The sequence below is a fragment of the Monodelphis domestica genome, chromosome 1, assembly GCF_027887165.1.
Source record: "Monodelphis domestica isolate mMonDom1 chromosome 1, mMonDom1.pri, whole genome shotgun sequence".
NCBI classification, from domain to species: domain Eukaryota; kingdom Metazoa; phylum Chordata; class Mammalia; order Didelphimorphia; family Didelphidae; genus Monodelphis; species Monodelphis domestica.
Window position 1 is genome coordinate 166536378 of NC_077227.1, and position 288358 is coordinate 166824735.

The 288358-nt window shown below is 36.0% G+C and overlaps 2 protein-coding genes, 1 long non-coding RNA gene and 1 pseudogene across 4 annotated transcripts in view; 2 read left to right on the forward strand and 2 right to left on the reverse strand.

Annotated features, from left to right (window-relative positions):
- Positions 1–2579: 2579 nt before the first annotated feature.
- MINDY2 (MINDY lysine 48 deubiquitinase 2) lies at positions 2580–162055 on the reverse strand. Of its 2 annotated transcripts, XM_001377578.3 has the most exons (9): positions 157684–162055; positions 116504–116561; positions 100998–101062; positions 81053–81211; positions 66240–66342; positions 53321–53463; positions 29144–29317; positions 11405–11629; positions 2580–9458 (listed from the first exon to the last, which is right to left on the reverse strand). In XM_001377578.3, the coding sequence occupies exons 1-9, from the start codon at positions 158497–158499 to the stop codon at positions 9324–9326; spliced, it is 1878 nt and encodes a 625-aa protein (XP_001377615.2). In that variant the 5' UTR covers positions 158500–162055; the 3' UTR covers positions 2580–9323. The 2 variants fall into 2 exon arrangements, with proteins under 2 accessions (XP_001377615.2, XP_007479730.2); XM_007479668.2 differs by lacking the exon at positions 29144–29317.
- LOC130456136 (RELT-like protein 1) lies at positions 60605–66483 on the forward strand (annotated as a pseudogene).
- A 32195-nt stretch (positions 162056–194250) lies between the features above and the next one.
- The window catches only part of ADAM10 (ADAM metallopeptidase domain 10), a 140681-nt gene continuing 46573 nt past the window's right edge, over positions 194251–288358 (forward strand). Inside the window, exons 1-4 of the mRNA XM_007479669.3 lie at positions 194251–194718; positions 226138–226288; positions 250439–250557; positions 266243–266401. Of these exons, the coding sequence (XP_007479731.1) occupies positions 194664–194718; positions 226138–226288; positions 250439–250557; positions 266243–266401 (484 nt within the window). The 5' untranslated portion in view covers positions 194251–194663. The remainder of the gene's footprint in view (positions 194719–226137; positions 226289–250438; positions 250558–266242; positions 266402–288358) is intronic.
- On the reverse strand, positions 208649–229527 carry LOC130456139 (uncharacterized). The gene is made up of 2 exons (XR_008914647.1): positions 228968–229527; positions 208649–208923 (listed from the first exon to the last, which is right to left on the reverse strand). It is a non-coding gene; the product is annotated as an uncharacterized LOC130456139 (long non-coding RNA).

Below are 288358 nucleotides of genomic sequence, written 5' to 3' on the forward strand. Positions count from 1 at the left end.
GGAAAGGACCCTCTTGATATGACTAAGGTCAATAGAAGTCTCTTCCTTGAGGTCTTCCAGGAAGTACTTATGACTCCAAATTCAATTTTTACGTAGTATTGATTCTAAGACAGAAGGTGTAAAATTGAGATTTGAACTCTGGACTCCATTCCCCAGGAGTCCTTACTAGCTTCCAGAATGCCCTCTAATCTCACTGAATTCTCACCTGGGACAAGAACAAAATTTTATTTAAAGGGTCTTCCCCGTAGGCGGGGTCTCTTTTTGTGGAGCAGACGCGTTTCTTCCATGATGTGAGGTTAACTTGTCTAGGCCTCTGGCCTAGGCACGTGTTTTTTCTTATCCTGTATTTTCTTTAATCCTTAACTTTAATAAACCTCTAAAAATATAATACTCCTTGCAGAGAGAAACTAATTTCTACCTGCCTCAGCTTTCCCTAAATTTTAACTGTTACAAAGGGAAAACCAAAAAAAAAATGTCAGGAAGTTCTAAGGGGAGTGGAGACAAGCAACATAGCTTGTTAATGTGATAAATTGACTATAAGCTATGAAAAAAAAGCTGTATGTAGAAATTTGTAATTTCATATACAATCCATTTTTTCTTTTTTTCATATGGCAAGATTCAAGCTTATTGGTGTTCATCAATTTCAGATCCAACAAAATTAAGCACTAAAAAATTGTTAGGAGAAGGATGAAGGGTCAACATGTAGTAGTAGGTGAAATTGTGTGAGGGGCAGAGTAATATCAGAATCCTGGAATCTGATATTTACGGTAGATTCATTTCAATCAATGGAGTTCACTTATTTGCACCTGTTAAGACCACCATAGGTAAGCTAGTGGGTCTCCAGGTTGTACTCATGGTTCAGAGCATTTTTATTCAAAAAATTAACAAGCAAATTTACTTCATAATTTTTGGTGACATTAACAACCAGCTAATATTAACTGCTAAGAGGGAGTGTTGTGCTGTATGGATCTGGAGTTGACATAAGTTCCAATTCCACTTCTTATGCTATACTACTGCATAATGTCCCTCCTGGAACTTGTCCCCATAGGAGAAAAGGGAAATGGTATAAAACTTAAGAAGGCAATTTTGATGAGGGTAAAGGTTGGAGGTGAGGTTAAACAGGAGGGAAGTGGACATTTGACCCTCCTGGCTGGGAAATGGAATGAGGGCATAGAAGGGGAGGCTGGGAGTACCAAAGACACTCTTTGCTCAAATTAGCTACAGCTCAGGGTGAAGTAAAAATATGTGCATAATTAACTTATATGGTTTTTGTATACTATACATAACAAACATCAAGAGGAAAATCTTAACTCCCAGCTCAATGTCAGCAAGATATTTTTGAATTAAAATGATACCAGTTATGTTATCAATTATCCAGATTTCCAAAGTAAATTAAAATTCATGTGATTTTAGTTGCCGATTATAGCATTAGCTTTCTGTACTAAAATTTACTTCAGGAGCATTCATGTTAATGAAAAACTAATTTCTTTTTAACTTATTACAAGGTCAATCTGTTGGGTTCTCTGCTCCTTAAACAAAATATAAGTGTGTCCTATTATAAATCCACCACAATTACAGAGTTGGTTATTCACTGATGTGTTAATGCATTGCTTTGGGTACAGCAAATTCTATAGATCAAGAGGCTTTTAATGTAACATGTCCAAAAAGAGAATCACAGTGAATTAGGATGATTTGCAATAAGAATTTTCATAATTTCCTTTGAAATTAAATGCTTAAAAATAGGGAGTCAAGAGGAGCATCATAAATAGAAGTATAGAGTTGAATCTTTGCAGAGAATGGACTTAATATTCTTCAGAGATGCTGGGGCTGATAAAACGATGACTGAGGTGTTAGAATGTCATGATGCCAAGGCCTCTGGAAAATAAAGGGCTAGAAGTGAACTGGAACAACCTCCAGGAATTGATGCAGAGTGAGAGGAACAGAACCAGGAGAACATTATACACAGAAACAGATACTTTGTGGCATAATCAAATGTAATGGACTTCTCTACTAGCAGCAATGCAGTGATCCAGGAGAATTCTGAGGGAATTATGAGAAAGAACACTATCCACATCCAGAGGAAGAACTGTGGGAGTAGAAACACAGAAGAAAAACATGATTGATCACATGGTTCAATAGAAATGACTGGGTATGTTGACTTTAATTGATCATTATTATAAATATTAAGAACATGGAAATGGGTTTTGAACAATAACACCTAAAACCCAGTGGAACTGCTTGTCAGCTCAGGGAGTGGGGAGGGAAAGAACATGAATCATGTAAGTATGGAAAATACTCTAAATTAAATATATAAATAAAATTTAGAAATTAAAAATTAAAAAATAAAGGGCTGGCCTGATCATATATGAACTTTTCCACAAGTAGGTAACCCTTACCTGTGATCCTCTTGTGTATATGTACTGACTTTGCCTACTCTCAAATGACTATAATGAGTATCGACCACTATAATGAATATGAAGTTCTTATATCACAGTCAACGAGAAACCAGAAAAAACCCAGAATGCAAAGAAGTCTAACATGGAACTTAGTAGGAAGTTATATATATAGCACAAAGGCTGTTTGGTCTGAATATCAAAGTTTATTGAAATAAAATATAATCTATAATAAAAAATACTAAGGATATTATTCACTGGTTACAATTTTAAGTTATATTTACAAAAATCCAACATTTTATCTAACAATGACATTTTTGTAACAACAGTAAACATGAAATTAGATTCCAATACTGAATAATCCTTGCAGTCACAGGAGTATAATTTTATACTTTCCAATTTAAGTCCAATATTACTTTTTTAAAAAAAGGAATATGCTTCAAAAAGCAAAACTCAAAACATTTACCATAATTCATTTTAGTCTGATGTAGTTTTTAGCACAATTACTACTTAGAACAATCAGAACTTTAGTTCAACTTTGAGAGATAGTCTGACAATTTAAGAGAAAACTCTTATGGGTTATCTTTGGAGTTGCTATTTTTTAAAAAATTCACTGGGATTACAGCTAGTATATGGAAATTCCAAGCATAAATTTCAGAAGTTAGCAGTCAGTGTTCTTGAGAAATTAAGAGAGGAGCTGGGAGATGAACAACAAATGGCTTTTTCAGCCAAAAATTCCAATTTCTAACATCTTTGAAAAATGTGTGGCAGCTTGTGTACCAGAAAGTCCTGCTCTCTCCTTGGTATATGGTGGAAGTTTCCTGATCTAAATGAACTGAACAGAGGATGAGAGAGAAATGCTCCTACACCCCTGTCCTCTTTTCATTCCATCCCCCAAGATGATCACTGTTTTGCTCCCACTAATTCTTCACTCTATCCCATCTTATACGTCTTAAGAGTGTGCCACAGTATATTTACAAGTGTTCTGCAGAAAGAAAAACTTGAAACAACCGGTTTTTCTTTTTGAATTTCAAAGATTTGAGGGACAGACCTTTGAAAGTAAGTCTGATCTGTAGAGTCAATATTAGTGTCTTGCTGAATCATTAATTACAAAATGCAGAATGAATCATCAATCGCATTATCTACCTTAGAACCTGTGGAATTGGGTCATACATGTGATAACAAAGTGGTTACTTCATAGAACAATATTTTATCCACCAAACTATGACTTAAGATTGTGTAGTGTCCTTCACACATCAATGGCTGTCAATCTTAAAATATATTCCATTAATTAGAATTACTTAGAAATTCTCTACTTACCATCCATGCCCCAAGACTGACTGCCTCTTTGAACTCTGTAGTTTAAAAATGTGTTAAAAACAAAAAGCATAAGTTTTTTGTTTTACTTTTAAACCTAAAAGGGGGGTGGGGTAATAGCCCACTACATTTCTCACAAACTTTAGGATAGAGTCTGCCCTAATCAAAAAGCAAGTAATTTTAAAAGTAAAAGTGACTATAAAGTTTAATGTTAACTAAAACAATTCTAAGATATTTATTGAAACGGTATTAATTTGAGATTCAACAGGAACATTCAACATTATGCTCCAGATTTATTTTTGCAAATGACACTGTATTTTCATACCTGAAGAGTGTTTAAAAGCTCAGACTTTTTTACTCCTGTTCTGGTATGTCAATTTCTTACCTACAGCAGTAGTGAACGAAGCCCTTGTACATCTACATGAAGATAAGAATGAGATGTTTTAGGATAATAGGTAGGAGATCTGAGATGACTTTACATTTACAATATTATATTATTACCTTCTTTGTTTCTGAGCCTAACTTACAACGAAAAGGGATATAGCATACTTAGAAATAAGAGGTTGGGAGAAAATGTAGTTAAATTCAAATTCCTATCAAAGGCAATATCATTATTAACTAAAAAGTGCATTAATTTGAATCTCAATACTCTGATTTAAACAAAAAATGCTATTGGCCTAGGATGTGATCCAGTGGCTTTTTTTTTAATCTTGGATCATGCAGTCATCATAATGTTTGGAAGTTTTTTGTTTTGCTCAGATAGTCTAATTAAAAAAAAAAGATGTAGGATGTCTTTTAATTGTGCTGTTTAAAGATAGTCATCTTACTTCTTTCTTAAAGAAAACATAATCTGTTAACTCCTATCTAAAGAAACAGTACTATTGTATTTCTTACTGTGGATGAGAAACAGATTATATATTAACTGTATAGATATAGAAATGTATTTTAAACATCTATTCCCCTTTATTGTTTTAAGTTTTTCCCCCCCTAGTATTTCTAGTGCTGCTCAATATTAAAAAAGCATCAATATCAGGAATCACATTAGGATATCAAATTATAATTCTGATTCTGTTTAAGGGCTAAGGAAAACTAAATTTTAGCTTAGTCTAGGATTTTTGCTTAGAAATTCACTGAATGATGACTTATCTGGTCCAATTAACTGTAAGGATTCAGCAAGAAATATCAGATTCCATCAAGTTGTTTTACTATCTGCAGTCACTTAAAAAAAACACCCAAGAATTTAACCACACTTTATTAAAAAAATTTTACACCAACCATTAGACATACGAATGATAATGAGAACACTTGAAGAATAGAAGGCAGACAAATCCACAAGGGACTCTAAGTGGAGAGAGACATTTGTCTTTCCATTTGTACAAAAATCAGTATACACATACTTGCATCTTGATGACTATTCCATTGGACAGTAGGCATAGATAATTTAAATATTTTTTTAATCTATGAAAGATATCTGAATAAAAAATAGATTGCTAAATGATTCCCACCAGATGCCCCCAATTTTGATAGGCCCAATCTTTCATTGCACCCTTCACAGTATAAAAACATTCTGAAAAATACTTTAGGGAAATGCCACATTTTAACAAGAGAAGATAATACAACATATATGACTACCAAAAAAAAAGCTGACTTGGAAGCAAATCTTTCACCAAGCAATTTTACTCCACAATGACATGGTTGAATGGAAAACAGTTTTCAAAAAGCACTTCAGTTAAAAGTGTACAAGACATATAACTACTATAAATAATACCTTGTGCTTATACTGTGCCATTTTCTTGTAGGTCCAAAAGACAAACAAGGATTGTTTCCATTTATAGATTAAAACTGAGGCACAGGAAGTTTATCTATTTGACCAAAGAAAGGTAGAAAGGCTACCTTTTAGAACCAAAACACATCTCAGGACTCTAGATTTTTAGCTCTGTTAAAGACGAAACTACTTTTTCTCTACCAAAAAACTGTACAAATACCTTAGGTGGCTCATTAAATTATATCAGATACTAACAAGTTTTAACATCAGATTTGCAATTACATTACTGTGTGGCTAGCAGAGAACTCTGATTTAAAGCATATAAGCCTTCCTTTTTGTGGCCTTGGAATCACCTGGCACATGGAACAGGAAAATGTTAAAAGAAAGCACTTGAAAGGCAGTATGAAATTTATTTTACTAATAGTATGACTGTGTAGGCATTGCTCTGGAAATTCTCTTATCATAAATCTTTCTTTTGCAGTTTTACAAAAGCTTTGTGTAATTTTTGAATGAGATCAACTAGCTTTCTTTTCCTAGTCTAAAATCAACTTTCTGTAAAGATCTTAAACTGGCCTACACAACAAGGCCCTTAGGCTAGGCGAACAAAGCTCTAATCCATGATTCACAAACATAATGCTCAGAACCAAAACAATTTACATAAATCATGTTATGGCTTTTAAGTCCAAACTACTGTCAGCTAATTTAATATTAACAAATTTGAGCAGATGGAGACTAAAAGGGTTCTGTCCATAATATAGGACAGTCAGCCAAGGACACAGAATGTGCAATAGGAAAAACAAGGCATGCTCCAAATCCTCCCTGTAAACTGAAGCCTCACTAATGACATTCATCTCCCCCAGGGAAGGGCAGCAGCTGGGGGTGAAGGTCACCTTTATAAATGTGGTTCAGCACCTCTGGGTGTTGGGGGGGGTGGATTAAGAGTGTGTGTGTATATGTGTGCATACAGGCATGTACACAGAGAGAAGGGATCCTTAGAGGTAAAACCATAAAGTGAATTGGGAATGCTTACAACACCATTATCAGGAAGCCCAGGAGAGCTCTGTTATCTGTCTGACCTGCACCCAGAGGTGGGAGGAGCCAAGTGCTGTTGCCAGCAATAACTCATTAGTGACTTGGGGGAAGGCCTGTAGTAAGTCCGCCCAGTCCCTGTGTCCATTCTGCCCTGCCTCCTTTGCCAGCAAATGATAAGGATTTCTTGAATGCAGAATAGATTCTTCATGCATCACAAACTAAGTGATCAGATTCCTTTAATTTCTCTTAAGATGCAACCCACAGAGGATGCTGTGGGCTGTCAGGGAAATACTACAGTATACAACTATCAAATCCAAAGACCCCCAAACCAGCAACTCAATGTCTGAATAATAAAAATCTGTGGAGAAAAATATGAAATATGAAAATTAAGATAGGGCTGCTCTGAAATTCTTGGTAACCTCTTCACTGAAGGGAAATAAAAATATCTGGAAAGGATTTTTTTTGGTTTTGTCTTTTAATGGCACAGGACATTATTTTTTTCCTTTACTTTCTATTATAATTAAAAAGAACATTTACATTATTACCCCTAATACATCAAACTGAATTTCAGGAATGTAAAAAAGACCTGGAAATACTATATATAAAACTGTGGTATTAACAAACATTAAGTCTTCATTATTTTCCTTTAATTACACATTGAAATTGCGTGGATATATTTGTGCTGGTTTAAGTGAATAATTTTTCATTGGGAATGTAGAATGGCAGTATTTTCTTTGGAAAAAATGGAAAATAATGATTAACTTTTACATATTTATTTTTTCAAATGCAATAAATAAATATAAGTACATGATTGTGGCAAAATCTGAATTAGTTATAGGTTGGTTTTTCTCAAATCTTTTGTTTTTAATTTTTTGTCACTCTAATATAACATACTGTTACTATCTCTTTTGGGTAAAGAAAATAAACCATGGTGTTTGTTAGTCTAGTATCAAGTATAAATTTGACAGCTTCAGCATTAGGATGGAAGCTAATCTAATTCTACAGAGAAGGATGTCAGATATTTTATTAAGTTATCAATGTATGAATAATTGCCAATAATTAGCAAGAGATCCAAAAAACATTGTATATCAAAGTTTTATATCCAAAACAAGGTCTTCAACTGTTTGTTAGTATAGGAAAGTTTCAGGTACAGTGACTCTTATAATGCACAAAAGATATGCACTATAGAGGGATCTAATGACTCAGCTTGACCCTGGACTTTGTCTAAGAGAATTGTTTCTTCCATAAATAAGATTCTACTTTTTTATAAGAAATTATATTACACTTGGTTTTTGATCATGGTGTTATCTAAAGGAGTCATCATTAAAAATCTAGACTACTTTTAAAAAGCAGCCTGTCGTCAACCCAAACCAGAAAAGTTAATCTCCAGATGGATGTTTAGTACAAGTTATGATGTTCTTAAGTAAATGTACTTACCTAGGCTTAACTGGGAATCACAACACTTTCTGGAACAGCAACAATTTTTTCAAAAATGACTAAAACAGACTGCTAGTTGAAAGCTTATCAAAAAGACTATTAAGATAATTATTTTCTTAATTTTATCTGGAAATATAGGAGAATTTATGATTCCCTCATAATAAAGTTCAACAAATATTCTCTTTCTGAATCCTATAAAGATTAATAACTATTACATATTTATTTGGTTCCCATAAATTAGAAAATCTGATTGCTTCTACATAAGTTTCCCAAAATTCTAACTAGTGATTAAAATAAGACAGTAATATTACAAATGAGTGCCTTTCTACCAGACTAAGAGAATATCTGGACCTCTCAAAATTCCATTCTGAAGTGTGCTTTTATTTATTCATGATTTTAAAAAAATATTTATATTTACTTGCTTAATTGGGCAAGTGGACATAATATTAGTGTTAAGGTTCAAGGTATTTATGAAAAAAGGCAGATATTTAGTTAATTCTGGTTTCCTACATTTGCATTTCTACAAGACTATTATTATACATTCTAGTTTCCTCACACTAGTTGCTTATCATGTAATCAATAAATAGGAACTGTGTGGTCCAATTTGCCTAAAATAATGAATGCTAACCCAAACCAAACCAAAAAACTTCCATAGAATTATAAAATCATTTCTAGCTATCCTGACAAGCTGAGTATTAATATTATACTCGGTTGTGTATTGTGGGAAAAGGGAATATAGATCTTCATTTTGGCTACCCTCATCTCATCTTAATCAAATGAGGCTCCATTCTTAATTCTCTGTAATTAAAATAAATGGGCAATGGCATCAATGTCCCAATACATAATGCAGGTTTGAAAAAAAAATTCCAATATTTAAAGCACTGAGCACTTAAGAAATGATTTGCCTAGCTTCTTACAGGCAATTATGCTTTTATCCAGGTCTGGTCATAAATAAAACATGAGGGAAATTAATTTTTAAATTATTATGTTAATATTTTGATTTCAGGAAGGAACCTGACAAAACCAATTATCTCCTTTCATTGTTAGAACAGAAGATGAGATAGCTTACAAGCTGATAAGTAATAAATGTCACTATGACACAAAACTTGCTGTGATTTGCATTCAGCTACAAAGTGCAGTATTTTTCATGATCGACGATACAGATGCTTCCAACTTGTAACAAGGAATTCCAGCTCACAATGAGTGCATTGTGCAACTCTCAGAGTCTGATTGTAACTAAGTAACAACTTCTCCTTTTAAAACATGAACAAAATCCATTGGGTAATCAGGCACAGACGGTATGGAACGGTTTTTCTTCCTTTCATCCCATGGTTTTGTTTCTCAGGGCAAGTACTTGGCTCCAATAGAATTAACACCTGTTACAGAATTACACAACTATTTTTCTCCTTTTCCTTTTCTTTGTCTTTTTCTCGAGGTTCTTTGCGTTTACGTTCATTACTCCCAGATTGTCTTCCACTTAATGAAGAGGCAGTTACTTGTGCTGGCTGGCCTTGCTTTAATTAAAAAAAAGAAAAGAAAGAAAAGAAAAGAAAAGAAAGGAAAGCTAAGAATAAAACTGAGAATAATATATTATTCTAAATGATAATGTTTAATCAGTCATCAGGGAAGAAATCACAATTGGGAAGGAGTCATTAAAGGAATCATAAAATCATGTAGTTTAGTAAAGTTTACCTAATTACCTCTTCTTGAATGAAGCACATTTTATTTTAAGAAAATGAACAAAAGACAGAATTCAGAATTAAAGAACTGATAAAAAAAATGAGACTAACTGATTTTACAAAATGTCAAATAATAAATCTAAACACTTTTTAGGCTACAGCACTTCAAGTGTTGGAAGGATATATCCCCCAAAGATCTGCGAGAATCAAATTTTGTTTTACTGTATTTATTGTTTTCAGAAGACAGAAGAAAAATTCTGGGAACTCTAATTGCATAGTAATGAAAATCTAAAAGTTCTTTTGATCTAGAAGGATGATAGGATGCCTGATGGGATAGACATTTTTGGATTTGGAAAGTATAACAGAAGAAAAGTGAATACTATATGGGAACTTGGGGTGTATAGTAGACACTATTGTATATTTCAATACCTAGCTTCTAAATGGGTTAAACACAATTTTTACTCTTTCTTCAAAAAAAGTTTTATTATTTTTATTTATTTTTAAAATTATATTTATTTTATGATATTTATTTATATATTATTATATATTATATATATTAATATTATATATTATCATAATTATTTATTATTCCAAGTAATTTTTTCCAATGAAAATACAACTCCAATTTTATAACAGAATCTATAGGACAGATGTAATCACTTTATAGAAATTTTACTTAACTTCAGCTAGAACATATTCTATTTAAAATTTTACCTTCATAACACAAGGTAAAATATGAGATTATTATAATGTATAATAATTAGAATATTATCCTATTATATAATTAAAATATTTAGAAAAATAGTTAATTTATAGTGGCTCTTGTTAATAAAATGTACTTGAAATCACAAATAACAGAATTTATATTAAGTTATTCAACTAATTATCTTTAATACTAAATTACCAGTACTGCTATGTAATACAGGTGATTTGCCACCAAACATATCTTCTATGAAGAAGTCCAAACTTAGGAAAATAATTACTAAGCTGATTCCTTTAATACTAGCTTATAACCTTTTGTGAAAGTTATTTTATAGCCCTGGTAAAGTAATAAAGAGGATCCAGTTTTTTTTTTCTTCTCTTTCTAAAATAAAACATTTCAAAAGACACCCTCTAAGTGAGGAGTTAACCTTTTTTATGTCATGGATTCCTCTGTTAACATGGTGAAGTCTATGGCCCCTTAAATAGAATAAGATTTTTAAATGTTTAAAACACATGGGACAATAAAGGAAACCAATTTCAGTGGTACAGTTATCAAAACGTAAAAAACAACAAAAACACAAATTTAGAGATTGTAGGCTAAAAACCCTTACTCTAGATGCAAATACAACATTCTTTAGAATATTAAAGGAACTAACTAAGGTAGAAGTAACATCTGTATGAAACAAATGGCTAATAAAAAGTATGGAATCCAGGAGATTTTAACATTTAAATCAGAAATTATTTAGTGAATACTGGAATAGAGATTTAGAGAATGAATTTTAAGAGAAATTAATTGATAAAGATACATTTCCCCATAGAAGTAGCTTGAAGGCACAGCTGCTTCATAACAGAGAGGTCATTTCTGAAGTAGAATATAATCTGACAAATAATTTGGGGAAAGGAGGAATTTCTGATAATGATTTTAGGGCTTAGCATAGAATCAATAACCTGGGACTTAATTGAAAAATGGTAAACCCGAATACTTCATGTTTTTATTCAGTGATATATTTTCCCTCATCACTAAAAGTTCTAATCATGGTTTAAAAAGCCCAGAAAACTTTCTTCTTTATTTTTTTTACCTGGGCTTGTGCAGCAGCTGCAGCAGCAGTAGCAGCAGCAGCAGCAGCAGCAGCTGCTGCAGCAGCTGCCTGCTCTTGTTCCTGATAATATTGGGAGGCTCGCCTATCTTCTTCCTCTTGGAGTTTCTTGGCTAGCTCCAGATCACTGATTCCTTCTGGAATTTGTTCCCAGTTGATCTCTTGGTTCTGCTGTTCTTGTTGTAGAGACAGGGCCATAAAATAGTCCTAGTAAACAAAATTATCATTTTTAGCTATTAAATTTTAGTAAGATATAATAATGTATAATAATTGTATAATAATAATAATAACTGTGTAATAATTGACATTTAAGTCAGCCCATATATAGGATCATCTCCATAAAAATAGATTCCTTGGAAAGAAAATCATAGTTAGATATGAATAAACAAAACAAATAATTTTATACAAGTTATATTTGGGGAAACAGGAAAGTTTATATTTAGACCAATATGACATAAGAAAAAATACACATTTGACCCAAGTTCTCTTTTCATTTCAAAACGTGATGGCCCTGCTCTCTTTTCCTCCAGTGTGACAAAAGGTTGCTGTCTCTTTGCCAAAGCCAATTCCCTCTATATGTGCCTTTGATCCTAATGATTTCTTCAGCAGATTGTAACCTTAATCATTTTATCTTTCATATTTTTAAACCTCTTCCTAATTACTGGGCCTTTCTCTATTGACTTTAAACATACCTGTCTCTGCCACTGTTAAAAACCTTCACCAGAATACCATTCCTTAAGCTATTATACCATCTCTCCTTTTCTCAGCCAAACACTTAGGAAAAGTTGTCTACACTCACCTAATATACTTTCTCTTCTATTACTCACTTCTGAATTCCTTGCAATCTAGCTTCTGATCTCATTACTCAACTGAAACTGCTCTTTCAAAATTTAATTATCATCTCTATTAACTGCCAATTGTTCTTTTCTTGATCTTCATCCTTGTTAACATATATGCTACTTTTGATACTGTTAAATACCTCTGGGAATTCTTCTCTTGAGTTTTCATGAGAAAACTCTTTGATATCTTGTACACTCTTTCAAAATCTCCTTTGTTGGCTCACCACTCATACTATGTCCTCTATTCTTGCTATACTTTCTTGCATCAGTTTTAACGAGTTTAATTCTCAGTGCTAGATAGATAACTTATAAGTCCTTATATTCAGTTCCACTTTCTCCCCTGAGATTAGTTCTGTATTCCAATTGCCTATTTCAAATGGGTTATCTTAAAGCCATCCTTTATTCCACACATCCAAAGTACAACTCACTCTTTTATCCTAAACCTTCCCTCTTTTCAAACTATATTTCTTTCAGAGGTATCATGATTCTTTTAATCTCCCAATCTCTTCATTCTCTCACTCCATTTCTGCCATGAATTAATATATTCATGGGTGGACACCTGAGAGTTAGAAACTGAGGGAAAATGGCTGAAAGGGACAGAGAGAGGAAACATAATAAAAGAAGAGTCAGAGAGAAAGAATTCAATAACATGGGCTCCCGTGTGCATGCTCCTCTGATGGTGGAAGAGAGAGGAACATAATAAATAAAGACTCAAGACACAAGAAAATAATAGCAAAATAGTAGGCCTTACAGCAATTAGGCTCTAGCTGGAACATAGCTCTGACAGTATTGTCAAGAAGTTGGTGGAGTGAGCTTGGTGGAAAGAGTTGTTGTTGTTTTTTTTTTGAGAACCATTTAATGTAATAAACATAGCAGCATGCGTTCAGGCATACAAACTGAAGACCCAGACAGAGAATAAAATAGTGCTTTGAGGAGAGACAGGGTGATAAAGTACATTAGCATGATTCTTCAGCATTAGGAACAGTACAAATCAGCTCTCTAGCACTAGAAAGAGAATTCCAGATTTATTCTTAAAATCAATGACTAATTTTGTAAGTTTTCCCCAATCTCAGTCTTACCACACAAGAGGAAGATGTACATTGAGACAAGAATGGAGAGCCATGTAGAGGGGAGATGACCATATATACACATGCAAGGCTCATGGGCTTAACTCTTTTGGAGAGGAAGGAGCAATAATAGCTGACATAACTATAAGATGCAAGTATGTATAAGAGTTCATACATCAAGATTAATATATGCTTGGATTGCTACACTCCACGAATCCAATCAAATCAGCTGCCAAATCTTGTAATTTCTACTTCCATAATATGTTTCATGTCTGACCCCTCTACTCATACAGCTTCCTTTTTTGTCTAGATTATTACAATAGCCCTTTATAATTGATTTCACTGCCTCAAATTCCTATTTCAGTCCATCCTAAGTACTCCTGCCACAATAATTTTCCTTAAGAAGTGTGGATTTGATTATGTCATTTCTCTACTCAATCACCTACATATTGGTTCCATATTACCTCTCTTCCTTTAAGACATCGCTCAAGTACCACCTTCTACAGAAAGCCTTTCCTGATTTTCCGTAGTAGTGTTCTCCCTCTCACACTACCTTCAAGTATTTAACTACCAGGTAATTTGCATTTATTCTTTTTATATTTAATATATATGTGTACATACACTCATCTCCATTAAAATATTCATGCCTTGTGTGACAAGGAAATCACTTTAAAAGACTGATATATATTAATTTAAGGTCGCCAAGGAATTCAGCTATGTAATTCCTAAATGAAAACTCAAGTCAGCTGTCAACCTTTTATGGAGTTTAATTACAAACAGGATGAAGAAAGGTATTAGAGATAGAGAGAGAGAGGGAGAGAGAAAGGGGAGAGAAGGGAATAGGGCTTAAATACCCCTTCTGTTTAGGCTGGGCCAAAAGGCCCAAGCCCTTAGATAGCTGAGGCAAAGAAAAGAGATCAGTCCCTATTACTCACGTGACCAAAATGGAGAAACAGTCTCAGGGGCCTCCACCTACAGCTTCCTTCAGAGCAAGCTTCTCAGAGCACCTCTCCAACCACTCAGAGCCAAAACTCTCCAACCAACCCCCCCAGTCCTCAGACCCCTCTATCTTTAAGGAAACCATCCAAGTTCCCTCCCCTCAGTTCTCACATCTACCAATCACTGTCCATGTCTTCCCTGTGCCAATGGTGGCTCTAGCTTAACCCAGGACTGCCCAGAGGTCTGTGGCTTTGCACATGTCTGTTGAAGGTCATATTCTCAAATAATTAAATCTTTGATCCTTTGCTACAGCCCTTCCTAAATCCTGTTACCCTGAGTAGGGTAGAGATTGGAATAATTAAATTTTGATCTATGCTGCAGCCCTTCCTAAATCCTGTTAGGACTGAGTGGGGTGGAAATTGTATTTTCCAAGACCTGGTTCTGTCATTCCAAGTATCTCTATTGTATCAATTCTAAAATCAATCATGACTCAAAGAACTTCCTGTTCTATGCTTAAGCATAGGTCAAAGCCCTTTCCATAGTTTAGCAAAAGGTTTCTGTCCTAAAGTAATCTTAAGAAGGGAGGAGGAGGAACCTCCCATGCCAATGGGGTTCACATTCCAATAGACTATCAGTAAGAAATTTTCCAAGTATGAAATTTCCCAATGGTGAAATTTCCAACATTTATAAGTCTAAGAAATTTTAAGGTTTACACTTTAGAGTAGGGATGATTTCACTTTATTTTTTTAACCCTTACCTTCTGCCTTGAAATCAATATAGTGTATTGGTTCCAAGGCAGAAGAGTGGTAAGGGCTAGGCAAAGGAGATTAAGTGACTTGCCCAGGCTCACACAGCTAAGAAGTGTCTGAGATCAGATTTGAATACAGGACCTATTGTCTCTGGGCCTGGCTCTCAATCCACTTAGCCATCCAGTTGCCCCTAGATGGTTTCATTTTAGGTTTTGTATACATACTACCTAGTACAGTGTTAGTGACATATAGAGTGTTTAACAAAGGTTTTTTGATTGAAATAAAAATAGCCTATATATAAGTTAATTACATTAAATACCACTTTAAAATTTGAATATATTATCTCATTTCCTAACTCATAATAATCTTGTGAAGTGGTATTACAGATATTTTTATCTCCATTTTACTGATAGGAAAGCCAAGGTCCAAAGAGCTTAAGTGAGCTGTCCATGGTCATATATCTTCTAAGTGTTAGGAATGGGATTTGGATTTAGGCCTTCTTGACTCTTCCTAGCTTCAAGTCTAGCATCTCATACCTATAATCACAATACACAAAACAATTCAATACTTTAGGGATTAGTGACTTCACTGATGCAGGTATTCCTGTCTCTAGTACTGTAAGCTTGCAACTCCTTTACTTGGGAGTTCACTTTAAACAGGAAGCCTTTTGATCAGTGGTTGCCACTTGCTTTGGATGGATGATACATATATATATAGAAAAATATAATACAGAATAATATGTTATAAATGAAAAGTAAAATACAAAGCATTGAGCCAAGGTACTAGGATAGGTATATGAAATTTAGATAAAATAGTCTGCAATCTCATTAACCTTATAGTCTATTAGCATGATATGATAAACACAGATATATGATGCAGAATAAGAAGTTGTAAAAGTAAAATAAGGTAGCACATGAATGGGAAAAATTTCATGCAAGAAGTGGTATCGGAGTTGGCATTTAAGAGATGAGTGGCAATTTAATGTGAACAGGTAGAAGAAAGACAACATTCTAGTCATAGGGAATGAGTAAAGTAAAAAAGCACAAAGGCAAACAAGCTGAGGGAAACAGAAAAGATCAGCTTGCCTAATGCAAAAATTATATAGAGTATTCTATGGGAGCTGGTTAGACTAATAAGAGATAAAGAAGGCAAAGCCAATGAAGTTTTTTTGTTTAAGTTTTCTTTTTAGCAGAAGAGTAGTACAAGAAAACAGAACAAATAAACTTGGAATTTGAGTGAAATTAGTGCTGAAAATAAAGATCTAGGAGTCATCTGATAGAGGTTATCAAGAATGAATAAGCTTGTCAAAAGGAAAGAGGAGAGAGAGAGAAAGAAGGAAATAAAATCAAGGGCAGAATCTTGGGGAATAAATAACCAACCTTCAGGAGTCAGGATGAGGAGCCATTAAAAGAGACAAAAAAAGGAATGGTTAGCATGGGAGCATTAGAATCAGAAGACTGTTGTTTTTGAAATTAAGAAAATAAAGGGCAATTATCAGTGTCTAAAGATACAGGAAGAACAAGAAGCATTGCATATGAACAAGTCTTTTTAACTTGGTAGATTTTGCCAGAGCATGTGTTCTTTTGAGAATTTAGAGAACTCTGTGTCACATCCAAAACATGATGGGGTACTGGAGTGGGACTTTAATAGAAGATATGAATTAGTTAGAAGGGGAATGGTTTTTTTCAATCCAGTATCCCAAACCTTTTATATCCAAAGGATGTCACCCTTCTAAGTCAAAACTTATTTAAGTTTATCTTTAACTAAAGATTTTCCATTAATGAATATAAAAAAATGTGACATGATGGTCTTACAGTGTAACTTCAGAATAATGAAAATTGTAGTGGCATCAAATCTGCTTCGAGCGACAGGAAACAGAGCTTCCTTATTCTCTATATTTTAGTAAATTCTTTCTCTGAGATCCATTAGTTTGCAATTTCTTGCTACTTTGGCTCAATTGTAGTTACCTCACACCTAAACTACAACAGCTATTTAGTCAAGCCAATGTTCCTGACTCTTAAGTTTCCTGTTCTAATCTAGCCTAAGTAGCTAATGTGCTTATGAATTTTAAGAAGGTGGAACTAAGATAAAATATTCCTTGATAGTATCACAAGAAAATGTACATGTGAGAATTTTTACAGAAAAATTCAATTAGTTTGTTTACTAAAAATGATTTTTACTATGGGGCATATTGCCCTTTCTCATTTATTGTATCCAATCCAGGAAAGTTTTTATGAGCCATATTCCACAATGAACCACATCTCTGGGATACAATCCCAATCATGGTATGACTGAATCAGTTCACAACTGCCCCAATAGTGTATTTGTGTACCAATTTTCTCATATTTCCTCTAAATTTTGTCATTTTCCTTTTCTGTTATAATAGTCAATCTGATAGGTATGGGGTGGTACTTCAGAGTTTTTTAAATTTGCAATTCTCAAAATAATCATGATGTAGAACATTTTTTGCATGATTATAGAGATCTTTAATTACTTTGAGAACTGTCTGTTCATATGTTTGACCATTTACCAACTGGGGAATAATTCGTATTCCTATATATTAAACTGATTTCTCTATGTATTTAATAAGTGAGACTTTTATTAGAGTCTTGTAAAAAAGTTTTGCACCATTACATAATGCTTGAGTATTACTTTATATCTTATTTATTCCTGTTTTGTTTCTGTTCTGACCTCCACTTCCCCAAATTTGTCCTGTTTTCCATCAGTTCCATCCCCCCTCTCTTATGCCTTTCTCCTCCTACTTTCCCATAGGGTAAGGTAGATTTTTATACCCAATTGATGTTCTTCCCTCATTGAGCCAATTCTAATCAGAGAAAAGTTCACATGCTCCCCTCTCCCCACCTCCACTATCCCCTCTACAATGAATACTCTTTCATGCCTCTTTTATGTTCAATGATTTGGTCCATTCTATTTTTCCCTTTTCCCTCCTCTTCCAGTGCATTCCTCTTCCTCATGCCTTAATTTAATTTTTTATATCATCCCATCATGTTCAATTCACATCCTCACACTCTATGTATACTCCTTCCAACTGCCATAATAATGACAAAATTCTTTGATGTTACTTCCTGTTTACCTTTTATATGAATATATTGAGTCTTATATTTGAGAGTCAAATTTTCAATTCAGCTCTGGCCTTTTCATCAGGAATGACTGAAAGTGCTCTATTTCTTTGAATACCCATTTTTCCCCCCTAAAGGATTATGGTCAGTATTGTGGGTAAGTGATTCTTGTTTGAAGTCCTAGCTCTTTGGCCTGTAGAATATCATATTCAAGGTCCTCTGATCCTTTAATGTAGGAACTACTAAGTCTTGTGTTATCCTGACTGAGGCTCCACAATATCTGAATTATTTCTTTTTCGCTATTTGTAGTATTTTCTCCTTGACCAGGGAGTTTTGGAATTTAGCTATAATATTCCTGGGAGTTATCCTTTTGGGATCTTTCAGGAGGTGATTTGTGGCTTCCTTCAATTTCTGGTTTGTCCTCTAGTTTTAAAACATCAGGGAGTTCTCCTTGATGATTTCACAAAAGATGATGTCCAAGCTCTTTTTATTTTTAATCACGAATTTCAGGTAGTCCAATAATCTCTTAAATCATCTCTCCTGGATTTATTTTCTAGGTCAGTTGTTTTTCCCATCAGATAATTCACATTTTCTTCTATTTATTTCATTCTTTTAGCTTTGTTTAATTCTTTCTTCATGTTTCATTGAATCAGAAGTTTCAATTTGCTCAATTCTAATTTTTATGGTATGATTTTCTTGAGAGCTTTTGTTTTCTTTTTTCTCCCCAAAGGGCCAATTCTATTTTTAAAGATATCAATTTCTTCAGTGTATTTCTGTGCCTCCTTAACCAAGCTACTGCCTATTTTTTCATGATTTCCCTGCATCATTCTTCTCATTTCTTTTTCCAATTTTTCTTCTACCTCTCTTATTTGATTTCAAAATCCTTTTTTTCAGTATCTCCATTAAATCTTTTTGGGCTTGAAAGCAATTAATTTTTTCTGGGTGATTTTGAATATAGCAGTAAGCTTTGTTGTCTTCTTCTGAGTGTAAGTTTACCATTCACCAAAATAACTTTCCATGTTGATTCTTTTTTTGCTGTATCCTCATTTTCTTGACTTTTTCTTTTCTTTTAGTATGAAAAACTGTTAAAATTGGGTTCTTTTACCCAATGGTTCTACTGTTCCAAGCTTCAGGCTTTTTGTGCAGCTATCTTCAGAACTAGCTCTGCAGATCTGTTTTCAATTCTTCCCAAAAGAAGTGTGTTTAATACTCTCCCGGCCTGTGCTCTGGTCCATGAATAACCCCAAGTATTCTTTTACCCCCTTGGAACTGTGACCAGGGTCCCCTGTTCCCCTGTGGATACAAGTGCTGGTGTATGCTGGTGCTCCTTCTTACTCTTGAGACTGCAATTTGGTTCTGTGTATGGGAAATGTTATAAGAGTCTGGCACACAGAACCAGCAAAGGGACCCCTGTAATTTCCTTCTAAGTGGTTTTTGGATCCCCCCCCCATCTCTGGCTGAGAGTTCTGGAAACCTTGGCTGCTGGTTCAGCTGTACCCCAAAGTCTGTTACCTTGGTGGGACCTCCCCTGGTGCACTGCGCTCTATCTCCACCTCCATTCTGGCACAAGATCCCTTGTGCTAGCCATGTAAGTTGTTTTGGGCTAAAAAAATTAATTTAACATGTCGTTTGTGGGTTATTCTGCTTAAGAATTCATTTTGAGGCATTATATTATTGCTTTCTGAAGGATAATTTGGTAGAAATCTGAAACCCATTTTGGGTCTAAAGGCTCTTTGAATAATGCATCTCCCAGGAATATTAAAATTGTACAAGAGTTGATGAAAAATATAACCAAGTATACAAAAGAAAGCAATGAGTAAGAAATCTAGAAATGTATACTAGAACCAAACTGTTAAACAGCTTGTTTCATATTCAGATCACTTTAAATATTGACATTTTTTCTTTTTTATCGAACCTAACTTTGCTTTTATAACTTCTTCTATTGCCTCCTGGGGCCAAGTAGAACACAGTCAGCTATCACATTCTCCCTAAGTCTCCTCTTTCAAAGTGGCTAAAGATTCTCATGTTACCTCAATCAGCTGGCACTTGACTTGAATCCTATAGATGTTTTCCCATTTAGCAATTTTTTCCTCAAGTTTGGACTCATAACTGAACACAACACTGCAGATGTAATGTGATCAGGGCCTAACATTGAACTAAAGTCTCATTTTTCTGGGATAATGTACCTCTGAACATAGCTTAAAACCACATTTGCATAATATAAATGAAAACAGTAAGATATTCTAAAATTCAGATGAATTAATAGATGAACTTAATTTTGGCTTCAGGAAATATGCTGAAATACACTGCAGGAGAAAGGATAGGGGTATTATAAATGTGCAATGTTGAATATGTTGTCAAATTAGGTCATTTTGGTGAGTTTTTTTATTTACTTAACTGTTTTCTTTGTTAACCAGAAGGATTCAATAAGGAAACTATGCTATAAAAAAACAAAACAAGATACAAGCCATTGTTGTAGGCCTTCCTGAGTTTATTTTAAAGTAGTATTTGAAAGAATAAATATGACATAGTTAAATTTGAAAGAATAAATATGACATGTCATGCTAAACTTAAAAAAAAAATCACATTAATTTTCTTGTATGGCATGTTATACTGCTGACTCTCATTGACCTTGTGATCCAATAAAACCCTAAGACTTCTTTTAGATAAACCATTTAACCATTCCTTGCTCCTTGTTACAGGTAAAATTGTTTAAAAAAAAAAAAGTGGGGGCAACTGGATAGGTCAGTGGATTGAGAGCCAGGCCTAGAAATGGGAGGTCCTAGGTTCAAATCTGGCCTCAGATACTTCCCAGCTGTGTGACCCTGGGCAAGTCACTTAACACCCATTGCTTAGCCCTTACCACTTTACTGCTTTGGAACAGATACACAGTATTTATTTCAAGATGGAAGGTAAGGGTTTTATTTAAAAAAAAAAAGCACAAAACTTTACATGTTGTTCTTAAATCACATTATCTTATTCAATTGTTCCAATATTCTAGTCTATTAAAATCATTTTGAACCACATCTCTTATCTAGTACATTAACAGTTTCTTCCGGTTTTATGCCAACCACAGATTTGATATATTTATGACTTTTTGTCTTTATCCTGCTACATAATCTACACTTTATCCTGCAGGCATATTGTTTGTACTTTACCCTGTATGTATCTTGTTTGCATATAGCCGTTTGCAAGTCTTCTCATTGATTGAACTATGGAATTCTGGGGAGCAGGGACAATTTTTGTCATGCTTTGTATTCCTATTGCTTAATAGTATCTGACACAGAAAAGGTATCTAATAAATACTTATTGACAACTTCTGGTCATTAATAAAAATGATAAATGACATGGTCAGGCACAGATCTCTATGACAATTCATTGACATCAAACAATTATTACTCTCTAGTTCTGTATGTGAATCATATACTACCGAAAAAAAGTATATTTCATCTTATCCCAATTCAGTTTTCTCTAGTAGCAATTAAATCTAACTTTCCTAAAATTTCATTCACTTCTTTTACTTATTTCTTATTAATTTTTTTGGTTAGATTTATCTAGTTCTGATAGGAGAAGGTTAAGGTCCCCCACCAGTATAGTTTAATTGTCTATTTTCTCCTTAAGTTCCTTTAGTTTCTCATTAAAAAATCTGGATGCTATACCATTTGGTGGATATATGTTAAGTAATGATATTACTTCATTATCTCTCTCTCTCTCTCTCAAAAAAACAAACAAACAAACAAACAACCCTTACTTTCCATCTTAGAATCAATACTATGTATTGGTTTTAAGATAGAAGAGTGGTAAGGGCCAGGCAATGGGGATTATGTGACTTTCCCAAGATCACCCAGCTAGGAAGTGTCTGAGGTCAGATTTGAACATAGGACCTCCTGTCTCTGGGCCTGGGTCTCAATCCACTGAATTAACCAGCTGCCTCCCCACATCCTTATTTCTTTTAATCTATTTTTGCTTTAGCTTTGTCTGAGATCATGATTGATATTCTGGGTTTTTTTTTTTGTCTCAAGTTAAGCTCAGTAGCTTCTACTCCAGTCTCTTACCTTTACTCTGTGTGTGCATGTGTGTGTATATGTCCACTTACTTTAAATGTGTTTCTTGTAAACAAAGTATGATAGGATTCTCATAAACTCTGCTATCCAGTTCCATTTTATGGGTATTATTCATCCCATTTACATTCAGTTACGATTACCATCTGTGTATCCTCCTCCATCTTCATTTCCTCTTTTAATCTTTCCCTTTCTCTTTTCTTCCATACCAGTGCTTTGCTTTGAATCATTCCTCCCATTCTCCTTCCCTCATATTACTCCTCTCCCTCTCACCCCCTTTCTTATTGTCCTTCTACTTCTCTTTAGGTTAAGGCAAGACAGGATTCTATAACCCAATAAATCTGGCTGTTGTTCCCTCTCTGAACCAATTCCAATGAGAGTAAAGTTTACATATTTCCTATCATTTTTTTACATATTTGCATTTTAACATTTACATATTACCCTTATCCTCCCCTCCACTGTAAGTTTTTCACTCCTTGCCTCTTTATATGATATAATTTACTCCATTTTACTTCTCTCTTACCATTTCCCTCAGTGTAACCCCCTTTTTTAATACCTAGATTTTTAAATATCTTAAACAGTTTATAGCCAGTGTAAACTTTCTATGTATACTTTTAACTCTCATAATAACAATTTTTTAAGAGTTATCAATGTTATCTTTCCATACAGGAATATAAATAGTTTGACTTTATTAAAGTTTCTCTTTCTCATTTATCTGTTTATGCTTGTCTTGAATCTTGTATTTGGACATCACATTTTTTGTTTAAGTATGGTTTTTTCTTCAGGAATGCTTGGAAATTCTCTATTTTATTAAGTAACCATACTCAGCCATGAAAGAATATAGTCAGTTTTGATGGGCAGGTGATCTTGGTTGTAAACCTACTTCCCTTGCCTTCCACAATATCATATTCCAAAACTTTTGGGCATTCAATTTCTTTTTCACATTTATCTTCAACTTGTCTTATTTGATTTTTGAGTTCCTTGAGTTCTGACAGCACTTGAGAAGAATTTCTACTTTTTCTTTGAAGCTCTGCATGTGGTTGCTTAGATCTCACAGTTCCTTATTGATTCTGTTTTGCTCTTTGTCACCACAGAAATATTCTAGGGTTAGGTGTTTCTTTTCCTGTTTGCTCATTTTCCTGATCTTTTTTTGCCTGTAGACTGTGAATTCTGAAAGCTGCTCATTCTGTCTCCTCTGCTACTGGGTTATAGGGCTTGGCACTATGAGTTATTTTTGCCCTGGGGCCAGAGCAGCTCAGGCTTGAAAAGGGCCAATCACTGTGGACTACCAGGCCTTACTTTTGAGTGGTGCCAGGACCTGGGACTTCAAGGGGTGAATTTGAGGTGTGGTGTGTCCTGTTTCTGGTGTAACCAGGGTCCTGGGATCCCAAAGTAAGTCTATGTCCAGGCTTAGAACCTGGTGCAATAGGTGAAGAGGTGGTTGGCCAGCACTCCTTTGTGAGCAGTATTGCTTCTAGTTCCCCCTTATTCCATGAAAATCGACTGCCAACCTTTCAAGTTGGATTCAGTGGAAGAGCCCCCTCACTCTAGCTTACTGTTGATTTTTGACTCCTGTTGTTTTGAGGTACTTTTTTTTTTAGTCAATACTGTGTATTGGCTCCAAGGTAGAAGCGTGATAAGGGCTAGGCAATGAGGGTTAAGTGACTTGCCCAGGGTCACATAGCTGGGAAGTGTTTGAGGTCAGATTTGAACCTAGGACCTCCCACCTCTAGGCCTGGCTCTCAATCCATTGAGCTACCCAGCTGCTCCCTGTTTTGAGGGACTTTTAAAAGATTGGTTTGGAAGGATTGTCAGAGCAGTTGCAGCTTTTGCTGCTATTAAGCTGCCGTTTTGGCTTCTATTCTCTAATTCTGGACATTCAGTAAGTCAATAAACTTTTATAAAGTGTTTATTATCTGCCGGGCACTGTGCTAAGTGCTGAGGAAACAAAAGGAGGCAGACAGTCCCAACTTTCAAAGAAACTCACAATCGAATGACAGAGATAACAAAAAATATAAACAAATAAGCTAAATAAAAATAATTAAGAGATGGAAATCCTGAGAATTAAGAAAGGTTGGTCAAGGCTTCCTAAAGAAGATTAGATTTTAGTTGGAAATGAGAAGGGAGAACATTCTAGGCCTGGGGAAAACCCAAAGAAACTGCCAAGACAGAGATGTAGTGTTTTGTTGAAGGAACAAGAAGGTGGCTAATGTCTTTGGATCAAAACGTATATGGCAAGGAGTAAGCTATAAGAAGATTAGATATGTAGGAGGGGGCTAGGTTATGAAGTAGAGCAAAGAATGTAAAACAGAGGGTTTTCTATTTTTGTATGGAAGCCATAGGGAATGCGTGGGGTTTATAGAGTAGGTGGATGATACAGTTGGACCTATGTTTTAAGAGAATCACTTTTGTGGCTGAACGGAAGATCAACTAGAATAGGGATAAACTTGAGGAAGGCAGATCCACCAACAATTTATTGCAATAGTTCAGTCATAAGAGTTTATATCAAAGTGGTGGCAACATCAGAAAAGATAGAGGGAGAGTATTTGAGTGACATTGCAAATGTGAAGTTGATAGCCCTTGTCAACAAGTTGGATATAAGTGCAATGAGAGATAGTGAGAAGTTGAGGATGACATCTCGGTTGCAAACCTATCAACTCCTAATTCCTAGTAAACTAGGTATATAGCAATTATGATATAATTATGGCAATTATCTAATAATTATTTCTCTATAGGGATAGGGAAGGCAAGAGAAGGGAAGAATTTAGGGGGAAAGATTAATTTTAGACATGTTGAGTGTAAGATGTGTATGGGACATCCAGTTCAAGATTTCTGAAAGGCATTTGGAGATATGAAACTGGAAAGTCCACATAGAAATTATGATGATAATTAGATCCATGAAAGCAGAAGAGATTATCAAAAGAAATAGTATAGAAGGAAAAGAGCCCTGAGATTCTGTGATAGAGAGCATGATCTGAATGAGAAATGAGTAAAGGAGACTGAGAAGATGTGGTCGAATAGGTAAGAAGGTAACCAAGGAAGAAAGGTGTTCTGAAAACTTACAAAGAAACAGTGTCAAAAGCTGAGGAGACCTACGAATTGAGAAAGGGCCAGTAGATTTCACAATTAAGATATAACTGGTAACTTTGGAAAGAGCAGTTTCTATAGAATCATAAAGTTAGAAGCTAGATTTTAAGGGTTTAAGAAGAAAATAAGAAGAAAGAAAATGAAGGCACCTGCTTTGCAAGATTAGCTAAAAAGGGAAGAAGTGATAAAGGACATAATAGCAGGGAAGGAAGTTCTGAATCCACCTAACTATAATTATCTTCTACCTAAAATTTATCAGCAAGCATTATCTTTTTTGTGCCAGGTCCTGGGGATATAAAGACAAAAATGAAAAAGTCCTTGTCCTCAAAGACTCACATTCTATCAGGGAAGATGATAGGTACCTTAAAAATAAATACAAAGTAATTTGTAGGAAAAAGGTACTAGTAGTTGTTGTAGGGGTTAGGAAAGACCTTATGGCAGTGATTACGAACCTTTGAGAGATCTTAAAAACCAAGTGCCCAAACTGCAATCCTTGTACCACATGTGAGCCCTCCACCTTATCCAAGTCAAGGGAGGGAGGAAGCACTCCCACTGGTCTGCTGGGCAGAGAAATGCGTTATGTGAGAAATATATCCTAAGGTCCACATGGAGAAGGGGAAGGGAGCAGCCTCCTCCAGCACAAGTTCCCTAGGTTTGCCAACATAGCCTTAGAAGATGGCACAGGCTGAATTCTGAAGGAACCATGGTATTCTAAGAAGTGAAAGGGATGAGGGTGGATTCAATAGATGGGGTACAAGTAGTGCAAAAGCATGGAGACATGAAATGTAGTATTATGTTTGAGGAATAGCTCATAGCTATTAGTCCAGTTTACCTAGAAGTCTCGTTTTAATAGGCCATAGTATGGGAGAAGGGAGTAATGCACTGTTAAATTCTAGGTAGAGATAACTCTAGAACTACCTTGATCTACCAGTTTAGTGATCCTGTTAAAAAAGCAAATATGTACAGTAATGATGAAGCCAGGAATGCTCTCTGTGATCACTACATCCTTTTCTACGTATTCACTACCTCTTTCTAAAATGTATTTTTAATTGATATTTTTTGTTTCTAACACCTTCACTTCTGAATATAACCTTCTCCATTCTTTATTCAAAGAATAAAAGAGAAAAAAATCAAAACAATTAAGAACACATCAAATGAGTCTAATAATACATGCAGTAGTTTAGACATTAAGCTTCCCACCTCTGCAAAAGAAGCAAGAAGGCACATTTTCTCAGCTCTTCCCTATAATTAACAAATATTCAGTTTCAATTTTTAAAAACCATCTTTTTAATAAGACATGATCAAGCTATGGAAATAACAAAAATCCTGCTTTACTGGCTTGTAGAGTCTATTCTCTTCCTGTTCTTGAAAACTGGGAAATCTGCCCTTTTCAAGTTCTTTATGATTCTTCAAAATTCATTAACAGCAGGTTTAGAAATCATCTGCTAGTTCTATCAGTATCAGAAATCTACTCAGGGTAGATGATAGAAACTTATGAAGAACAGTATAAGTGCTCTTACTCTCCCCTTATTAGTAAGGTTCCAAGACTTCATTACAGCTCTCAACATGAAAATATTGACTGGCCTTAAGTCTATTAATGCAAGTTAATAATAAAGCAAATTATATTTTAGAAGGTACTAGAGATTTTTCCCTCTATTTAAAAAATATTTTATTTATTCTCAGTTCAAAATTTTCTTCCTCCTCCAACTTTCCTAAAGATACATAATACTCATTACACATATAAAGCCACACAAAACATATAATTGTACTAACACTAGTATTTCTAATAAAGAATTCTTAATTTGAATAAATAAGGCAAAAATGAAGGATACATTTATGATTTAATAATCATAGTTCTTTTCTACATATTTGTAGCATGACATTCAAAGTAAAAATTAAAACTATTATAGAATCAAAAGTCAATCAAAAAGAATTTATGTCCAAATCAACAAAACTGTTATAACTCTGCTGAAGAAAAAGTTAAATAGGCTTATTTTTCCACATATATATAACAATTAAAAGCTATAAATCATAGTGGTGACTTGAAACTTTCAGTATTCAAGTATGGAATCATGTGTAATTTGCTATTCATTGAACTATTCTTTCTGAAAATAATAAAAAGGAGATGGACCCAAAGTAACTAGTTAATTGTTACACCAATTAGCCTTGTGAAGTGCCTGTTATGCTCCAGGTACTGAGCTAAGTGAGACATAACGAAAAGCAAAAAACAGTTCCTGCTTTCCAGGAGCTCATAGTCTAATAGAGGAGATAGCATATGTACAAACAAGATAGCCACAGGATACATTGGAACTAATTTGATTGAAAGCACTAAAATTCAAGAGGAGTTGAAAATAGCACATAAGTTGTAAGTCTGGGTGACTTGGGATGATAGTGACGGCACTCTCTAAAGTAAAAGAGAAGTCAAGAAGAGGGACGGATTTAGAGGGGAAACATGGTTTCTATTTCAGTAATGTTGAATTTAAGAGGTCTACTAGTTTGAAATGTTCAAACAGGCAGTTGAAGATGTAAGACTGATGGTCAGGAGAGAGGTTAGAGCTGGACAGGTAGATCTCAGAGTAATCTGCATTGAGTTGATAATTAAAAACATGAAAGCTGATAAGATCACCAAGTGAAATAACAGAGAGGGAAAAAAAAAAGAAAGCCTGGACCATGACTTTGGGAGACATGACCCAGATGAAGATCTAACAAAGGAGATTGAGAAGGAATTGTCAGACAGGTAGTAGAACCAGGAGAGAGTAGTATCCACCCCCACACCCCCATTTTTTAATAAAAACCCTTACCTTCTGTATTAGAATCGATACTGTGTTTTGGTTCTAAGGTAGAAGAGTGGTAAGGGCTAGGCAATGGGGGGTTAAGTGACTTTCCTAGGGTCACACAGCTAGGAAGTGTCTGAGGCCAGATTTAAGCCTAGGACCTCCTATCTCTAGGCCTGGCTTTCAATCCACTGAGTCACCCAGTTGTCCTTCCAAAAACTTAAGAAGTATTGGGACAACCAGGTGAACACTTTCTAGCTATGTGATTCCAGGCAAGTCACTTAACCCTGTTAGCTAATTCTAACATAGAGAGCAAGGATTAAATTAAAAAAAAAAAAAACCTTAATGAGTATCAAGAAGAAGAGGGCATTCAACAGTGTCAAAGTCTGCAGAGAAATCAAGAAGGATAAGGATTGGGTAAAAAACATTAGATTTGGTAATTAATAGATCTTTAGAAGTTTTAGTTGAATAAAGTCAAAAGCCAGACTGCAAAGAGTAAAGAAGAGAATGAGAGGAAAAAAGTAAAGGTATCTATTGTAGATGGTTTTATTAAAGAGATTAATCACAAAAGGGAAGACAGATAATAAAAACTGGTGGAAATAGATGGATCAATATTTTTTGTGGATAGGAGAGACATGGGCATGTTTGTAGGGAGTAGAGAAGCAACCAGTAGATAGAGGATAATTGAAGATGGTAATAGGGATAATAGAGGGTGTAGAATCTACTAGAAAAGATAGTATGGACTGTCATCACTACTTGTGCAACCTTTTAAAGTGCAACTTAATTCAGTAATTCCATTCATCCAAAATATGTAAATTCAACTTATCTGTATGTAATAAGTTTCTCCACTTGACATTTGGATACTCAAGAGCTTAAGGAGAGATGTTAAAAATAAATTTATACTACTTCATGTTTCTTCTCTTTTTTTTCCTCTAGCCAAGTTTACCACCTCTATTTATGATTCAGAAATAAGTTAGTAATACAAATGACAGGTAGCTAAATTAACTTTTCAGCACTATTTTAATAAATTAAATCATAGTTGAAAAGAAACCCTTTGGAAACATGCTAATTTCTGAATGGAATAGATATTTTAAAAAAGGGGGGAAAAAAACCCCAACAACTTACCTGATCAATTTGATCTTGTTGTCCTCTATAGACAGTTTCTGGATCTGAGGGAGGCCTCAGATGAAATTCTGAGTCACAGAAATTTCCATCACCATCTACATTGTGTAGACTTTCCCAAACAACTTTTTCTTCAGTAAGAAAGCCCTGATCTGTTACCAGCAAATATAGTTGACCCTTAATTAGAATAAAAAAAAGTTAAAACTGTCAAAAATTATTTAGCATGGTATTTAGAGGAATTCTTTTATTTTTTTAAAATATTTATCATTTCTCTATTTTTATAGGATTTAGACAGTAGGCCAATGAAATCTATTTTAATAACCTTTTGAATCTAGCTATTATAGTTTTAAATCAGAACATTTCAGCATAAACAAAAATAGAACCTATCATTTGGTAAATCCAATTAATAAATGAGCTACAAATATATATTTGGGGGAATATCATATCATGAATTAGAAAAATGCTGTAAAAAATACCAGGTAAAACATAAAAAGTTGTCACAAGAGAAACTGAAGAACTAAGCTAGTTATCAATAATTCCTTAGGTAAATGGAACCTCTGGTGGTTCTCCTGTTTTCTAAACCCTCTCTCTTCATTCTCCATCCCTTTAAATATGGCTATTTTCCAAAGCTACATATTCTTATTTCCCCTCAATATATTCTATCCGTAGGTTGACCTCATCTGTTCTCACAACTTTGGTGATGACGTCTATACAAAAGCCTCACAAATCTCATAACTTCAACAGAATGTGCACATTTGAGAACAATGCTTCACTTTTGGTTTTCTTTGTATTTATCTACAGTGCCTGGCACACAAGATACACTAATAAACACTGGATTTCCCCTTCCTTCTACCTTCTTCCCTTCTAATACCTCCTTTTGCTTATATATATTCCAATTTTACATCCATATATGTTAAAAAATATCCTGAGGAAAAAAAGTGATTAGAATGATAAAGGTCTCAAGATTGTACCATGTAAGGATCATTTGAAAGTACTAGAAATATTTAGTCAAAAGAAGAGAAGACTTGGGGGAGACATAACTGTTATAAGTATTTTGAAAGGCTAACACCTGAAGGAGAGACAAGACCTATTTTATTTGCTGAAGAACAATCTGTAGAAAGCGAAATTTAAATAAGATATAAGGAAGAGTTTCCTAACAATTTATACAAAAATGGGGTGTGTTGCTTCACAAGATAATGAATCTCCCATTATAGAACATTAAATAACAGCTGTGTGGTCACTTGCTTGTTAAGTTAGAGAGAGGATTTTTGTTCATACATAGATTGAACTAGATGGCCTGGGGATTTCTTCCAAATTTAAGCTGTGATATTCTATCTCAAATCTAAAGCTCCAAACCCAGGTATATTTTCACATACTGTTAATGTGTTAATTTGTTTTGTTTGACTGTATTCCTTACAAAAACTGGGCTTTTATTTAGGATGAGAATTGTAAGAAAGCACAATGGGTGGGTAATAGAACAAAAGAGTGTGTTAATGGAAAAAAAAACTTAGAAGTTATCAGAAGAAAGTTAAGAAGGGGATAGTATTGCTACTATTATATTAATTTTAATATATACTTTAAGAGCAAGTTGTACATAATAGAAATTCATGATTTTAAAGACAATTCTCTCTATTTGTTATCAGTTGAAATGCCCATTTTCTTGTACAATGCTTAGTGCCCAGGTCCTGAAATCAGGAAGGTAAGAGTTCAAATTCAGCCTCAGAGGCTAGCTATGTGACCCTGGACTTCCCACCAGCTTGAAGTCCTTGGTCTCCATTATGGCCTCATCAACAGGAAACTGAGGATGCTTTGAGACTGCATCAGCTTTAGTATTCAGAGATCATCAATATTCTCAGTATCCTTGGTTCCTCTGACTAGAAGACAAAGAATTCCTCCCAAAGCCTCTATTCAAAGAAGGTTCCCAGGCTAGCCATCTCTTAATTTCTACCCAGCTTTCACTCCTTTCATTGGATTCCATTTTGTCCCCATGCTGGGTACCTTTTACTGCCTCCTCCTCTCTTTTCAGCTTTCTTTTGTGTGTTGTTTTCCCCCATTAAAATGGGAGTTCCTTAAGGGCAGGGATGATCTCTTCTTTCTTTTTTAATATTTATATCCCCAGCACTTAGCACAATGCCTGGCACACAGCAGGTGCCTACTAAATGTCTACTGACTGACTACTCTGAATTCAATCTGACCTCAGACATTTAGTAGCTGAATGATTCTGGGCAAGACATGTAAAATGGGAGTAATAATAGTACTTCTATCAGAAGGATTGTTGTGAAGAGCAGAGCAATGAGACAATACTTATAAAGTGCTTAGCACAGTGCCTGGAACAAAAAAAACATGCTTAATAAATGCTAGTTTTCTTCTTTCAAGTTTATAAGGAAAAAAAAAATCTCTAGCAAGTCCCTCTTGAATCTAATTCTCTCCACTCACCACTCTAATGCAAGTCCTTAATTCTTTTCCTGATTGCTCTATATTGGCTTAACTCTTTCCCTGTTTCTAATGTCCCAATTTTTTCTAAGGAAGCTATCCTTCATGTTAGTATCTCTGTGCCAGAATTCCCTCTACCCACCTAGGGCTAGCAGAATTTATGTGATTTGCTCTCAATTATGCTACTAAGTGTCAGGTACAATATTTGAACCTAGGTTTTCCTGAATCCAAGTCCAGTATTCTAATCTGACATGGTGCTTTCCCATCCCTCACACAGCTGCAGCAACATTCTGGACAGATCTGATCATGTCACTCCCTTGTTCAAAAACTTCTAGCATCTTCCTAGTGACGATGGAAGAAATATAAATTCCTTAATCTGACATTACAGTCCTCCATAATTTGGCTTCAACCTTCCTCTCTTACTTTACACTATTTTATATCCATTACTTCAACTCCACCCAAACTATCTTAAAAGTAATTTCCTCACCTTGTCCTTAATTTGCCTTGATCCTCTCATTTTCCCTTTTTCTGAAGTTAGGTTTATACTCTACACTTTCAGAACATAAAATAATCTATAATAATCTACATCTGTGCTATTTTTGTATCCCCAGCATACCACTAAGAACTCTGGAGAGAGCAAATATTTGGTAAATGTATATTGACTTCAATACTTCTCCCATTCCCTTCAGCTAATTGGGAGCTTTTTCTATTTTTCCTATTATTCCAACTGAAAAAAAATTAAGAATTAGCTACACTTAAGTTGGGCATTTATAACACATGAAAGACCATCATAAGTATGATGTTTGGATTTTATAGATTTACATATTAATTGTAGCTTTTGATGGCTTAACTAAGAGAAATGAATTAAAATACCTATACTTTCTTTTTTTTAATTTAATTCACTGTATACCTTTTGATCTTGACAAATATTACTACTGGGCCTGTATCCCAAAGAGATAAAAAGAAAAATGGGAAAGGACCAGTTTGTACAAAAATATTCATAGCTGCTTTTTTTGTGGTGGCCAAGAATTGGAAATTAAAGGAATGTCTCTCAAGTGGGGAATGACTGAACAAATTATGGTATATGATGGTGATGGAATACTATTGTGCTATAAGGAATGAGGAACAGGATGATTTCAGAAAGAGCTGGAAAAACCTATGTGAACTGATACAGAGGGAAATAAGCAGAATCAGAAGATTATTATTAAAACAGTAACTGTAATATTGTGTAACAATCAAATGTGATGAATTTTGCTATTAACAGCAATACAATGATCAAGGGCAATTCTGAGGACTTATGAAAAAGAATGCTAACCACCTCCAGAGAAAAAATTGTTAGAGTAGAAATGCAGACAAAATATATAATTTATCACTTCTTTATTTGGGTATATGTTTTGGGGTTTTGGTTCTATAAGATTATTGACTTACAAAAATAAGTAATATGGAAATTTGTTTTGTGTGATAATACATATATAACCCAGATCAAACTGCTTGTCAGAAAAAGGAGTGGGAAGGAAAGAAGGGAGGGAAACAATATGAATCACATGATTTTGGAAAATTTATATGGAAATTTGTTATTAAAATAAAAAGTTAAAATAAACAAATAAATAAATAGATTTGGGGAAAAAACAAAATTCAATTCATAGCATACTTACTATATCTAATACTAGAGCTTAATGGCTATGTGGTGAGATTTTAAGGTTGCACCTTAATCCTCACCCCTCCCAATATAATTGATCTTACAAGTTGCTCAAGATTTCATAAATAGGCAAACAAGGCTTTTCATTCCACAACTTGAGTTAACGATTAAAATGCAAATATTTCAATGAGATAATAAACCAAAGACAAATTTTTTAAAGATATAAATGACTTTAAAAGATTTTTTTTAAACAACAGGCTCTGAATTGGAAGTCAAAATTAGGACATTAGAAAAAAGAAAGGGGAAATAGGAAAATTCCATCATCAGTAATAGCAAGAAAGGCACAAAAAGAGGCTGGGGAACTAATGACAAATTTCAAATATCCTACAATTTTGTTTAGAAATGGCCTTAGGTAGCAATGTTCTGGATGTTGTACAATATTAAAACTAAGTCCGGATATTAAAGAAATATAAAACATGCCTCCTTTCTTAATTGATTTCATAAATCTATATGAGTAAACAAAGTAAATGAAACATTTAACACAAGATAGTATCTGATTAGATGTTCAGAAGAGTAGCAAAGAGTACATATTAAATAATATTTCTAAGATATGAGATATAAGTATAACTTGGAATAGTTCCATGGAAGGTTCATGGAAGTGATGAGACTTGAGCTGGTTAGTATTTAGATGGGTAGAGGTTATGAGAAGAGAATTACTGTTGAAGGCAGTAACATGATCATATAAATGAAAGAATTTGGCAAGGCATATTTGGGCAAGGGTTTTAAGCCAGGAGTATGATTCAAAAGATAAGAATACCATGGAGAATGAACAATGAGGGTTTACTTTGAATTCTTCTAGGTATTCTTATTTCCACTCATTTGATATAAGGGGTAGGTAGGGGTTTTGACTAATATATTATCCTTATGGTCTCCAGGGACTAATTCAAATCCCAATAAAAATACTCAAGTCATTTTGGGAATTTTATGGTGGTTTAATTAATATAGAGGAAAGGAATTAAAAAGAAGAGAGATAGAAAGGGGTATAAGATTTCTCTGGTTTAGTCTGAGAAAGGGGAGTTGAGAGACCTTCCAGCCACGAGGTCTCCTCCAAGATGAGGGGCCTCCTAGGAGGATGGCATTTTTAGGAAAGGTAAAGGAAAAAAAGGAATCAGCCTAAACTCCAAGACAGCTCAGGGAAGATGCCTCACCTGAACCACGCTACTAAGCTTCTCCCAGTCACCTCATCAAGGACACTCACTGAAAAACCCCGACAAGAACTGCAGCCACACCAAGACGTCCAGCATGAGCCACACCACTGCTGAGCCACCTCTCCACGAAAAAAAGACTCGAGAGAGGAAGTGACACGAAATATATAGACCCTTTTTTACATCACTTTCTGCATCTCACATGTATCAATGGTAGCTTAAGCTTGACTTAAGTCAGCCCAGGGGGTCTGTCAGTTGTTTCTGATTTGTCACTTGCTAGCACGTCTGTCCTAGGCCATCCTTCTCAACACTTAATCCTTAAGTAGGGGTGTAGACATTCCTGTTTGTTAGACTAAGCAGGGTGGAGTAAATCTAAAATTCACACTGATTCTACTCACATCTCCAATAACCTATTTGACATTTCCAAGTGAATGTCTTTTAAACTAAACATGCCCAATAACTCTTTTCTTCCCAATTCCTAATTTTCCTATTGCTCAGACTTACAACATAGTCACTATCCCAACTCATGCCTCCTGTATCCAGTTGCCTTCATAACATCTCTCACATATTCTTTCTCACCTTTGACACTTCAACTACTTTAGTATAGGCCTAGACTAGGTCATTCCCCAGTCCAGGTCAGTTTAATCTTCTGGACTGTCAAACTGATCTTCCTAAAGAGCAGGATTGACCACATCATATTCCTTCCATACTACTAACTCCCTACATATTAAAAACCCACTTTGGCTTTTAAAGTCCTAAAAGTTGGAGAACTTCTGGGTAAACATGGTGGTAGTCTAGACGCAAGACTCTTCCTCCCCTCAGCACCCACCAATATAGACTTCTACTCCCCTATAGGGCGCAAATCTATTCTCTTCCCCAATGGATTGGATTGTTCTTCCCTTTTTGGGTCAGTTTCAAAGTATGTAAGAGTTGAGTATTTCCTATCTCCAACCTCTTTACCCTTCCAGGGTATTGATGTTCTCCCTCCTCCCGCCATGAGCTTCTTTGTGACGTATAAATTTACCCCCGTTTGTTTCTTTTCCCATTTCTTTTCATCATAACCTCTTTTTTTTTTAGCTCTAGTCATGTATATATATATATATAAACACATGTGTATGTATTTGTGCATGCATATACCTATATACTTATTTATGTCTTGTCCATTCATCCTATACAGTTTGTCCTAAAAATAATAAACAATATATATATAAAACCATCAACTAATATCATCTGCAATGGGGATAAACTAGATGCATTCCCAATAAGATCAGGAGTGAAACAAGGATGCCCATTATCACCTCTATTATTTAACATTGTACTAGAAACACTAGCAGTAGCAATTAGAGAAGAAAAAGAAATTGAAGGCATTAAAATAGGCAAGGAGAGGACCAAGTTATCACTCTTTGAGGAGGACATGATGGTCTACTTAAAGAATCCTAGAGATTCAACCAAAAAGCTAATCGAAATAATCAACAACTTTAGCAAAGTTGCAGGATACAAAATAAACCCACATAAGTCATCAGCATTTCTATATATTTCCAACACAGCTCAGCAGCAAGAACTAGAAAGAGAAATCCCATTCAAAATCACCTTAGACAAAATAAAATACTTAGGAATCTATCTCCCGAAACAAACACAGGAACTATATGAACACAACTACAAAACACTCTCTACACAACTAAAACTAGACTTGGACAATTGGAAGAACATTAACTGCTCATGGGTAGGACGAGCCAATATAAAAAAAACGACCATCCTACCCAAACTCATTTATCTATTTAGTGCCATATCCATGGAACTTCCAAAAACTTTTTTTTACTGATTTAGAAAAAACCATAACAAAGTTCATTTGGAAGAACAAAGGATCAAGGATATCCAGGGAAACAATGAAAAAAAAATACAAAGGAAGGGGGCCTTGCAGTCCCAGATCTCAGACTATATTATAAAGCAGCAGTCATCAAAACAATTTGGTACTGGCTAAGAGACAGAAAGGAGGATCAGTGGAATAGACTTGGGGTAAGTGACCTCAGCAGGATAGTATACAACAAACCCAGAGAACCCAGCTTTTGGGATAAAAATACACTATTTCATAAGAACTGCTGGGAAAATTAGAGGACAGTGTGGGAAAGATTTGGTTTAGATCAATACCTCACACCCTACACCAAGATAAATTCAAAATGGGTGAATGACTTGAACATAAAGAAGGAAACTATAAGAAAATTAGGCGAACACAGAATAGTATACATGTCAGACCTTTGGGAAGGGAGAGGCTTTAAAACCAAGCAAGACTTAGAAAGAGCCACAAAATGCAAAATAAATAATGTGGAATACATTAAATTAAAAAGTTTTTGTACAAACAAAACCAATGTAACTAAAATCAGAAGGAAAGCAACAAATTGGGAAGCAATCTTCATAAAAACCTCTGATAAAGGTTTAATTACTCAAATTTACAAAGAGCTAAATCAATTGTACAAAAAATCAAGCCATTCTCCAATTGATAAATGGGCAAGGGACATGAACAGGCAGGTCTCAGGCAAAGAAATCAAAATTATTAATAAGCACATGAAAAAGTGCTTTACATCTCTTATAATTAGAGAGATGCAAATCAAAACAACTCTGAGGTATCACCTCACACCTAGCAGATTGGCTAACATGACAGCAATGGAAAGTAATAAATGCTGGAGGGGATGCGGCAAGGTAGGGACACTAATCCATTGTTGGTGGAGTTATGAATTGATCCAACCATTCTGGAGGGCAATTTGGAATATGCCCAAAGGGCGATAAAAAACTGTCTGCCCTTTGATCCAGCTATAGCACTACTGGGCTTGTACCCCAAAGAGATAATAAGGAAAAAGACTTGTACAAGAATATTCATAGCTGCGCTCTTTGTGGTGGCCAAAAATTGGAAAATGAGGGGATGCCCTTCAATTGGGGAATGGCTGAACAAATTGTGGTATATGTTGGTGATGGAATACTATTGTGCTAAAAGGAATAATAAAGTGGAAGAATTCCACGGAGTCTGGAACAACCTCCAGGAAGTGATGCAGAGCGAAAGGAGCAGAACCAGGAAATCATTATACACAGAGACTGATACAGTGTGTTACAATGGAAGGTAATGGACTTCTCCATTAGGAACAATTCAATGTCCCTGAACAATCTGCAGGGATCTAAAAAATACTATCCACAAGCAGAAGATAAACTGTGGGAGTAAAAACACCGAGGAAAAGCAACTGCTTGACTACAGGGGTGGAGGGCATATGATTGAGGAGAGACTCTAAATGAACACTCTAATGCAAATACCAACAACACAGAAATGGGTTCGAGTCAAGAACACATGTGATACCCAGTGGAATCATGCGTCGGCAATGGGAGGGGAGGGGGAGGAAAAGAAAATGATTTTTGTTTCCAATGAATAATGTTTGGAACTGACCAAATAAAATGATGTTAAAAAAAATCTACAGTCAGTCTCCCCATTTTTTATCTTAACACTAGCTTCCTTGCTTTTCTTTACACTAGACACTATAAATCTCAACTCTGGACACTTTCATTGCCTTCCTGGAAGTCCTTCTCCTCATGTCCATCTGTGAATTTCCCTGGTTTTCTTCAAGTCTCAGCTATAATCCTAGGTTCTGCAAGAAGCCTATCCTCATCTTTAATGCTAGTGCCTTTCCTCTACTAATTATAAGTAATCCTGATTTTTACATAATTGTTTGCATGTTGGGGGCATCTGGGTAGCTCAGTGGATTGAGAGCCAGGCCTAGAGATGGGAGGTCCTGGGTTCAAATCTGACCTCAGACACGTCCCAGCTGTGTGTCCCTGGGCAAGTCACTTAACCTCCATTGCCTAGCCCTTACCACTCTTCTGCCTTGGAACCAATATGTAGTATTGATTCCAAGATGGAAGGTAAAGTTAAAAAAATACACAATTGTTTGCATGTTGTATTCCCTATTGGACTCTTTGAGAGCTGAGACTGTCTTTCATTTTTTTTTAATCTCTAGTATTTAGCACAGAGTCAGGTATATAGGTTTTTAACAAATGCATGGTGATTGACAGCATTTGTTGCCTTCCATTTATACTTTTCTTTTGAATTTCAGATCCTCTTTTGAGACTTTGGGCTAGAACCATGTACTGCCAGTTCCTGCACTCTTGGAGACTAGTTAAGGTCTTGTTTTTGGTCCTTACCTCTATTACCTGAACTCCTATAAGCTTCCACCTAACCAGGTATGTCTGTACTCAATTTGCAAAAACCCTCTGTTTCAGAGGACTAGAATCTTTAGATCCCACTGGATTATTTTTAGTTGACTGCTCTAGACATCAGGCTCTCCTGTGTTTCCAACTGTCCTCATGCTGGAGTAGGGATATTATTCCCCTAATCCAAGTATGTTGGGCTACCTCTCTCCAACATGCATACAAAATGCTACAGGCTTTATGTGCTTCCTGAGTATCTCTGGTCAAGTGCTAGCAGGTTTCTGGAATCACCTGTCCTAGGATGAATGCTAGTATTAATTTGCATAGACTTTATCTCTGTTATTAGGTTGATTGTCCTTCATTTGGAAGAGGATCCATGATATCATGAGGGTGGAACCTTGACTTTGCATGTGAGTTATATTTAAGTGAGCCAAAGTTGCCCAAAGTCATCAGCTTCACCCTCTTCCAGAGTCATAAAAGTCAGGAAGCCTGGAATGGTCTGAGATGCAGTGATGACCTTGCCATCTTTGATATCTGATCAAATTCTGGTGCTTCATAGCACCTGCTTCAGCCATCTTCATGGCTACTGGAATAAATTGTATTCTGCCTATTCCAATGGGGGAAATCTTTACATACTTTCAGGTAAACATCCCCTATGTCACTGATGAGTTTGAAACCTATTAATTACCTTTCAAAGTAGTTTTACCCGGATATAGCTACTGTGCATATTATAGTTTCTTGGAGTCACAGGTAAGAGTTAGGTGACAGGTAAATAACAAAGGTGGATGAGCAGTCCTGCAAAAGGTTTTGTAAGCCCTCACATCAGAGGAGTTAGTCTTCCCTGCATGTCCCATACACCTATTATTGAGTAGTTCTGGGTTGGATGACAATGCTTAGTTTCTCTTTAGATTTGTTGACTAGTCAGTTTTTTTGTTATATAAAGATCTTTGTCATTGAAATTTGGAAAACAAAGAACTTCTGGGACCATTCATTTGGCTATTCTAACCAGAAGTTCCAATACAGAAGACATTCAAACATATCTGGATCTAGTATGTTCTTGAGGGCTACTACTCTGTGCCCTAGGATAATAGGTTAGAACAAATTGAAAATATGGAAAGAACAAGGATCACTGGGCATGCAGAGTCACTTTATTTTAGTTAAAGTATTTGGCATTGTGGTGACCCATTAGTACCTGTATTGAAAATTAGGAAATTTTTAGAGGATGCCACCATGATTCAAAGATAGCTTGGATGCAAAAAGCCTCCAATTTTACATCTTGGTTCAGCTCTACTGTGTTTAATTGAAGACATCCTCAAGTACAAGAATAAAATAAAGATCTTGGGCCTCAGAAAGATTTTTTAATTATGTTTCTACCTGTGTAATGAATAATTGTATCAGGTAGGAATACACTAATAGGGCACAGATCTAAATGCACTGAATAGCTATTGTCCACAGGAAATAAAGAGGTTTTCTGTGGTTTGTTTCTATTAAAGGCCTGCTCTAAAGATTCATTCTGGAACTTAACTGAGTCTTTGGTTCTTAAAGGCTATGCTAGTGAATATAAACTCTGGTTGGTCTTACTCTGATGAAAACGCTTTAGGTTGAATCCAGTGATGAACCTTATGTGTATTCAAGGACTAAGTTTGGAAAAGATCTTCGTCAAGAAGGCTAACCACCTAGTGATTAATAGTTTTGATTTTATGCTATGGCCTCCAATAAGGTATGGTAAGGCTATAATCTGTACTCATAATGAAAACATCCCTAATGATAGAATAATGGATCACTGAAGTAATTTTTTCTTTCCCAAATATATGTATGTATGTATGTGTGTGTGTGTGTGTGTGTGTATCTTAAGTTAATTTATTTCCATTAGTAAAACTTTGCCTTTTCACTCTTCCCTTCAAATACTTCCACCCCAATTGGGACAAGAAAAACAAAACCCTATTATAAATGCCAAGCCCCCCGCCCCCATATATGCATACAGATGGATAGATAGATCTCAGTGTATACTTTGAGTCTTTCATTTTTCTATTACTTCTATTAGTCCTCTAGAATCATGGTCGATCATTACACTGATCAAAGTTCCTTAATGTTTCAAAGTTATTTTTCTTTACCACATTATTGTCATGTTTCTATTAACTTCACTATGCATCAATTCATAGAAGTCTTCCCAGGTTTCTCAGAAACCATCCCCTTCATTATTTCATAGAGCACAATAGTATCCTATCATTTTCACATACTCTAACTTGTTCAGCAATTTCCTAATTTATGGGCATCCCCTCAGATTCCTATTTTTTCACCTCAAAAAGAGCTATAAAAAGATCCAAGATAATTCAGAAAAACATGATAAAAAAATGCTATCGAACTTTAGAGAAAGAAATGATGGAGTCTGAATGTAGACCAAGCATACTATTTCTTATGTGTGTGTGTGTGTGTGTGTGTGTGTGTGTGTGTGTGTGTGTGTGTGTGTGTGTGTGTGTGTGTCTGTGTTTTCTTGCATATTGTGACTAATATGGAAATATTTTGCATATTGCCACAAGTATAACCTATATCAAATTGTTTGTCACCTTAATAGGAGGGTGGAAGGGATAGAGGTAATTTGGAACTCAATATTATAAAAAACAAATGTTAAAAATTGTTTTTACCTATAATTGGGAAAAAATTACTAACAACATTTTTTTCTCAATTGTTTTTAAAGGACAATTATTTTTGTTATGAGATGCCTTACATTTCCCCTCTATTTTTTCAGTTCTTGATTCTGATTTAATATGTCTTGTCTCAGAGAGTCCCTGGTTTTTTCTTGGTCCATTCTAATTTTCAGGGAGTTACTGTTTGGACAGAGTTTTGCACCCTTTTTTACAAGCTGTTATTTTTCATTCCAATTCTTTTCCCCCCATAGTTCTCATTTATTTTCCAATTCTTCCCTCTTTTCATTTAATTGACAACATTTTTTAAAAACTCTTGCTTCACCTCTTCCAGGAATTCAGTTGAATTTATCCCTAAACTGTTGTTTTCTCTGAAGCTTTGCTTGTAGATGTTTTAGATATATTCTCATCATCTGTGTTTGAATCTTAAGCATCCTTGTCATCATAATAGCTCTTTACAGTACAAAATTTTATTTTTTCTTCTTATTTATTTAGCCTCCTTCCCAATTTTGGACTCGATGTTAGGGTGGGTTTTGCATACTTCTGGAGAGAAGGTGTGGGATGTTCCTGTTCCTATTTTCTTGGAGGTAATAAATGTTGCTTTATTCTAGGATTTCAAGAATAGGCAAAGTAGTTTGAGTTAGGGCAATTTCAGTTTGATTCAGTCTGATTAGCGACTCCTCTAGTCTGAGCTCTGCAAGTACTTGACCTGGGTTTGGTATTGGGCAAAAATATAATGTTGCTGGGCTTAGACTATATACCAGTGATAAAGTTCTGTTGGTTCAGAATGATAGAACTGTAGGCTTTCCTTTGGTCTGGGATTTTTGCCCTGGGTTATTTCTTTGCAACCTTAAGATTGGGTTAAAAGCTAGATGAGTCACACCACTGCTTGCTTGCTTCTAAACTTGAACTTTTCTCAACACAAAAAACCAGCCTTCTCTACTCATTAACAACATCACACCAAAGATATAACTGATATCCATTTGTGTAGCCTCCAAATACAACAAAATTAACCTATGCTCTCAATTCTTTGTATCCTGGCACAAAACTGTTAGCCTAACTGTTGGACCTTTGACCTATTCCCGCTCAGATCTTGTTGTGAATTTCAGATTTTGATCCTGCTTCTTTCTCTGATACCTTAAACATCAAGTTCAAAGTCAGAAAATATACTGAAAAATAGGAAGAAAAAAACTCACTATAAGGAGTTATTATGATGGCAGGGATGCTTAAGATTCAAATTCAAAAAATGAAAATGAGCCGAAAAAAATCTACAAGCAAAGCTTCAGAGAAAACCACAGCTTAGGTACAAATTCAACTACAATTCCTATAAGAGATGAAGCAAGAGTTAAAAACAATATTTTTGTCAATGAAATGAGAGAACTAGAGGAAAAAATTGGAAAAGAAAGAAAAGCTACGAGAAAAAAAGAATTAGAACAAGAATTAATAGCTTAGGGAAAAAAGGAAGCAATCCCCTTTCCAGATGACTCTGGATCTGTGGTCTAGAACTGGGTAGTGGTCTACAAAGCTGCAGGGTGGTACCTGTTTTAACACCTTTTTAGCAACATGCCAGCCAGATCTGTATCTCTGGTGTTTGAAGGTCTATCCCCCTAAGTCATTCTAGGCTGGACAAATTGCTCATCATAACTTTTTTTGAATTTCTCTAATTGGAATCAATCTGGTAAATTTTATTTTCTAGATATGTTTGGAGGAGATTTCTGTAGGATTCCTTGGATTTCTTCCTGCTACTCTGCCATCTTGGCTTTGACTCTCCCTATCTTTTTCAATAATGCCATATTTCTACAATACATAGGAAGTCACAAGCAGAAACATTAGTCTCTTAGTTCATTCTACTCTATGACTTGTGGTATTAGGCCACAGAATATCTTGTCTGAAATAAGTAATATATCATTTATCTCAACTCACAGAGAGAAGCCATTTGGAACTTGATAGCTTCATGAAAATCAGGATCAGGGTATGGAGGACTGATCTAAGATATTTATATCAGAGGCCTAATCGTTCTTGGTGACTGTGTATTGCTCTGTGTTCTCAGTCCCTTATTAGCACTAAAATTACTGTTTTACTTCTTTCCAGATAGGGGTAAGTTTAATCTAAACATGAATGCTATACAGTTGTCGCTCTGGAATACTATTTAAATGTATAACTCCATGAAGTTTGATAAAGGTGACACAAGGAAATATTATAGCTGATGGATGTGAACAAGCCCATCACGCTACAGATTTCTTGGAGGCAAATGAAGGCAGGTACAATAAGAGATATTCCAAGGGTAAATTGAGAGGATGGAGCCTAATGGCACATGGTTAGGCTTCAATTTATCTGTGCAAAGATGTAATTACATCCATTTGTATAGTCTCCAAATTAAAAAAAAACAAACAAACCCAATGTTTTGTCTTTATTCTTTATCTAAGTTCTTTGTTCTTCATCTAAGTTCAATGTCTCATCTACACCTTGGCACAAAACTTTTAGTCTAACTGTTGGATCTCTGACCTGTTCTCCTCTTAAACCTTGTTGTGGATTTCAATTTCGATACTGCTTTCTTCTCTGATACAATCTCAGTGAATCAATCTGTCTACCTGATTCTTGGCATTGGTCTGTTACTGTGTTCTCAGATTCCATCTGTATTAGAATCCCTTTCTATTAAACTTTTCTTTGGGGCAGGGGCATGTTTAATCTACAAACATGCTATTCAATCAAATTGTAGAAAGAACCAGACAACAGAGATTGGGGGGCAGGTGGAAATTATGCTAAAAGGAAGACCAAGTAACTAGGAAATAGGAGAACAAGGTAGAGGCTTAGGGAATGATATACCAAACCAAGAGGAACAAGCCAAGAATCTAAGAACAAGTCAAGGGTCTAGGAACAAAGGAAGTTAAAGCAAAACAGCAAACAAAAGGCAACAATTTCAATGGTTGATATAGGCAAGGATCTAGACTCAAAAATGTCAGGTAAAGCAATGCACTGGCATCATGATGAGAATAACTGAATGAGCCTAAATTGAGAAGAGAGGTGGTCTGTTTTCTTGATTTATAATATTCCTGCTGAAAAATCAGAGTCTATTTAAACCACATTATTCATACATGAAAAGACAGCTGGGCAGTAAAGTAGATAGGCTACTGGACTTGTAGTTAGAAGACCTCACTCAAATCCTGTGACTCTGAAGGAAAAAGAGCAGTAAATAACTTTGTAAAAAAGTCCCTTGTAGTCATTTCAGGCCCATCTAAAATAATTTCAGAAATCCCAAGTAAATCTAGATATTATACCATTGTTGATCTGTGTAGTGCTTATTTTAGCATTCCAATTGTAAAGGAAGGCCAAAAAAAATTACATATATATACACACACACACACACATATATATGTAATATTTAAAGGGAATTGTAGAGGATTAAAGAGAGGACAGAAGATAAGGAAGGTTTTGTAACAGGGAATGGAGGAGTTGAAGGGAGAAAGGGAAAACGGCTGCTGGTGAGGTAAAAGGAGGAAGCCTGCTGAGAGGTTATCATTGAAAAATGGGATTTCCCAAGAAATAGGCCAACTAAGATAGCCTGAGGGAACATCACCTCTATTGATTTATGTTGCAGATACCCCAGAGCAGGTAAGCACAAACCCTCCTGAGGGACAAGCCTCCCCCCAGACCAAGGTCCCCCAGCAGGGGTCCAATAAGGACCGTTTATAGTTGAATGGCTATCCTGAGGTTCAGCTCCCTCTATGTTGCCTGAAATGATAGTCCTTTTATCTGACTGTGGTTATTTAAATAAAGATGAATGTTAATAACAAGATTGGATTGGGGAGGTATCAGGGAAGAGGGAAGCAGGATTTCCCTAGATTAGGTTTGAGTCTAACTCAGTTTCTGAGCTGAGGCCAGGCCTCGCAGGCTGGTGGAGGATTTCTTTTTTTCCTGTCTATGCTATATCTATGCTAGCTTTCTTAAGTTCAAAGACTTAGCAATAGATAGCAAGGGGAAGAAAAGGTTCTGACTTTCAGTGCCGGTTGGGCCTGTCTCTTCTGGCTGACAGCCATAAAGACTCGCCTTACAGTTCAAACTGCTGCTTTTAAATCCTTTTGTACGATGACAGGATCACAAGAATCCTGGTAGAGCACACAGTTGGGGAAAATCCAGGAATAGAGGAACTTCTACCTGTGAATGTTAAAAATTGTAAATGCCAAACTCTAAAGGTTTTGGCCACACTGATAAAGATAATTTTTAGTGTTTTGACTTAGAATCTAAAATAAGTGGTCGCCATGGGAAATTCCCAAATATGAAAATACCCAAGTCAGCTGGGATTTATGGAGATTTTAATTAATATAAATGAAGAAATTAAGAGAAGGAGAGAGAGAGAGATAGAAAGAGAGAGAGAGAATAGTCAAGTAGTAGAAAAGAATCTAGACCAAAATGGCCTAGGCCTGAGCCTAAGGGAGAGCGAGTCAGTCTTTATCACTCACTGCAAGATCGCCTTCAAGCAAGCTCCAGTCCTTCAAACTCAGAACTCCAACTAACTGACTTCCAATCCAAAAACAACTCCCCTTCCTTTTAAAGAAATTTTCTCATGTCATGTCCCCTAAATTTTCACATCTACCAATCACAGTAGATGCTTTTCCCCAGGACTGCCCATTCTTAGTTCTCATCTTCTTTTGTTCTCACCTTCTCTGGTTAAATTAAATCCTCTGAGTACTTCACACCTCTTTTGTTAAGCTTGCCTTTTGTAAGTTGCTTGACCTTTTAGTGATTAATTTAACCTTTATAGGTACTTAGCACCCTTTTTGTATTAGATCTAAAAATAGACCTAGCTTAAGGTTCTAGCTTCACTATAAGTCTGAGATAGGGACTTTTATTGTTCAATCAGGAGTTTACAACTTTATCTTCCCCTAAGGCACTGTCTAAGCAGGGTGGAATAATTTTAAAAGGTCTCAATACATTACTGATCAAGTACCTCCATTGTTACAATAGGGAAAAACTTAACCAAATCTTCTAAGGTACCCTCTGAGCAGTTTTAAGATTTACATACCCAGAGCCAGGGAGAGAGGCTCCTTCCAGTCCTGAGACCAAATGTCCCTCTTTGTTGCCCTTCCCCCCCCCAGTAACTGTCATTGCTGTCCATTAATTTCACTCTAACTTTCCAACTGCTGTTTGCTCCAACTCAGTGGCAAAGTCCAGAACTTGCTTCAGTTTTCCTTTCTACAATTGTCCCCTTTTTTGTTGTGACCTTCCTAAGGTCACTTAGATTTATTATACTTACCAAGCTACCAAATCTAATTACTAACTACTCCCCCAAAATAATAAACTTCCCTCAATTACTCTATCACTATTCTATGCTAACATACTACTCAAAGGAATTCTATGCAGGAAAGTTTGGGTAAGATTTTAGGGTTTTACAATTCAGTACAATAAATGTTTAAACAAAAACATTACAAAGAAATTTGAATCTTAGTGCTAATACTACTTACTCTTGCTAAATTAAACTAATACAAATATTTTTTCTATTTTAATTATCTATAATTAATTGCAAGCTATTTTAAGGATATATATTTCCATTAAACTCAATTTCAGCATCAGCTTTACTATAAACAATTAAAACTTACAATATGCAAATGCAACTTAAGTCTATTTCTAAGTATAATTAACTGTCTATGCTATGTTTAACTTAAATTATTCCTAATCTATTCTCTAAATCCCTAATCTATAACCTAATTGTATGTATAAGATATATACATGCTATGCTAAATATTTACAGACTCTATCACTGTTACTAACCTAAATCTAGTGAATGTATATATATATATATTTATATATGTATATATGTATATATATATAATTTACACATAATGTAATAAAATACATTGTTCCCCCATCCTGATGTCAGTCAAATAGAAATATCTATTGATCTTTCTATTTGCCTAAGACCTTATGGAACTAACTATATACATATTTACATTTCGCGTAAATGCAATCTCAGACACTTATTTTAACAAGGCCACCCATTATATGTTAGTTTGTAATTTTGTGCTTTGCGTCTAATAGTGTTGTGTTGAATTAATACTTATCAAGTTTCTTCCGATTTCCACTTCTCATATTGACTGATGGATCTCTTTCTTCCAAGTTAGGTATTGTTGCATGCTATTTCCCTAATATGTGAAATTATAGTGTAGAAAGATATGATCCTATTAACATAATGATGGGTATCTACATGGATACACTAAATATCTTTATTCAAGAAGCCACCATGCTAGAAACTGGGAGCAACAGGAAGAAAAGAAAATGATCCATTTTGAAATGTCTAAAACTCTTTGAATACTCTTCTTGTGTTCTTAGTGTGTATACTTATAAAATCATTTCTTCTATGAGCAGCTTTGGTTGAAGTCAGAAGGTCAGAGCGACATTAGTATGGTTTCTATATTTCAGTACAATGTGATGCTTCAAATTCGACCTTTCTTGAGAATAAATTCAGTACTTCTCTTGCAAATAAGCACATGAACTTTCCAGTTTTCACATATGGGTATGAGTAATTGTTCATTGAAAAGGAAGGATCAGATTTTTCAATACCACTTTATTTCAACATTCTGTTCATTTTCCATTTGAAATTGTTAGGTGAAACTTACGATATTTTTATTTGCTTTATCATGTAAACAAAGAGTCTTTTTTTGCCATCTAAAAAGGAGTCAAGAGTATAAAAGAAGGAGCCCCAGGACAGATGTAGAGGGGTTTCACCTTTAAGAGTGTTAAGTGATTACCACTTGCTAAATGGAAATGCAGGGCTTATTATCAGACTTAGTTATAGCTGTGATTAACAGAATTAGCACCCATCTGATATTTTCAGGTAAAATATCTATCCTAAATAAGGTAGCAAAGTGTCATTGTGACAGTACCTTTGGAATAGTAATATTTATACACTCCAAGAATAGGGATGGTACTTAAGCAATCTGTCCAGTCTCAGACAGTTAATCTCTCCTCAGTGTTCCTGTCATTGTTTATATTTGCAAGTTCTTTTTTGAGTCATTTTGCTTTATATTTAAAACTTCAGAAATATCAAAAAAATTGCCTATTCCAATCTTACTACAGTAAATATGTGTTCGGGGAGGGGTAGTATCTCTGATATGGAGAGCTTGTCGTGCCGTCTTAGGGCAGCTCTCCAGCCTCTGACCCTCAACTGACACCCAGCTCTCACTTGTGGCTCCCAGTACCTGCTAGCATGCGGCAGCGGCCACACCCCGGGCAACAGCTTCAACAAGCCGGCTAAACGTTGTGAGGGTAGCCATTGGGTCGTCGACCCCTGGTGAACCAGGGCTCTGCTCACCCAGCATGTGTAGACTGTTTCGGCGAAACAGGCAGAAGAAACCAATAAGAAAGTTCAATGGCTGAGATGGCGACGCAGCAAAGCACTGTGGAGTGCTTAGGGCATGTTGGAGCACATAGGACAACATGGCCATCCAATGCAGCTGAGGAAGTCTCCAGGTGTAATGACTTTTCTCACCACTGGACCCAGGCTTCCAATGCCGAGAGAGTGGGACTGTCTCTGTGCATCAACTTTTCCACTTAAATCTCTTTCACGCACAAGTATCTTTGTGCACACTCATCTATCCTAACCCTGCCGACCCTCTTCAAGACCTGCAGCAATGGGGTAGTGGCGACGCATCAGGTGGAGGTGACCACTGGCAGTTGTGGTCAAGATCCTGCACGTAGGCAGCCCACGGACCAGTGGTTGCTCGGCTCTGTAGGGCAGCAGGGACGTTCGGCAGCATCCTAGGTGACTGAGCAGCCCTCTCTAGGACAGCACTGCTCACCCTAATCAAGGGAAGGGACTAGAAAAGGTGTCCCAAACATTGCCTGCCCTACAAACACCCAGTCAGCACACCGCGGCTGGCGGGTTATTCCTTTAAGCAGTCAAAATCAAAGGAAACAAAATACAAAGAAACTCCTAAGAGGAGCATGGAACATCAGAACATTACTTGATAGAGAGAACACCCTAAGACCTGAGAGAACAGCTCTAATCGGTAAAGAACTGGCGCGATATAACATCGACATCGCAGCATTAAGCGAAACACGCTTACCAGAAGAGGGATCACTCAGCGAACCCACCACTGGATACACCTTCTTCTGGAAAGGTAGAGCCTCAAATGAAGACAGAATCCACGGTGTTGGCCTGGCTATCAAGACCAGTTTGCTCAAACAGTTGCCAGACTTGCTGGTGGGCATCAGCGAGAGGCTCGTGAAGATCCTTTTGCCTCTCAGCAAAGACCGGTATGCCATAATCATTAGCGCATATGCACCTACACTGAGAAGCACAGAGGAGACCATCGAGCAGTTCTACTCTGACCTGAGTGCTGTCCTGCACTCAGTGCCCATAAATGACAAGTTGATACTACTGGGAGACTTCAACGCCCGCTTTGGCCAGGACCATGAAAGTTGGAAAGGAATGCTTGGCAAACACGGAGTAGGCAAAATGAACAACAACGGCCTACTGCTACTCAGGAAATGCTCAGAGTTCGAACTCACCATCATGAACACTGTGTTCAGAATGGAGAACAAATATAAAACAACGTGGATGCACCCACGATCAAAACAGTGGCATCCCATTGACTACATCATTGTACGCCAGCGAGACATCGAGGATGTACAGATCACCAGAGCCATGAGAGGAGCTGAATGCTGGACAGACCACCGATTGGTTAGAGACTCTTCGAATGCGCATTGTACCTCACCATCCAAAACATGCCCAGACAGTTTGCGCATTTTACAATGTGAGTCGTCTTAGAGATCCATCTTATTTGCAAACATTCCAGGCCTGCCTGGACGACAAGCTGTCTGTCAAGGGACCACTCACTGGAAGCTCAACCAAGAAATGGAACCAGTTCAGAGACGCAGTGAAGGAAACATCAAAGGTAGTCCTAGGCCCCAAACAACCCAACCACCAGGACTGGTTTGACGAGAACAACACTGCTATTGAAGACCTATTGAGCAAAAAGAACAAAGCCTTTATTGAGTGTCAAAATAACCCAAACTCTGCTCCTAAAAAGGACAGATTCAAGTCTCTCCAAGCCACAGCGCAGTGTGAGATCAGGAAGATGCAAGACCGATGGTGGGAAAAAAAGGCAGAAGAAATCCAGTGCTTTGCTGATACGAAAAACTACAATTTTTCAGTGCCCTCAAGACTGTCTATGAGTCATTAAAACCTACCACCACTCCCTTGCTATCCTCTGACGGTGACACTCTCATAAAAAATAAAAAAGGCATCAGCAACAGGTGGAAAGAACACTTCAGTCAGCTTCTCAACCGACCTTCTTCAGTCAACCAAAGCTTCCTTGACCAGATCCCCCAAAACCTCACCATTAAACAACTTGACGTCCCTCCTTCAATAGAGGAAGTCCAAAAAGCCATTAAACAAATGAGTACAGGCAAGGCACCCGGTAAAGATGGGATCCCAACCAAGGTGTACAAGGCCTTAAAGGGAAAAGCACTTTAGGCATTCCACATAGTGCTGACCAGCATATGGGAAGAGGAAGACATGCCCCCAGAACTCAGAGATGCCTTCATTGTAGCCCTATACAAGAACAAAGGTGCACAATCAGCCTGTGACAACTACAGAGGCATCTCACTACTCTCTACTGCTGGAAACATCCTCACCCGTGTCATACTCAACAGACTCCTGTCATCTGTTTCAGAGCAGAACCTGCCTGAATCACAATGTGGCTTCCGACCAGATCGTAGCACCATCGACATGGTCTTCACGGTGAGTCAAATGCAGGAAAAATGCCTTGAGCTGAACCTGAGTCTCTACACTGTCTTCATAGACCTGACGAAGGAGTTCAACACAGTGAACAGGGACGCATTGTGGGTGATCCTTAGCAAGCTCGGCTGCCCAGCAAAATTCATCAAACTTATCCAGCTCTTTCATGTCGACATGACAGGGGAAATCCTATCTGGTGGAGAGACTTCCGATCGCTTCAACATCTCCAATGGCGTGAAACAAGGCTGTGTCCTTGCTCCGATGCTATTCAACCTATTCTTCACCCAAGTATTAAGACATGCTGTGATGGATCTAAATCTGGCCATCTACATCAAATACTGACTGGATGCTCACTATTCGACCTTCGCTGCCTGACTGCAAAAACCAAGACAACAGAGAGACTCATCCTGGAAGCTCTCTTCGCAGATGACTGTGCTCTCATGGCCCACCAAGAAAATCATCTCCAAACCACTGTGGACAGGTTCTCTGCCGCAACAATGTTTGGCCTGACTATCAGCCTCAGCAAAACAAAGGTACTATTCCAACCCGCACCAGGGAGGCCAACTAACCAGCTGTGCATTGCAATCAACAGCACGCACCTTTCTAACATCAACACTTTTAAGTACCTGGGCAGCACCATTGCCAAAGACAGGTCCCTAGACCACGAGATCAATGCCAGGATCCATTTGTATAAGATGTGATTTTTTTCAACAAAGGTCAGTAAATGTGGTTTATGTTAGTTTTTCTTAACTCATTCCTCAGAATCTTGGTCTTTATTTTTTTTTTTAATATCTTGTTTGTCATTTAGGATATGGAGGTCAATGTGATTGCATCCTGCCCCACTATCTGCTAAAATTAGAGACCAAGTTCTTTCTTCATAAAATAATGTATTAAAGCTAATTTCTCCACACTGTGTGGCCCTCAGCAAATCATTTGGGCTCTCAATTTGTAATATGTAAAATGGGGATAACAGCACCTAATTCACAGAGTAATTATGAAACTCCAATGTAATAACATATATGTAAAGCATTTTTCAAGTTGTAAAGAACTATACAAATACTTTTATTATTAATTTCAGCTGGCTAGAGTGTTAGTATTATGATGGATATGTGAGCTGACTATGGCTGTAGTAGCTTTCATGTTCTTACATAAATTAATAACATGAAAAGAAGAAGATATGGTTCCTGCCTCTGAGAAATTTATAATCTATTTTGGAAAATTAAGTGTTTACATACACAAAGATAATTATGACCAGGTAGCAAATGAATAGTATGGACAAATAACTGCTCAAGAAATTCACAGAAAGCAAGAAGTCACTTCTAGTTGGGGTTCCAACAAGAGAAGTTGGAATTAAGCCACATTTTGAAGGATGAATATGACTTAAACCAGTAAGAAAAAAATGTAGGGAAGGCATTCCAGATAGGGAGATGAGACTAGGCAATAGGGAATAGTGTGTTAAAACAGGAACAGAACAGAACAGGAAAGTACAAAATGTTTGGATAAAAAGTAAAGAAGTCTGTACAAGATAGACAGTTTGTACAAGGTAAAAATGGGAAATGGAGCTATAAAAAGTGATTGGAGTCGGACTGTTGAGAAACTTGAATGACAGGCCAGGAAATCTGAATTTTACTTCAATAGGCATTAGGGAATAAACAAGTAAAGGTTTTTAAATGAGGAAAAAACAAGATAAAGGTAAAATTTGGGGAAGACTAATCTTAGTAGTACAAAACATAGGCTGGAAATGGAACAAAATGATGGCAAGGAGGTTGATTATATTGGAATAGTCTAGGTGTCAAATTATACAAGTTCAAGCAAAACTGGGAGTACAATGAAAGGAATATATATATGAAATAGATATATTGTAAAGAAAGAATCAATAGAATTTGATAAAGTTTACAAATGACATTCTAACAATGATTTCAAGTGATGCTAGTAATCGTTTAGCAACATATACTACCATAAACAAAAGAAAATATGAAGCTGTCTTTTTCTTAGTACCATTTTAGTATTTAAATAGAAATAACCATCCTTAGCTCTTTTCTTAATTCTCAACATCTTTAGGGAGTAGTGAAATATTTCTTATTAATGCAATAAATCTATTTAACTATTAAGAATAATTTTGATTTGACTCAAAAAATTCACTTACTTTAATAACCACTTAAGCCAGTTGCCAAGACTACATTAAAGAAGTATTTAGTAATTACTGACATAATTTAATGGCCAATAGATTTCTACTAAAAGCTAAAAATGCAAATCATATATAAGGCATCTTATAAATCAAGCAACTTTAATTGAGGAAAACACAACAAAATAGCTATTTCTGTATCATACCTTGTATTTGGTCATGGTGCTAAAATGATTGTTCCGAAAGAATACACAAAGTTCTCCTTCCTGAACTGCTGACGTAAGTTCACATAATCCATGATATGTCAGTTGAGTGGCTGTATTATTTAGAAACTGCTCAGCTACAAAGCCTATGGAACCAATGCATAAGATTAGATAGAAGAATAATCTCAAGATTCATATTATTTTTTCTTATTTACATTGTTCCCGGAATGGATCAAATAAAAGTAATAGTTCTCCTTTAAACTGATCTGTGGGTACAATGTTAGAAGGAGCTTTGTCTTCTCCTGAGGGGAATCCTTACCTCTACAGACACAAAATATATATGTGTGTCTATGCATACACACACGCACACACACACAAATACACATACACATCTGGGTATAAATCGTCTAAGGGCAATTAGAAATCAATTGCTATCCAAAACAGGTAAGAACACTATAGTCAGAAGCACTTATATGGATCAATGGTAGGCTTAACATGGTTTTGGTGTTTAACAAATTTTACATGTTTTAAAATGTTCTATATGTCCCAAGAGACTATCATCAATAAAACTGATTAAGTAAGTAGAAGCATGAATATTCAAGTAAGAAACTCAAGAATAACTGCAATGCAGGTCATTTCTTATTCTGATCCCTTAGGGGATATGTTACACATTGTAGAGACTTCTCTTCTTGGGAAATAAGACACATTAAATAGTTTTGATTTTTGATATATACAAAAAGGTAGAAAATATCTCTACAAGATTTTATTTTTAACTAGTGATACATTTTTCAAAAATAAAAACAAAGGTAGTGATTTTTTTGTTGTTGTTTTAATTGAACAGAGGGGATGCGGTAGAATAGCGATTTTTCTGAGATCTGTGAATTCTTTTTTTAACCCTTACCTTCCATCTTAGAATCAAAGAATCAACACTTTGTATTGGTTCCAAGGTGTGTGTGTGTGTGTGTGTGTGTGTGTGTGTGAGTGTGTGTGTGTGTGTACATATATATGCATATTCATGTGTACATAAAGTATATTTTTAAAATCCTTTATTCCACTAAAAGTCAATGATTTTCTCCGAAAAAATTATGGAAAGTAGAAATGGATTGCTTTGCCATATTGAAGGCTAAGTTGAAATTATGCAACTTAAATTTGTAGGGGTAAAATCAGCATAGTTTTGTGATTTTCTTAAACTCTGGCCAGCAATATATATATATATATATATATATAAGAGGAAATGAAGAGAATAGAAGTCATCCAGCTGGGTTCTTCTCAGGATTGGCAACAGGGCAGTGGGGCAAGGAAAAGTAATATACATATGTATGTACATATACATAAAAACCTGAGGTATGAACCTGATTCTATGATATAGTGAGTTGTGTCTGTTTCAATTTATAGATTCAAACTTTAACTTCACACTTTTAGCTAGTTGCCTAGGTCACTGAGAGGTTAAGTAACCTGCCCAAAGCCACAAAGCTAGTATCAGAACTTGGATCTTCTTGATTCCAGAGATAGATCTATATCTGCCACACTACCTTGCATGCCTTTCAAACCTAGATCTTTATACCAATGCTACCTCATATCCATTTTAAGCCAGTAATGGCGAACCTTTTAGAAAAGGAGTGCCAGGCCCCACTTTACCCTACCCAAAGACTGAGTGCCATGCCCCATCACCCCATTGAGTACCAGGAGTACCTCTGCCTGACCCCCTGCACAGGAGAGGGAAAAATTACTCCCATTGGCCTATTGGAAAGAGGGGCAGGTGAAATGAGGAATGTCCTTAGCCAGTGTAGAAAGGGGGAGGGAAGTGGCCCAAGGGCTCTGCTCCCTTCCAGCGAGCCACCCAACTTACCTGTTGTGTACTCTCATTGGGTTGTTGGGCAAAGAGGCAGGGGATGTGAAAAAAATGTCATCATGCACATTGAGAGAGGGAGGGGAGAAGCTCCACCCAAGTCCTAACAAACTTGGAAAGTAGTGGGGGGAAGGCTGCCACATGCTCACAAAAGTACTCTGTGTGCCATCTTTGGTATCCATGCCATAGGTTCACCATCACTGCATTAAGCCATAGTCCTTGCTCTTTCCTTCTACTCCACATTTAAACTCAAACTCTTCTGACTCCAGACCAAGTGCTCTCTCTACTTGGTTACCTAGCTCCTTCAAAATCCATAATCTTCTAATTTTTCAGCCTCCTTAAATCCTATGATCTATTATGAACTTAACCTTTCACTTCACTGTAACCATATGCAGGAATGGTCCCATTATACTATACCCATTACTCTAGGTTTATTACACTTCCCTATACTCTATTATAATTTCCTAATTAGAAACTGGCATTCCACATCTGACCATAACTTTTTATTATTTTGCCTTGTTCTATATTTTACATCTTTTAAACCAACTTTTCATCATCATTCAGACCTTAGTTCTTCTATTTCCTGACCATTAATTTTGCTGACTCTATTGTCCTACATCCAAAAATTGGCTATTTCAATTCTACATTATACTTTGCTCTTGAATTCCTTGTCCAAGTAATGACTCCCCTGAAAATTACAATAACAGAAATAAAAAACTCAGGAGATAGCATAAAATATTAGAACAAAAATCAAAAGGCTGAAAAACATAGAAGAAAATATAACATCTAAAGTTTAAAAAAAACTGACCTAGAATAGAGAGGTTAAGGAGAAAATATTTATGAATAATTTATGAAGATTTCTGAAAACTATTAATTATTTTTATTTTAACAACAAATTTCCACATGATTTTTCTAAAGTTATATAATCCAAATTGTCTCCCTTCCTTCTTCCCTTAATCCCATTTCCCCACCCCAGGAGTGGCAAGCAATTCAATCCAGGTAATATAAAAACTATGATTTTTTCTTTAAAGCCTAGATAGATACTAGGTTTCAAGAAACCATAAAACAAAATCTCTTCTATTAGTTCTATTAGAACTGGAGGACAATGTGAAGATAAAAAGAATTCAATGATCACCTCCCTGAGAAATATCTCAGAATGTCATATCCCCTTGGTAAAGAAATTCCTTAGTAAAGAAAAAGTACTTAAAGCATCCAGAAAGAAATGGTTCAAGCACCAAGGAAATAGAATCATTCCTAAAGGGAAAAAGACAGGTGGCAGCATGCTGGTAAATATTTAACAGACTTTCCAAGGGAAAAAATTGTATGTAAGGCAAACTTTTAAATTTAATCTGCATTATTGACATAATCTTTATCACTGTCTTAATATAAATAATCAATGAAGCAATAAAATGTCTTGATTTGTAGAATTTCTAATTTCTGAGGTTTAAATGTTTATACTGAAAATATAAGTAGTTGGTTCCAGCATAGTCTTGGATAAATTCTAGGAACAGAGAAACTTAAAAAGGTAAAATTATTTGAGCAACTGGAAGAAATTATACAATAATGTAGTACTAACATTCTAACTGGGAAAAGAGACAAATATCCCTCAGTCTTAATGTCTTCAAATGGTATTTAGTGAGTTAATAAGAAATAGGGGTTGGAAGTAGAGGTAAGATTGATTCTGTTCTAAGAATTTTAAGAGGGAAAAGAAGGTACAATAAAAGGAGGTGGTATACACTAAGGTAGAAAGAAGGAAGAGTAGGATAGAACTTGATATTTCTCACAATTGGGATAAGAAAAGGAGTGTATAAACATAAGGAAAGGGGCTGGGGAGAGAGGGATGATATGAAACTTCCTCTTATCTCAAAGAAAGAGTTGGAAACAGTTTATATAGTAGTATGTCAAATTCAACAAGTAACGGGGAGGAGGAAAAGAGGGAAGATAATAGCATAAGCATAACAAAATTCCTTATCCTGCAAAAAAGGGGGGGGGGCAGGGAGGTTGGACAGAGAACAGATTCAGTATCTAGGGATGGAATGACTTAGATTGCCTTCTAGATAACTGTAGAATGGCTGAACAAACTGTGGTATATAATGGAATATTCTCTCATGAGAAATGGCAAAAGATAATTTCAGGTAATCTTGGACAGTATGAACTGAGATGAAGAAAAAGAAAGGAACAATAAGTTATGGCTTGACTTCAAAATGAAGAATGTGGTAGTAGGTCAAACAATACAAGAAAGCAGACAGGTTATTCTGAGATATGTTGGGGAAAACAAGAAAGTTAAAAACCAATTCAATCTAGTTTTCAGAGACAAAAATGAGGAAATGCTAATTAACATGAAGCAAATTAATATGTCCACATGACCTTCTCTCTACTACATTATAAACTATTGCATTATACCTGTAAACCTGTGATAAGTAGTTTTGCTAAGCAAATCAACCACATATTTGTGCTTTCTTTTTAAAAGCAGTAGAGCTTTTAAATTATTTTTGGAACTGTCAATTTCCCTATTTAATGATTTTATAGCTGAGGGGCTGCAAGGTGGTAAAATACTTGGCATCAGGAAGACCTAAGTTCAAATTTTGCTTCAGATACTTATTAGTTAGTTATATGACCCTAAGCAAGGTTTAGTTGCAGTTTCCTCATCTCTTAATTATCCCACTGAATAATAACAGCACCTACTTCACAGGGTTGTTGTAAGGACCAAATGAGATAACATAGGTAAAGCACTTTGAAAACTTTAAAGCAGTTGTTCTTAAAGTAAGGTCTGGGGAGATCCCCATTCAGGGGGGCCTTGAGGTCCTATTAAGTTACTTAAATTTCTAATTTGGGAAATATCAATAGATATGGTCCACATAAGCAAAAGTTCTTTGGGAGAATCCTCTATAAGATCTAGGAACTAATTAAACTTTTTTTTTTTTTGGTGTGAACTTGTGATTTCATCACTGTAGACAATAATACCTGGTGAGGTAATTTCGGCTATTTTGGGGAGTGAGAATTTAAGTGACTTGCTCATGGGTCAGAATTTTCCTGACCTTTAAAATCACAAAGCCTCTCAATTCAACAACATACTACACAAAAACTGAATTTAGGCTTATTGAATTAACTTGGATATTTGCATATATTTTCACATACATGGGCAAAAAGAACTAGAGCTGAAAGGGAAACTTATAAACTATTATAGATGAGGATACTAAAGTTTTGGCAATTAAGTGATTTGCCCACAGTATTAGCTAATGTCTACAGATTTGTAGGATACTATTCTTTCCTCAATGAAATCAGGATTTGACTGTCAATTTCTCTCTTTTCACAACTTTTGTTCTCCTACTTGGAGACATATATTGATTCCCTCAAATATTCTATTTAGTTCTTCAATTTAATTCACTTCCCATGATCTATTTCTTCATTCAACATCAGCCATATACCTTTGATCTTGTGACTCTGTTTTCAAGAAATCTGAAATTCCCTTGTTTTACCATAATCTATTGGCTTTCCATCTCTTCTTTCTTCCCTGACAAAACTCTATTCTTCATCCACATTATGATGAATCCCTCAAACCCAAAGTTCTTTCCCAGGCTATCTCTCCTATGCTTTCAACTTGCTCCACTTTCTCCCCACACTGACACCTTGCTGAATGAGTTCAATTCTATACTGTCCTCTTCTTGAGTTCCTAGCCTTTTTATCACATTGTCATTTACACCCAGCCAAAGTTCAACCTTGGAATACTCCAACCACTTGTAGTCTCTATGCCTACACAAATGCTCTTTGAACAAAGGTAAAGAAAATCACACAACTGTTCTGAGTGGATCTGCTACAAATTTATTTTATATAACCTTAACTGGGCCTTCACTGCTACTATGCAATCCTCTCTAATCAAAGTCTATTCTATTCTCCACAGCTGCTTTTCCAAACCATTTAATCCCTTCTAAAACCTTAACAATGCTGAGAACCTTGCCTCATATTTCACAGAAAAAAAATTTAGTCCACTGAGTCAAAGAATCTATTTCTTTTCCCGTCTTCCTCAATGCGTATCACTCATAATCCGTCTGCTACCATTGCCTTCATCTCTGTATCACATAAAGAGGGGGCCTTACTCATTATCAAGGGTAACTCCATTAACAGACTGCCCCCACTAGCTTCTTCTCTACTGCGCACTCACTAATTGCCAGAGATTTAACATTTCTAACTTTTTTGAAATTGTATTTGGATCTTTAACTTTTTTTTTTTCTGTCCAGTATGAAAGGGATATAAGGTACTCTTTAAATTTTGCTATTTCTCCCTCCAATGTAATTAACTTTTCCTTTAAGTATTTATTTAGATTTTATGCTATTCAGAGTATATAAATTAAGTACTGATAATGCTTTATCTAAGGTGCTTTAAAACTTAAAGTAATTTCTTTACTTTTTTTGACTGTCTTCCTTTACCAAAATAAGGTAGTGAAAGATCAGTCTGATATTAGTGTTCTACAGTTGAAATATTCTGTATTGAATCTTCTCTTCTTCTTTCCCTGCTCCCAATCACAGGGTTTTCCTCTTTGCTTCTTTCTTATTGTCCTTTTCATGTTTCCACTCTCTGGATGTTGGAATTTCTTCTCTTATGAATATTCCCTCACTTCTTCTATCCAGTCCCCTTCTCCTTGATTCCAACTATTTTCTTTTGAGTTTCACATGTTGGTTGTTTGTATGTTTCCAACCTTTCTTTGGTTCACATGAAAGTGATGATGATGGTTTGCTCATTCCTCCCACTCCTTCTAAGATGTCTATTCTTCATCTAATGAATCCCTATTATATGAAAGAATATGTTCCCTTTCCTTCTTCTTACTTTCTTCCCAATGTTTTCTGCTTTTCTTCCATTTCTTTTTCATAAGACCATCAAAACAGAATAAAACCAGGCTCTGGTCTTCTCCTTATGTTTTTCAACTTAACTTCTCTATGATTGATGATAGTGGGATTTTGTTTTTTATCCCCTCATTAAAACAATTGTTTCTGAGTTCTGACATTTTCATTGAGGATGCTTAAAAAAAGTCTTGTTTTTCATTAAAGATTCATTACCTTCCCATGAAGGATTATAACTCAGTTTTGCCAAAAACGTTATTCATGGTTGTGTAAGCCTTTTTTTTTAACCTTTTTATACCCCATGTATTATACTCCATGATCTCTTCTCCTTCAGAGTAGCAGTTGTCTTGTGTGATCCTGTGACTCTATGCTACTTGAATTATTTCTTTTTCACTATTTGTAGAATTTATTCTTTGACCTGGAAGTTCTTGATTATATCTATGATATGTTCCTAGGAGCTTTCATTTTGGGATTTCTTTCAGAAGGTGCTCAGTGGATTCATTTTGACCTCTGATTCTAATAGATATGGCATCCAGATATTTTTTGAAGGGTCTATGATTTTCTGTAGTTCAGTGATTAAGATTTCTTTTCTCATGGAATCATTGCTTTCTGTTGTGTTTAAATTTTCAGGATGATCAATTTTTGGCTATTTTCTTATTACTTTCAATTCTAAGCTGTTATTTTTATTTGCCTTGCTTTCCTCCCCAGTTATAATTTTCTTAAACATTACATTGTATCAGTGCCACCAAAAGCCTGGGATCTTCAGGGACTAGGAACCTGCCTGGCTGGGACAGATATTTGAAGGGGGAAGCCTGGCTTTCTTGGGACTTGCTATAACCCCGATGTTTTAGGCAGTTCAAATGGTTACCAGCTCTCTCCTACATTGGAGACAGGATCTTTGCCCTGGTTTTGTCTAGTGGAGGAATGACTACATCTCCTATGAACAGTGGTGAGAATGGACACCATAGAATATGTTGCCATTGTACTAGTTCCAGTTTTCTTCATCATGAGACTTTTTGGAGTCTTTATCTGACATCTGCTTAAGAAGAAGGGGTATCGATGTACAACAGAAGCTGAACAAGACATTGAGGAAAAAGCTGAAAAGATAGAATTAAATGACAGTATATACAAGGACAGTGATACTATTGGAGAAATTGTCCATTACATCATGAAAAATGATAACATATGTGGTCCAGAAAGCTCTTTGACTCCTAATACTCCAGGAAGTCCTCTAGTGAGTCCTTTGTCACCAGGAGGTACTCCAGAAAAGCATGTGTGTAGCTATTAATTGTGTACTGTTAGATGGGCAGCAGAAAGAGATGTATGCCATCACTGCAGACATAAGTGGTGGCACTTCATAAAACTAAACAACAAATCTAAAAATGGAAAAAGCTGGCATAAAGAATACGTTTTTGCTTTTGGCAGGTTTAGAATTATAGAAGTGAAACACAATACCAAAGCCAAAGTGCAGAAATTTAATGTCTGTGGAGTGGCATAAGAAGTGTCAGTGGTGAAGTACCTGTTATCCCTGTGAAAAGAGAATGAAGTGGCACAGAATAGGAGGGAGAATTTTCTTTTAAAAAGTTGTAAAGTGACTGAAAACTTAGAAGACTTGCAAAGCCTGCCCATCAAATATTTTCATGCATCTTATGTTCCATTTCTACCATGAGTGTCTGACTCTAAAATAGAAAATCACATTTAAGCTAGATGCCAGATTCTATAACATTAGCTCTATAACTGGTTTTATCTCTTATGCCTCATAAAAAGTGTATTGGGTTTTTGAGAAAAGCAAGATTTAGTAGTATTTTAATAGTCTCTTCCTTTGCCCTTATGTATATAATGTAGTATTCTCATTTTAGTAACATGCATGTACAATGAGAATATTAATGCATGGTTTTAGATTTTTTTTTTCCCTCTGTGTGCCTCTGTTTGCCCCATCCCATTTCTTCTATTCTGTTTTTGTTTTTTTCTTGTCCATGAGAAGGGGCAGTAAGCATGATCAATTTCACTGTCATAGAAATGATAGGAAATGATCTCAACATATCTCACTCTCATCCTTCATCATAATCACATTTCATCCCTAGATTATCAATGACTTTTTTTTTTTAGGAGTGACTTAAAATTGTGGCAACAATCCCATTTTAAAGATTAAAAAATGACTTAAAGTCTATCAAATTTCTCAGCTGTGTGACCCTGGGCAAGTCACTTAACCCCCATTGCTGAGCTCTTTCTCCTCTTCTGCCTTGATTCCAAGACAGAAGGTATGAGTTTCAAAAAAAAAAATTTTTTTTTAATCGATCAAATGTTATAGTTCTGACAGCCTTATATTGCAATAAGCATCAACAGTGTAGGATGAAGGACTATAACTTCTTCTAGGCCTTTTTCATGCTGTATTTCATAGCGTCTAGGTATTGATTCAGCATTTATATGATACTGTGAATTTTTGACTTACTCCACCCTGCTTAGTCTTTAGAATTCTAGCAACCAGGAATGTATACACTCCCACTTAAGGAATAAGTGTTGGGGAGGAAAGCCTATGACCAGCATGTGCTAGCAAGTGATAAATCAGAAATAACTGACTGACCCCCTGGGCTGTCCTAAGTCAAGCTTAAGTCACCATTGGTACATGTGAGACATAGGAAGTGATGTAAATAACTGCCTATATATTTTGTGTCACTTCCTGTGATTGCTTTCTCGACGGCATTTTGGCGTGTTTTCAGTGTTTGCTTCTGTAGCATGGTTTACTTGAGGCATCTTCCCTGAGTGACCTTGGTGAGTGGTAAGGCTGATCCCTCCTCCTTTCCCTGACCTCTTGAAAAGCACTATCCTCATCTCGGAGGAGGCCTCGTGGCTGGAAGCCAAGCTAGATTTAATATTCTGAGAAGGCTCTTTGGCTGAGGCCTCTGAACTCCCCTTGACTTACTCCAGGCCAGAGAAAATCTCCTACCCATACCTTCTTCTCCTTCTTCTTAATTTCTTCCTTATCTTGTAATTAAACCATCATAAAAATCCCAAATTGACTTGAGTATTTCATTGGGATCTCATTTTCCCCTGGCGACAGCTAATATAATCAGTCAACAACCCTAATTTTACCCTTAACAATACTGTATATAAAGTCTTGCAAGTTTGTTAATGGCAGGCAAGGGCTGATAGTCTGGGAGAAGTGGTGATGGAAATAAACTAGACAAAACCTCTCATTACTTTAGGTTTTGTTTTTTAGACTGTTTCTATATTTCTATCACTCTCCTTAAAATAATTTTAAAAGAAGAAACAAACCTACCAATGCCTTTCCAAAAGAACATTTCAGTGTTAATAGGCTTTTAAGTATTACTACAAATGGATTTTTCTTTTCTAAAACTACCAATAAAGTTTTACAATTTTACCAAACTTTCAGATGACAGGTAGATTTAATTTTGCCTTGCTTTTTTCCTGTTTTCATATTTCTAGGCAGCATAACAGATTGTAAGAGCAACTGATGATGATGCAATAGAGAAATGGCCTTGGACTCATATAGACCCGGGTTCAAATCTAATATCCTATTGATAATGGCCATGTGATCTGAGGTAATACTTAATTTCTCAGAGCTTCCAGTAACTAACTAAAGACTATGAAATGGGGGTGGGGGGGTGAAGGCTACAAATTTTAGAAAAAGGAGCTGTTCTTCAAATAGTAAGAAGAATCTCCTCACAGGTAATTTCTTATTTCAATGAAAACTTAGGCCTAATCCAAAATATACCAATTTTCTAACATCTGAAAGATAAAATTGTATGTAGGTATATGTTGGATACAATATCAAAGAAGATGTAAATACAAAAATAAATCTGAGTTCCAAAAATTTATGATAGGTTTTTTTTTTATTGTGAGTATAAGTATTTTGTAATTAGGTCAAGATTTTATTAAGTTTTGTTAAGTTAAAAATACCTTTAATTATTAATGCTTTAAAATATTATGTTTCAATATGGAGAGAAATCAAAATGTTAGATATTTCAAAAGCCCTTTAGTAATTTTATTCAGTCAGAGTACTCTTTAGCAATAGCAATAGTACACTTTAGCAAGTGGGGCAAGAAATACAATGATAGGGAGCAGCTGGGTGGCTCAGTGGATTGAGAGCCATGTCTAGAGATGGGAGGTCCTAGGTTCAAATCTGATCTCAGACACTCCCTAGCTGTGTGACCCAGGGCAAGTCACTTTACTCCCATTGCCTAGTACTTACCACTCTTCTGCCTAATAGATTCTAAGACAAAAGATATGGGTTTAAAAACAAAAAGAAATACAATGATAACAAAATTATATTGAAGTGATAAACATGTTTTTATGTATTTTCTAAAAACTGAGCAATTTTGGCTCAGTTTATGGTTATGCCAAAAATTATGACCCCACATGTCAATCATGTAAATATTTTTATTGGCTTCTAGTATCCAATGATAATTCTTAAGTGTTTCCAAAACAAAAGATATTTATAAGAGTTTATATTTTCCCTCCTCCTTTGCAGAGGGAGGAATTCCTAACAAAAGCTCATATAATGACACTGAATATTGTTATCCTATCTAAAATTTTTAAAGATAACTTTTCATCATTCTATATGTAAAATATATTTTTAACTGTATAGTTTGTATTATACCATTTTTGTACTATCAAAGTAGAGTTAAAAATAAAAGAATAGTAAAAAAAAATTAAATTGTATATATATTTTTTAATATTCTTAACACTTCTTGTTTTCTTTTCTCTGAGATTCTACTTGGATTAGTTGTGGAGACTTTTTTTTTTTCTGGGTTTACCTCTTGGGATTATCCCAATCCATAGAATTTCTTCATATGCTTGGAATTTTCTTCTTTTTACTTATATCTCTAGCTTTAGTTTGTGATTTAGGGTTTTTCTCTTTTCCATAATCATGGAGGGTAGGGTCAGATCCTGCTTTATTCTGGATATGGTAGGTAAGATTAGGCCCTATCTATTGCTGGAATTCCTGGATTTTGACTGAGTTTCCTCGTGGTTCAATTTAGATTTTGTTTTGCTTTCTTCTCTTTCTTCTCCTTGTACAATTCTTAACCTATAGGTGTCTTTGTCCCTTGCTGTGAATCTGATGGAGTCCAACTAGATTCTGGTTGTCTTGACTGCCAACTTCCTCCAAGACCTCAAGAGCTCTGCTTTCTAGGGCTCTAGCCCTTTCTTCTGCTGTTGTTTTTATTAGGACCTAGGCATGTGGTTTATTCCTTATGTTCCTTGTTCTGGAAGCGGGGCTACCTCCAACTATGGATGGAGGGAATTACTGCTTGCGCATTGCTTTAACTTTTCCTTTTACTTTGATTTCAGTGGTTCGCATACTCTGCATTCTACCTATTTTGCTTTGTCTCAGCTCAGTTTCTAGTGGTCTAACAGTATTTTTGGTAGAGTCCTGGACTAAATAAAAGTCTCTTTGGTTTTTATCATTTTTTCCTCCTTTTTTCTGCATTTTCTCTTCTAAGTTCTAATATACCACCATCATCCCAAAATTTCCTCTGCTTAGCTTTTGAAGCCTGTCTATGTTTCCAGAATTATCATATATTATGCTTCCTCCCATACTATACAATCCATCAAATTGTTCCTTCCCCTGGACACCATCTCTTGTCTCAGTACTTTTGCAACAGAACATATTCCATCCTCAAAAAAAAAAAAAATCTTCCTTCCAGAAGCAACTGAAGCAGTATCTTCTATAGGAAGCCTTTTGTGATCCCCTCAACTGCTAGTTTGTGCCCCTTATAAATTATCTCATTTTAACTACTTCATAATTATTCTCTGCATATTTATGTATATTTATGTTGTCTCCTTGATTAGAATGCAAACTTCTTGCAAGTAAGGATTGCTTCATTCGTGTTTCTATCATTAGTGTCTAGCATAGTACCTAGCATATATTAAGTAATATAAAGATTTAATTGCCTAATACTTGTTGATTAATACAAGTCATACTAGTGTTCTGTCAACAATTATTAGGTATAAGAGCAGCAGACAATAATGAAAATAGTTCTTAACATAGTTACTCAAAAAGCAATGTGAAAAAAGTGGTGGTCTATAAACTTTAAAACATTATATGAAACTGAACAATTAGTAAAATGTATTCCCTAAATTTCCATAAATATCTACAAGTATATTTTAAGTCTTGTTATTAAATACTAATTGAAATAATTTAATAAGTGTAAAATAAAGATGGCATGGAAAATTGTTTTAGGAATAAAATATAGTAGTAGCACTCACCCACCTTCACTAACCAGCTCACTGCTGTCTGATTGCTTACAGGAAATTATCTTCTCCACCAATTGGTTATAGCTGCAATTACCAACTGCTTTCACGATGTCAGTCATCTGGAAGACAAGTAACTAACTCACTGATCTTACAGGAGATAAGAAAGTCATTCTGTCTAACACTGTCAGACCATAAACTCAAGCCCTTTTGACAAAGCCACATTGACAATAATAAAAAGTTGTATCAGTGATGCAAACAAACTACTAAAGTCAATATCATGTATCTTTTCCCATTTCCTTTCTAACTCACTATATTCTTCTCTTATATTTATATAAAATGTCTAGGTGATGCAAAATCTTCAAAAACTGAAAAAATTTTATACCTATGTTTCAATTCACTAATTAAGACCCAGATATGTATTTAATTAAATGAAATAAAAAGTAATATTTTAGGAGTCTTACTCAGAGGATAGTCTGAAGTTTCAATATAATTTTTAACTTACTAGAAGAGTGAAAATTTCATATTCAAGGACAGGTTTGTCTAAATGTTATCTTAATTTTTAGACTATCTCTAGTTTTTCTAACTACAAGTAAAGGATTGAGTAAACATTTCATTTTACATTCAATTAGTACCTAATACTTTTTAAAGATTTAAAAGTTGTTCTTCATGACACTGAGCCAAACCAGACTAGAGGCAATCCAAACTTGACATTCCCTATCTTGTTTCTATACCTTTGTACAAATTGGCCCTGAAAGCCTAGACAGTACTGCCTCCTTACCTCTGCTTCTTAGAATCCTTAGGTTTCTTTCAAGGCTCATCTGAAATACTGATTCTTTTTCCAAGACTTCCTGAATCTCCTAGTTGATAGTTGTCTCTCACTCATCAAATTACTTTGTATTTATTTAATCATATATATGTTGTATTGCTACAGTAAAAAGTAGGCTTGAGGAAAAGGACTGTTTGATTGTTTTTATCACCAGCACCTAGCACATAAATAAGTACTTAGTTATTTGTTGAACTGTAAGCAAATAGTTTAAAACTTTTTAAGGCTGATTCTTTCTTAATAATAATAATAATAATCAGTAATTACCAAGTATCTTCTTTTCCTATCCCCTCCCCAGTCCTCCAGAAATTTAACCTTTAGAAAACTATTGAGTAAATCTGATTGACAAAGTAACCATGTTATTTCATCACTAGTTCTCCATAGCTAGCACTAGTGTTTTTTTCATTTGTGCAATTATAGTCATTACGCATATCATTCTTCTGGAACTACTACTATTTCACTAAGCATCACTTTATATTGGTCTTTTCTAAATTCTTCATATTCAACTTTCTCACAGTGCCACAATATTCCACTACATTTATAAGTTCCGGTCTGTTTAGTATGAAAAGGGAATTCTTTGTTTTCTTTGTCTGTTCTGAGTTTACACTTGTGAAAGGGAATCCTTTATTCCCTTTGTCTATTTTGAGTTAACACTTGGTTAACAATAACTTAAGTACCTCTAACTCTCCTTTGTCTACTTTTGAATTAAATCAACAAACTTGAACACCCTACTGAGCACTAGGTGGAGGAGCTTTTAAGCCAGAGAGCTTCACCCTTTCAACTCAATTATCCAGGAAATGAGAATTCATACCCTCAAAAAACTCAATCAGCCAGGAATCTGTGAATCCTTTTGATAAGAATTTACACCTCCAGAGGGTGAGAAGTGGATCACATAGACACTGCCCCATGGGCAATGCTAGACAATTTGGAAACTGTGAATGGCCCCTGTGAAGAGGGAACAGCACAAGAGGTCACCATAAAAGCCATGGAATCCTTCTGCTTGAGGCTGATCTGGCGGAGACAGTCTTGTGGAGATTGTCTTCTGGGGATTGTCTTCTGAAGATAGTCTTTGAGAGAGCTTTGCTGGAGACTACGGCTTGGACCTCGGCTTCAACTTGGTTCAGACTCCTGGACTGCTTTGTGGGTGAGTGAAAAGGGCTGACTCCGTTCCTAGTTTCCAGAAACAATAGTTTCCATCTTGGCTGAGGACTACTATAGGTATTTTCTCTAGCTGCTTTCATATTTCTCTACTTTATTGTTTCCCCTCAATTTTGGTAAATAAACTTCTGACTTGAGATATAATAATTTCAGAGACCATGATATTTCATATAATTTTAAGTCCAACCATTAAATTTAACCCTTACATTAGTCAATCTCTAATCAATGAGTACCTTGTTTCAAATAACTTTATTTCGAGTTTACTATGTTTGCTTTTACTGACACAAATGTGGCTATAAATATTATTATATATGTAACATATGGTATGTTATGTTACATAATATATAGTTATATGAACTCTACACCCTTCGTTTCCCTTTTTGCCCTTGGTAATATATACCCTATTAGTAGTAGGATTATTGGTCCAAAGGGTATGAATAGTTTAATGACTTTTTTCCTCAATAATTTCAAACTTTTCCTTAACTGGAATACTGTAAATTATACTAGTGTATTAATGGTACTTCTTTTTCCACAAAGAAAGATCAATCCCTGAAACTTCAATTTTTTTCCTGTTTATTTTGTCATTTAAAAAAAATCAATTCTAAAAACATCAGAGTTGCTTCCATTTGTATTTCCCTTTCATATGCCTATAGATCATTTGCATTTCTTTTTTTATTGTATCAGATTTTTTAAAAAGTCATCCTGCAGAAAATACACTTGGCTTAAAGACATATGCTTTTACTTTTTTTTTTTCCTAATAAGCACTGGGGCAATGAAAGAAGCAATTCCTATAAAATGCTATTCAAGGGAACCAATACATTCCATGTTAGTTATATATTTTGATAACTCATCAGGGTATAAAGTAAACTGGGTACATGAAGGCTATGCCAGTAAACTACAAGCTCTACAGAGTCAACATAGACTTTAGCATCAGCTTACCTAAGAAAAGAGATAATCATTAACAGTAGGTTAATGATTAATCATAAACAGTAGGTTTCCTTGAAATTCATCTCATCAGTTCCTTTGTTCCTACTGCCTGGAGAGTAAAGAGGCCCTCCTAGAACCTTCATTTAAGGAAGATGCCCAGGCCAACTCTTCATTGCCTAACTGCTGCACTCCTCTGAACTTCATGTCCCTGAACCAAATATATTCTGTACTATCAACCCCTTACAATTTCCTCTTTTGTGTTATCTCTCCCCACTAGATTATAAGTTCCTTGAGGGTAAGGATTGGCTCCCTCCACCCCCATATTTAGATTCCCAGGACTCAGCACAGTACCTGGAACACAGCTGATGCTCAATTATTGTTTATTTACTAAATGATAAGCTCTCTGATCATGGATACTCACGAAACAGAAACAAGCAAAATGGCTATCAAATTTCTGTGGCTCTCCTGTTTTTCTGCAGTACTAGGAGTAGAATGATGGAAAAAGAGGACTCAGAATGCTAAGAATCATAGATCTTGAGTTATATGTAAAGATTAACTGTTGGTACTATATCAATCAATCATATACTTATTAAATATGTGTTATGTGCTCAACACTGCAGGATATAAATATAAAAATGAGACAGCCTTTGAATTTCACATGTACATATAAATGAAATAAATAAAAATTGGTGGGAGGGGGAGTAGTTAGGGAACTAATAACTGTGGGGAATAAAGAAAGTCTTAAGTAGAACGTGGTTTAAGATGAGTTTTGAAGGAAATGAGACTGATTCTAAGTAGAAGTGAGAAAGGAACACAATTCAGGTATGAGAAAAACCCACAGAGAGTTATGAAGACAGATCTCTAAATATAAAATAACAACTAGAACCAACAAATTTCTAAGGAGGGAAATGAATTATATCAAATACAGATACTTTTGTTCTACAGAAGACTGAAGGAAGGTATAGCTACATGGAAATGACAGCTCACAGGTTTTCCTAGGAGAGATATATAAAATAATTCAATTCATTATTCACCCAAAGGTAACCAGAAATATAAGTTTCATGAACTGTTATCTTGATTCTCAGGATGCAAAATGAAAATATGCAATAAGGCCACTGGAACGATGTTATAAGCTATCATCTGTTACAAAGAATGAGGAAATGGAGAAATTCTCTAAAGATTGATAAAAATATTTTACTTTAATTCAATTTTAGCTTAATATTTAGCTATTTCAATGCAAATTTGTCAATAGATAAAGACGGTAAAACAGTATATTGGTGTAACAATTAAAAAATGGTCTGGAGGCTCATCAACAGATTTATAGGCTTAATAAGATGAAGGAGAGTGCCAGTGAGAGATTGTGAGGTGTCAAACTAGAACTGATTTTTCATTTGGCTAGCTAAAACCCTGTCCCTGCCCCAGCACAGCAGCTCTCCATAGATCAAGAGCCAAGTTAAGCTTGTGCCTAGGCAGTTTTGAGAACTAGTCAGTCCAGGCCTAGAAGCCAAAAAAGAGCTGCATGCTTCTTGACTGGGTTTAAGAACCCTCCTTGCCCATTGGTTTTCAAACTTCATACCATGGCAACATTCTACTGGCTCTTCCCCATTTGCTAGGTATGCCTAGGATCATACTGGCTCTGCCAAGTTGTCATCCACTCACTGTTCCATAGGATGGAGGCATTTTCCTTCACACATTGGATAACATGGTTTAAGATTGAGAAACAAAAGCCCAAAAGCCTCATAGATTACACAGAAGCTCCAATCTTCTTTGTATCTGCCCAAATATTTAAAAAACAAACAAACAAACAAACAAACCTTACTTTGTGTCTTAGAATCAATGCTAAGTATCATTTCCAAAGCAGAAGAGTAATAAAGGCTAGGAAACTGGGGTTAAGTGATTTGCCCAGGGGTTACACAGCTAAGTGTCTGAGGACAGATTTGAACCCAGGATCTCAATCTCCAGGCCTGGTTCTGTGTGTGTGTGTGTGTGTGTGTGTGTGTGTGTGTGTGTGTGTGTGAGAGATATTCAAGCCAGGATTCACCTCATGGACAGCAAACTGACAATGTGACAAAAGGAAAAGAGTCAATATTGGAAGGGCTACAAAAAGGAAACAATAAGAAAATATTACTGATGTAGTTATGAATTGGTGCAGCCTTTCTGGAAAACAATTTGATATTGTTGTAAATGAATGACTAAAATACTCATCCCCTCTGACAAAATAGATCTTGACACTAGGCATACATCCCAAAGAAGTTAAAGACATAAGGAAAAGCTATCACCATATATACCAAAATATTCATGGTGATATTATTTGTGGTAGCAAATAATTGGAAGTAGCTATCCATCAACTTAGAAATGACTAAACAAACTGTGGCATATGTATTATAATAGAATTTGATTGTGCCATAAAAAATTATAAGTACGATTAGCACAAAGAAACATAGAAGACTTATATGAACTGATGCAAAGTGGAGTATGCAGAACCAGGAAAACAATATGTACTATAGAATGACCAAAACTGTGTAAATGGGGTGGGGGGGAGGAGGTAAGGAGTAAGAGGAAGAACAGGAGAAAGAAATGGAGAAGGAAAAGGTTGAGAAGATAAGAAAATTCATCCCTCTTCCATCATTGCAGAAGGAACTATATTGGGTGGCTGTTTTACTAATTGCATTTTTCCCTTTCTTTTTTATTCTTAGTTACAAAACATAGCTTGCTTTGTACAGGAAATCAGTAAAGGTATATATTTTTTAAATGATGAAAAAGACGCCAATTTAAAAAATCATTTGGTTTACCAAGTAAGCATAGCATTCACAAGAGAAAGTTCAAAGGATCTGTAACCTTCAGGATCACAAGTTAAAAGACATTTACCAAAAGATAAGAATTTAAGATTTTTTCTGAATTTGGAATATTAAACTATCATGTTATATCCATGTCCAAATATATATAAAAATCATAAAATATTGTCATTACTTGCATCATTATTGAATTCTAGCAAATTCAAAGGGAAAGGAATCTGTTTTAGCAGTGAGGCAAAGTTTATAGAGAAGGAACATTTATTCTGAGAAGCAGCAACTTTAATTTGTCCATGCTAATATTAACTTGCATGCTAACTACTAGATTTTATTTTTCTTTATTTCCTTCAAGCAAAACAATGAAATTTTAAAAAATCAAAGAATCTAGTATTTCTAAAATCTAAGTTATTCAGAAAAAAACAAACAGTACTGTACAAATCCCATCAAATGAAGTATACATTTCTAAATGCTATTATAATAGGAAGTCATCTTTGTTTAAAAGAAGTTCCCAACAGAAATTTGGAAAATTGAGAACTAGAATTAAGAAAATATGGGATAATTCTATTCAATATTTTACCAGGAGTCATACAGGTATTTCTATTGCTATTTTTAGAAAAATATCATTATCACAATACTCTTAAATAACGTAGGACTGAAAATATTATACACAAAAATATCCTTTCTAATATAAGGTGAAATCTAAGAATCATGGAGAAAAAGCTGATAATTCAACTTTGAGATTTTTTTATATTACTCTATAGCACCATTATCAATAATTGAATGTGCAAACTGAATGTATGCCTAGAAAGGTAGGAAGGAATCAGCTTGGGAAAAGCTTTAAAAGGCAAACAAGACATTTTATATTTGATCCTAGAGGGAATCCCTCGAACTCATTAAATAGAGGTTAATAGAGAGTGGAATAGAGCTAGGAAAGACCTGAGGAAGGAAGACAAATCATTAAACCTCTCAATTGCATTAGTCCCAGTGGAAGGTGAAGAGAGTCTATGGTCCTTTCTATAGTAATGGGAAAGTTGGAAAGAGTGTAGATGGTGTGGGAACAAGACAATGAGTTCTGTTTTGGACCTGCTATTATAATAGTCCAGGCAAGTAGTGAAATGGGCCTACTGTAGGGTGCTAAATGTGTAAATGGAAAGAAAGGGCCATATATATATAAAAGATGTGAAGACAAACAAAACAGAGCAATAAATTGGATGTGTAGAATGAATATGATTTAAAGTGTCATGGATGACCAAGAAAAAGATGGGTGTTCTAGACAATAAGAAAATTGCAAAGAACAGAAGACCTGGAGGGAAAGATTTTTGTCTTTGACATTTTAAATTTGAGATGCATTTAGGACATCCAGTTCAAGATATCCAAAACAAGAGACTAAGGCTAAATATATAGATCAAAGAATTATCTGCATAAAGATGATAATTGAACCTATGAGAGTAGATAAGATAACCAAACAAGACTGGTTGGCTGGTTGTTGTCCTTGGTACCTGAAGAGGACCAAAATGACATCAGAAGATATCTTCTGACTCTTGCATAAATTGGATTAACTTGAGACAGATCTGTGCAAAATCATTGGCCTCACTCCCTCTTCCTAAATCCAGTGTTCAGACGACTGGTGATGGCTCAGCTCTACTTTCAAGGCCTCTGAAACAAAATTGTCCTCATCTGCCCTTTCAACTGGGGAAAGTTCTTCACATGCCTTGGGGAGACACCTCCCTAACACACCAAGAAAAAGAGTATAGAGGAGGAAGAAGAAAAAAGGGCTAGGACAGAGCCATGAAGGATACTCATGGTTATTATTGGTTATAACCTGAAGGAAGATCTAACAATAGAGATTGAAAAGAAGTAGTGAGACTGGTAGAAGTACCATGAGGAAAGACTATTGTGATGAAAATCTAGAGATGGCAGAATATCCTGGAAAAAGAATGCCGGGCAATGCCAAGTGGTACAAAGAGTCATTTTAATCCCTTTTCCATGTGACAGTCGAGTAAATACTTGAAGATGTCTATCATTTCTTCTGTGAGTCTAGGATAACTCTTCCCAGGTTTTTCAATTAATTGTAATATGCCATGAATTTGAGGCTCTTCATAATACTGGATACTCTCTTCTAAATGCTCTCCAACTTCTATTACTTTCCATTATATTGGACAATAATCACATTTTAATGAAAATGGCAGAAGCAGAAGCAGGTTGAGTTAAAGCAGGAAAGTAATGGCGAGGAAATGAAGTTGAAGAGACACCAATGCTTGGAGAAGTTAGGCAGGAGGGGAAAATGAGACAGCAAGATTCAGCACAGATTTTTTTTTTTTTTAGATGGGAAACATGCACATGTGAAGGTAGAGTCAGTAAAAAGAGAGGGATTAGAGATTGTTTCATGTTTGAAAAAGAAAGTATAAGTAGGAATAAGATCTTTCAAAAGTTGGCAAGAAATGAAATCTGCAGAGCAGGTGGAACTTTTAATTCTTGAAGGGAAGAGAAAAAGATCATTGGGGCTAGAGAGTTCAAGTTGAATGAATTAAATTTCCTTAGTAAGTGAGGAATTGAAACAAGAATGGAGCTTGATTTTGACTAGTAATTGTGTGAAGTAACTTTTAAACATGTCTGAGTTATCTAGAGAATTTGAAAGTTCATCTGAAACACTAAGTTTAATTTCATATTTTTCTTATTTCTAACTAAATTATGGTTTATGAAAAAAATCTTCATAGTCTAACAATCCTACATGACAAAATTACTATAATAAAGAAGCCATTAGGTAACCACAAAATATTACATCAGTAAAACCTCTAAATTGCAAAATTTTAACTAGTATAATTTTCAAAACACATAAGTAAATAGGGTTTCTTCTCATTAGCTTATAAAAATTAGAAGTTATAAATAAGAGAGTACATGTCTTTCACCCAATTTCTTTCTTTTTCTTATATGAAAATGGAATGGTACAGTACAGGATACACTGAAATGTCTGTATAACCGAAAGCAAATCCATCAACATTTTCATCCTATAATTCATTCTGTAACATAATTGTTCTAAAAATGTAATCTCTTAAATTGAAGGCCTCATCACCTCTCACTAAAAGTATTCTAATAGTATCCTAACTGGTATTCTTGTACCCTTCCATGTCTATTTTTCATTGAATTAGAATATCTCTGGGACCATGCTCATTGCTGGTCCTAGACTCTTGTCACATCACACATATCTTTCCTCTATTTTAAAAATCCCCTCCCATTCCCACTACCTACCTAATAAACCATAAGTTCCTTAATCTATCTAATTAAAAGTTTTTCACAAGTAGTTTCTGAGATATCTTTCTAGATTTCTTCATGATATAGGCAAAATGACTTACTCTGCTCTCTCCCATCCCTGTATACCTTTGGTTATAATATTCTCTATACTTAGAATAAAAATATTACCTCTACCATCAACTCTCTCTCTTGAAATCCATTCCTTGCTTCAAAGTCCAATTTAGATGCTAACTCTTCCATGAAGTCTTCTCTAATGCTGCTTAGCTAGGAATGATTCTTCCCATTATCAAGCTTCTCATTGTGTTTTCATCATATTTCTCTCACAATGATCAATCATGCAATAAGCATAACTTACTAAGTATTTACTCTGTGCCAGGTACTTTTGTGCCACTAGTTACTGGAGATATAAAGACAAAAATAACAGTCTTCCCTCCCAGAGTTGACAAAATAAACACAAGGTCAGCTGAGGAGTCACAGAAGAACAGGAAAAATCCTATGTAGAAGATAGCCCTAAAGCTGAACAGGAAACTATAGATTCTAAGAGGTAGAGGTAAAGAAGTGCATTTTATTTTATTTTAAATTTATTCATTTATTTAAAATATTTTCCCATGGTTACATGATTCATGTTCTTTCCCACTCCTCTTCTTCCCCTCCCCACGTGGATCAGATAAGCATTTCCACTGGGTTGTACATGTATCACTGTTCAAAACCCATTTCCTTATTATTCATATTTGCAATAAAGTGATCTCTTAAAGCCCAAACCCCAATCATATCCCCATTGAACCACATGATCAATCATATGCTTTTCTTCTGTGTTTCTACTCCCATAGTTTTCTTCCTCTGGATGTAGATAGTATTGTTTCTCCTAGGTCCCTCAGGATTGTCCTAGATCACTGCATTGCAACTAGTAGAGAAGTCTATTACATTTGATTGTGTCACAATGTTTCACTTTCCATGTACAATATTTTCCCGATCCTGCTCATTTTGCTCTGCATCAATTCCTGGAGGTCTTTCCAGTTCACATATGTAAACCTTAAAATTTCTTAGACTTATAAATGTTGGAAATTTCACCATTGGGAACTTTCATACTTGGAAAATTTTTTACTGATAGTCTATTGGAATGTGAACCCCATTGGCATGGGAGGTTCCTCCTCCTCCCTTCTTAAGATTACTTTAGGACAGAAACCTTTTGCTGAACAATGTAAAGGGCTTTGACCTATGCTTAAGCATAGAACAGGAATTTCTTTGAGTCATGATTGATTTTAGAATTGATACAATAGAGATACTTGGAATGACAGAACCAGGTCTTGGAAATTACAATCTCCACCCTACTCAGTCCTAACAGGATTTAGGAAGGGCTGCAGCATAGATCAAAATTTAATTATTCCAATCTCCACCCTACTCAGGGTAACAGGATTTAGGAAGGGCTGCAGCAAAGGATCAAAGATTTAATTATTTGAGAATATGACCTTCAACAGACATGTGCAAAGCCACAGACCTCTGGGCAGTCCTGGGTTAAGCTAGAGCCACCATTGGCACAGGGAAGACATGGACAGTGATTGGTAGATGTGAGAACTGAGGGGAGGGAACTTGGATGGTTTCCTTAAAGATAGCGGGGTCTGAGGACTAGGGGGGTTGGTTGGAGAGGTTTTGCTCTGAGAGGTTGTGCTCTGAGAAGCTTGCTCTGAAGGAAGCTGTAGGTGGAGGCCCCTGAGACTGTTTCTCCATTTTGGTCACGTGAGTGATAGGGACTGATCTCTTTTCTTTGCCTCAGCTATCTAAGGGCTTAGGCCTTTTGGCCCAGCCTAAACAGAAGGGGTATTTAAGCCCTATTCCCTTCTCTCCCCTTTCTCTCTCCCTCCTCTCTCTATCTCTAATACCTTTCTTCCTCCTGTTTGTAATTAAACGCCATAAAAGGTTGACTGCTGACTTCAGTTTTCATTTAGGAATTACATAGCTGAATTCCTTGGCGACCTTAAATTAATATATATCAGTCTTTTAAAGTGATTTCCTTGTCACACATAGAATTCCTCCAGTTCATTATTCCTTTCAGCACAATAGTATTCCATCACCATCAGATTCCACAATTTGTTCAGCCATTCCGCAATCAAGTGACACCCCTTCATTTTCTAATTTTTTGTGGCTATAAATATTTTTGTACAAACATTTTTCAGAAGGAGTGCATTTTAAAAATTATTTTAATTTCCCCCAACTACATGTAAAAAAAAGTTTCCAACATTTTAAGCATGGATTTCAGGTAGACCAATAATTCTTAAATCGTCTCTCCTGAATCTTTTTCTCTAGGTCATTTGTTTTTTTGATGAGATAGTTCATGTTTTCTTCTGTTTTTTCATTATTTTGATTTTAGTTTGTTTCTTGATGTCTCATGAACTCATTAGCTCCTAGTTCCTTAAATCTAATTTTCAAGGCCTGATTTCCCACCATCAGCTTTTGAGCCTCCTTTTTCATTCCTTCTTGCATTGCTTTCATTTCTCTTCCCCATTTTTCTTCTGCCTCTCTTAATTGGTTTTTGAAATCCTTTCTGAGCTCTTCCAGAATGTGTCCAATTCCTATTTTTCTTTTGAACTTTGTGTGTGTTTGCTTTGCTTTCACTGTCCCCTTCTATGTCTGTACCTTGCTCTTTGTCTCCATAAGAACTCTATATAGGTAGTTGCTTTTTTGGTTATCTGCTCATTTTCCCAACCTTTTTATAGGTAGACTCTGTTCTCTGGGAGGTTAGGGTACCTCTTAAATTTCAGTCCTTCCTTGATGATACTCTTAGCTTTATTTATAGATTTCTGTCAGTTTCAGTTCTTGGAAGATGGTATGATGGCCTGAGGGCTGGGAGTTCTAAGGGCCTCCTCCCACTGCTGATTAAATTTACCCTTGAGATTGCTGATAGCTCAAATTCTAGCCTCAGGCTTAGGTGTATGTAGGCTTTTGGTCTCTGTGCTTTATCTAGTCAAGCACACAGTAGGTTACCTTGCCCTAGAGCTCTATCCTCAGTTTTAAGCACCATGATTAGGGAGCCCCAGCTTTGGATCTACCAACTACCCCAAACTGAGATCTATGTCCTTGCCACAGGCCCAGACTAGGAATCCTAGCTTCACTCTGGGCCCACACAGATCGGGCTGCTTCAGCACAGAATACCCTAAATTGGAACTCCAGACTTCATTGCAGGTTTGCTTGGAATTTCAAGGTGTGTGAGATTGGACCTCTGTTTTTCCAGGTAGGGTCTCAGGATCTGGATGCTGGCTTGGGCTCAGGTTTAGAATCTGGCACAGCAGATGTGGGGTAGGGGTCGGGGGGCTCATTCTTGGTTTGCTCCTCACTCCTCAATGTAGCTTCCTGCTGTCTGTGCTTCCCTTTCACCCCAGATGTTCTCTGCCTACCTTTTAGGTTTTTCTCTTCTTGAGAGTTTTATCACTTTGTGTCTTCTTGTTATCACTGTGTAAGGTTCTCTTGGTTCTGCTTATTTCACTCTGCTTCAGTTTATAGAAGTTTTTCCAGGTTTTTCTGAATTCTTCCTGCTTGTCATTTCTTACAGCACAATAGTATTCCATTATAATCATATACTGTAATTTCCTCAGTCTTTTCCCAATTAATAGATATCTCCTCACTTTCCAATTCTTTGCCCCCACAAAAAGAGCTGCTTTAAATATTTTTGTACAGCTAGATCTTTTCCTTTTAAAAAAAATCTCTTTGGGAAGATGGCAGCTTAGCAAGCAGCAAAAGTTCAGACCTCGTGGAAGACCCTTCCTTACCAATACAGACTGAATGCTCCTAGGGCACCGAAATTCAATCTGAACAACAGGACAGAAGCGGGGAACCCTCCTTCTGGACTCAAATCAAAAAGTACACCCCCCAAAAGCCAGAATCCGAGAATACTCAGGGCTAAGGGGAAGGCAGAGCGAAGGTCCCAGGACCCCTCCCCCACAACCCAGAGGGCTGAGCCCCCAGCAGCAGCGGGAACCTCTGAGCGGGCAAAGGTGCTGGTTTGCAGGGTCTACCTTGTGAGCAGTGGGGAGCCGGGCTTGGAGCATCCAGCCTGGACAGCGGGGAGGAAGCCAGGGAGAAACTGGCAGTGGCTGGGTCCCCCCATCTCCCAAGCACTACTGGGCTTGTACCCCGAAGAGATAATAAGGAAAAAGACTTGTACAAGAATATTCATAGCTGCACTCTTTGTGGTGGCCAAAAATTGGAAAATGAGGGGATGCCCTTCAATTAGGAAATGGCTGAACAAATTGTGGTATATGTTGGTGATGGAATACTATTGTGCTAAAAGGAATAATAAAGTGGAAGAATTCCACGGAGACTGGAACAACCTCCAGGAAGTGATGCAGAGCGAAAGGAGCAGAACCAGGAAAACATTGTACACAGAGACTGATACATTGTGGTACAATCGAAGGTAATGGACTTCTCCATTAGTGGCAATGCAGTGTCCCTGAACAATCTGCAGGGATCTAAAAAACACTATCCACAAGCAGAAGATAAACTGTGGGAGTAAAAATACCGATGAAAAGCAACTGCTTGACTACAGGAGTGGAGGGGATATGACTGAGGAGAGACTCTAAATGAACACTCTAATGCAAATACCAACAACACAGAAATGGGTTCGAATCAAGAACACATGTGATACTCAGTGGAATTGCGTGTGGGCTATGGGAGAGGTGGTGGGAGGGAGGGGAGGGAAGAAAAGAAAATGATCTTTGTTTCCAATGAATAATGTTTGGAAATGACCAAATAAAAATTAAAAAAAAAACAACAACTCTTTGGGATACAAACCTATTAATAGTATTGTTGGGTCAAAGGGTATGTACTATTTTATAGCCCTTTGGGCATAGGTTCAAATTGCTCTCCAGAATGGCTGAATCAATTCATAACTCCCCCAACAGAGTGCATCAGTATCTCAATTTTCCCAGATTCTCTCCAAGTTTTGTCATTTTCCTTTTCTGTCATAATAATTTTCCTTTTCTGTCAGAAAGTTACTGTAACAGTCTAGACAACAGCTAAGGAATTTGGGTAGTGAATATGTCATATTTTTGCAAGTGTGTCTGTGTTTGCACACATAAATGTATTCCTTCATCTCTTAATTAGATTGTAACTCCTTGAAGTCCAGAAGAATAACATTTTATTTTTGTATCCCAGGGCCTAGTACAATATCTTGTACTAACAGAATTGGAGTTTTGGCATGGATTGATAAGAAAAAACACAAGTGACAAACAAAACTGTTCATTTTTTACTCATCATCATAATAACTGACATTTATATTGTTCTACAAAGTTTGTGAAGTGCTTTATATGGATCTGAATAACTCACATTAACCTTATAAGGTAAGTACTATAGTTATCACTCCTCTTTCACAGATAAGGAAACTGAAATGCAAGTAAGTTAAGTGCTTTGTACATTTTCACACAGCTATTAAATGTCTTAAAGAATGGTTACCAAGTTCTCATGAATAAATAACTAGGTATAGTAATAGTATGGAAATGATACTTCCAAGCTAAAAAAACATAAAAAACAATCTGTTCCCCTAAACAGATTTTAATCTAGCAAAACCTCAAGGAAAAGAATGTAAAAGGGGGAATCTAGATAGCACAGTGGATTGAGAGTCAGGTCCAGATATTTAGAGCTCAAATCTGACCTCAGGCACTTCCTAGCTCTGTGACCCTGGGAAAATCAGTCACTTAACTCCCATTACCTAGCCTTCTTACCACTCTTCTGTCTTGGAACCAATACACACTATTGAGCTTAAGATGGAAGGAAAAGGCTTTTTTTTTTTAAAGAGTATAAGAATTAGGAATTCTTATTTGTGTGGATTCAAATCAATGAAGTTTTATTGCCTTTTTACAATATAATTTAGATTCCTCTGCTTACCTGAGGGTCCACTAACCATCCATGGTACAATGGAATATCAAGAAGATCAAACACAATGCACTCAGGAGTATATTCAAATGTTCTGACACCAGTGAATTTCACATTTACATCCAGACCTGTCTGTAGTTTGTGCAGAATTGCCATAGCATCACTCATATTCTGAAAGTAAAAGAAAAGACATATAAATTCAAAAGCTGAATAGATGCTTAAAATTTAAAGCTCTATATAGCAACCTTACAAATAAAACATTTGCTTAATTTAAGCTGTCATCCATTATTTGTACATCATTTCCAATATATATTCAAATTCTCTGCTCTGAGATCCCTTTTTAAAAAAAGGGTGTTTTTTTTTGTTTTTATAACTGAATTATCCTATGAAAACCATTAAATTCTTATCAATAAAATTTGAAATGTAGAAATAGCCTGTTTTGTTGATATCTGCTTTTGGGAAGGGAAAGAAATATCAAATTTTATATATATATATGGAAGTATATATATATATTCAGATTAAACTACCAAATAATCACAAACCAAAATGCTTAATTACCTAAGTTAATTCCTGGTAAAGGTAAGAGGCAGCAAACAATAACATACTCATAAGCACTAAACAGCAGAGAAACTATTTCTGTTCCATAGCCTTGTAAATACCAAGTAGGACCTAAGGCAGGAAGATGGGCATTAGAGATGGAAGAGGGAGAATGAGAATGGGCATCCTTTTCTTTTGATGCTTTAAATTCTTTCATTAAAAGCACTTTGTAAATCCTCAGAGCACTTCATAAAAAGGTGGTCTTTCTTCAATCTAAGCAGACCAGTCCCCATATAGCCTTTCACTCTTTCATTTCATTTTTCTTTCCTTTCCTTTCCTGTTTCTCTTCTCACCTTCAAAAAGTCCAAGTAGAGAATAAATCAGAAGTCTAAAAAGTGTGGTCGGGCTTCAAAGTTGAGTGTTCAAGGCTGAGGTGAATACTACCACTTAGGAGATAGAGGGGGCGGGGGGGGGTGCAGCTGGGTACCTCAGTGGATGGAGAGCCAGGCCTAGAGACAGGAGGACCTAGATTCAAATCTGGCCTCAGACACTTCCCAGCTGTGTGACCCTGGGCAAATCAATGGGGGTTAACTCATTGCCTAGCCCTTACCACTTGGTCTTGGAGCCAATTGGTTCCAAGACGGAAGGTAAGGGGTGGTGGGATAGGAGGAGGAGGAGGAGGAGGAGGAGGAGGAGGAGGAGGAGGAGGAGGAGGAGGAGGAGGAGGAGGAGAAAGAAGAAAAGAGGGAGGAGGGAGGAGGGAGGAGGAAGGAGAGAGGAGGGAAGAGGGAGGAGAGAGGAGGAAAGAGGAGGAGGAGGAGGAGGAGGAGGAGGAGGAGGAGGAGGAGGAGGAGGAGGAGGAGGAGAAAGAAGAAAAGAGGGAGGAGGGAGAGGAAGGAGAGAGGAGGGAAGAGGGAGGAGAGAGGAGGAGGAGGAGGAGGAGGAGGAGGAGGAGGAGGAGGAGGAGAGGCTTAGAATTAATTCTGTGCTCAGGTATTCACACCATCCACTTAGCTTTTATATAAAGAAGACTGGGGAAATAAGTCACTTTGGCTTGTTGGATCAGGGTCTCTTTATATAGTTTTGTAAGCAAGGGAAGCAATAATGCCAGTAAGTTCTAAACACAGAAAATGGCTCTACCTCATTTTACTAATCCAGTACAGCTTTAAAGAGTCCCCTAAAACAATGCAAGGATAAGATTAGCTCTGTGAGGAGTCATGGTTGTTAAATTTTGAAGAAGACTCTGAATGTATAGAAATTTTTAACTTCTACATAGAGCAGGGACTCTTAACCTAAGGTCCAATGACTTCTAGATTTTTGGGGGTCCATGAACTTGAATGGGTATATATCTTTATTTTAATGAATCTCTAACTAAAAATTAGCACTTCCTGTGATTATGAGTGTAGGTAACAAGACATTATTGTGGGAAGGCATCCATTAACTTCATGAACCTACGAAAAAAGAGATCCACGTCTCCCCTCCCAAAAAGAGTTCAGAACCCCTCACTTAGAACATTGAGCCAGTGATGAAAAAGGAATTTTCTTAATCCATTCCATTTTTTTTCTTAATGCACAATAGTATTTCATGACGTTCATATAGTTTGTTCTGTCATTCCCCAAATGATGCGCATGATTTGTTTTCAATTCATAATCACCACAAAAAAAGAGCTACTGTAAACATTTTTGTACACATAGACACTTTTCCTTTTCAATTTGATCTCTGTGGGATACAGATCTATTAGTTGTATTGCCAGGTCAAAGGATAATCACAGTTTTATAGCTGTTGGGACATAGTTCCAATTTGCTCTCCAGAATGTTAAACTACTTCATAGCTTTTCCAACAGTGCATTCATAGATCTATTTTCCCACATCTTCTCCAACATTTGCCATTTTCCTTTTCTGTCACCTTAGCCAATCTGGTGGACATGAGGTGTTATCTTAAAGTTGTTTAAATTTGCATTTCTCTAATTATTAGTTATTTAGAGCATTTTTTCACATGACTATTTATTGCATATAATTTTTCCTCTTAAAACTGCCTACTTACATCCTTTGATCATTCATCAATTGGAAAATGGTGCTTATACTCATAAAGTTGGTTCAGTTTTCTATGTGTTTGAGAAATGAGAACTTTAGCAAACAAACTTGATGCAAATTCTCCAACTCTTGCTCAGAGCAGAATTCCTGCTTTTCTCCTAGCTTTTGCTAATAATTTTGTTTGTTTGAAAAAACTCTCAAGTTTTAAGTAATCAAAGTTACAATTACAAAGCTACAATATAGTTATCAGTATAACCAAAGCCACCATTTTACTTTCCATGAACCTCCCTATCTATTGTTCAGTTATGAATTCTTCTCCTATCCATAGATATGACGTAATTTCTTCCATGCTGTTAGGATAGGATTTGGGGCAAGGGAAACACAAGAGGAAAATATATAAAAATCTGTTTTATTGTTTGGTAGGGGAAAGGAATAAGGGCATAGGGATATACTTATTCTTATTCTTAAAACTAACTAAACTATATTAACTATGTTACTCAACTAAAACTTAACCAAATACCCCAATTCTCACAGCAGGAGTTCAAAATCAAATAGAGTCAGGATCTTTTGTTGTTAGATGTCCAAACAAGTCCTGATGTCCAAGAAAGACTGATTCTGCCAGAAGCCAGATACAGGGAAAAAGCTCCTTCCACAGTTTGATCACAAGGAAAAATCTTCTTAAGCTTTCATCTAAACATCCTCAGGAGCGAAGACAGTCAATTGGAAAGATGGAATCTTCACCTAGATTCCTCAGGCACTGGTTCCCATGTGACCTTTGGATACATGCCACTGTCAATTATTCCTAGGTTTGCATTTCTCAGTTCTTTGCACCAGTTTTGCAAATTGCAAACCTTTTCATCCTTTATCACAATGCTCCCCAAATTTTCCTGTGATATCACTCTATGTATGTTTTCCATTGTTTCTAGGACTCTCCCCAACTGTAAATGTGGATAACCAAACTCCAAATAAGGTACCAATTAGAACCTGACAACTAAAAAAGTAATTCTCAATTTGTATATGTTACAAACCTGTTAATGTACGTTAATAAACACTCTACTTGTTTTTTAGAAAGCAATAATAAAATAGTTTAAAGTGCTAAAAAAAGTAGAGCTCTAATCAATGTTCTTAATATTTTCTTGATCACTTCTATAATGTTGCTAATAAACTTTAAACCATTATATGATACAACTAACTCTGCTTCTAAAAGTAGTAGTGAACTAATACTGAATTCAATAAAAATTAAACCAATTTGGAGGCTATGGTGGTAAAATATTTTAAAATAATCTATAGTTACTGACCAAATTTACCTTTTCTAATACATAATCTATATGTTGTCAAATAGCCTGGATCGTGAATACATGTCTATATTTTTCCTCATTATACTGAATAACAAAAGTGTGAGCTATACTAATAACTTGTCAATCACATTCAATTGGTAACTGTGTAATTTTATCCCAAGTGGTACTCTTGTTTCCTTAATTTTTATAAATTATTATGAACTGTATTCCTGTCTTCCCCAATCAACCTGAGCTTTTTACAAGCTTAATGAACATATTCTCAACCTTATCAATACACTTAAAAAAAATATACAGATAGAAACTTGAAACAATATATAACATTACAACATTTGCTGTTGTGTACTGGCTGCCAGCTTAGACGTATTTTTGACTTACTAATGTGCATTCAACAAATTCATATGACTGCAAGTTTAACAGAAAGATTATTCTTTGGTAAACTCAAATGCTGTAACTAATGTAAAATGTTAAAATCTTAATAAAATGTGATTTTCCCCTCAAATAGTTGTGTTTGTATGATGGAGTTTTTATTTCTTTTTAATACTTGATGTAGCAGTTCACACCTATCTATGGACAAGGGAAATAGTTAAAATGTAAATAGTTAAATGTAAATGTAAAATGTAAATAGTTAAAATGTCTTAGGAGAAAGCAAGCTCAGTCCTGCGCATGGCAAGTACAGCCTTTGACCCTTGATCCCAGTGTCCCCCAGATTTAGAATCAGGTTTCTTTGTGCTCACCTGGCGGAGACAAACCACTCCTATATCTTTACAAGTAAACCAATTGCAACCCACCATGAACTCATCCATATTTATTGTATACATTTGCATCTCAATAATAATAAATAGGAGCTTCTACAGAAGGCCAATCTCTTATGGCATCACCTCTCACCAGTCTCTGTCTTTCCTGGAGCTTAGCCTCTGGCCAAGCTCATCTTTAACTTCCTCTCTTTATCTCTCCTTCTCTCTCTAAAGACCTTCTTATTATCATCCTAACCTCAAGCCTGAGTGGTCTGGGTTTAGAGTATTTACTCTAAAGGACTGGGTTTTCCTCTCAGCTAATCTCTATACTCCTGCAACCATGTGTTGTTAATTTAGAGCTACTTAACGGTCTCAGGTCCTCATGAGGGTTATGTAGCTGGGCTTGTTCTGTGGAGCTCAATTGTTAAATAGTATGTGTGTGTCTGCCTACTTCTTATCCATCTCCTTGGTTTCAGTCCTTCCCCAAGGTCAACCTTCTATCTTTCCTTTAGTGGGAGGGCTGTGGGCCAGCCCCCCACTATACTTGATCTTCATGTAATTGGAATACAGGATCATTGTCAATGGATATGGGATCAAAATATTTAGCAAAGAGGGAATATAAAACAAAGAAAATAAGAATAACAATGTTAAACATGTCTATAGCACTCGGATCAATTCCACTGGCAGATAGGATTCTAAACCACAAAAATGTTCAGTTTTTAAAAAAACAAGATCACATAGAATAAATATAAATAAAATAGTCTAACAATCAGATTTGATGTCTTTAAAATGAAGCTATGAATTAGACAGCTTGGTGGATCAGTAGATTGAGAGCCCGGCCTAGTAACAGGAGGTCCTGTGTTCAAATTTGACCTTAGACATTTTCTAACCATGTGATCATAGGCAAGTCACATTCATTTTGGCCTGAATATATGGCCTCACATAGAGGGTGACCATTTAATTAAAAAGATACATTCTACAATGAAAAAATTAATTCCTTGCAAGATAACATAGTATGAAGTCATAAGAGAATTTAAATTTACCAAATTCTCCCTCAAGAAGACAAATTCTGCACTGAAGATGACAAAATAATTTTTTAGAAAATAAAATCAAGTGGTCCCAGCCAAAACATTGAACTGGATTTGACAAACAAAAATCACTGAAGAAATAGATGAAGAAATAGAATCAGCTAAATAAACATAAAGATTTAGCATAGCACAATTATAATGAAATTCAAACTGTATGAGTTATTTGTGTTAAGAATATGTTCAGCCATTTCCCAAACAATGGGCACACCCTTAGTTTCCATAGTTCTCTATTACCAAAATAGCTGTTTTCAATATTTTAATACATATAGTAAAATTTATCTTCCTTTAATCTTTGAAGTATAGGAATGGTAATGGTATTATTGGGTTAAAGGGTATGCATAATTTATAATTTCAAACAGCTTTCCAGAATGGCTGAACCAATTCCACCAACAATTTATCAATCTGTTCTATTTTCCCAGTCTCTACAACATTTATGATCTTCCCTTTTTGTCAATTCTGCCAATCTAGTGAATGTGAAATTTCTTCTGAGTTGTTTTAATTTGTATTTTCCTAGTCATTAAAGATTTGGGGCTTTTTTTATATATATATGGCTAGTGGTGGCTTAGATCACCACTTCCTGTTCATATCCTTTGACTATCAAATGGTTTTTATTCTAGTAAATAAAAATTAGTTTAATTACATATCTTAAAAATACGACCTATATTAGAGAAAGTTGTTGGAAAGATTTATTTCCTAGTTGACAGTTTCTCTTTAATCTTAGTTATACTCATTTATTTGTGCAAACATTTTTAAATTTTATTTAATCAAAATTGTCCATTTTATTTCCTGTGATCCTTGTTAATTGCTCACCTATAAATAGATCTGCAGGTTATGAGAAGACCTTTTCTAACAAATATCCATTTAGAGCTTACTTTGTGAAGTATTGTTGGTCTAAACCCAATTTCTGCCAGATTGTTCTCCAGTTTTCCCACATGATTCTGAAATATTGGTGAGTCCTTATTCCAGCTGCTGGAGTCTTTGAATTTATCAAATAGTAGGCTATTTGGTTCATTTGCTTTGATATATCAGTTCCACTGTTAAAACTCAGAATTTTTTAGTCAGAAAAAACATATTTTTGATAATTGTTTTGTATATAGTTTTAGATCTAATACTGCTAGGCCATTTCATTTTTTTTCAATATTACCCTTAAGATCCTTGACCTTTTATTTCTCCATATGAACTGGCATTCAAATTTTCTAGTTATATAAAATTATCCTTGGTAGTTTAACTCCTAAGGCACTGAAAAAATTAATGCATTAACATATACATTTATTTAAAATTGTCATTTGTATTATATTGGCTTGGCTTACTATGATGAGCAATTAATATTTCTCCAGATATTTAGGTGTGTCATTGTTACCATAAAGAGTGAATTTACAGTTGTATTTACATAGTTCCTCTGTGAATCATGGTAGGGTGACTCCCAAGTATTTTATATATTTCACAGTTATTTTGAATGGAATTTCTCTTAGTATTTTCTCCTGCTGTATTTAATTGATAAATAGAAATGTATAAGATTGATGCAATTTTAATACTAATTAATACAGTAAGGAAATTTCAAACAACTCTTTGGTTTTCTAGTGTTTTAAAGAGAAATGGGCATTATATTTTGTCAAGATTTATTTTCTTTATTTACTGTGAATTCTTTTTCATTCTAGATACTGATAATTTAGCTATCTGTTTTTAACTAAATTAACTAATGGTTTATCTGTTTTTTAAAAAGCTACTGGTTTTAATAATGAAATTGTCTTTTTACTTTCAGTGTTATTATTATTATTATTTTTTTAAACCCTTACCTTCCGTCTTGGAGTCAATACTGTGTATTGGCTCCAAGGCAGAAGAGTGGTAAGGGCTAGGCAATGGGGGTCAAGTGACTTGCCCAGGGTCACACAGCTAGGAAGTGGCTGAGGCCAGATTTGAACCTAGGACCTCCCATCTCTAGGCCTGGTTCTCAATCCACTGAGCTACCCAACTGTCCCCTTTCAGTGTTATTATTAATTTGCTTGATTTTTACTATTTCAGTCCTATTTTAGTTAGGCTTTTAAATTATTTTTCTCTTTTAAAAAAGTTATAATGCCCAATTAATTGATTTGTTAATTTTCTACATTGTCAACCAAAATGCTTAGCAATATAAATAAGAACTACTTTGGTTCCACAAAATTTTTTTTCATTGTTGTCAATACCTTTAACAAAATTATCTGACATTTTATGATTTCTTCTTTGATCCAACAAATTTTTATAATGAATTCATTCAGTTTCCAAGATAATATTAAAGCCTCTTTTCAAATCTCTTCACTGAACATAATTTTTATTGCATCATGGCCTGTAAAGGATGTCTTTGGTATTTTTGGCTTTATTCAATTGCTTGTGAGATTTTAATGATGATAGACAAGTTGACAAAAACTTTAAAGTGTTAAAACAATTTTTTTGCCTTCAAGCTGTACAAAAAGAGGTAGTGGGCCAGCTGTAGCTCACACACCATAGTTTGCTGTTCTAATACATGGCTGATTTCTATTATTAAGGTGCCAATGCAGAGTAGAGAAATATGTATACTCCTTTTTTATTTCTACTAAATAATTTTCAAAGATCTTTCATACCAAACCTTTTTTTCAGTCTCTCCTTCCTCTCCCCACACCACAGAAAGCATCATTTGGCAAGTAGATATGTATATATAGATTATGTCTTTAATATTTACACTTCACAGTTCATTCCCTGCAAGTGAACATCACAAGAATTCTTCAAATAATTAAACTGGGGCTGTATATAATATTCTCTTGGTTCTACTTATTTAACTCTTCATTATTTCACGTATTTCTAAGTTTTTTTTAGAATCAGCCCATCATTTCTTATGTAGTAGTAATATTCCATCACAATCATTTACCACAACCTATTTAGCCATTCTCCAGTTGCTGGACATCCCTTCAATTTCCAGTTCTTTGCCACCACAAAGAGAGTTTCTATAAATATTTTGGAACCTACTTCTTTTCCTTTTCCCTGATCTCCTTGCATGTGAGGAGGGGAGGGAAGGGCTGAGATACCTAAAAATAAATAAATTCTATTAAAATCAAAAATGAAAGAAAAAAGATTCTGTTCTGATTCTTAATTTATTTCTTGTTTTATTTCTTAATAAAGGTCTGAAAAAGAGTACAGTGAAGTATCCCATCACTAGACTTTTTCTCTCTAAAGATTGTTTAGTTTTTCCTTTAAATATTTGAAAACTATGCAACTTGGTGTATAGATCTTAGTGCTGAAATGCATTCACTATCTCTATCTTCCAACAAAATTTAGTATCCTTTTTTATCTCTTTTAAACAAATCTAATTTTTGTGGTCTTGTTTGGGATGATGATTTCTATTCCTGGTTTTCTAAGCTAAGATATGGCAGATTTTTTTCCTCCAGCCTTTGCATTGCCTCATCTGATGCTATTAACACCTCTGTGAGTTAGGCTTTATTAGTATGGAGGAAAAGGGCAAGCAGGGATTAAGTGATTTTTCCACAATCTCAAAGCATTTAAATGAGGCTCCAAGTATAGGTCTTGCTCTGTCTATGACAATTTTCTTCTTAAGTGTATACTTCCTCTTATTCTAGCTACCCCTGTTGTTTATGCCTGTTAACCTACCTCTACTAAGCTGAATCAATTTCTACACTAAACTCTTTATATGTATGTGTTAAATATATGTTATCTAGTTCAGATGCAAGTGAAGTTCCAGTGACATCTGCTCCCCCAACCCTTTCTTCTACTTGTATACTTCAATTATGTGAGATTAGTTCTCTCATCTTTCCTTCCTCTTTTCTCCCTACTATTACTTTCTTCTATGAAGATGATAAAAACATAAAAAACTACTCGCAGGCTATTTACTTAGGCTCTATGACCTCCACAATATGAAGGTTCTGAAAGAATACTACTATTACTCCTCTATTAGAATATAAATATTTCATCCTTTTAAGATTCCTTATGATTGGTCACTTGTATTTACTTTTTAATGTCTCTTGATTCTTATATTTATATTTCAAAGTTTCTCCTCAAGTCTGGTTTTCTCATCTGAAGTCTTAGAAGTACTCTAGAATCATTCTTCCCCTTTAGGACTATTTTCTGTTTTGGTGGCTCTAGGCCTATCTCTTTTGCTTTTTGGAATATCATATTCAATGCTCACTGCCTATATTAAAGTGGTAGCTGCTAATTTTTGTGTGAAAGCACCTGGTTTCTTGGTTCTTCAACTCTTTCTGGTTGCTTGCAGTAATTTTTTCCTTTTTTTTCATGTATAAATTGTGGATTGTAGTTATAATGTTCCTGGGAGTTTTCATTTGGGGATTTCTTTTAGGAGATGATCAATGGGTCCTTCTCATTTTCAGTCTTGTTCCAATAGGGCTGGGCAGTTTTCTTTCATGATTTCTTGAAATATGATGTCCTAGCTCTTGTTTCAGCCTGGCTTTCTGATATTTTCAAGATTATCAATTTTTTTCTCTTGACCTGTTTTCCAAGTTGGTTGTTTTTGATATTATATACTACTGACTTCTTCTGAAGAGTATCTTGGTATCTTGGGCATCTCTAGCATTATGATAGTTTTTTTATCTTTTTTTGTTTATTCATTTTTCTTGTCTTACTTTTCAGATTGAACTTTTTTATATGGCAAGGCTGTCTGAACTTCTGGTAGGTCGTGGTGGCCTTGTATGACCCTGGCCTAGTACTGGAGACAGAATAATAACATTCCCTTCCATTCATAGGGCTCTGAGTTCCCCTCTCTCTTCATTTAGTCATTATGCTGTCGTGCTTTTCTTCCAAAGGGGCTGGCTTTGAGACTTGGTTACTCCTCTGTTCCATAGTTCCTGCTCTTGTCTCTTGCCTATAAGTAAAATTTGTGATCTGTGCCAAGAAAATGATCTATTGTAGTTTCTCCTTCAAATTCTGATCATTACTTTGTCTGATGTTTGTTTGAGATAAGATAGGTCCTTAGTTTAATAGTTGTTGAGAGGAAATAGACCGGTGATGGCGAATCTTTAGAGACCAAGTATCCAAATTGCAATCCTCATGCAGCATGTGAGTCCCCCACCTTACCCCAAAAAGGGGAAAGAGGAAATGCTCCCACTGGACTACTGGACTGCTGGGCTGAGGAGCGGGTCGTGTGAGAAATGTCCTCAGACAACATGGAGACGGGGAAGTGAGTAGCCTACTTTGGCATGCTCTAGCATGTGTGCCATAGGTTCACTAACACAGAGCTAGACTATATGGTTTCTTCCTATTCCACCCTCCTTTACTCTTCACTGTTATTCCCTATATTTAATGAATTGACTAATCCTGATTCTTTCCTTATCCATGTCTTGAATCTGCCCTTTTCTCTCTATTTATATGGCCAGCATCTTATTTTAATTCTTCATCACTTCTTTCCTAAATTAATCAATTAAATAGTCTCTCTTAATGTAAAAAATAGACTCGAATACAGGACTACAATCCCCATGAGCCTTTGCTCCACTTCCCCAGAATGCCTTGTAATCTCACCTGGGCCGAGATCGAGAAGGTATTTAAGCGGATTCAAAGGCTGTTGAAGGGGTCTTGGCTTTTTTTGGACTTCCGTTTTGGAGCAGAGGTGTCTCTTCCATGATGTGAGGTTATTTTGTCTAGGCCTCTGGCCTAGGCACATGTTTCTTACTTGTATATTCTTAATCTTTAACCTTTAATAAACCTCTAAAAAATATAATACTCCTTGCAGAGAGAAACTAATTTCTACCTGCCTCAGTCTCCCCATCTCCCCTAAATTTTAATCTTTACATTTATGGCGACCTAATGGGGAAAAAACCTCAATCTTCTGAATTCTTTTCTGATCTTTAATTCAACTTTTAATAGCTAGTGCCTAGAAAATTTTTTTTTGAGCCATATCTCTCTGGCCAAGGTTTTCTACCCTCAGAAAGCTGCTACAGGCTCCGGACCTGCTGCCCACCCCACCTGGCTCCGTCCTGCCGCTTCCTGCCTCAGCCTGCAGCCCTGATCGTCCTCACCTGGTACCTGGTCCCAGCCTTGCCCACCCCCGCAGCCGCTCCAGCTCCTGGCCTCTCACCGGCCCGCTGCCTGCCTATTTCTGTGCCCCAGACCCAGGAGCCCGACCCAGCCGGCTCATCACCCAGATCCTTGGAGCAGATCGCTCAGGACTCATTGGGACCAGCTGGTAACAGTATTGGCCACGTGGGCGGAGGGGAGAGATCAGAGGGAAAGGAGAAGGGTAATTTTCCCTTAGGCTAAGCCTCCACGTGGCTGGGGGTATTGGCCACAGGGGGATCAGAGAGGGGAAAGAGAGAAAAGACTAGAGAGAAGAAACAGACTTTTCAAACAGAAACCTAAAAAGCAATGGGCTGTTTAAAAGGATTTTTGACTCTTCTGGCAATTTCATTGATTTTACCTGCCTGTCAGGGAGCAGACTCAGCCCAAAGATTCAACTTTAACTTTGGGGAGGAAAATGGGTGGCCCAGCGAACTGGAAGCCAGGCCCAGAGACAGGAGGTCTCTAGTTAAAATCTGGCCTCCGATGCTTCCAAGCTATGGGGCCCTGGACGGATCCCTTGAACCCCATAGCCTAGCCTTTACTACTCTACCTTCGGACAATAGACATTTAAATGGATAATAAAAACAAACAAACAAAAAAAAACCCCAAGGAACTTTGAAGAGACTAAAGGCTACATTCTAAGGCATTTCAGACTCCAATGGTTTATAAACATCTCTGTATTCTATTGCATTTTTTGTTTAAGATATAACTTTGTGATTTTAAGTTCATATATTACTGAATTCAATATTATTCTGCTTGAACTGAAGGTTGATTGAATTTATTTTGAATGTACTGAGTTTTGAAATTCTGTTGTTTTTCCCCTATAACTGTTGAACAAATATTGTTGTGAATAAGCCCATATATGAAAAAACAGCTTTTTTTATTTTGCTGAGGATAGATGGACTTCAGAACTGGTTATAATTGTATTAACAACCTTTGGAAAATTTAATGTGCTAAATACCTCAAATGATTTGATTTTAAGGGTTTTTAAATATGATTTTTGGAATTTTAACAATCTGGTTATTTTTGCCTGCCCCTACCACGAGGTAAGGCCCATTACAGTAGCTGAAGTGAAATGTATTTTATAAACCCCCAACCTTCCCACATGTAAATGGAAGTTGGGCAGTTAATTTCAGGGCATTTGTACCCTTAAAAAGCCTCCAAAAGGAGCACCCCTTTATTTATACTCTTCAGCTCACTACTTTACTTGCACCAGAATGATATATAGATTTCTTGATTATGTTCTTAACCCTAGATGAGTTTTACTTTGTTTAAAAAATTATATGTTTATTACCAAGGTTGAAGGATTGCTACGTTTGTAAAAATTGTGACAAATGTCCATCAATTTGTAGGCTTTAAAAATGTCATACAGCAACTTATGTGAAATATGAAAGTGTGTTTGTTTGCTATTGTAATTAATTGGGCTATTGAGAATTTTGGGGATTTTGGTAACTACATAGTTGTACTACTGTATTTTTAAAGATGAAAAATTGTTAACCTTGTTCAATTCATTTGCCTTCTACTCACAGTGATCATGGCCAGATACAAAGAGGAAATGGATCTCATTTTTTGGTGAGAAAGGCTTGTATTTTATATTTTCTTAACTGACACAGAGTGTCAATGATTATAAGCTATATTTTTGAATTTTTTAAAGCTCTTTTATTATTATATTTTTCTTGCATGTGCAATATACTTTTTCAGTTTTTTTTATTATTTTTTCTCTCCTTTTTATATTTGAAGCACATGTCACCAGTATTAAGATTTTCTTTAACCTTTTGATTTTCAGTGCTACAAGTTTAAGATACATTTGCTAATGCATGCCCTAAAAAGCTTGTGACTATAAAACTGATGCCACTAATTATTTAAATAAATTATGGGACTTTGCTTAATGATTCTGTCTGATTCCAGGACAAGAGATACACACAAGAGCCATTTCATAGGGCCAAAGAAAGGCCAATCTAGGATGGATTGATGCACTTCTAGGCCAATACAAAGGTCTTGAACCTAGTGTGAAGACTCGAGGTTACTATGTTTAACATGTGTTAAGACATAGGCTTTCCTTGTATCTACACTCACTCTGAAGATACTCACAGATGAGTATCCCCAAAACCTTGGCTCCTACTTGGCTTCTATAATCTGGTCCCTTTCTTTTCTGCCTCTCATAGTGTGGTACCTTTCTGTAGTCCTGGCACTGACTGGGTAAATGCATCATTACTTAGATCATTTTGATTGGGCCCTGATTGAAGGACCTGTTATAGATTTATTTTTCTTCTACTTGGAATTTTTACACATAAGACTTTGATAGTCTATATTTTCATCCAGAAATTTTTCTTTTCTTTTGGATTTTCTGATGTCTTTTTAATATCTCTTGCCAATTGATTCATATACCTCATACCTCAGCCATGCATCCCTAACTGATTCTGAATCTTTCAATCACCCACAACATGGGGGAATGTAAAAAAAATCATTATTTAAATTGCAAAGTTTAAATTCCTTTTGAGAAGAAGTTTAGGTAAAGAAGATGCTACCTCTCTGAATCCAGAACTGAACTGTTGGAGAAGCCACCATGAAGAAGCCTCCAGACCACAAGTTGCACAAAATTGAACTTTGGGTGTGGTTGATTGAACATTTATTTGTATGTATACTTTTATGCCAAAGGGGACTGCCCCCTAACGGCTTTTTGTCAATGTTGTGTTCAACAATTATTGGTTTTATTCTTTTTTCTCTTATCCTCACACTATTGTAATCTTTTAAGTTTATTATGTTTTTATGATCCTTTTGGGGAAAAATTAATTTTTCCAAAATGATCACACGGGGGTATGTAAAAAATAGACTCGAATACAGGACTACAATCCCCATGAGCCTTTGCTCCACTTCCCCAGATTGCCTTGTAATCTCACCTGGGCCGAGATCGAGAAGGTATTTAAGCGGATTCAAAGGCTGTTGAAGGGGTCTTGGCTTTTTTTGGACTTCCGTTTTGGAGCAGAGGCGTCTCTTCCATGATGTGAGGTTATTTTGTCTAGGCCTCTGGCCTAGGCACATGTTTCTTACTTGTATATTCTTAATCTTTAACCTTTAATAAACCTCTAAAAAATATAATACTCCTTGCAGAGAGAAACTAATTTCTACCTGCCTCAGTCTCCCCATCTCCCCTAAATTTTAATCTTTACATTAAGCAGTCTCCCTATATCTGGCCATTTCTCTCTTCAAATCATTTCCACATGGCTGTCAGCCTGCTATTCTTAAAGTCAAATCTACAAGCATTTATTAGGTACATACTATGTTCCAGGTTCTATGATAAGAACTGGGGAAACAAAGAATGGCAAAAAAGAGTCCCTGTCCTTAAGGAGATTACAGTCAAATGGGAGAGGCTACAAGTGAATTATGGAAATTGCATACTGGGACCTAAGATGGCAGAGAAAAGGATGCTCCACTCCCCCAACTCCTCCACATATACACAAAAAGTAAATAAATTGTCTCAAAACAAAGGAAAACTGAAAAAACATATCTCACTGGACTAAGAAGAGAGTAGCCCAGGTAGCATAGCATCTGTGAGAACTAGCCAAACTTGAGGCTGCAGAATAGGTAGGAGCACCACCCTGTACAGGTATAGAAGGCAGGAAATTCTGTACTCCCAAGTGACAGCTGAGCCTTGAGGCCACAAGGGAGCAGAAATGGAGATCAGCTGAACCACAGGAAACCCTGCACTCTTATATGACAGTAGGAAACATTAGGCAGCAGAACCCAGAGTAGGTGACTAGCCTATCCAAAGCCACTTGACAGAGACAGGGAAGCAGCATTGAGGTGACCAGCCCAGCTCATAAAATAACAGGGAATGGCTAACACACAGAGTGCTGAATCTAGAGGGACAAAACAGCTGGAAATCTCCCCAGAGAAAGCCAGCAGGACCACTTCCTTGACAGACACACTATGAGAAACAAAGGTTGCCTGGCCTACCCCAAGTACCAGAGAAGAGTACTCTGCAAGCTTAGAGCAAGGCATCCTCTATCCTAAGAACAGAAAAGTACCTCCACAGATTGATACGGATAAAATCAATAATGAAGGGGAAAAAAACACCTAGAAAATTGAGCAAAAGACAAAACAACAACAACAACAACAAGAAAAAAACAAAATACACACACACATCATAACCATAGAAAGTTACTTTAATGACAGGGAAGATCAAAAATTGGACTCAGAAGAGGATAACAATGCCAAAAAGGAAAAAAATGTGAAGCCTTAAAAGAAAGTGTAAATATGTCAGGCACCAAAAGAACCCCTGGAAGAACTTCAAAGGAAATTTTAAAACCATATAATAAAAGAATTGACAGAAAAAAACTCAACAATTGAGGGGGGAGGGGAGAGGATTAACTGAAGAAATCAACTCTAAAATCTAGAATAAGCGAAAAGGAAAGGAAGATACAAAAATACTTTGGAGAAAATTATTCCCTAAGGAGTAGAATGGACCAAATAGAAATGAGGGCAAGAAAAATAATCCCGAGAAAACAACACTTTAAAGAATAGGATTGGCAAGCATACAATTTTTCACTTTAGTTTATTTGGGTTAAAAACCCAATTGGGGAGGTTTTATTTTATATGAGTATTCTCTTACAACAATGAACAATGTGGAAATATGTTTTACATGCTACTACATGAATATCTTGGGACAATTTGTTTACCATCTCCAGAAAAGGAGAGAGATGGGAGGGAGGGAAGGAGGGTGACAAGTTGTATCTTACAACTTCAGAAAACTTCTGTGGAAAATTATTACTTTTATATGTAATTGGTAAAATAAAACACTTTTTAAAAAATAGGATTGGCAAAATGGAAAAGAAAACACAAAAACTCAAAGAAAAAAATAACTTACTTAAAAATTCCCTTACTTGACAGCTTTTCACAATCTGGCTCCAGTTTGTCTTCCTAGGTCAATTATATATTATTTCCTCTCATGCACCCTAAGCTCTAACCATACTGGCCTACTTACTGTTTCCCAATAAGCAACATTTTTTCTCTTATCTCAGTGTTTTTGCTGAATTTCCCCGTTAATGTCTAGAATGATCTTGTTCTTCACCTTAGACACTCAGAAAAGAAGCGCTCCTTTCAAGGCTCAGCTCAAGGGCCTGCAGTTGGTACTACAAGAGAATTCCTTCTTCTTTGACTTGTTAACATCATTCCCTCTTCTCCTCCCACAAAACTATTTTCTACTTAAATATTTATGTATGTGTAAATACTTTGAAAGCAAGGGCTAATTCATTTTTATCTTTGTATCCCCCATGCATAGCATAGTGCCAGACAAATAACAAGTTTTTAAGAAATACATGTTGAACTGAAATGAATACAATGGACATCAAAAAGGATAAATGCTAGATTCAATTCACCTAGAAATATCTTTGTTCTGGAAGATAAAAAGCACATTATAACTAAAATAAGCATTTTCCATTTGTGAGAACAAATCAAATGAAATTTAATTGGGAAAACAATAAAAAGGCCTCTTTTGTTGATACTGAAATGCAGAGGTACTCTTTTTTAAGAAATACAATATATGGAGCAGGCAGGTAACAAAACAGATAGATATCACCAGAACTGGGGTTAGAAGGACCTGGTTTCAAATATGGCCTCAGTTACTTCTTAGCTATGAGATCCTTGGCAAGTCACTTAACCCTGTGAAACTGATTACTGATTTTTGATTTGTAGTTAAGAGTTTATTAATCATAATAATAACCATTATAATAAAACTTCACTATTTTAATTAAGCCCCACAACTTAGAATATTACCATGCAAGTCTAATGGCCAACCCTCAATTGTTGAGTAGCTTGCAAGATGCCACTTAAGAAAGATAGATGGAGGACAAGTTAACTTGATCATGAGATGTGTTACCAGTACTGGGCTCCATTGGTACTGGGAGTGGTAGATAAGGAACCTTTTGAAAAATGTTAGAGGAGATGACTAAATCTGTGCCCTACATCTTTGTAACATCATGGACTCTTTAAAGTCCCTGGTTTAGGAAGTCATGTTGGGGTTGGTTTTTCCAAGAGAATTTTGGTCTAATTTGAGTGTTCTGGTCACCCATGATGGATGAAGACTCATGACCAGATGGTGAGATAACATAATTAAGAACCAATCACAATCTTAGTTTGAGGGGTATCTCTGGAACTTATATAACCACTAAACTGTATTTAAAAAGCTTCTCTGACTGCGTTAAGGGGTCTTTGGTTACTGAGAGACCACTGACCTTTATGGTTGGTATTTGCTATCTTTGCCAACAAATAGATTAAACTCCAACTTTTTGTGCCTCAGTCTCTCATTATCTCAGATTTATTGCAATACCCAATTGCTTAGTCCTAAAATTGATACTATGACAGAAAGTAACAGTTTTGTAAAAAATAGACTCGAATACAGGACTACAATCCCCACGAGCCTTTGCTCCACTTCCCCAGAATGCCTTGTAATCTCACCTGGGCCGAGATCAAGAAGGTATTTAAGCTGATTCAAAGGCTTTTGAGGCTCTCTCTCTTGGCTCTTTTTGGACTTCCGTTTTGGAGCAAGCGGTCTCTTGCGTGATGTGAGGTTATTTTGTCTAGGTCTCTGGCCTAGGCACATGTTTCTTACTTGTATATTCTTTAATCTTTAACCTTTAATAAACCTCTAAAAAATATAATACTTCTTGCAGAGAGAAACTAATTTCTACCTGCCTCAGTCTCCCCGCCTCCCCTAAATTTTAATCTTTACAGTTTATAAGGAAAAAAACACCTCAGTATACAAACACATCATCAGTTGAATTACGTAAAGGTTTTTTGAAGGAAAGGATTTGGAGAGATCCTTTAAGTAATTAAGCATCCTAATAGATTTTACATGATTTAATATTCTCAAAAATTTTCCAATAATATATCTCATATAAAGCATGGTTCATTTATAATCAATGATAACATTAACCATAGATATTGTCTTCCTTAGCAATGCACAACATAACATACTGAATTTCAATTTTATGGAGTGACAAGAGGGAATTAGTTTTGACTACTGACCTGAAAATTTTATAATTATGAAACTCTGAGGAACTGAAATGGTGTTCATTTCTTTAGCTATCAGTTCCACAATGATATTCAGTACACATGATTACTATATATATAGAAGACAAGGGAAATTCTAATGGTAGCCTCATTTCTCACCATTATCATTAGGCTGGTTAGCAAGAAGCACAATTCTAATTCCTTTCCCATTTCTGTTATCAAAAAAAAAAGGGGGGGGGGTGTATATTGATTCTGGATAACTAATGGATCAAGTTTGACCTACCCTCCTCCCTGTTTTTCTCCCTCTTCAGAAGTCTTTCAACTTCCCCTCCCCCTTTCCCTTCAACCTTCTTCTAAGTCACTCAGGGTGGACTATGATGCTTTAGAGAAAATATTCCTTTCTCTTCTTTAACTCAAGTATGGGTTTATTGGGAAATACAGGAAAGGATGGAAGATAAGGTAAGAGGGATAGGGTTCCCTAATTCTCTAAAATGAGGGTTAGGAGGATATTGAGGAAAATGGCAAATCCTGTCACAACTGTAAAACAAAGTCAAGTCAGAGAGATATGAGGACCACTGTCTGTCTTCTTTCTTTTTCTAATCAGCCAGGTAAGTCACAGAGATACAAATAGGTTCTTCTTTCCTTCACCACCATCAGCCATACCAGTCAAAGTCTCAGCTTCTACTCCACCACCCTGTCAGAAGTCAAAAGCTTCGTCCACCAAGCCTTTAAGCCCTAGTTCAGAATGGCTTGTCTCCAACTGTCTTTTCCTCTTAACATTGCAATGGAATCTTCATTTTGATTGACAGCTTCTGTCTCCAGCCTTTTGCCCTCTGCATGCATTGTAAATTGTCTTCCATACAAGCCAGTTAACAAGTTTGAAGAAGAGACAATTAAAAAAGAATTCTATTTCTTTGTAACCCTACTTAAGGTAATCATGGTGTGAAATAGACTATTCAGTGTTCACTTCTATACAGTGCACATACAACTGCTAAGACTTGGAAAATCAGAATTTACTCTGACTTTATTTCCTAAACACTGTTCTCCCTAAGGTTCTACTCCAAGGCACACTTTCTATTTTAAAATGTAAATGAAAAAGTAACATTTGAGAGAAGTTTACCAGTAATTTTCCAAGAATACAGTGTTACATATATCAAGATACTAAATTTACACAGGTCATGTGAAAAGATTTCCCCATTGAAAACAAATATACTTTTCATTACCTGCTCATAGTTTAGACGTTGAATTTCTGAAATTTCTTTTGGTTTTGCATCAAGGATGTAATCTCCTAAAAAGTAAACAAAATTGCATTGAATGTAAATTTGAAAATAAGCATGTATTTTCAAGTTTTTTGGCTCTGTAAACAAAAAGCATGTAAAATAAGTGTGTAGTTCTTAAAGTTAATTGTTTAACATTGTAAAATAACACAAAATTATTTTAACACAAAATATAACAAGCAATTAATTTATTTCAGTCAAGACACAAATTGTCAAAATATTAGTTGCATTATGATTTATGAGAAATTACATTGTTTTCTAGGTAAGATTTTTTAAATACTATATCTTTTAATCATGTTTAATCTGGTCCAAATGTCTTGTATTATTTACACTGATGACTGATAACTGTAAAGCTGTATAAAAAGAATGATGTAGTTATGTTAACAATCAATGGGTAACAGAATAAGCAGGGGTCAGGACAGGAACAGGTTAGATCCCATTTTGGAAACTATACAACATTTTAAATGATCTCAGGCTGTTCTCTGCACAAACATATGATTTTAATAGCAATATTTTCCTAATGAGATTTTATCCTGTAAATCAAAGACACCACAATATCAGAAAAATCAGAACTGATGATGACTCTGAGGGAAATGAAAAGATAAATGGCGGATATACTACCAAAAATTACTTTTATGTGACAAATGTCATTAAAGACATAAAAGATATATACAAGATCAGAAAAGGTGATGGGCAAGTCATGTAATGAGATGGAAGATAAACAAAAAAAGCACTGCATTGATATTCATAAAATACTAAAAGGCTTCAAGGAAAGACCTCCACTATGTTGAATATAGCCTTTATGGAAGATTTATGAAAAAGAACCAATTGTCAGTAGAAAAAAAGCACAGTTAAGTAAAAAAAAAAATTTTATACAGGAGACCCTATCCATACTTTTATATTATGGATACAGTGAAATAATCAAGAAACGTCACAGTTCCTCTACACATATTATATTAATATCTGACAATGACCCTGAACAACATAATGTAGTGAAAACTGTAATCCTTCAAGGTTTCTTAGTAATCCTTTTGAGAGACTTAGAATGATGAATTTGGTATATTTCATATTAAGTGATTATTTATAAATGTTATTTGTTATACATGTAATAGTTATATATGTATGTGTTGTAAACCTCAAAATTTCTTAGACTTATAAATGTTGGAAATTTCACCATTGGGAAATTTCATACTTGAAAAATTTCCTATTGATAGTGGGTCTTGGCTATTGGAATGTGAACCCCATTGGCATGAGAGTTTCCCCCTCCTCCCTTCTTAAGATTACTTTAGGACAGAAACCTTTTGCTGAACAATGGAAAGGACTTTGACCTATGCTTAAGCATAGAACAGGAATTTCTTTGAGTCCTGATTGATTTTAGAATTGATACAATGGAGATACTTGGAATCAATCTCCACCCTACTCAGTCCTAACAGGATTGAGGAAGGGCTGCAGCATAGATCAAAATTTAATTATTCGAATCTCTACCCTACTCAGGTTAACAAGATTTAGGAAAGGCTGTAGCAAAGGATCAAAGATTTAATTATTTGAAAATATGACCTTCAACAGACATGTGCAAAGCCAGAGACCTCTGGGCGGTCCTGGGTTAAGCTAGAGCCTCCATTGGCACAGGGAAATTGATGGACAGTGATTGGTAGATGTGAGAACTGAGGGGAGGCAACTTGGATGGTTTCCTTAAAGAGAGAGGGGTAGGAAGACTCAGGGTGGGGGTTGAGGAGTTGGTCGGAGTGGTTGGAGTGTGCTCTGAGAAGCTTGCTCTGAAGGAAGCTGAAGGTGGGGGCCTCTGAGACTGTTTCTCCATTTTGGTCACGTGAGTAATAGGGACTGATCTCTTTTCTTTGCCCCAGCTATCTAAGGGCTTGGGCCTTTTGGCCCAGCCTAAACAGAAGGGGTATTTAAGCCCTATTCCCTTCTCTCCCTTTTTTCTCTCTCTATCTCTAATTCCTTACTTCCTCCTATTGTAATTAAACTCCATAAAAGATTGACTGCTGACTTGAGTTTTCATTTAGGAATTACATAGCTGAATTCCTTGGCGACCTTAAATTAATATATATCAGTCTTTTAAAGTGATTTCCTTGTCACAGTGTGTATAAATATGTTTATATTTAAACCTCTCTACAGTGCTATTCTGATGCCTCACTATGGAAAGCAGCCCTAGAAATATCCATCAATTGGAGAGTGGCTGAACACAAGATGTGGTATATGATTTTAATGAAATATTTTAAGAAATAATGAGCAGGATGATTTTGGGAAAAACCTGGAAAGACCTACATAAACTGATATAAAGAGAATTGAGCAAAACCAGGAGAACACTGTACACAGCAATATCAAATTGTTTCATAAACAATTTTGAATGACTTTAACTATTCTTAGCAATACAATGATCCAGGACAATCCCCAAGAACTCATGAAACATACCATCCACCGCCAGAGAAAGAACTCATAGAGGCTGAATATAGACTGAAACATACTATATTTCACTTTCTTCATTCTTTTCTTTTTTGGGTTTTTTTTTGTTCAAGTTTTCTTCCACAAAATAACTAATAGGGAAAAATATTTTACAATACTGCATATGTAAAATCTATACCTGATTGTTACTGTCTAAGGGAGTATGGAGAGTAGGGAAGAAGGAAGGGAGAGGATTTGCTTCAAAATTTAAAAAAACAACAACAACAAAACACCAAGGTTAAAAATTGTTTGACATGTAATTGAGGAAAAATATTCAATTTTTATAAAAGAAAATGATCTATGCCCGAAGGGCGATAAAAGACTGTCTGCCCTTTGATCTAGCCATAGCACTGCTGGGTTTGTACCCCAAAGAGATAAGAAGGAAAAAGACTTGTACAAGAATATTCATAGCTGTGCTCTTTGTGGTGGCCAAAAATTGGAAAATGAGGGGATACCCTTCAATTGGAGAATGGCTGAACAAATTGTGGTATCTGTTGGTGATGGAATACTATTGTGCTAAAAGGAATAATAAAGTGGAGGAATTCCATGGAGACTGGAACAACCTCTAGGAAGTGATGCAGAGCAAAAGGAGCATAACCAGGAAAACATTATACACAGAAATTGATACACTGTGGTACAATTGAACATAATGGGCTTTTCCATTAGTGTCAATGTAATGTCCCTGAACAATCTGCAGGAATCTAGAAGAAAAAACACTATCCACAAGCAAAGGACAAACTGTGGGAGTGAAAACACTGAGGAAAAGCAACTGTTTGACTACAGGGGTTGAGGGGATATGACTGAAGAGAGACTCTAAATGAACACTAATGCAAATAGCAACAACACGGAAATGGGTTTGAATCAAGAACATATGTGATACCCAATGGAATAGCGCGTCGGCTATGGGAGAGGTGGTGGGAGGGGGGGAGGAAAAGAAAATGATCTTTTTCTCCAATGAATAATATTTGGAAATGACCAAATAAAATAATGCAAAAAAAAAGAAAGTGGTCCTGGATTCTTAGAATATACAAGCAAAGTATAAATTATAAAAAGTTTTAAGATGTCTAGAAGGGCTTCAATTCAATCCTGGTGAAAAACTTAAGAGTGACCATATTATAGAAAGGCTCTATTGGTATGAAACTCAACAGAATCCTATCCTCTCAAGAGCATTCATTAAGTCAAGTATGTAAACCTTAAAATTTCTTAGACTTATAAATGTTGGAAATTTCCCCATTGGGAAATTTCATACTTGAAAAATTTCCTACTGATAGTAAGAACTCTATTGGAATGTGAAACTCCTTGGCATGGGAGGATCCTTCTCCTCCCTACTTAAGACTACTTTAGGAGGACAGAAACCTTTTGCTAAACAATGGAAAGGGCTCTGACCTATGCTTAAGCATAGAATAGGAAGTTCTTTGAGTCATGATTGATTTTAGAATTGATACAATAGAGATACTTGGAATGACAGAACCAGGTCTTGGAACTTACAATCTCCACTCTACTCAGAGTAACAGGATTTAGGAAGGGCTGCAGCAAAGATCAAGATTTAATTATTTGAGAATATGACCTTCAACAGACATGTGCAAAGGAAACAGACCTCTGGGCGGTCCTGGGTCAAGCTAGAGCCACCATTGGCACAGGGGAGACATCGACAGTGATTGGTAGATGTGAGAACTGAGGGGAGGGGACTTAGATGGTTTCCTTAAAGATAGCGGGGTCTGAGGACAGAGAGAGGAGGTTTTGCTCTAAGAGGTTTTGCTCTGGGAGGTTTTGCTCTGAAGGAGTCTGAGAGGAGAGAGGTCCTGGAAGGAGAGCTCCTGGAGAGGTCTGAGAGGAGGGCTTGCTCTGAAGGAGGCTGGAGGTGGAGGCCCTTGAGACTGTTTCTCCATTTTGGTCACGTGAGTGGTAGGGACTGATCTCTTTTCTTTGCCTCAGCTATCTAAGGGCTTGGGCCTTTGGCCCAGCCTAAGCAGAGGGGGTATTTAAGCCCTATTCCCTTCTCTCCCCTTTCTCTCTCTATCTCTAATACCTTTCTTCCTCCTGTTTGTAATTAAACTCTATAAAAGGTTGACTGCTGACTTGAGTTTTCATTTAGGAATTACATAGCTGAATTCCTTGGCAACCTTAAATTAATATATATCAGTCTTTTAAAGTGATTTGCATTCACAAGTATCAGGGAAAAAATTGATGAGAAAAGGAATAGAATGATCAGTGCTTTTATAGTAATCTATTTTCAATATTAACAACAGTGGAATTACCATATTTGGGCATGTACTAGAATTCTAGTGTGTTGTATAAGATTTTAGAATTTTTGCTATACAAAGTATGTAACAAAGGTGGCAGCTAGGTAGCTCAGTATATTGAGAGTTATGCCCAGAGACGGGAGGTCCTGGATTCAAATCTAGCCTCAGACACTTCCCAGCTGTGTGACCCTGGGCAAGTCACTTAATCCCCATTGCCTAGACCTTACCACTCTTCTGCCTTGGAACCAATACACAGTATTGATTCCATGATGGAAGGTAAGGGTTTTAAAAAAAAAGTATGTAATGAAGAAATCCATGTTGGAATTGACACAATCTTAAAAATGCTGAGGGATCATGTAACAAGATCTCTCATGGTTCAGAAGATACCAAAAGAAGAGGAAAAATGTATATGATATTACCCAAGAAGGCCATCAAGGACATAAATAACTACCCATATGCTTCTTTCTCATCTTTTAAAAACCTTTATGAGAATGATATATACATATATTGAAGCTATTCTTGATAAAAGTATAAGAAAAAAACAAGCTGGCACTTAAAACCAATGTTATATGGCAAACCACAACTGATAAAATATCAAAAAATCAACATCAAATTCGAAGTTTAAAGAAGTATCCATAACAATTAGAATCCTACCCATTTGAACTCTTTATTGATGCCCAAAATGAGGATATAAGATGTTAACATTATGTATTGGTTTAGAATTTTAAACCCTAGAGACTACATTTCCCACAATCCCCTTCTCATTTTCCTGTTTGTGCATTTCCTTATGTGGATGGAGTTTTGAGTTTCCGTTTCTGCCCAGGCAGTCTCACTGGCTTGTATTAGTGGTAAGGTGGGAGTGCCTTTTGGCTTTTCTCTGTTTTTTGTTTTGTTTTGTTTTTAATTTCTCTGGTTGTTTTTAATTTTTTTCTGCTCTAAGTGGATTTTAATAAATATTATTAAAATAATAATAAAAACAAACAAACAAAATATCCAAAAAGCTTTAGACTATAGCAACCTGCCACTAGTTTTTTGACTTTTATGAGACTTTTGTTCAATGACTATGTCTAATCCAAAGACAAACAGACCACAAAGGAGCATAGAACTTCACTTGCATAGTGCCAAACAAGCACAAAAAAGGTGAAAGAAACCAAACCAGTCCCATCAGGATTGATGACATTCTGCACAAAAAGCACAATAACTTAATCATGTATGAGACTCGAGATTGCAGCTGTTCAACATGTGTTAAATGCAGGACTTCCTTGTACCACACTCTCCATCAAACATATAACAAAACATAGAAAAGAGTTGAACCAGGAAATTCTATTTCCCATTTGTCCGAGATCTAGTCTCTTTTTCTATTTTCTCTTATGATGTGACAACTTATTGTAGTCCAGACTGCTAAATTGGGTTAGTGACAACACACTTATGGGACATGGATCACTACAAGAACCTGTTGTGAGTTGTGATATTTTTTCCCTTTTTTTCCCCTCACTTTTTCCCCTTCTTCCCAGAATTTTTTTCTTTTTTGGCAAGTTTTCTTTATATATTTTTTATCTGACTCAGAAGTTATTTTTTTATTTTAATTTCTTTGATTTCTTGATGTTTTTGATACTTGATTTATATGCCTTATGACTCAACCATGTATCCCTGTGTAATTCCTACATGCATACCTGTATCCTCTTCAGGAGGTGAATATATTATTTTCCTCAGGGGGGTCTATGGTATTGTGAACTTTGACTTGAATTTGAGCCAAATTTAGAACAAGAGACTACCTCCCAGAATCTAGAAGGTGCCATGAAGATGCCTGAAGATACAACACGCTGTATCAGAAGATCCAGAGTGAACTTTGAGATATGGCAAATTTGAACCTTGGGGGGCTTTAAATGCTTTTGTTTTGAATGTACACTCTTATGCCAAAGGGGACTGCCCCCAATTGGCTTTTTGTCAATGCACATATTATTGGTTCTGTTCCTTTTCCCTTTTATTTTCCTCTTATCCCCAAATTATTGTTAATTTCCCTTTAAAAACTGCAATATTCATATGTACCTCTAGTTCAAGTTATAAGTTAGTTATGTTTTCATGATACTTGGAGAATTGAATATTAATTTTAATCTTTATAAGTAACTTACTCTTTGTTGATAACTAAATAAGGAAAAGAATGAATGCAATATTACAGAAATTCATCTTATCCAAAATGTTTTTTATATACTTATCATCTACATGATGTCTCCTGAGACAGAGAGTAAGCACCTTGAGAGCAGGATTTATTTAATTTTTATCTTTATATCCCCAGGGCCTAGTTTAAAATGGAGATTTGAACCCTAGACTTCAATCCCCAGAAGTCCTTGGTATTTCCCAGAATTTCCTATAATCTCACCTGAGTATCCACCTGGGCAAGATCGCAATGAGTATGCGCAGGGGTTTTGAATGGGCTAATCAGCCCTAGGCATGAGGTTTTCTTATTTTGTATTTTCTTTATTCCTTGATTTGAAATAATCCTTAATAAGCCTCATAAAATATAATATTTCTATTACTAGAGACTAATTTAATTTTTACACTAGTAGAGAGCCTGGAATGTTGTAAGTACTTAAAAAATGTGATAATTGGAGAAGAGGTTAAAGTTTTTCTATAACTAAGCCAACTTTTTATAATAATCGTAACATTATTTAATAAAGGCTTTGTTCATAATGAAATCAAAGAGAACTATATTCAATGATCTTCTGATAATTTATCTGAAGGAAGGCTGAAAACAGGGATTACCAATGAAAGGTTTTCTCTGCTATGACAGAAGATGTCCTTGTTGTTCATCCTTTGTTTACAATGAGGGCCAATAACATCACAAGGGTGATGTCTTGACTTGTGTGAGTTGGATTTAAGTGAGGCAGAGTTGCAGAAAGTCTTCACACTCACTCTCTATTGAAGTCATTGAAGTGTAATGGCAAGACAAAAGTCAAGATGACTGGGGATGGTCTGAGATGCAGTGGATGACCTAGGCATCTTGAATATCCAAATAAGCTAATAAGCTCTAAGCACCTGCTTCAGTTGTCTTCATGGTCATAATAACAAACTATTCTCATCTATCCATCGTGCTGATAGGACTAGACATCCCCTTTTATTCACCAAAAGTCAACCTGCTTTAGCCTGGCTAAAAAAGCAGTTTTACCAGAATGTAGCTGCTGAGCACACTACAGCTTCTTGGAGCCACAGATGAAAGGTGGGAGAAAAGTGGACACCAAGGTGGATGGGCAGCCCTGCCAAAGGCTCAACAACACTCACACTAATGCTAGTCCTCCTTGAATACTACATACACCCCTATATAAGATGTTCTATGAAGCATTCAATGGAAGATGGATTCCCTATATTTATTTCTGTTTCTATTTGCATAATGGGCTCATTGCATCAGGCCATAGAGTACCTTTTCAATGATTTCCATTATTACTCAAAAGGAGAAACCAAATTTTATTATCACTTAAAATTGTGATTCTATCATTACTCTAACTTTGTTCTTTGTTTGCTCTTTCTAGTTCTGCATTTGTTTAACCATCCTCCATCTGCTTACCATGCAACTATGTTTCTAGGTTTTCTACAATATAAGTAGTAGTGTTTTTATTTTCATATAAATAAGTCTTTTCTTGTAGCTAATGACAGACTTTGGGTACTAATTACAAACAGTGAGGTAGCTAGGTCAAAAGGAAAGAACAGTTCTTTAACTTTTTTTTACAGAATCCTAGATTATTTTCCAAGCTTGACAGACAAATTCATAGCTTCATCACCAGTGAATCAGTAAGTCTAATATACTACATTTTCCCTATGGATTAAAAAAAAATGTTCCATTATCATCTATGCCAATTTGATAAGTATGGAAACCTAAGAATTGACTTATGTTGTACATTTGTATTAGTAATTTTGAGTAATTTAAAGATAGTTCTTGAAACAATAATATAATCAACAGAAATTATAATGTTGGGATGGGAAACTAGTTTTGGTAAAAAGGTAATGGCTCTGGATCCTCAGGGCTGGGACTTCAAAGGTTATCTAGTTTGAATCATACTTTAGCAGAAAATTTCCCTACAGTTTCCAACAAGCATCTGTTTGAAGATTTCCAGTAATGGGGAACCCATTTACTCCTGAAGCACTTCATTCCAGTTTGGGATAGCTATTTTTATGAAAATTCCATTTTTATATCATGCCCAAAACTGCTTCCCTGCAAATTTTCACCATTACTCCAAGTTCTCCCACCTATGCTAAGCAGAACAGGTCTAATCAATAATAGTTTCAAAAAATAATTTCTTAAATACTTAAAATAAAATACTATGTCTCCCTTTTCTTCTGTAGGTTAAATAATCAATTTCATGAACTGAATGTATGGCACTTTTCACTTGTTCATATAACTCTTTCCAAATTTCTCTGAAATTGCTAATATTCACCATTTGTTGTGGTTCAGTAAAATTTAATTGTGTTCATATGTTCCAGTTAACATACTGGATGGAGTGCATCTACTCCCCAATTAATGGGTTCCTATTTTGTTTCCAGGTCTCTGTTACAAAAAAAGTACTACCATAAAAAATCTTACACATAAGTCCTTTCCCTCAGTCCTTGACCTCTTTGCAGTACATGCCTTAATAGTAGTACTGCTGGGTGAAAGGATACATACAATTAAGTGACTTGTAAATCAATCCAAATTTTTCTGGAGAACAGTTGAACCTATCTTTAGTGTGGCAAGTATTTTTTGAGCATCTATTGAGGGTCAAAATGTTTGGGGCTAGAAGAGACCACAGAGATTATCTAGAGATTATACCCTTATTTTACATATGAGAAAACAGGCCCAGACAGGTTAAATGACTAGCCTAAGGTCACAGAATGAGTCAATAATCAAACATTAACTATATGCACTGTACATAAATTAATGAATAAAATTCTCTTTATTAAAATTATCTCTGTTGAAGGAGATCAGCATGCTTCTAATTAACAAAATTTGCAACCCCAGTGTCATCCTTTTCTCTTCCTCATTCTCATATCCAATCAATTGTCAGGTATTGCCCATCCTATCGCCATAGTACATTTCCTGTTTGTCTCTTTTTCTCTATTCCCATGGCTACTTTTCTAGGTTAGGCCCTCCTCATTTCATTGGGACTTCTCCACTATGCCCCTGAACTGGGTACATTCCCTTGTTTCCTTTTTAGGTTCTTTTTGCACGTTGTTTTCCCCTATTAGATTGTAAGCTCCGTAAGGAGAGGGACTATGTTTAAGAAAATTGTATCCCTAGCACTTAGTACAGTACCTTGCATACGGTAGCCATTTCATAAGTATATACTGACTGCTAACTATAGCAATAATGACAACTGACTAGTAATAACCTAATAGATCACTTTGCTTGCCTCTTATCCTACAATATTATCTCATAGTAGCCAAGACAACTTTAAATCAGAAGTCTAAGCCTTTCAATATCATCACTGGTTCCCTATTCCTATTAGTTTAAAATATAAGCTTCTCTACCTGGCATTTGGATCCAACCTACATTCCTAAATTTAATTCACAATTACTTCCTTTCACATACTCCAGTCAAAGTGACCCATTCTTAGAATATGACATGCCAACTCTTCTCTCTGTATCTCTGTATGCCTTGCTCATGTCCCTACAATGCATTTTCCAGTTTCATTTCTACTACTTAAGAATTACTAGCTTCCTAATTTGGATTTATGAAATAAAAATAAAAATCTCCATTTCATTTGACCCAGATGCTGCTAGGCATACATACACATACACACACCCATACCCCAAGGTGGTTGGTTACTGATAAAAAAGAATGACTCCATATAAATAAAAATAATTACAATGGCATTCTTTGTTGTAGCAACAAACTGGAAACAAAGTAGAATTCTATAAATTGTTGTGCATGTTATGTAATAGAATATTACTATGCCATGAGAAAAAATGAATATAATGAATACAGAAAAATATAGAAGGACTTAAAATAATGTGAAATAAATTTAGAGTCAAAAAAGTAATATACACAAAGACTGCATAATAGAAAAAAAACAAAAAATAATTAAAACTGAATGCCATGAGGGCAAACTTGACCCAAAAGAAGATGTCTCTTTTCCACACTTGCATCACCACTCTTTTTCAGACTTGGGGGCTACAGATAAAATACCCCACAAATAAACTCAGATTTTTTTCAATAACCAATGTTAATTGGTTTTGCTTAATTTTTTTCTCTTTCTCTTGAAAAAAATTGTTTTAAGGGAAAAGAGATGGAAAATAATACAGAAGGAATGTAGGTACTATAAAAACAAAAATTACCAATAAAAATCCATTTTAAAAGCAAACACAAATAACAGGATCTCTAGTTTCCTTCAACACTCGGGTAGGTGTCACCTTCTAATCCATTTTTCAAGACCCTTCCATTGTTTTGGTGCTCTCTCCCTCTCTTTGGAATTTTTTTTTTAAATAAAATTACAATTAAAATTACAAACTTAATCATCTAACTCAAAAATTCCAATTATAAAGAACAAAAACGCTGTATATGAAAAGTCATAAACTTCTGTTAAGTACAATTTCTTTTAAAAATATATATTAAATTGTACAAGGCACTAAAAAATTACTCATATGATGTTTTTTGGTTCTAAAATTACTTATTTATGTGTGTATATGCTTCTTTCAACAGAATATAAGCTTCTTGACAGAAGGAACTATTTTGTTTGTCTGAGCACCTAGAGTACCTTGCATATAATAAACACTTAATAAATGTCATCTGAATTCATGTAAATATATTACTTGCTATTTTCCTTGATTCAAATTCTCAGACAATAATCTAGGAAACAGAGGAAGAATTTGGGGATCTCTAATTCTTCCCATTTCCTCCCTCTAAGCTCATATATAACTTAAATTTGGAGTTATAGATTTTTTTCCCATGGAGATTTGAAACTAACAAATATAGCTCCTACCAAAGCCAAAAATCATAAGAAAATATCTAATGCATTTCTAGCATTGCTTTTTATCTTCATGACTATCAATTCAACCTGATTCAATTGATGTCTACTAATCAGAACACATATCCTATCTATAAGAAAAGAGTAGATATAATAAAAACTGGGAACTTATTTTTAGACTATTAGGAGAACTTGGTAAATATCTCTGTGTCCTACTAAAAATAAAACATTCTGATTGGAGAACACAACAAAAAGGGAAATATGCAAGTATAATACCTGTTAGGCAATATTTTAATTTGTAAGATTATTAAACAAGCCATCAATTGTTCTAGGACAAATTCAGAAAGAATAGCAATTATCAATATAAAAGGTATTAAAACCATAATTTAATAATTAAAAAAGAATCTTGTTATATGTTATATATTACCTCATTATTGGTAAGAGGTATAATCTAAGTGAGACTAGAGGGTGAGCTGATATATTATTCACCTCCACAGAATGGAGAATGACCATATACAAAAGGATCACTTATCAAAAGTATCAATTCCACTGGTCCTGTGGCAACTGCATGTCCCTCAAAGGGCTAAGTTTTCTGATGAAAAAAATTTTTTTTTTATTTTTATTAAAAAACCCTTACCTTCCGTCTTGGAGTCAATACTGTATATTGGCTCCAAGGCAGAAGAGTGGTAAGGGCTAGGCAATGGGGGTCAAGTGACTTGCCCAGGGTCACACAGCTGGGAAGTGACTGAGGCCAGATTTGAACCTAGGACCTCCTGTTTCTAGGGCTAGCTCTCAATTCACTGAGCTACCCAGCTGCCCCCCCTGAGGAAATTTAACTTGCTTACAAAGTGAACTTTGCAGAATACTATTCCCACGCCTGTCTTAATATTTCTGACAGAGGCAGAGATGGCAATGGACATAATTTTGGGGTTCCTGTCCTCTTGCCAGTCATCAGCAAAAGAATGTTCAAGTTACAATTCTAATGCTTTACATCTTTATCTACAAAACAATAAAAACTACTGATCAATCCAAGTAACTGGCTTGGTACTAAATAAACAATGAAAGTATGGAATTTTTACTTTTTAAACAATTGTGAACAGGTATAGCTACAGTCTATGTATGTTTTTAAAAGGCAGGCTAGTTGCGTTGTTTGTAGTGGCAAAAAATTGGAAAATGAGGGGATGCCCTTCAATTGGGGAATGGCTGAACAAATTGTGGTATATGTTGGTGATGGAATACTATTGTGCTCAAAGGAATAAGGTGGAGGGATTCCATGTGAACTAGGACGACCTCCAGGAACTGATGCAGAGTGAAAGAAGCAGAACCACAAGAACACTGTACACAGAGACTGATATGCTGTGGTACAATCAAATGTAATGGACTTCTCTACTAGTAGCAATCAGAACTATTCTGAGGGACTTATGAGAAAGAATGCTATCTACATCCAGAGGAAGAACTGTGGAAGTAGAAACATAGAAGAAAAACAACTGCTCGATCACATAGGTTGATGAGGATATGACTGGGGATGTAGACTCTAAATGATCACCCTAGTGAAAATATTAATAGTATGGAAATAGGACTTGATCAATGACACATGGTAAACCCAGTGGAATTGTGTGCCAGCTACAGGAGGGAGCTAGGGGGAGGGAGGGAAAGAACATGAGTCTTGTAACCATGGAAAAATATTCTAAACCATCTAATTAAATAAAATTTTCAAAAAAAAGATGGGCTAGTCATATCACATGGGTGAGGAATCACCAGAAGATTGCCATGTATTCCCAAAGGTATTTATTTAATGTTAAGTGATGAATAGACATTGGAAGAATTTCTTGGAGGCAAATTTATAGGATGACATGGACAAAAGTTACCCAGGCTGGGTAGGCATGGATAAATTACAATATACATCATTGGAGGGAATAATATATTGGTATCTGTGGAAAGGAAAACTAAAGCAAGTTCTGGACTTTCTTCCACTGAGTTGGAACCAACAGCAGTTAAGAGTGTTAGAGAGATGATATTGACAAGACTGACAGTTGGTGGGGGAAGGGGCAACTGGGAGCAGCAGTTGGTCTTGTGACTAGAACTTCCTTCCTGGCCTTTGAAGTGGAAGGGGCTCTCTCCCTGTCTCTGGATAGAAGTGACTCTATTCCTAAATTTCCCAATTGTGTGCTCTACCTGGATCCCTGTGATCATGTTCATTAGACAAAAGGACTTAAGGGAAGCAATTTGGACTGTAAGGCCAGTCTTCAGGGGTGTCAGCCCGAAGAGACACGTCCAACCAGCTCTGAAGGTCAGAACTTTTCTTCCTCTCGCTGTTTACTGCTAAGACTTTTGAAATTAAGAAAGCTAGCACAGATATAGCATAGACAGGAATAAGAGAAACCCTCCACCAGCCTGTGAGGCCTGGCCTCAGCTCAAAAGCTGAGAGATTCAAGCCTCATCTAGGGAAATCCCTCTTCCCTCCTCCCTGATACCTCCCCAATCCAAACCTTTTATTAAAATTTATCTTTATTTGAATATTGCAGTCAGATAAGAGGACTAACATTTCAAGGGATATAGAAAGAGCTGAACCTCAGGATAGCCATTCAAGTGTAAATGGTCCTTATTGGACCCCTGCTGGGTGACCTTGGTCTAGGGGGAGGCTTATCCCTCAAGAGGGTTCGTGCTTACCTGCTCTGGGGTATCTGCAACATCAATCTATAGAGAAGACGTCCTCTCAGGCTATCATAAGTGGCCCATTTCTCAGGAACTCCATTTTTCAAAATCAGTCTCTCGGCAGGGGGCAGCTCTCTCCTTTTACCTCACCAGCAGCCATATTCCCTTTCTCCCTTCAACTCCTCCATTCCCTGTTATAAAACCTTCAGTATCCTCTGTTCTTCAATCCCAGCCATTTTCCCAATAAATATTACATATCACAGATTCATCAAATGTCCATCTTTAATACTCTCATTTACATGCAAGGAAATTGAGATTTAGAGAGGTAAATTGACTTTCCCAAGGACAGAAAGCTCTGTCATGGTAAAACTGCATAAGAATGAATATTGAGTCTAGTGCATTATCCAGAAGAGAAGCTGTAATACCACATTTATCATACACTAAAAACCAGATCACAAGATATGGAAATGTATAACTTATAAATCCTAATTCAACTGTTTTTTTAAACCCTTACCTTACATTTTAGAATCAATACTAAATATTGTTTCCAAGATAGAAGAGAAATAAGAGCTAGGCAATGGTAGGCATGGAAGGGGGTGTCAAGTGGCTTACCCAGAGTCACACATCTATGAAGTATCTGAGGCCAGATCTGAGCCGAGGATCTCCCATCTCCAGGCCTGACTGACTCTCTCTATCCACTGGGCCAGCTTGCTGCCCACAGGTAACTCCACTGTTAAGTATTTAATTTGTACTTTGGGGGAATTATCATATATCACATAATTTTCCAAAATAGCACATTTTCTTTTTGTGACTATATAATCTTACATTTAGGCAGAAAGGTACAGAAACCATTTCTAAGGACAATAATTTTAAAATAACTTGATATCATTGCTTAAATTTATAATTTTTATAGCATCTCAAAACAAACTTTATAACAAGATATTTTTTTTAAATAAATAAGCCTTACCTTCTGTCTTGGAGTCAATATGATTGAGTAAATATGATTGACTCCAAGGCAGAAGAGCAGTAAGGGCTAGGCAATGGGGGTTAAGTGACTTGCCAAGGGTTACACAGCTGGGAAGATAACAAGATAATTTTAAAAGATATTTTCCTCTGAAAGAGATACAAATAATCTATTTTGTTCAACACTGACCTAAATATTCCATCAGTTGTTCAGCAGTTATGATTTCCATCATTGGTGGCAGTTTTATCTGAAAGATAAATGAAACATTTCATAAAAATAAATTTTAATTGCTTAATAACATCAAAGATGTGACACATCTACATCTATTACAATGCCTCAGGAACAAATATTTTAATTGTTTTTAGATGCCTTACATTTAACAAAATTTTCTAAATTTATCAAAATTTCTTATAATAAAATATCATGCAATTTTCAGTCTTTGAAGTAAGGGCTAGAAGTCTTATTTTTTTAATTATATGCTATGATTATCAGCTTAACTTGTCAGAACTATGGAACCATTAATAAGCACCAAATCATCATTCAATTGGTGGTAGGTAGCATGGAATTCAGATTCTATGTCTTTCATAGAGTATTTTATGAACTACCACCCACTCAAAATGATCTATCTCTTTATCCACACATTTCTTATAAAACTGTGTGGATCTCTCTGTTGCACTTGCTGTGCTCTGTTTAGTATTAGAATGATTTGTTTATCCATCTTAACCCCACTTTTATAATCTATGTTTCCTGAGGAGAGGAACAAGTCTTGTTTCATTCTTTTCTTTTTTACCAAATATATTTTAATAGCTAAATAAATCTTAAGTCCACAAGATGCTGCCTTTAATCTCTGCAAAGTCATCCCCATTAGGTGAGAAAACTTCATACATTCTGTGCCTTCCATCTCCTACTTGGTACAGAAGGCTCCCTGAGTAAAGGCTGTTTGGGGCCAGGCCAGGCATCCTTGATCTACATCTTCCATCTGGGACAGCACAAGGTTTCTTTCATCTCCTGCTGTCATCCCAGTCTAACTGTAATGTGTCACATCTCTAATGGAAAGAATATCCTTCTCTTTGACTTCAACCCTCCTATCTTTTGCTGCACCTGTCCTTTGATTCTCAAACCTTGTCATATCCTTCACATTCCAGTGACTCTGAATTCCTACAGACCATCATCAAAACCGCACTCATACTCCCTATAATCTAATTCATTATTCCCATACACCTGAACTCTCCCACCCTAAAGTTCTATCCTAATTTCACCCAGTCCTTCCACTGTGCCCTCTGGAATGCCTATTATATAGGCAACAAACTTCCCTCTGTCTTGAAGCTACTCATCTCTAAATCCTTCCAACTACTAGCTCTTACCTGCTTTTTTTCTTGATGACAAAGCCTTCCTGGCCACTCTTTCCAGTTTTGTCTATACTACTTAGTCCCCACTGCCACTTCCAGGTTCCTCCCTTTCCTCCTTCACCGAGTAACTTCTCTTCCTTTGAGGTTCATAGTATTCATATCTACTACTCAATCAAAAATTTTGGTACTGTTTCTACAAAACCCCTTCTTTCCTAAATGAATTTAGTACCTGACTTACAATTTTCTCTCACCTTCTCAACTCTTGCTTTCATTCTAGGAGGCTTCAACATGCATATTGATTTGCCCTCAAACATCCTAATCACTCAGTTCTTCAATTTACTCTCCTACTGAGTGCTACTCCTCCATTCCACCTGAGCTACAAAGATGGTCATACCCTACAACTTACCCACACTCCCAAATATATCCCAAACGTTCAAGAATTCTTAAATCCCCTTATGTGACCATAATTTTTTGGCTTTTTACCTCTCCTTATATCTTCCCTTATACAATTCTACCCTTCACTCTCACTATAACCTCTAATACGTTGACTCCTCAATTTTCTCCTAGGCTATCTCCCTTGCCCGGTGCACTCTGTTCTTCTGCCCATCTTGACTCTTCAATAAATAAGTGCAACTTTGTTCAAAAGGCACTAAAAGACTGCCCTTTGATCCAGCCATAGCACTGCTGGGTTTATACCCCAAAGAGATGATAAGGAAAAAGACTTGTACAAGAATATTCACAGCTGCACTCTTTGTGGTGGCAAAAAATTGGAAAATGAGGGGATGCCCTTCAATTAGGGAATGGCTGAACAAATTGTGGTAGATGTTGGTGATGGAATACTATTGTGCTCAAAGGAACAATGAACTGGAGGAATTCTATGTGAACTGGAATGACCTCCAGGAATTGATATAGAGTGAGAGGAGCAGAACCAGGAGAACATTATATACAGAGACTGATACACTGTGGTACAATCAAATGTAAAAGACTTCTCCACTAGTGGCAATGCAGTGATCCTGAACAACCCGGAGGGATTTACGATCCATATTCACTGGAAAAACTGTGGGAGTAGAAATGCGGAAGAAAAACAACTGCTTGATTACACGGGTTGAGGGGTTATGATTGGGGATGTAGACCCTAAATGATCATCCTAGTGCAAACATCAACAACATGGAAATAGGTTGTGCTCAAGGATACATGTAAAACCCAGTGGAATTGTGCGTCAGCTATTGGAGGAGTGGGTGGGGGAGGGGAGGGAAAGAATATGATTCTTGTAACCAAGGAATAATGTTCAAAATTGAATAATTAAATAAAAATCCAAAAATAAATAAATAATGAATAAGTTCAACTCTACTATTCCTCTCTCTTGAATCCCTACCCTCCTTATCATATTACAAATTATGCCTAGCTAAGTTTCAGCCTTGAATCACTCCCACCATTCATCACCTTCATGACGACATACATACTTCTGAATAAAAATGAAAAAAATCACAGAATTATTCAGACTGAGTCCATTACAAATCTATGTTACATAACCACAAGTGGGCCCTTACTGCTACTAGGCAATCCTTCTATACCTCCTTCATCAATTTACTATCCCACTACCCACAGCAGTTCCTATAAACCTCTTCACCACTCCTCAGACCCCCCATAGTTCCCCGCTACCCCTGCTCTCTCAGTGGTGATCTTTGCCTCATCTTTAACAGCAAAAAAAATGAGGCCACTTGCTGTGAGCTCCCTCTTCCTTATCTCCTTTCCCCCCAGATGTCTTCTGCCACTTTTTCTTCCTTTACCCATTTCATATGATGAAATGCTCTTATTCTTTTCCTGCCTTGATCTCTCTGCTGATTTATAATCTCATATCTCCAGTTGCCTTTTAGACATTTGAACTGGTTGTCCAATAGACATTTTAAACTCAGTGTCCAAAATGAAATTGTTATCTTTCCCTCTAAACCTTCTCCAACTGCCACATTCCTTATTCTTGTGGAGAGCAACACCATCCTCCTATCCTTTAGGCTCGAAACTTAGGAGTCATTCTAGATTCTTCACTATCTCTGACTGCCATCCTTCCCTCCTTCACCATGTCCAAACTATTGCCAAGGTTTATAATTTTCACATTTGCAACATCTTTCAAATATGCCCCCTTCTCTCTTCTGACACTGTTATCACTCTAGAGCAGGTTCTCAACACTTCACATCTTAATTACTGCAATAGCCTACATAGGGTCAGACTGTCTCCACTCTCCCCACTTCAAAACATTCTCTATTCAGTCACTAATGTGATTTTCCTAAAACACAGATCATGCTCAAAACACTGCAGTTGAAGCTTACTATCTGCAGAAGTAGAGTCTGTCTTTTGCCTCTTTTTGTATACCTAGTACTTAGTACAATGCTTTTTTAATAAATGTTTACTGAATATTGAATAAGTTCTAGAATTCATCCTTTCACAAGTTATACTGCTACTTTCTTAGATACAGGTTTGAACCAAAATTTTTCTAACTTTTTTCCCCTTTAATTATTATAGACTATTGGACCAAGACAGCTGATTTTTTAACATAAATTCAGTATCATTTCATTTAGGCATTAACTTGTCTTTTGGTACTGGCAACACCTGGTCTTATGCATAATTTGCAGATGTATTTTTAAACCAAGAAGTTTTTTATTTCAGCAAGTGAGCTATTTCCTTGAATAACAACAGTGACGGAGAAGAAAGATTTCATCTTGCATCAAAAACGTCTTTGATCAGGCTTTACACATTATTATAGATTGGGCAAATTGTGAGTGAGTTATTTCCTATTTTTCTACCATATGTCATTTGGAGCTTTTTAAATTTTCTTCCCCCAGGGCGATTGAATTCGACACTGGTATGATCAAAATAACTTCACAGAACTCCTCTGGGCCCTTCACAATAACCATCCAACTATTCAAGAGAGATGAGGATATTTTCTGTAACATCAGTCATCTAGTTTCTTCAAATAGCCTTCAGCAGATTCATGATGGTAGAATACCAGCCACCCTCTACCCAAAAACTCCTGGGGAGATCTAGAAAATACACCATACTAAGTAAGTTCTGAATAGGAAATCCAAGAAAAAATCCCAGTAAGTCATTTTTCTAGCCCTGGTGTGAATAAAAAAAACAAAGAGGGTCTGTGGATATTAGAAATGATGATAGTCCAAGAAAGGCTGAGCAAAAGCACACAGGTTGAAGGAAAGGCCATGTACCAGGGAAAGAAGAGGTTTGGCAAAGAGAGGCCTAAATTTAAATACTGCAGGGTGCAGTAATATCTGTAACCTGACAGCTATGTTGTTTACTTCCTACCTAATTTTATTTCACAGATCCAGGTCACACCAGGGAGTGGACCTGAATCTATGACTGGTATTGCAGTGTGAGGAGTTGGTTGCAGGTCTTAGGTAGCATACCAAACAAGTAGCAAGTTCAGAAGCCAGTAGTGGCTGCAGAGTTAACATCAGGGACAGAGTGAGATCTCCATGCCAGCTTCTAACCTAGTCTGAAGCCTGAAGTAGAAATGGCTAACATAGGAATCCAAGAACAAAGAAGAACCTATAGTTTTGTACTCTGAACTAGCAATACTTTTCCAAGGGGCTGAAAATGGCAGGGTCAGGCAACAGTTTACTGGAACTTCCAACTAGGAGCAAGCTCATAGGTATGTTGCTTAAACCTAAACCTAAGCCAAGAACTTGGAGAGCTGTGAGCAGGAGGGCAAAAATCAGACTTTGTCCTAATTCAGGTTGCCTTTGAGAACACTGAAAGCTTGCAGGTCCCTCAGGCTAAATTGTACTAAATACCATCAAGGTCTCTCTGCAGGAGTATTAGCCCAGACCTTAGATCCAGAAGTGTCAATAATCCTATATATCCTAACATCAAGTCCAATGTCATAAGGCAGGTTAGAAGAATGAGCAAATTAAAAAATCCCATAAAAAACTATTATGGTGACACTCAAGTCACAAACGTACAAGAGGATATCTCCAAATATCTATAACCAAAAAGCTTCAAAGAAAAACATGGCAAGAATTACTGGAAGAGATGAAACAAGTTAAAAAGTTTTAAAATGTTTGATAAATGAGCTTGGAATACAAAATTTCAGAAGGCAAAAGATATAACCTTTTAAATGAGAATAAAATACCCAGAAAAAATGGACTCAATGAAACAGGGTTTTCAAGAATTTGTGGTGAAAAGACAAGAGCTGAATATGAATAGAAACTCTGAAGGGCAAACACAGGAATCAAGAAAAGCATATAGCAATCTTTTAAAAAGAATAGGGGGTGGAAACACCGAGAAAAAGCAACTGCCTGAATACAGAGGTTGAGGGGAGGATAGACTCTAAATGAACACTCTAATGCAAATACTATCAACAAAGCAATGGGTTCAAATCAAGAAAACATCTAATGCCCAGTGGACTTACGCGTCGGCTATGGGGGGTGGGGGGGAGGAAAAGAAAATGATCTATGTCTTTAACGAATAATGCTTGGAAATGATCAAATAAAATATATTTAAAAAAAAAAGAATAGGGGGACAGCTAGGTGCCTCAGGGGATTGAGAACCAGGACTAGAGAAGAGAGGTCTAAGTTCAAGTCTAACACCAGACACTTCCTAGCTATATGACCCTGGGCAAGTCATTTAATCCTCATTGCCACTCTTCTGCCTTGGAACCAATATTAATATTGATTCTAAGTCAGAAGGTAAAGGTTTAAAAAAAATGAAAAGTATAGACTTATATCGTATTGCCTGCCTTTTCAATGGGCAGGGGAACGATGGAAAGGAGGGAGAGAATTTGGAACTCATAATTTTTTTTTAAATGCTAAAAATAAATAATAGGTTGGGTTGTTTTTTTTTTTATTTTTCATTTATTTATTTATTTATTTTGAACCCTTACCTTCCGTCTTGGAGTCAATACTCTGTATTGGCTCCAAGGCAGAAGAGTGGTAAGGGCTAGGCAATGGGGGTTAAGTGACTTGCCCAGGGTCACACAGCTGGGAAGTGTCTGAGGCCAGATTTGAACCTAGGACCTCCTATCTCTAGGCCTGGCTCTCAATCCACTGAGCTACCCAGCTGCCCCCTGGTTGGGTTTTTTTAAAGATGAAAAGAGAAGGGAAGAATACACTAGTGGGGAAGAGCAGATTTGAGAAAAATTATAACAGTTTTCAAACAGAAGTCTATATAAGGTCTTTCTGGACAGAGGCTATGTATAATTTTTTTTTTTAAACCCTTACCTTCCATCTTAGAATCAATACGGGGTATTGGTTCTAAGGCAGAAGAGTGCTAAGGGCTAGGCAACAGGGGTTAAGTGATTTGAGAGGCTATGCATAATTGACTGATCCTTTATTACAATATTGTGTTCCCCTATTAATAAATGGTGTTATTCTCAAGGAAATAGTCTCAAAATGTTTATTGCTTAAAGTTCCAGGTGCTACAAAACAAAGTTGAAAGAATGAAAAAAAATGCAGAAAATGTGACATCTCATTGAACAAACACTCATCTTGTAGGCAAATTGAGAAGAAATAATTTAAGAATTATTGGTATACTTGAAGCCATGATCAAAGAGCCTAAACATATTTCAAGGATTTAACAGTAAAATGGCCCCAATATCTTAGATCCATAGGATAAAATAGAAATTGAGAATCCACCAATTACTTACTGAAAGAAAACCCAAAAAGAATATTCCCAAGCATACTAGAGCCATATTTCAGAACTCCAAGTCAAAAAGAAAATACTTCAAGTAACAATTCAGGTATCATAGTCAGATCGATAGTGTCACAGAAAGTAACAATCTAAGTATCCTAGTCAGAGCGATAGTGTCACATTAAATTTAGAGGCTTTCATATTAATTGAGCAGAGAACTTGGAATATGATATACTAGAAGGAAAAGGAGCTAGGATTACAAACAAGATTAACCTTTCTAGCAAAACTGAGTATAATTTTTCAGAGAAAAAATGTATATTTATTAAAACAGAGGACTTTTAAACATTATGAAAAAGATTAGAGATGAATAGAAAATTTGACATTCAAACAGAAAACTCAAAATAAGCATAAAAGGGCAAACATGAAAGAGAGGACTCAATAAAGAACTCTTTATATTCCTATATGTGAAGATAACACATATAACTACTAAGAATTTCATCATTTTTAGGGAATGTATAAGTGGAAATTTTCTACCTTTGGACTTCATCTCCTAAAAGTCCTTCCGTATTTTCCAGAATTCCTCTCCTCTCTCACTACCACATTGTATGGTCATTTTGTGTATAGTTCAGTGTCTCTGCCTCTCTTTCTCTTTTTTATCAAGATTGTGGTTGAATTAGGCAGGTTTTACTTTAGTTTTTTATTTTAATAAATCTTACAAAGATAATGCTTGAGTTATAACTCAATTTTAATTCTCACAGGCAGTTAGAAATATTATAAATAAAAACTCATCTGGAGGCTTATTACTAGATTTGTAAGCATTTATTAGTAAAGAGAGAGAGATAGAAAGAAAGATGGTTTTCAGCCTAACTTGGAAAGATCCAATCCCCTATTGCAGTCAGTTCCCCAACTTGCCAGAAATCAAAAGATAAGTTAAGAGCTTGGAGGAAAACACCAGTCCAGAGACAGGTATGAAAGTAAAGAGACCTCTCTCCTTCCTACCATTGCTTTTTAAAACCTATAGCTCCTGCCTCCATGGTGATGCTGCACTGTGAATTTTAGATTTACTCCACCCTGCTTAAGAATTTTAGCAACTAGGAATGTATACGCCTCCACTTAAGGATTAAGTGAGGGGGAGGAAGGTCTATGACCTGCATATGACTGTGCAAGCAAGTGACAAATCAGAAACAACTGACTGACACCCTTCCCCCTCCCCCGCCTGTCCAAAGCCAAGTTTAAGCCACCATTGGTACATGTCAGACACAGGAAGTGACGTAAAGAACTGCCTTTATAGTTCATGTCACTTCCTGTGAGGGGGATCTGGGCGGTAGAACTTGACTGTGGAGGGAGCTCCAGTGTGAGACCTCAGACTGCTTCTCTTTGACAGTCACATGGTGAGTGCAAGGGTTACTCTCCTTTCCTTGGCTTTCTGGAGGTACCAGCCTTCAAAAGGAGGCCCCTCTTCTGGGAGGAGGCCTCATGGCTGGAAGCTGTGCTAGATTTAATCCTCTATGCCCACCCCCCCAGGGTCTCTGAACTCTTGCCTGTTATCTCTCTCCTTTTCCTCTCTTTCTTCCTTGATATCTTCACTCTATTGCAAATAAACCACCATAAAATTCCATTCTGACTTAAGTTTTTCATTGGCATTTAGAATTTAAAATCCCAGGTGACCAACGAAAAATACATTCAGTCCAACCATAAGTTTTACCCCTAACAGCGCTCACTCTGGCATGTTGATGCAGGGAATCAGGGAATCCAGGAATCATGCTGTCAGACATACCATGTGACTCTGTGACTCCTAAGTCCTGCCGCTTGAGGGTGCAGGATCCAAATCCTCTAAATAATAACCTCACACAACATGATGGCAGAAGTCTACATAGACAAGAGGGCATGGATGTTGAGTTGATTGTTGAGATGATCTCCACATAAAAGATTTATGGGTGAGAAAGAAGGATGCACTGGGAAGGGGGAAGGGGAAATATCACTGTTTGGTCCATATCCCAAAGAGATCAAAGAAAAAAGAAAAGAGCCCATGTGTACAAAAATATTTATAATAGCTCTTTCTGTAGTGGCAAAGAATTGGAAATTGAGGGGATGTCCATCAACTGGGGAATGTCTGAACAAATAGTGGTATATGATGGTGATGAAATACTATTGTGCTGTAGGAAATGAAGAGGGGGATAGTTTCAGGGAAACATGGCAAGACCTTTATGAACTGATGCAAAGTAAAGTGAGAACTGGGAGACCATTATGCACAGTAGAATGTTGTAATGGTGAACCTGTGAAAGATTTGGCTTACCCTGATGAATCCAATGATACAAAACAGTTTCAAAGGACTTGTGATGAAAAAATGCTCTCTACTTCCAGAGAGAAAACTGAAGAAATCTTAGTGAAAACTGACAATTTTTTTACTTTATTTTTCTTGCTTTTTTGAAATGGAGATAAAATGGAAATAGGTTTTGCATGATTTCACATACATAATTGATATTATATTGTTTACCTTCTCAATGGATGTGAGAAGAGAATTTGGAACTCAAAAATTTTTAAAGAATGTTAAAAATAACTGAATAATAAATTTGACCATTAATAAATAAGTTAGGGGAAGTCTATACAAACATGGAGAAAGGAAGTGGATGACATGAACACAGTTTGGGTACAGAAATACATTTTACTCAACAGATAAAGAGGTAAAAATCTTTTTTTTTTTTAAACCCTTACCTTCTGTCTTGGAGTCAATTGGCTCCAAGGCAGAAGAATGGTAAGGGCTAGGCAATGGGGGTCAAGTGACTTGCCCAGGGTCACACAGCTGGGAAGTGGCTGAGGCCAGATTTGAACCTAGGACCTCCCGTCTCTAGGACTGGCTCTCAATCCACTGAGCTACCCAGCTGCCCCCAAAAATCTTTAAGTTTCACTGATGAAGTCTCATTTCTAAAATATATAAGGAACTTATTTAAACTTATAGAATAAGAGCCATTGCCACCACTGACAAATGGTCAAGAGACAAACAACTTTATTTTAAAGGCAGAAATCCAAACTATCAATAGATATGAAAAAAATGTTTTAAATGATTAGTAATTGGGGAAATTCAAAGTCAGATAATTCTGAGGGTTCAAATCTGGCTTGATACTTTCTAGATATACCCCTTACCACTCTTCTGCCTTGGAAAACTGATACTTAGTATAGACTGTAAGACAAAAAGTAAGAGTTTTGTTAAAAGAAAATTTAATTAAGCAGCCTCTTCATTTGGATTAGTTTAAGAATCCTTTTAGTTTGATAACCTGTAACTATGTGATTTATAGTAAGACTATAGTCCCAGAGACAAGAGCCTATGTAACCAGATTAAGAATACAGTCCTAGCAATTCTGAAGGACCTATGAGAAAGAATGTTTTCCACATCCAGAGAAAGAACTATGGGAGTAGAACTACTGTGTATTGGCTCCAAGGCAGAGGAGTGGTAAGGGCTAGGCAATGGAGGTTAAGTGACTTGCCTAGGGTCATACAGCTGGGAAGTGTCTGAGGGCAGATTTGAACCTAGGACCTCCCATTTCTAGGCCTGACTCTCAATCCACTGAGCCACCCAGCTGTCCCTTCTCTTTTTATTTTTACAAGATCAACTTGTTTACTTTTGGAACACAGTGTGTGGTACTGATGGGAATATAAAGAAAGAAACCCAAAAGATATTTCACAGGAAAAACAGAAAGAACCAAATAATGATTGGATCAATCAACTGACATTTACTAGGTACCTACTTAGTATTTCCTGCTAGAGAATGAAAGACAAAAATGAAATACCTTCATTCTATACATCTTCCCCATTTTATAGCATTAAGAGAAACACTGTGGATATGTGTTTTTTGCAAAATATTCACAAATTTAATACAAGATAATTTCAGGTCAAGAGATCTTAGCAACTGAGGATCAAAATGCAGGGGTTGACAACTGAACTTTGAAGTAACCCAGGGATTCTAAGAGTTGGCAGTGAGATGGAAATACATTCCTGGGAGTCAGCTGCATAAAGTCACAAACAGGGATAGAATGTACTTCATAAGGAAGAGTAAATGAAAGAATGTAATGTATAATAACCTGGAAAGGCAGGTTGGAGATAAATTTGAATTGACTTTAAATGCCAAATTTCATTTTTGGTTGGTATAATGTGGAACTGGATCTTAGGAAAGAGACTAGACATATAGATCTAAGAATCATTTATGTGAAGATGAAAAATAAAATACTTGAGAATTGAGGTCACTGAAACAGTATACAAAAAGGAGAGAAAAAAAGAGAGCTCAGGATAAAACTCTAGAGTAGTGTTGGCAGAAATATTGGCATGTGTGCCAGCCCTTGCACAGGCGATCTGCTCCATTCCTCTTCTTCCCAACGCAGAAGGACATTTTTTGCATACCTCTCCCCTCTTTCCAGCAGGTCAAAGCAAGCACTTTCTCCCTACACTCTCTTGGGTAATGGGGTGTAGAGGGGGGGACCTCACAGATAGCTTGAAGTTGCCTTCTGGGCATGTGAACCCAAAAACCTTCCCCAACACTGTCCTAGAGTATACCCAGATTCAAAGTGGTGTTCCAGAAAAAAAAAATTGTATATATATATATATATATACACATATATATACATATCACACACACACACACACACACACATATGAGAAGTTAGACCAGTAGTTGAAACAAGAGAGATGTCATAAAAACCCAGAGAGGATACAGTGGGTAACAGTGACAAATGCCACAGAGAGGTTAAGAAGGATAAGAACTGAGAAAAGTCATTAGACTTTGGCAGTTAAGTGGACACTGTAACTTTGGAGAAAGTAGTTTCAGTTGAATAAAGAAATTGGAAGATTACAAAAGGATGAGAAATTAACGTGGAGGCAGAAAGTGGAGATCATGTAATATCATTGCCCTTTTAGAGATAAATGACAAGTACTTATTTACTAAATGAAAGGCACTGTGCAAAATGCAGGGAATACAAATACAATCACAAAGACAGTCCTTGCCCTCCAAGAGTTTGTATTCCAATTGGGAAAGGTAACATAAAAGCTGAAAAGTGGGGAGGGCAGATGGTAGAGAAAATCAAAGTTCAGTCCTGAAAGGAATGAGACATAGCAGCCTTGGTCATCTCCTTAAATAGAGGTTCTGAGAGAAGCCAAAACAGAAAAAGACCAGGAGGAGGTAGGGTGGAATGGCTATCTCATGTGGAGGAGGAATGAGTGGAGCAACTGCCACAGAAAGGGGGAAGGAGGTGGAGATATGGTAGTACTACAACCCTACCCTCATCAGACCAGAGATAAAGAGAGAACAATATTCACAATTAAAACAGGAGAGAAGGGGGATGGGAAAAGGGAGGGACTGGGAGTTCCCTTGGGGGACTGAGGAAATGAAAGAAAGGTGGGTTAAGAAAAAGGAGGGCAAGGGGATAAGTAAGGTAGGGAAGGGAAGGATACTTAGTAGAAAATATATATCAACAGGTAGAGGGGTAAAGGATTAAGGGAGGGACTTTTAGAAAAGAATCAAGATGTGGAACACTGCTCTGAGTTATAATCATGGCTTTTCATGTTACTTAACAAGTGGTATTTCTAGATAGGAATTACAGCTGTAAAACTGATTTGAAGTCATTACACGTCTTCATGATGTTGTCCCTAAATTTTGCACACTCTATTCTTGTATATTATTTCAAATAAAACTTAAAAAAAACTTAAAAAAAAAAGACAAGGGCAGCTAGGTAGCTCAGTGGATTCAGAGCCAGATCTACAGACAGGAGAGAGAGCCCAGATCAAATCTAGCCTCAGATGCTTCCTAGCCGACCCCAAGCAAATCACCTAACCCTCATTACCTAACCTTTACTGCTCTTTTATCTTGGAACCAATACAGGATATTGATTCTAAGCCAGAAGGTTTAAAGAAAAGGAAAAAAAAAGTAGGACAGCATGGTTGGGGGGGGATAAGGAAGGAATTTTTGGAAAGGTGGATAGAATAAGAATGAAAAGTTAAGGGAAAGGGCAAGGAAGGGACCTTTGGAAAGGACTTTGGAAAGTTGGAACTAGGTGTGAAGATGAGATTAACTCTTATGTAGAGGGAATTTCATCCCCTCCTGGATTGCTGAACTGGTTCATCTCATTTTCACATGCCAGAAGCTGTGTCCTTGAATGTAAATAAAAGGATGTGGGTAGAGCCCACAGGGGTCTTTTTCACTCACTACTTCCCTGAGCAGGCAGGTGAGAGACTGATGGAGGATCCTGCAGGATGAGCTGGAGTAAGGAAGAGACTTTAAATCTATGTTTATCTATGTTTTCTATTTCAAGTGATTATTAATAAACTTTATGGAAAATAAGAACTTGAAGACATTAATTTAAATCTAACATTCTCCCCTGCCCATTTTTAGATTTAATCTCCAGAAGCATATACACAACCAGGCAAGGCTTCAGAGGCCCCAGCAAAGGGAGCCCAGAGGTTAATTAAACAAGGATTCTTGCCACAAAGTCTCCTCCAAGATGAAGCCTCTCCAGAAGCTAACACCTCCAGAAAAAAAAACAGGAAAGGGCCCTAGTCAGCCTTTTCCACTCACCCATGTGGTAGTTCTAAGGGAAAATCGAAGAGCAGTCCAAGGTCCCAAACCAGAGCTCCTTCAAGTTCAAGCTCCAAAGCGAAAGAGCTGGTCACAGGAAGTTCTTGCCAGTTTTAAGGATCATTGATTTCATCACTTCCTATGCCTTCCTTCCAATTTATGTGGGCCAATTGCAGCTATAGTTTTGCTTAGGACTGCCCAGAGGGCAGTCAAATTGATCCTGGTTCATCACCCACTATCACACACGTGGGTCACAGACCTCCCTATACTTAAGGATAAGTGGGGTGTATATATATATATATATATATATATATATATGTGTGTGTGTGTGTGTGTGTGTGTGTGTGTGTGTGTGTGTGTGTGTGTGTGTGTATATGCTTCTGGTAATTAAATCTAAAAGTGGGTAAGAGGAGAGTTAATCTCATCTTCACATGACAGAGTTGGAGCTAAAATGGATATAACTGGAAGGGATGAACAGAGTTCATTATATTATGTTGGGGAGTACTATTGAAAATGAAGTATTATCAATATTGGACCTGTATGCACCAAGAGTTATAGCATCCAGATTTCTAAAGGAAAAAACAAAATGAGATATAGATAGAAATAAGATAACAAAATAACAATAATGTAAGACTTTAAATTTCACCCTCTCAGAACTAAAAATATTTAACCAAAAAATAAATAAGAAGTTAAACAGAGGGGGCAGCTGGGTAGCTCAGTGGATTGAGAACCAGGCCTAGAGACGGGAGGTCCTAGGTTCAAATCCGGCCTCAGTCACTTCCTAGCTGTGTGACCCTGGGCAAGTCACTTGACCCCCATTGCCTAGCCCTTACCACTCTTCTGCCTTGGAGCCAATACACAGTATTGACTCCAAGACGGAAGGTAAGGGTTTTAATAAAAAAAAAAAAAGAAGTTAAACAGAGAAATAGAACCTTATATTAGTTAAATATGATGGATACCTAGAAAGCCCACACACAGTTGCATGAGACTAATAGTAGTGCTAAGCCTGAGCATATACATAATCCAGGCACAGTTTCTAGTGGAACAACCATGGTTTATGGAGAGTATAAATATTCTGTAAAAATGTTACTTTAACACTCATGATACTACAGAGATAATCCTACATTCCTGAGGGGCTATGGAATTGGAACAAAAGTTTCATTGGGTATGGCCAACCTGGAAAAGAGTATGAAACTGGCAATGGATTGTGACTGCTGCATAAGGACCAATATAACTAAATATGGCCCTGGTAATGTACGTAAACTGAGAATTGGACAGGTTAAGTTAATTAAATTAAATGCTGATAGGAATTGCGACACAGGCCTAATATTACATTGCTAGAGCAGGTGTGAACTGTTTTTCAGAAAATAATGTAGAAATATAGATTAAAAAGCTGTAAAGCTGTTCTTGCTCATTGACCTGGGTATCCCATTACTAGGATGAGGCCTTAAGGGCATTATTGAAAAGGTAAAAAGCTATATAAAGTATGAAAATATTCATAGAAGCTTTGTTTATAATGACAAAATAAATAGAAATAACACAAATGCAATGACTGGGAGAAATGACTGAATGGATTATGATATTTGAATGTAATGGATTACATTATATTATTAGAAATTATTAATATTCATATTAATAATTATTAATATTAGAAATATAAAGAAAATAAGGGAAATGTATGGAGAGAAGAAAAGAGAATACATATTATGATTACATTAAAAATATCCTCAGCTTTCTCCAAGGCTCTGGTCAGGGGTTCTATCCTTTTGTGGTAGATTTCCTAAGCGCTCCAACTTCCAACTGATTGTTCTTTCCTCAAATAATCTTTTTACCCATAAAGGAACTGTTCTAGGTGTCACTCCCTTAAAATGAACTCTCATTGGAATTCCAAATAACCAGGAAGTAGCTGCTTCCTATTTTCAAGGTCCTAAGTGTCATCTTGAGTGGCTATAGTTCTTGGACAATAATTCATGAGCCTCAAGCAGTGTGCTCCCCAAAAATAATCAATTGATTCCATTAGCTTTTAGAGAATGGATTTGCTGAGAAGATATACAATGACTCTTCATAGAATATTCCTGCCTACGCAACTCTGCCACACGTATATGCAGAATCTGTTAAAGGTATAGGCACCAACTGAAAGTAAAATTGTAGTGAAATATATGTATATGTGACTAGAGAGCACTTGTGACAAAGTGATGCATTCTTACTCCTAGCACTGGGAGATTAGATATATTAATTATATCATATATTCTATCATATGTCATATATTATTACATGCTATTTTATTACATTATATCTTATATTTCATGCTATATGAAATTATATTTTATATAATGTCATAAATTTGTCATAAAAAAGCCTCAAAAATCAAGAGGAAAAAAGTAAAAATAGTCCAAAGGGAACTCAAAAGCAGAGAGTGTTTATATTAGTATACAGATATAATTTATACATTTTAAACAAACTGTAAACAATATTAAGGTTTTGCACATAATTTTTAATGCATTTGTTTAAGTATTTTTTGATGGTGGTGATTATTAAGTATATAATTTTTAAAACTGTGGGGGTGGGGAAGAATGGGGAAGAAGAGCCAGGTTATGTTTGAAGGCAGCAGGGAAGATGAAAGTGGATGAGGTAAGGTTGAAAATTTGGGAGAGAAAGGAGAAGAGAAGAGGGGATAGAATCAAGGGCACAAGTACAAGAGTTGACAATGATAAGAAGGGTTCCCTTTCCTCTTAAACTCAAGCAAAAGAGGGATGGATGGGGGGTGATGTCAAAGAAACTGAAGTATAGAATAGAGGAGAGGGAGCTTAAGAGTGGCCTCAACTTTTTTCAGTGAACTTTATGATGAAATTTTCTATTGAGAGAAGTAGAGAAGGAGTCAGTAGTGGTGGTAACATAGATTGAGTTGTGTTAAATGCAAATAGAAACATATCCCAGCAGGGCTCCATATTGTCTTGGAAAAGCACAAATTAACCTGATCTATGCTTTATTGTATCTTAATTAATTCTGTTAAACATTTCCCAATTACATTCAGTTTTGTTTTCAGGAGTTTTGAGATACAAGTCCAAGGATGACACTTCTGGTGTAGATGCTGTGAGAAGAGAACTGGAATTGCCTCTGTGGAAAATTATAAGTTATGGTTGTATTGGGACCTAGTCAGCACAACTGGGTGACTTCATATCTGTCTTCAGTAATGCATAATTAAGAGTGGAGAAGGTAGATAGAGTCTAAAAAGGAATGAAAGGTCAAGGGATTCAAAAGTTAAAGAAATAGGGAAGGTAAATGGCCTAGTGGATATAGCAGATCTGGAGACAGGAAGTACTGGGTTCATATTTTGCCCCAGAAACTTCCTAACTGAATCCAATTGCCTGGCTTTTACCATTCTTCTGCCTTGGTACTTTTGTCTCAATTCTAAGACAGAGGGTAAGGATTAAAAAAAAAAGGTAAAAAAACTATCAAGCTAAAGAACAAGGGAATAACCTCATGAGAGGTATTGAGCTTAAACTTCAGAAAGATATACATTCTCAGGAATAGCCAAAGTAAGAAACTGCATGCCAGACTGTATGCATTGGAGGCTTTATTTTTTTTTCAGGTTTTTTGAAGTTGCTCAATGGGGTAAGAGGTTAAGGTAGTAGGAGAGACATATTAATAAAGGGTAAGAAAACTAGTTTTTAAAAGAATTGTGATTAAAATTATATTTAAAGACATTTTTTAAGAAACTACTAAAATAAAAGTCCAATCAACATACTAACATTATTATTATGACTATTTTATAAATAACCATGTAGGTTACATTATTTTTATGTTGAAAATTGCAATACTGTAAGCTGTCTGTGAGAATTAATTAATTCACACTTTGTACTTGTATACTGAAATAATTTGTAGGGTTTTGGGGATGGGATTGGATGTTAATTTGGACCAGTATCGGAAGAGTAACCTCAGACCCTGAGATGAGGCACATACACATAGAACCCTAGGTTATAACTAACAGGTGTTTAATATAATAAGGAAAGGTTAGAAGGGATTTGGAAATACCTTACTCTAATATTAAATATCTACACCTCCCCAAACATACAAATCTCTTCACAGAGATTGCTTCTGAATGGTTTCTCTACTCTATTTCTCTACTCATTATATAACCACAAAATTACTATATTTAACTAAGCTAATACTAACACCCCCCTCCCACTTGATTATATAAGGGAAAGGGTCTGTGTGCAAGTCTGACAGGGTCCAACAATGGTCTCACGATCAGCTGTTAGTTGTCACAAGAGTAGTACAGGAACTCAGCAGGTGTCAAACGCCTAATGGTACAGGATAATCCAAACAGCAGGTAGGATGTTTAGAACAAGCATTCAAATGCCACAGGGAAAAAGCTAATTCTCCTCAGGTCCACCCAGAGGAAAAAGCCCCAGCCCCAGGCTTAAAGGTCTCTCTCCAACAGCAGCTACTCTACCCCAGAATTTCAGAACTCTGTCCTTTGCTGTCAGTCTGCAAGCTCACACACATTTAACTTTACTCATAACAATACCCACCACCAAGCAGCACTTGTCACATATTAGATGCTTAATACTGAGTGACTGGTTCATTGATCTTCCTTTTTCTTTACTGCCTGCTCTGTTCTGGTTCCATCTCTTTCTTCTACTTAAATGTAAACATTTAGCAAGTCTCTATTTTAGCCACCTTTCCTGTCTATACTTTTTCTTTTGGTCATTTCTATTACTCCTATTATCAATATAATCCTTACATCTCTATATCCAAATGAATACTTTCTTCTGGGCTTTAATTTCCAAATGCTTACTGGTTGTGTCCACTTAAAAATGTTTTGCTAGCACCTCAGACCAACATGCCTAACTCAATTTATTTTTTCTAAAACCTGCTCCTCCTCCAGAAAAATAACAAAAGTTAATTAAACAATCTTTGTTAATGGTACGACAGTTTTCAATCACCCAGGCTCAAAAACTTAAAGATTATTGTTGATTTTTCTCTTTTATCCTAAGATTCAACTCCAGTTAATTCCATTTTTATAATGTCTCTCAAATGTGCTTCCTCATTACCATTCGTATTGGCAACACTAGTGGTTCTTCTGGTCCTTAGTTTTTGTTTAGATGACTACCAGAGTTAAACTTCTTTTATCTTCAGTAAATCAATCAACAAGCATGTATTAAACGCTTCTTATGTACCAGCTACTGAGTCAAATACTGCAGCACAAAGACACAAACATGAAATAATCCCAACTCTCAAGATTACAGTCCCTCTCATCCACCATTACCTAACATTTTTTTAACCCTTACTTTCTGTCTTAGTAACAACTCTAAGACAGAAGGATAATGACTAGGCAAATAGAGTTAAGTGACTTGGTATTGTGGAAGAGAATTCTTTACTGTCTATCCTGAGTTAACACTAACAAGTACCTCACTTGATTGTGAAGACAGAATTAACTCTTCTTTGTCTACCTTTTGATTGAATCAACACAAGCTTGAACTAGGTGGAGAAGCTCAGGAACCACTTGGTGAATTCACACCCTAATTAGAGCTAGGTGAGAAGCTGGCAAGATAGTTGGAGAGCTCCACCCTTTTTTCTAACTCAGTCAGAAACTTTTGAATTCTTTTAAGAGTTTGCACACTCAAAAACCTGTAAATTCAAATTGGGTGATGACTCAGAAACATGTGAATCCTAGGAGAGTTAACACCTTTAGAAGTGAGAAGTCAATCCCACAAACACTGCCTTTGGGCAGTGTTGGACAATTTGGAAAAAGTGATTGGCCCCTGTGAAAAGGGACAGGGACAGGAAACCACCATAAAAGCAAGGAAATCCTTTGGCTGAAGCAGTCTTGTGAAGTTGAGTCTCCTGGAGAGAGTCTTCAAGGGAACTTCATTGGAGACTGCAGCTGGGATCTGGCTTCAACTTAGACTAACTCCTGGACTACTTTATTGGGTGAGTGAAAAGGCTGACTCTCTTCCTATTTTCCTAAGAGTCTAGCTTCCATCTTAGAGGAGGCCTCCTAGTTACTCACTATCAGCCCTCCTGGCTGAGTACTAGTATAGGTATTTTCTCTATATCCTCTCTCACATTTCGCTACTTTATTGTTTCCCCTCTATTTTGGAAAATAAACTTCTAACTTGAGATATAATGATTTCGGCGACCATGTCACATAATTTAAATCCAATCACTACAATTAACCTTTACTATACTACAATTAACAATTTACAGTATGCAGTTAGGAAGTATCTGAGGTCAAATTTGAACTAGATCCTCCTGACAACATCTACTGAGACACTGGGCCACCTAGCTGTCCACTATCCAACATTCCTAATGAACCCCCAAATCTTTCCATGGTTTCCTCTTATCTACTGAATAAAGTCTGAACTCCTTATTCTAGTATGCAGGGTTTCCCACAATTTGTAACCACTTAGTTTTTTTTCAATCTTGTGCCATATTATTCTCTTAAAATATTTTATACCTGAGGACTTCCGGTTAAGATGGCGGCTTAGAGAAAGCTAAAGCTCAGATCTCCTGAAAACCCTTCCCGACCGATCTCAAACGATAAGCTCCTAAGGCGCCGAAATTCAAAACGATCAACAGCACAGACCCTGGGAACCCTCCTCCTGGACCTGGACCCGGATCAAAAGGTACGGCTCCCCTTAAAAGCCAGAACCCAAGATCACTCGGACCTCAGGGGTAGGAGCGCAGAGTCCAAGACTCCCGGAAGCCGCAGCCGGGCCGGGCTCAGAGAGCAGAACCCTCAGGGCCTTCTACAGTCCTGGTGAAAGTTACTGCCTGGGGCTTCCGCTGCAGAGAGCTGGTCGAAACAACAGCAACCCTCAGGGCGGGCAAGACAGCCTCACGGGCTGGATCCTGCTATCCAAGTCTCAGTGAAAGTTCTTGCCCTCCGAGCTTGGGCTAGCTGCAGCCCATCCCCCCGCAGGCTGACGAAACAGCCTCACGGCCAGCGATTCTGAAGGCAACTTCCGGAAAGCGAGCCGGGGGGAGAGTGTGGCCTCGTGGTCCGACCCTTCCATTCCAGTTCCAGTGAGGCATATTCAGTTTAACCCAGGGAAAGCTCATAGAACCATCTGCCCAGGACTAAAGCCTCTGAACACCAGACAGAGACAAGAAAAACTAATCCTCCACATTCAGAAATGGCAAACTCCACAGAACCACAGAAGCCCCAAAATACCAAGAAAAATAAGAAGAAAGGGGCGACTTTGGACACATTCTATGGAGCCAAAATACAAAATACAGAGCAGACAGAAGATAATATAAAAGAAAATGCTCCAAAACCTTCCAAAGGAAATGGAAACTCTCCACAAACCTATGAAGAATTTGAATCAGAAATGACCAAAAAGATGGAAGCCTTCTGGGAGGAAAAGTTGGAAATAATGCAAAAGAAATTCACGCATCTACAAAACCAGTTTGACCAAACTGTAAAAGAAAACCAGGCTTTAAAGGCCAGAATCAGGCAGCTGGAAGACAACGATCGTGTAAAAGAGCAAGAATCAATAAAGCAAAGCCAAAATACCAAGAAATTAGAAGAGAACATAAAATATCTCACCGACAAGGTGATAGATCTGGAAAATAGGGGGAGAAGGGATAATTTAAGAATAATTGGACTCCCAGAAAAGCCAGAAATAAACACCAAACTGGACATGGTGATACAAGATATAATCAAAGAAAATTGCCCAGAGATTCTAGAACAAGGGGGCAATACAGCCACTGACAGAGCTCACAGAACACCTTCTACACTAAACCCCCAAAAGACAACTCCCAGGAATGTAATTGCCAAATTCCAAAGCTATCAAACAAAAGAAAAAATCCTACAGGAAGCCAGAAAAAGACAATTTAGATATAAAGGAATGCCAATCAGGGTCACCCAAGACCTTGCAAGTTCTACTCTGAATGATCGTAAGGCATGGAACATGATCTTCAGAAAGGCAAGAGAGCTGGGTCTCCAACCAAGAATCAGCTACCCAGCAAAACTGACTATATACTTCCAAGGGAAAGTATGGGCATTCAACAAAATAGAAGATTTCCAACTTTTTGCAAAGAAAAGACCAGAGCTCTGTGGAAAGTTTGATACCGAAAATCAAAGAGCAAGGAATACCTGAAAAGGTAAATATTAAGGAAAGGGGAAAATGTTATCTTCTTCTTTTACTCAAACTCTCTTCTATAAGGACTACATTTATATCAACCTATGTATACTAACATGTGGGGAAAACGTAATGTATAAATAGGGGGTAAAGAAAGACCAAATAGAATAATCATTCTCACACAAAGATTCACATGGGAAGGGGAGGGGAAGAAAACTCCTATAAGAAGGAGAGGAAGAGAGGGGGGGGGGGTTACTTAAACCTCAATCTCAGGGAAATCAGCTCTGAGAGGGAAAAACATCCAGATCCATTGGGATCTTGAATTCTATCTTACCCAACAAGGGTAAGGAGAAGGGAAAACCAAGGGGGGGAGGGGGAGAGGGAGAACAAAAAGGGAGGGAAAGAGAGGGGGGAGGGGGAGGGAACAAAAAGGGAGGGACTAAAAAGGGAAACATCAAGGGAGGGGACAAGGGGGACTGTTTCAAAGTAAATCACTGGACTAAAAGGTAGAGCCGAAGAAGAAAAGGTTAGAATTAGGGAAGGCAATCAAAATGCCAGGGAGTCCACAAATGACAATCATAACTTTGAACGTGAATGGGATGAACTCACCCATAAAACGTAGACGAATAGCAGAATGGATTAGAATCCAAAACCCTACCATATGTTGTCTTCAAGAAACACACATGAGGCGGGTTGACACCCACAAGGTCAGAATTAAAGGATGGAGTAAGACCTTCTGGGCTTCAACTGATAGAAAGAAGGCAGGAGTGGTAATCATGATATCTGATAAAGCCAATGCAAAAATAGACCTGATCAAAAGGGATAGGGAAGGTAATTATATTTTGTTAAAAGGGACTATAGACAATGAGGAAATATCATTAATCAATATGTATGCACCAAATAATATAGCACCCAAATTTCTAATGGAGAAACTAGGAGAATTGAAGGAAGAAATAGACAATAAAACCATACTAGTGGGAGACTTAAACCAACCATTATCAAATTTAGATAAATCAAATCAAAAAATAAATAAGAAAGAGGTAAAAGAAGTGAATGAAATCTTAGAAAAATTAGAATTAATAGACATATGGAGAAAAATAAATAGGGATAAAAAGGAATATACCTTCTTCTCAGCACCACATGGCACATTCACAAAAATTGACCATACATTAGGTCACAGAAACATAGCACACAAATGCAGAAAAGCAGAAATAATGAATGCAGCCTTCTCAGATCACAAGGCAATAAAAATAATGATTAGTAATGGTACATGGAAAACCAAATCTAAAACCAATTGGAAATTAAACAATATGATACTCCAAAACCGTTTAGTTAAAGAAGAAATCATAGAAACAATTAATAATTTCATCGAGGAAAATGACAATGGCGAAACATCCTTTCAAACCTTTTGGGATGCAGCCAAAGCGGTAATCAGAGGTAAATTCATATCCCTGAATGCTTATATTAACAAACAAGGGAGAGCAGAGATCAATCAATTGGAAATGCAAATGAAAAAACTGGAAAGCGATCAAATTAAAAACCCCCAGCAGAAAACCAAATTAGAAATCCTAAAAATTAAGGGAGAAATTAATAAAATCGAAAGTGATAGAACTATTGATTTAATAAATGAGACAAGAAGCTGGTACTTTGAAAAAACAAACAAAATAGACAAGGTACTGGTCAATCTAGTTAAAAAAAGGAAGGAAGAAAAGCAAATTCACAGCATTAAAGATGAAAAGGGGGACAGCACCTCCAATGAGGAGGAAATTAAGGCAATCATTAGAAATTACTTTGCCCAATTATATGGCAATAAATACACCAATTTAGGAGAAATGGATGAATATATACAAAAATACAAACTGCCTAGACTAACAGAAGAGGAAATAGAATTCCTAAATAATCCCATATCAGAAATTGAAATCCAACAAGCCATCAAAGAACTTCCTAAGAAAAAGTCCCCAGGGCCTGATGGATTCACCTGTGAATTCTATCAAACATTCAGAGAACAGTTAATCCCAATACTATACAAACTATTTGACATAATAAGCAAAGAGGGAGTTCTACCAAACTCCTTTTACGACACAAACATGGTACTGATTCCAAAACCAGGCAGGTCAAAAACAGAGAAAGAAAACTATAGGCCAATCTCCCTAATGAATATAGATGCAAAAATCTTAAATAGGATACTAGCAAAAAGACTCCAGCAAGTGATCAGAAGGATCATTCACCATGATCAAGTAGGATTCATACCAGGGATGCAGGGCTGGTTCAACATTAGGAAAACCATCCACATAATTGACCACATCAACAAGCAAACTAGCAAGAATCACATGATTATTTCAATAGATGCAGAAAAAGCCTTTGATAAAATACAACACCCATTCCTATTAAAAACACTAGAAAGCATAGGAATAGAAGGGTCATTCCTAAAAATAATAAACAGTATATATCTAAAACCAACAGCTAATATCATCTGCAATGGGGATAAACTAGATGCATTCCCAATAAGATCAGGAGTGAAACAAGGATGCCCATTATCACCTCTACTATTTGACATTGTACTAGAAACACTAGCAGTAGCAATTAGAGAAGATAAAGGAATTGAAGGCATCAAAATAGGCAAGGAGGAGACCAAGTTATCACTCTTTGCGGATGACATGATGGTCTACTTAAAGAATCCTAGAGATTCAACCAAAAAGCTAATTGAAATAATCAACAACTTTAGCAAAGTTGCAGGATACAAAATAAACCCACATAAATCATCAGCTTTTCTATATATCTCCAACACAGCTCAGCAGCAAGAACTAGAAAGAGAAATCCCATTCAAAATCACCTTAGACAAAATAAAATACCTAGGAATCTACCTCCCAAGACAAACACAGGAACTATATGAACACAACTACAAAACACTCGCCACACAACTAAAACTAGACTTGAACAAATGGAAAAACATTAACTGCTCATGGATAGGACGAGCCAATATAATAAAAATGACCATCCTACCCAAACTTATTTATCTATTTAGTGCCATACCCATTGAACTACCAAAATACTTCTTCACTGATTTAGAAAAAACCATAACAAAGTTCATTTGGAAGAACAAAAGATCAAGGATATCCAGGGAAATAATGAAAAAAAACACATATGATGGGGGCCTTGCAGTCCCTGACCTAAAACTATATTACAAAGCAGCAGTCATCAAAACAATTTGGTACTGGCTAAGAAACAGAAAGGAAGATCAGTGGAATAGACTGGGGGAAAGCGACCTCAGCAAGACAGTATACGATAAACCCAAAGATCCCAGCTTTTGGGACAAAAATCCACTATTCGATAAAAACTGCTGGGAAAATTGGAAGACAGTGTGGGAGAGACTAGGAATAGATCAACACCTCACACCCTACACCAAGATAAATTCAAAATGGGTGAGTGACTTAAACATAAAGAAGGAAACCATAAGTAAATTGGGTAAACACAGAATAGTATACATGTCAGACCTTTGGGAGGGGAAAGGCTTTAAAACCAAGCAAGATATAGAAAGAATCACAAAATGTAAAATAAATAATTTTGACTACATCAAACTAAAAAGCTTTTGTACAAACGAAACCAATATAACTAAAATCAGAAGGGAAACAACAAATTGGGAAAAAATCTTCATAGAAACCTCTGACAAAGGTTTAATTACTCATATTTATAAAGAGCTAAATCAATTGTACAAAAAATCAAGCCATTCTCCAATTGATAAATGGGCAAGGGAAATGGATAGGCAGTTCTCAGATAAAGAAATCAAAACTATTAACAAGCACATGAAGAAGTGTTCTACATCTCTTATAATCAGAGAGATGCAAATCAAAACAACTCTGAGGTATCACCTCACACCTAGCAGATTGGCTAACATAACAGCAAAGGAAAGTAATGAATGCTGGAGGGGATGTGGCAAAATAGGGACATTAATTCATTGCTGGTGGAGCTGTGAACTGATCCAACCATTCTGGAGGGCAATTTGGAACTATGCCCAAAGGGTGCTAAAAGAATATCTACCCTTTGACCCAGCCATAGCACTGCTGGGTCTGTACCCCAAAGAGACAATGGACACAAAGACTTGTACAAAAATATTCATAGCTGCGCTCTTTGTGGTGGCCCAAAACTGGAAAAGGAGGGGATGCCCATCAATTGGGGAATGGCTGAACAAACTGTGGTATATGTTGGTGATGGAGTACTATTGTGCTAAAAGGAATAATAAAGTGGAGAAGTTCCATGGAGACTGGAACAACCTCCAGGAAGTGATGCAGAGCGAGAGGAGCAGAACCAGGAGAACATTGTACACAGAGACAAACACACTGTGGTATCATCGAACGTAATGGACTTCTCCATTGGTGGTGGTGTAATGTCCCTGAACAACTTGCAGGGACCCAGGAGAAAAAAACACCATTCATAAGCAAAGGATAAACTATGGGAGTGGAAACACCGAGAAAAAGCAACTGCCTGAATACAGAGGTTGAGGGGACATGACAGAGGATAGACTCTAAATGAACACTCTAATGCAAATACTATCAACAAAGCAATGGGTTCAAATCAAGAAAACATCTAATGCCCAGTGGACTTACGCGTCGGCTATGGGGGGTGGGGGTGGGGGGAGGAAAAGAAAATGATCTATGTCTTTAACGAATAATGCTTGGAAATGATCAAATAAAATATATTTAAAAAAAATATATATTTTATACCTCAAACTGGGCTTAGTTGTCATTTCTTAGAATATCTTCACTTTTTCTTGCTTCTGTGCCTTTGTTCATCCTATTCTCTATGCTGGGAATACATTTTCTCCTTTCTACTCATCATCCAAGATCCAACTCAAATGCTCTCTTTTTCATGAAGCCTTTCCAATTCCCCCAGCAGGAAATGGCCTTCTTTTTCTGCAGTCTCTCAGCATTTTGTACCTCTCTTATCCACTTGCTATAATTGTAATTTGCATTCAAGTTATGTGCATTTTATTTTCTGTATTAGATTGTAGAAGAGGATTCTTTTTTTAAATTCTCTTTTGCACCTATTTTCTGAGCAATGCTTTGCACATAGTAACAGCTCAAAAGCTATTTGCTGAAAGTAATTTTCCAATTTGTCAATCTTAATAACACGCAATGAATTTAGTAGTTTTTTAAAGCAAAGATTATATATGTATAAATATGGATATATGTGTGGTTTCATAATCTTTAAAAAATCTTAAAATGCTTTTTCTTAGAAATTGAATACTTGAGAAAAATATGAAAATAAAACACCAGATATACTTTAAATTATAATTTTATATATTTTTTAAACCCTTACCTTCCATCTTAGAATCAATACTAGGTATTTGTTCTAAGGCAGAAGAGTGGTAAGGGCTAAGCAGTGGGGGTTAAGTGACTTGCCCAAGATCACACAGCTAGGCAGTGTCTAAAGATTTGCACCTAGGACCTGTAGGCCTGGCTCTCAATCCACTGAGCCACCAGCTGCCCCCTATACTTTAAATTATTGCCAAAGCATCCCAGAAAATACAACCTATTAATATATGAGTTGATCTGATCCCAGTTAAAAGTGGTAATTTAATTTCAATTTTGCAGGGTTGCTGGACTATAATATAACTATCGGTAAGAGACTATATGGTATCAAAACATAAAAATTTTATGCTAGACCTTTTCATCTCAATATACTGCTTCACTACCTAAATTTCCAAGTCAGTATTCAGAAACTCTCACTGTAAGTCATCTGACTTATTTATATTTCACCCTGACTCATGAACTACTTTTAATACTCAAACTCTCTCTTTTAATTCACAGTTAATTTTTTTATGGGTAGATGTGACTTCCGTACTCTAGGCTCCATAATCAAGCTTTAGAGATTAATAGGATGTAATGTGTATTTGCATGTTGCTTAATTATAAGTGAGTGATTTTTAACCCAAATAAGATTTAGTTGTTCTTGTGTCCTGATTTATGTTTTCCCTCCTATATCCACTACAGCCCAAAAAACATGGCTTCCACTTGGACCTTCTCTCCTTAAATGTTATCCTATATCTTTAATACTACCCATAAATACTTATTAGCAGAAAGTTATATCATAGCACATGGTACATTCACAAAGACTGACCATGTACCAGAGCATAAAAACATTGGAAACAAGTGCAAAAGAGCAGAAATAATGAATGCAACCTTCTCAGATCATAATGCAATAAAAATAATAATTAGTATGGGTACATGGAGAGGCAAATCAGAAATTAAATAATATGATTTTCCAAAACTGGTTAAAGAACAAATCACAGAAACAATAATTTCCTTGAAGAAAATGACAATGATGAGATATCCCTTCAAAATCTATGGGATGCAGTCAAAGCAGTATTCGGGGAAATTTATGTCCTTGAGTTCATATATTAACAAATTAGGGAGGGCAGAGGTCAATGAACTGAGCATGCAAATTAAAAAACTTGAAAATGAATAAATTAAAAATCCTCAGAAGAAAACTAAATTAAAGATCCTAAAAGCTAAAGGAGAAATTAATAAAATTGAAAGTAAAAGAACTATTGAATTAATAAATAAGACTAGAAGCTGGTAGTTTGAAAAAATAAATAAAACAGACAAAGTACTGGTCAATCTAATTTAAAAAAGAAAAGAAGAAAACCAAATTAACAATATCCAAGATGAAAAGTGTAAAAATAGACTCGAATACAGGACTACAATCCCCATGAGCCTTTGCTCCACTTCCCCAGAATGCCTTGTAATCTCACCTGGGCCGAGATCGAGAAGGTATTTAAGTGGATTCAAAGGCTTTTGAAGAGGCTCTTGGCTCTTTTTGGACTTCCATTTTGGAGCAGACACGGCTCTTTCCATAATGTAGGTGAGGTCTAGGCCTCTGGCCTAGACACGTGTTTTTTCTTATCCTGTATTTTCTTTTAATCCTTAACTTTAATAAACCTCTAAAAAATATAATACTCCTTGCAGAGAGAAACTAATTTCTACCTGCCTCAGATGTCTCAGTCTCCCCATATTCCATAAATTTTAATCTTTACAGATGGCGACCTAATGGGAAAAAAAAACTCAATCTTCTGATTTCTTTTCTGATCTTAAATTCAGTTTTAATAGCTAGTACCTAGAATTTTTTTTTTTGAGCCATATCTCTCTGGCCAAGGTTTTCTACCCTCAGAAAGCTGCTACAGGCTCCGGACCTGCTGCCCACCCCACCTGGCTCCCTAACTGGCTTTCTGTCAATGCGTCCAGTAATTATTGGTTTTACCTCTCTGAATCCAGAACTGAACTGTTGGAGAAGCCACCATGAAGAAGCCTCCAGACCACAAGTTGCACAAAATTGAACTTTGGGTGTGGTTGATTGAACATTTATTTGTATGTATACTTTTATGCCAAAGGGGTCTGCCCCCTAACGGCTTTTTGTCAATGTTGTATTCAACAATTATTGGTTTTATTCTTTTTTCTCTTATCCTCACACTATTGTAATCTTTTAAGTTTATTATGTTTTTATGATCCTTTTGGGGAAAAATTAATTTTTCCAAAATGATCACACGGGGGAATGTAAAAAATAGACTCGAATACAGGACTACAATCCCCATGAGCCTTTGCTCCACTTCCCCAGAATGCCTTGTAATCTCACCTGGGCCGAGATCGAGAAGGTATTTAAGTGGATTCAAAGGCTTTTGAAGAGGCTCTTGGCTCTTTTTGGACTTCCGTTTTGGAGCAGACACGGCTCTTTCCATAATGTAGGTGAGGTCTAGGCCTCTGGCCTAGACACGTGTTTTTTCTTATCCTGTATTTTCTTTTAATCCTTAACTTTAATAAACCTCTAAAAAATATAATACTCCTTGCAGAGAGAAACTAATTTCTACCTGCCTCAGATGCCTCAGTCTCCCCATCTCCCCTAAATTTTAATCTTTACAGAAGGGAGGCCTCACCTCTAATGAAGAGGAAATTAAGGCAATCATTAAAAACTATTATGGCCATTTGGAACTGTGCCCAAAGGGCACTAAAAAACTGTCTGCCCTTTGATCCAGCCATAGCACTGCTGGGATTTTACACCAAAGAGATAATAAGGAAAAAGACTTGTACAAGAATATTTATAGCTGCACTCTTTGTGGTGGCAAAAAAATTGGAAAATGAGGGGATGCCCTCCAATTGGGGAATGGCTGAACAAATTGTGGTATATGGTGGTGATGGAATACTATTGTGCTCGAAGGAACAATGAACTGGAGGAATTCCATGTGAACTGGAATGACCTCCACGAATTGATGGAGAATGAGAGAAGCAGAACCAGGAGAACTTTATATAGAGAGACTGATACACTGTGGTACAATCAAATGTAATGGACTTCTCCATTAGTGGCATGCTTTGATCCAGAACAACTTGGAGTGATTTATGAGAAAGAATACTATCCGCATTGAGAGGAAAAACTGGGAGTAGAAACACCGAAGAAAAACAGCTGCTTGATTACATGGGTTGATGGGGATATGATTGGGGATGTAAGCTCTAAATAATAATCCTAGTACAAACATCAACAACATGGAAATAGGTTCTGATCAAGGACACAAAATTGCATGTCGGCTAGGGGAAGGGGTGGCGGGAGGGGAAGGAGGTAAATAATGTGATTATTGTAACCAAGGAAAAATGTTCTAAATTGACTAATTAAATAAAATTTTCAAAAAATAAAAAATAAAAACCATTATGCCCAATTATATGGCAATAAATATGGCAATCTAGGTGATCTGGATGAATATTTACAAAAATATAAATTGCCTAGATTAACAGAAGAAGAAATAGAATACCTCAATAACCCCATATCAGAAAAAGAAATTGAACAAGCCAAGCCATCAAAGAACTCCCTAAGAAAAAATCCTCAAGACCAGATGGATTCACAAATGAATTCTATCAAACATTCAAAGAACAACTAATCCCAATACTATACAAACTATTTGACAGAATAAGCAAAGAAGGAGTTCTACCAAATTCCTTTTATGACACAAATATGGTTCTGATTCCAAAGTCAGGCAGGTCAAAAACAGAGAAAGAAAACTATAGACCAATCCAATCTACTTAATGACCATAGATGCAAAAATCTTAAATAGAATACTAACAAAAACACTCTAGCAAGTGATCACGAGGGTTATTCATTATGATCAGGTAGGATTTATACCAGGAATGTAAGGATGTCTCAATATTAGGAAAATCATCCACATAATTAACCATATCAACAAGCAAACCAACAAAGATCACATGATTATCTCAATAGATGCAGAAAAAGCCTTTGACAAACTACAACACTCACTCCTATTGAAAACACTAAAAAGTATAGAAAAAGAAGGGCCTTTCCTCAAAATAATAAACAGTATATATCTAAAACCATCAGCAAACATCATCTGCAATGGGGGTAATCTAGAAGTATTCCCAATAAGATCAGGAGTGAAACAAGGATGCCCATTACTACCTCTATTATTTAACTCTGTACTAGAAACACTAGCAGTAGCAATTAGAAAAGAAAAAAAAAGTTGAATGTATTAAAATAGGCAATGAGGAGACCAAGCTATCACTCTGCAAATGATATGATGGTCTACTTAAAGAATCCTAGAGAATCAACTAAAAAGCTAGTAGAAATAATCAACAACTTTAGCAAAGTGGCAGGATACAAAATAAACCCACATAAGTCATCAGCATTTCTATATATTTCCAACCCAGTTCAGCAGCAAGAATTAGAAAGAGAAATTCCATTTGCAGTCACCCGAGACAATATAAAATACTTAGGAATCTATCTGCCAAGACAAACACAGGAACTATATGAACACAACTACAAAACACTTTCCACACAATTAAAACTAGATCTAAATAATTGGAAAAACATTAATTGCTCATGGGTAGGACAAGCTAACATAATAAAAATGACAATCCTACCCAAACTTATTTACTTGTCTGGTGCCATACCCATTGAACTACCAAAAAACTTTTTTACTAAATTAGAAAAAATCATAACAAAGTTCATTTGGAAGAACAAAAGATGGAGGATATCCAGGGAAATAATGAAAAAAAAATGTGAAGGAAGGTGGCCTAGCAGTACTAGATCTCAAACTATACTATAAAGGGATCATCAAAACAATATAGTACTGGCTAAGAGCCAAAAAGGAGGATCAGTGGATTAGACTTGGGGTAAGTGACCTCAGCAAGACAGTATACGATAAACCCAAAGATCCCAGTTTTGGGGGCAAAAATCCACTATTTGACAAATACTGCTGGGAAAACTGGAAGACAATATAATATGGGTGAGATTGGGTTTGTATCAACATCTCACATCCTACACCAAGATAAATGCAGAATGGATGAATGACTTGAATATAAAGAAGGAAGCCATAAGTAAATTAGGTGAACACCGAAGAGTATACATGTCAGATCTTTGGGAAAGGAAAGATTTTAAAACCAAGCAAGAGTTAGAAAAAATGACAAAATGTAAAATCAGTAATTTTGATTACATTAAAAGGTTTTTGTACAAACAAAACCAATGCAACCAAAATTAGAAGGGAAACAACAAATTAGGGGGGGAAATCTTCATAACAAAAACCTCTGACAAAGGTCTAATTACTGAAATTTATAGAGCTAAATCAATTGTACAAAAAAATCAAATCATTCCCCAATTGATAAATGGGCAAGGGACATGAATAAACAATTTTCAGCTAAAGAAATCAAAACTATTAATAGGCACATGAAAAAGTGTTCTAAATCTCTTATAATCAGAGAATTGCAAATCAAAACAACTCTGAGGTACCACCTCACACCTAGCAGATTGGCTAACATGACAGCAAAGGGAAGTAATGAATGCTGGAGGGGATGTGGCAAAATTGGGACATCAATGCATTGCTGGTAGAGTTGTGAATTGATCCAACCATTCTGGAAGGTATTTTAGAACTATGCCCAAAGGGCACTAAAATCTGTCTGCCCTTTGACCCAGCCATAGCACTGCTGGGTTTATACCCCAAAGAGATAATAAGGAAAAAGACTTGTACAAGAATATTCATAGCTGCGCTGTTTGTGGTGGCCAAAAATTGGAAAATGAGGGGATGCCCTTCAATTGGGGAATGGTTGTTGGGGAATGTGGTATATGTTGGTGATGGAATACTACTGTGCCCAAAGGAATAATGAAGTGGAGGAATTCTATGTGAAATGGAATGACCTCCACGAATTGATGTAGAGTGAAGAGAGCAGAACCAGGAGAACATTATATACAGAGACTGATACACTGTAGTACAATTGAATGTAATGGACTTCTCTATTAGTAGCAATGCAAAATCCTGGACAATTTATTAGAAAGAACACTATCCAAATTCAGAGGAAGAACTGTGGGAGTAGAAACAGAAGAAAAACAACTGCTTGATCACATGGGCCAATGGGTATATGGCTGGGGATGTAGACTTTAAATCAGCGGTTCTCAACCTCTCAATTTGTAGCAATGAGAATAAATAATGCATATCAGGTTACATTCCAAATCATAACTGTAGCAAAATTGCAGTTTTGAAGTAGCCACCAAAATAATTTTTTGGTTTGGGGGTCACTGTAACATGAGGAAATGTATTGCGGGGTCACGGCATTAGAAAGGTTGAGAACCACTGCTCTAAATGATCACCCTAGTGCAAACATCAACTACATGGAAATAGATTTTGATCAAGGACACATGTAAAACCCACTGAAATTGTTTATCAGCTACAGGAGGGGTAGGAGGAAGGGAGAGAAGCGAAATGATTCTTGTAACCAGGGGAAAATGTTCTAAATTGACTAATAAAATAAAATAAAATAAAAAGTTTAATCCTAAGAATACTATAACTAATGGCACTTTATTTTGAAAAAGGTTGCCGACTCCTGCCATAGATGTATTTGCTTGCCTAACTGATTTTCCAATGATTTTCCATTTCTTCCAATTTCCAAACTTATCTTTTATCTAATCCTCATGTCTAGCTTCCTGTGTTCATGTTCATGCTCCCATATCCTAAAAACTGTAGAGGCAAGCCTCAAATCATTGTAGACTTGATCTATTGTATTTGTATTATAAAATGAATTTAGTCATGGCTACTGTAGAATATTTCAACTGATCCTTCTTAGATAAAGCCTTGTTTTATTATCTGTGAAGTTGTGCCACTTTTCCCCTTAAATTTCTCTTTTCACAGCAAAAATCCTCAGTTTGGGAGTTCAAATTTTAGTCTATCAAGATGGTGTAAATCACATTGCAAAAATTTCCCATTTCTTCAATCACCTCACCATAACCATATCTTTTCCTATTAATTCTCTCATTCCTTTTTATGAAACCAAGAGAAGATATGGGCTCTGGAGCCTAATTCTTATGGATTCTTAAAGGGCCCTATTTATGCTTCTTTTTAGAAACTAATCTTTTTTCACTCTCCTGATTGCATATTTGTTGTACTTGATATACTCTTTTCTTGAAATTCTCATTTGTTAATTTCTGTGATTTCTTCACTATTTCAGTTTTGCACATGCTTCTCAGGGAGCTTTTACTATTTCCTCTCCTTTTTAACTCTTGGAATTTTCCTCAGAACTCCTTGGTCCTTTCTTTCTTTTCTTTGAAAAGCTAACCTATTCTTATATAACCGATACAAATGACTCCCAAACCTCTTTTCTCCAATTCTACCTTGCTTGTGCTTCAATTGGCTAGATATTTTCATTTGTATGACCCAATGTTGCCCAAATTCATTTCATTTCATCATCCTGAACCTTACTCTCTTGATCAAGGCACCATTCACCATTCTTGTTGGCATCTAGACTTCACAACTCAAATCATTTGTCCTTGTTCCTCATATTCTATTCATTCATTCATTCATGTCAATTTGTCCTTCAAAATGTTTTTCACAGTGATGAGAATACAGTTTGACAGAATACAGAATAGTCTACTAGATACATTCTCTGTACTAAATGCTTTTGCTTAACTCCATTTGCTCTTCCATAGGGGAAAGTTCATTGGGGGTGGAGGGGCACAGGGGAATGATTATGATATAAAAAGGCATCAAAATTAAATATATTTTTTAAACAAAAAACAAATGTTTCTCATATTCCTCTCTTATCTGGTTGCCAACACTAATTGAGGCTCTCCCCTATTTCTGTGGTGACATAGTTTTGGAGCTAGAAGAGATCTTATAGAATATATCTGGTCCAACTATCTCACTTTAAAGATGAAGAAACTGAGGCCCAGAGATTTTTCCTCTAACATCACAGAGATATTAAGTGGCAGAGCTACAATTCAAGTTCAGTTCCTCTGACTCCAAATCTAGCTCTTTTGAAACTGCAACAGATTTCCCTTACTGTACTTTCTTTTCCTGTTAATTCATCATACATATTGCTCCAGGTTGTTTTCTGAAATATCTCTTTTATTTGAATGGTTGCTCCTTACCTAATAAACTTATGATGATTCTCAACTCCTCTACCTTTCAACCCTCTCAATAACTTCATTCTCTTTTTATTTTTACCTCCCATTACTTTCCTATGCAAACCTATGTAGTACTCTGTTCTACTCAATGTTCCCCAAAATATACCATATTCATTCCTACATCCAACAAGACTTTGCAAGTCACATTCCCATACCTAGAAAGTCTTCTGATTATTTAAATCTCACTCTTCCCTCAAAACATAGCTTAAGTCTTACTACCTCTATGAGGTTTTTCCTAATTTTACCATGGCCCATAGTAATATATCTCTCTTCTGAATCCAGATAACATTAATCATCTACAAATAGCATAGAATAGTAAAGTTAGAGATGTAGGAGATACCAAGTCCTACCTCAAACACCTAACAAGTATATGTCTCTGGGCAAAACACTTAACTTGAACTTCAATTTCTTCATCCATAAAGTAGGGACAATAATAGCATCACAGGGTTATTACAAGGATAAAAAGGGACAAGTTATGTAAAATGCTTCACAAAGTTTAAAATGCTGTATAAAATGAAGCTCTTTAAATTATTCACATTTCTCAATTAACACCACTGGCATTAAAAATTTTATCTCCTTGAGAGTGGATTCAATTTTATATTGATTTATAGCCCTATACTTAAGAGTAACTTAAGCAGAGGAGATACGCAATAAGTATTTATTGATGGTGGTCATCAACTCTATAGAGATTCCTATCATCATGTCTATCCAGATGAATCTCAAACTATATCATCACAATCTACAAAGCTACATTTACATGTCAAAAATAGCTGCAATCTCTTTAAAATTTCACATGCCAAAAGTGGAATTCATTTTTTCTTCCCATAAACTGGCATTCCTTTCCAACTCCTCTAATTCTTAAAAAAAAAAAAATTAAAAATTGATTTTTAAAAAATTGATTTTATCACAGCAACTGGGTGGTTCAGTGGACTTAGAATCAGACTTAGAGATGAACGATCCTGGGTTCAGATCTGATCTTAGACACTTCCTAGCTCTGTGACCTGGACAAGTTACTTAACCCCTGCTTAGCCTTTACCTCTCTTCTGCACAGTATTGATTCTAAGACAGAAGGGTAAGGGTTTAAAAAAAATTGATTCCTTCATCACCTTCATTTCTCCCTCCACTACAAAAAGAAAGACAAAGGAAAAAAAGGGAAAAAAGTTAAAACTTTTCTCCTGTTGTTAACTGTGGCACTATAATATTAGTTTCAAAGTCCAGAAGATAACTCTTCCTTTTCCTTCATCTTTCCTATTTACTCACTAAGCCTTCTTGAAATGTGTCTCAAACTGGGTCCTTTTTTTTTTCTTTTGAAAAAGTCTTCTTTCCTTGCTCAGCTGGAACTGTAGTTTCCAGACTAGCTGAATCCCATTGCTGATTAGCACATAATCTTTGATCTATTCTATTTCTAACCTGTCCCTCAGTAAGGAGCCTATTGAATCTCCCTACTTCCCCCTCTGGGAATTCACTATACTGTATTAATACTGGATTTAGTATGGATTTAGTATCGGTTTCAGTTCTACTGAGATTCCAAACTCAAAGTCAAATGATCACCAGTCTCAGTTTACTTAATAATAGACATTACCCAGGTATGTAACATCATACTCTGCTGGTCCCTAGTTTTTTGTTGAGTCGCTTCCCCTAACATAAACTAAAAATTGCTAGTTTAGGCCCTCAACACCTCTCATTTAGATGTTTAAAAATAGCTTCCTATTAGTATCAAGATCTCTGTTCACTAACCCATTCTTCATACAGCTGTCAAATGGATATTCTTAAAATATAAATATTACCATGTCACCCTCCTACTCAAAAAAAGGATGTCCACTCCTCACTATTCTTTCTTATAATTGTGAAACATTAGCAATAGCAATGATAAGAAAAATAAATTAAGGTTGTAAGATAGGCAAAAAAGAGATAAATCTACCCTTATTTGATAATATGATGGCTTACTTTTAAAAAATCCTAGGGATGCGCAAAGAACTAAGACAATAAATTTTAGCAAAGTTGCAGTCTATTAAAAAAAAGCCTCAAAAAAATCAACAGCACTTTTTTTTTAAATTAAAAACCCTTACCTTCCGTGGCTCCAAGGCAGAAGAGTGGTAAGGGCTAGGCAATGGGGGTCAAGTGACTTGCCCAGGGTCACACAGCTGGGAAGTGGCTGAGGCCAGATTTGAACCTAGGACCTCCCATCTCTAGGCCTGGCTCTCAATCCACTGAGCTACCCAGCTGCCCCCAACAGCATTTCTTATATAAATAATAACACACACCAAAAGATAATGATTGAAAGAGAAATCTCATTCAATTAACTATAAAATGCATAAAATATCTGGGGAATAATATGCCAAAGGACACAAAATGCATATATAGATTCAATTATATATTCTCCATAAAGAAATAATTTGAATAGGTTGAGGAATAAGCTGTGACAATATAATAAAAATGACAATACTATCAATAATTTACACTTTAATGCTATACCAATCAAGTTACCAAAAGGATACTTAGTAGAACAATAAAATAACTAATTCAGATAAATAAAAGATCTAGTATATCAAAAGAAATGATGAAATGAGGTAGAAAGGAGGAATACACTTAGAAACTATTTTAAAGCAACAGTAGTTATCAAAATCATTTGGCATTGCTTAAAGAGTAGTTTAATGAAAGACTAGAGAATCTAAAACAATAGATCTCCGTGAACTCAAAATTCAATAAACTGGAAAACATAAATTACTTAAAAACAAACACCCTCTGTTTAAAAAAGTTTTTTTTAAAAACTGCTAGGGAAGGGGGCAGCTGTGATAGCTCAGTGGATTGAGAGCCAGGCCTAGAGATGGGAGGTCTTAGGATCAAATCTGGCATCAAACACTTCCTAGCTGTGTGACCCTGGGCAAGTCACTTAATGCCCACTGCCTAGCCCTTATCACTCTTAGGCCTTAGAACCAATAAATACATAGTATTAATTCTAAGAGGAAGGTAAGGGTTGAAAAAAAAACTGCTAGGAAAACTGGAAAACAGTCTGGCAGAATTTTAGGTTTAATCCAATACTTGTTTCTATACCCCAGTAAATATTCTAAATAAATAAATAAATTTAATATTAAAAAGTATACTATAAATAATAGAAGGAGATCATATCCCTTTCACAGCTATGGACAAATATAGTCTTAACTTCATAAGAGATGGAGGGAATTACAGAAGATAAAATAGATAAACTCGGATTATATGAAACTGACAAGACCAAAAGTCTGCAGGTAAGTGGTCAAAGACTATTAAAGTTCTCAAAAGAATTGTAGACTAATAACCACATGAAAGAATGTCCCAAGACAACAATAAGAAGTCACAACCCTGAGAGTTCACCTTATGTATTACAAATGGCAAAAAAGCCAAACCTGAAAATAGTCAATGCTGGAGCAGTTGTGGGAAGACAGACAAACTAAAGCATTGTTGGTAGAGTTGCAAATCAATACAACCATTCTAGAAAGCAATCTGGAATTCTTCAGATAAAATAACTAAATTGTCAATTCTCTTAAGACTCAAGAGATTCCACTACTGGACTTATACTCCAAGGAATTCATTAATAAGAAGAATGCCTTTATGTAAATCAAAATAGTTATAGCAGTGCTTTTTGTGAAAGAGATGAATTAGAAACAAAATAGATACTCTGCAATTGGGGAATGGCTATACAAACTGTGACACATGAGTGCAATGGAATAGTATTATGCTCTAAGAATTGACAAGTGTGATGAATACAGAGAAGCATGGAAAAATCTACATGAAATGATAAGAGTTTAAAGTGAGCAGTGATAAGAAAATACTATACATGACTACCAAAATATAAACATAAGCATTGCTAGAATGAACAGATAATGAGAAAACACTACCATTCCACCCCTTAGCAAAGGTGAGAGATCCCATAAGTGTTACATTACAGATATCTTCAGACATTTTTTATCAATTATACTGATTCCTTTTTTTTTTGGCTTAAAAAATATTATTTGTTATATAGGATGGCTCCCTGGGAGGGGAAGAGGAAGGTGTACTGAGAGAAATTATTAGAACAGACATAACTAAAAACTTGTTTAATTTTCCAATATCTGCTTTTGCTTGTATAATACATATACTTCTATGATAAAATCATCTTTTTGGAAATTAAAACTCTACATAATCTGACTCCTATTTACTATTTCTAATATTATTTCATTTTATATTTCTTCATATGATCTCTGCTTCAGTCACACTGGACTACTAAATTCTTCCCTATAATTTACATTCCATTTCTTAGCTAAGGTTTCCTCCATTTCTGAAATGTATTCTCTCCTCTTTCCATGTGATGGCCTTTGAAAGTCTATAAGATAATTATCTTGTGTACCATCCCCCTCTCTGCAAAACCCCTATCTCACTCCCAGTCTTCTCACCTTTCTCATAAAATCCCTAACTTCCTTCAATACAAAGCTCAAAGGCCATCTCTTATATGAGTATATTTTTCAGACCCCTATAACCATCTCCTACTTAAAATTAATTCATATTTGCTTATTTTCCATATTATATTGTATCTCCCAGTAGAAATTAAGCTTCTCATTCATTTTTGTCTTTTTTCCCCAAAACCTTATGCTTGGATCAATAAACATTTGTTGAACTATGCTAACATCCTCTGATACTTGGATTACAGGGATAGCCTAACTGATTCATCCAAGCTACCAAACTGCACCCTCCAACTAATTTTGTACATGACTTTCAGATTAATATTTCTAAAACAGTTTCCAGGTCCCATCCTAACTCTAGTATCTACAATAACCTTCCTCTTACAAAAAACAACTCCTCAAAAAAAAGGTTGGAGATTAAAACAACTAAACTCAGTTTCATTATCCAAGATCTCCATCAACTATAGCCACTTTACCTGTACAATCTTTACAAATATCAACCTTGTATTCTAAAATAGATATGAACTCCTAGAATTCTACCAAAAAAAAAACCCCAAACCTCCCAGTTCATTGTGGCTTCTAAATTTTTATTCATATTGTTCACTCCACCTGAAATATTTTCTTCCCAGACAACTCAAATTCTGTTCTTCAATTCAGGACACAATTCAAACCTAGTTATTCTGTCAAGGTATCCCATACTACTCTAATCCACAATGACCTTTCAGTTCCCAGAATTTGTCTTGCATTTGTCATCTATACCACATAATCTAGCAGAATGTCCTGTCACAGGTCTCTAGTTGTTCTGATAAAATAAACCTTATGTATTCAAATAGATGTTAGGTTCACCATAACAGGTACTGTTTTCTACTTCTTTTGTATCATTCCTAAAGAGGGAACCACTAAATAAGATTGATTTGTAATTTATTTTCACCTTGACAGATCCCAAATTAGTGGTTTTACTATTCTGTAAACATTGCACAGATATGTACATTAATATTATCTACTTAAAACAGTTAAACTCTCTCCCTTTTTCAGAGCTATAAGCTATTAAGGCATTTATATTGTGAGCTCTCATCATACCTTAATATTCCTCTCTTTCCTTTCTGGATTTTGTTTTTTTGACCTTTGACATCACTAATTAACCCCTATGGCACAGGGATATATTGCTACTGATGGTAACATATAGGGTGTAGATAGCAATACACTGTAGTATATATTGCTATATGTAAATAGCAAGCATATAGTAAAATGACAGTATTTTTAAAAATCCAAGTCAGTGGGTCAAAACATAAGACAAGTAAAAAGCAACAAGAACACAAAGACTTTGCATAGAAAAATGAAAGAAACCACAGCACTCTTTGTGTTCAAGGCTAAGACTTTTCCTTAAATACAAAAATGTGAGGGTCTTCTCTATAGCTTTTCCTTGTTGAATCTTATATTTAATGACCTATGTATTAAAAATAAATTTAAAAATAGCAAAACCTTTAGTACTTGGGCTCAAACAATATCGAAGAGTGGTACCTATGGCTTACTTTCCTTAATATTACACTTTTTTAAAAAAATGGCATAGAAGGTTCGTAAGATCATAGGAAGTTGTGAAAGAAGTAAAGTTTAAAATGCTTTAGCTACTAAGTAACAGCTGTACAAAAACACAGACAAAAAATATCCGAACTAACATTAAACAATTATAAGAGCACAACACTTGTTATTCATCCGAGAATATTCTTTTAACGAAAGAGTCCCTGTGTTGTGCATTTCAAGTAATACAAAAAGAGAAAAGGTGAATGGGTATCTGCTGACCCTGGGGCTCCTTTCTTCCTCCCCGCCTTTCCTTCCCTAAAAGCTGCAGGGAAAAGAAAGGTTGCTGTTTATACCTTCCACGCCAGGAACAATACATTGAGGATGGCCAGCAAAGGGCAGGGTCCGTTTTCATTCTGGGTGATAATGGGCGTGTTCTCTTCTTTCCACTGGATCCACTTGATATGATACACAGACTGTCCCGGGAAGCGTTCCTTGGAGGCCAACAGCACCTGAGCGGTCTCTCCCTCCTCCTTACAGAGAGGGGCAGCTCCTCCCGACTTGGTCTCCTCCTCCTCCGGACCCTTGGCCTCAGGCCCGTCCTCACTGCAGAATTCAGAGCTGCTAGGACAAGAATGTAGATTGGAGAACGACTCCAGGGAATCCAAGCTCGGCGATTCCCCGGGAGGGCTCGGGACGGTGCTACTGCTGGGACTGCTGCTGCTGGGGCTGCTGGAGGTGCTGCTGCTGCTCAGGCCGCCACCCGCATCCCTCGTCGCCGCAGGCGGACCTGTCCCCGCGGGAACCGCTCCTTCTCCGGCCTCGGCTTTCTCCGAGGCAGCGGTCACCTTGTGCTGCCCTCTCGGAGCCGCCTCCAAGGCCGCGGGAGTCTCTCCGTTGTGCTTCTGCTCCGACCCGGGCAGTGAGCCGGCGGTTGCGGGAGCGGTGACCCCGAGAGAATGCGTTTGCGGGCGGTTCCCGAGGCCGGCCGCCGCCCCCTGCTCATCGCGGGCGGTGCTAGGCTCTGCCGACAGCTTCACCTCAGGGCTGTGTCCGGCACTGATCCTGTTTTCTTCTGCCTCTCCCTCAAGAAAAACCGCCCTTGCTGTCGGCGCCGCGGCCGTCTCCGCCCCGTGTCCTAGCAGCTGCCGGCTCTCGGGGCTGTTCTCCATGCCGAGCCGCCAGCTCCTGACTCTATCTAGATCTTGGCAGCTTCTCTTCAGTCAGAGGTGTAGACGCCATGACAGCGGCACAGGCGGTTACAGCGCCTCGGCACGGAACGTCACGGGGGTGTATGGCGAGAGCGCGTGCGCGGAGGAGGAGGGGGAGGGTGAAGGCGTGGTTCCTCGGTCCTCTCCCTTCCAGTCCCTTTCTGTCAGTTTTCCTGCCGGTTCCGGGCGCTCCTCTTCGTGGCAGCGCACCCGATGATAGGATAGAGGGCTAAGGGACGGGTTCAAAAAATGCGAGAAGAGAGGGAGAAGAAGGTGCAGCCTGAAGAGCACCGCCCCGACCGCTTACGGGCGCGCCCCCGATTCCCTCACGACCGAGTTAGGCATGTACTGCCCCACCCTTCACTGAGAGCGGAGGGGGTAGGACGTAGGCGCGCCGGTCCGCGCCCTAGAGGTTATCGTCGTCGCTGGGAATTCTGCTGCTTGGATAGGAAAACATATTCTCGGGCAGGAAGTTGAACCCTGGGGCAACCGGGCTTGTTCGGAGAAGAGGTAGCTGTGCTTCCCGCTTCACCCCGCTGTTCGTTTGTTTGTCTTTAAATCTGTGTCGGGGAACGGAGTAATTGACTCAGGACTGAGTAGCAGGCGTTTGATCATTCCACTGTCCCGGTTCTGGGTTGACAAAGAGAAGGGTTCTGGAGGTGGCAAGGAGGACATGGTCGCCCACGCCACTAAGTCCCCCATATCAGTGCCAGAGACTCCGGTTCTCCTTCTTGACACGTGGAGAACACTTGGGCTCGGTCTTGACCCACTGCAGAAACTACCTCTCCGCTGAAGCGTCCAAGTCCCGGGAGATTGCTGTGGTCCGTGCGTCCACAAAAATTCGGGGTTACTCACTCGGGCCAAAAACTGAAAAGCATTCTCCGGAATTCCTCGAATCACTGCGGTTTGGCGACCTCGACTCTTTCCCACTTGGCCTGCAATGAGGAAATTGTTTCTTATCTGTCAGCTTTAGCCGCAAACAAAAAAGCAACGAATTCCCTTTCTCCTTGGTTCCTGCAGAGGGTTCCAGGATCGTTCTATACAAGTTGTCTGGCCGGAATCATGGATTTCCCGAACTTTCTTCCCGTTTAACGCTCATTTTTTATTGTTTTCTGAAACTCAAAACAAAACAAAAAAGGTTGCTTAAGAATGAAGTATTTGCTAGTTTCATTTTCCTGCCAATGGATCAGATTAATGATTTTTCTCTCTTCAAAAAACTCACTTAGAGCAAGCACTTTGATATTAAGTAGCTCTCCTGATAAAAAGCTGTGGGAAAGTTTTTTCTTCCTTTCCCCTTGGGGGATTGTGTGTGTGTGTATTTAACCATTTTACCCTGCTTTAAATTTCCCTGCTTAAGTTATTCCTCCACTCAGATGTCAAATTGATCTTTCTAAAGCTCTGGTCTGATCATGGCACTCAATAAACTCCAAGGTCTCCCTATTACCTTCACAATCAAATGCAAAATTTTGTGGCTTTCAAAGCTATTTTGAGAAATAATAATGACCTCTACCCTATTTTAGGAAGCCCGGCCCATCTTAGATCAATCATTTTATTAGTATTTCCCAGTTTAATGTGATTCTATAGGGGTGGATATTAGTTCCTAGGTACTGCTTTTAAAGATAAAATAATCCTAAAGTACAACTTAATTAGGAGTAATTAGATGTAAGTTACAGTTGACTAGGTTCTTTCCTTTCATGTTAAATTTTATATAAAATTTCATAACCTGTCAGTATGACTTGTAAGTTTAGAGAAAGAAGCGCTCACCTTAGGCCACATTTTGGCATTATATCATAGATATGTCACAAGCTTTATGAAAAGTCCTGAGATATATGAAAAGCTCATTCACCCTATGTCACTTCCTCATGACCCATCCAGGCAGTTCTGGCCAAAAGGCTGGTCCTAAGAACCTGCAACCTTACCCAACCATATAAGCTCAGGGTCTGTTGTTAGGGTAGCCAGGACCCATTACTAAAAGTGGGTGTTCTGAGGAGAGGGTCTGAGGGTGGAGTATAGATGAGTTGGTTTGCCATAAGGATGGAGTATAGATGGGCTGGTTCCTATATGCCCGCCTTATTGTTTGGTAACAATGTGAAATGGGTACTTTTAAAGTACTTTGTGAGTATGTTTTGAATATTATTTATGACAAATGTTAATAGGATTTATGTAATAAGTGCCAAAATTTGGAATCTACCAATGAAATAAAAAACTCCCTGCTGCCTGGACTTCCTAGGCATATAAGACTGAATATTGAAGGGGATACTGCACTCTAGATAAGGTCAGGATCTCAGACTGTTTTGAAAGTCTGGAATCCTATTTGTTGAGAGGGCCAGGTCCCTCAAATAAATGTGTGTGTGTATCAGTTGTTTATTTAAAGAATTCCAAATTTCTGGCATTACACTTCATAATCTGGCCTCCTGTCTTTCCATTCATCTTGTAAAGCTAGACTTGGAATCAGGATACCACTGTTTCAATTCAGACTTTTATTGTAAACTTCAAAATTTATAAAATAGAAATAATATTTGCACTGTTTACTGCATAGGACTTGTGAAGAAAGTACTGTATAATAAGTACACTTACTGACTGTATGACCTTAAGTGATTTATGTAACTTATGTTTTTGTCTTCAGTTTCCTAAACTGTAAAATATGTATCATAATAGTAATTAAAAAATCTCATATTTGTAAAGTACTTAGCATAATACCTGACAGTAGTAGGCACCATATAAATGCTTATTCCCTTCTCTTCTCCCATGATTGATCAATTATGGGAAAATAGAGCAGTGACAGATTTCAAAATTACTTCTTGAAAACCAATATGGCATAATAGAAAGACTGTTAGACTTTGAATCAAGACAACTGGGTTTCAATTCTGACTTTATTAACTTCAAAATTTATAAAATAGTGATGATATTTGAACTGTCTGCCCAGAGACTTGTGAAGAAATGGCTCTGTAAACTTAAAAGCACTTTGTGAATAGGTTTTAAATATTATTTAAGACAAGAGTTAATAAGACATGTAATAAATGTGTTTAATTTCATATAACTTTAATGCATACAAAAAGGACAGTAAAAGCCCTTTCTAAAAGAAAGCCCAACTATAGATATTAGAAAATATTTTTAAAAGACTTTCATGTCTTAGCCATACATTTAAAATGCTCAAATATTTACTTTAATGGGCAAGAGAATCCAAAATAATTATTTGTCTACATTTAAAACAACAATATAAGTGATTCTGACAGTGTATGTAGCACGTTTTGCAATCCTCAAAGCATATGTAGTTATTTTAACTTTTTAATTTTTTCAGTTACATGTAGAATCAATTTTTGATAACTGTTATTTGACATTTTGAAGTTCAGATTCTCTCCTTTCACTCTTCCCCAAGGCAGTAAATAGTCTGATATAGATTATATTAGTGCTGTTATGCAATACATATTTTGATATTCCTCATGCCATGACAGAAGATATATATCAAAATTGGAATTAAAAAAAACTCATGAAGGAAATAAAATGAAAAATGATATGCTTTGATTGGCAGACTCCAAATGTTCCTCCTTTGGTTGTGGTTAACATTTTTCATCATGAGTCCCTTTGAGTTATCTTGGAACCTTGCTTTGCTGATAATAGTTTAGTCCTTCACAGTTGATCATCATACAATATTTCTGTTACTGTATATACCATGTTCTCCTGGTTCTGCTTACTTCACTGCTATTATTACTGTAAAAAGTAATCCAGCATGTCTTTACAAATCTAGAACGTGCAAGGTGCTGGCATGCAAAGAAGAAAATTAACAATACCTGCCCCCAAAGTGTTTACATTTTGCCGAGCTTCCAAAAACATTAAGATTGATGAAGGGGCCAATTAGGTGGTTCAGTGGATTGAGAGCCAGGTCTAGAGAATGGAGGTCCTAGGTTCAAATATGGCCTCAGACTGATACTATTTGACCCTGAGCAAGTCACTTAACCCCATCTAGGCCTTACAATTTTTCTGCCTTGGAACCAATACACAGTACTGATTCTAAGACAGAAGGTAAGGTTTGTATTTTTTTTTAAGAGTGATGGAGAAAGAGGGAGAAAAGCTAATTGTAATTTTTTTTTTTAAACCCTTATTAGGCAATAAGGGTCAAGTGACTTGCCCAAGGTCACACAGCTAGGAAGTGTCTGAGGCCAAATTTGAACCTAGGACCTCCTGTCTCTAGGCTTGGCTCTCAATCCACTGAGATACCCAGCTGCCCTTCAATGTAATCTTTGGACACAGTGAGCAGAACAAATTCTCCATAGTACCTTACCCTGGCAATCTATTTGAAAAAATGAAGTTTCTTTTAATTTGGTCACCTGATATTTCTTTCAATAATTTCTGAAAGAGTAAAACCATTTTGAAAAAAAGATGCACCGATAAAATATATCAAGCTATAATTTGTTAATTTTTATTTTAGTCTATAATCCTTAAAATAGAAACCAATAACTTGGGCATATACCGTCATTTAAAATTGATTTTTCATGAAATTTTCATGACATTTTTCTTAATATAAAGGTTTGATTTTAGGGGTCAATATACTATAAAAAAAGATTTGCTTTTCAACAGAGCTTTTTTTTTAGACAAAAATATCTGGGAAGAAGCTATTAAATGTCAGTAAAAGAAATACAAGGAAGTGCAATTATTGTGAATAAATTAGAATTTTTAAGGTAGTATAAAGCAGGCAAGATAGAAAGTGATAAAATCCTTATGATTTCAAATTCTGAGTCAGCTAGGTGGTTCAGTGGATACAGAGCCAGGCCTAGAAATAGGAGGTCCTCTGTTCAAATATGATTCAACCCCAATTGCCTAATCCTTATCACACTTCTTTGAAACCAATTCTTGGTATCAATACTAAGAGAGAAGGTAAGAGTTTTTTAAAAAAGATTTCAAATTCCCACTTTGCACCAAAACCAACTGATATTTCAGTTGTATTATTTTATGATTTATGTTTATTACTCCATAATGAAATTGTTTATATCCTTTAAAATCCATTTTACAGACTGTTGCATTTTTGTGTGAGTTTATTATATTACGACTTTTTTCCCCTGGAAAAATACATTTTTATTTTGATAATAGGAGTCACTGATATAACTGGATCTTGTATCATAGCATCATAGATGTAGCATTAGGAGGACCTAGAAGTCCTCAAGAATTTCACTATACAACCAATTTTCCAGGAAAGACATATTCCATGTCCAAACAAGAGCTCTCTTAAATGCTTCAGAAAATGTCACCTAACTCTTTTTTAAACCTTATCTTCTCTAAGTATTGGTTCCAAGGCAGGAGTGTGGTAAGGACTAGGCAATTGGGATTAAGTGAGTTGGTAGGCAATTGGTGTTTACTAAATGACTGAGTTCAGATTTGAACTTCAAACCTCCTCCAGTTGCCTCTCTATCCACTGAATCACCTAGCATCCCCTACTTAAATATTTCTTGATCATCTACCACATAGCAGGCAATACCACCTTATCAGATATTAAGGGATATATGAGACCTGGTTTTCTTTAATGAACTTGAAACCTAGTATATAATCATAAAAAGATAACCAAAATTTATAGCAAGTAAAATAGACACAATGGTGTTCTGGTAAATGTTTAGCAACAGTCTTTCCAAAAACCCCCCAAAAAACAAACTTGATATATTACACTTTTAAATTATTAACATGCTCTGCATTGCTTTCTTAAGTCTAGCCAATCAAAAAAGCAATAAATAAAGCCCAGATGTGTAGCAAGATTTTGAGGTGTACATTCTCATGCTGAAAATTTAACAATCAACTTTCCTGATCTACAAACAGGCTATAATGCACAACTGTATAGACATATCAAAGGTTGGAAGCTTTAATACTTCTTGCCTCTGCAATGTTTGGCACAAGTAGGGGAATAGGAAAGTGGGATTTGAAATAGGCCTTAATGCTAATTGGAATTTTCAAAGGCAGAGAAAACAAGATAAGGAAGAATTACCAGGATTTATAAATCTCAGCTCTCAAAGAATTCATGATTTCTCAAAATTAAGCTCTTCAATGACTTTCTTTTACCTATATCAAATGTCTTTTTCTTCTTTCTACTCTGACAAACTTTGTGGTATTTGATAATATTAATCAAATTAAGTATATCTTTTCCTTTGGCTTCCATAGCACTACACTATCTTCTTATACCTTAATTCAGTGATTGCGAACCTTTTAGAGACTGAGTGACAGACCCCACCCCTACCCTACATGGGAGGTTAGGGTTGGAGTAGGAAAGCTCCTATTGGGCAACTGGGCCAGTATAGAGAGAAGTAGGAGTGGCCTGAGCACTTGACTCCTCCAGCTCTGACACCTGTGAGCTGCCCACCTTACCCTCTGTGAGTTCCCATTGGGTTGCTGAGCAGAGGGGTGGGTGATTTGGAAAAATGTCATCATGTATAGTGGAGAGGGAGGGAACCAACTCTGCCAGAGTCCCTTTGTCTTTCTAGTAACAAACTAGGTGGGGTGGGGTGGCGTGCATACCCACAGAGAGTACTTTGTGTGCCATATTTGGCATAGGTTCTACAGGTTCACCATCACTGCCTTAATTCATTCTTTACTCTTTCTTTTCAAGGCACATTTATCCTTCTCCCTTGCTCAAAACCAAGGAGCTGGTAAAATGTAAACTAACTGAGGGCTGGGATTATTTGATATTTTCCTTAGATCATCAATACCTTGCACATAGTTTATTGGATTTATGACTCAGTTCTTGATCTCTTTTCTCCCTTTAATCCTAAAAGCTCCCCTAGTTTTCATTATCACCTCTACCCAAGGACTCCCAATCTCTAATTTTGATCTTTTTTTTCTACAACTGCTTTCAGATTATTAATTCAAGCACGCAATATAGTATAAATGTAAACATGTTATTTTTAGCCCTGTGACTTCATTTGGCATTTTCTTGGCAAAGATACTGGAGTGGTTTCCCATGTTCTTTTCCAGCTCATTTTACAGTTGAGGAAATAAGGAAAACAGTTAAATGAGTTGTCTAGGGTCATCCAGCTTAAATAAAGTTTCTGAGGCTAGATTTGAACTAATGATCTAGATTATGAGAAATAATTTAACCACTACCCTATTTTAATAGTCACTTGCCCATCATAGATCAATTATTTTATCAGTATTATCCAGTTTAATATGATTCCATAGGGATAATGATTAATTCCTAGATATTTCTTTTAAGGATAATCAACTAATCTTAAAGCATAACATAATTAGCTGTAGGTTATTAAATAGGTTTTTTCTTTTCATATTAAACTTAAAATTTCCAACATGATTTGCAAGATTAGAGGAAGAAGCCCTCATACTAGGCTTGAACATTTAGGCATATATGATAGGGATGTCATAAGCTTCAGCAAAAAGCCCTGAAATATATTAAGAACCCTTCCACTTTGTGTCACTTCCTTTTTGTGACTCATTCTAGGCAGTCCTGGACCCTGTGATAATTAAAATGTTTTGGGAGCAAGGGAAATATATAACAATTATGACCACTGAAATATGTTTTCTACTGTGTCTTGAGTTTATATAAATATAAGATGGTCGCCAGGGAATATATTCCCAATTTATGAATATGCCCAAGCCAACTGGGTTTTATAGAGAAATTTAATTTATAATACACTGATTAATCAATAGAAAAAGAGAGAAAGTAAGAAAGGAATAAGAATGAATAATCAGTCAGTTGGTTTTATCACTCACCCAAGATCTCTCTAGGTAAGGCTTCGCATGCCAACCTCAGGCTCCACCTTCAAGAGAGCCTTCTTTCAAGAAATGTTTCCAGAGCCTTCTCCTCCTGACTCCTCCTGAGTTCTCCTTCCACAGCCTCCTTCAAGACCTCTCCAGGAGCTCTCCCTCCAGGACCTCTCTCCTCTCAGACTCCTTCAGAGCAAAACCTCTCAGAGAAAAACCTCCTCGAGCAAACCCTCCTCAGAGCCAAACCTCTCAGAGCCAAAAAACTCTCCTCTCACTGTCCTCAGACCCCGCTATCTTTAAGGAAACCATCTAAGTTCCCTCCCCTCAATTCTCACATCTACCAATCACTGTCAATGTCTCCCCTGTGCCAATGGTGGCTCTAGTTTAACCCAGGACCGCCCAGAGGTCTGTGGCTTTGCACATGTCTGTTGAAGGTCATATTCTCAAATAATTAAATCTTGATCTTTGCTGCAGCACTTCCTAAATCCTGTTACTCTGAGTAGAGTGGAGATTGTAAGTTCCAAGACCTGGTTCTGTCATTCCAAGTATCTCTATTGTATCAATTCTAAAATCAATCATGACTCAAAGAACTTCCTGTTCTATGCTTAAGCATAGGTCAAAACCCTTTCCATTGTTTAGCAAAAGGTTTCTGTCCTAAAGTAGTCTTAGGTAGGGAGGAGAAGGATCCTCCCATGCCAAGGGGTTTCACATTCCAATAGAGTTCTTACTATCAGTAGGAAATTTTTTCCAGTATGAGATTTCCCAATGGGGAAATTTCCAACATTCATAAGTCTAAGAAATTTTAAGGTTTACAACCCCATGGTGATGGACCCCAAGACCTAGCAACTTTACTTGACCATATTAGCCCAGACCATATTGCTATAGTGATGTTATATAAATGGGGTGAAAATGGACTGGTTGCCATGTCCCCACCCTGATGTTTTGTAGCAACACAATTTATGGGTTTACCAAAAGTTTGGAATCTACCAATAAAAATTACATACTTTATACTAATGCTGCTTGGACTGTAGGGCAGTGATGGTGAATCTTTTAGAGGTAGAGTGCTGTTCCCTTCCTCCCACCAAATGCCTGCATGCCCTTTTTCCCCTCCACCCTACATGGGGGAGGAAGGGAAGAAGCACTCCTATTGGGCGACTGGGCAGAGGAGTAGGTGATATGAAAAAATATCATCAGGCATGGTTGAGAGGGGCAGGGGAGCAGTATCCCTCTGCATTTCTAGTAATACTAGAGTAATATTAGTAATATTAGAGAGTGTTCTGCATGCAATCTTTGGCACCAGTGCCATAGGTTCACCATCACTGGTCTAGGGACATGAAGACTAGGTTGCATCCAGAAGGATATAAAGCTGTGTTTTTGAGAGTCAACGTTACAAAGCATAGAACCACTAAAGAAGTTACAAAGCAGTTATGTCATTAATCAGGAAAAGGGACAGTGCTATTATGGCTGGCTACCACACAAAGCCTACACACACCACATAGAGCCATCCAGCTTCCAGGCCCTGGGAATACTGTCTCCAGGAAAGATATCCATGATGGGAATTTTAATTGAACTGTGGAACTCAGAATCTTATATATACTTTAGGGAATATATGAAAGGAAGGACAGAGAGGCTAAAGAAAGGGGATGAAGCCAGAGGTTAGAATACCTAAGAGTGGCCTAGATACAATAAGAGAAACTAAGAAGAGAAAAAGGATACTTAAAATTTGATTATATCTGCTAATCCTATCTAGTGTGATCCAGGGGTATTTGAGGGTTTCATAAAATAAAGTTATCAGGAGAAAATAGGGATCTTGGACCATAAGGAAGGTTGTGGGGATCAGGTCCCTCTAATAAATAATTATTGGCCTCAATTGTTTAATTACAGATTGAACAAATTTCTGGCTGTATATCTCAGACACTTATTAGTTGTGCAACTCTGGGCAAGCCACTTAACCTGTTTCCTTAATTCATTGGAGAAGGAAATACAAATCACTTCAGTATCTTTGCCGAGAAAACCTTATATACAATATGGTCCATGGGGGTCACAAAGAGTTACCCATGACTGAATAACATATGTAAATAGCAAATGGAAAGCTGACTCTCCTAAATACTTTTTATAATTCACTCCTACTGAGTAAACAAGTTAGGCTCTTTCTTTACTCCCTACTCCTGAGGGCTCTCTCTGCTTACCCTACCTTTTCTAATTCTCAGCTCCTTCCAAATCTACTTAAGTTTTAAATCCTACCTTACCATATCCCTGCTATTATTTGTATTTCCCACTACTCCAATTGACACTATTTTATATTTTATTATCTATGTATATATTGTTTTCAGATATTACTTTATATTTACTTTTTTTAGTGTTTACTTATTTGTGTACATTTTTCCAGATACTTTGAATTCCTTTGTATTTATTTCTGTAGATATTTCTAATGTGATATAACTAGAAGATTTTATTTCCTCATGTCTAGCAGAGTGGAATAATTAATATCTTGATTTGTTTCAGTCTCTCAGGATAAAACCTTGGAGGGGACCTTTGAATCTATATTCCTACAATTGCCATTCTCACTTCAGTCTTCATTACTTAGATCATTGTAATAACCCCCTCATTGGTACTTCTGCCCCTGCCCTTCTCCCTCCCAACACCACCCCCTACACACACACACACACACACACCACTGCCCAGTAGCTCAATGGAAGAGCACAGAGAGTAAAGTGGGCAGCTCACAAGTGGCAGAGATGGAGGGGAGTGGAGTGTTTGGATTGCTCCCCTCCCCCTTTCTATACTCACTAAGGACATTCTTTAATTCACCCACCCCTCCACCCAGCAGCCCAATGGGAGCACTTCCTATCTTCCCTTTTGGGGTAAGGGGGGCAGGGAGCGGGGCAAACCTGACACCGGTGAGGGGGTGTAGCACAGCATATGGCCCCTGGGGGTGTGGCATAACATATGGTCTATAAAAGGTTCACCATCCTTGTCCTAGAGTAATGTTTTGAAAATATTACTTTCACCATGTCATTTCCCCTACTAGAGAAACTAGTATAGAAAATAGGATTATTCCTTATTGCTTATTAAATTGACAGTTCTGTTGCCTGATTGTACCGCAATATCTAAACATATTTCCCATTTACTCATATTCACTATTGTCTAAGTTTGAGTCAGTGGCTTTCTCTTCATTATATATTTTCTTCCTTGGAGAGTTCATCTGTTCTCACAACTTATGAAATAATTTTTATATAGGTGATTATCAATATTATGTCTCCAGTTTTGACCTTCTTAAAATTCAAGTCTTCATTTAGCTAATTTGGACATATGCCTTTAAATGGATCAAAATATCAAGTTTATATCTAAATACTGACAAAGCTATGCTAATGTTACTATTTTCCTAAATGAGTTCGCCTTTTAGCTTCTGTATTTTGGTGAATGATACCACAATGTCACCCAACTCAAAATAAAGTCATCAAGGAGTACTCTCTACCCTTTCTTTTCCTTTCATATTACTACTTCAGTTTAGGACTTATCACAATGGTGTAATCCTAAAAATGCTATAGCATTGTGAAGATTAAAATTAACTCTCCCCTGATTATGAAGATTAAAATTGTAACCCCTGCCTATTTTTTAGATCTAATCACCAAAAATGCAAACACCCTACTTAAAAGTTGAGTATTGAGATCTGCCCATTTTTAGATCTAATCACCAAAAATGTAAACATCCCACTTAATCATTAAGTGGGAGGTCTGTGACCCACATGTGCAATAGTGGGTGATGAATCAGAATTAAACTAACTGCCCCTGGGCAGTCTTAAAGCAAGGCTTTAACTGTGACTGTTAGTAGAATTAGGGGAAGACACAGGAAGTGACACAAGAGAAAGTGTTTTTAAAAGGGAGTGACAACTTCCTGAGTGGAGTCTGACTGGCAGTTCTTCATTCTTTGAAGGTGGAAGCTGGTTAAGAATGTGCTGACTGGACCTGAGACCCTGTTTTATGGTAAGACTGTTCTAAAATATCTTCCTTTGAACTGCCACATGGTGAGTAAAAAGCTGACCCTTAACTGCTGGATTTTCTGAAAAAAAACAAAACAAAACAAAAAACAAACAAAAAAACCTAACTTCAGGAGAGACTTACCTCTTGAGAGAGACTTAGATAGCTTACCTTATCCTCTCTCTGATTTTCTTACTTCAGTCTTTCTACATTTTGTAAATAAATTGTAAATAAATCTCTTTGGAATTAAATTAAATTCCTGGTGACCACACTCTTAAATAATCCAGTTCAACCCTTTTAAAAATAACCCCTTTTCTCCCTTACAGCATCATTTTGTCTTTAGTCTCTTCTTCCTATACATTTTGTACAATGCTGGATTAATTTTGCTTAAACTTAATTTTCCTTATGTCTCCCCCAAATTCAAGTTTTTTTTTAATGGTCTCTTGTTGTCTGAATGTCTTTGGGCTAGCATTCAAAATCCTTCAGTCTGGCAACATTTATTGAATTTTACCTCCTTACTATTGTGTGGAGTGAGAAATAAGTGTGTTATTCTCAAGTTATTAATTATTAATATCTCCAAGATAAATACCCCTAGGACTCCAGAAGAGGTTATTAAAGTTAGTTTTTCCTGTCCTCTGATGATTGCCCTATACTTATACTTAATCCCCTTTAAGATCTTAATAAGTTTGCTCCTGCCCCCTGGGAATTTGCCTTATGGGAAGTTCCAGGATTTTCTCCCATTGTATCAGAGGCTTCTCTCAAGTGGTAAAGCTGGAATGATCCTCTTGTATCCATTGTAAACCATCAGTCTCTCCTAGGTAATCCAGCCCTGAGCTCCTCCTCTCTTTGTATCCACTGTAGAGCTAATTAATGTAATATTCCTATCCTTTATTTCTTGATTAAAACCTGTCTCCAAATCTTGAATTTCTTTAAAACGTTAATTTGAATGAAGGCTTGAATGTGTGAAACAAATCTATTGTATTTTCCTATAACTTAAGAGTTTTTCTGTAAGTCAGGGGTTATTTTCATCTCAGATCAATGACTTGAGGTATGGCCACATCTCTCTCCCTGTAAATCTGGGGAACATTGTCTCAGGTCTATGATGTGAGACATTGCTCCACATTTTTCTCTCTCTCTCTGAATAAATATATTCCCTTTTAAAGATGGGTTTCATAAGTCTCTTTGAATAGTGGCTAAGAGGGTAAATCTTGTTATTCAAGGTCCCCTTAAACTTCCACCTCACACACTATCTTTAACAAGAACCCTTACTTTTTCTAAATCTATTTACTAAATCTATTTATTGCTCCTCAGACATTTCTCCCTAAGTCTATATCTCATTTCAGGCTATTACCTCAGCCTAGAATATTTTCCCTTTTCCTTTTTACCTATCTAAATATTAGAGTTTATTTTATCTCCAGGAAGTCTAAAGATACTTCTTGAAGTATAGGTAGAAGGATAGATAAAGTACTGTACCTGAAATTAGGAAGACAAATTAAAATTCAACCCCAGATATTTATTAGCTGTGTGACCCTGGATAAGTCACTTTAATCACTTTTAAAATAGGGATCAAAGTAGCACCTACCTCCCAGAGTTGTGTGAATATCAAATGAGATAATACTTTTAAAGTGCTTAGGATATGTAAAGATTAATTTGGGGAAACTGAGGCAGTAGAAATTAGTTTCTCTCTGCAAGGAGTATGATATTTTTAGAGGTTTATTAAAGGTTCAGAATTTAAGAATATACAAGTAAGAAAGGCACGTGCCAGGTGGGCCAAGAGGCCCAATTCAATTTCACTCACATCATGAGATGCATCTTCTTGCAAGTGTAAACATGAAAGAAAAGAGAGGCCCAGAAGCTTTTCCAATCAAGTTAAATACCCCATCTCGATCTCAGCCCAGGTGAGAATTCAGTGATATTACAAAGCATTCTGGGGAAGTGGAGCAAGGACTTCTGGGGAATGAAGTCCTGGATTCAAGTCTCCATTTTTACAGATAATGCCTGACACATAGTAGGCACTTTAAGAATGCTTGTTTTCCTAACCCCACTCACCTTTCTGATGACCATTTTTGTAGAGAACACATGGTCATTATCATGCAATTTAGCAATTAAATTCTATTTGTTATTTTGTAATTATTTCATTTGTGCTATCATTTCCCCCCTAAAATTATTATATCTGATAAAAACCATAAGGGAAGCTTCATATTCATGTTGCACTCTATTCTGTCAAATAGTATTAAACATAAGGAACTAAGAAGAGACTAATAGACTAACTTTAATTATTAGATTAATGGATCAGAAAAATTGGTGGTCTTAGCTATTGATTACAAATATGTATCAAAAGTTTACCCACAATTAACAAATAGTTATCATCTATTATACACATAACTAGTGTATGTTTTGTGACTTAAGTTGGACAGTCCATGATGTAAGTCATATATCTTATACTTTTTCTATCAATGGATGATGAGCTAGAGCCAGAACTGAAAAGGACAAAAGTGGTGTGGCTTGCAGTGGGATATTGAACAAAGTTGTTAGTAGTCCCAAAATACTTTTTCTTATACACACATATGCCACCCCCTCCAAATCTATATTTTAAAACACAAATATTCCCCTGGTACTGCTATATGTGAATGATCTCTGAAGAATCAAATTTGCAATGTAACTTGAAGTTTGGTAATGGAGAGCTCTTTGGTGGATATAAATAGATGTTAGCATATCTGTGTGACCTTGGATGTAAAAAAAAAAAATAAGGGAGTTCAACTTAGTTGATCACTAAAGTTTTTTATAGCCCCAAACTTAAGATCCTATGCTTTGACCTTCTTTCCTTCTTCTCTTCCTTCCTTTCTTTTCTTTCTTTAAGTGATATAAAAGACACTATAATAATTTATTAATGGAATAGGAGTTTCAGGGGTAATAATGAGGGAAAACAGATGGACATATGTAATGCTGAACTGGTAGTCAGGAAAATTCATTATCATTACCTTTTAAACCTTTAAATTCCATCTTAGAATCACTATTGTGTAATGCTTTCCAAGCAGAAGATTGGTAAGGGCTAGGTTAAGTGACTTGGCCAGGGTCCCAAGGCTAAGAAATATCTGAGGCCAGATTTGAACCTAAGACCTCCTGCCTGTAGGCCTAGCTCTCAATCCACTGAGCCACCCTGCTGTCCCCTACTCAGGGGAATTTAAAAAGAAGGTCTCCAGCCATTGAGCAAATCTTTTATAGATAATTTATGGGAAGCTATGGACAATCCTCCAACTCTATTCTAAACGTTCCTATTTTTGTCAGTTATACTAATTTTTCTAGTCTCTCAGGTTTATAAACTTGATGTTAATAACTCAACTCCTTAATCCTCCTCATCCTACAGATCTAGCAACTTGCCATTTCTTGCCTCAATTATATCTCTTTCAGCCTTTTCTTCTTCTTATACATATTTACTTATTTTTATAGTTTAATAGGATATTTTATTTTTTCTGGGTTATACATGTTTATCAGGCAAAACATATTTCCACATTATTCATTTTTGTAAATAAATAATCTTAAAAACTAACCCCACTCCACAATATACTCAAATAAAAAAGTAATAAATCATATGTTTTCATCTGTATTCCTACTCCAACAATTCTTTCTCTGGAGGTGAATAGCATTCTTTTTCATAAGTTCTTCAGAATTTTCCTGGATCATTGTATTGTTGTTAATAGTATAAAGGTAAAAATTAATGGTTGGACAATCATTTTATGAAATTATGTGGTTGCCAATATTTATTATATCTTGAGCCAGAAATTTATTTACAAAACAGAGAGGAAACAATAAAGTAAAGAAATGTGAAGGGGATAGAAAAGTTATCTATCCTATCTTAATCCAGGCAGAGATTAATTAATTCTCAAATAGGAAGACTGGTAATGAGTAATCACAAGGCTTCCTCCAAAAGGGAAGCTAATCTCTCCAGAAACTAGGAAAGGAATCAGCCCTTTCACTCACTGCATGAAGTAGTCCAGGAGTCAGAGTCCAAGTCGAAGTTGAGCTCCAAGCCCATGATCCAAGCCTTAGTCTCTAGCTAAACTATCTTGAAGACTCTCTCCACAAGACTGCCTCAAATTGCAGGATTCACGTCTTTTTATGGTGATCTCTTATCCCTGACTCTCTTCACAGGGGTCAATCACAGCTTCCAAATTGTCTAGCACTGCCCAATGGGCAGTGTTTGTGGGAACCACTACTCACCATTTGGAGGGGTGAATACTCATCAAAAGGGTTCATATAAACGCTGATCATAGGATTCACAAGTTTGGGACTAAGTTAAAAAGTGTGGAGCTCTCTAAGTAAGTGACTTCTCTAAGTACCTTTCTAGTGTCTCATCTAGTACTAAGTAGGGTGTTCAATATTTTGTTGATTCAATTCAGAATTAGACAAAGAGAGTTAATCCTGTCTTCACAATCTAAGTAGGGGTACTTAAGTTAGTGTTAACTCAAAATAGACAAAGGGAATTAAGGATTGCCTTCCATAAGTATAAACTATAGAGATGTATAATTGAAAATCTGTTACCCTAAAAAAGAACTACATTTCCTGGGAGCCCACTGACTTCCTGTCCTTACATACTTCCTGTAGACAGGGGATATTAGGTGGGGATGTGGAGGGTCCCACCTCTTTTTAGCCCTGTTGGTGAACATGGTGGTGGTGAGTGGGAATTTTGAAATGGCCAATCAGCCATGGTCACGTGGTCTTTATTTTGTATCCCTTGTATCATTAATAAATCTCCTAAAATATAATATTTTTATTATTGAGATTTAATTTCAAATTTTACAGAGAGAACAAAGAATTCCCTTTTATAGTAGTATAGTCTATCACATTCAACCATTCCACAATATTGTAGTTACTGTGTATAATGTTCTCCTGGCTCTGCCCATTTTACTCTGCATCAGTTCATGTAAGTCTTTCCAACTCTTTCTGAAATCATTCTGTTCATCATTCCATATAGCACAATAATATTCCATACCATCATATAGCACAATGTATTCAGCCATTCCCCAATTGAGGGACATCACTTTAGTTTTTAATTCTTTGCCACCACAAAAAGAGCAGCTATACATGTTTTTGTACTAACAGGTGCTTTCCCATTTTTAAAAAATCTCTTTGGGATATAGAGCTAAAAGCAGTGTTACTGGGCCAAAATGTATGTATTCTTTTATAGTCCTTTGGGCATAATTCCAAATTGCCCTCCATATTGGTTGGATCAATTCACAACTCTACCAGCAGCCTATTGTTCTATTGACAGCTACCACTTTTGTTCAGGTCTTCATTACTTCTGTAATAGGTGGGTTAAAAGAAGGGTTCAAATCTAACTATATATATTAAATAACAGGTTTATTTAGCTAAAGGGAGGAAGGAAAAAAAGAAAATTAGGGAATAACTAACTTTTAACCCAAACAGAGATTAAACCCTTATAACTTCTTTAATTATTCTAAACTAAATTCTTACAGTAGAAATTATGGTTAGGGGTTTTTGTAGGAACAAGGACAAGGGCCAAAGAATCTCACAACCAGGAAACCTTTTTGAGTCAAGCAGTAGTCCCAGTAACAGCTCTGTTGAAATCCACTTGACAGCAGCAGCACTGGCAGCAACAGCAGCAAGGACAGGCAGAATACCAAGAAAGCCAAAGAGGAGGGAATCACTGGCACTCTGGGTCCACCCCAGAAATATCAAACAGAAACCCTCTTGGCTCTTCTGACTGCTAGGGGAAAAGTAGCAGCTTCTCTATCCCAGAGGAGTTCACCAACTGCTCTCTGAAATTGCCTGTGTGTTCAGTTCCCCCGCTCCTGAGAGTTCTGTGTGGAATGTTGGTTTGCAGGATCTCTTGCTGTCAGCTTGTCCCTGTTAAAATTCCTTACTATACTTCCCACCTAGATTATTTATTGTCATTACCTCCTACATGGTGTCTCTGTCTCAAGTCTCTGGCTACTTTAATCTATCCTCCACAAAGCTGTGGAATGATTTTCTTTATGTGAAGATCTGACCAAGTCACAGCTCTACTCAATGGAATCTGGTGACTCTCTTTTGCCTCTAGGATAAAAAATAAATTCCTCCATATAACTTTTAAAATCCTTTGCAACCTGTCCCCAGCCTTTTATATATACTTTGTATTTACATTTTCTATATACTTTTTATATGTTCTTGTGAAATCCATTAGAATGTAACCTCCTTATGAGTAGGAATTATTTTCTTTATTGTATTTGTTCCCCCAGTAAAGTCTCTAACAGTACTTTTGTGGTAGTTGTTCAGTTGTGTGCAACTCTTTGTGACTGCATTTGGGGGTTTCTTGGAAAAAATACTGGAGTGTATTCTTCTCTAGCTTATTTTATAGGTTAGGAAACTGAGGCAATCAGACTTAAATGATCCTTCCACTTATACCTCATTCCTTACAGCTTACTCTAATATCATGACATTGTTCACATTTGACTAGAAATTTTCAATTAGTTTTGGACTTCCTCAGAAGAAAAAATTGCAAATATCAGTTTTCTGGCCAGAAAATTCTAATTGTATCTCTGCAACTTTGATTAGATTTCATTCAGCTTAAAATAGGATATTTAAAACTTTTCACTTTTTATGCTTGCTTGAAAACTCTGATTTAAATAGACAATTAGAATAGAATAGGGAATCTTTTTTTTAACTTTTAAACACTATTTTTATTTGGTCAATTTCAAACATTATTCATTGGATACAGAAATAATTTTCTTTTCCTCCCTCCCCTCCCATTACCCCTCCCATAGCCAATACATGATTCCACTGGGTATCACATGTGTCCTTGATCTCAACCCATTTCCATATTGTTGGTATTTGCACTAAGATGTTCATTTAGAGCCAATATTCCCAATCATATCCCCTCAGCCCCTGTAGTCAAGCGGTTTGCCTTTCCTCAGTGTTTTTACTCCCACAGTTTGTCCTCTACTTGTGGATAGTGTTTTTTCTTATAGATCCCTGCAGATTGTTCAGGGACATTGCATCGACACTAATGGAAAAGTCCATTATGTTCGATTGTACCACAGTGTCTCAGTCTCTGTGTACAATGTTCTCCTGGTTCTGGTCCTTTTGCTCTGCATCATTTCCTGGAGGTTGTTCCAGTCCCCATGGAATTCCTCCACTTTATTATTCCTTTGAGCACAATAGTATTCTATCAACAACATATACCACAATTTGTTCAGCCATTCCCCAATTGAAGGGCATCCCCTCATTTTCCAGTTTTTTGCCATCAAAAAGAGCTCAGCTATGAATATTCTTGTACAAGTCTTTTTCCTTATTATCTCTTTGGGGTACAAACCCAGCAGTGCTATGGCTGGGTCAAAAGGTAGGCAGTCTATTAGCGCCCTTTAGGCATAGGTCCAAATTGCCCTCCAGAATGGTTGGATCAATTCACAACTCCACCAGCAATGAATTAATGTCCCAACTTTGCCACATCTCCTCCAGCATTCATTATTAGCCAATATGGTAGGTGTGAGGTGATACCTCAGAGTTGTTTTGATTTGGATCTCTCTGATTATCAGAGATTTAGAACACTTTTTCATGTACTTATTAGTAGTTTTTATTTCTTTAACAGGAAACTGCCTATTCATATCCTTTGCCCATTTATCAATTGGGGAATGGCCTTGATTTTTTGTACAATTGATTTAGCTCTTTGTAAATTTAAGTAATTAAACCTTTGTCAGAGGTTTTTGTTATGAAGATTTGTTTCCCAATTTGTTGCTTTCCTTCTGATTTTAGTTACATTGGTTTTGCTTTCCAAAAACTTTATAATTAGATGTAGTCAAATTTATTTATTTTATATTTTGTGACTCTTTCTAAGTCTTGCTTGGTTTTAAAATCTTTCCCTTCCCAAAGGTCTGACATGTATACTATTCTGTGTTCACCTAATTTATTTATAGTTTCCTTCTTTATGTTCAAGTCATTCACCCATTTTGAATTTATCTTGATGTAGGGTGTGAGGTATTGATCCAAACCTAATCTCTCCAACACTGTCTTCTAATTTTCCTAGCAGTTTTTATCAAATACTGGATTTTTGTCCCAAAAGCTGGAGTCTTTGAGTTTGCATAGACTGTCTTGCTGAAATCACTTACCTCAAGTCTATTCCATTGATCCTTAACCTTTAACCTCCATTGCCTAGCCCTTACCACTCTGCCTTAAAACAATAGGTATCTAAATGGATAATTAAAAAAAAAACAAAAAAAATCCCCAAAGAACTTTAAAAAAACTGGAGGTTATATAATTTAAAGACATCTCAGACTCCAATGGTTTATACAAATCTTTGTATTTTATTGCATTTTACTGATTGTTTTGTTTAAGATATACCTTTGTGATTTTAAGTTCATATATTACTGGATTCAATATTATTCTGTTATACTATTCATTTAATGTACTGAGTTTTAAAATTCTGTTGCTTTCCCCCTATAACCATATTGAAACAAATACCATTGTAACTAATCCCATATATGAAAAAACAGCTTTTTTTTTTTCTATTTTGCCTTTGTAAATTGTCACATAGAGGATAGATGGACTTCAGAACTGGTTACAATTGTATAACAACCTTTGGAAAATTTAATATGCTAAATATCTCAACTGATTTTAAGGGTTTTTAAAATATGATTTTTGGAATTTTTTTTAACAATCTCTGGTCATTTTTGCCTGCCCCTACCACGAGGTAAGGCCTCTTCTAATAGCTGAAATATGTGAATGGAAGTTGGGGCAGTTAATCTCAGGGCATTTGTACTCATAAAAAGCCTCCAAAAAAGGAGCATCTCTCATTTATACTCTTCAGCTCACTATTTTACTTCCACCAGAATGATATATTGATTTCTTGATTATATTCTTAACCCAAGATGAGTTTTACTTTGTTTAAAAATATGTTTATCACCAAGGTTGAAAGATTGCTACATTTGTAAAAATTGTGACAAATATCCATCAATTCATAGGCTTTTAAAATGCCATACAGCTATTATAATTAATTGGGCTACTGAGAATTTTGGAGATTTTGATAACTACATATTTGTACTATTGTTCTTTAAAAATGAAAAATGTTACCTTGTTCAATGCATTTGCTCATACTTACAGTGGATCATGGCCAGATATGAAGAGGAAATGATTCTCATTTTTGGTGAGAAAGCCTTGTATTCTACATTTTCTTAGCTGACACAGTGTGTCAATGATTATAAGCTATATTTTTCTTTTAAAATTTTTATTATTATATTTTTCTTGCATGTGCAATATACTATTTCAGTTTTTTTCTCTCCTTTTTTATATTTGAAGCACATGTCACCAGCATTAAGATTTTCTTTAACCTTTTTGATTTTTCAGTACTATAAGTTTAAGATACATTTGCTAATGCATAACCCAAAAGCTCGTGACTATAAAAATGTGCCACTAATTATTGAAAAAATTATGGGACTTTGCTTAATGATTCTGTCTGATTCCAGGACAAGATACACACAAAAGAGCTATTTCACAGGACCAAAGTAAAGCCAATCCAGGATGGATTGATGCACTTCTAGGCCAATGCAAAGGTTTTGAACCTAGTGTGAAGACTTGAGGTTACTGTGTTTAACATTGTTAGACACAGGCTTTCCTTGTGTCCACACTCACTATGAAAATACTCACAGACAAGTATCCCCAAAAAACCTTGGCTCATATAATCTGGTCCCCTTTTCTGCCTTTCATAGTGTGGTAACTTTCTGCAGTCCTGGCTACTGTCTGGGTAAATGCATCATTGCTTCAATCATTTTAATTGGACCTTGATTCAAGGACTTGTTATAGATTTTTTTTTTTACTTGGAATTTTTACACATAGGACTTTGATAGTCTATATTTTCATCCAGAAATTTTTCTTTTATATTTTGATTTTTCTGATGTCTTTGTAATTTCTTTTACCAATTGGTTCATATACCTCATACCTTAGCCATGCATCCCTAAGTGATCCTGTATTTTGCAATCATAACATGGGGAAATGTAAAAAATATTATTATTCAAATTACAAAGTTTAAATTCCTTTTGAGAAGAATTTTAGGTAAAGAAAGATGATATCTCTATGAATCCAGAAACTGAATTTTTGGAGAAGACACCATGAAGAAGCCTCCAGAACACAAGCTGCACAAGAATGAACTTTGGGTGTGGTTGTTTGAACATTTATTTGTATGTATACTTTCATGGCAAAGGGAACTGCCCCCTAACTGGCTTTTTGTCAATGTATCCAGCAATTATTGGTTTTGTTCTTTTTTTTTCTCTTATGCTCACATTATTGTAATATTTAAGTTGATTATGTTTTCATGATCCTTTTGGGGATATAACTAATTTTTTCAAAAATGATCACACGGTGATATGTAAAAAATGGAGACTTGAATCCAGGACTTCAATCCCCAGGAGTCCTTGCTCACTTCTCAGAATGCCTTATAACCTTGCCTGGGCCGAGAGTGAGATGGGGTATTTAACCTGGCTGTAAAGGCTATTAGCTCTCTGTTTTCTTTTCTGTTTCCCCTTGTAAGCAGATGGGTCTTTCATGATGTAGGTGAGATTGTCAAGGCCTCTCTCTCTCTCTCTCTCTCTGGCCTAGACACATGCCTTTCTTACTTGTATTTTCTTTAAATTCTCAACCTTAAATAAACCTCTAAAAATATAATACTCCTTGCAAAGAGAAACTAATTTCTACCTACCTCAGTTTCCCCCAAAATTTTAATCTTTACAATATCAAGGAAATAATGAAAAAAATACTAAGGAAGGTGGCCTTGCAGTCCCAGATCTCAAATTATATTACAAAGCAGTGGTCATCAAAACAATTTGGTACTAGCTAAGAGAAAGAAAGGAGGATCAGTGGAATAGACTTGGGGTAAATGATATCAGCAAGACAGTCTATGAGAAACCCAAAGACCCTGGGTTTTGGGACAAAAATCCACTATTTGATAAAAACTGCTAGGAAAATCAGAAGACAGTGTTGGAGAGATTAGGTTTGGATCAACACCTCACACCCTACACCAAGATAAACTCAGAATGGGTGAATGACTTGAATATAAAGAAGGAAACTTTAAATAAATTAGGTGAACACAGAATAGTATACATGTCAGACCTTTGGGAAGGGAAATATTTTAAAACAAAGCAAGACTTAGAAATAGTCACAAAATATAAAATAAATAATTTTGACTACATCAAATTAAAAAGTTTCTGTACAAACAAAACCAATGTAAGTAAAATTAGAAGGGAAGCAACAAATTGGGAAACAATCTTCATAACAAAAACCTCTGACAAAGGTTTAATTACTTAAATTTACAAAGAGCTAAACCAGTTGTACAAAAAATCAAGTCATTTTCCAATTGAAAAATGGGCAAAGGACATGAATAGGCAGTTTTCAGTTAAAGAAATCAAAACTATTAATAAGCACATGAATAAGCATTCTAAATATCTTATAATCAGAGAGATGCAAATCAAAACAACTCTGAGGTATCACCTCATACCTCGAAGATTGGCTAACATAACAGCAAAGGAAAGTAATGAATGCTGGAGGGCATGTGGCAAATGGGGACACTAATTCATTGCTGGTGGAGTTGTGAATTGATCCAACCATTCTGGAGGGCAATTTGGAACTATGCCCAAAGGGTGCTAATAGACTGCCTACCTTTTGACCCAGCCATAGCACTGCTGGGTTTGTACCCCAAAGAGATAATAAGGAAAAAGACTTGTACAAGAATATTCATAGCTGCGCTCTTTTTGGTGCCAAAAAAATTAGAAAATGAGGGGATGCCCTTCAATTGGGGAATGGCTGAACAAATTGTGGTATATATTATTGATGGAATACTGTTGTGCTCAAAGGAATAATAATGTGGAGGAATTCCAAGGAGACTGGAACAACCTCCAGGAAGTGATGCAGATTGAAAGGAGCAGAGCCAGGAGAACATTGTACACAGAGACTGAGACACTGTGGTACAATTGAACATAATGGATTTCTCCATTAATGGCAATGCAATGGCCCTGAACAATCTGCAGGGATCTATAAGAAAAAACACTATCCTTAAGCAGAGGACAAACTGTGGGAGTAAAACACCGAGGAAAGGCAACTGCTTGACTACAGGGGTTTAGGGGATATGATTGAGGAGAGGCACTAAATGAGCACCCTAACGCAAATACCAACCACAATGAAATGGGTTCGGAACAAGGACAGATGTGATACCCAGTGGAATTGCGTGTTGGCTATGGGAGGGGTGTTGGGGGGTGAGGAAAAGAAAATGATCTCTGTTTCCAATGAATAATTTATGAAAATGACCAAATACAATAATGTTTAAAAACTAAAAAATAAATAAATAAAAAGAATTTTATTTCTTCTTCTGTTAATCTAGGCAATTTATATTTTTCTAAATATTTATCCATATCACCTAAATTGGAATATTTATTGCCATATAATTGGGTAAAATAGTTTTTAATGATTGCCTTAATTTCCTCTTCATTGGAGGTGAGTTCTCTCTTTCCATCCCTGATACTGCTAATTTGATTTTCTTCTTTCCTCTTTTTTATTAGATTGACCAATATTTTGTCTATTTTGTTTGTTGTTTCAAAATACTAGTTTCTAGTCTTATTTATTAGTTCAATAATTCTATCACTTTTAATTTTATTAATTTCTCCCTTAATTTTTAGGATCTCTAATTTGGTTTTCTTCTGGGGATTTTTAATTTGTTCACTTTCAAGTTTTTTTATTTCTATGTACAATTTATTGACCTCTGCCCACCTTAATTTGTTAATATATGAACTCAAGGATATAAATTTTCTCCTGAGTACTGCTTTGGCTTCATCCCATAGAGTTTGAAAGGATTTCTCATCATTGTCATTTTCTTCAATGAAATTATTAATTGTTTCTATGATTTATTCTCTGATAAGTCAACTTTGGAGGATCATATTATTTAATTTCTAATTAATTTTTGATTTGGCTCTCCTTGTACCCTTACTGATCATTTTTTTTTTTTGCCTTATGCTCTGAAAAGTTTGCATTTATTATTTTTGTTTTTCTGCAGTTGTATGCCATGTTTTTATGACCTAGTATATGGTCAGTTTTTGTGAAAGTGCCAAGAAAGTGTGAATGTGAAAAGAAGATGTATTCCTTTTTGTCCCTATTTATTTTATTTTATTTTTATTTTAAACATTATTTTATTTGGTCATTTCCAAACATTACTCACTGGAAAAAAAGATCATTTTCTTTTCCACCCCCCCCCCCCACCTTTCCCTCTCCCATAGCCGACGCTGGATTCCATTGGTTATCACATGTTTTCTTGACTTCAACCCATTTCCCTGTTTTTGGTATTTGCATTAGAGTGTTCATTTAGAGTCTCTTCTCAGTCATATCCCCTCAACCCCTGTAGTCAAGCAGTTGCTTTTCATCGGTGTTTTTACTCCCACAGTTTAACCTCTGCTTGTGGATAGTGTTTTTTAGATCCCTGCAGATTGTTCAGGGACATTGCATTGCCACTAATGAAGTCCATCACCTTCGATTGCACCACAATGTATCAGTCTCTGTGTACAATGTTTTCCTGGTTCTGCTCCTTTCGCTCTGCATCACTTCCTGAAGGTTGTTCCAGTCTCCATGGAATTCCTCTACTTTATTATTCCTTTTAGCACAATAATATTCCATCACCAACATATACCACAATTTGTTCAGCCATTCCCCAATTGATGGGCATCCCCTCGTTTTCCAATTTTTGGCCACCACAAAGAGTGCAGCTATGAATATTCTTGTACAAGTCTTTTTCCTTATTATCTCTGGGGTACAAACCCAGCAGTGTTATAGCTGGATCAAAGGGCAGACAGTCTTTTATCACCCTTTGGGCATAGTTCCAAATTGCCCTCCAGAATGGTTGGATCAATTCACAACTCCACCAGCAATGAATTAGTGTCCCCATTTGCCACATGCCCTCCAGCATTCATTACTTTCCATAGCTGTCATGTTAGCCAATCTGCTAGGTGTGAGGTGATACCTCAGAGTTGTTTTGATTTGCATCTCTCTGATTATAAGAGATGTAGAACACTTTTTCATGTGCTTATTAATAGTTTTGATTTCTTTGGCTGAGAACTGCCTGTTCATGTCCCTTGCCCATTTATCAATTGGAGAATAGCTTGATTTTTTGTACAATTGATTTAGTTCTTTGTAAATTTGAGTAATTAAACCTTTGTCAGAGGTTTTTATGAAGATTGTTTCCCAATTTGTTGCTACCCTTCTGATTTTGGTTACATTAGTTTTGTTTGTACAAAAACTTTTTAATTTGATGTATTCCAGATTATTTATTTTGCATTTTGTAACTCTTTCTAATTCTTGCTTGGTTTTGAAGTTTTCCCTTCCCAAAGGTCTGACATGTATGCTATTCTGTGTTCGCCTAATTTTCTTATAGTTTCCTTCTTTATGTTCAAGTCATTAACCCATTTTGAATTTATCTTGGTGTAGGGTGTGAGGTGTTGATCTAAACCTAATCTTTCCCACACTGTCCTCCAATTTTCCCAGCAGTTTTTATGAAATAGTGGATTTTGGTCGCAAAAGCTGGAATCTTTGGGTTTGTCATATATTGTCTTGCTGAGGTCGCTTGCCCCCAGTTTATTCCACTGATCCTCCTTTCTGTCTCTTAGCCAGTACCAAATTGTTTTGATGACCACTGCTTTATAATATAGTCTGAGATCTGGGACTGCAAGAACCCCGTCTTTTGTATTTTTTTCATTATTTCCCTGGATATCCTTGTTCTTTTGTTCTTCCAAATGAACTTTGTTATGTTTTTTTCTAAATTAGGAAAAAAAATTTTTGGAAGTTCTATGGGTATAGCACTAAATAAATAGACCATCATGTTATCCGCAAAGAGTGATAACTTGATCTCCTCGTTGCCAATTTTAATGCCTTCAATTTCTTTTTCTTCTCTAATTGCTACTGCTAGTGTTTCTAATACAATGTCAAATAATAGAGGTGATAATGGGCATCCTTGTTTCACTCCTGATCTTAATGGGAATGGATTTAGTTTATCCCCATTGCAGATGATATTAGTTGATGGTTTTAGATATATACTGTTTATTATTTTTAGGAACGACCCTTCTATTCCTATGCTTTCTAGTGTTTTTAGTAGGAATGGGTGTTGTATTTTATCAAAGGCTTTTTCTGCATCTATTGAGATAATCATGTGGTTCTTGTTGGTTTGCTTGTTGATGTGGTCAATTATGTGGATAGTTTTCCTAATATTGAACCAGCCCTGCATCCCTGGTATAAATCCTACTTGATCATGGTGGATGACCCTTCTGATCACTTGCTGGAGTCTTTTTGCTAGTATCCTATTTAAGATTTTTGCATCTATATTCATTAGGGAGATTGGTCTATAATTTTCTTTCTCTGTTTTTGGCCTGCCTGGCTTTGGAATTAGTACCATGTTTGTGTCATAAAAGGAGTTTGGTAGAACTCCCTCTTTGCTTATTATGTCAAATAGTTTGTATAGTATTGGAGTTAGCTGTTCTTTGAATGTTTGATAGAATTCACTGGTGAATCTGTCAGGCCCTGGGGAATTTTTCTTAGGAAGTTCTTTGATGGCCTGTTGGATTTCTTTTTCTGATATGGGATTATTTAAGAAATCTATTTCTTCTTCTGTTAGTCTAGGCAATTTATATTTTTGTAAATATTCATCCATATCACCTAGTTTGGTATATTTATTGCCATATAGTTGGGCAAAGTATTTTTAATGATTGCCTTAATTTCCTCTTCATTGGAGGTGAGATTCCCCTTTTCATCCTTGATGCTGTTAATTTGCCTTTCTTCTTTCCTTTTTAAAATTAGATTGCGCAGTACTTTGTCTATTTTGTCTGTTTTTTCAAAGTACCAGTTTCTAGTCTTGTTTATTAACTCAATAGTTCTGTCACCTTCGATTTTATTAATTTCTCCCTTAATTTTTAGGATCTCTAGTTTGGTTTTCTTCTGGGGGTTTTTAATTTGTTCATTCTCAAGTTTTTTGATTTGCATTTCCAATTCCTTGATCTCTGTCCTCCCTAATTTGTTAATATATGCACTCAGGGATATGAATTTTCCTCTAAGTACTGCCTTGGCTGCATCCCATAAGGTTTGAAAGGATGTCTCGCCGTTGTCATTTTCTTCAACGAAATTATTAATTGTTTCTATGATTTCTTCTCTAACTATCCAATTTTGGAGTATCATATTATTTAATTTCCAATTATTTTTTTATTTGGCTCTCCATGTACTCTTACCGATCAATATTTTTATTGCCTTGTGATCTAAAAAGGCTGCATTTATTGTTTCTGCTTTTCTGCATTTGAGTGCCATGTTTCTGTGACCTAGTGTATGATCTATTTTTGTGAATGTGCCATGTGGTGCTGAAAAGAAGGTGTATTCCTTTTTGTCCCTATTTATTTTTCTCCATATGTCTATTAACTCTAATTTTTCTAATATTTCATTCACCTCTTTTACCTCTTTTTAATTCATTTTTTGATTCATCTAAATTTGATAGTGGTTGGTTCAAGTCTTCCACTAATATGGTTTTACTGTCTATTTCCTCCTTCAATTCTACTAGTTTCTCCATTAGAAATTTGGGTGCTATACCATTTCGTGTATACATGTTGATTAGTCATATTTCCTCATTATCTATACTCCCTTTTATCAGGATGTATTTACCTTCTCTATCCCTTTTAAGCAGGTCTATTTTTACTTTGGCTTTGTGAGATATCATGATTGCAACTCCTGCCTTCTTTCTGTCAGTTAAGGCCCAATAGGTCTTGCTCTACCCTTTAATTCTGAGCTTGTGAGTATCTACTAGTCTCATGTGTTTCTTGTAGATCACATATGGTAGGATTCTTGATTCTAATCCACTCTCCTATTTGTCTGCGTTTTATGGGTGAGTTCATCCCTTTCACATTTAAAGTTATGATTGTTACTTTTGAGTTCCCTAGCATTTTGATATCCTCTCCTAATTTTGACCATTCTTCTTTTGCTATCTCCTTTTAAACCAGTGGCTTACTTTTAGTCAATTCCCCTATTCCCCTCCCTTGATATGCTTCTCTTTCTGTTTTTTTGTTCCTCCCTTTTTGTTCCCTTCTTGTTTTTTTAGGGTATGTTAAATTCCCTCCCCTCTCTCCTTCCCTCCCTTTTTTTTGAACTCCCTCCACCCTATCCCCCTTAGTTTTCCCTTCTTCCTTACCCTGTAGGATAAGATAGACTTCAAGATCCCAATGGATCTAGATGCTCTTCCCTCTCAAAATTGATTTCACCAAGAGTAATATTCGAGTATTACGTATTAGCACTCTCTTACTCTCCCTCTTATAAGAGTATTCTTCCCTTCCCCTTTCCATGTGTGTCTTTGTGTGACAAAGATCATTCTATTTATTTTATTTCTTCAAGTATCTCTTAGTACCATTATTGATTCCCCCAACCCCTTTTTTTGTTTTTTTGTTTTTTAATTTTATAGTATTTTATTTGATCATTTCCATGCATTATTCATTAAAGACAAAGATCATTTTCTTTTCCTTCCCCCTCCTGCCCCCCATAGCCGACACGTGATTCTACTGGGTATCACATGTGTTCTTGATTCGAACCCATTGCCATGTTGTTAATATTTGCATTAGAGTGTTCGTTTAGAGTCTCTCCTCTGTCATGTCCCCTCAACCGCTGTAGTCAGGCAGTTGCTTTTCCTTGGTGTTTCTACTCCCACAGTTTGTCCTCTGCTTATGGATAGTCCAATCTCTTTTTTTGCATATTATTTTATAGCCTTTAATGCCCCAATATTTTCCTATGAATGATTCTTCTATTTACTATAATAATGAAAATATTTTTGAGAGTTACAAATACTATTTCTCCCATATATATTAATAGATATACTTTGATTTAATTGTAGCCCTTAAAGAAGAGAGTTTTAATAAAAAAAAAACCCACATTTTTCTCCTTTTCCCTCTCTTTCATATTTACCTTTTTATGTTTCTCTTGGTCTTTGTTTTTGGATATCAAACTTTCCACTTAGTTCTGGTCTTTTCCTTATAAGTACTTGGAAATTTCCTATTTGGTTGAATGTCCATACTTTCCCCTGGAAGTATATAGTCAGTTTTGATGGATAGGTGATTCTTGGTTGAAGACTGAGTTCTCTTGCCTGTCTGAATATTGTGTTCCAGGCCTTGCAGTCCTTTAGTGTGGAAACTGCCAGGTCTTTTGTGATCCTGATTGGTGCTCCCTTTGTATCTGAATTGTTTCTTTTTGGCTTCTTGTAGGATTTTCTTCTTAGTGTGAAAGCTCTGGAATTTGGCAATTACATTTCTGGAAGTTGTTTTTTGGGGGTTTAGTGTAGAGGATGTTCTATGAACTTTTTCAATGTCTAGTTTTCCCCCTTGATTTAGAACTTCAGGGCAATTTTCTTGGATGATCTCTTGTAGTATGGTGTCAAGGTTTTTGTTTATTCTTGGCTTTTCATGGAGACCAATGATTCTCAAATTGTCTCTCCTTCCTCTGTTTTCCTGATCTGTCACCTTGTCAGAGAGCTATTTTATGTTTTCTTCTATTTTGTCAGTCTTTTGACTTTGCTTTATTAATTCTTGCTGTTTTGCAAGATCATTGGTTTCTAGTTGCTCAATTCTGGTCCTTAAAGCCTGGTTTTCTGTTATAATCTTTTGGTTTTCTGCTTTAATCTTTGGTATTCAGCTATGATTTCTTCATGTTTTTGGGAACCATTCCCCACTTCTCTTTCCAGAAGGCTTCCATCTTTTTTATAAGTTCCAATTGAGATTTTTCCAGAGCTTTGACAATTTCCATTTTTTTTTTAGATTTTGCTTTTGTTTGAATTTCTTCCAGTGTTTCCTCTGTAGCCTGGGTTTTTCCTCTGTAAAAATTCTCAAGCATCACAGCCTTTTAATTGGATTTTTTGGAAGGATTTTAAGGTACCTGTGCACAATTAGTCATTTTCCTTGATGTTTTCCCTTCCCTCTTTAGTCAAAAATCTGAGTCAGCTGGACAGGTTCTCTGTGTATGGAGTTAAGGAGCAAGGATTTTGCCTGAGGCAAGCTCTCAAATCTCTGCAGTTCGTTGCAGCTCTTCTCGGTGCTACCTTCTCAGGGGTGCTCAAGGTCTGAGCTCTCCTGCTAGCCTGTGTCTCTGGTCTTGCTGCCTCCAGGGGGTATTTCTCTGGCTGTCCCAGTCAGCTCCCAAGGATGTAGAAGTTCCTCCTTGCTCACTCCAGAGGCACACCTCCCTCACTCCCTGGTTCTGGTGGGCTCACTGGCTCCAGGCACCTATGGTCTGAACTCCCTCGTGTGCTGGGGCTTCCCACCTAGCTGTCTCAGGGGTGAATCCCCTGTGGTCATAGTCAGCTCCCAAGGACACTGAGGTGCCCCTTGCTCACTCCAGGGGTGACCCTTGCTCACTCATCTTGGTGTGCGCTGGCTCTGGCTCTGGTTTTGTAGGTTGTGGTGGGCGAGAGTGGATCGGCTCAAGCTTGGGTAGAAGCTCTTTCATCCTCTTATAGACTGGAAAAGTCCCAATTCAATGCTGCACCCTACTGTACAGCTCCTCAACTCCTCTGAAAATGATTCTTAAGGTTTTTTGGGGTAGTCCTTGTCAGTGTGTGCTGGGGAGAGGATGTGACCCGAGTTTAGACTGCCACCATGCTTACTCAGAAGTCTCCTGAATAAGTAATCTTAAGTGGCCTTGAAGGTCATCTCATTAAACTCCTTTACCGTTAAGGATCATGAGAACATGGTGTGGTCTGGAAGGTTTTTACTTTCCTAAGCAGTCATGACTGTTGGTAGTGAAAAGCTGTAGTGAGCATATTTCAAAGTACTTTGTGTGCGTGTGCGTAGAACACTATCTGATGAAAATAATGACTGAGAGAATGGTATAAAGCTGGTTATCTGCTAATTTCCAAATTCCCAAATAAAATCCAAAAGGCAACTGTTCCTTAAAGCTTGTGTAGCATTCCAGCCCATATGTATAATTAAGAGGCAAGGATTGTGTGTGGGCACATGGCCATTCTGCACATGGCAATGAACTCTGTTCTCAGCGTGGCTGGAGTTAGGGTGCGAAACCTTGCTTCCCTTTGTCTCACTCACCTGAGGATAAAATCCCCACCTTCACCTTGTCGTAATTTGCAATTATCCAATGGCAATACACTATGTAACTCATCAATATGTATTGAGTACATTTGCGTATCAAAGAGATTAAATAGGGAGCTGTGACCAGCTCTCTCTTTTCTCCTTCCTCTTCTTCTTGGACAATCTCACAGGTTTGCTACACTGTTTTTCCACCTTTCTCTCTCTTCTCTATCTCTACCTGAGGCCTGGCCTTTGGCCAGGTGTCTCTTTCTTTTCCAATGCTAATACCTAGCATTCTCCAATTCTCTCTATTAGTCTCTATTCATTCTCTTAGTTGAGCTATATCATCCTCTGACCAGTGAAGTGTTAAATTGGGATCTCTGGACAGAAGATAGCCTTCCAGTGACGTCCATTGATCGGAGCATGGCTGCGGCTCCAATATATTAATATTAACTGATCTCTGGCTCATTTTTGACATCCCGAACTTGGCTCCCTCATGCCCTTCGAGGCATCCAGAACTTCTATCCTTTTTCTATCTTCCTATCTTGAGGCTTCCCGTGGGCTCGGGAAGCTTTAGCTTGGATCCTTTTCCCATGGCAGAAAATGTTCTTGAGATCCTTCCACTTATACTTCATTCCTTATAGCTTACAATATGACATTTTTCACATTGTTCACATTTTCAATTAGTTTTGGACTTCCTCAGAAAAAAAATTGCAAATAATCATTTTCCTGGCCAGAAAATTCTAATAATATTTATGCAACTTTGATTAGATTTCATTCAGCTTTAAATAGGATATTTCAAACTTTTCACATGTTATGGTTGAATGAAATATAAGAATGTCACTTTACTATGAATAATAGTAATGTAATAATACTCTTTCCTTTCTCAAATCAATGGCTTCAAGCAAAACAAAAGAATTATTAGTTAGAAAAGATACAAGAAAGAAGTTCTAGGTTATAAAATATCAACATTTTCCTAATGAAAAGTCATCTAAAATGCATGGAATTACAGAATCTTAGGGAATGAAGAGAAAGGATCAGGGAATTCATTTTTTGGAGGGTCACAACCTATACATAGAATGTGAAAGAGAAATGCAAAAAATATACTTTCTGTACTGAAGAGCCTAAAGGGCTAAACTAGATGCAAATTGATTTTCATTGCTTTTGTTTATATTTTTTGGCACACCAAAACATGCTTAGACATTCTGTTGACTTCATGTTGAAGTAGTTCTGCTGTTGGTAGGACTTTACATTTATTTCTAACTTTTAGTTTACTTTGAAATTTGTAACAAATGGTAGACTGTTTTTGTGTTTCTGGTTGTGGTTATAAAAATTATTTAACAGTACATTGAGTATGAAAATTCCAATCCTCAAATTGGATTATAAAGAAAGTCATTGGAACCATTTTGTGATGTTTATGTAAATGAAAAGTAAATGAATGGAACAATCTAAACAAGAATAAGAAATAATTGACCTCAATAACACATTATTTGATAAGCCAGAAAACATCAATTACTTAGGAGAGAATTCTATTTGAAGTGTTATGAAAACTGGAAAGCACTATGATTTAGATCAACATTTTACACTGCCCTCTCCCAATAAATTAAAAATGGATATGTGACTGAAATATTAAATATCATACCATTAAAAATGAATTAGATTATATACCTTTCACAACTATGGGTAAGGAATGAATATGTAAACAAACAAGGAATACAAAAGACAAGATAGATAATTTTGATTAAATGAAATTAAAAAACTTTTTGCAGAAATAAAATTTGTGCATCTATTATAAGAAAGATGTTTACACTAAATATATCTTATAACAGTTTGATATTTGAGATATACAGAAGAAATAAGTAAAGCTAAAAGCTCTTTTGAAAAAGTAGCAAGGGGATATGAACAAACAGTTCTCAAAAGAAAAAGTGTCATATGAAACAAAAGGAAGCAACTTTGAGGTTCACCTAACACCCAGTATACTACTAGCAATGGTTACAAAAGATAGGAATAGTCAATAATATACTAAAGCTGTGGAAAGACAGGTACTCTGTTGTATCATTGTTGAAGTTTTAAATTGGGATGAGAATTTTATTTCATTTTGGTTATAGAAATGTATTTATTTTAAAATTAATTAATTAATTGAGAATATTTTTCCATAGTTACATGATTCATGTTCTTTCCCTACCCCCTCCTGGAGTTGACAAGCAATTCCACTGGGTTATACATGTATAATTGCTCAAAATCTATTTCCATATTATTAATATTTGCAATAGAGTGATCATTTAAAGCCAAAATCTCTAATCATGTACCCATCGAACAATGTGATCAATCACATGTTTTTCTTCTATATTTCTACTTCCACAGTTCTTTCTCTGGATGTGGATATCATTCTTTCTCCAAGTCCTTAAGGACTGTCCTGAATCATTGCATTGTTACCAGTAAAGAAATTCATTGCATTTGATTGTGCCACATCGTTTTACTTTCTGTGTAAAATATTCTCCTGGTTCTGCTCATTTTACCCTGCATCAGTTCCTGGAGGTCTTTCCAGTTCACATAGAAATCCTTCAGTTCATCATTTCTTTGTTCAGCCATTTCCCATTGGGGGGACACTCTCATATTTTCCAGTTTTTTGCCACTATAAAAACCACAGCTATAAATATTTTTGTACAAGTATTTTTCCTTATTATCCCAGCAGTAGTGGTATTGCTTGATCACATGATATGCAAATCTTTTAAAGCCCTTTGGGCATTGTTCCAAATTGTCTTCCAGAATGGTTGGATCAATTCACAACTCCACCAACAATTCATTAGTGTGGTATGACCATTTTAGAAAGCAATTTGGATTCATGTAAACAAAGTTGCTAAAAATCTTTCCCCAAGTATTCAACTGAAAGAAATAGTCGTAGGAAGTTACTGACAAAAATAAGGGCTCAGTACATACCAAAATATTTATAGCAGCACTTTTTGTAGTAGCAAATAACTGGAAACCAAGTAGATTGATATCTAGGAGATGGCTAAAGTTGTGGCACACAACAGGCAACTAGGTGGCGTAGTGGGTAGAGTGCTGGCCACGGAATTGAGGAGACCGAATTTTAATCTTACTGAAGACACACGAATAGTGAGAATTTTCAGTCAGTAATTCTTGCTACCTGTTTCCTCATCTGTATAATGGAGAAAATAATAGAATCTACCTCTCATGTACGAGGCGACAATATTTATAAAGAGCTTTGCAAGCACTATCTGTTGATAATTATTACATGAATATAATATGTTATCGTTCTGTAGGAAATCATGAGCAGAGAAACTTGAAAATATTCTTAAGAATGGACGAAAAGTGAAGTAAATTAATCTATGAAAACAACATGCACAATGACGATGTAAATATGAAATTCGGCAACCACTAAAAAAATGGAAAACTGAATGTTGTGAAATTATAAAGAACTTGGCTCTGAAGAAGAGACTTAAAGAAGGCAGCAGACCTTCCTTTGCAGAACTACGGGTGTAAAAATATTGCATATAACGTCAGTCTTTTAAAAAAATGTTGACTAGTTTTATATAACTTTTTTTTATTCTTTACCATAAGGATAACCCTCCTGAATGGGTTAGGGAGAAATACAGTAAGAAATGTGGTCATAATAAAACAATAAAATTTAAATATCTAAAAAAACTACATCTACGTCACAGGCCGGAAGTGGGCATTCACTACTGTCTCATTTTGACCAACTTTGACTATTTGGTTAAAATAAAAATCGGAGGCTTCTGTGGCTTTAAGGCGGAGGAGGGCACTCTTTCGCAACGCGCGCGCCGCTCAGAAGCCGCTTCTCCTGGGGGTTGGAGGAGGTGCCAGCTGAGACACCGCCTCTCTAGGGGAGGGGCAAAGTTGGCGAGTGAGAGACCAATTCAAGGTTGGGGAATAGGAAACCGCGACGGTGGTCCGTGTAGTCAAAGAAGGAGCGCGCGTCACGCGGGGCAGCCGAGGGAGGGGGGAGGAGGGACGGGTGCGGCCCCGTGGTGCCCGTTGGACGCCCGCGCATCACGTGGTGAGGAAGGAGGCGGAGGTCGAGGGCTCGGGGGGAGGGGGCAGCGGAGGGAAGCAGAGGAGGGAAAAAGGGAGGGAGGGAAGGAAAACGGAGAAGGAAGGAAACAAGGAAGTGGGGGGGGAGGGAGGTCCCTGTTTTGGAGGTACTGGAAGCGCAGCCGGCCGCTGAAGTAGAGCAAGAAGGAGGTGCTTGGCGGCACCAGCGGCCGGGGGAGGGTCCTGGGTTCCCGCGGAGGCTCCGGACCAAGCCCCTTCAGTTTCTCCCACCGGATCAATGTGCTGTTGTTAACCCGTGAAGAGGCGGCGGCGGGGCCTGGGCTAGCGGCGACGGCGGAGGCAGCGGCGGCGGAAGATGGTGTTGCTGAGAGTGTTAATTCTGCTTCTCTCCTGGGCGGCGGGGCTCGGAGGTGAGGCACGGCGGCACCGGGGGTCTCCGGGCCCGAGGGGCCGGGGGCTTCAGCGGCGCTTCTCTTGCGCGCTGCCCTCCCCCTCCTCATTGTCCCTTGCGCCCAGAGCCAACGGGCTCCCTCCCGTCCGGGGCGGGCCGGTGCGGCCCCCTCTCCTCCCCGCCTCCTGCGGCCGAGGCGGCGAGGGGAGTGCGGGCGCCGAGCCGAGTCCCTGAGGAAGAGGAGCTGGGAGGAAGGGGAATTCCCACCCCCATCCCGGGGTCCTCCCGGGTGTGTCGGGTGGAGGTGGGGCGTTTAGCCTGTGCGGATCGGGATCCCACCGGGGGAGTGAGGGGGCTGGTTGATGGTGGGGGCGGCACTTGCTGTTGCCTTTTTGCCTCCTTGACTGGAGTGGGGACCCTACAAGAGCCCCCCTCCCGGAGAGAGCGGAGATCGCTGCCCCCACCTCTCAATGCTTTCGTCTTGTTTCACTCTTTCCCCTCTTCCCCAACCTTGGGACTGAGTGTGATGTCTCTGGCTGGCCGCTTTCGGAGTCCGCCCAGCCGGCGGCCGCGGGCCGCGGAGACTGGTGGGAAGTTCAGCTGTTTGCCCGGCCTCTCGTATTGTTCTGGACTTGGCGCCGAGGTCCTGTCCCCACCTCATTGTGCCTAGAGGCCGCACCTTGAGAGCAAAGTAACCCACTGTCGTTTCCTGCTCTCTTCCCCTTTTGATGGGGAGTTGAGTAGCCTCGGGGTCCGGGTTGGTGCCTAGTTTTGGTGTGGAGAACAACCTTAGCTTTTTAGAGTCTTCTAATGCGAAGTATTGATCTAACACTTGCTGGGACTTTGTTGTTTGGTCCGAGCTTCTCTGGCTGTGGGGAAGGGGTTTGGTTGGAGAGGAGTTTGTAAAACTGCTGTTTTGTGTTTAGGGGTTTCTCTGCTTCTTCGAACCAAAATTCTGGCACATTTCTAGAGGGAGGGCCTTTGGATGACACAACTTATTCTCTGGTTGGGAATTGTGGACGACAGTTTCCCAAAACTCGTTGGGTGGAGTAGGAAGATTGGCGTTGAACTATTACCGTTGTTAATAGTTTGTCCAAGAAGTTAAGAGACCATTCCACCACCCTCTCCCCCCTCTCCCCCCCATGTACTTTTAGGAACACTAAGTTATGGTTGTTTGGACTGTGTGGACTCTCAAGACAACTTTTTCTCTCTTCCCTTGTTAAATCTTTTGCAAGGTGTGTTTACAAACATCTGATCGTTGGCACATTTTTTATAAATGCTTTTGTTTAATAAGATGTCTAATGATAAGAAATTATTTGGCTTGTTTGCCACAAACATCTTGCTTATGCTTTGGATCAGTAGAGGCTTCATTTATTACTACATAAATAGCAATGGTCAAATATATCCAAGAATCGAAAGGATCTATATTAGACCTGGATTGGGAAGTTATTTTTAGAGGCTAGAATTTAAGAAAGTCTGTGTCTTCATATACAGAAGTAGAATTTTAGGGAACATTATGAATTTCAGATTTTGTTTAAATGTTGAGTGTAAGATTTAAGTATGATGTTAGGAAATTTGTCTTGTTAGTATTAACAGTATGTCATGAACTACAGTTTCTAAAGTACCTTCCTGCTCTAAGATTACGATTCTACTATGTTTCTAGGCAAGTCACATCTTCTGTTAACTTTCACAATATGTATTTTTAGGAAAATTGTGGGAACTATTTAATAACATGTAGCGTAATTTGAAGCTCCTCAGAAGTCAGTATTATGCTATGTAGCAGAAGTTTCATTTTTCAAAAAGGAAAAATAAAACCATATGTGAGAACATATAGGTTTTTGGATTGGGAAAAGGGCAGTTAAATTGATTCATGAAGCTCAAGATCCAGGTTTAAAAGAATTGATATAATTTCAGTCTTTGTAACCTCACTAGTTCTTTTTTACAGTTAATGTTTGTTTACTCTCTGAGGTTTCTTTTAAACAGACTTTCCCTGAAATCAGTAATATTGGTACTTTTCACTTTAAAATTGGCATTAAATTAATAGTTATTGGGCAAATAATATTTTTTTAGAAACTTACTTTTTAGGTAGCTGGGTGGTGAAGCCTGGCATCAGGAAGACCAGAATTTAAATTTGGCCTCAGAAGACTTTACTAGCTTTTATTTTTTTTTTAAAGTAGTGTTTAATTTAACATAATAGTGATAAAACTGCCCTATGTTTCTGCCTCTGAACTACATTCTACACCTCTTTTTCACTTCTCTGCCAAGAATTGAAAGGCCTTCCCTGGTCAGTCTTAGAAATTCTTTTTACTAACTAAATTTATTTGCACACTGAAGTCTTTCATAGTTTCTTTACATTCATTACTGTATTCATGTATATGTGTATGTATAGGTGTGTTATGTGATTGTTGATAATTTGTATTTTCTTCATTTGAAATCTGCTTGTTCTGTCCTTTGACAATAGCTATTTATTGGGAAATATCTCATTTCTAAAAATATTTTGATCACTTCTTTTCATTTCTTGGATATCATTTATTCTAGAAATTAGTTGTAAAGATTCCTCCCCCTTACTGTATTTCTTATAATTCTTACTGCATTTGGGTACAAAAGCTTTTCAATTTTATATAATCAAAATTGTCCTTTTTATTTTCTGTTAACAACTTTATACTTTGTTGAGTCACTAATTCTCCTGGGGGGAGGGGACTATAGGCTTTGGATAGATACTGTAGCCAGTCTGGTATTGTTCCTCTCACTACTACAGGCATGGAATGGAGTCTGTTACTAGTCTTTTATTTGAAGCCATTCTAGTTAGGTTGGACCTACCAGCCCTTTTACTCTGCTGGCTGTCTTTGAAAAGCAAGCAAGGATCATTTCCACTATGGGTGTAGGCTTTCTACTAACTAATAACTAGCAATTCTTTTGCACCTACCCTGAGCCACTGAGTTTTGGTGGGAGACAGGAAGGGAGAAGCTTATAGTATCACAAAGCTTAATCTTTCTGACTGCTGATAGCTATTTCTGCTGTTAGACTGACAGATTCCATAGCACTCCTTTGGTTCAACAAACCAATATTTTCGGGAACTCCTGCAAGATCTTCCTCTTAATGTTTTATTTTCCTTTGTCTGGTACTACAACAAAAGTTACTATAGGTTTATTCTGACTAGCAATATTTTCAAGAAGAAATTTGGGAATACTGTATGTGACCACTTTACACAGATATTTTTGTGATTTTTAGAGCCCTTATGACAGTTTGGCATTTTTATTAAATGCCTATTTGCTAGGTACAGATTCAAAAATAAAACAGACTGTTCTCAAGGAGCTTACATTCTTTTGGGTTCCGAACGTAGATAAGATCCCTATTACAAAATAAAACTAAGAGAAGTAAAGCACCAGGAGCACCAGATCATGAATGGTAGATCAGGAAGGTAGGCCTTGAGCTGAATTTTAAAGGAAGTTGGTGGATTCTGAGAAGCAAAGATGAGGAGAGCATGCAAAGGCTTTTAAAAAGAGGGCAGATGGATTGGGGTCCAGTTAGTAGGCCTGTTTGGTTAGAATGTACAGCGTGTAATGAAGAATAGTATGGGAAGTTATTTTGAAGATAGGTTTTGGAAGGGCTTTAAATATACTACTTTGAGTTCAGTCCTTATTCTTATTTCCAGAGATAAAGAGCCTCACAGATGTGTGTGTGTGACATCCAAGAAACCGAAGCAGTCAGTAGCTAGGTAGCTTACAATCCAGCCTCAGATGAATTACGTGTGATCCTAAATCAAATCTCTTAACTTCTTTTTGCCTCAGTTACCTAATCTGTGAGTTGGACATAATGGTAGCAACCATCTCCCACAGTTGCTATGAGGATTTAATATAAGATTTAATTCTTAAATTCTTAAACTAAGCATAGTGCCTGGCCCTTAGTAGATGCTATATAAATGTTAGCTATGAGTAATACTATTAAGGGCAGCTAGATGGCACAGAGGATAGAATGCCTGGCTTGGAGTCAGAAAGATTCCTTTTCCTGAGTTCAAATTTGGCCTCAGACATATACTAGCTGTGTGATCTTGGTCAAGTCACAGTTTGTTTCAGTTTCCTCATCTGTAAAATTAACTGGAATAGGAAATGGCAGACCACCACAGTATCTTTGCCAAAAAATCCCAAATGAGGTCACAGTTGGACATGGCTTGAAATGAGTGGATGATATAAATTATTACTATTATTAGATAGCATTCTGAGTAGCCAGTGGCCATTGTTATTGGCTTAAGATCTTTAAGGATGCTGATCTAAACTTATTTAATTTGAACATAATTAAACATTTATTTTATAATTTAAGTAAACATTCTTTGACCTGGTGACCTCAGAAGCTTTAGACATGATAAAAAATGGGTATCACATATATGAACTTTCTTCTAACCTCAATGATTACACCTTCTAAAATAAACCCTTTTTGCTTTCAACTTAATTTTAGCCCCCCCCCCCCCAAGTATTTGTACTTATTTTCTTGTTCCTAAATGATGTGTTGTTTTACAAATACTATTTCTATCTGAGGTTCAGATGTAAAGTAACTATTGTTAGTAGACAGTATAGTTGCTGTTTGAAATTTGGGGAAGGATTGGGCTTGTAATGACCTGATAATGTTAAAAACACAGTTAAAGTTAGCCTCCCAGATGTTTTCATAGTGTCTTCTAAAGTAATAGCAGGGAATCCCCCCCCCTTTTTTTTAATTGTACTACTGATCATTTAAAAAAATGAGAGCCATTCAGTGTTCCATTTTTTTCCCCCAAAGAAAGAAAAATAAAAATAATTTAACTTATTTGATGTTATAATGGAATGAAGTTGTAACATCATAGAATTTGATTGTGGAAAGGGACATTAGAGATCATCTGTTTCAACCTCATATAATAAATGAAGAAACTGAGGCCCAGAGAAGTTAAATGACTTGCCTAATATAAAAGGAGTAAATAGAACTAGGATTCACATTCTTGTCTATTGGTTATTTTACTGCATAGTTCTGGGAGTCATATACATTTGGTTTTGGTATATATCAGTAGATTATTGACATGTTGTCTTCTTTACTATGGCTTCTGGGGTGGAAGGATTGACCTGAGCCTTGTTAGTTGAAATTCTTTTTTAAAATTTTATTATTTTTTAAATTTAATTAAGAAAAATTTTCCATGGATACATGATTCATGTTCTTTCCCTCCCCTCCTCCCAATCCCCTCCTATAGCCAAAGCTCAATTCCATTGGGTTTTACATGTGTCCTTGATCAAGACCTATTTCCATATTTTTGATATTTGTACTAGGGTGATTGCTTAGAGTCTACATCCCCAATCATATCCCCATTGGATCATGTGATCAAGGAGTCTTTTTTTCTTCTGTGTTTCTATTCCCATAATTCTTCCTCTGAATGTGGATGATGTTCTTTCTCTCTCAGAATTGTCCTGGATCATTGCATTGCTGCTAGTAGAGAAGTCCATTACATTTGATTGTGCCATAGTGTATCAGTCTCTGTGTATAAGGTTCTCCTGGTTCTGCTCCTTTCACTCTGCATCAGTTCCTGGAGGTGGTTCCAATTCACATGGAATTCCTCCAGTTCATTATTCCTTTTAGCACAATAGTATTCCTTCACCAACATGTACCACAATTTGTTCAGCCATTCCCCAGTAGAAGGGCATTCCCTCATTTTCCAGTCTTTTGCTACCACAAAGAGTGGGCTGGAAATATTTTTGTACAAAAATTCTGAGAACATTTTCACACACTACTTCCCTCTAGTAAGGGATTACAAAATTAAAAAGTAGCTCCTCTATAAAGAAGTAATTGGAAATCTTTATGTTAGTAGAATGGATGATGATCCACCTATAAACTATATACAGTCTGTCCTCCCTATATCACAGTTCACTTATCCCCTTGTCCTGACTTCGTTGTATCACAAGTTTAAAAAAAAAATCTAATTCTGTATCTTGGAGTTAACAGTGGCACACTATTGACTGATGGAATGAAAGTTGGCCAACCATAGCACTGGGTGCTGATTGGCTCAGTGATTGTAGTTTACTAAGTGTGGAAAAAATTTATAGGAGAGTGGGAAGGGTTTATAAAGCCTTAAAATATATATAAGTAATAAAATAAATATAGCCGCTACTTCCTGGTTTTTCATTTATTGTGGGGGTCTGGAATATAACTCCCAGGATCGGTGTGGGATCATTGTAGTCTATTTTTGTAAATTTTCCAAGGTAAAACTGTTAATGCTATGATACTTAAGTTTAGGTAGCTAGGTGACAATAGATAAAGAGTGCCTGACCTGAAGCTTAGGCACTTACTAGCTGTGATACTGAGCAAATCATTGAACCCTATTTGCCTCAGTTTACTCATCTGCAAAATGAGCTGGAAGAGGAAATGGCAAATTACTATAGTTATCTTTTCCAAGAAAATTTCAAAATGAGTCATGTCATGATGATAAATGGCTAAACAAAGACAACAAATTATTTCGTTGTCCTCAGGTCCTCTTCTCTTCTTTGGTATCAAATTTGTTTGGTGATCTCTTCAGGTCCTATAGATTTAATTATTCAGTTATTTCCTCTATACAGCTAATCCTTAGATCAATTTACCCAACCCTCACCTCTCTCTCCTAAAGATCTCTAAATCTTGCATCTCTGTAAAATGTCCAAGATTGAAATTGCCATCTTTCCCCCAAATCCTTTCTTAAATTTCCTAGAGGAATGGGTGCTACCATTCTTCTTATCGCCCATATTCACTACCTAGATATTGTGAATCTTAAAAGTCCTCAGACTCTATCTTAGAAGATTTGGTTAAGCTATTCCTCTATTGTAACAATATAGGTACTTGGTCAGGAATGTATTGAGAACTTTAAAATTACTCCACCCTGCTCAGACAGTGCCTTAGGGGAAGATAAAGTTGTAAACTCCTGATGAACAATGAAAAGTCCCTAACTCATACTTATAGTAAAGCTAGAACCTTTAAGCTAGGTCTATTTTTAGATCTAATACAAAAGGGTGCTAAGTACCTATAAAGGTTAAATTAATCACTAAAAGATCAAGCAACTTAGAAAAGGCAAGTTTAGCAAAAGAGATGTGAAATACTCAAAAGATATAATCTACCCAGAGAAAGTGAGAACTAAAGAGAGATGTGAACTAAGAATGGACAATCTTGGGGAAAACTTCTACTGTGTTTCGTAGATGTGAAAATTTAGGGGAGGTGACATAAGAGAAATTTCTCCTTAAAAGGAGCTCTCTGAACTGAGTTCAGGGAGTTCACCATGGAGGTTGGAGTTTGGAGTTAGTTGGAGGAGCTGGGTCTCTGAACTCAGTTCAGGAGTTGAGGATTTCAGTGAAGGACGGGAGTTTTGCTTGGGACAATCTTGTGGTGAATGATAAAAGACTGACTAGTCTCTCTTAAGACTCAGGCCCTTCCTACTCTCTCTTCCTTCCCTTAATTCCTTCATTTGTATTAATTAAAATCTCCATAAAACACAGCTGACTTGGGTATTTTCATATTTGGGAATTTTCCCATGGTGACCACTTATTTTTTATTTAAATTAAGACACTAAAAATTATCTTTACAGTTTTGACAATTCACAGTCATGAAACCCACATTTTTCGCGGTTACAATATCATTCTTGATTCCTCACTCTTAACTCTATATAGTCTGTCCTACAAAGGGCTTTTAATAAGTTGGCCCTTTCCAACATTTCCAAGGTCTCTGCCCCTTTCTCTTCCTTGACAATGTTACCACTCAGGTGCAGACCACTATTATCTCATTGACTATTGCGGTAATCTGCCTCTAGTCTCTCCCCACTGTAGTCCCTTTTCCACTTGGCTGTCAGAGTGATCTTCCTAAAGTGTAAGTATGACTGTCACCCCCTCTTTCCCCAATTTAATAAATTCTAGTGACTTCCTATTACTTTTAGAATCAATATATAGGCCTTTATTTTGATTTTAAGGTTTTTTTAATAAGCTATTCTCTTCCTACTTTTTCAATCTTGTTATACCTTCCCTTTCCTTCATTCATCCTTTGATGCAGTGACATCAGTTTTCTTGCTGTTCCTTACCAAAGCCACTTCCATCTTCCCGCTCCTGCATTCTCACTGGCTATCCTCCATGACTGGAACATTCTCTTTTCTATATCTTGTAACAGTTACAATTTTGGGGGAAACTGAGGCAAGGTAGAAATTAGTTTCTCTCTAGAAGTATTATATTTTTAGAGGTTTATTTAAAATAAGGAATTTAAGAAAATACAAGTAAGAAAGGCATGGGCTAGGTGGGCCGAGAGGCCCATTTAAACTCACCTACATCATGAAAGAGATGCGTCTTGCTTGGAAGCGGAAACGGGAAAGAGCCCCAGTAGCCTTTACAACCAGGTTAAATACCCCATCTCACTCTCTCGGCCCAGGTGAAGTTACAAGGCATGTTGGGAAGTGAGCAAGGACTTCTGGGAAATGCAGTCCTGGGTTCAAGTCTCCATTTTTACAATCTCATGGCTTCTTTCAAGTCTCAGTTTAAATCACACTTTCTGCTTTTTGGCTGTCCCTGTTTCCCTTAATACTAATACCATCTCCTGTTGGTCATCTCCTTTTATCTTGGCTATATTTTGTTTGTACATATTTATTTTCATATTGTCTATTCCCTTAGATTGTTTTCTCCTTGAGAGCAGAAATTTTTTTGTGCCTTTTTAAAAGAATTCTTTGTGATTAGCACAATGTTCAACACAGTAGGTAGCTTATTGTATTATTAGTAATCTTTTAAAACTTGAACCACCAAAAAAATAGCATTTTTTAAAAAAAAAGCATTTTCACATTCATAGCAGAAGCCAAGAAGACTATATGAAACTCTGAATATCCATGTTATACTGTTTGCATTTTTATGTGCTTCCTTCTTATCTTCTCTTGTCTTCTGTGCATTTAGAAAAATGTTTCAGTGGTCCTCATTTGGAGAAGGGGCATCACTACTGCCTTCCCTATCATCCATCTCTGTTAATCCCCCAACTCCATAACCAAGAGAAAGCATATTCAATCAAAATTAATCCATATGGTATCTCTGCCACAAAATACATCTCTGTACCTTCTCTTCACAAACTTAAACATGCTTAATCATAGGCTCTCTGGAAGCATGATTGGTTAGTGTTTTCATCATTGTTTTTAAGTCTTTAATAGTTGTTTTTATTTGCTGTTGTGGTTCTTTGTATAAATTGCTCATTTGACTTTGCCTTGGTTCATACTACCCAGGATTCTCTAAAATTGTCTCTGTCATATCCTATGGAGTAATAATATTCCATTAGATTATGTACTATTTGTTCAGTAATCCCATAATTGTCTAAGAGGAAATACAAAGCATTTCCTATATTCTAGCCCTTTTATTTTTTCCTCCTACTTTAATCCTACCATCTCCTCAGATCAAGAAGTTTGTTTTGCCAACTCTTAGGTACCACCTCAGGTATCAGATTGGTCAATATAACAGTAAAGAATGACATGTTGGCAGGGGGGATGAGGCAAAATTGGGACACTAATGCATTGCTAGTGGAGTTGTGAACTGATCCAACCATTCTGGAGGGCAATTTGGAAATATACCCAAAGGGCTATTAAAAATGCATAACCTTTGATCCAGTAATAGGTCTATATCCCAATGAGATTTCAAAAATGGGAAAGGACCTGTTTGTACAAAAATATTTATAGCTGCTCTTTTTGTGTGGCAAAGAATTGGAAACTAAAATGATGTCCCTCAGTTGGGGAATGGTTGAACAAATTGTGGTATGTGATGGACAGTGATGGACTACTATTGTGCTGTAAGAAATGAACAGGATGATTTCAGAAAAAAGCTGGAAAGACCTACAAGAACTGATGAAGAGTGAAATAAGCAGAACCAGAACCTTGTACACCATAACAACAATATTGTGAAAACAATGAAATGTGATAGACTTTGTTACTAACAGCAATAAAATGATCCAGGACAATTCTGAAGGACTTAAGAAAAAGAATACTATCCACTTCCAGAGAAAGAGTTGTTGGAGTAGGAATGCAGATGGAAACGTGATTTATCACTTGTGTAGTTGGGTATGTGTTTTAGGGCTTTGGTTTTATAAGATTATTACCAAAATGAATAATACGGAAACATGTTTTGCAAGGTAATACATGTATAACCCAGATTGAATTGCTTGTCAACTCTGGAAGTAGGGAGGGAAAAAAAGAAGGGAGATGATATGGATTATATATAACTTATGAAAGCTCAGTGGAAATTTGTTATTAAAATAAAAAATTTATCATTTTAAAAAAATTTGTTTTGCTTGTGACTGATCATTCTCCTTCTCTAGCCCCTTCCCCCTCCAGTGCTTTCTTATTTCTTTGTTGTTTGATTGAATTTCTACTGCAAAATGTGTTTGGGATGTGTATTGACCCATCCTTTGTTTTACTTTAGCGTAAAGTAAGTTAGAATGTGATGGCCCACACTCCCTTTCCCTTCCTCTGTTTTTGCCTTTTATCTTTGTTACTCAGATCCTCAGAGAACTATTCCCACCCCCTACATCTTCATATTTTAACTCGTACAGATTTTTTGAAGACATTGGTTTCTAAAGGGCTACTTCTTTCTTCTCTCCCTTTGGAATATTAACACTACTGTAAAATACCCTCTCCTAATTACTTGAGTAAATTTACCTTTCTAGAAAGGATTCTCTGGATTCTTTGTGTTTATAATTAACTGTTCTTTTTCATTAGAGATACTTGAAAGCCCTCTGTTGTATGAGAAGTCTGTTTTTTCCCTAAGTAGGGTTATACTCAGATTTGTAGGGTTAAATTATTATTGGTTGTAAGCCTATCTCTTTGGAAAACTGATTTCTAAAATTTCCTCTGGTTTTTAGTGGAAGATTCCAGTTCTTGTGTGATCCCAAGTATATGGTTCTTTGATATTAGAGGCTTTCAGTATTTTTTTTATATAGGAATTATTAATTTTTTTTTCTATTTTCACTTTTTCATCTGAGTGTTTCTAATATATCTGAGCAGTTTTTGTTATGATTTCTTGAAATATAGTATCTAAGTTTTCCTTCGGTCATAACTTCTTCCTTTATCTTTAGAGCTGACCAATAATTTCTAGCATGTTCCTCTGAATTGCTTATGTTACCATTTATGTTTAAATCATGTACTGATTTTGAGCTTATTGTGGTATACAGTGTGAGATGTTAGCTTAATCTTAGTTTTGCTAGTTTTCTGAAGTTTTAATTGAATAGTTCTTACTTTAAAAAAAATAAAACATGAGGTTCCTGTACTTATTTGTTTCTATATATTATGTGCCTTTATCTATTCTACTTAATTTCTCTATTTCTTAGTAATTCATTTTTGTGACTACAGCTTTGTAGCTTAGTTTGAGATCTGCTACTACTGCTAGGTCTTCTCCCCCCCCCAATCCCCTCAATCATTTCTTATGATGTTCTTGATTTTTGTTTCTCTAAATGGTTGAGGGGGGAAGAGAATAAGAATTTACATAGCACCTACTAAGTGTCAGGCATTTTCTTTAGTGCTTTTACAGATACCATTTGATCCTCACAACCCTATATGGTAGGTGCAATTATTATCCCCATTTTATAGTCAAGGAAACTGAGGCAGAGAGAGGTCACATTGCTAGTAAATGTCTAAGACTGGATCTTCTTGACTCTAGGTCTAGAGCTCTACCTAATGCTTCACCTATCTGCTTCCAGTTGAATTTTGTTTTAATTTCTATAAAGTAATTCTTTGGTAGTTTGATTTGGGACGACACTGAATAAGTAAATTAATTTACATAATAATATTATTATATTGGTTCAGCTTATCCATGAGCAATGAATACTTCTCTAGTTGTCTAGGTCTGACATTTTGTATGGAGTCATTTTGTGATTGTGCTCATATAGTGTTGGAGTCCTTTTTGATGGGCATTTTGCTAAGTAATTTATATTTTCCTTATTTTATATGGAATTTTTTTTCTTAACTTTCTGCTGAAATTTGTTGGTAATATACAGAAATGCTGATGATTTTTGTGGGTTTATTATATGCCTTATAACTTATATCATCACCAAAAAGTGATTGTGTTGTTCCTCATTGCCTATACTTTTTCCTTTAGTTTTTTCTTATTGTTACAGATAGTATTTCTGGTACAGTGTTAAATAGTAATGGGTGTCCTTGCTTTACTCCTGAATTTATTGGAAAACCTTTTAGCTTATTCTCATTATAGTTAAGACTTACTCTTGTTTTTAGAGAAGTGCTACTTATTTTAAGGAAGCTATCTTTTATTTTTATATTTTATAGTGTTTTTAACATGAATGGGTGTTACATGCTGTCAAAAGCTCTTTTTTGCATTTATTAAAATTATATGATTTTTTTCAGCCCTACACTTGAAAGTATAAAATTGAATTTGTGAACTGTTTGTTTTGTGACATAAAATATTTTTATTTCAGGGAATTATTGCAAACTGTTCTGGTTCAGTTTGTGATTAGAATCCTCTGATTATATCATGTTCTGGCCAGTCAGAAAGAAGAAATGCTCTTGCTGCTCAAGATTATATAACTTGATTAGTTCCTCATATATATAGAAAGTTTTGTTATCTATGACTTGGTAGCCTTGTACCTAATGAGGGGTCTTGAATTCATTTTGTTATGTTACTGCATTACTTGCTAATAAAACCATGTTCAGTCTTTGTCAGTTTCACTAGTGACAATTGGTAAGCCAGCCAGGAAGTTGAGAGGGACTCTGATGGGAAACAGTGGAGGACTGCCCCAGAGGTTGGACTCCCCCTCAACCTAAATCTCAAATAAATACCTTCTTTAGAAGAGAAGAGAATGAGCTCCTACATTATTAGGGAAGGACCTTCAGGGAAGATCCTTTAAGGGAATAATGGGATCCAATAGTAACATATCAAAGGGAACTCTCCTGGAAAGTTTTTTTTTTCATATTTTGGGACCAGGGGAAGCTTCGGGCTCAAACTAGAATGACAAAAATGCATGCTATTAAATTTGAAATTTGGTCTAAAAGTGCAAGGGATTCAGCTGAGAGATTGTTCTGGCATAAATTCAGTGTTTTTGAATATGATATATTAGAGAAATTGAGGTTGTCCATTGAACAACCACACCCCTATTAAATAAACTATTGGTTTTGCTTGGATGCCTGGTCCAAAAGGGCCTTGATCTCTACTCCTTAAAGGGCCCACTCCTATTTAACCAATAAAAGGTTTTGACATTGCCTTTAAAAATTGTGCTCAGAAGTGTCTGTTTTATTATAATGTGTATGTTTTGGTAAATGTTATTAACTTTTTCCCGTGGCTTGATCAGTCAAAAGAAAAAGAATGTACTTTTCTGAGAAACTTTAAAAGCCTTCAAAAGGAAAGTCTTTCTGTCTCCCCCCTCCCTTTAACATACCTCTCCAACTTGCTCTGGCTTCCCTGGAAGGGTACACAAGAAACAGATAAGAAAGAAGGGAATTTTTGTTTTCAAACTTAATGAATTTATGGTATTGTAAACTAATTATAGACTAAATTTGTTTTTTTTTCCTTTGGGAAATTTTATTTAATTAATTTGGAATATTTGCCCATGATTACAAGATTCATGTTCTTTCCCTTCCCTCCTCACACCCCCTCCAAGGAGCAATTCCACTGGGTTTTACAGAAACTAAATTTGTGACTATTTTCTCTATTAGGAATTTTCAAATTGTGGCTTGAATGTTTTCATAAATGCTGAAATTTTTTAGTGAGTTTTGAGATTCCACTCTGTAGACTTTTGTTTAAAAGAAAAAAATAAAACAGAGTAAGTTACATGGCAATTATCCAAGAAAAGAGTTGAGAGAGTTTTGAGGTAGGGAAATCAATTATCTGGCCATACCCACAGTACAAGCATGAGATATTATGTATATTATGAGGAATTAAAAAGAATCAAAAGGTATCAGCAATAAGGATGTTGTAATAAGAAAAAATATGAAATGATTGAGGAAAGAAAGGTTTGATCTGAGCATATTCAGTTTATTAAGCAAAGCATGCCAATCGACTAACAAAACCGGACCTTTTCCTTATTTTAAGGCTAAACCCAGACCATGGGGGAAATAAATACAATTAAAATCAATTTTAAAAGACCAGTTAATTAAAAGGAAACAATTCAATATTAGATAATCTGATATCTAATTGGATGAAAAACTAGGAACTTTCCAAGATGCAAGAAGGCTTGAATTCAATTCCCTGAATTCTGGGAAAGAAGTGTCCTACGGTTCTTCAAGTATCTGTAAACAATATAAGAAATATGGAAACATTAACTGATCAGTTGTAGACAGTTTTCAGATAAGGAATATGGGTTACTTGAGATGATGGATTCAAATAAAGTAAATGCCTATTGCTACAATGTATCTGTAAAATTCTTGCTTTTAGTAATTTAAATAATACTCTTGATAATTTAAAGGAAATGCTTGCAATTTATGAATATGAAATTTTTGTTCTGAAATTTTGCTTGGTGTGGCCTTTTACCCAGGAAAAGAGGCAGATACACATACTTCATCCAATTTTCCTCCCATCCTTTATCCATATGCAAACTATTGCATAGTTTCAGTTCTGATGGCTAGGTATATATGAAATCAGTATCATTAAATAAGAAAATATTAATTGTAGGTATAAATATGAAAAAACCAATCCACAATCAAATTAATCTCCAGTGAAGTTTTGGAAGATAAGTTGCATAATATTTTTGGGATAGGGATGGTTGGGTCACTATTGCCTTACATCCCATTTTGAAATTCTGTCCCTAAGATTTAATTCCTTAAAGTTTTTCATACTTGGCTGTCTTTGTCTTTTTTAATTCAGAGATGCTATGAATTTTTCCAAACCCCACATGTCTTGATCATTAGACCATTCAAATTTAACTGAGGGCCACATCTGCATTTTCAGTTGTTTTTTTTTTTTGAAACTTGGGGGTAGGAAGTTCTTGTGGGCAGCGAACCACTGTGAACTACTTTGACAGTATCTGCCTCAATCCCCTTATCCCTTCAATCTTAGGGAATATTGCTGCCATTATAGTACTTTTCTTCCAACTCCTATCAACAGCTGGGGAAATGGGTTCTGGCTATGCTTGTACATAGGTAATTTGTAAGTTGAGTTTTTTTTTACCTTGGAAACTGCTTAGATTTGTATGAATGTTACAATTAGATAATCTTTTCAAATCAGTTTTAATATTTAGTTTTAGATGAGTTGCTTTTTTATAGTGTCCATAATATATAATTACTTGAGAAGTTATGTGCCATATCTGTTTTTATAATCCCAGGGTTTAACAGAATGAATGCCCTGCACATAATAGATATTTGACAGATATTTATTGAATTGAGATTCTGAAGATTCTAACTGTTCCCAAGTTGATGTCTTATAAAAATGTAGTTTAAAACACTTTACAAACCAGTAGTAATCATATTTTCATAGAGAAGACGTAGATGAGTAAAATTAGAGCTGGATAGGATCTTGTTTAGTCCAGAGGTTAATTCTTTAAGGAGTCTGCAGATAGATTTTAAGGGATAACGAAACTTGGATAGAAAAAAGAAATAATGCCTTTGTTTCAACAAGTTGGTTTCTTTTGTAATCTTGTGAGTTTTTATATACTTAAAAACATTATTCTGGGAAAAGTTTAACTAGACTATATGAAGGGTCCATCACACAGAAACAGACACATACACACAAACATTAAGCCCTGATCTAGTTCTCCCTACTTTATAGTAGTGTATATTTTGCTCTGTAATTAATTGTTTCATTGTCTTACCTTGAAACTTCCTCAATCATTGAAACTTTTGACCAGAGTAGACAATGTCTTTTCTTGTGAAGGAATAATTTATGTTCCCTCAAAGTTTGAGTAATTCTTGGATGATAGGATTAAGACATTTGTTGCTTACTGTAGCAAATATAAATCCAGTTAGTTTCTGGAAAACCTGTCTGTAGAACATAGTTAAGTAAATGGTAAATAAGTCAGGGCTTCTGGGTCATTCTGAGTTCATTCTTAAATGAACTGTTTTTGGTAAATCTCATATCAATCAACACTTGTAAAGCCTAAAGATTCTAACTACTTTTAATGCCTATCTATTAATAGTAAAAACATTTCCATGATTTATATAGCTCATTCGTTAGAAATGGAGTATGCATGGCTATTTAAAAAAATATTCCAGTACCTAATTTTTAAATTATATATGCAAAAAAAGTCTGTTGTAAACAACTTGATTACAACAAATTTTTTTCTGAGTAATGGAAATGTGCCAACTTTAACTTTTTCACACACACACTTTCATTTGTTGTAATTGAGTTTTTCTGTAGTGGAAAGATTTGTAAAACTAAAACATTTTTCCTTTTTTTTGGTACTCTTATTTTTAAGATTACACAGTCAATTTTGTTAATGGTAGTAATGGGAGTAGAATTAAAGTGATGAATCCAAAATCAATATTAATTTTTTGAGGGCAATATATATATGCTTTTCTATTTGACTATAATATCCCTCCAAAACCAGTGAAATGGACTTTACTTTCTAAAGTCTGGCTTTTGACTTCATCATTCAAGTGAAACTATTTTCTATAAAGTTTATTGTTGATCTCTTAATTGTCAAATTTAACAGTCTTTTTTCAGTTCTTGTTTTTCTTGACCTCTGCTGAATTTGATGGTTTTGATCACTTCCTTTGCTATGATTCTCTTTTCTACTTGGATTTTTATGATATTCTCTCTTAGTTCTTTATTTGTCTGACAACCCTTAGTGTCCTTTGCTGGATTGTCATCCAGATAATGCCTGATAACCCTGGATATCTACTGGACCTCTGTCTTGGGCCTGCTTTTATTTATACTTTGCTACCTGGTCATCTTATCACCTCCCATGAATTCAATGATCTTATTCATTCAGCTGCATCATCTCTTCTAATCTCCAGACTCAACTCCAGTTATTTATAGGACATCCTGAACTGGATGTTCCTTAAACATCTTAAATTCAACATGTCCAAAGCTGAACTCTTTATCTTCCTTCTCCAGCCCTTTCTTCTAACTTTTCTATTGAGATTGAGGGCACCTTCATGCTCCCAGGTAACCAGGATTGTATTCATGATATCATCCTGCACTAATTGTTATACCCTCCTCACATTGTGAGAAAATTGAGGGAATTGTGGAGATTAGAACAGCAAATGATTAATTGTCTGAACTACACTGACTCCATCTTGTGACTCAGTTTTGGAGCTAGCTTAGTTCTCTTTCTACTCAATTGTGAACTTGCTCCAAATTCTGACTTGTGAGAAAACTTTATTAAATCGTGGGAAGTGGGAGAAAGCCTTATTGTATTGTTTGAACTAGCCCTGTATGACTGCAAAACTGAACCATCTGTACTGGCTGTTTAGGGATCCTTAACCAAGGATTTAGGATCTGACTTTCTGGTCAGAACAACCTAAGGTTGATGTAAGGAGCCTCCAAATCAATAAATTCCAGTGTCTCCCTATCACCTTCTAAGTTCAAATATAAAATTATATAGTTTCAAAGCTTTCCTAACCTGCCCCTCATCCCATTCTTTGTTTCTAGTTTTCTATCACCTTAGCTATCTCTCCTATCCCATGTACTCTCTTAATCCAGAAACACTGGCCTCCATCCTCTTCTTTTAATCAGATATTCTATCATTTTACTTCTGTGGCATTTTTACTTCCTGTCTTCCATACCTGAAATTCTCTCCTTTCATCTCTGTCTTGGCTACTTTTTAAGTTCCACCTAAAATCTCACCAATTGCAAAAAACCTTTCTCATCTTTCTTAATGGTAATGCCCTCTATCAATTGATTATCTCCAAATTATCCAATATATTTTGTTTGTACATATTTGTTTGCATGTCATCTTTCTTGTTACACTGTGAGATTCTTTAGCAAGGGACCTTCTCTCCCCCCCCCCCCCCCTTTCTTTGTATCTAGTGCACACATACTAGGTACTTGAAGGTAAATGCTTAACTCATTTTGAGTTCTTTTTTATAGGGTGCATAGAATTTTTTTCCAGGTTTGTGCTTTTGAGTTTTGGTTTGACCTAATATTTTGTTGTTGTCTTTATACTTTTTTGTTATACTTTTGTTTAGGGTCAAAGTATAGCTTTAATTTTTAAAAAAATATTTCAGCCATTTCTCTTGTATTTTAATAGCTCTTACAAAAGATCCCAGGTTTTGGTACAAGAGCTTACTATTTGACAAAAACTGCTGGGAAAATTGGAAAACAGTATGGGAAAATTTTCTCTGTAATCTCTTGGGGTCATCTGTCTTGAGTCCATGACTTGAGACACTGCCCCTCCCCCATCTCTCTGTCTCTTTGTCTCAATAAAGCATTATACTTTAAATGATTAATTTCCAAGATAATATTTTTAAAAAAATAAGTGGTAAAAGGTGAACTTTGAAATTTCCATGGTCCCCTCAATTTCCACTCCACACAATAGTAATGGAAAAGGGGATGTTCTTTTGGACACTAGTCATTCCAGGATATATTTTTTTATGTAAGGAACAAATTTAAGTTGAATATTACCTGTGATTGGACTTTTTTTGGTGGTGGTTATGCCTCTTTCAATTGTTGTGATTTTATGTACAGTGGAGTCAGTCTTGTATCCGTAGAGGGTATGTTCCAAAACTGACCATGGATGGCAGAAATCTTGGATTTCTGAAACCATGGATATAAGTGAACAACTAATGAATCCATATATATGTGCTTTCTACTCTGTTCTCTGCAGTCTCCCACCCTCCCAAAAAACTTTTAAAAAATGAAAACGAAAGCAGAAGAAACTGCCACTTTCTGCCTAGGAGGTTTTCCTGCTAAACCTTGGATATGGGGTCTCTACTATATAGTTTTTTGTTTGTTTTTTGTTCTTTCTACTTCATGTAGCTTTGGTTCATATAAGTCCTCTCATACTACTCTGAATTCTTTATATTCATTTCTTGTGGATCACTAGGTTCCTTTACATTAATGCTTTGCAATATGTTGAATGATACCCCAGATGATGGAAATCTACTATTTCACTCAATTAATTATTTATTATTTGGCTATTGTGCAGCAAAGAGGCAGGGAGGCTGATAAGTAGATAGAGTGCTGAGCTTGGAGTCAGGAAGACCCAAGTTCAAATCTTGCTTCAGACACTTAATAGCAGAATGACCTGACCAAGTTATTTAACCTCTGTTTGCCTTAATCCACTAGAGAAGGAAAATGGCAAACCACTCCAGTACTTTTGCCAAGTACTGGGTAATGGGGTAACAATGAATGGACCGAACTAAATAACTGAACAACAATTTTGCATTGACTTTGCTAATATTTTCTGATGCAAAAATTGATACTGTGAATATTTTGGTGATTATGAAACTTGATGTCTAACCACCTTAGTGGTTTGTACCTTATAGGGGGCTCTCTGGGTCAAGGGGCATGGATATTTAGTCACGTCCTTAGAATAATTCCAAATTGCTTTCCTGAAAGAGTGGGATCCATGAACAACTGTCTAAATTATATATGCTTATGTCTTTGAATAGCTACAACCTTGACTGTTCTCATCTTTTATCTTTGCCCATTTTTGCCCATTTTTCCAGAGTGAGTTAAAACTCCAGAGTTGTTTTGATTTTTCTTTTATCTAATTCATGGTTTTGAGCAGTGTTTCACATAGTAGTTTGCAGTTCTTTGACAATTGTTTGTACCTGTCCTTTGACCACTTAATCACTGGGGAATGGATTGTGGTGTAGATTTGTGTTAATTTCCTATAAGCATCTTTTTCCGATATAAATGATAATAAAGTTTTTCCATCAGTCTTTCTGCTCCCTTCCGTTCCTAGCATTGTGTGTGTGTGTGTGTGTGTGTGTGTGTGTGTGTGTGTGTGAAAGCTTTTCAACTTTTAATAGAATTCATATCTATTTTATCTTTTGCAGTTGTCTTAATTTTTGCCTTTGGTTAATTAAATTTTTTAATTTTTTCAATTATAAAGTATTACTTTTTTCTTCCTTCACCTACTGAAAAACAAAATCCTTTTAACAAATAGGCATTATCAAAAGGATAAAAATTTGACCTTGCCCAAAAAATGTCTCTCATTTTCAATATTTTGTCTTCTTTGTGAGGAAGTGAGTATATTCTTCAACATTAATGTTGTGGGAATCACCCTTGTTCAGTTAAGAGCTTTTCCTTTAATGATAGTTGTAAAAAGTACCTCTTTTTTTTTTTAATGGTGTTATCCTCAATATTCCATCAATGCTCCAGGGAACTCTCACCTGGCCTATATTCTCTTTTTCTATATTTCAGTTGTTGACTTTTAGTTCCCATGCATTAAATTATCATTTCTGTGCTACTTATCTGACCCTAATTTTCTGCTGTATATATCAATCTACTTAGCATTTCAAACTCTTAGACATCTAAAACTTAAGTGTCCCAAACTGAATTTATTATTTTCCCCTAACCCCCCACCCCCTTCCATTGTCCTCTCCTTTTCTTAATTTTTGACAGTACCATCATCCTCCCAGTCGGCCAGATTCACAACCTTGGTGCCATCATTTATCCTTACTTTCATTCACATATCCATTCTGTTGCCAAGACTATGATTTTATCTTTGTAATATTTCATATCATTCTTTAATGAAGCTTTTGTTTGTTATTTTCGATTATTTGTGGTTTTCTAGGCCAACTTCATGTCATCAGCAAATATGGATTCCATAAATATTTCTTAATCTTAGTTGCATGTGTTTTTATCACTTCTTGTCTTAAGTGTAAGATCCTAGATCAGTGATGATGAACATATGGCATGGGTGCACATAAAGGGCACCCAAAGCCCTCTGTGGTCACCCTTACAGTCCTATGCCAGAGCTAATTATTAGAAAGTCAGAGGGACTGGGGTGGACCTGCTCCCTTCCACCCTTCATGTGCCCGAGGACATTCCTCACTTCTCCACCCCTCTTCCCAGCAGTCCAATGGGAGTATTTCTTCCTTCCCCTGTCTGGGGTAAGGGGGAGTGCTGGGGTAGGGAAAATGATGGGGGTAGGGGGGAATGGCATAGGGGCGTGGCACTGAGGGGGCATGGCACTCTGGCTATAAAAAGTTTGCCACCACTGTCCTATATGATGAAATATGGATCATCTTCCCATATTTCAATATAAGCAGTTTATCCTTATTTACTCATTATGTATTTATTTATTTGTTTGTTTGTTTCTCTAAACTTCTGTGTTTGAACTTCAAAGTTTCTATGCACCTCAACTTTTTATTAGGAATGCTTAGAAGTATTTTATTTCATTAAAGGCCTAGTTTTTCTGGGTAAGTTATTCTTTTTTTAGAAATAAGTTTTATTTTTTCAGTTACATGCAGAAACATTTTTTGACAATTATTTCTGGCATTTTAGGATTCAGATTTCCTCCTTCCCTCCTTATACTAATACTTTCATATTTCCATATTATTCATGACATGACAGAAGATATTTATCACACAAACAGAAAAAAAAATAAACTTAGGAGATAAAAGTGGAAGATGGCATGTTTTGATCTACAGCCAGATTCTAACAGTTCTTTCTTTGGTTGTGGGCATTTTTCGTTGTAGGTCCCCTGTGGATATATTGATATATTGGGAATTTGCTTTGCTTATAATAGTTGATTATTGTTTAAAATTTCTACTACTGTATACATTGTTCTGGTTCTGCTCACTTAACTTTTAATCACTTCATATATGTCTTCCAGGTTTTTCTGAACTCATCCCCATTTGTCATTCCTTATGATGCAGTTGTATTTCTTTAAAACCACATACCACAACTTGCTCATTTCCCAGGTGATGTACAATCCCTCAGTTTCCAGTTCTTTGCCACTGCATAAAGAGCTGCTAAAAATATTTTGACACAGGTTGATTCTTTTCACTTAATATCTGATCTCTTTGGCAAATAGATCCAATAATGGTTTTGCTGGGTCAAAGGATATGTAAAGTTTTGTGGCCCTTTGAACATGATTCTGGATTGTTCTCCAGAATGGTTGTATCAGTTCACAGTTCTACCACCAGTGTCCCAATTTTCCTATATCTCTTCCACATTTATAATTTTCCTTTTTGATCATGTTAGCCAGTCTGATAGATATGTGAGGTAGTATCTTGTTTTAATTTGCATTTCTCTTATCAGTAGTGATTTGGAGCATGTTTTCATATGACTATAGATAATTCAATTTCTTCCTCTGAGAATTGCCTATTTGTATCTTTTTGACCATTTTTCAATTGAGAAATACTTTGTAGTCTTACAAATTTGATGTAGTTCTCTTTATATTTGAGAAATGGTCTTTTATTAGAGACCTTTGCTAGAAAAATTTTTTCCCAATTTAAAAATTTCTCTTCTAATATTGGTTCCATTGTTTTGTTTGTACAAAGTTTTTTAAGTTTAATGTAATTAAGACATTTAATTTCATTTTTTCATAATGTTTTCTATGTTTTGTTTGGTCACATTCATCCCTTGTCCATAAGTCTGATTGGTAAACTTTTCTGTGTTCCCCTAATTTATTATGGTGTTACACTTTATTTCTAAAACAAGTATCCATTTTGACTATTGTAGTGTATGGTGTGAGATGTTGTTGCCTTCACTGATTTCTAGTTTTTGTCAGATAGTGAGTGAGTTCTTCCCCTACAAAGCTCAGATCTTTTGGTTTATCAAACTTCAAGTTGCTATGGACATTAACAACTATGTATTGATTACCTAACTTATTCCATTGATCTACTTTGTTGTTTGACATTACTTTGTTGATTACTGCTTTATAGTATAGTTCAACATCTGGAATGGCTAGGCCCCTCCTTCCTTCATTTTAAAAAATTGATTCCCTGATATTCTTGACCTTTTGTTCTTCCAGATGAATTTTATTTCTTCTTCTAGCTGTATGAAATGATTTTTGGTTAGTTTGATTGGTATGATTCAAACTTCAGTAGAATTTTCATTTTTATTATATTGGCTTGACCTATCCATGAACATTTGATGTTTATGTTTAGGCCTGAGTAATGTTTTGTAATTGTGTTCCTGTAGTTGCTGTTTGTTTTGGTATGTATAATATTAAGTAGTAGTGGTATTAGTAGGCATCCTTGCTTCTCCCCTGATCTTATTGGGTATGGTTCTAGTTTATCTATATTACAGGCAATGCTTGCTGATTGTTTTAGGGAGATTCCATTTATCATTTTAGGGAAAGTTCCATTTATTTTAATGTTTTTATAAGGAATGGATGTTGCATTTTGTCAAGTCTTTTCTGTCTATTGAAATAATCATATGGTTTCAGTTAGATTTGTTACTGATATGGTCAGTTACGCTGACCATTTTCCTGATATTGGAACATCCATGTATTCCTGATATAAAACTTATGTGATCATGGTGATTTTTGTGATGCTGTAATTTTCTTGCTAATATTTTATTTAACATTTTAGCATCAGTGCTTGTCAGGGAGATTGGTCTAGAGTTTTCTTTCTGTTTTACCTCTTCCTGGTTTCGATATTAGTACACTATTTGTGTCATAAAGAATTTGGAAGGATTCCTTCTTGCATTTTTCCAAATAGTTTATGTAGTATTGGAGTCAATTATTCTTTGAATGTTTGATAGAATTCACTTGTGAATTGTCTGGCCCTGGGGCCTTTTTCTTAGGGAATTCTTTGATGGTTTGTTTAATATCTTTTTCTGTGATAGACTTACAGATGTCCATCTCAACCCCCCCCCCCCCATGACCACCTTTATCCCTCAATTCACCCTCTTTTTTTGCCCATAACCCTCTCCCCCATATCTTATTTCTTTCTACCTTCTACTTCTCTATAGGTTAATATAAATTACTATACCTGACTTAGTGTGGGTGTTATTTCTCCTTTGAACTAATTCTGCCCCATTTTCTCCTCCACTATATTGACTCTCTTGTGCCACTTCTTGAGAGGTAATTTACTCTCTAAAGTCTCTTCATTTCTCTTCTTTCCACATGTTTCTCTTTCTTGTTTCTTGATTTTTAAAAATATCAGTCTTAATCCCTATTCAGCTTCCTTCCTTTCTATGTATACTCCTCTTCATTGCTCTAATAGTGATAAAGTTCTTAAGTATCTTAGGTAACTCGCATACTTTAAGTACCTTAAGTATCTCAACTATCATAGATATCATAAGTATTTCAGTGATCACTTTCCTAGCTATGAATGTGCTCCATTCACCCTTAACTGAGATTCTTATATTTTAACTTTTCTGTTTTTCTTTTCTTAACTGAGATTCTTATATTTTAACTTTTCTGTTTTTCTTTTCATGTTTCTCTTTAGTTTCTATTTTGGTTATCATATTTTCTTTTCAGCTCTTTTTTTTTTTTGGTCAGGAAAGTCTAAATTTTCTTTATTTTGTTAAATGCCAATTTTTTTCTTTGTTAGATTATGCTTGGTTTTCTTGGGTTTGTAATTCTTGTTGTAGTCCTAGATCCTTTGCCCTTTGGAATATATTCCTAGCCTTTTGGTTCTTTAATGTAGAAACTGTAATCTTGACAGTGCGCCACAATATTTGAATTGTTTCCTTGCAGTACTTTTTCCTTGGCCTCAGAGTTATGGGATTTGTGTATAATAGTCTTTGTGTATTTTATTTTGGGGTCTTTTTCAGTGGGTGATTGGTGGATTCTTTCTATTTTTACCTTTGTTGGAAGATATCAGAGCAATTTCTTCTGATGATTCTTGTAATATGGAATCCAAATTCTTTTTTTTTTTAACATTATTTTATTTGGTCATTTCCAAACATTACTCACTGGAAAAAAAGATCATTTTCTTTTCCTCACCCCCCCCCCCCTTCCCTCTCCCATAGCCGACGCAGGATTCCATTGGTTATCACATGTTTTCTTGACTCGAACCCATTTCCCTGTTTTTGGTATTTGCATTAGAGTGTTCATTTAGAGTCTCTCCTCAGTCATATCCCCTCAACCCCTGTAGTCAAGCAGTTGCTTTTCATCGGTGTTTTTACTCCCACAGTTTAACCTCTGCTTGTGGATAGTGTTTTTTAGATCCCTGCAGATTGTTCAGGGACATTGCATTGCCACTAATGGAGAAGTCCATCACCTTCGATTGCACCACAATGTATCAGTCTCTGTGTACAATGTTTTCCTGGTTCTGCTCCTTTCGCTCTGCATCACTTCCTGGAGGTTGTTCCAGTCTCCATGGAATTCCTCTACTTTATTATTCCTTTTAGCACAATAATATTCCATCACCAACATATACCACAATTTGTTCAGCCATTCCCCAATTGATGGGCATCCCCTCATTTTCCAATTTTTGGCCACCACAAAGAATGTAGCTATGAATATTCTTGTACAAGTCTTTTTCCTTATTATCTCTGGGGTACAAACCCAGCAGTGCTATAGCTGGATCAATTCACAACTCCACCAGCAATGAATTAGTGTCCCTACTTTGCCACATCCCTTCCAGCATTCATTACTTTCCATAGCTGTCATGTTAGCCAATCTGCTAGGTGGTGAGGTGATACCTCAAGAGTTGTTTTGATTTGCATCTCTCTGATTATAAGAGATGTAGAACACTTTTTCATGTGCTTATTAATAGTTTTGATTTCTTTGGCTGAGAACTGCCTGTTCATGTCCCTTGCCCATTTATCAATTGGAGAATGGCTTGATTTTTTGTACAATTGACTTAGCTCTTTGTAAATTTGAGTAATTAGACCTTGGTCAGAGGTTTTTGTTATGAAGATTGTTTCCCAATTTGTTGCTTCCCTTCTGATTTTAGTTACATTGGTTTTGTTTGTACAAAACCTTTTTAATTTGATGTATTCCAGATTATTTATTTTGCATTTTGTAACTCTTTCTAAGTCTTGCTTGGTTTTGAAGTCTTTCCCTTCCCAAAGGTCTGACATGTGTACTATTCTGTGTTCGTCTAATTTTCTTATAGTTTCCTTCTTTATGTTCAAGTCATTCACCCATTTTGAATTTATCTTAGTGTAGGGTGTGAGGTGTTGATCTAAACCTAATCTTTCCCACACTGTCCTCCAATTTTCCCAGCAGTTTTTATGAAATAGTGGATTTTTGTCCCAAAAGCTGGGATCTTTGGGTTTGTCGTATACTGTCTTGCTGAGGTCACTTATCCCGAGTCTATTCCACTGATCTTCCTTTCTGTCTCTTAGCCAGTACCAGATTGTTTTGGAGACCTCTGCTTTATAATATAGTCTGAGATCTGGGACTGCAAGGCCCCCTTCCTTTGTATTTTTTTTTTTCATTATTTCCCTGGATATCCTTGATCTTTTGTTCTTCCAAATGAACTTTGTTATGTTTTTTTCTAAATCAGTAAAAAATTTTTTTGGATGTTCCATGGGTATGGCACTAAATAGATAAATGAGTTTGGGTAGGATGGTCATTTTTATTATATTGGCTTGTCCTACCCATGAGCAGTTAATGTTTTTCCAATTGTTCAAGTCTAATTTTAGTTGTGTGGATAGTGTTTTGTAGTTGTGTTCATATAGTTCCTGTGTTTGTCTTGGGAGATAGATTCCTAAGTATTTTATTTTGTCTAAGGTAATTTTGAATGGGATTTCTCTTTCAAGTTCTTGCTGCTGAGCTGCAAATTCTTTTTTTGATCAAAACATTCAGGTATTCTGATGATTCCTAGATGATCTCTTCTGGATCTATTTTCCAGGTCAGTAGTTTTTCCTATGAGGTATTTTAGATTTTTCTATTTTCATTCTTTTGAATTTTGCCTTATTGTTTCCTGATATCTTAAGAATTAGCTTCTATTTGCTTACTGTATTTCTGTTGACAGGGTCATCCTGCTGGTTTGCTCTGGGGATATTTGAAACTTTTATCCAGCTAGATTCAGCTCCCTATATTATCACTTTCCCTGTTGTTTAATGGGCTGGGCTATTTCCTGCTTTGCTGCTTCCCTGCCCATGCTAAATGGATTGGGCTAGGCAGGTCCCCTCCTGGACTTTGCTTCCTCGGGGACTCACTTCCTCACCCTCTTCTAGCTCTGATTTGAACTCCTGATCTGCGTTTCAGTCATTGTAATGTCCTTGACCATTTCAGTATTTTCCCAATTGTTTCAGTTCTACCCAGTCCATTTTTTCTCCATTTCCACATAGTTAGATATCCCTGAAACATAGATCCCATTAATACCATTTCTAAAAAATGCCTCTGGAATAAAATATAAAACCCTCAACCTAATATTTAAAACTCTTTATAATCTAGATCCTGTCATTCTATCCTTATTTTTGATGACACCATAAAATGTCAGCCTCATTTCTCCCAATTCCATTATACTCTATCCTTCCATTGTATCCTTTTGAATCCATAATTGGGAGTTAATAAATTGCCTTTCATATTAGGTCTGTGTCTTATCCCTAGAAATTTCTATGTACTTGTTTTCATTTAATTTTTTTGTATTTGTTTCTCTTCCCAATAGAATGTAATTTCTTGAGGGTAGAGGTTCTTCTATTTTTTGTCTCTAAACCAGTGTCCATTATGTAGTAGGCACTTAAATAAGCCTGTTGAATTTAACTTATTTTATACAGATTTCCTTTCATGATCTGTTTCTTCTAGTTAAAGTACATTACTAGTGTCCCCCTGTGCATAGTACTCAGCTCATGCCTCACTAACCTCTGCCCCAGTGCCCCTCTCTGGAATGTCTATTTTTCTGTCTCTAACTTATAAAATCCCTATCTTGGGTTGTATTTTTTCCATAAAGTCCTTTTCTAGGATCCTTATCAGTGCTCTCCTTGTTTTTACATTGCTTTCTGTTTACTTGTACATTGTCTCCTTTCTGTAGTATAAACTATGAAGGAAGAGATCATTTCATTTTTATTTCATATCCCCTGCCCTGAGGCAATGTGGTACTATGACAGTAATACTAGATTTGAAGTCAGAAGATCTAGGTTTGAATACTGTCTCTCTGTAACAATCTACTTGTATAGCCTTATGCAAACTAATTAATTAATCTTCATAAAATGGAAAGGTTGGAACAGATCACCTATAAGGTTCTTTATTCCTCTAAGTGTCGGATTCTGTGAATTGAACCACAGTCTCCTGTCATATTTGACCAGTAAAAGACAATAGGAAGGTATAATTTTGGTTTTTGTATCTTCAATTATCTATCACAATGTCTATTAGGTACATAGGTACCTAATGTTTATTGGTCTAAATTTTACTTTATTGACCATCTCTTTTTTTGATATCTCTTTCATTGGCTTCTGTGAACTACTTTAGTAGTTTTGTTCCTATTTCTGTTTGCTTACTCCTTTTCTTTTTCCTTCATTGGTCACCTGTCTTCCTTGGCTTCCCAAAATTTCATCTAACCCCTTTATTTGAGTGTCTCAAATCATTCTTTATGGAGCATACTTCATTTATTTATCTTAGTACTGTAAATTTTAAAAATTAATATTCAATACTCCAAGTATTATATGTAATAATACTTAGTAATATTTAACTTGAAGCAAAGGGAAAGTAAAAGGCTAGAGAAACCAATAGAAGTCACCAGCCTCCCACATGGAAGCGGAGAGGGAGGAGCCACTTCCATTATATACAAACACTATAAAGAGGCAGATACAGGAAAGGGAAAAGGGAATTTTCGGAGAAGGAAAGAATGCCAGTAGATGAAGTCCACAGGATACAAAATTTCCATCTATACAGTATTAAAACATCATTTTCCAAAACTTGTCTCCAACTCTGTATTCTAATAGTTCTTCAAATTTAAGATCCAACATTGAACTCATTTCTTCCCCCTGTCTTTTATACCTTTCCCCAATGCTTATGTAGGCTTCTTTATGTTTTTCTGTTCAAAGGTTTTCAGGGGCTCCTTATTGCCTAACAGTAACGCCCAAACTTCTTAATCCAGGGCCTTCCATGAACTGGCCCTATCTTATCTTTCTAATCTTATACAATTTCTTATTGTACACCTGGTTTCTAGATGATTTGAACTTAATAAAGATATATCCTTTTCAGAATGCTTTGCTCTTTCATACCTACCCCCTCACCCCTCAATTTTTCCTTTAAGATCTAATGCAAATGAACTCTTCAGTTCAGGGACTAAGTATGTTTTTTTGGGTAGTAGTAGAAATATGGAAATGAATGAAATTGGGCTCTTTTCTCATATTTTGTTGGTAAGTTAAATTTTTAATGGAACCATGCTGAACATTGAAGTGAGAAGTATGTCTACAGTAGTGAATGGCTAGTGAGTTAGATACTGAATCATGAAGACATGTTTTAACTCTGACACACATGGTTGTGTGTTCAGTGCATTATTTAACTTTTCATTGTTTTAGGCAACTCTGGAAAACTAAAAATTACTGACAAAATGCCTGCCTTGGTATAGAGGAAGTTCCTTACTAAGACATCCCTATACTATTGAAATCACATGAGTCTGTCTAAATTATCCCAATTATGTCCATATATTGAAGTATCTTAAAATTATTATTTGGAGATACACACATAAACAGTAGTTTTGGAGAGGAAATGGGTGTTGTGATATCCATTATCTGAAATACTGCTTTTTAAAATGTTTCACTATTTTGTATAGCTAACTTCAAGGTATAAATTCTGTTCAAGCTTCATAGATATTGAGATAACAATTGAGAATCCTTAAGATAAGGCAAAGTTATGAACCATGGCATTTTCAAATCGAAATTGTTATCCTTCAAATGGAAGCCAAAGAATAGACTTCTGCATCTTATAAATGATACCAGAGAGTAAGACAGGGAAAGAAGTTAACATGGCATATAAGTTGCAGTTGGAAAGCTTTATTTACTTTGGGGCAGTGTCTCTTGGGGGAGTTTTAATCTTTCTGTCTCATGGAAGACTGGAGTGGGAATGGTAGAAGAAAAAAAAAACATTAAAAAAATTTTCCCCATAGGGAAGAGAGTAGAATGAGATGCAGTTTCGAAGAACTGTTGCTTCTTTTCTTTCAAAAGGCTTTCTTTGAACTTAAATTGCTTCTGTTTGTGGGAACTGATGGCTTTGATCTCATATTTTGAATTGCTTTTTACAGTTCTTTCATTTTAATTCTGATATTATAGAAGAGATTAAGGACATTAAGACAGATTATAATGTCTTTTGTTATGATTTTACTGGGAAACAGATAACATTATAAGCAAAACAATATGTTATTAAACTATTAATACAATTTGACTTGGTTTTTAACATGTTTTGATATTCATTTGTAGTTGGAGAACTATACAGGTGCAATCAAAAGAATACTGGTTTAGAAATCAAGAGAATTGATTCTGCCACTATCTATGTGACTTGGATATCTTTCCAGACCTCAATTTCTTTATCAGGAAAATGAAGGCATGGATGTCAGAGAATTTCAATATCTAACACTTGTAAAGATTAAAATTTAGGGGAGACTGAGGCAGGTAGAAATTAGTTTCTCTCTGCAAGGAGTATTATATTTTTTTGGGGTTTATTAAAAGTTAAGGATTAAAGAAAATACAGGGTAAGAAACACGTGCCTAGGCCAGAGAGGCCTAGACAAGACTTCACCTACATTATAGAAAGAGCCACGTCTGCTCCAAAACGGAAGTCCAAAAAAAGCCACAAAAGCCTTTGCAATCAGCTTAAATCCCTTCTTGATCTCGGCCCACGTGAGAATTCAAAGCATTCTGGGGAAGTGGAGCAAGGGCTTGTGGGGATTGAAGTCGAGAGTTCGAGTCTATTTTAAACACTGTAATTATTTATAAATTGGTTCCTTTATTCAGAGTTCTTAATTGTTTATTCTGTATATCTTGTTAAATTCTATAGATTATTTTGTGATAACTCTTCTAATCACAATTGATTTATTCAATTGCTTTCTAGTACCCTAGCCTTTTTTTTTTTTTAAGGGTGTGGATATGTGAGTAGGCTGTTTTGAATAGTTCACAAAACAAACTGCTGTACATTTTCCTTTCCTTTCACTGTGGGATGAAATAATCTTATTGTAGAATTTTAGAGTTAGAAGAAACTGTGGACATCTTGATACAAGTGAGGAAACAGTAATGGGTAAGTGATGTCCTTAAGCTTGTATAGTGAGCTATTGCCATTTCCACCCTAACAGTCAAGATTAGAGAGAGGGAGACAGAAATAGAGTGAATGAGAGTGAGTATATATAGAGCAAGAAAGAGCAAGCAAGTATAATGTCCTTAAAAACTACCATAATATCAGACCAGTAGCTAGGCTATATCTTCTGATAAGATTTCTTCAGGGGGTTAACTGGGTAGCTCTGGATTGAGAGCCAGGCCTAGAGATGGGAGGTCCTAGGTTCAAATGTGGCCTCAGACACCTCCCAGCTGTGTGACCCTGGGCAAGTCACTTGACCCCCATTGCCTAACCCTTACTACTCTTCTGTCTTGGAACCAATACATAGTATTGATTCCAAGATGGAAGGAAAGGGTTTAAAAAAAAAAGATTTCTTCAGTCTAACACTTTAAAAATTTCCAACCTTTGACTTCTGTTCTCTTTTACCTTCTTTATAATATATGTAAAAAATGAAAAGTGTTCAAGTATTTGATCAGTATTTTCTCTTTTTTCAGGTCAGTATGGAAACCCATTAAATAAGCACATTAGACATTATGAAGGATTATCTTATGATGTGGATTCATTACACCAAAAACACCAGCGTGCCAAAAGAGCAGTCTCACATGAAGATCAGTTTTTACGCCTGGATTTCCATGCTCATGGAAGGTGAATAAATTTCTTAAAAATAAATTTATTGAAATATTTTGTTTTCACATCACTTAAATTTACATTGTATTCTTCCCTCTCAGAGAGCTATTTCAGGTACTAAAAAAAAAAATTTTTTTTTAAGAAAAAGAATAAGAGGTGAAAAAAATTTGTGAAACTGGGCAGTACATTTGAAAAAAAAAATCACAAAATAAATTGTTTCATACTTTTGTTCCTACCACTTTTGCAAGAAAGTTGCGAGAAGTGTTTTTTATTTCTTCTTTGTGGCCATACTTGTTCTTTATAATTTTCCAAAATGAATAAGGTCTTTTTATGTTTTGTTTGATTTGAACTTATTTTTATATAACTAAAATGTAAAAGCAAAAATTTTCCCTTAATTTTTTCCCCAACAAATATGGGTAATATTTAAAAATTTGGCTAATATATTTTTAAAATCTTGACTCCTTAATAGATTGTCCATGCCATTTTACTAAAGATATAATAAAGATTTAAAATATCTGAACTTAAATATGTATTATGATTTATAGTATCAAAAATCTTAAAATTTAAAGGAAATGATTTTAGGCAACAAAAAAAAATTAAACATCTTCATCTTCAGTCTAAGAATTAAGACATGAGTATTGATTCCAAGAAGAAGAGCAGTAAGGGCTAGGAAATGAGGGATGAATGACATGCCCAGGGTCATACAGCTAGGAACTCTGTGAGGTCACATTTGAACTCTGGATCTCCCATCTCCAGGCCTGACTCTATCCACGTAGCAACTAGATGCCCTATTTTGGGGAGTTTTTAACCATTATATACCTATATTAATATATATGTACTTATATTTATGTCATACGTATATATTCATGAAATTGGTATTTAAATTCCATTAAAGATAGAATCAAAAGATATTACTTAGAGTGCCTATTCTGTCAAGTTAATTCAGTTTCTTTTTACGAATGAGAATTTTGAGTACTACCTGCATTACAGACCTGACTACCTCAAAATCATAATTTTTATGAATCTTCATTTTTCCATTTTTGTCTCAGTCACCTAAAGATAAAACATTGGAATTATTTTTGGATTCTTTTTTTTCCTCTCTCAATCCAGTCATTTGCAAAATCTTATTTATTCTTTTGAAATGTTGATTCTTTTATACCTAACTCACCTCCATGATTCACCCTGTCACCTTAATCCTAAAATATTTGAAAAACATCCTAATTGATTTCTTCACTTTTAGTCTTATCTCCTCTGTCATATTGTTTTATATACCTTTTTTGAGTTAATCTTTATTAAAAAATCATCTTTATGATTTCATACTACTTTTGAAAGTACTTCTGTAACTTTTGTGTCCCTGATTCTTATTGTGGTCCTCTGTATTTTGCTCTTAACAAATCATTCTATATTTCTATTAAAATTTAAAAAAGTGATAATTTTTATATTTTTTTACATCATTGTCACTTTATCTTGTCCCTTCCTGCCATATATAGAGTTCTCTTTTGTAATAAAGAAGTGTAAGTAGATATATCAACCATATCTGAATAGTATTTTGCATTAGTGGTCCAGCACCTCTTTATGTAGAGAAGGGGAGTATATTTCATCATCAACAACAAAAGGCCTCTCAAATTTAAATTTGTTTTCACAGTATTCTGAATTATGATTTTTTATTTTTGTTTTCTTTAATGTAATTTCTGTATTAATACAAGTAATTGTTCTTTAGCTTTTCTGTATTTATAGTTTTACGCGGGATAATATTTCATTGTATTTAGAGAGCATATTTTCTTGAGTCATTCTCTCATTGATTTGACACTGTTTCCACCTTTTTGCTACCACAAAAATTTATGGTATCATGTAAAATCATGTCTCAGGGAGAGAGGAGAGGAGGGAGAGAATTTGGTATTCTGAATTAAAAAGGAAAACAAACAATGAATATCAAATTATTTTTACATATAATTGGGGAAAATAAAATATTAAAAAATATACTATTGATATTTTGATACATAGAGCCCATTTTTATTTCCTCTCAAAATTAAGTTTTATGGATTTTTTTTTTTGCTTCTACATCAGTTATTTATGGAAATTCTTTGTTTTATTGTACCTTCTTCCTTTATAAAAAAGAAAAGTAGTCCAACTGAAACCTGTATTATTTCTTTTGGTTCTGTTAATTTAATTGTTGTTTGACCTTTTAAAAGTTTGGTTTACCTATCCATTAGGAGTTTATTATGGCATATTGTGTTTAGTGCTAGTCTAAACCCAATTTCTGCCAAAGTAATTTAAAAATTTTCCTGTATGTTTCATAAAATTAGCTTTCTTCTCCTATCCCTTCTATTCTTCCTTTATTTGCCTCAAATAGTTTGGGTTCTTGTAGTTTCAGAACATGGGATTGCCATATTTTATTGCCAGTGTGTCCTACTTGTCTGATTTACTTTGCTGTTTTATAAATAATACTGAATAGTTTTTGTGATTATTGCTTTATATCATAGTTTGAGATCTTGTCATTCCATCAGGAAACCCAGAAGAGACAGCTAGGTTGTGTAGTGGCGGTGAAAAGATGGAGTGCTGGGCCTGAAGCTCGAAAAACCTGAATTCAAATCTGGTCCCAGACATTTATTATTAGATCTGTGACCTTGGGCAAATCATTTAACCTGTTTGCCTTAGTTTTGTCATCTTTGAAATGAGGATAATAATAGCATTTACCTTTTCATGTAGACGAGGAAGGGAGGACCAGGAACCAAGGAGTCCCTACCTCTAAACTCTGTATACTCCACCCTCCCAGTTCTCTGGGTGACCATCTTCAAAGATCTTCTGGCTGCCTTTCACTATTCTATCTATAAACCCACACTATCTAACTTATCTGACCTAACTGGTCCTCCAAATTAATGGTGGACAAGTTTAAAGTTTGTGAGATAGATGATAACTTTAAAGTTTGTCAAAGGCCCCAGATGACTCTGGGCTTTTCTCACAGTCTTTACTGGGTCCTGGCAGTTTTCTCTCAGCAATCAGCAAACACTCAGGACACAGGAACTCGGGTAGATGGAAATTGGAGACAAGGATTGACAGGATCTCCCACCAGAATATCAGGATCTCAGGATAGCTGGACAAACAGGAAAGCAGGAACCTTTGGCTCTCAGGGAACAGGTAGGCCAACTCTCCCTAGGCTCAAACAAAACCAAGCCACTTGAGGTAACCTCTCTGATCTCCCTGAAAGACAGGAACAAGGCCCTTCAACTGTCTCAGTGTGTCTGTTTTGAACTCTCCCCTAGGTTCTAGAACAGCCCTTTTCATTCTGTGCATGTGACCAGTCCCTCTTTGCAAAGGCTTGCATTTAGTGTCTTATGCAAAGTCTTCCTTTCTCTGTCTCTGTCTCTGTCTCTGTCTCTGTCTCTGTCTCTGTCTCTGTCTCTGTCTCTGTCTCTGTCTCTGTCTCTGTCTCTCACACACACATACTCTCTCTCTCTCTCTCTCTCTCTCTCTCTCTCTCTCTCTCTCTCTTACTCTCTCACATGTATGTATGTATCTCACATTGCAAAACCTAGTTATATAATTGCTAGCTATTATTGGAATTTCTTTGTTCCTTTATTTTAGACCTTTTTCTTCTTTCAAATGAATTTTTTGTTTTGTTCTATTTTGTTTAGTAATGCCTTGAGAGTTTTCATGGAATTTGTGAATCAGTTTAAAATGATATTTTTATTATAATGACATAATTTTACTATGAATATTGAATTTCTCACTAATTATGAATTTTTTCTAATTTGTATTTAAATCTTGCATTTATCTTGATTGGTAAATATTGGGGGTAGAGGTATGTTATCTCATAGTTATTTTTTGTTTCAACATATATTTGATTGTTTTCTCTTTGACCCTTTTGTACATTATCATAATACTTCGTCTCAATTTCCATATGCATATTCTGTTCATATTTTCATATTGATTACAGTTTATTGTGTTTTTTTTTTAAAGGAATGCTAGGCTTAGTGTTAGGTGTTGGAAATACAAATACAACGAATTAAATAATTGTTACTTGTGAGAAATTCGTATTTTAATGGAGAAATAGCAAGTACATAAAATTTTATACAAGATAATAGAAATAAAGGATGTAAATAAATGTCATTAGAGAGGGAGAATACTAAGTGTACCTAGGTATGAACAAAGGCTTCATCTAGAAAGTGTTGGTTGGGCTCTATTTCTAGGGAAAGCAGGACTTCTGTGAGGATAGAGGTGAGTAGAGGTTGTATTCTGAGTGTGAGGGTACAGCGAGAAGACACACAATACTGTTATTGGGAGAAGGAATATCATGTATAAGGAGAAAATTGTAGCATACCATGGATGTTGGCATCTGGGAAGTATGGTTAATGTATTAGATACTTGATCAGATCAGTTAATGATCAATATATAGACTGTTCAAAGGGCAGGAGGATTCCTGAGCCTAAGCCACAAAGGCTTAACCCTCACCTTGTCAAACCACATTCCTTTGAAAAGCATGTCAGGTGAATCTCCACCTCTTTTGATCTTGTCATTGTCTATTCAACCAATGTTAGGACCTACTTGCTATGTTACAGATTCATTGATCACCTCTCAATCCACAATAAATGCTCTCTTGATTCCTGCAACCACCTCTTTTTATCTTTCATAGTGCCACTCTTGGCCTCGTGCTTTCTGTCTCGGAATTCTTACTTCCATGTGTTCTCTTATTTCTCATATTTTCCTTTAATTAATCTTCAAAGGAAAATATTATAAGGATATAGTGCCGCTCCCCATATGAATTAACTTGTCTTTGAGTCTTCATTTATCACCCATTTTTCTCAGGCTCCCTTCTTCTCAAGCTACAACCTACAAAGGAAAATTATATAGCAACTGCTGGTTGGATTGTTATAAAAATCAATGTCATTGTATCAAAATGTACAGAATGCAGAAGTATATCCAGGTTGTAAAGAGTTTTGAAGGCTAAACTTTGAAACCTGTCAGGATTGTTTGCTTATGGCCAGTAATACCATTTCTGTTTTCTTTATATATTCATGTAGACAGAGCCTGATCACTAGAGAAAGAATTTCATTTATGCCTAACCCAAGTTTTTGTAGTTACTACCTGTGTGACTTTGGGCAGGTGTCATTTAATTTTTCTGAACCTATCTTTTTTCCCTCACCTTTTTTTTTTTAAATCCTTACCTTCCTTCTTGGAGTCAGTACTGTGTATTGCCTCCAAGACAGAATAGTGGTAAAGGCTAGGCAATGGGGGTTAAGTGACTTGCCCAGGGTCACTCAGTTGGGAAGTGTCTGAGGCCAGATTTGAACCTAGGACCTACCATCTCTAGGCCTGACTCTCAATCCACTGAGCTAACCACCTCCCCCCCACCAACCCTTTTAAGTAAGTGTTTTAGACCCAGTGGAATTGCTTGCCAGCTCAGGGAGGTGGGGAGGGAAGAACATGAATTATGTAATCATTGAAAAATATTCTAAGTAAATTAAAAAAAAATAAGCAGTAGATTTAATGATCTCTAAAATCCATTTCAACTTGAGACCCTGTGGATTCCTAAGACACTAAAACTTATAACCTTTAGACTAGTTATGGCACTTGAAATAGAGAAGTAAGCAGAATATGGTTATATTCCCTTCATGTCTAATACTTTTTTATGTTCAGTAAAAAATTGTTAAGGTAAGGTGGTGTGGTTGTTACCAGATATTTAGTTATTGAATTTCCTGTCTCATATTGGGGCAGCATTTTAAATTAATCTTGTATGGCCTAAACTGCCCAACCAATCACTATTAAAATACTTTTTTATGAGAAAATGTGCTTTGATTTCTAAACAATTGATTTACAAATGAACTTTTGGAATATGATTCATTTTTTAGTGCAAGATATCCTCCATAAGACAGTTCTTACCCTGAAGGTAATGTTGAATTGCAATAATAAGACTGGTAATATGAAAAAGATAATTAGAGAACAGCTGGGTGCTACCAGGTGTATATACTTTGTCTACAAGCACAAACTCCATCGAGGAGGAGTTAAGCCAGAAAACTTTTAAAGGAAGATAGAAATTTGATCTGGGTATTGAACAAAGTTAAGGAAAATGGTTCTTAAGAGATAGGAGACAAAAGAAGAGATGGTTAAAGATAAATATGTTGAGATAGAGAAGAAAGGAAAAGGAATTCACATAGTGTCCACATAAATAATGAATTGTATAGTGAGATTGAATTAAAGACTTAAGGAGCATAGAAGGTTTGAGTTAATTGTTTTGAAGAATATAATAGAGAATGAAATACTGATAGAGGGGTCTTTTATGCCATTCTAAAAGAAAAGAAAAATGTTAGGGTTTTCTTAATACTGAGAAATTTTCTTACTTTTCTGTCCTGTGCTGTCATCTTTGAGCAACTTATAAGCATTTTTTTTTCTGCCATAGATTTGTGACCAATGTCTCTGTTCCCCTGTTTCTTCACACCTCAGTGGTCATCCTCTTCCTTGGACTATGATTGGGGTCTGTATATAGGCAATACAACAGTCTTGAACACAGTGTACCAGGAAAGGGACTTATCCTTTTCACCAGTTTTCTGACCTCTCTTACTATTTGTGGGCTGAGCTCTGAAAGGTGCTGCTGCTGATTCAGTTGTCCCAAGGCTTTCTACTCCTTTGCCCAACTGCAGCCTGCTCTACAGGGAATTGGTGCTAGACCAGGCTTTACTCTCACTCTGATGTGACAGTTTTCCTGCTGACCTTCTATATTGTGTTGGGTAGGAAAATTGTTTCATTTCATCCCTTTGTGGGTTCTACTGCTCCAGAATTTGTTTTGAAGTGTTAAAGTTGTTTAGTGGGAAATTTGTGAGAGCCTAGGCAACCCCCTCCCTTTTTTTCTACCATTTTTTTCTCTTCATTTGAATTAGTTTATTTAGTCAATTTAGAACATTATTCCTTGGTTACAATGATCATGTTATTTCCCTCCCTCCTCTCCACCCACCCTTCCCACACTCAACACACAATTTCATTTGGTATTACTTGTGTCCTTGATTAGAACCTATTTCCATGTTGTTGATGTTTGCACCAGGATGTTCATTCAGGGGCTACATCCCCAACCATATCCCTTTGACCCATGTTATCAAGCAGTTGTTTTTCTTCCATTTTTCTACTCCCACAGTGTTTCCTCTGAATGTGGATAGTAGTTTTTCTCATAGATCCCTCCAAGTTGTTCAGGATTACTGCATTGCCCCTAATGGAGAAGTCGATTACATTTGATTGTACCACAGTTTATCAGTCTCTGTGTACAATGTTTTCCCGTTTCTGCTCCTCAAACTACATCAATGCAAAGAGGTTGTTCTAGTCCCCATGGAATTCCTACACTTTATTATTCCTTTGAGCACAATAGTATTCCATCACCAACATATACCACAATTTGTTTAGCCATTCCCCAATTGAAGGGCATCCCCTCATTTTCCAATTTTTGGCCACCACAAAGCGCAGCTATAAATATTTTTGTACATGTCTTTTTCCTTATTATCTCTTTGGGGTACAAACCCAGCAGTGCTATGGCTGGATCAAAGGGTAGACAGTCTTTTAGTTCCCTTTGGGCATAGTTCTAGATTGCCCTCCAGAATGGTTGGATCAGTTCACAACTCTACCAGCAATGCATTAATGTCTCAACTTTGCCACATCCCCTCAAGCAATGATTACTTTCTGCTGCCGTCATGTTAGCCAATCTGCTAGGTGTGAGGTGATATCTCAGAGTTGTTTTGATTTGCATTTCTCTGATTATAAGAGATTTAGAAGACTTTTTCAAGTGCTTATTAATAGTTTTGATTTCTTTAACTGAAAATTGACTATTCATGTCCCTTGCCCATTTATCAATTGGAGAATAGTATAATTGGTTTCGCTCTTTATAAATTTGAGTAATTAGACCTTTGTCAGAGGTTTTTGTAATGAAGATTGTTTCCCAATTTGTTGCTTCTGTAAAAAATAGACTCAAATACAGGACTACAATCCCCACAAGACTTTGCTCCACTTCCCCAAAATGCTTTGTAATCTCACGGGAATTCTGAGGTGGGCCGAGATCAAGGAAGGATTTAAGCTGGTGGCAAAGGTTTTTGGGTCTCTTTTTTGGACTTCTGTTTTGGAGCAGAGTCGTCTCTTCCATGATGTGAGGTTATTTTGTCTAGGCCTCTGACCTAGGCACATGTTTCTTACTTGTATATTCTTTAATCCTTAATCCTTAATAAACCTTTAAAAAATATAATACTCCTTGCAGAGAGAAACTAATTTCAGATGCCTCAGTCTCCCCATATTCCTAAATTTTAATCTTTACAGTTTGGCGACCTAATGGGAAAAAAAACCTCAATCTTCTGATTTCTTTTCTGATCTTTTGTTAATCTTTAATAGCTAGTACCTAGAAAAAAAAATTTTTTTTTTTGAGCCACATCTCTCTAGCTAAGGTTTTTTTTTTTTTTTAAACCCTCGAAAAGCTGCAGTGCTCAAATCAGACCTGTTGTGTTTGCCGCCCACCTGGCCCCTGGCTGCTAAGTTCTGCCTGCCTGCTTCTCCTTCTTCTGCTCCTGGCCTCTCATCTGGTGCCCGAGCTTTCGACCCTGTTTGTCTGCGCTCCGGCTCCCGGCCCTGCCCACCCCGCAGTCTTTCTCTTGATCACCTGGCCCACCTGATTCAACCAAGATTGCAATCACCTAGTGACCTGCCTGCCCAACAAACCCAGTTCCTTGGAGCAGATCACTCAGGACTCATTTCTATCAGCAGTATTGGCTCCACGTGGGCGGCCTGGGCTCCATGTGGACTGGGGCAGGAGGAGGTATCAGAGCACGGGAGAGAGAAAAGGGAGAGGAGAAGAAACAGATTTTTTCAAACAGAAACTTAAAAAGCAATGGGCTGTTTAAAAGGATACCTTTTGACTTTTCTGGTAATTTTCATTGATTTTTACCCGCCTGTCAGGGAGCAGATTCATCCCAAAGATTCAACTTTAACTTTGAAGGGGCAAATGGGTGGCTAAACAAACTGGGAGCCAGACCTGAGGACATGCAGTCCTGGGTTAAAATCTGGCCTCAGATTCTTCCCCTCTGTGGGGCCCTGAGCAGACCCCTTAGACCCCATTGCTTAGCCCTTACCACTCTGCCTTCTGACAATAGACATTTAAATGGATAAGAACCCAAGGAACTTTGGAGAGACTAAAGGCTATATTTATATTCTAAGGCATTTCAGACTCCAATGGTTTCTAAAAATCTCTGTATTCTATTGCATTTTTTGTTATGGTTTAACTGTGGTTTTAAGTTCATATATTACTGGATTCAATATTATTCTGCTTGAACTGAAGGTTGATTGAATTTTATTTTGAATGTACTGAGTTTTGAAATTCTGTTGTTTTTCCCCTGTAACTGTGCTGAACAAATATTATTGTAATTAAGCCCATATGGAAAAAAAAACAGCCTTTCTATTTTGACTTTGTAAATTATCACATAGATGGACTTCAGAACTGGTTATAATTGTATTAACAACCTTAGAAAAATTTAATGTGCTTGATACCTCAAATGATTTGATTTTAAGGGTTTTTTAAATATGATTTTTGGAATTTTTTTTTAACAATCTCCGGTTATTTTTGCCTACCCCTACTGTGAGGTAAGGCCAATAGTAGCTGAAGTGAAATACATTTTATAACCCCCAACCTTCCCACATTTCTAAATATGTGAATGGAAGTTGGGCAGTTAATCTCAGGGCATTTGTATCCCTATAAGCCTCCCAAAAAAGGAGCATCCCTTTATTTATACTCTTCAGCTCACTACTTTACTTCTACCAGAATGATATATAGATTTCTTGATTATGTTCTTAACCAAGATGAGTTTTACTTTGTTTTAAAAATATGTTTAAATACCAAGGTTGAAAGATTACTATGTTTGTAAAAATTGTGACAAATGCCCATTAATTCATAGGTTTTAAAAATGTCATACAGCAACTGATGTGAAATTTGAAAATGTGTTTGTTTGCTATTGTAATTAATTGGGCTATGGAGAATTTTGGGGATTTTGATACCTACATATTTGTACTACTGTTCAATTCATTTGCCTTCTACTCACAGTGATCACGGCCAGATATTAAGAGGAAATGGATTTCATTTTTGGTGAGAAGCCTTGCATTTTATATTTTCTTTACTGACACAGAGTGTCAATGATTATAAGCTATATTATATTTTTCTTGCATGTGCAATATACTTTTTCAGTTTTTTTCTCTCTTTTTTATATTTAAATGTGAGATTTAAAATAGTGAAGCCCATAAACTGTAGTGAGTTAAAATGGTGGAAGATATAAATTGTGATAGATATAAGAGAGGGTGAGTAAATTTGACTGCAGAAAATATGTTTCACTACAGTGTCTTGGTTTTTTAATCAAATATAAGGTGGTTGCCAGGGAAATATTCCCAATTATTCAAATACCCAAGTCAACTGGGTTTTATAGAGATTTTAATTAATGCCAATGTGGAATTAAAGAAGAGAGAGAGAGAGAGAGAGAGAGAGAGAGAGAAAGGAAATAAGTATGAAGGGCCTTAAGCCAACATGGCCTAGACCTGATTCTTAAGAGAGAGAGATCAGTCAGTCAGTTTTTTAACACTCACCACAAGGTCTGCCTAAGCAAGGATTCTAGTGACACCAGGCCAGCATCATCTCGGCTGCTTTCACCAGCTCCCTCCTCCATCTGAATGTTTCAGAATCAGTCCTTCCTCAATCTGAATGTTTCAGAATGACCTTCTTAATCTGAATGTTTCAGAATGACCATCAGCTCTTCTCTGAGCTGTTATTTTTAAGGGCAAAATCTCCTATGTCACCTCCCCTAAGTTCTTCCATCTACCAATCACTGTAGATGTTTTCCAAAAGACAGCCCATTTTGAATTCATAGCAGAGTAGATTAATCTCTTTACTAAGTCAGAAAAAAATGCTGCTGTATGGACTAATTTCATTAAGAGAAAACCTCTGAGTAAGTTTTCACCTTTTAGGTCTCAGTAGTTTACAAGTTGCCCCACCTTTATAGGCACCTAGCATCACTTTACTTGGCATAAGTTTATATAAGTGTTTCAAGATTTCTTTTACAGTATTCCTTATGTCATTTATTAGCTATAATAGAAATCGAAATTCAATTGAATTTCTCATCAGTTTCAGGAAGGTGGTGGAAGAGGGGTGGAAAAGAATATAAATCATGTAACCATGGAAAAATATTCTAAATAAATTAATAAAATAATAAATTCATAATTTGTTTTGCCATTCTTTAATTGATAGATAGCTCCATAGTTTCTAAGGTTTTTGCTCTAACAAAAGGTTACTTTAAATTTTTTGTATTTATTGATATTTTTCCTTTTATTTTTCATTCATTTGGGGTATGAGCCTAATATTGGTAGAGGTGGGTTAAAATTCATTGACTTTTTTGGTGTAATTTTTAATTGCTTTTTCAGAATGATTGAAATCAGTCACAACTTTTGAACATTATTATTAATGCATTTCTGGGATTTTATTAGTTTTTCTTAGCCCCATTATCTCATTTTGACATAACCAATTTATGATCTTTTCCAAATTTCTATTTTTGTATAATTGATATTTTGAACTAAAATTTATGATTTTAACTTTGAAATCTAAAAATTAAGTTATAATTTTTCATTCTAACTTTTTGTGACAAATAAAAATATAAAAGACTTAGAACCTGTAAAAATCTATTTACCTCATTTTACAAATGAATAAACTGAGACACTGTCTTATTTAGTGAATTGTTAAGTTTGCAGAGGTAAATAAATTGTTGGGAAAACATTTCTCTAAGGTAGAATATTAAGTTCAGAAAGAATAAATTATATTGATCACTTAACAGGGCAACCAGCCCGTATTAGATAGTTCACCGGGCTAGTTCAGTAGTCCATGGCAGTAGAAGTCCCTTGCTTGTTACATATGTCGAATTGTATATGTTTTCTCTTTCCTTTACAAATTAAGAGCCAAAGTATTTAACCCAATGGAATAAGATAGAAATATTTACTGGGAATTATTATCTATTCCATATTGAGTTTTGCTGTGTAGTTACTATGTATTAGAAAGTCATCACACTTGCCAGGAATGCTGTCCCAAGATTCCTTTCTTAGTTTCCCTTGTGCATATTTGTGGTGTTGTAGATTGGCCCTTAAGTAAATCTAACCTCTGGGTAGAAGCCTTTTCAATCTATAGTTATCTCTTGAATAAGGAGGACGAAGTTGGAGGGCAGTTCACACTATGAGATTACTACCACATGCACGGAATATGAAAACCTTATCTTTTGGTTTGGAGACTGAGTTTCGAGAGACTGTTTTTGAGTTGTCTTTGCTTTTTGCTATGGCGAAGCTATGCCAAGAAAGGACCAACTCTTGACACATCTTTATTTCCCAACTGGATACACTCATTTTGGACTTCTTAGAATGTTTTACCATGCTCCCAGTAAGCTTATCTTTGGGAATCTCATCATCTTAGAAGATCCAATCTGCCTGGGTACTCAAACCTCATTGGAAGTGCCTCTGCCTCTCTGACTGGAAAATAGATCCAGATACTACTCAATGTACATTTAAAAATGGCAGATAGGAGAGCTTCTGACATGTTAAATATGTGTATAGTGTAATGGAGGAAATAAGTTTTATGATTCATAAAGATTTAATACATTTCCAAGTATCATTTTAAATGTTAGTAATTGCTCTATTGGGTAGTATTTTGCTGGTGTACTCAACCTAACTTTTCCTAATCTATTATGAAACCTGTCAGGTTAACAGTTAAAATATAATTTTAATATTGGATTTGTTTTATTTCTGCAGTGTTGCATTATTCATAAAATAAAATTCAGGTTCATATTTTCCCCTTCAATCTCTTTTGTTTTCTTTTTTATACTTCTCTTGTCATTCATTGTCAGTTTTTTTCCTTTGGAGCATTATGCTCCCTTAGTTGGGTATATGATTCTTGGTTGTAATCCTAGATTCTTTGCCTTTTTGAATATCATATTTTGCATTTTGGGCCTTTTAATGTAGAAGCTTCTGGGTCCTGTGTTTTCCTTGACTTTATTTTTGGTCAATTCTGCTCTATAAGGAATTGTTTTCTTCAGTTTATTTTTCAGCCTCCATTTCTATTTGGCCTGTTGTTCTTTAATTTCTTTTTAAGTTCTTCCAGGGGTATCTTTGGGATTAGACCCCCTTTAACACTATCCTTTTGAGGCTTCATATGTTTTGGTTTTGCCATTGTCTTTTGAGTTTGAATTCCATCTTCTCTATCACAAAAGAGTCTTTCGAATGCCAGGTTTTTCCTTTGACTTTTGCTCATTTTTCTAGGGTTTTATTTTTTCGTTAATTTATTTTTGTTTATTAGATTTCCTTCATGTTGAAATTCTGCTCTGCTCCTGGGTTAGAGGTATCACTGTTTGAAGTTTGGAGTATAGTCTGGTCTGATGCTTGTGGTGCTTGGCTTTCTTTGGGATCCACAGTATACACTTTGAGCAGGTGGCCTGACTAGATTTCATTTCCTCTGCTTTTGGTTTCCTTGTCCTGTGAACTGTGCTAATCCCTGCTCTGCTGGTTCATTGCTCTGGGCAGTGTGGAGTGTACTTGGATGATCCTTTGTGTATGTCACACTCATTGGGCTACTCTACCTTCTTATCCTACTTAAGACAGGTCCCTCTTGCTTTCCATTGTTTTGACCCTCTGTTTCCTTTTCTTTCTTTCTTTCTTTCTTTCTTTCTTTCTTTCTTTCTTTCTTTCTTTCTTTCTTTCTTTCTTTCTTTCTTTCTTTCTTTCTTTCTTTCTTTCTTTCTTTCTTTCTTTCTTTCTTTCTTTCTCTCTTTCTCTCTTTCTCTCTTTCTCCTCTTTCTCTCTTTCTCTCTTCTTTCTCTCTTTCTCTCTTTCTCTCTTTCTCTCTTTCTCTCTTTCTCTCTTTCTCTCTTTCTCTCTCTTTCTCTCTTTCTCTCTTTCTCTCTTTTCTCTCTTTCTCTCTTTCTCTCTTTCTCTCTTTCTCTCTCTCTTTCTCTCTTTCTCTCTTTCTCTCTTTCTCTCTCTCTCTCTCTCTCTCTCTCTCTCTCTCTTTCTCTCTTTCTCTCTTTCTCTCTTTCTCTCTTTCTTTCTCTCTTTCTCTCTCTCTCTCTCTCTCTTTCTCTCTTTCTCTCTTTCTCTCTTTCTCTCTCTCTCTCTCTCTCTTTCTCTCTCTCTCTCTTTCTCTCTTTCTCTCTTTCTCTCTCTCTCTCTCTCTCTTTCTCGCTCTCTCGCTCTCTCGCTCTCTCTCTCTCTCTCTCTCTCGCTCTCTCGCTCTCTCTCTCTCTCTCTTCCTTTCTTTCCTTCTTTCTTGGCTTGGGCAAACTGGGAATATGACTTTTATTATCTCATCTTCTAGGAGTGGAACCTATTTGTGTCTTCAGGAAAATTTAAAGATTATTTTAAGATTTGCCATTTTAAAAATAAAAAAAATTTTTTTTGGTTGACAAACCCCTCTTCCCCCATTTGGTTTTTATATCATCTTCATTTGTCGTTTCCCCTCCTCTATCCTGAAAGCCTGGGAAGAGGGAGCTATACATTGCATTTCATAGAGCACTGGGCATGGAGTTTGGAAAATCTGAATTCAAATCCAGACTTTAATTAATGAGTTAATTAACATAATTAATATGACCCTTGCACTTATCTTCCTGTTTCTTCAACTATAAAATGCAGATAATAAAAGCACCAAGATTCTAGGACTGTTTTAAGGATCAAGTGAAATAATACCAAGTTCTTAGTACAATGCTGGTTAACAGATGTTGTCTTCCTTCTTTCTCTTTTAAGAAAACAAATAATATGGGCAGCTAAGTGGCTCAGTGGATAGAGAGCCAGACCTGGAAAGCAGAGGTCCTGGGTTCTAATCTGGTTGTAGATACTTTCCAGCTATGTGACCCTGGGCAAGTTGTCTAGCCATTACTTCTCTCCTTCCTTTGAACCAATACTTAGTACTGATTCTAAGATTTTAAGAAATGGTTGGAAAAAAAGAATTTAAAAAAAAGGTGAGGGGGATAGTTCAGGATATCAAACAACAAATTTACATGTTTAACAGTATATGTAGTAGTCTAAACTCATAGTTCTTTCCTCTGCAAATGAATTAGGGATATACACTTCTTCCTCACTCGTGAAATCTTCATTTAGAATCCCTAGTTTCCTTCAAAGCTCAGCTCATTACCTACTACATACATGAGGCTTTTCTTGATTCTCTCCACATATTACCTAGTTTATATCTTGAATATACTTTGGGAACATAATGTAGTAGGCAGAGATCTGGCCAAAATTTGGAAGTCTTTGATTGAGGTCATAATTTTGACACAACCTGGATAATTATGATCTTAGGCAAAGTATTTAATCTCTGAATATCCCAGGCCAATTCTTTAAGATTTTTAGGCTCCTGAAGGATTAAAGATCTGAATTTGTAGTTGTGTTCCATGTACCAATGACATGAAAGTTCTTATCCAAAAAAACCTTAAAATATTTATTTTATATATACTATTTTTGTGTGTAGACTTTGCTACATATCTTCTTATTTTAGAATGCAAGTTGAGGTAAAAAACTTGGACTTTTCTTTTGTTTCCTTAGCACCTAGCATTATTTCTAGTATATAAATATGTGCTTGTTAAATTATTTTGTCCTTCAATTTTTCCTTTTAAATCACCTGCTTTTCCCTTCATAGTCATTCCTCTTCAGAGAACTATAAATAAAACCTTATAAAATATTTAAAAAAATAAAAGGAATAATGGTAAAGAGAAAGAGGAGAAGAAAAACCCCAAATGACAATACATTGAAAAATTAGATCATGTCCAGTAGTCTTTATTTTTTTTATATTGACCACTATAAAGCAGGTGATGAGTCACACAAGGAATAGTGTCTGTCTTTTCATCATATTACTTCTTGGAGCTAAATTCTTCTTCATATTTTATACCATTTAGGTTTAGTTATTTTATGGTGGTTGTACTTTCGATTTCCATTATTATTAGTTTATGTGTATTGTTTCCTTGGCTGTGTTTATTTCTCTATCATAAATGTAATTCTTTCCATTGTGAGATTAACACTAATATCCAAGTATTATATAAGATTTATTAATAATCACTTGAAATAGAAGAAATAAAAAGATAAAAAGTAAAGCCTTAGTGAAGAGAAATTTTCCCGACCCCAATCATGGGAGAAGAGCATGAGAGGTGGGGTTACAGAAATAGAGGTGGGGTTACAGAAATTTTATCTCTAAAATGTAAGGAAGTAAAGTGAGGATGAAAGTTGGATTCCTGGAAATGGAGTCCTGGAAATAGGAGCCCCCTATGATTCCAATGGATAACAAGCATGTTGAAATCTCCCAGGTTTACATGCCTAATTTACACATGCAATCAGTACACATATACAACTTAAAAGATCTTCAACTAGAGCTACACAAATATCACACTTTAAAGGGGAAATTGCAATAAGTGTGGATAAGAGGGAAATAAAAGAGAAAAAGAACTGAACCAATGATTGCTACGTGCATTGACAAATAATTTGGGGCCAGTCCCCATTGGCATGAGAATGTATATTGAAAACATATTCAGCCCCCCACAGTTCAAATCAGCATACCCTAATGTTCATTCTGGATCTTTTGGTACAGTGTGTGGTTTCTGCAGGCTTCTTTATGGCACCTTTGCCAAACAGTTCACTTTTTTGGATTCGGGGAGGTAGCAAGTTTCTTATCCTAAAGACATCTTGGCAACAAAAGCTGCTATGGCTTGAGTATGAAATTCTTCAGGCCATCTGGTCAGCTGATCTACTATGACCAGACAAAATTTATACTGTCCAGCTTTTGTATAGTGATAAAATCAATTTGCAGGTGTTCAAAAGGTGTTTAAGACACAGGACATCCACCAAAAGCTTTGTCATGAAAGGCATACTAATTGAATCCTTGGCAGGTAGGGTGGGCTGTACATACTTTAGAGGCTATGGTATTTATGCCGGGGGTTTATCATACTCACAATGCCCTAGGTACCAAAGTGAACATTTTGTGAATGGACTGGCGAAATTGATGATAAAAACCACAAAGAAAAGGGGTTTTCCTTCACATGATACTCGTACTCCATTTATCAACTTTGCTTTAAATTTATGCTTCCATTTTTCCACTTCCTTGTCATTATAAGAAAAGGACAAATTTAAGTCATTACTAGTTTCCAATGTTAAAATTACTTAATTAACTCAGGCTCTTCTAAGACCATTAGCTTTACAACAGTATCTGCGCAGTCATTCTTCCTGGAGACAGAGTCAGTGCCACCTATATGAGCAGGGCAATGAACTACACCTAGGGCTTCAGGAAGCTGAAGGGCAGAAAGAACTTCGTTAATAATTTCTGCATTTGCTATTCATTTTCAAGCTGATATTAAAAATCCCCTTTTAAGCCATCTCATACCCACTGCATGACATATTTTAAATGAATATCTAGAGTCTGTGTAAATTTTTGCTTTCTTACCTTTGGCAATAATACAGGCATATTTTTGAGCTATCAGTTCTGCACCTTGAATACTTATATTTGAGGGCATTGAAGCTGATCACAGAGGGGCAAATTCTGTGACTGTAGCAGCTTCAGTGTAGCATATGCCATCCCACATGAATGAAGAACCATCAGTGAATAAGTCTGGATTGTCTAAAGGAGTATTCAGTAGTATCTTGAGGTTTTTCTGCCATGGACACTAAAGATTCCCAACTCTCCAAACATTCTCCTAAAACTGATGAGTCAGGAAGCAAGGTTGCAGGATTAAGAACTATACAGCATTTGAAGGAAATATTTTCATTACCTAACAATATTACCTCATACCTTGCAGATCTCTGAACAGATAATGCTTGTGTTCTGTGTCATAGCAACAATGCTTCAACTTCATGTGGGTACGTTATGGTTAAAGTGCATCCCAATACTAAATCATCAGATTTAGTTACTAGCAAGGCTATTGCAGCTATTCCTCTAAGACATGGTGGTGCTCCTGAAGCAACTTGGTGCTGTTCAAGTCCAAAAGTTTGAGTTAGAACACCTGAAGCTACTCCTCTCTGTTCATGTACATACAAAGTAAATGGCTTGTGGTAATCTGGGATCCCTAGATCAGGGGCAGACAGAACAGCCTGTTTTAATTTAGAAAGAGCTGACAGGTGTTCTGCCTCTAATTTAAGCATTTCAGGGACTGAATTTTTTTTTGTTAGTGCTGTTAGGGGTTTAGTGATTTCCCCAACCTTGTTGCTCCAAGAATTGCCCTTGCCTGTTTCTTAGTGGAGGGTGCTCAATTTCTGAATATCTTCAATTCGCTTAGGGCGCCAGCAGTTAAAATGAACCCAAAATATTTTACTTCGGGGACACATTGTTAAGCGCCTTTTAGACCTTGTGGCCTCTCATGCAGTTCTAAAACGTGATGTTTGCTTTCTTTCTGGCATACGGAGGCATTTGGTGAGGCCGAGAGCAAATCATCCACATATTGAATTAAATTCTTAAATTTAATATCTGTGTCTTGACTAAAAATTTGTGAGAACAATGTAGGATTGTATACGAACCCTTGTGGCAGTTGACACTAGGTCCACTGCAACCTTTCCTGGTAAAGGCAGATATATTCCTGGAATTTTAATCAATTGTTATTGAGAGAAATGATGAGCCCAAGTCTAATTCAGTAAAGTATGTGGCTGTGCTAGAAATATAGGAGATAATTGTGTTTGGTTTTGGAACCACAGCATTTTTTTTTTAATAACATTAGTATTTACAACCCTTAAGTCCTGGAAAAATCTATAGACAATTTTCCCAATGGGACCTGATTTTTCCTTTTTTACAGTTAGGATGGGTATGTTATATTCAGATTTGCATGGAATTATTTATTATTCCTTGCTCAATTAATGAATTTATTACTGGGATAATTCCCTCAATTGCCTCTTGATAGAAGGTACCAAGGAATGGAAGTAGGTGGACCACCTCTTCTCCTAATTTGAACAGGAACAGCTGATTTAAGTAGGTCAACATCAGAAGATGATGTGGAATAGAGAGACTCTGGTATATCAGGTGGGATTTCAGAAGTGGGAGTGGGAGGCTCCTCTGTCTACTGACTGTCTGAAAGAAGTACATGAAGAAAATCTAAGGATTCTTCAGGCAATTCTAGTGAAATAGAGACATCTGGAGAGCAAGTTATTATGACACTAAGCTTGCATAAAAGATCTCTCCCTAGCAAATTGTTAGGGGAGCTAGGCATTAGACGGAAAGAATGTTCTACTGCTAAGGGTCCTACAGATAACATTTGAGGGGAAAACATTGGGACCATTAGCGGTGTCCCTGAAACCACAACAACATTTAGTGAGCCAAGGGAATGACAATCAGAATCAGGTTTACTGATCAATACAGATCTGGAGGTTCTAGTGTCCAGAGGCAATTATATCTATTTCAATCTTTCAGGTTTATATGAAGTTCATTACTATGGGGGGAGTGGATAGGAATAACTGGTGTTAAAACATCAGAGTCTGGGAAATCAAAGGTTTCACTCTCTCATTCCAGAGTCCTTATCCCCCCCCCCCAACCCCCCACACCCTCACACTGAGGGGCATTTTCACCCTGATTTTGGCATGGACAAGTCTCACTTTGGATATATTGTTGTTAGGCATTTTCTTGTGAGTTGTTTTCCTCACTTGGATTATTATTTCTAGTTATAATCCCTTGAATCAACTTCTTATACGTCATCATTGTGTGACCCCTTTTTGCATAGAAGTGACATGTAAGTGATTGATTTTTGAATTCCTACAAAGGGTCAATGGCCACTGCTTGACCTTTTTTCTTTTTTCAAATCTTTCATTTAAAAGTTTTTATTTCCTTCCATAATGTCTCTACTAATTCATTGGTCTCATCATTTTTTTGTCCCCATAAATGGGGACTCTCCTCACTTCCTTAAAGTCCATATTAGTGCAATTTTGGCAGTTTGTCTTAAAATAATTTTTCACCGCTTTGCAATAGTTTTATATGAATCTTCTAATTTGCTGGATATCTCTCTTTTGGAAATCTTTAGATCTATGTATTTTTCTTTTATCTTATATGTCTATCCATATACTGGGAAGGAGTTTCCTCCTCTTATTGCTTATGACTCTCAAAACTTGGTCCATGTATCCGGCCTATCAGAACAATCTCTCATTGCTTTGAGCAGTGCCTCTTTAGCCTGGCATGATTGTAAATAATCCCCTTCCTCATTAATATCCCATATAGGATCACACACAGGCCAATCAACCACATTCTTTTCATGGGTTTTATTAACAAGAGAAATAATTTCATTTTTCTCTCTGTCAGAGTTTGGAGCAAGTTTTGTGTGTCCAACTATGAAGGATCATATGTAAGAAAAATGTTGTCAGGCTTCTTAATGATCTCAATATGTTCATCCTCGAAAGAAGGTGTATTTTGCTTGAATCTCTTAATATCTTGTGGTATAAAAGGTTACCACTTTTCCATCTTTATTTAAGGTGGGCACTTCCCTTAAGAGGAAAATTACTTTAATGGAATTATTTTCATTTCTCATCTTTTGGCTGGTTGTGTTGCTACAAAGTAAAGGGTGTAGTCAGAGGACCTGATGAGGTGAGAGTTGGTTTGGGGATGGGGAGGACTGTGGGCTGGAAGGAGGAACAGGAAAACAGCCAGTAGCTCCACAAGCTGAGAGAAGAGGCATTCCACTTGAGGCATAGATGAGGAGGAATCTTCCTTTTTCATCTTGAGACAAGTCAGGAATTTTTCAAAATTTTCCATTTGGGTCTGTAATTTAAGGAGGCTAGCTTTCTTTTGTTTATTCTTTTTTATTCCTTTATTATTTTTTTTTATTAAAACACTTACCTTCCATCTTGGAGTCAATACTGTATATTGGCTCCAAGGCAGAAAGAGTGGTAAGGGCTAGGCAATGGGGGTCAAATGACTTGCCCAGGGTCACACAGCTGGGAAGTGTCTGAGGCCAGATTTAAACCTAGGACCTCCCATCTCTAGGCCTGACTCTCAATCCACTGAGCTACCCAGCTGCCCCTCTTTTGTTCATTCTTGAGGAGAAGTAAAGTAGGAATTGTCCAATGAAAATAAAGAATCCCAGGAACAGAATTAAATAGAGCTATTCTGTACTAGGAAGCTTTTCTATCTCAATAAAATTCCCTGCTAACAAAAGTTTTTCCCTTAAATTGATAACCATGTTTGCTAGCATTGTTAATCATCAGATAAGCTTTAAGGCTTTTGATTACAGGGGAAACAAAAGACACTTACTTGAAGTTAAAAAAAAAAACAGACAAAAAAACCTCAGTATTCTTTCATCCTCTCCTCCAGAGGGGCTAAACCACCAGTGAGACCGAAAGGGTATTTGAATAGAAAATACAGGCTCCATCTGATGTTTGGGTCAGGAAACCCCAGGTGGCTAGTTTCCAAAAATTTTGGCTCCAAATCCACTGACCTGCTCCATGCTCCAACTCCTATGCTGGGTTTGGGTTTTAGGTTATAGAGGGTGGCACAAGACCCCTCCCTTCCACCCCCCATGCCAGCTAAACCTCAAAGTTTCTACCCTCTCAGTCAGGAGTATTAAAAAAAAAAAAACTCTAGGGCCTGCATAAAAATTGGCTTGGAAGTTAGGAGTTGGATGGGGTGGCCAGTGTATAAGGGGCTGTTACCTTACTCTCTGAAATGCTGGTATAAAAACCTCCTCAGTTGCAATTAGAATCTTCAAGTGGCTATCCTGTATGAGAGACCCACATGGGGGTAGGATGAGGTGTAACCTGGACCAGAGGAAGGAGGGTAATACTGGCCACTCAGGTAGGGGAAATAGATACTTTACCTCCTCTGTGGAGACTCAAAGAATCAGCTGTGGGAGCCAGCAGCTTGGAACAACTCACAGGGGAACTCAGTACAGGTAGAGACATTCCTACTCCTTTCTCCTGGTGTGCAGGTCCCCACCATAAGGAAAACTCTCTCTCTCTTTTTTTTTTTAAACCCTTACCTTCTGTTTTGGAGACAATACTGTGTATTGGTTCCAAGGCAGAAGAGTGGTAAGGGCTAGACAATGAGGATTAAGTGACTTGCCCAGGGTCATACAGTCTGAGGCCAGATTTAAACCTAGGACTTCCCATCTCTAGGCCTGACTCTCAATCCACTGAACCACCCAGTTGCCCCTGAAAACTTTCTTTACTCAAAGCGTGTCTTAAAAAATAATCGAGAATTCTTTTTCAACTTCACTGGTTTTCAGAAATATAAGATTAAAATTAACATTCCGTAACTCAAAAGTATTCAATTTTTATATAAGATTTATTAATAATCAGTTTAAGTAGAGGAAATGAAAAGACAAAAGTAGAGCCTGAGTGAAGAGAAGTTTTCCTGACCATGATATCGGTAGAAGAGTGTGAGAGGTGGGGTTACAGAAATTTTATCTCCAAAAAATCATCTCTCCAAAACGTGATGATGTAACTTGAGGATGAATGTGGAATTCTGTTAAATCAAGTCCTGGGTTACAAAATTTTCATTACACACCATGCTTTTTTAAAATGTAGGGATTAAACTCATGTTTGGACTAAACATAAGAGAATGTGGTCATTGATTTAAAAAATTAATACAGCTCAAGTCAAAATGACTTTTTAGCAACTTTATTTACAAACAGCGAAAGAGAGAAAGCAGAGAAATATAAAAGGAGGGTAGAGAAATTATCTAATATAACACTAAGTATTTGCTCCTTCACCTGGCTCCACTCCAGCAGAGGTAATTAAACCCAACTGGAGGACCCAATGATGAATTAAACAAGAATTTTACTCACAATACCTCCTCTGAGAGTGTGGCCTCTCCATATGCTAATCTCTGTAGATGTCAGGAAAGGAGGGTCAGCTTTTTTTCACTCACCCAATCTGAAGTCCAAAGCTGCAGTCCCTATACAAATGGGAAGGTCCAAGTGAAAGTCTTAACAGAAGCAGTTCAAGTTTCCAGTCCCAGGTCCTTCAAATTGAAGATTCAGGATGAAGACTTCTTGGACAGGAAGTTCATCATCTTTTATACTTTTTTTTTGGTGTCACTTCCTGTCCCTTCCTCCACTTTATGGGGATCAATTGTAGTCTTTAAATTTGCTTAGCACTTCTCAAGGGGCAGTCAGTCGCTTCTTGAGTTGTTTACTTACTTTAGTAATTGGTTTGTGAACTTTCCCTACTTAGTGTTACTTTGCTTTTGGTTGATTAAATTTAAAAGTAAGCAAAGGGAGAGTCAATCCCATCTTTATAGCATTCTTCAAACTTTTCATTTCTTACTAAACAATTTGTTCTATAGTCATTTGTTTCTTTTTAAAATTTATGGGTACCTACTTTGTTTCCTAGTCTTTGCTACCACTGAAAATGGTTATGTTGCTATAAATACTGTATTTTGTATGGAGACTTTTTTTTTTTTTGGATAGTGACCTTTTTGGGGTATGTTAGAAATGGATTTTCTGGGTTAAAGAGTATGAACTTTTTTAGTTAATTCATTTCTTTAATACAAAATGTCTTTCTTGGATTATGCCAATTACAGTTTCACTAGCAATGCATTATTAGTATCTCTTTTTCCGCAACTCCTTCTCCAATATTAACTTACGTGTTTTGTCTCTTTTGCCAATATGGTTGGGTATATGATGAGGTCTCAGGGTTGTTTTGATTTCCATTTTTCTTCATATTAGTGAGCAGGAACTTTTCTTTCATAAATTGTTTGCATTTTTGTTTGTTCATATCCTTTGGTCATTATTCCACTGAGAGGGAGAGCTTTGAAGTTTAAAGAGCATATATGCTTAAATTTTAGAGTATATTTAGCAGTGATTAATGAAAGACTGATGAAATGTGATTTATGCCCTACATATTAATATAAAACAAAAAACAAAATTAGTGAGCATGAGAAATTGGGTCAGTTAGTTCGGGCAGTTATCATTGACCAACAATATGTTGATCTTTTATGATGTGGTGAATTGGGGAGGCAAGGCTATTTATGTTTTTAGGTATGTAGAGTTCAGAACATGCTTGCATTTAGTTGTTTAGTAGAATACACAAAATTTTGTCACTGTAAGATTTTATAATTTTATTTTTGTATAAAGATTAATATACAAAGACTTATGAACACATTTATATAACAGTCCATATTTTGTTAGTTTTTATAACTGTTTCAAATTGGAATCTTTTAAATATCAATTTTCCTCCCTAATTTTACAGACATTTCAACCTACGAATGAAGAGAGATACATCCCTCTTCACTGATGACTTTAAAGTAGTAATATCAGATCAAGTACTTGATTATGATACCTCTCATATTTACACTGGACACATTTATGGTAAGTTCAACTTTCGTTTCCGCTTCCCTCAATCCATCTACCCTCCAGTGGGGGAGGGAGGTAGGAAATCCCAATACTGCCAGGTAAAGGAATATTAAAAAAAAAAAACACATAATTTAAAAAGAGAAAAATATTTCTGCAAATGTAAACAGAAATATCAAAAAAGGTGATATACTATCATCTTTATGTATGTATATTTTCCTCTCCTATTTTTAATGCAATCACTATTTTAATGTTAAAATTAGAATGTAAAGTTTAAGTTCCCTCTAATTTTTTTTGTGTTAGATGATTTGTAATAGAAAGCTAGGAATCTCATCATTTTTCCCCCTTATTTCATCAAAGTATTAGTTTTCTTATGTGTTGATGCTATAATAGTTAAAAAGGGGTCACCAAATTATAATAATTATAATTAAATTTTCAGTCTGTTAGTAGTTTCATTACAGCAAAGTAGAGATAGAGATAGTAAAGAGTAGGAAGGAGGTAGAGGGTTGCCTCGCCTACTACCCTAAGTGCTGATGAAATCAAAGCTCACCCTAATATGGTTCCAGTCTTCAGTCAGAAGAGCGGGAGAGTCCCATCAGCAAGAGTGTTTTGAGTAAGAGTCTCCTTCAGCAAGAGTCTTTAGTTAGAGCCTTAGTCTGAATCTGAGTCCCTCCAGAATTCGAGTGGGAATCGTAATGTCCTTTCAACAAGAGCTATCAGCTCCAGAGTCCAAATCCCAGAGAGCAAGTGTGAATCAGAATGTCCCACTTCATGCTTGATCTCACCTTAAAAACATTTTTTCCACCCAGTAGTTCTCCCCCATCACATCTCAGAAACTAATCATAGTTCCTTAATTTGTCTGACTTTGTCCTGGGCCAGTGCTTGTGGGATCAGTTTCCTTTCTCATTGGTTTCAACTTCCTTTCTCAGAGGGTATGTCTATACTTGTAGTCAATGCTAAAGGATCTTCAAGGATTCTTTAAGGAAATTAAGGAAAACAAAGGGAGTGTAATTCTCTTTAAACCTTGTTGAGAATAACAATAAAAAAGATAAAGTTTAATCTCAAATAAAATCTCAAAAAAAAAAAAATCCATAAAATCTGAAAATCCAGAATAGGTCAAAACAAAAGTTCTTTGAACAGTCAAGACAGATGCTACAGAGACTATGATAATGTCTCTAGACTTAATGCATAGTTGAAACTTAAGGAATATAATTATTGGCAGAAGTAATTTTTGACAAAAATTATTCATGAATAAGCCTATAATTGGAGTGGAGTAGTTGTGCAGTGCTGTAAGAGCCAGGCAGACTGAAACAGCAACAGCTGAGTTTTTAAAATTCATTTTCAGGTTTCATATAATATAATTTTCCTGTGGATATCACATTATTTGTGTATATTATAATAATGATTACTAAGTGTCATTACGATGTTCATATACTCTCTTAAGTCTGGCAGGAAATTCAATAACTTTTCAAGAGATTTCAAATTCAAAATGATCCTTGACTTTTATGTTAAAGCTTTATATTTATAAAATTGTTTAGAATATATTAATCCAATTATTGGCTAACACTGTTAGATAAATGAATTTGTTCTTGTATTTACATTTTCTATCAAATAGCACAACTATTTACTAAATTGAATATGTTATATTCCTTGAGCAATTTTTACAATTTTGTTGATATCTATGCCATAAAAGTACTCCAATTCTTCATTATGATGTGGAAATGCCCATAGCCTCTCAAAGAATTTTCCAGTGGAGGTCAAACTCTGGCAGGTTGTAGCCAGGTAGAAAATCTTTGAGTATAAACTCCATGACTGTGTCTGCTGCCTGAGGACTAGCCTTGTTAAATATAGTCCGGCTCATCCATTACCAACAAATTGTCCATCAGATGATTAAGCTTATTTTCTGGCCATAGTAATTCATGAAACAGGCAAAAATGCAAAAATGCCCTCATTCTCTATTCAGCTTCCTCCTCCTATTTCTAAAGTCACCAAGTCAGTGACAAAAATGAAATCTGAAGTCATATAGTTTTTATGTTGCCTACAATTGATCAACTTATTTGTTTATCCTGTTAGGTGCTTGGGATTAACAGACTAAACAAAATATCTTCTGTCCTCTAGTTTATAATCTAATGGGAGAAATAACATATACATTCATAGGTAGGCACAGAAGAGTTATATGAATTAACTTTGAGACTCTAAAATCTTGTGGATGAGGGTAGGTATAGTACTTGAACAGTATCTTAAAGAATACCATGAAGTTCAGTAAGCAGAAGTGTGGAGAGACTCCTTTCTAGATATTGAGGACACTTTTATCATAGATATGAGATAAAAGATTTATATGTCAGAAACAGCAAAACAAATTTTAGCTGGACTATGGAGGTATGTAATGTGTACTAAGGGTAGAAAGATAGATTAGAAACAGACTATGGAGGATCTGAAAAGCCAGAGAATCAAGTTTACATTTTTTTATTTGAGCCAGCAAGGAGTCATTGAATCTTATTTAGTGGGGGCAGGTTGATGTAGTCATATCTACACTTTAGGCAGCTATGTAAAGGATGAACTTTAGAATGTGTGAGGTTTTTTGAGGAGGGTATTACAGTAGTTGTAATCAAGATTGTAATAGGGCCTTAACTAGTGTTGGTAGCCATGTGAGTAGAGAAAAGAGGATAACTGTGTGAGTGTGAAAGTGTAGAAGCAACAATATTGGATAGCAAGTTGGCAGTACGGTGAGTCAGTGAGCAGTTGAAGATGATATCAAATTTTCCAGCCATGGTGAATTAAAGAATGTTGTTGCTCATGATTGAAATAGTGAAGATGAGAAGAGGTATTTGGGGGTTTTTTTTTTTGGTGGAGATATAAGATATTTCATTTTAACATATAAAATTCCGAGATATTCATGGAACATCCAGTTTGAAATGCCCAATAGGAAGTTGTTGGACCTTTGAAGAGAGACAGGGGCTGATTGGGGACTCATCTGAATTGTGATATAATCAACCCAGTGAGAGCTGATGAGGTCACTAAGTGGGAAACTGTAGAGGTAAAAAAAGAGTTAGAATGTCCATGATGGAGCTTTAGCGATCACTCTCAGGGATCATATAATCATGAATTATTACTGAATAATGATTGAAAGTATTTTGAGGATCAGCTAGGTGCCTCAGTTCATTGAGAACTAGGCCTAGAGACACGAGGTCCTGTGTTCAAATCTGGTCTCAGATCTTGGAACCAAAACAACATAGTATTGATTTTGAGATGGAAATTAGTTTTGTTTTGTTTTTTTTTTTTTAAGAAAAAAGAGAGGGGGCAGCTTAGTGGCTCAGTGAATTGAGAGTTAGGTCTAGAGATGGGAGGTCCAAGGTTCAAATCTGGCCTCTGAAACTTCTCAACTGTGTGACCCTGGGCAAGTCACTTAACCCCCATTTCTTAGCCCTTTACTACTCTTTTGCCTTGGAGCCAATACACAGTATGTACTACAAGAGAGAAGGTAAGGGCTTAAAGGGGAGGGGGGGGGAGAGAGAGAGAGAGAGAGAGAGAGAGAGAGAGAGAGAGAGAGAGAGAGAGGAGTATCAAATTCTCAGAGAGAATAAAAGTGAGGATAGCATGGTCAATAGCATCACTGTCGATAGGTAATGAAGGATGATATTTGAGAAAGATTTTGTAATTAATATCACTGGTAATTTTAATTTGAGGGAGATCAGAAGCTAGTTTTGTCTAGGTTTTAGAATAATCAGTTGAGAAAGGCATTTGATATATATTTTATGATTGTGATATATATATATATTTCACACATATATATTTGATATATAAGGAGAGAATATGATAGCTTGAAAGATTGTGGCCTAGTAAGGGTTTTAATAAGTTAATAAAGGTTTTAAGTTGTGTGTGTGTTTTTTTAGACTAGCAGAGAAGTAGCCAATAATTGATGGATTTTAAAGTTGAATGAGAAAGGAGAAGTTATTAGGGGCAGTTCACTGAAGGAATGTGGAAGAATGATATCCAAGGATACATGTAAAAGAGATAACAAAGAGAAGTGGCACTTATTACCTTTGTGAGGGCAGAGAAGAGAAGATGAGGGAGCTGAAGGAGAATGTCTCACTTTTATTAGTCAACTAAGGCAAGAGTTGTCAACTAAGGTAGAGAGGGTATGGAGATATGAAAAATTTGAGGAAGAAATGATTTGTAATGCCTTTTATGGGGAGTAGGACAGCCAATCAGAAGTAAAAAATATTGCCTTGCTGTTGTGAATGTGTAGTTTAGAATAGATGATATAAACTTGTAATTTATTTTGTATGGTTTCTTGACTTTCTCCAGATTTAGTAGCATATGATTTAATTTTGAGGAAATAGATGATGGGAGTAATACATACTTGACATTTGGAAAGGTGCAAGTATAATAGGTTCATAAAATAAAGAGATTTGAGGGTAGAGAGTAGTATAGAATTGGAGCTAGTGAATTTAAAGGTATTGTCAGATTTGGAAAGAGAGCATATACTGTAGCTACAGCACAATGTTGAAAGTCATTGAGAATGAAGAAGTTTAATAAAAGCAAAGTATTGGAGAGAGATTCAATTAATAAGAATTTTTGATCACATGAAAGCTTTTCAATTTTTGATCATGAAAGTGAAATGCTTATGTGGAAGAGTTTGGAATTAGAAGTAGTAAATTTAGAGAACTGAGTAGTTTGAGGAACTAGAAATTTGGTGGGTGAGTGAAGATTGAATTAGCCAACATAATATTGGAGGTATTGAACCTGTTGATGGGGAAATAGAGGGAAAAGGTAGAGAAAGGAGGAAGGGAAAGAAGGTAGCCAGCTGTTCCCCCTTTGCTCCAGTAGGGAAATTGACCAGACTTTTCTTAACTATACTACAATTATGCTAGGGAATTAAATGAAACCAGACTCTAGGGATAGTTAGGTAGGTTTATTGGGCTAGGAAAGTAAAGGTTTGGGAAAGCTAAAGAAAATTTGATCTTTGGCAGCTATGCAGGAACCAAAGGCTCTTTCCTGGGAAAAAGCTTCTCCAGAAAAGGTGCTTCTGCAGAATAGGCCCTCCCAGAAAAGTGTGCTTTTCCAGAAAAGGCACCAAAACCCCCACTTCTCTCTTCTTTTATATCTTCTCAGACACCTCCCACAAAGGAAGTGGGATGTATCTGAGGAAGTTAGGGTAGAGTTCTGGGAGATGTAGTCTCACAGGGTTCAGAGCCATTTTAAAATGCACAAACCTCAAAATAACCTATAAACTTTCCAAAAGTTAAACATCCCTGCAAATAGAGTTGGACTTGCCATATGATAAAGTTGAGAGAGGAAACTTGATAGCCCTAGTGCAACCTTTCTAATTCCTTACATATTTTAAGAAGTACAAGAAAGGACAGTGGAGCCATGATGGCAGTAGAGGAAGCACTCAACTGAGCTCTCCGACCGTATCCCACCAAACAACTTTAAAATAACACTTTGGATCAAATTGAGGAATTGTAGAGCTGACAGAAGGTCAGGGTTAGACATTCAAGAGAGATATATGACAAGGGGGTGAGAGGAGATGGAGACTGGCCTGGAGCCCATGTTTATGCAGCACCAATGGTGACAACAGAAGCAACAGCCGCATTGGTAGCTCTCCAGCCAGAGATGGTAAGGGGTCCTGGCAGCTATTCAGAAAGTGAATAAAGACAACTGTTGTGCTAGTACTGAATGCAGGGAACAGATGCTCTTTGGCAGATCCATTGCCTATATACACTTCTGGGTGACAGTTTAAGAGCTAAGAGGAGCACTTGTCAAGAGGGAGAAGGTGCTCTGAGGAACAGTATTATGTCCAGTCTCAAGAAAACATGGTTCCTGAGAAGTAATATCTATCAGTTGTAATCTCAAGGGATCAGTGACTCTATGGATTAGAGAGCAGTGATCATACCACTTTGGGGAAGCATAAAAAACTTCCCAGACCCTCAGAATTAGTTCTGAATACAATAGTAGGGGAAAATCTTTTTTTTTTTAACATTATTTTATTTGGTCATTTTTAAACATTATTCATTGGAAACACCGATCATTTTCTTTTCCTTCCCCCCCTCCCACCACCTCTCCCATAGCCGACACTCAATGCCACTGGGCATCACATGTGTCCTTGATTCGAACCCAATTCCATGTTGTTGGTATTTGCATTAGAGTGTCCATTTAGAGTCTCTCCTCAGTCATATTCCATCAACCCCTGTAGTCAAGCAGTTGCTTTTCCTCGGTGTTTTTACTCCCACAGTTTGTCCTCTGCTTGTGGATAGTGTTTTTTCTCCTAGAATTAGATTGTTCAGGGACATTGCATTGCCACTAATGGAGAAGTCCATTACGTTCGATTGTACCACAGTGTCTCAGTCTCTGTGTACATTGTTTTCCTGGTTCTGCTCCTTTCACTCTGCATCACTTCCTGGAGGTTGTTCCAGTCTCCATGGAATTTCTCCACTTTATTATTCCTTTTAGCATAGTAGTATTCCTTCACCAACATATACCACAATTTGTTCAGCCATTCTCCAATTGAAGGGCATCCCCTCATTTTCCAATTTTTGGCCACCGCAAAAAGTGCAGCTATGAATATTCTTGTACAAGTCTTTTTCCTTATTATCTCTTTGGGGTACAAACCCAGCAGTGCTATGGCTGGATCAAAGGGCAGACAGTCTTTTATCGCCCTTTGGGCATAGTTCCAAATTGCCCTCCAGAATGGTTGGATTAATTCACAACTCTACCAGCAATGCATTAATGTCCTGACTTTGCCACATCCCCTCCAGCATTTATTACTTTCCTTTGTTGTCATGTTAGCCAATCTGCTAAGTGTGAGGTGATACCTTAGAGTTGTTTTGATTTGCATCTGATTATAAGAGATGTAGAACATTTTTTCATGTGCTCATTTATTTATTCATTCATTTATTTATTTATTCATTTATTTATTTATTTATTTATTTATTTATTTAGTTATTTAAAAACCCTTACCTTCCATCATCTTGGAGTCAATACTGTGTATTGGCTCCAAGGCAGAAGAGTGGTAAGGGCTAGGCAATGGGGGTCAAGTGACTTGCCCAGGGTCACACAGCTGGGAAGTGGCTGAGGCCAGATTTGAACCTAGGACCTCCCGTCTCTAGGACTAGTTCTCAATCCACTGTGCTACCCAGCTGCCCCCTCATGTGCTTATTTATAGTTTTGATTTCTTTATCTGAAAACTGCCTATTCTTGTCCCTTGCCCATTTATCAATTGGAGAATGGCTTGATTTTTTGTATTATTGATTTAGCTCTTTGTAGATTTGAGTAATTAAACCTTTGTCAGAGGTTTTTATGAAGATTGTTTCCCAATTTGTTGCTTCCCTTCTGATATTAGTTACATTGATTTTGTTTGTACAAAAATTTTTTAATTTGATGTAATCAAAATTATTGATTATACATTTTGTGACTCTTTCTAAGTCTTGCTTGGTTTTAAAATCTTTCCCTTCCCAAAGGTCTGACATGTATACTATTCTGTGTTCGCTTAATTTACTTATAGTTTCCTTCTTTATGTTCAAGTCATTCATCCATTCTAAATTTATCTTGGTGTAGGGTGTGAGGTGTTGATCCAAACCTAATCCCTTCCACACTGTCTTCCCATTTTCCCAGCAGTTTTTATCAAATAGTGGATTTTTGTCCCCAAAACTGGGGTCTTTGGGTTCGTCATAGACTTTCTTGCTGAGGTCATTTACGCCAAGTCTATTCCACTGATCCTCCTTTCTGTCTCTTAGCCAGTACCATGTTGTTTTGATGACCACTGCTTTATGGTATAGTTTGAGATCTGGGACTTCCTCCTTCCTTTGCATTTTTTTTTCATAATTTCCCTGGATATCCTTGATCTTTTGTTCTTCCAAATGAACTTAGTATTGTTTTTTTCTAATTCAGTAAAGAAGTTTTTTGGTAGTTCAATGGGTATGACACTAAATAAGTAAATTAATTTGGGTAGAATTGTCATTTTTATTATGTTAGCTGGTCCCACCCATGAGCAATCAATGTTGTTCCAATTGTTTAGATCTAGTTTTAACTGTGTGGAGAGTGTTTTGTAGTTGTGTTCATATAGTTCCTGTGTTTGTCTCGGCAGATAGATTCCTAATTATTTTATATTGTCTCGGGTGACTGTAAATGGAATTTCTCTTTCTAATTCTTGCTGCTGAACTTGGTTGGAGATATATAGAAATGCTGATGACTTATGCGGGTTTATTTTTTATCCTGCAACTTTGCTAAAGTTGCTAATTATTTTGACTAGCTTTTTGGTTGATTCTCTAGGATTCTTTAAGTAAATCATCATATCATCTGCAAAGAGAGACAAATTGGTCTCCTAATTGTCAGTTTTAATACCTTCAATTTCTTTTTCTTTGATTGCTACTGCTAGTGTTTCTAGTACAATGTTAAATAATATAGGTGATAATGGGCATCCTTGTTTTACTCCTGATCTTATTGGGAAGGCTTCTAGTTTATCCCCATTGCAGATGATTGCTGATGGGTTTTGATGTATACTGTTTATTATTTTTAGGAAAGGCCCCTCTATGCTTATTTAGTTTTCATCTGAGGATTTTTAATTTGTTCACTTTCTAGTTTTTTAATTTGCATGCTCAATTCATTGACCTCTGCTGTCCCTAATTTTTTAATATATGAACTCAAGGATATAAATTTCCTCCTGAGTTCTGCTTTGGCTGCATCCCATAGGTTTTGAAAGGTTGTCTCATCATTGTCATTTTCTTCAATGAAGTTATTAATTGTTTCTATGATTTGTTCTTTAACTGATTTTGGAGAATCATATTGTTTAACTTCCAATTAATTTTTTATTTACCTCTCCATGTTCCCTTACTAATTATTTTCATTGCATTGTGATCTGAGAAAGTTGCATTTATTATTTCTGCTCATTTGCACTTGTTTGCAATATTTTTATGCCCTAATACATGTTCAATTTTTGTGAATGTACCATGTGCTGCAGAAAAGAAGGTATATTCTTTTTTGTCCCTATTTATTTTTCTCCTCATGTCTACTAACTCTAATTTTTCTAAGATTTTATTTACTTCTCTTACCTCTTTCTTATTTATTTTTTGTTTGATTTATCTAGTTTGGATAGAGGATAGTTCAGGTCTTCCATTAGTATAATTTTTCTATTTATTTCATCATTGAGCTCTTCTAGTTTCTCCTTTAGAAATTTGGATGCTATTCCATTTGGTGCATACATGTTGATTACAGATATTTCCTCATTGTCTACACTGCCTTTTATCAGGATATAATTACCTTCTCTACCTCTTTTAACTAGATTTATTTTTACTTTGGCTTTGTCAGATATCATGATTGCGACTTCTGCCTTCTTTTTATCACTTGATGCCCAATAGATTTGGCTCCATTCTTTTACTTTCACCCTATGAGTATCTACCTTCCTCATGTGTATTTCTTTCAGACAGCATATGGTAGGGTTTTGTATTCTAATCCACTCTGCTATTCACTTGTGTTTTATGGGTGAATTCAATACATTCAGATTCAGAGTTATGATTACTAGTTGTGTATTTCCCAGCATTTTGATTTCTACTCCTGTTCTTGCCTTTTCTTCTTTCACTATTTCCTTCTGTACCACTGTTTGTTTTTAATCAGTCCCCCCAGTTCCCACCCTTATTTTACTTCCCTTTCTACTGCCTCTCCATTCTTCAAATTAATCCCCCCACCCCCTCCCTCCCTTTTACTGCTTCCATCCCCTCCAGTCTGTTTGTTACCCTTCTCCTCCCCTATAGGGCGCAAATCTATTCTCTGCCCCCAATGGATTCAATTGTTCTTCCCTCTTTGGGTCAATTTCAATGCACGTAAAAGTTGAGTATTTCCTGTCTCTGACCTCTTTACTCTTTATAAATTTACCCCCATTTGTTTCTTTTCCCATTTCTTTTAATATTAACCTATTTTTATGCTCTAGTGTTATATATATATGTACATATGTATGTATACCCATGTATATGTATTAATGCATGCATATATCTATATACCTATTTTTGTCTTGTCCTTTCATCCTATACACTTTGTCACTGTTCCCTCTAAGTGTACTTCTTTTTCCTGCCCAGGTAATAACAACAGTTTTTAAGAGTTACCAATGACCTCTTTTCTTTTTTTTTTTTTAAACCCTTACCTTCCATCATCTTGGAGTCAATACTGTGTATTGGCTCCAAGGCAGAAGAGTGGCAAGGGCTAGGCAATGGGGGTCAAGTGACTTGCCCAGGGTCACACAGCTAGGAAGTGGCTGAGGCCAGATTTGAACCTAGGACCTCCCGTCTCTAGGCCTGGTTCTCAATCCACTGAGCTACCCAGCTGCCCCCCAATGACCTCTTTTCTTATAGGGGAAGTTTTTTTTGTTTGTTTTTCTTTTTTCCCCTCTTTTTTAATTACTTTTTGATGATTCTCTTGAGTTCTGTGCTTGGACATCAAATTTTCTTTTCAGGTCTGGTCTTTTCTTTATGAATTCTTGAAATTCTTCCATTGTGTTGAATGACCAAACTTTCCCCTGTAAGAATGTAGTCAGGTTTGCTGGGTAGTTGATTATTGTTTGTAGACCTAGTTCCCTTGTGTTCTGGAATATATTCCATGTCTTTCGGTTTTTCAGTTTGAATGCAACCAGATCCTGTGTCATCTTCACTGTGGTTCCGTGGTATCTGAATGACTCCTTTTGCAGCTTGTAATATCTTTTCTTTGGTCTGATAGTTTTTGAATTTGGATATAACATTTCTGGGTGTTGTCAGTTGGGGATTAAGTACAGGAGGTGATCTGTGGATTCTTTCAATCTTCACTTTTCCCTCTTGTTCTAGGATATCGGAGCAGTTTTCCTTAATAATTTTCTCTAGTATGATGTCCAGGCTTTTTCTTTTGTACTGGTCTTCTGGTAGACCAATGATTCTTAAATTGTCTCTCTTTGATTGATTTTCTAAGTCCTCTGTTTTGTGAATGAGATTCTTCATATTTTCCTCAAATTTTTCATTCTTTTAGTTTTGTTTTATAGTGTCCTTCTGCCTTGTGAGGTCACTTAATTCTAGTTGTATTCTGGTTCTTAAAGACTGGATTTCATCCTTGGCTTTTCGGTCATCCTTTTCCTTTGGTCTGATTTTCTTCGGTGGTCATCTTTCATCCTCTTTACCTTGTCTTTCATCTCTTTTTTTCTCATCTTTCATCTTCTTCTTCACCTCTTCTTTCATCTCCTTTGCCTCATTTTCAGCTGGTTAATTTTGGCTTTCATGACACTATTTTCTGTTTCCAGATGATTTATCCTAGTTCTTAACTTCTTTTCCCTATTGTCTTCAGCCTCTCTTAATTTTGTTTTGAATTGCATTTTGAGTTCTTTCAAAGCCTGTATCCAATTTGCTTGAATTTCTGATTTTTCCTTTGTTGATCCCTCCCCCTCTGTTTCATTAACTCTTTGCTCATTACCTGTGCAGAAGCTGTCTATTGTAATTTCTTTCTTCTTTTTCTGTTGTTTGCTCGAGTTTACCCCTTCTTTGCTCCCTGTATTTGTCTGTGCTCTTGCTCCTCTCATTTTTTTTGGTTTTGGGGCTGTCAGTCTCCCCTCTTGGAGCTTTGTCAGATCTCTTGGTACAGTCTCTAGGGGAAGAATGTTAGCTTCCCTGTCCTCTGGAGGCTTTTGATCGGATTAAGTTCAACTGGGTTGGGCTGTATGTGCTGTGAGGAGGAAGACTCCAGGAAGGCTGGAGCTGCCCAGGCTCTCTCCAGTTCTCTCCAGCTGCTTCTCTGCTGTTGGCAAGGTTCCCTAGTGCCTTTGCCCGCCCTGAGGTTCCTGTCCTTGTGGGAGGCCCTGCACACCAGGGGGGTGAGGGGTCCTGGCTTCCCTGAGCTCTGAGGAGTCCTGCTGGCATTATGTTTAACTGGTTTGCTCTGGCTGTGCCCTGAGGCAAAAACCTCTTGTGAGACTGGAGCCAGATGGATTGACCCAGCCATGGGGTGCCCCATCTCTCCCTGGCTGCCTCCCCGCCGCCCCTGCTGATCGCTTCGAACCCAGCACCCCACTGCTCAAAAGGTAGACCCTCCAAACTAGCACCTTTGTCCTCCCAGAGGTTCCTGCTGCCGCTGGGGGCTCAGCACTCTGGGTTGGGGGGGAGGGGTCCTGGGATCTTCCTTCTGCCTTTCCCATAGACCCGAGTGTTCTCAGATTCCGGCTTTTGGGGGGCGTACCTTTTGATTTTAGTCCAGAAGGAGGGTTCCCCTCCTCTACCTGTTGTTAAGTTTGAATTTCAGACCCCTAGGAGCATTCAGTTTGTGATCAGTAAGGAAGGGTTTTCACAGGTCTGAACTTTTGCTGCTTCTAAACCCCCATCTTGACTTCTCTCAGTAGGGGAAAATCTTGAATCTTGGGACAGACCTGCCCTTCCCCAAGCAAGAACAAAGTCCAATTTGAACATTAAAGTTCAAAGCCACGAAATGGAAAATGGAGAAAATGATCAGTAGTAAAAATAACCTGTCCATAAGCAAGGATGATCAAGATATAGTATTCATAATGCAATGATGTCAAAAACAAGTATAACCTGTGCTTCACATGGATAATAGAACGCAATTGGATGTAAGCCTAAAAAGAATTTCTGGAACACCTAAAGAATGATTTTCAAAAGCATTAAAAGTGGCAAAAAAAATTGGGTTAAAGAATTTGGAATGAGGGAAGAAAATTATATGATGTCAATTAGACAATTGGTAAAGGAGGCACCAAAAATACTGAAGGTAACACCCTAAAAAATGGAATTGTTCAAATAGTATAAGAGGTATAAAACTTCACTAATGAAAATAACTCTTTTAAAAAGCAGGATTGGCCAGGTGGAAAAAGAGGTAAAAATAGAATTGGGCAGGTAAAGTTAAAAGAATGAAAAGGTAGAAGAAAATGGGAAATATTGCATTACAAAATTACTGGCCTGAAAATAGATTGGAAAGAGATAATTTTAAGAATTACTGAAGTACTTGAAATCCTTGATTAAAAAAAGGAACTAGATGTTATCTTTCAGGAAAGTATGAAGAAAAACTTCACTGATATCCAAAACTAAAGGATAAAATAGAAATTGAAAGAATCTACTCATCACCACCTGTATAGTAATTAAATGAAAATGAAATTTAAAACTTTCTGGAATTTTAATTTCTTAGCCCGATTCCAGAACTCTAAGACAAAGAAAAAAATTATTTAAAGCAGCCAGAAAGAATTCATTTTAATATTGTGGAACCACAGTCAGGATTACACAAGATTTAAGAGTTATCTTCTTGAAGCATCAGAGGACCTGAAATGTGATATTCCAAGTAAAAGAACTAAGCTTACAACCAATAATCCTGTTCTCAACACCAAATATAATCATTTAAGGAGTGGAAAAAAGCTGATATTTAGTGAAATAGAGGACTTCTAAGCATTCTTTTATTTTTTAAAAAAATTTTTAAAAATTGATTAATTTAAACCATTTTTCCAGGATTACAAAAATCATGTTCTTTCTCTTCCTTCTCCCCATCTCCCTCCCATATCCGACACACAATTCCACTGGGTTTTACATGTGTCTTTGGTCAAGACCTATTTCCATATTATTGATTTTTTCACTAGGGTGATCTTTTTGGGTTTATAACCCCAGTCATATCTACATTGCCACATGTGATCAAGTAGTTGTTTTTCTTCTGTGTTTCTAGTCCCACAGATTTTCCTCTGAATATGAATAGTGTCCTTTCTCATAAGTCCTTCACAAATGTCTGGAATCATCATTGGTGTTCTAAGCATTCTTCATGAAAAAACCAGAACTAATTAGAAAATTTGACATTCATACCCAAGACTCAGGAGAAACATAAAAGACCTCAAAAGTGCAATTGCTTGCCTTCTTACTGGGTTGGGGAGGGGCAGGACAGAGAGAATGAATTTGAAATTCAAATATTAAATATTATAAAATTTTATATGTAAATTGAATTATTTAATGAAAAAATTATTTTAAAAAAGTACTAGGCGAAATTTTTCGTCATTTTGGTTGTATTCTTTATGGAAGACTTATTAAAGAAAGGAAAGAAGCATACAGAAAGTTACAATCTGTACCAGTGTTGGTCATATCAGTATTAATGATGTCACAGATCTAAACAAATAAGTGCTTCATAAAAGGAAACTAGTTCTTTTAATTGAATTCTGAAAATTGAGTTGTAAATACCTCCTTATCTTTATCTTTTAAGTTGTGCTAATAGTTTAATATAATATCTCTTTCCTCTAAATATCACATTTGGAGAGAAAGCTCTACCCACTCAAAACATGTTGGGTGGTTGTTAGGAATAAGAAAATATAACTGTCACTTTCAGATGAAAATATGTCATACAAAATACAAATGTATTTTCCTTTTAGTTTTTTTATAACCTTCATATGTTTGAGTCCATTGGTAATATTGGTTTTTAGAAATTTTGAAAGACATCTTGAAACAACGTGGCTCTTTGGATATGCCTATAGTGTTATTTGATTTTAGAAACACTTGCATATGAATTCTATCTTTCAGACTTTGTAGCTCTGTGATACTGAGAAAGTAAAGCCACAATTTATATTTGTTTCTGATAAACTTTTTTGATATTAATATTAAAATAAGTTCTTCATACACAAATGAGAATAGGAGGATGAAACACTAAGTGAATAATCGTAGATTGATATCATTGAGATATTGAAAAAGTGAACAGAAAACCTCCATTGCAATAGATAGGGAAATCATAGTTCTTTAAAATTATTAAAATAAAATCTGTTATGTATCATAACTTTTATTCAAATTATTTCTACTTGACATACTATGAATCAATGTTTTGCTGCTGTAAGAGAGGGAAGTCAGATTTAGCATGCCAAAGAGCAACCCCAGTGGGGAGAGGAACAAGGAAGACAGAGAATTCCAGGACAGAACAAAAGAGCTGAGAAGATTCAAAGCAGTTACTTCACTTCTCTTTGGGAGCTCCTCAATAGTGGTTGGTCCAAGAGAAATCTCTGAGACAGAAGACCTCCAGAGCATTAACCACTTCTCATTGAACCTAAACCCCATGGATCCAGTTGGAGATAAAAGGAGTGGATGGGACTTATTATAAAGCTATCCACCCAAAGAAGACTTTCCTCTCTCTACTCCCTAAAGTTATCCTGAGAACTTCATGCTACAACTTGGGTAGATAGAAATCAGGACAGGGATTACAGCTGACCAAGGAAGGTCAGACAAATGGCCTGAACCTCAGGATGTGGGGAGGAGGGTCAGCTGTTGGTTCTTTGGGATCTCCTATTTCCCACTTCCCTTACTCAACAACCCTATTCTTCCTGTCTTTGTGTGTCCCTTTTAGAATAAAAGAATTATTCTTTATGGATCAGGTTGCCTGTCACATAATACCCAAGAAGAGATCTGAAGCTTGGGGAGGAAAGCTATACTTTCTCCTCAAGGAGGGAAGATTCAGCTTCAGTCCTTGACTCTACACTCAACTCAGACATTGAGGGGACATATTCTGTTCCTCCAAAAGACAACTTGTGCTGTCTTCACTGGGGGAAGAGAGGGGAGGACCAGTCTATCCCATCCTCTCCATCTTCTGGGTCCATCCCACCCCTTTTATTCCTGAGAATCAAAGTAAACATCCATTACACTGATTTATTTTTATGTAAATTTAAGAAAGAATTTTTTTTTTTTAAGAAAAGACTATCTTGATGTGAGCATAGTTTGGTTTATCTTCTCTTTAATAGGTGAAGAAGGAACCTTGAGTCATGGGTCAGTTATTGATGGAAGATTTGAAGGATTCATCCAGACTCGTGGTGGCACATTTTATGTTGAACCTGCAGAGAGATATATTAAAGACCGAACTCTTCCATTTCACTCTGTCATTTATCATGAAGATGATATCAGTAAGTACTTTCATACTATCAACTAACCTTAAAAAGAAATATTTTTCCAGAACACAAAAAGTTATGGCATAGTTATGTAGAATTTTAAAAGACAAATAGAGCTGTAGCTCTTTTTTCTTTCTATAGCTGTTAATTAAATAAGAAAATAATTTATATTATAGCCCTTCTTTAATGAATACCCTTATGAAGACCAATGGATACAATGAAAATTTCTTTTGTCAGTTTCTGCCTCACAGGTTTTGCTGATTGGGGTATAAGAAATAGTATTTCCACTAAAAAAATTTATATTACTGATTAGTTTTTACAAGTTTACATTAATTCACAATAATTTAAATGATGTGTTGTTTTTTGTGTGTTGTACTGATTATAGATCACCATCACCATCTTCATATACAAAATTTAGCATATATTAGCTAATTACTTGTATAGTTAACTTTTATTGATTTGAAATAAATTTTTTCTTTGGAAGCATATTTTTGAAGATTTTCTGTTTTTCTAATATGAAGGTTCTCTGAACTCTCATAATACTCTATGATTTGAAGGACTGGGTTTGAATCCTGACTGACTTTTTTTATGATGTTGGGCAAATCCCTTAAATTCTGGGCTTCATTTTCTTCCTGACTCTAAATTCTACAATCTCATATTGCACTTCAATGCAAAATTTGAGGCAGACAAATTTGTATCCATATATTATTTCTTCTATTAAATTTTATATAAAGAAAGAATATGTGACTTACTCATCTTTTTATGTATCTTATTTTTTTTAACCCTTACCTTCCAACTTAGAATCATTACTGTGTATTGGTTTTAAGGTAGAAGAGCAATAATGGCTAGGCAATGGGGGTTAAGTGACTTGCCCATAGCTAGGAAGTGTCTTCCATCTGTAGGCCTGGCTCTCAATCCACTGAACCACCCAGCTGCCCCCTATCTATCTCATTGTTCAGCATAATGCCCTGTATGAGTAAATAATACTATTAGTATTTCTTTTTTAGCATTTTGAAGTAATGTACTTCTTGTCTGATGAAGCTCTGAATAATAATGACCTGATAGAATATTTAACCTAGGGCTCATTTAAGTGTTTTATTAGAAAATAATTTTTTCTCTTATTTTTTAATATTTGTACCCTAGATTTAGTCACTTTCAATAAAAATATTTAAAGAATATACACACACCAAAAGAAAAGAATGGGGGCATAGCTTAATGTGAGAATTTGTTTCTGTTTACGTATATTTATTATAATTACATACTTATAACATATATCAAAATATTAAGTTACATGTTATGTTATAAGTAAAAATAAATGGTAACTCAAAAATACACAAAATTTTATTTTTTTGAAGTTTGTTTAAAAATATATTTTTGGCTTTATTAAAATAGCAAAATGCCCTTTAAATGTCTATATTCCCTTCTAGACTCTTTTTAAACTTGCATTTGTATTTTTTATGATTTGGATTTTTAAAAGTATAATCCTCAGTGTATACCAATTTTTTCTTTGACATAATTTAACTTTCAGCCAATCAATAAATATTATGTACCTGTCTTGTACCAGATAATGTACTAAGAACTATATTTCTTGGTATTTTTAATATCTTATATTTCTTATTGTTTAATAATATTAAATTCAAATTCCATAGTTTGTTTGGCTGTTCTCATTTGTTCATCAATAAGTTTCATCAATAATTTCCTTTATTTTTTGATAGATTAGGTCTCCAACCTTTTTTAACTTCTTTCCCTTCCCAATTTAATCAGTAAACATTTATTACATTATTGATCTATGCGAGACAGTTTTCTTTGTGCTTTGGATAAAAATACAATGAATGAAATAACCCACTCTCAAGGAATTTTTATTACAACAGTACAGACATGTATAATAAGTCTATACAAAATAAATATAAGGTAGGTAGTGAGACAGAGCTTTAGCAGTTGTGGAAAGAAGAAGACTTTGTGCAGATAGTGGTGTTTGAACTGTATCTTGAATAAGAAGCATTCTCTGAGGTCCAAGAGGAGGGGAGAGAACATTTTAGGCATTAGGATAAAAGGCCAGGGTAAAAGGATGGAGACTAGAGATAATATACCATATTTGAAGTATAGAGAAAGAACAGTTTGTTGGATTGCAAAGTACAGAAAGGGGAGTAATGCATTATGGGACTGAAAAGAATAGGGTAGGCTCAGGTTGCGAATGGCTTTAAAAATCAAATAGGAATTTATATTGTATTCTCTTCTTGTGTTGCCCAGGATATCATATGTTATTAACAATGGATACATAATACCTTTGTAATTTTAAAGTACTTAATGACTATGGGGTAGGTAGGAAAGAAGATTGAATAAAGAATTGACAAATGAATAGTTAATTAGCTATGGCAGTGTTCACAATGACATCTTATTCTATACTTGTAGACTGCAGATAAGCTATGCACAGAGATATTTTGTCATGAACTTTATGGGGTTGTAAGTATGATAGAACTAAGAATTTTATGATTTTGATGCCAGTTTACTCTTAAAAGGACTAAATAATCTTAGGGAATTACAATTTTACATTTTAGCCAAATAGTTAACTCTTTTGTAATAGATGATCATTGTATTATTCTATAGTCATCGAATTGCAGAAATCCAGAGTGAAAGGTTAAGGTCAGCCAGTAGTGACTTCTTATGAAGACTTAAAAAAATTTTTTTGGGGGTAATTCTTCTCTAATCTCCCCTCTTTCGCTTTATAAAACACAAATATATTTTTCTTTTTAGTTTTTTTTTAATCAAAAGTATTCTAGGATTAACTTTGTTTGCCATATCTGGAATTTGCTTCATATATCAAATTCAGATGCCTTTTGTTAATTTTTGTATATTTTTCAGTTTTTTTCCCTGTATAGCATTTACATTTTCCCATGTTTAGATATTTTTCTTTGGCTAAATGGTTTTATTTTTTTGTCATTTAAAAAAAAATTGTTGGAACACCAGTGACACTACTAACTGCCTTTTGGTAAAATTTTTAGTTTGTTGATATCATACAAAACATTTCCATATTAGCCATGTTCTAGTTAAAAAAATGAAAGAAAAAAAGTTTCTGTTTGTTCTCTGAATACTTCAGTTCTGTACCTGGAGGTGGATAGCATTTTTAATGATATCTTGAAATTGATTGGAAGTGCTGCAAAACCCTGGATCAGTCAACATTGAATAGGGTGTGATGTGTGGTCAGTTGTGCATTTAAGGAAAAATAACTGGCACTTCTGTGGAGGATGTACTTACTGGTCATTTAGGGAAACCAATTAGGAGGTAGGATCTTCAATAACCTTAAGTGTAAAGTAATGAGGACCTGGATTAAGAGAGTGGCTTTGTGAATCTCATCAGTAATTTGGTTGCTATAGCATTAAATAGGGCAGATAGGTGCGTTAGAGACCTGAAGACAGCGAGACTTATTTTTCTGAGTTCATATCTGACCCCCAACAATTATTAGTTATTTGACTGTTGGAAAGTTTTAATCCTGTTTCCCTCAGTTCTTCATATTTAAAATGGACTGGAGAAGGAAATGACAAACTAGTGTCTTTGACATTAAAACCTCATGTGGGATCATGAAGAATCAGACATGACTGAAATGACTGAACAACAAGAAAATAGCATTAAAATCATAAATTATCATTGGTCATATTGCCATTTAAAAAATTGTATTGGCATGGCCCAGCCATGAGTACTAAGTATTTCTCTTGCTATTTAAATACTTTAAGAAGTACTTTGTAACTGAATCTGAATTTTTGTATGCTTTTGTAGGCTAATCCTTAGGTATTACATTTCGCTCTTGGAAAGGAATTTTCTATGATTAACTTTTGGATTTTGTTATTTTATAGAAATGCAGTTTTGTTTGTTTTATTTTTGATCCCACATTCTCTCCCTCTCCAGTATCTCCCCATTCAATGAACAGTCAAGAAATACTGTACCCCTCATTCCATCTACTATCATGCAAAACATTTCCATAGTAGCCATGTTCTAGTTAAAAAATGAAAAAAAAAAAGTTTCGTTTGTATTCTGAATCCTTCAGTTCTGTACCTGGAGGTGGATAGCATTTTATCTTGTGAATCCTTTGGAGTTGTGGTAAATCGTATTGATCAGATTTACTAAAGTCTTTCACAGTTGTTTTCCCATACAATATTGATATTATTGTGTAGCTTATTCGCCTGGTTCTTCTCACTTCACTTTGTGTCAGTTGATATAACTTGCCAGATTTTTCTGAAATCATTCCCTTCATCATTTCTTACAGCACAAAAGTATCTCATCTCATTTGTCTATCATAATTTGTTCAGTCATTCCTCCTTTAATGGATATTCCCATAGTTTATAATTCTTTGCTACTACAAAAATAGCTATTTATAAATATTTTTGTATGTTTGAGTCCATTTCATTTTCCTTTTATTTCTTGAGGTTATAGAGCTAGGAATATTTCTGGGAGATTTCTGAGCACAGTTTTATACATATACCCTTTGGGCATAGTTCCAAATTAATCTCCAGAATGGTTGGATTGGTTCATAACTTCACCAGCAGTTAATTAATGCTCCTATTTTCTCATTGCCTCCAGTACTTGTCATTTTTTTTTCTGTCATCTTAGCCAATCTGATGGGACAGGGTATCTCATAGTAAATTTTCTCCCCCAGTTTCCTACTTTTCTTATAATTTTAATATTGAAACCTTTTTAATTTTATGTAAACAAATTCATCCATTTTACTTCCTTTGACTCTATCATTTGCTTGGTCATCATGAACTCTCCCATCCTTCTGACAGTTAATTTTTTCTGTCCTCCCCTAATTTGTTTATGATATCATTTTAATATTTAAATTATATACCCATTTTGAACTTATCTTGGTATCTGATGTGAGATGTTCTGTGTCTAATTTCTGCCAGAATGTTTTTTAGTTGTCCAGGAGTATTTGTCAAATAGGTTTACAAAACACTGACTACTATGCTTCTATATGTTGTATAACTAATGTATTCCATTGATCAACCACTCTCTTTCTTATCCAGCACTAGACTATCCTTATTTATTGCTGCTTTGTACTATAGTTTGAGATCTGGTATTTAATGCACTTGATTTTTGATGTTTTGTTTTATTTCTTAAAAATTTGCTGATACAGTTAGTTTTCTTAGACTCTTGGCTAATGACCCAGAATTTTCCAGTTATAACATCATATCAATAGATAGTGTGGTTTCCTTTTTAACCTACCTTTATCTTTTAATTTTTTGCTCTTATTGCTGTTGCTAGCATTTCCAGAATCATATCAAATAATAATGGGAAGAGGAGATATCTTTGCTCCTCTCCTGTATTTATTTAGATAGTACTTACTCTTGGTTTTAGAGAGAGATTTTTTTTTTATGACATTAATCAGAGTCCTCAATGCTTATACTTTTTAGACGGTTTGTGTGTGTGTGTGTGTGTGCGTGCGCGCGCGCGTGTGCGTGTGCGTGCTTAAATTAGCAGTGTTGTATCACCAAAGACTTTTTCATTTATTGAGATTATCATGGTATATTAGATGTCTTGCTTTTTAGTGAGATTAATGATACTGATTATATTTAATTAATCTTGGAATCATTCTACATCTGTCATAAATTGACCTTAGCCAAGATGAATGATTTCTTGGATAACTTGCTTTATATAATCTGTTTGACATGATTTTGTTCAAAATTTTTATGGGAGATAGTTTTTTTAATACCACTTCTGGATGTTATAGGTAATTATACTGTAATCTACTTATTTATTCTTTGTGAATCTGAAGTTTCATTCCTCAATGGTCTGATTGATTTATTGAAATGTTGTTTTTTCTGCCGTTTATTATAATCATCAGATGGAACAAAGAACAATGGTGGGATTTTTATTCAAAGATATTTTGCTCTTAAATCATGGATTTGGTTTGTATATATAGTGTATTTATAAAAAACTTTTTACTATATTTTGCAAAAATATTTGTATATTATCTTTTATCATTTTTGCTCATTTGTTACCTTTAGTATGGTATGAAAAAGTTTTTAAGTAAAATTTCCTTTTGTAAAAGTAATTTTAATTGTTTCCCATCTTTTCAGTTTTCTTTTAATTATCTACTGGTAAATACTCTCATTTATATCCTCCATTACTCTGACTCTTTATTTTCACTAAAGTTCTTTTCTCAGTTTCCTTTTTTATATTCGTGTACTTATATAGGCATATTCAGTCCAGGCCCAGGAAGTCCCTGAAAAGAGAAAGAGATTATCAGAAATGGGCAGGATTATATCTACTGAATTGAAGTGATGGGTGTACTGGTGTATTGGATTTCAGCCAAACAAAGTATATTTACCTATAGCATCTCTTTACTTACTATGTATTTATGAAAGATTTTTATTCATGTCACCTTACTGGGTCCTATATAAACTTGTATGTAAAACATATTATATACAATGAACTCCCTTTTAATGAGGAGTAACTTGGCATAGTAGAATGATACACTTGGAAGATAGTAAGACAAGGGTTGAGATATCCCTCCTTAGACATTTAATAGATCTTGCAATCTCATCTTTCTTGTTTTAAAATAATAACAATAATAGTAAATAGTTAACTCCTAAGATTAATGTGTGATCTAGTCTGAATTCTTCCACAGCCATGGTCGTGTTCTTTAGAATTTCCTAACACATTAACTGTCACTTCCCAGTTGGATTATTAGTGAATTCCTTGGTCAGCTGAGCAAAGGGAAATCCTTTTGAGGGGTCTAAGAGTCTTCTACTCATTAATAGTTCTTTTGGTAGCAGAACTTCTCTCTTGGAGGGCAGCTGGGTAGCTCAGTGGATTGAGAGCCAAGCCTAGAGATGAAAGTTCCTAGGTTCAAATCTAGCCTCAGATGCTTCCCAGCTGTGTGACCCTGGGCAAGTCACTTGACCCTCATTGCCTAGCCCTTACCACTCTTCTGCCTTGGAGCCAATACACAGTATTGACTCATTGACTCCAAGATGGAAGGTAAGGGTTTAAAAAAAAAAAAGAACTTCTGTCTTGATCTAGTTGAGTGTCTGAATTGTGCTTAATATTTTCTCTTATTTGTACTGGGTGATAAAGTTAACTATGTTTCGCATTATTAGCTGTGGTCATTAAATTACAAATTCTCCAGTAATACAGTAACACAAAAACTAAAAAAAGTTAGTGGAATTGGGCGGCTATAAGAAAGGAAATGGATATGAGACCAATCTTTGTTTCAAATAGGCTGAACGTTGTACACCCATGACTCATTCTTTGTTGAAAGAATATGCTATTTGGCCTTTTTAGGAAAACTACAAGGCATGGAATGATTTAAAATATCAATGAAGTCTTATTCATTAATTAAACAAAAGCCTTTTTATATAAAGAAGAATTATATTATCAGTGTTTTGGAGGGAGAGTATCATTGTCTATTTTTGCCTTGAATGTTGTAGCCAATCAAAATGAACTCTTTAGTGGAGTTTAAAGTATATATTGGGAAATTTTGTTATTTATGAGCAACTTTGTTATTTAAGAAATTTCACAAGTGTAAATCTTGAAATTTCTCAGACGTGTGAATGTTAAAAATTTCCACATTGAGGAATCCTCCATTGGAACAAATTCCCTACTGGAAACATTCCCCATTTTGATGTGAGAATTCGCCAGGATCAGAAATGGGAGGACCTCTACTCCACCTGTACTTAAGACTGCTTTAGGGGAGAAAACTCCTTGCTAAACAATGAAAGTACTTGGATCCATGCTTAATGATGAGGCAGGGAGTTCTTTGAGCCATGCCTGTTTTTTAGAATTGATACAATGGGATGCTAGGTACCTAAAAGGGTCCGGCAAGTTTTCTCTTAATGAGCTGTGTTTTCTCTGGTTCAGACTTACTGAGGGGATTAGTCGACTTAGCTGGAATTCAGATGGGCTGTCTTTTAGAAAACATCTACGGTGATTGGTAGATGGAAGAACTTAGGGGAGGTGACATAGGAAAAAAAAACCCTGTATAAGAAAAGGAATCTCTTGAGCAAGGCTTCCTTGATATCTTACACCATTTTAACTCACTACAGTTTAAGACCCCAACTCTTTTAACTGCCACAGTTTATGGCAAACAACTATTTTAACTCTTACACAAGTGACATTGTTTGAGGTATGTGTTGGTCCTTGATTTATTTTGAAAATTTCTTTCTATATTTGATGGCTGACTTTCAAAATAAATATTTTCTTTTGATAAGAATCTGATAAATCAGTAAACACAAAATTTAAATATTCAACATTGTATTAATTTATTATTAACTGGTTTTCATCATGAATATTTATCTCAGTGGAAAAGAAAGCCTACATTTTATGTTTCCCAGGTAACAAAAGACTGAAGTTTAAAAACCATCTTTTATTTTGAAATAGTAAATGAAAATTACTTTGTGTTTTTTTGGGGGGAGGGGCAAATAGATGGTATGGTTTAGTGTTAATACTCTTATTTTTCCCTTCACTGTCAATAATGTTCTTTAGTATTTAGCATTAGTATACTGTAACTTAATACAATTGAATAATAAGATATTTAAGCTAATTTTGTGTATATTTACTTACTGCTATTTGGAATGGCACCATTCATATTTGTATATTTTAACCAAATGCTGCTGTGGCATAATTTGACTAATTGTCCAATCATTAGCATTGTTCTTGTGGAATTAATTATATAATAATATGATTTTGTTTAATCTATTTTTCTGTAACTTCTTAGTATGATGAAGGATATTTCATTATATTTCTTGTCAATAGTTCCAAAAACTGTTCCATGAAGCTTGGTGATTATTACTAACCAAACATCCATTCTATGAGATGATTTCTATGCCAATGAAAAGTTTAGAAACAGCCATATTCTTCTCAGCACTGCAGAGAGGCCTGTATTCATTTTTTTACTTTAAAAACTTTTCATTTTTATATTTCCTTCATTTCTCCCTGTATTCTTCTCTCTCTTCCATCCAATTGTCCAGTCCTCAGTTAATAGTAAATTTAAATTTTTTATTTTGAATTAATAAATATTTACTTTCTTTGTTCTTTCTCCACATTGGGGGGAGGGGGGAGGAGATACAAACCTTGTAAAAACTTTGCATGCAAAACATCTCACAGAGACCTTAACTAAAAATAGGTATATCTTTCTGTATATTTAATTCATCAGTTTTCTGTCAGGATGGAGGTAATATTTGCCATCATAGGACTTCATGATGGTTATTGCATTGATTTGCATTCTTAAGAGTTTTAAAGTCCTTCATGTTTATAATGTTGATTTTAGCATAAATTGTTTTCCTGGTTCTGTTCATTTCATTCTGCATCAGATCATGCAAATCTCCCCAGGCTATTCTGAAATCATCCCTTTCATCATTTCTTATAGTATAATAGCATTTCAGTCATTTTCATTCATGATAATTCTTTAATTGGTAGGAAACTTTAAAATGAATGACATTTTGCTACTGTAAAAACAATTGTTATTAATATTTTCTAGATCTTTTCTTTCTTTGATCTTTTTGGCATATAGATCTAGTATTACCAGTTAAAGAACATGCCCTGTTTATTAACTTTTTTTTCCTCCAAAATTTTATTTAGTCAATTTAGAACCTTATTCCTTGGTTACAAGAATCATATTTTTTCCCTCCCTCCCCACCCCTTCCTGTAGCTGACCTGCAATTCCACTGGGTTTTACATGTGTCCTTGATCAGAACCTATTTCCATGTTGTTGATGTTTGTACTAGGATGATCATTTAGAGTCTACATCCCCAATTATATCCCCCTTGACCCATGCAATCAAGCAGTTGTTTTCTTCCATGTTTCTACTCCCACAGTAGAATGTGGATAGTGTTCTTTCTCATCAATCCCTCAGAATTGTCCTGGATCATTGCTACCAGTAGAGAAGTCCATTACATTTGATTGTACCACAGTGTATCAGTCTCTGTGTACAATGTTCTCCTGGTTCTCCTTTCACTCTGCATCACTTCCTGGAGGTTGTTTCAGTCCCCATGGAATTCCTCCACTTTATTATTCCTTTTAGCACAATAGTATTCCATCACCAACAGATACACAATTTGTTCAGCCATTCCCCAATTTAAGGGCATCCCCTCATTTTACAATTTTTTGCCACCACAAAGAGCAGAGCTATGAATATTCTTGTACAGGTCTTTTTTCGTTATTATCTCTTTGGAATATAAACTCAGCAGTGCTATGGCTGGATCAAAGGTCAGACAGTCTTTTATCGCCCTTTGGGCATAGTTCCAAATTGCCCTCCAGAATGGTTGGATTAATTCATAACTCCACCAGCAATGCATTAATGTCCCAATGTCCCGACTTTGCTACATCCCCTCCAGCATTTATTACTTTCCTTTGTTGTCATGTTAGCCAATCTGCTAGATGTTGGGTGATACCTTAGAGTTGTTTTGATTTGCATTTCTCTGGTTATAAGAGATTTAGAACACTTTTTCATGTGCTTTGCTTATTAACTTTTGGGGCTTAGTTCCAAACTACTTTTCAGGATACATGGACATAATTCATAGTTCCATCAATATTCCGCTAATGTGCCATTTTTCTCAATTCTCTTCACCATTTGTCATTTTCCTTTTTTGTATGCATTTTGTCAATCAGTTGGGTGTAATTTGGAACCCCAGAGTTGCTTTAATAATTATTTTTCTAATTATTAGTGATTTGGAGCTTTTAAAAATATGTCTATATAATGTATTAGATTAGATCTCTTTCCTTGTAACTGCCAGTTCATATCCTTAATTCTTTATTATTTGCAAATGGGAGAGCATCCCTTTTTTAAAAAAAGTAGAAAAAGCAGAAAAGACTAAGTAAAGCCTATTAATATATCCATGTAATCTAACACATACTTATCCTTGGTCCTCCACTTATTCCAAGATATGGAAAATGGTGTCTTCTCATTGTTCTTTTTAGGGGCTGAACTCTTTTAAAAAATAATTTTGTAATAGACATTTAAACTTTTTTTCTGTTTGAATTGTGGTCATTTTGTGAATTGTTTTCTTGGCATATGACTCACCTATGTTATTATATTTTCCTCTGTATTTCTAATGATTTCTTTCCTCTTGCAGCACAGTTATTTTCCACTTGTAGAGCTATCACCCAATCTATGAACATTTACTTTGTTTTCAGCTTCTGGTTATCACCAAAAAAAAAAAGTAGCGTGCAGCCTCTATCCTAGCTCCTGCTTCAGGTCAAAAGGAATCCTCTTTCCCTTTCCCTTTTCCTTTCCCTTTCCCTTTCCCTTTCCTTTACATTCTGTCTTGGAATCAATATTGATTCCAAGGCTGAAGAGTGATAAAGGCTAGGCAATGGGGGTCAAGTGACTTGCCCAGGGTTACATAGCTGGGAAGTGTCTGAGGCCAGATTTGAACCTAGGACCTCTCATCTCTAGGCCTGGCTCTCAATCCACTGAGCTACCCAACTGCCCCCTCTCTTACCCTTTTCTGAGAGTCATACAGACTTCTACTACTTCCATTGTCAGCCTCCAGGTTGTTTTGCTTGGTTTGCTCCCATAACACAGTTTTTGTTTATTTTTCTTACCCTGGAAAATAGAGGAGATTAGTTGAAGAAGACTATTCTGATAGTCTTGAAAAAAAAAGAGAGACCGAAGATAAATATCACCAGCCTGACTTCTTTCTTCTGGTTTGCTTTCATAGTCTCCTGTGCATATTCTCTATCTGGTTGTAAATTCATTATAATGTAACTAATTCTTGTCTAACCTTTTCTCTTAGTGGCTCATGGATTTCTATGTTTGTCTTACCAGTATATTTCAAATGCAAAATTATTTTCTGCCCTTATTTGCTTAAGAGATGACATGTGCAATATCAGTTTTCAGATAATGAGAATACATTAAAATGAATAGTATTGTCCATCCCTTTTCCCTCACATTTCTTACTTAGTGTAGGGACTACCTATCCTAGTTCAAGATGTTCCTTCCCCCCCCCCCCCCAATTATCTTTCTTTCCTTTAGTTGCTCTGAGGAAAACAAAACCTGAGAAAAGTAGAAGGCAATATTCTTTAGTGCAAAGGAAACCTTCCTATTTTACTAGGAATCATTCCTAGTTAGACAGAAATTTGTTTTTGCTTATTTGAATGCAAAGTAGTTATTGTTTTTTGCTTAAATTTGTGGTCACTGAAATATAATGCAGATAGTTGTTCATATGATTGGATAAGGTATAATTCTTTCCTTTGAGAAATATATGGTGATTGTTTTTCTAAGTAATATCCACATAAGTACAACAAAAATGTTTTCATAATTTGTTTTGAATGATGAAGACTGCTAATTGCTTATTTTTTGGTATTTTAAAACAAAAACATCACCAACCAATGAAATATGCCTTTGAATTTATTATTTAAAACCTTTAAGTCAAATCAATAAGCTTTTATTAAGTGCCTACCATATCCCAAGCACTGTGGTAAATAGTGGAGATGAAAAAGGCAAAAATAATGCAAGACCTCAAAGTACTTACAATCTAATGGGGGAGAAAACATGCAAATAACTGTGTACAAACAAAATATATGTAGGACAAATCAGTGATAATATCAGATAATTTCACTTTCTGAAAGATCTCTAAAATCCCTTGCCTCTCATTAAACAGTAGACTCATGTAAATCAGTTTCACAGTTAATTATTTCACAAAATTAATTTTATAAAACTGTATGATTCTGGCATTTGCAAAAATATTTCAGAAAAATAGATGGAGAATGATAATAGTTCTTGTGCCTTTAAGCATAAAATATTGAATGTGGGTGTTGCAGAATCCCACAAGCTACTATCTTTAGTTGATATACTGTACTCAAATACTTGAGAATGTCAGCCTTTCTTCTTCACTATACAGCTAAAATATATATATTTTTTTGTCACAGGTTTCTTTGATTAATTGAGCAGTACCATTTCCTGAAGGCCTTTTCTGATAGCCCCATTTTGTTTTCCTGCAAATTACTGTTTATTTGTATAATTTTTTGTAATTTTTTATTGGCATACATTTTATTCCCTTTTCAGTTTCAGCGGTTTTTCATTTTTGTATTTGCATCCCAAAGTGTGGCACATAATAATTGCTTAATAAATGCCTAATTATGTTTTGTTTGATTAAACATTAAAGAAAGAAATATGTTTCAGTTAATCTTCATAGGACAGGAATTTGAAAGCACTTTGCTTTTCAGATTGTCTTTCTGCGTGCTTTATAATTCATCAGTGTCTTTTTCTAAAATAGATAGGAGGGGGACAATTTTATAATAATTTAGCCTGGTGGAGTTATACCCTGATGTAAGATCAGATTGGTATTACTCTTAGAAAGTAGAGACACTGAATTGCTGTCACAAAAGATCTTTTTAAGGTTATAAAATTGGAAGAAATGAAAGAATTTCAGGCAACTAAGTGGTATTTTTTTGTCAATTGTTTTGTTATAAGTTTAATAAGAGAAAGTTAGAATGTTAGTAGTGAGCATTTGGCTTAGAAGATGATATTAGAGATCAGAATCTGGCTTTTCCTTGTCAGTCCTTGAATTTTGTAGCAAATGCTTTTGACCAGAAGCCTACTGATCTGCATAAGGCTTTAAATTGAAAAAAGAGAGGATCATAAACATAGAGATTATAATTTTTCAAGCATAGTTAGATCATTCTTCATTTCAACATTAGCTTCTGGGTTTGGGGGGAAGAGTTCACCTTTTCATATTTATTTTTTACAAGATTAATCCTTACGTTTCTTTTAATTTGCATTTATCTAAGATTCACTTTATTAGACACCTCAAAAAGGTCTGTAAATATTTTTCAGTTTGTTTTGCTTTGTACCAGTTCTACCTTCTCACTTATTTTCTCTTCTTCCTTCTCTGTTTTCCTTTATATTTCCCTATTGAGTGAGATGTATTTTTCTAATTAACTGTGTTTGTGTATATTCTTCCCTCTTTTGACTAGTTCAGATGAGGATGAAGTTTAAATGTAAGCTGCTCACCCCTGTAACCTCATTCCCACCCTTTCTCTTTGAAATATAGATGTCAACTTGTACAACATGATTATTTGAGATAATTTCCCTAACCTTTCTTTCCTTTTACTCTTTCTCTTGGTGTATTTCCCCCCACTCCCACCCTACCCCCATTTTAAGATCCTCCTGACGTAACTGAAGCACCCCTAGGCTTTGTCTTATTAGATTAACTTTATTACTTCTGATAGTGTCATTTAATGGGTACATATCATCTTCCCACAAGATTATTCATTCATATTTACTTTTTATTATCTTCTTAACTAATGTTTTTTTAACTTTATTGCTTATATGCAGATTTGGTCTTGGCTATAGGCTTATATCTATGATCTTCTGGATTATCATATTCAAAACTATGGTAATGTTTGAATTGTTTTTCGCTATAGTATTTTTATCTTCAATGTGAAAGTTGTAGAATTTGGCTATAGTATTCCTGGAAGTTTTCATTTTGATGGTTTTTTTTTTAAACTTAATAAAAATGTTTCTTATTTCATGATATCTTGTCTTCTATTTGGCCCCTTTTCATTTTCAAGGACTTTGTTGTTTGGACAAAGTTTTGTATATCTTATTTCAAACTGTTAATTTTCTTGATTTTTTCATTTATAGATATCATTTTTTCTCCATTATGCTCTAGTTTCATGGACAAAAGTATTTTCAGTCTTAAATTTTTTTGCTCTGCCTTTTTCTAGTAATTCTAATTGAATTTGTATCCATGCTATTTTGTTTGTTTTGTTTTGGACTTTGCTTGTAGATAACTTGGGTTTGATATTTTCTTCCAGGTTTGCTTTATATTCCCTGTCACCATAATAGCTTTTTTGGATAGAACTTTTTTCTCTTTTAACCTGTCATTCTTCTAGCCTGCATCGTGAGGTCTGACTTAGGGCTACACACATTTTTTTTTATGGAGAAGGTCTGGGCTGGTCCTGTTACATTGGGGGTATTGAGTAATTTGTTTTTCTAGGATCTCAGGAAAGCTTCGTCTGGAGATTTGGAAGCTTTCAGTGCTCCCAAGGTGTTTTGATGCAGTTCAAGGTTTGCTGCCATTTCTTGTCCTAGGCACTATCTGAGCAGTTGGTGGTGCTACATCCAGGCTGCTGCTGAACTCAGCCTCTATCAGTCATTTGGAAGTTCTTTTGGTTCAGTGACAAAACTGAAGTCTTCCCTTTGGTTTGAGATTGCTCTTCTCCTGAGTCCTCTGCAAGTTCATATTGTGTTAGAACCAGATATGTTTTTCTCCTGGGATCTGAGCCACTTCACTTCTGCTTGCCAAAGGCCTTTGATTAGAGAAAATCCCTCTACCAATTGCCCCTTAAACCTCTTCTTTAGTTCACTCTGATTTTGTCATAAAGACCTGTATAATAAAGTTACCAGTGGGCATTTCTTTAGTTGTTCAGTTGTGTTTGACTCTTGGTGATCCTATAGACCTTTGTATACCAGGTCCTTCTAATCTCCACTATCTCCTAAAGTCTGTGCAAGGTCATGTTTGTGTTTTCATGACACTATCTTTCCATCGGTATCCTCTGCTACCCCTTTTCCTTTTCTCCTTCTGCCTTCGGTCTTTCCCAACATCAGCTTTTTTTCCAGTGAGTTGTGTCTTTTCATTGTAGCTAAAGTAAGCTTTGTTAGTATTTGGCCTACCATTGAGGTAGTCTTGAATTAATTTCCTGTAAGTATTGACTGATTTGATGTCCTTATTGTTCATGGTACCCTTAAAAGTCTATTTCAGGACCGCAGTTCCAAAACACAGATACTGTGGAAAGGAAAACTGAAACAAGTTTCGGACTTTCTGCCACTCCAAACTGATAATGGATTGCAAAATGAATTTTCAAAGTAATAAGAGAAATCTGTAGCTGAAGAACAAAACTGGGATATGATAGCAGACACCCCTCCCCCCCCCCAAAGGAACAAACAGTCAATAACGAATTTTATCAATACATAACACAGAGTTACAGCATACTGGGCAAGAGCTAGCAAAAAGCTTGGGTAATATAAAAATCACCGAGCAAGAGTCAGAGCAAGACACGAATCACACATAACCACTATATACAATGAAATTTGACTCAGAAAGTGAGGAAGACCAAGAATCTTATGAATATATCAAACTTTACAATCAAGATCACAAAGCTTTACAAGAGTAGGAGACAGATGATTACAAACGATCCTGTCAGAAGAGTTAGTTCAGGGCATAGAATACACAGACTCATTAGAAGAAATGATGGAGACATTGGGAATCAAGAATTATGAAGGACTTTATGAAAAGTTTGAGGTTGAAGAAGATGACACTGAATTAGGAGTAGAACAAAATTATATACCTGATAGAAAACAAATAGAAGAAGAAGCAAACAATGTAATGATCCTATCATCTACCTTTTTCTCACTTGGAACTTCTCACAAACCAGACTGTCAAGTAACAAAATATATACAAGCTTTACAAACAAGAATAGCAGAGTTGCATGAAATGGGCTTGATACAACAAACATTACCCCTGGATTAAAATTTCCACATCAAACCAGGAGACAAAGTATACTTTAAAAATTTCAATAGAAAATTGGCTACAGACATAAAATGAACTGGACCACATGAAGTATTACTATCCCAACATCTATAAAATTTGGAGGGAAAGACTCATGGTTCCACTGTTCCGCCATAAAACCAGAAAAATTCAACATCACTGTAACAGACATAAAAGATAATTAGACAGAAGACAGTACTGAGAAATGAAAAAAACTGATTAACATAAAAAAGTAGACCACAAAGAAACAACAGTGACACATCATGTTAAGACAATGACATCCCAGCAATCAAGCATGCCACAGCGAGAAGATAATTTTCCAGCCCAGAGGAGAAAAGCATCCCAGAGGAAAAGATTTTAAACCAGCCCAGAGGAAAAGCATCAAGAAAAACTTCTAGAGAGAAGAAACAAAGAAAAAAAGCTGAAATGGACAGCTAAGACTTTGAGCTTTGTAAATTTGTTTATATAAGAAGAGGACAGACGTAAGCAGGACTTATAATGTAAGAATGAGTGTGACAAAATCATAAAACAAAATTTCATTCATTAGGGAAATAGAATGCAACACTACATAACTTAGAAGAAAGAAGAGATCTATCAGTCAACATGAGAAGTGGAAATCTGAAGAAACTTGATAAGTATTAATTCAACACAACACTATGAAATACAACACAAAATCACAAACTGACATATATTGGGAGACCTTGTTTAAATAAACAAGTGTCTGAAATTGTATTTATGCAAAATGTAAATATGTATATAGTTAGTTCCATAAAGTCTTAGGCAAATAGAAAGATCAATAGATATTTCTATTTGACTGACATCAGGATGTGGGAACAATGTATATTATTGTATTATATGTAAATAATCTATAAATTATATATATAGTGTGTATATCTATAAAATATATACTATACTATATGTAGGTTAGTAACTGATAAGAGTCTGTAAATATTTAGCATAGCATGTATATGTTGTACATAAGATTAGGCTATAGATTAGACTAGGGACTTAGAGAAGAGTTATATAATATGTAGGGAATAGTTAATAGTTAAGTTAAACATAGCATAGACAATTAATTATACTTAGAAATAACCTTAAGCTGCATTGCAGATAGTAAAATTTTAATTGTTTATTGTAATGCTGATGCTGAAATTGCATTTAATGGAAATATATATAGATAAAATAGTTTGCAGATAATTATAGATAAATAAAGTAGGAAAACTATTAGTTTTACTTAGCAAGAGTAAGTAGTATTAGCACTAAGATTTAAATTTCTTTGTAATGGTTTTGTTCAAACATTTATTGTACTGAATTTATTGTAAAATCCTAAAACTACCCTTACCCAAACTTTCCTGCATAGAATTCCTTAGAGTAGATAAAGTTAACATAGGATAGTGATAGAGTAATTGAGGGAAGTTTATTATTTGGGGGGATAGTAGTTAGAAATTAGATTTAGTAGCTTGGTAAGTATAATAAAAATAAGTGATCTTGGGAAGGTCACAACAAAAAAATGGGACAATTGTGGAAAGGAAAACTGAAGCACGTTTTGGACTTTCTGCCACTCAGGTGGAACAAAAAGTAGTTGGAATGTTAGAGAGAAGATAATGACAAGAATGACAGTTCATGGGGGGCGGGACAACTTGGAGTGACAGTTGGTCTGTTGAGGCTCTTTCCTGGCCCTTGGACTGTCTCTGGATAGAAGTTCTTCTATTCTTGAATTTTCCCTACTATGTGCTCTATCAGGATTACTGTGATCGTGTCATATCGAACAAAAAGATTTAAGGCCAGTCTTTAGGGGTGTCAGCTGGAAGAGACAGGCCCAACCAGCTCTTAAGGTCAGAACCTTTTCTTCCTCTTGCTGTCTACTGCTAAGACTTTGATCTTAAGAAAACTAGCATAGATTAGTGTAGGCAGGATTAGAAGAAACCCTCCACCACCCCGTGAGGCAGGCCTGGCCTCAGCTCGAAAGCTGAGAGACTCAAACTCAATCTAGGGAAATCCTGATTCCCTCTTTCCTGATACCTCCCCAATCCAAACTTGTTATTAAAATTCATCTTTATTTAATAAAATTGCAGTCAGATAAGAGGAGAACTATAATTTCAAGGAACATAGAGGGAGCTGAACCCAAGGACAGCCATTTAATAATAGACAATCCTTCTTGTACTCCTGCTGGGTGTCCTTTGTTTGGGAGGGGAGGAGGCTTGTCCCTCATGGGGGGCGGGGTCTGTGCTTACTTGCTCTGGGGTATCTTCAACATCAATCAATAGAGAAGACATCCTCTCGGGTATCATAGTCGGCCCATTCCTCAGGAACCCCATTTTTCAAAATCAGTCTCTCAACAAGGGATATCTCTCCTTTTACCTCTATCCCTTCAACTCCTCCATTCCCTCTTATAAAACCTTCTTTATCCCCTGTCCCTCTTCAATCCTCTACAATCTTTATAACTATTACAATACTGTGGCTCTTAGCTTTCCTTACTGTCCAGCATTCACAGACATTCAATACTATAGAAAAAACCATAGCTTTGACTGTATGGATCTTTGTTGGTAGGGTGATGTCTCTGCTTTTTAGTGTGGTTTCCAGATTTACCATGGCTTTTCTTCTAAGGAGCAAGAATCTTTTACTTTCATGGCCATAGTCACTGTCTGCAGTGGTTTTTTTTTTTTTTAGCCCAAGAATGTAAAAACCTGGTATTGCTTCCATTTCTTTTTCCTCTGTTTACCTAGATGGGTCCAGTTGCTAAGATCTTACATTTTTTGAAATAAAGCTTCAAGCCAATTTTTACACTCTTCTCTTTCACCCTTGACCTGAGGTTTACTAGTTCTCCACTTTCTGCCATCAGCATGGTGTCATGTGCATATTGTTGCTATTTCTCCCAGCATCCTTAATTCACATTTCACACAGTGTATTCTGCATATAAGTTAAATGAATAAGGTGATATTTCACATAATGTACTCTGCATATAAATTAAATAAATAAGATGACTGCGTACAGCCTTGTTGTACTTACTTTCTAATCTCAAACTATTAGTCATTTTATGTTTAGTTCTGACTGGTGTGTCTTGGCCTGCATACAGGCATCAGGAGATAAGTTGATCTTGTATTCCCCTCCCTTTGAGTACTTGCCACATTTTGTGGTGATCCACAAAGTCAAAGGCTTTAGTGTAGTTAGTGAAGTAGATGTTTTTCTAGAACTAGTTTGCTTTTTTTCCATTTCTTCCACAGATGTTGGCAATTTGGTCTCTAGTTCTTCTGCCCTTTGAAAATCAGCCTGCACTTGATTCATATATTGCTGAAGCCTAGTTTGTAAATTATATGAATAACCTTGCTGGTGTGTGAAATGAGCACAGCTGTTAGGTAATCTGAATATCCTTTAGCATTGCCCTTGTTTAGAATTGAGACATAAACCGATACTTTCCAATCCAGTAGCCACTGTTGAGTTTTCCAAATTTGCTGGCATTTTGCATGCAGCACTTAATGTTAGCAGTATCATCTTTTAGGATTTTAAATAGTTCAACTCTAATTCCATCACTTCCACTAGCTTTATTGTTAGCAATGCTTCCTAAGGCCCACTTAACTTTATTTTCCAAGATCTCTGGCTTTTGATCAGTAACTCCACCCATCATGGTTATCTGTGATTTTAAGATGTTTCTTGTATAATTCTTTTATTTATCCTTGTCACTGCTTTTTAATCACTTTTGCTTCTGTTAAGTCCCTGCTACATTTGTCTTTTTTCAGGTACAATTTTTCACACGAAACATTCCCTTGATATCTAATTTTCTTGAAGAGATCTCATCTTTCTCATTCAATTCTTTTCATTCATTAGATCTCATCTTTCTCATTCAATTCTTTTCTTTTCATTCATTGCTTTGTTCGTCTTAAGAAAATTTCTCTCCTTGCTGTTTTCTGAAATTTTGCATTCAGTTGGGTATATCTTTCCCTTTCTCCTTTCCTCAGCTATGTGTAAAGCCACACCAGATAACCATTTTGCCTTCTTGCTCTTCTTTTTCTGTGGGATATTTTTTTGTTTCTACCTCCTGAACAATATTGCAAACCTCTCTTCATAGTTTTTAAGGCTCACCATCCACCAGATCTAATCTTTTAAAAGTTTATTCTTAATTTTCACTTCATTTTCAGAAGGGATGCTATTTCTGATGGTTTTCTTCTACTTTCTTCAATTAAAGTCTGAATTTTGGAAACAGAAGCTCATGATCTGAGCTAGTCAGCTCTGGATATTGTTTTAACTCACTGAATAGAGTTCCTCTACCTTTCACTGCAAAATACAGGTATCTTTTCCACATCCACATCCATTTTTTCTCCTGCAGTTTTAATGTATCTTAGATTGGCATAAGAAATTAAATGGGAATTTGGGGGGAGTTTTTGCAGACAAGTGAAGGCCAGCAAAAGTTTTGAAACACAGAAATGCACAAACCTTATGTATAGTGTTATTATCAATCCATTTTCTTTTAATACCATAAATATACAGAATTTTAAAAAAAAGTTTAAGTAAAAAGTAAAAGTTTGTGGAAAGAATGGGAAAACTAAACATTTTATGTAGATTTTTCTAGATCATGAAGTCACTGGGCCTCTAAGCCTCTTAAAGGGTACTTGTATATAACCAATCTGCTACTCATTTTGATCATATCATGTTGTTCAGGTGTAGAGCTAGTCAACTTTTGAGTTCTTAGAAAAGAGTTTGCTGTGACTAATAAACTTTATTTATTTATGCCTTAATTTTGTATTCCAAGGCCAAACTGAACTATTGTTTCAGTTCTCTTTCAGTTTCCTACTTTAGCTTTCCAATTTCCTGTGCTGTGAGACATCTTTTTTGGTATTATTTATGTATGTTGGTCAAGGTCTTCGTGGTTTTTCTGTACACTTTTTTCCTGACTGGATTTGGGATTTTCCTGGTAAAGATACTGAGAGTGGTTTACCATTTCCTTCTCCAACTCATTTTACAGATGAGGAAACTGAGGCAAATAGAGCTAAATCAGTTACCCAGAGTAATACAGCTACTAAGTGTGTGAGTTCAGATTTGTACTCACAAAGATGAGTCTTCCTGACTCTAGGGCTGGTAGTTTACTAAATCACATAGCTATCCCAAGGGGTTTCATAGAATTGATCAATTTTGGCCTTTTTTTGGAACACAGACTTTTATTACCATGATGTTGAATATTTTGCCTTTGAATTGAATAGATATCATCCTGTCATTTTCCACATTACATCCCAATATTGCTTTTTTCACCTTTTTGTTTGCCTTAAGGGCTACTCTAAGAGATTCTTGCCCACAGTGATTTCTGTAGTGATCATCTGAAATAAATTCATCCATTCCTGTACATTCACATTCACTGATGCCCCCAGACTTCAATCTTTCATTTTTTAGCTTCTATTTTAATACACCAAGCTTAAAATTAACTTGGTTTCATAGATATTTCATTTCAGGTATCTGATCTGTATATAACATTAGCCTTTAAATCACTGAAGGC

Bases quoted from the DNA above. Each gene is read 5' to 3' on its own strand.
- MINDY2 (XM_001377578.3), bottom strand. From the start codon at position 158,499: ATGGAGAACAGCCCCGAGAGCCGGCAGCTGCTAGGACACGGGGCGGAG. The intron at 66,343-81,052 runs GTAAGCAGAGGA...CTTGTCTTCCAG, and splicing joins GATGGTTAGTGGACCCTCAG to ATGACTGACATCGTGAAAGC. The intron at 53,464-66,239 runs GTGGGTGAGTGC...TTGGTTCCATAG, and splicing joins CAGTGAGCTGGTTAGTGAAG to GCTTTGTAGCTGAGCAGTTT.